The following is a 288,358-nucleotide window of genomic DNA, read 5'->3' as shown; positions in this document are numbered from 1 at the left end:
CAATACCGCCCCTGCCACTCCAATTCTCCGGCTGATCTCCTTTTCCGTCCTTTGTACATGTCTGCTGTGAGGATATCATGTTCAGCTGAGTCCTCTACTCACTCTTTGCATTGCAAACTTGGGAGATTACTTGTTTCAATTAGCCATGGAGTGTAGAGAATTTAAGCCATGCTAATTCCAATCCCCAGTGAAAATCCCAGAGAAAGAAACTAACAACTGAGGCATAATCGCATGCCCCAGACATCTCTCATTTCATGGATGTATTATGGAGTAATTCAAACATGTCATTCCTTTGCCTACAACATTTAAAAGGTAGTAATGGGATTCATGAAAAGGCTAAACTTTTGAGTTGAGCCTTTTCATGTTGTCACTCAACCAGTACCTTTTCAGTTAAGTTACCCACAGTCTGCTACTGCTCTATCAAGGAGGGGTGGAAGAATAGTTTGTGGTTGAACAAGTAAATGTATGATACACATATGCTCCTGTTTGTTGAAATGAAAGTGTGGCATTCCTGAGATACATCAATGTATCACTCAGCCACTTTGCCTTTTTCTTTTAGCAATGTTTCACAAAGATGAAACTGGGCATATGCTCCTGCATGATGTGTGAGTTGTATACTGAGTGAGATGCCTCCCACTCTAAAATGCTACAATTTGGCTATGGCACCAGGCCTTTCTACATGAAAATAGTCTGCAATACATCCCAAAACACTAAAACAAACAATGACGTATTGCTTTAATACAGCAATGCAGCATGGCCTTGAGGGTTCTTCTGTGTTAGGAAATTGCCCCATGAATACAATAACAAATGTTCAACAAGAGCAGTGAAAGAATGATATACATCTTTACAAGTATAAATGTATTTATAAAGCACATGGAAATGTCTGTGAAACATTGGTACAGCCTTGGTCTATTTTTACATTCTGATAGTTGAATTAAACACAGGATTATTGTGTATTCTCATAAAAACCAGGCAAATCGATCCTTTTAGACCAATTGCCCATGAATTAAATTTAACCTTACCCTGTTGCTGTGTTTTGAATGATATGTAGGCCAGTGTTAATTTTAACAAAGTACGTTTGTCAAATAGTGTCAAATAACGTTTAGATGCCATTTTAGCAATACAACCACCTAGTTGTACAGCAATCAGTACATAATTATGTAGTCAGTATTATTTTGTAGTACCCTCCAACCCTCATTTGGAAATTCAATTAAGATTCTACTGGTTGTCTAATCTAATGAACAGATTTATTCTCAGTGGTTTCCCAACCAAGTCTCAGATGTACTGGGTGGAACTGCATCGACACAGTAAAAGCACAAAGGGTACAAAGAATACAAGTGGAACCAAGCAGTTCCATTTATACATGCTGTACTGTATTCATTTCTGAACGCCATGCATGCCACTATTCCTCAAAGTGAGACTGAAATCAAAGCAAGACAATTTCATTATTTAAAGGGCAGTCATTGTTGCGGTGATGGATGGATTTCAAATTTCAAGTTCCATACTGATGTCATCTGGGTGGTACTAAGACTATGCAGTATGGACCTCTCACTAAAGAAAGTTCACACAGGAAATAATGAATTGCATTTTTAAGTTCACACAGGAAAAGTGCATTTTAATTATTAACACATGAATAATAAAAAAACATAAGCTGTGTGAAATAAGCTTACAATTACTGTATTTTGTGGGAATGATTCATTTCATGTTTCTGGGAAATTACATTTCTGTGTTTTGAAAGTTCATGGCAACAAATCAATACTGTTCTTTGTTCACGTTTACCTTAAATGATTTACCTTCATTACATTTCAACTTACTTAACCAGTATTGTTTCCGCCATGCCAGACAGCCGAAGGCCGGAGACTATAGGGCTCTATTTTCGTCGGAGCTTTCTAAAGCCACTATTTGGGGATTTAGCATTGGGGAAGGGGTGTTCCCCTACTAAAGTGGCTATTTTGGTCACCTGTCTAAATCCCTAAAACAGCTCTGTTACCCGTTACATTATGCATAGGTGTGGTTTAATGTATTTTTATTGAGGCTCTGAGATTTCACAACTGTTCAATCACAATTCAATGTATATAGAACCACATTTGTCTTTTTTCAACATAACATAAGAAAACAACAAGAACCACAATACGGACATTACAATGCACAGACAAAAAACAAACAAACACAAAAAAAAAAAGACAAAACGAGTACACCACAGTCTTGACATGATTACATTACAGGTCACCAGAGTCTTTGTTATTCACTACCGTTCAATAAGGTACATTGAAGCACAGTCTAGAAGGGTCCACTGTATCTAAGACTGGTTCCCATACCTTTGTGAACCCTTCCATGTTATCACGGAGGAGATAAGTCAGTTTCTCCAGAGGAACCACAGTCATTACCTCCTTGTACCAATCATCCAGTGTAGGAACGTCTCTATGAATCCAAAGTTTGAGTATAGTCTATGCATAGGTGTGGTTTGGGCGTTACAATAATGAAACCAATCACCATGCCACATGCCATTGCCTTTAAGAGATCCCTTATCCGTTATATTGCTCCATAGCCTTGCGGTCTATGGTCATAACCCATGGAAGAGTGATGCGTTGCTGCCTTGAAGTGAAGTCTCACTTGTGCGGCAGAGATGCGTAGGAGAATAAGGAGAGATGAAGCAGCCTGACTCCACTGACATCTCCATTGCAGGCGCGCGGTGCACGCCGCTCTATACCAAACTAATTTGCATTACGGTTTATGGGTGCTTTTAAACTCCACTATGCGCCTTCCCAAATGTGTGTGACCAAAATAGCCATTGAGGGGAAATCGTGCCAACACGCCCATGACCACACCTCTAGGCGCAAATACCGGTGTCAGCATAATCGATAGCTGGTGACGCTGGACCAAAATACCATTTAGGGATAGAGCAAGCTCCTATAGTCGTAATTATCAGGCAGCGGCTGACTTGCGGGCAGCGTCGCGGGTTACGGCAGTAACGAAAATAGAGCCCATATGTTTCCACCCCTGTCCGTCCATCTGTAGGCCTATGTGTGTGTCATTCTGTGAGCATCTAATCTCCGGTACTGTTGGACCGATCGCCGTGCAACTTTGCATACACGCTCCCAGTAGGCCAAGGAAGAACCTCTACTCTAATCTTTTCCAAATCGGCCTCATTGTGGCACTATAACAGGCCGCTACATATTTTTGTCTATAAATCTTGAACCGTAGACCGTACAATATAAAAAAATCACACCCGTGTGAACTGAGTGGTGTAAGGTCTTATATAGCCTGTCTGACGTAATGAAATCATGTCTGACGTAATGAAATCACACCCAGGTGAACAGGGTGAACATAACAACCATGCTAATTTTTTCTGCACAGACTAACAAAGCCAGTTGTAGGAGTGGTTTACACCACTCAACCAGGTGAACAGGGTGAACATAGCAACCATGCTCATTCTTTCTGCACAGACTAACAAAGCCAGTTGTAGGAGTGGTTTACACCACTCAAAAATATATTTTTCTATGACTGTGTTTCCAAAGGTGCACTGCAGGCAACCCGGCCTTTCGACCAATCATTAAGCAGGCTTATGGCTGTTTGATCTACTAATGAATTGCATTCCATGCATGCATAGGAAAGGTTTTGTGTACACTTATATATATAACTCTATAGCCCTAAACACTAAAGCATCTTTCCATATTTTGTGCAGGTTATAATAACTAAAGCCCTTTCTCAACTTTTTCAAACCTTTAGCAAAGGGTGCTATATAGAGATCCATTGCATTACTTAACATAGGTACAGGAAATTACAACAAAGTGAATTGATCTGCTTTATGTGCCAAGGCAAGCATACTGGCCTTGGGCACAACAGTACAGTCTTATTAAGTCATTAACTTTCACATTATACCTGAAGGAAAATAAATGCTTTTAAAGGTTAATGTTGCTGGTGGATTCGTAGACTTTGATTAAACAAAATTATGTTGTCTCATAGCCTTGGGTTGTATGGGCTGAATATCAAAATAGGGGTCACCTTATCAGGTAATTTGTTTTTTCCGTATGTCAAATTCTGAGTGTTAAATCTGTGAATGCTGTGTATTATGGTTAATTTCCTATACCGTCGTGTGGCAAAGTATAAATCAGATTTCATGATAATACTAGGCCACTTCGATGTAGAATGATATACTAACATAAACTATTATATACATGCATTATATTGTACATTTAAACAAAATCTGTAATCCACATGGCCTCAAATTTGAATAACACTGGTTTTCAACATATCCAATGTCAGTTATATGGCATAGTGTCTTTAGCTCAGGTCTACAGATCTCAGATCTCAGGTCTACAGATCTCAGAGGTCTAATAAGTCAAAATCCCTCAGGTTTTGTAGTTGCAACAATGATGAACAGAAATGCTACCATGCTATTGAATTGCACCAGAGACAGTGTTGTATTGCCACCAGTGGAGCAAGCTAATTAGTGACTTTTCCAACTTCATTACATTCACCTCAGTTGAATTTACTACACACGCTCCAACTGGAGATCTTTGTGCTCAGTTCACAACAGCAACTGTAGGTGTCAGTTATCCAACACCCAGTACTGTACTTAAGTACAATTTTGAGGTACTTTTACTTTTATGTCCAATTTTTAACACTTCTACTCCACTACTTCTCAGAGACTTACTCGACTACAATTATTTGAAATGTAGCCCCTCCTATGCCCAGCTTTCCGGGTTTGTGTAAACACAAACATTGAAGATAAAAGTGAGGACGGAAAAGTGAGGACGCAAATTGTGATTGGCCGGAATGAGATGATGTATGATGATGCATGATGATAAGAGCGCTCCTCACTTCACACAGGTGTGATTTTTAGTTACTACTTAGTTACTTTGTAGATATTGATTATTATTACAAAACATACATTACCCACTTCAGCCCCATTTAAACTTTGGCGAAAATAGCCAATCTACAAGCTCCTATTTTCAAAAGAGTTTTAATACTTTTTTTTTAAAGACATGATAACTGAAAAATGAATAAACAGAACATTAAAAAAAAAAAAAAAGACATGATAACTTGTGAAACGGGACATTGTGCATAATGAGTACTTTCCACTTTTGGTACTTTAAGACAAGTACATTTTGATGCCAATACTTTTGTACTTTTACTCATTACTGGACTTTTACTTAATTGTACCAGATTATTTCTACATTGCAGTATTGATACTTTTACTTAAAGGGATATTTCACTTCATTGTATCATCTTATGTGAACACCCCAGGCAGTTTTTAAATTGCTTGATTCAGTGTTTGGATATTTGAGAATCATTTTAGCTGCCTCGCCCCCTTCCTATACAAACCCATTGTAACTATTAAGACTCCGTTTTAACTTTTAACCATGTATAAGATTCATTGAAAACCTCCCAATGACTGATTGTGGGGGTTAGCAGAGATGGAGTACTTGTAGAGAGGCTGGGGAATTGGGAATTGGCTATACTAATGAAGACTTGAAGGGGAGAAAATGTTTTTCTTTTGTCTTGAAGGGGCATGTTTTGCACAATAATTTTCATTATGTCTGCCCACGATCTCTGATTCATACAGTAGGCTACGTTTGTTTACCTCAGTCACTGATACTAAAATCTGATATTTTATTTTTATTTTTTCTATGAACCTGTGACTTGACACCCATACTGTTATAAAACGGAAATAAAAAGATTTTGAAAAGAAAGAAGATTCATTGAAAACACCCGTCCTGATATTGTCCTTCTAATACGTGAGGTGCCCGTGTTTTTTAATTACTTTTTTTTAATTACTTAATTACAAAATATCGAAATACTGAATCGAGCAATTTACAAACGGTCTGGGGGTGTTTACATATGCCTGAGTAGATGATAAAAAAAAAAGTAAAAATGTACTTTTTCCACCACTGCCAACACCTTTCATCTTGAGAATGAGATTATATCACCACCTCTGCCCTCAAACCTTGAGTGCTGTATGTATACACACAGAAGTCAAAGCATACTAGATTATTTTATCATGTTTATTTAGATGTGAGAGTTCACGCAGGCTATCTATGGAAGTGTTGTTTCACAACCACAACCATATATTTGACTGTCATAGCAAGGCCATGTTAAATGTGCATGTGTATTGTGTAACTCTACATGCACATTCATGTTGTTTAAACTTTAAAGTGTGGTTGAGAACACGAGAGGTGAGTGCCCTCTTTTGGCGGTGTGAAGAACTGCAATCCTGTGAGAGTGAGTAAGCTGCACACCAGAATCTTCTAAAGACAATGGGGTTGCCTTAGCAACTGCAGATAGAGCACAAGTTAACCTCTTAAATTCGACCCCATAAAGATGTGCTTAATTGTGTAAAACCTCCACTGATCTCCCTGAATAGCAAAGGGTGTACACAGAAGAGAGATGATCTTTCGTCATAGCCTATGAGCCTTTGATGATTGACTTAATCATATATGTATGCCTTTATGCAGTAGCATGTCTTGCATGTGATGATAACAGGGAAAAACAGTAGTAGTAATACTGAATCTGACTGATGCAGAGACATCACATCCAAGTGAATTTAATTAGCTTTCAGAATAATTCATAGTCACAATGATTTAATGTATATACACATTGATTAAAATTAGATCAGGCAAGCCTATTATTATTTGTTCTTGTCAGTCATGTGTCACTCAACACACTAGTTTTTTGTTACAATGAGATGCAGAAGGCTGAATAGATCGCAAGGTGTACCTTACAGCATGTGCTGAAAACCTTAGGGGCCCAGTTACATGTACATCCAGTTGAGCATAGGTAATTGACATTCAATTTTACTTGTCAGAATCAGGAGCATGTGTCAGCAGCCACTATTGGTATTATATCCTCCATTAGAGAAGACAGTGATGCTGAAGGGGATTGGCACATGTTCATCTCTGCTCTCTGCACCTTTTTTTCTTCTTTTCTTTCTAATGGTACACTATTATATGGCCATGGCCCATTTAGCTAGTGGGTGGGTGGCATAGTAATGTGCAACAACTCAGTTGTAACTGGTTTGCTTCATTTCACCAAACATAAGTCCTCAGTGAATGTGATTATTTCCCCCAGAAGTGAAGCCTTAGTTTCTTAAACATTCTGCCTTTTATCCCAAAATAACCTCTGTGTGTGTGTGTGTGTGTGTGTGTGTGTGTGTGTGTGTGTGTGTGTGTGTGTGTGTGTGTGTGTGTGTGTGTGTGTGTGTGTGTGTGTGTGTGTGTGTGTGTGTGTGTGTGTGTGTGTGTGTGTGTGTGTGTGTGTGTGTGTGTGTGTGTGTGTGTGTGTGTGTGTGTGTGTGTGTGTGTGTGTGTGTGTGTGTGTGTGTGTGTGTGTGTGTGTGTGTGTGTGTGTCTTGGCAGCGGAGAAAAGTGCACTGACAGTAGAGGAAGGAGTACCAACTTGCTCATCGGGACTCGGGAGCAGTTGGGGGTTGTGTCTTGACACACTTAAACTGCACTTTGATACGCAGCCAGGTAGAGTCAGAGATCAAACCAGGAACCTTTCCATTCCAAGACAGACGCTTTACTGATCTACCTAGTGACGGATCAACCCCTCCCAGGGCCGTGCCGCTACACCAAATCAAAGGGTCCCACGCGTGGCGCGCGTGCAACGTCAAGAACGACACTTTTGGCATACATGTGTGGGCCCAGTGAATGAACGATTGAACGTGCATGCGTTCATGCGTGGCCACCGCCAGCATGAAACCTTCTGATTTTAGTGACCTCTTAACCTTTCCTCTAACGTCAGCATTAGAGCAGAATTTCCAATTGCACACAAGATTCCTATTAAACTTTCTGAGCTCAATAGATTAGTCCAAAAATATCTCTGAATCTCAATATTATGACACTCCATATTGAATCATGCATTTTTGCTTATATGTTGCAGTGTATCAAACAGCAAAAGAAAGAAGAAGTCTGCACACCGTTTTTTCCTGACCACTTTAGTGTGTCAAACAGTGACACATATTTCAATTAGAGCTTCCACACACCTGAAATGTCTTCGCTAGCTGTCAGCATCAGGGGCCAGTAAATGTCTGGGCAGTTGTGAATTTCATAATGTAATTTAGTCTGTGTCAGTTGCGAGTGCAGTTTGAATTTGTTAATGCTAATTAGTAGAGAACGCAGGCCTGCTCACAGAGATATGCTGTGCTGCACACTGTGCTGATATATTTTAGATAAAGTCTGTCCCAGGTACTAATAGAATGAGTCCACAGACCCACAAATCTCAAATTTATTTTTCAAAGCCGAGTTATGCTGAACATCAATTAGTTCCATTTGGACATCGGATCCCGCGCTGAGTGAAGTCTTGGAAACAATTCTGAAACTCACTTTTCTGCCATGATTTGTCCTTATACCTGTCGATGTTGTATTTATTCCTGTGAGTGACACACACAGACTGCAAAGAGGTGAAATGAGCTGGGTATACGTGCGTCCGCTATAGCCATATTTTAATTTAGTTTTTTACGGCACACATTCATATTCATGTTACCATTAAGCAGATATATTTTGTTAGCTGCATGGCCCTGCTTTCAGTAAACAAACCAATGAATGTGATCACATTTACGATAATAGAATAGCCCGGAAATATACCCAGTCACTCTTTTGCTTTTCCTCTCTCTGAATTTCTGCTTCCAGACACCTGATAAGTTTCTGGGCAGTTGTGATTTGAATAATGTAATTTAGATCTGTGTGTTCTATTATATCCACCAGATTCATGAACCCAGTCTTGTCATCCAACTCTGCCATTGGCTTCCCTTTCTCGTTCATGAATAGTCCAATTTCAATGTTACAATATAACTTTTAACATTAACATTCTCTCAGGCTCCTTCTCGGAGGCGGGGGGGGATTGACAGACAGACCTCTGCCCAGCAAGAACGGTCAGGACCTGGTTATCATGACGTAATTTGGCTTGCTGGGTGCTGTCGGTAAAAATAATTAGAATATCAAAATGCACCCGCCCAGCCTACTGTTGTCGGCCAAAGCCAGCTCTGCTCCTGCTACATAACGCCTCTTGGTGTATTGGGACTTGGAGATTCGAACAGTCAACTAAAAGTCTAAAAGTGAAATAATGTATTGGAATCCCTACTACAATTGATAACAGCACCAACGTGACTTATGTAGCTTCGTTGGGAATAGTCATGGTACTGATGCATCTTTGTTTGTGGAAATGGTGCCCATGACAAACGGCACAACAACAAACGTTTTCTCCAGCCTCGCCAAGGAAGGCCCTGGACAGACTGGGGGTTGACTGGAGTCACGCACAGTGGGTGGTTAACCGTCTATTGTTTTATAAGTACACATACTGTACAACAAGCTGCCAGCGCAGCAGGCGGTGCATACAGTACAGCAGTAGGGACAAGATAGACTATACTGATACATAATATATAGTCATGAATACCAAAAGTATTTCATCTCCAAATCATCCAGCGGGACAGATTGGACCCTTTTAGCAGCCAGTTTCAAACCCCTGATATAGCACCACGCTTATAGGCTGCGATTTCATCTTGAACACAAGATATCTCAAAGTCTAATGGGGGGATTGTCCCCCCAAAGGATAAATCCTACTATTTTGTTCTGTCCTTTCTTTTAGCATCACGCGTAGGCCACAATTTCCACTTGCACACATCTCATGTCATTTCCCCTCTTTGCAGTCTGTGTGTCACTCACAGGCATAAATACAACGTGGACAGGTATAAGGACAAAATATGGCAGAAAAGTGAGTGTCAGAATTGTTTCCAAGACTCAACTCAGCTCGAGAAGTATTTTCAGTCATTTGCCATCAATTTCCTCATCAGATGAGCTGGATGATCAGACGATGAAGGGGACCTCATCCACGCTTAAAGAAATTGGCCGAGAACAGGACAATAGAGAGCAAGATGTTCAGGTGCAATGCTCCATGAAGCAAGCCCAAAGATGAACAAATGATATACTTTATGATGAATGGTACTGGAGCTTTTTAGTTTTTAGATAACCTAGTAGTCTGATAAAGTGAAATAATGGAGTCAATGTGTCTCTGAGCTGCTGCCACTTTATTCCACCATAGGTAAGACTTTTCATTAGAGTGCAACTAGTTCTTGTACGATTGTGTACAGTGCTGTTTGGTTCTACAAATAGCCTTGATCTAATTAACAATGACAATGTTTCACAATATTTCCAGTTGTCTCTAAAAACCTTTTAGACATGACATGGAACAGGCTAGCCAGTGGGGGGGGGGTATGCACACCAACGGACCGACATGCGGAAACAACGGTCGGACATGCGGTCGAACATCAGAATCAGAAGCCTTTATTCTAAAATCTAAAAAGCTCCAGTACCTGGGAGAACCATGCTCTGCTCCGTGCTTGCGGTTAGGTTAGGTTAGGTTAGGATGAAACCTACTGAAAACTACCAATCCCATGATGACCCTAATTGACTTTCCTCTAGCACCAACTTGCCTCGCACACCACATATCTCAATATCTAAAACTAAGGTAGGATCAGTGCAGAATCAGAATGCCATAAAAAGTTTGGAAGCGGTGATGCCAGCCAGATCTTATTTTAATGATGTTTGGGAGACAAGAAACACTTTCCTGGGGTTTTTAGGTGGGTAATATGTGTTTTTTGATATTTTAGTATTTCAAAGTCAGAGACACTGGTCTCACTGCTAGATTACTACAATGACCATAATGCTTTGCTGCACTCACTCCACCTTACAACTACAACATGTAGTCCAGGAAGGAAGTAACAATAATATAACAACATACAACCTAATGCAAGCCCATATTTCGCCCTAAAATGTCTGTGATATAGGCCTAGCCCTAGAATGGCTGCCTGCTATATTACACGTCCATGGCTCTCACGGCAGCAACGGCATTGGGCTATGGACCAGAGCTAGGCAGCAGGCTAGGTCTCACAGCAATTATAAACTTTGTGGTGCTGTGTGATGCTGTGTGCACTCACCAAATAGCCTAATTAATTGCTGTGACTTGGGGTCTGCTATTGTGTATTGTCCTTATATCCATTTGAAAGTTGTCTCCACTTTTCCACCGTCGAGCTTCATACGGAGCACATTTTCTGCACTAACTGGACTTTAACATTAATTAATCACACCTGTTTGCGGTGCCAGACGATACGTATCACATAATCACATTCCGTTCCCAGCGAAGTTTTGTGTTGACCCCTATCATTTTGGGCATTGGGCCTCGCCAGGTAGGTGACTCATATCGTCCCATCTCCCATATCTCGAGGGAAAAGTAGAGATATTTTACTAAACACACGTTGTATACACTTTAAAATAGATATGAAATTGCCGCCGCTTATTTCACAAACTGTAATATCACAGCCATTCTAGGGTTAGCCCCTACTACAACAGTCAACAACATGTGGGCTATATAGGCTGCTGCCCAACCGGTAATTATTACATCTGGGCGCTGTCCATTACCTGAGGTGCTGAAACTGGATGATGAATCAACTTTGTATTGCATTCATTTCACAACATAAATTAAATAAAGGCGAAGGGTGAGGCCAATGGCATTTATATAGTTGACACTATTACTTGGAATAAAATCGAACTTGAACAGCGTAGTTAGAGCTAAAAGTGCCACTTCTAACCCCGGCAGCTATAATGTGGTACAACAGCCTTTTTTCCCCATCACCCGATGCTTGAATTCTTCAAATACGATACGTAATATTCTTACGCTCGCTTGGGTGCGAAAGGTTAAATTACGTCGTGGGCGTAGGTAGCGGCTTCTGGTAATGGCGACCGTGCCGTAGATGTGTGCCTAGGTTTGTGAAGATGAAGCGGAGAAGAAGTTATCTCTTTTAAGCGTATAAACGCCGATGTTCCCCCCGCAGGAGGACTTTGCGTCTCACATTTCAGCGCTCTCTCTATTAGGGGTCCACTTTGCTTGCTGTACTTTAGAACTTTAGAGATGATGAAGCTCAAGTCCAACCAGACCCGGACGTACGACGGGGACGGATACAAGAAGCGGGCCGCCTGTCTGTGCTTCAGGAGCGAGACGGAGGAGGAGGTGAGTCCGAGGAGGAGATTTATTCACGGCCAACATTGACGCCTCGTCGCGCGACCGGGCTCGTTCGACGGAATCGACGCGTTTCCAGTTGAAACGAGGTGTCAAACGAGTGTCACGTCGACATTTTTCACAGTAATAACACGTCATTTATGTCGAACGACACGATCGCGCGGACGAAGTATGACGTTGGGCCAGGCCCGGCTGAATGGATCCCGTGGTCTTCTCTCTGTGAACCTGTAACGTTACATAATCAATAATCAATCGGCATGTGTTGTGTTTCTAGCAGCTGGTACAGACATGGCCTTGGCGGGCTTCTGCTTTTAGTGTTGTTTCTGGTCAAGCAGCAAAGTATTATGTAAGCTAAGTTGAGCCCACCACCACACAACAGACTAGCTGGCAGCTAGTATGCTGGGCATTGGCTCATTGAGCCAGGTCGTTAGCAAATAGCAACACGCTATTGCTAAGGCTACCAGGCTAACAGCTGTCGAGTACAGTACAGCGACCACACATCCCAGATCCCATCACAGGACAGACGGGGATGGTTGTTGTGATTTCGTTGTTTGTGTTGATAAACGGCTTAATGCTATTTGATTATCAAGAGTCCTCTTGTAATGTTACTGTTAAATCGGTTGGCCCACATGCTAAAGCTCTAAGACTAACATTGGCTCCATTATGGTATATTAGCATTAGCCTTCATGGACCAATGGGATCAGTAAACAAATCAATTCTGAGTCAAAGGGTGTGAAACATAGGGTGTGAAATGACCAGTGGCTAGTGCGATTGCAGTAAACGCAACGTATGGGTTTTTTTTAGGCGGCGCCAAACAATTATTCCATAACCATAGCCTTTGTACTTTAGATTCAACATGTGCACATGCCATTCAAATGCATGTGCATTTCCTGAAAGGGGGGAAATAATAGAAGTTTAATTTTTGCAAGCTGGCTGTAACCTGGTCCCTAGGCAGGCCGTCTCAAAGGTAGCTTTGTATTAACCAGGGAGGAGATGACACACAAGGCACATTCATGTCTGTTCATGTTTGTATGAGAAGAAAATCAATAATTGACTATAATGGTCATTTGGATTACAGGAAACATATGGTGTTTATCCATGACATGGAACAGCTATCCTACTTGGCTGGTACCAGGTTTAGAGACAACTGAAAATATAGTGAAACATTGTTAATTATATCAAGGCTATTTGTAGAACCAAACTTATGACAGAACTGCACACAAACTTAGAAGAACTAGTTGCAAATACAGTCTTAATCAAAGTGCAGTAGGCCTGTGGTAGGAATAAAGTGACAGCATGTGTTTAATGACACCTGGAACCATATTGACTCCATTATTTCACTTTATCTAGAACTGGTACTGGAGCTTTTTAGTTTTAGATAACCTAGATTCTAGGTTATCTAAAAAGCTCCAGTACCCGTTCCAGTTGTTCATCTTAGGGCTTGCTTCATGGAGCATTGTACCTGAACATCTAGCTCTCTATTGTCCTGTTCTCTGACAATTCCTTTTTAAAGTGGATGATGTCTCTTCATGTTGCTCAGACATCAGATCATCTTGCCCTTTTGTGTGTGGGCTTCTTGAGGATAAGGGCATGGAGAAGGAGAACTAGCATATTGTGTCCATCTGTCTAATATACTCTTGTCTGTCTGTATATAAAAGCATTGCTAATTATAAGCATTCTTATTTGCAAATGTTTTCAGGTACTACTGGTGAGCAGTAGTCGGCATCCTGACAAATGGATTGTCCCTGGTGGAGGAATGGAGCCAGAGGAAGAGCCCAATGTTGCTGCAGCTCGAGAAGTGTGTGAAGAGGTTAGTTCTCTTCTTTTAAGGAACTCCTATAGGAAACATACTGTAGAGAGCAATGGTTCCCAAACGGTGTGCTGCACACTGGCTGGTGTGACTCTTGAGACAAGCCCAGGTGTGCCTTGGGATTTATATAACTATACAAAACGTTATATATTTTTTAAGCGTACAATATTAGCAGTCATAAAAATATACTTTAACCACTTACATCACATTATGGGCATGTCATTACAGGCAAACCTTTTTTTTAATTTATTTTTTGAAAATAGCAGTTTTGAAAACCATTGGTGTTGATCAGTGGTTCTCAAAGGGACCATGGTCCAGGGACCATCTGGGTTTCTTGGGGGGGTTCCAAATGGACCCTTACAAGTCTGTAACTCAGAGTTATGGGGGTCCTTGAAATTAAAAGGTTTTGGAACCACTGGTGTAGAGATGACTAGAATAAAGATACCAAGGATTGAACAGTGATGAGGAAAAAGGAATAGACACTGGAGCAGCTCGGACAGTTTGCAACTGTTGTCCCTGTTCCTGTGACGCACCAGACCAGCCGTTTCAGGCTGAGGTGCATTGGTAGACTGACTAGACTCCCTTTGTGATTGAACAGTGATGTTTCCATTTCCAACTAACTATCAAAAGTCAGTGTAGCCTGTAGTTTCATGGGGCTCTGACATTAAAAGTATGAATTTATCATTTGTTGCATAAACCTTTTATTCAGGTGTTGCTCCATAAAAATGTCTTGTTTGTGTGTCAACATGACTTGAGTCATTATTGTTGAGCAAAAGGGTTTTGCAAGGAAGTATGACCTACTCTACTGTATGAAGTGGCCCTTAATATTCCAATGGTGTGGCCAAGGGGCCCATGAGTCTGAAGCACTTCCACTAGATGGCTGGCACTTAGTTTTGACATCACTGGTGAATCCTTCTTTATTCTAGTTAGAGATATGCTAGGCCTGCACAGTAGTGGCAATTTTAGTAAATGACTGCGTTCTTTATAACTCAGTCTTTTGAAAATGTGAAACAGAAACACACCATAGACATAGAAGATTACCGTATGTAAATCATGTCCAGTTTTGTTTTAAAAACACAGGATATTATGTTATTAACACTCCGATTGCCTGGGGTTATTTAATCCATTCAATCATGGCACCCAAGCGATTTATAGCAACGGAGCACTTTTACCGACGGACCGGAAGTTATACCGGATGTGGCTGGAGCAGCTAAATGTAGCCAAAACACTCTAGAGGCGATCGACAACAATGGGAGGCATGATTAAATCGAACGCGACTAGCGACTGGACAGCGGGGGGCCGTCTAACACAGGATATTTTCTTAGAATTGGACGGGATGATTTAGATCGAGAGTTATTAACGTTTTAAGATTTTCGTTCTCCTCGGCTAAACAGGGGGGGAACATTTTCGATGACGTCTCACTGTTGCGCAACATCCAGGATTGCGCTCCTAGGCTTTGGAGCGATGCGATCGGTTTTCATATCAATAAACTTCGTCTTTTGGATAAAACGGCGTCCTGGGTGTTACTAATAGAAAGGACGGTGAACTTCGTCCTGGGCGATTGGGGTGTTAACCAAAGTGCCATGGACTCTGCATGGCAGGGGCGTCGTCCTCCCTGAGCCAAGCTTGTGCCTGACCGCAGACCTGAATAGGACTGGGTGTTACAGAATATGTTCATGGAGAGGATTGGGTGCACATCTTTTGCCTGAATTTAGGCCAGGTGCTGGACGTTAAGGCATCAAGTCAAACATCAATGAGAAAGAAGGAACGTCCGCACACTGTTTCTAGAGCTCCACAGCTCTAGAAACTTTATTTAATAGGCTTTTTTCATATAAAGCTCTAAAACCAAGTGTGCGGATGTTCCTTCTTTGTCTTTGATGTTACATAATATGTCTAGAAACATTACTCAGGGAAAAGTCCTCCCTTAGACTCTCATTGGAGCACAAAAAATAAGTTTGAGTATATTAAAATGTTTAAATCATGTCAGTATTTAACACTATGCCAGGCCTAACAACCTTGTTGTCAGTACTGAAACCTGTTTCACCAGGGCAGAGAGAGCCTAGGTGGCAACATCTACAGTAAGCTACAGTACATCAGTGTCATGTTTAAAAGCAGAGTTTAACTTTTAAGTGGCAAAGGGAATCACACTGAGATTGTGCATTAGGTTTCCCAGTGGTTTAGTGCACCGAGTGCAGCTGTATCATCCTTTAATTCCTGCAAAGGAAGGAACAATGAGCCTTTATTGTTTGGATATCTTCTGTTTTACAGCAAGAAACAGCCTTGTTAAGACAGGCCTACATTGTTGTCTAAAGCTTCCAATTTATATGAAACTATTTATTTTACATGTGAAAATAGTAGCATTGTTTGGTCCAGTCAAGTGGTTTGCGAGAGGGTGACCACTGACCATAGCTGAATGGGTAGAGAGGCCGTCGGGGAAACGGTGTCCCTGCACAAAGCACTTACACCTTAACTGCTCTCCAGGCGCTGTGCCCATATTGCCCTCTGCTCCCAATGGCTAGGATGGATTAAATACAGAGGACACAATACATTATGTGCAAATGTACTGTGACAAAAAATACATTACAATATGTTTCTACTTTCTATTTAGTTTTATCCCAGTGTGTTTGGACCTTGACTGTAATTAACCAGACTAACCCTATATTTCTCTTAATACATCCATGGTTACCCTGTAGCAAATACTTAAGCGTTGTGGAAAGCACTTTCACTTTTAATAGTTAAAAATGTAGTCCATGGCACTAATAACATCCTGTAATCCATTATAATATCCTGCGTTTGTAAAGCTGATTGATTATTTGTCTTGGTCTTTTGATATTTAGAACAAAGATAAAATACTTCTCATCCTAAATAGAAGTCAGTGTTCTGCTTATTTAGCTTTTAATGTGCCATTAAATAAAAATGCAAACTTTCAGGGTTGGGGATCAGGGATGTTTTAGTTGTAACAGAATGTAACAGAGTGACAAATAAAAGCCTTTGAATGCACACACGGCCAAGGCATTGAATTTCACCCGCCTGTCAGTTGTTGGCAGACTGCTGACTGCATAAAGCCTATTCTCTGTCTATGATCCCTCACACTGATGGATGCTGATATCATCTCTTACTCTGGCTGCTACTCAGTAGATACGGCAGCTACCAGGACCTTGTCGCTTGCCAACATATTTTCCACCGGGCCAAGGTCTATGGTTGGACTTGGAAGTGTCACATTGGTGTCGAAGTTTGTTAAAAGCACTAAAATGGTCCAGAAACATATGCCGTTGACTTGTTGTAAAATGGTCTGCTATTTGCTCCTAACCCCCTTAATGTAACAGAGTGACAAATAAAAGCCTTTGAATGCACACACGGCCAAGGCATTGAATTTCACCCGCCTGTCAGTTGTTGGCAGACTGCTGACTGCATAAAGCCTATTCTCTGTCTATGATCCCTCACACTGATGGATGCTGATATCATCTCTTACTCTGGCTGCTACTCAGTAGATACGGCAGCTACCAGGACCTTGTCGCTTGCCAACATATTTTCCACCGGGCCAAGGTCTATGGTTGGACTTGGAAGTGTCACATTGTTGTCGAAGTTTGTTAAAAGCACTAAAATGGTAACGCAGCAACAGTCCAGAAACATATGCCGTTGACTTGTTGTAAAATGGTCTGCTATTTGCTCCTAACCCCCTTATTGGGCGGTGGTGTAAAAGGACATACCCTGATCCTATACAGTAGCTAGCTTGATCTGATAGTGATGGTGATTGACCGCTTATGCTTTGGTTTGGAGGCCTGCCAGGGATGATAGGGCAGGGACATGAGGCCCAGGAGCAGGCCAAAGGTTATATTGCTCTACCTCATCTTGTCTGGCTGTAAATGTATACCCTCGATACATATAGTCTCTGACAATGACAAGATTTTAATCATTTATTTTGAATATGTGAGCTGGGAAGCATTTTCATTTTCACCAACACACTGGTTTGTTTTCTTTTTTGCCTTATTACCCAATGTCTTGGCACTTTTCTAAGCCTCTTTATGACATACAATGTGGCTGATAGTCTACTCTACAGAATGTAGAGCCGAGACTGTGTATGGTGCATGGAGTCAACATGTATTTATAGGCCGAAACTGGAACCAGAAGAAGCTGCGAAGATGTCAGCAGGCACTTGGCTCTGTATCCAAACCTTGCCTGCTATCCACCTTTGGGATAAGTCAGGCCCTTGTCCAACTCCAAATCACTGTTGCTGCCACTAATGGCAGGCAGCAGTGCCATATTCTGTGTGAATTGAAAAGTGCAATATAAATAAAAATGTATTATTAGTGCCCGAATAATTACGGTTTGATTAAGATTGTATTTTAGTTGTTTCTTTCTTCCTCCCCAGAATCAATACTATAATTTGTGGTGTTTCACAAGACCTTTACTATTGTCAGCTGACATAAAATGAATTCACAATCACCTTTCTTTGTATATCTTGTTTTACACTTGCATTGCTAAATCATGCTCCTGTCCATATCCTTATTGAGCCCTTAATAACTATCGGCAACATGAAATGGCTCCATTTGTCATTCAATTAGAAATATTGTGACCTTTGTGTGGCTTCGGTTCTGTGGTCTGCAATGGGATGAAAGTGATTATTAGGTTAGTTAGACTAGTCATCTGTTTGTCTACCTTTTTATTTCAAATGTAAGTCTGCTGTTGTGATGTGGCGCCCTCTGCTGAAAAACAGCTAATCATTTATTTTCTTTTAGATACAGTATATAAGAAAAATAAGCTACATTTCATGTAGAAATTATTTTATGTGGTGTATTTTAATTATTTATTTTATAATTAATGCTTGTAATCACTACAATAAAATACACATGTATTTATAATTATTGAATAAATGGTAAATACAGACACTAGTACATAGCCATGTGGCCCATAGGACTCAGGAGCCTATCTCCTGTTTCTATAGCATGAGGATACAGTGAACATTTCCCCAGTGAACCCTGACCTTCCAATCTCAGGGTGGAGACACTTAACGGTCACTGAGTGAATATTCATTCCAAAAAGTAACCTTGCAAATAACATGAAAGACTATCTGACATAAATTACGTTGTGCTAATTTCTCTTTTTCTTTTTATGAACAAAACAGGCTATTCATTTAAATACTTTCTTCATTTTGCTCAACAGGCTGGCGTAAAGGGGACTTTAGGACGCTTAGTTGGAGTATTTGAGGTGAGCTTTTCAGATGTCATGTTTTATTTTATTTGGTGTAATGTTCTGTGGTGGGCTGCCTTTAAGTCTGAATGTTTTCCCCAACAGAATGAAGAGAGGAAACACAGAACATATGTCTATGTTCTTATTGTGTCTGAGGTGTTGGATGACTGGGAGGACTCGCTGAACATTGGTAATGTATAACATTTGTTACTTTAATGCTTTAATGACTGGCTTTCTCTGGGCCTATTTGATATCACAACACACAAGGCTTTATTTGTGTGATTATAACATCAGCTCTGTTAACACCCAGCTCTGTCAAAGTAAAGCATTTGTTCTCCGTTCAACAATGCCAATAAGTAGTTAAAGGTCCTATAACATACAATTCAACTTTTTCAAATAGTTTGGTGTTTTTTGGGCTCTCCTACTGTATGTATTCTATCCATACAAAGACATTTTTGAACAATCAGGCTTTCTCATCGTATAGGGGATTTTATGTAAATTCGTCTCGGAAACAGTTCATCAGATTTGGTCGTATGGTAGATGTCATCCATATCGCCCTACTTTATATAATCCCTCCCCCTCTTCGGTCTACAGTTTCCAACTTTGTTTGCAATGTCCGCCAATAACACCATGTTGGTTTTTCACGGAGGCGTGCAGAATCTCCTTCGGGTTTAGAGTCTCTCTCCCGGGGAAAAAGGGACACAGGGATCAGAGCTGGGGAGCGGACCTGTGGGGTATAGGCAGACGGGAGAGGTAGCCTAGTTAGAGGAGAAGTAGCCTCAGAGACAGCAGGCGTTTTGAGCAGAGGTACCGTGAGCGGATAGTGTCTGTAGGAGGCGAGTTGTAAAATCGGCATCGCCTCTTAGCGTACCATGGAGGGATCGAGACAAACACCACCTCCCCTCCCATGCCCAACAATTAGCAACACATAAGTGGGGAGAAGTTGAGACACTAGCTGCTTTAAGACCAGGAAAACATTGCAGCTTGTTCTTTCTTTTTACTTTTTATTTAAAATATAGATTCCCTATCGAAACTCCTGATTGCACCAACATTGTCCTTGTACAGTAAATAGTTTGTGCCGTTTCAGTAAGATTATGTTTGTCATTTCTGACGGAGGCGATCACAGTGCTGTACTTTGCGGTGAGACGAGCCTCCTCAGTTGGACAGACCGAGCAGATTAAGACAGGCAGTGGAAGCAAGCATATGTAACACATACACAGTGCTCCTCATTGTGGTTCTGCAGCTAAAACTGCTTCAGAAGCCAGAAAGAAAGTTCATGGACTAGTTATATCAGAGTGGTGAGGCTCAAACCATTAGAAATAAGTTTGAGGGACATAAACAACATGATATCAATTTCTAAAGCATCATTTCAGCAGTCCTTCACTGTTGCTGTCGTCGATGCTGTCGCCTCCTCCATCCGCTTGAACTCAAATCTGACGGCTGCCTGTGTTGCTCTTCTCTGTCTACAGGAAGAAAAAGGGAGTGGTTTAAAATAGACGATGCCATACAAGTGTTGCTGTGTCACAAGCCTGTGCAGGCCACCTACTTCGAGTCTCTCCAGGAGGATTGCCTGACCAGCAACGGAACGCCCTTGGTGGCAACGATAGCTGGGGACCTCTCCCCTACCTACAACATCAACCAGAGCTCCGAGACGGATATCAGATAACTAAAACACAAACACTGACGCCCCCCACTCACACCCCTCCCCAGGAGCTTATGCCACCGCTCGCGCTCTTACTTGTATCGGTTTTCGGTATGTTATTTTTTTCTTCTCTTTTATCTCAATAAAAATAACATGGTTTGCCTTGCCAACTCCTTGGTGCCAGTATTGTGGCACACACTTGATGACAAGTGAATATTCTAAAACACTTTGTAAATGTCATCTTTGACACCCCATCTTTGACCCCCCCTCCCCTGTGTCTTTTTCTTTGTACTGAGAATTGCATGAAATGTTCCCACTATCCTGAACCCCCCCCCCACTCCCATCCTTACATTCTACTTCCTCAACACGCCCTTAGCGTGGAGTTTATTGAATGCAAGAACTACTTTTTACTGTTGTAATGTAAAAGTGTATACTTAGTGCTTAAGCTGAAGGCTTTCCGTGGTCTTTTTAAATGTCTCCCTCTCATTTTTATTTCTTTCCTTTAGTTTCTGTGGGTGAATGTGCTCGTGAGTATATCCTCCTCTTGTAAGGATAGGAAATGTTCTGTCTGAATGGACTGAATTGTGGGAAGTGACTTATCTTTGCATGAGCACTGTTCTGTTCCTCTCGCTCTAACTTGGGTGACCTTGGTGACCTTTCTCATTTTTTTTTTTTTTTTGTGGTAATTTTTTTGTCACAGAATTGGAACTATTAAGCCCCTCGATGAGGTTCTTACCAGTTTTTAAGTGTCAAGTATGCCTCTCCCTCGTTTGGGAAGCTAGCCAATCACTACAGGTTTCACTCTCGAACAGAGGATATACTGTATATGAGTATAGAGAGAGCGAGAATGTTAATGCACAAATGTAAAATCATCTTAGTGTCTTTACCTGCTATTTAATCCCTTCAGTCTGTATTTTTATTTTCCTTTTTTTTTTTTTTTTATCTCTTGAGTTGAGTAGGTTTTGAATGACTGCAATGTCTTCCTCTGTATGCTAAGAGGGGTATAAAGCCTGATTTATGCTTTGGTGACAAAGTGTATTTTCAATTGGAAAAAGTGTCTAATACATGACGACTTTTTCCTGGAATTACATTATTTGTCAAGCTAAATCATGCTTCCGGAGTGGTTTTCAAAAAATGATGGGCTCGTAAATTTCATGCAGCACATATCACTTGTTTGTTTTTTGGTTTGTTTTTTTGTTTTCCAAATCAATTTCCAATGTTTTTACACCTCACATTCAGTTTGGTTGATAGAAATTGTTTACATTGTGTTTAATATAGTAGCACTAGACAGGTGTTTTTTAAGATTACTTTTTAGGGCACTTTTCAGTATGATTCATGATTGATTTTTCTTTTTAAACCATCATTCTTTAGTATTTAATCTGCATCCCCAGAAACACTCAAAAACAACTGCTTGACATTGAAAGTAAAGGAATCTAAAATGCTGTCTTTGGCAAGATGCAGAACAAACAAGCCTTGTACAGTTTGAGACCTCGTTTTTAATATAAATATGTAAAATGCTTTTGGATACTAGTTTTTCTTCATTTTTGTTTTGATAATTTCTTTCTCTTTCACGTCTGGCAAAAGTCTCTTTAGCCAAGCTGCGTCACTTGCCTCGATGCAGCCCAGAGCAGCTGGCTCAATACTGTGAAACTGGAGGCGCTGTAGATAGCATGTAAGACTTTTTTTTTATTGTAAATTGTTCATTTCTGTATAGATCAAAAGGTGAGAGTACAAATGACAACGCTTCTTTAACACATCTGTGAGTGCAACATGTCATGCAAACCGAGGGCCAGAATTATCTACTCGGATCTTAAGAGTGGCATTGGCTTTTTAAAATTCATTGAGGATTTTCTCCTTGATCTGAGAGATGGCATACAATACATCTTAAGGCTGTAGAACAAGGGATGCTGCTGAATTGGTGTGGCTAGGAGTGATGGGCCTAATTAGAATATTCTGAACGTTTTCTAAGATCTGATGCTTACATGTAACCATATCCTTTGTTGTTGTTATACTGTGTATATACGCCTAAGTGAGATGTTAAAAAAGCCCACCTCCACTTAGGAGTTTCCAAAACACCTAGACTACCATTTAGGCTTACAGTTTGACAGGCCTGAGACAGTAGCAGAGGTTGTGAAGTAGTGGTGAGTGACTAACTTACTGGGTACTAGACAAGCCTCTGGATTGCTTTTATAAATTGTCACTCCATAAAACTGGGCATGAGTCAATTCACTAGTAGCACCACTCCTTACATTAATGATAACCCCTAATCTCTGTGTATCTTGCAGATTATTACTTGAGTATTTTATAAATCTCTTGAAATGCTTGAGACTTTGAACTAGCATTTTTATTGCTTTGCATCAGGAGGGTGTGGTGGCCAAAGTCCTCATTTGTAACATCCTGGTACTTTAAATTGTAATACTTTACATGCCAATTTGACCTATTGAGTCTAAATTTTGTATGTGTACAGTTGATGTTAACAGGATGAAATTGTACACGGCTGGTGGAAATTCCAAAACTTGACCCTCTGTGGCCCGACAAGGGACTAAACCAGGTGAATGGTGATAACAGCTCGATGTGGGTCACAGCTGCTGTCAACATGAATGTGAGGAGGATTTTCACAAGTACAGGAGGCCAATGACTGAACATTTATGACCACTTGATTTTGTTTTCTCTCTGTGATTTTCTCTCTGTTATTGACAAGATAATGTCTTGTACATAGCTAACGCAGCACCCTTGCAAACCAGAGAGCCCTTCTCTCCTCTGGCTTTGGTCAATGATGGTTGGTGTAATCTTGCCTCCTTAATCTTTGACTCCAAATTCAGTCATTTCATAAATCTCAGATAAAGTAGATTATGGACGCTGAGGTACAGGGGGAGCAGTGAATAACGAGGTAATGTCTCTTGAGTTGAGTTGGAGCCTATATGCATCCTTACTTTTCTTACTGAGATTTCTAATCCATCATTGGATTTGACTGTTAATTTTTAATTACAACAATGCTTAAGAACCATTAAATGAATGACTACATTAAATGGATGCATTTAAAACAAAGAGCTGGTTTCAGTTCAAAGTAACGTCCTTAATTCCCAGTGATTCTTGATTGCTATTAATGGCACCATCTAGTGGTTAAAGTAGATATACCATAAAAGCACATCACTGTAAAATGATGATCATCACATTTTCTGCAGTCACAAGTTTCATTTAGCATAGCCCCTGTGGAAGTTATATTTCTTTCATGTCCTTAATTGAGCAACCTTAATAGTAATTCTAAACTTCATTAAAAATGTTAATGTACCTATAAAATACTTGGAACTAAATTGAATAACGCGTGCACTTGTCGCCATTGACCTCAGCCTTGAAGTTACCTACAGTACATATTTGTTGTAATTGTATTCTCCAAGGTATGTGTCACTGGAATTTTCTTTTCCTCTTGTCATTTGGGACTGTGGAATAAACCAGTGTGAGAAGACTGAAGATTGTAATATAAATGTGCCAACAAATAAAACACCAGTATTTCACAATTCAGTCCATTGTCTGTTAATGTAGCAATCTATCCCGATTACAGTAGTAGCAAGTTATTAGCCTGGTTTTGGCCAGACTGATAACATGGATTCACTCACACCTCGAGTGAACACCTGAAAGTATTAGTGGCTAATGGTGACTTGACTTTGGTCAAGAATTTAGATGGGATGGGTATCTAATCGAACGACTACCAGGAATATCACCATCTACTCCATGTCGTTATTAAATATTTTTTCGACCAAAAACAGCTAAACAGAGCTGTGTTGAATGATATGCCCCTTTTACGAAATGTAGAGTTCATTCCTCCAATGTGTGAGTGGTATGATTACAGTACAAATCATTTGATGGTTTAAGTCAGGGGTGCCCAAAAGGTAGATCACGATCTACCAGTAGATCACAAAGGCTGTGCAGGTAGATCACATGATATGCCCCTAAAGAATATTTAATTTAAATATTTGACATCAAAAGGGCCTGTCAGCTCAAACCCACAATGCAATATTTTGAGGTTGTAGGTTGCCGTGCACAAAAACGTTTGTAGCATTACAAATCAAATACAAAAAACTCCCTCTATTTCCCATTCCAAGTGCATTGGTCTTATATGTAACGCCAGCTCCGCTATTCCAAAGCCCCCTCAGGTACATATTTAAACTATTTTGTAGATCTTGTTGAGCTGGTCATTTTGAAAGTAGCTCTCTAGTCAAAAAGGTGTGGGCACCCCTGGTTTAAGTCTTCCAGAACAGACTATATTACAAGAAATAAAGCCATAGAACCCATTTCATCTCTTTGCACACTACATCAAATTAGACACTTCATAGCAAAGGAAAATGGGAACTGGAAATGAATTCTATTGGATGACACCAGGTAAATATTAAATGTCAAGAGGGGTTTAAGACTCCTCTTGCCTAGTGTCCTTATTTCTCCAGAATAAGGACACTAGGGTTCAACATTCTTGTCATGACCACTCACTGCAGGACACCAGATATACCGCCTTTCTTCTGTATGCAGTCTCAACCCCACCATTGATAGCCATTAAAGTGTATTAGCTGGGGGCTCACCGGCTCAGCACAGCTTTGAAGGCTATGTGCTGATGTATGATTGGCTGATTGCCAACTACTGACTAGGCCATAGGGGCTGTCTGAAAGTTGAACACCCAGTTGCAAAAGCATGTCCTGAGTTTTACAAATAGTTTATGACTGAATTGAATGCTGAGCTGTACCTTGCTTAATGTAAATCACACTGGGTTAAGAGCATCTCCTAAATGCCTAAATGAACGCAGCCATGGCTGAATAGAGGCCATCTGGGAATCAGATGATCCCTGGGTTCAACCAGTCTGTGCTTATAACCACTAACTGCTCCAAGTGGTGCCCAAAGCTCCTAATAGTATAAATCAATATATCCCAAAGGTTGGGGTCATTAGTTTACTCTCCAGGTGTGAAGGCTGTATTGGACGACATTGACTGCTTCATGCAGTGGATCATTTCTGACCATATGCAAACTGCAGTCCAAGATGTCAAATACAATTACTATTAAGATGGAATAAACACAGCTAACATGTGGGTAGTGACTAGTAATTTGCCAATATGCTTCTGTTGACCTTAACATGGGTCAAATTTAAGTTACCCAACTTTGAGGAGTTTATACAGCTTAAGTTACCATAGACGTTTAACATCCATCAACAGATGCTCAGTCATGGTGGTTTAGCAACTGGCAGCCCCTATGCTCACTGGTAGAGATATGCCTTCATGTACAGTATAATGATCTCCCAATGTCATGGCTAGTGGTACGTAAATAACCGATACAAGGTCAGGCATGTTGTATTCTGACATTTATTGTACAAATTATGAACAAATTGGAATTTACTGAGGCTGCTGTCCTCCTCTGCCACGCCCAAAGCCACCCCTCTGAAAAGAAAGAAATGTGTCAAATTAAACAAAGGGCTACAATTACATGCAAGACAGACTTTAACAAGCCTATATTCAGTCAATTTACACCTAGAGGTAGTTTGTTTTAATAGAACAAAAAGACAAGCAATTTCCACTCCCCAGGGAATGGAAATCCCTCCTTTCCATCTTCAAGATATCACACCATCAATGGGAGTCAGAACTCAAGTAAAAACATTTAAGCATCTGAGAATGAATTGATAAGTTCTCTATTGTAATAATGCATAGTACACTTACGAACTGAAACTCAGTGGCTGCACCAGCTCCTGCCTCTGCTTTCTTGTCAGCACCAGCTGGAAGGCAAATTCATTATTATAAGTGACAGATTCCCTTTACAAAATAAAGCTACTCAACATTCACAAACACCATCATGCAGTCTACAAGCCAGCCAATTCACTATATTCATACGGTGGCCATTTTGCCCTTATGCCACACTTGGGCACCCCTGCAGGGTGGCGTTTCTTCCCAACCCGCAAATATGATGCACGAGCAAAATGTCCACTGTGTGAATGTAGTTTGTGCTGGTTCTTCATGTGACATACAAGGCCATTTATATCATTTACCAAAACTCATTTAGCCAAAACAGTAGTAATTGTACTATATAAACAACCCAGTGTAAAGTAATGACTGGTACTGGTTTTAATGCTTTACTTACCAGGTGCAGCAGAGCGCCTGTATGAGTCTCTGTCAGCCTCTCCTCCACGGTTAAGGCGGGCAGGCCTCTCTCCCTCCATACCTAGAGAAAAAGATAAAAGTAAAGTAAAATGTATAACTCACCTGGATAACCTGTAACTTGAGAAAGTCAAATGAAAAGTATATTAGTTTTTACTGTAGTATCAGTTTTCAATTTCTTATTCAAAAGGCGGACAGAAGATCAGCTGGACAACAATGTGTTATGATTTCACAGCGATAGACACCCTTCCAAGTTAGCTTTTAGTGGTGTGTGACACCCTTTAGTGGTGTGTGACACCCAATGAGCAAAGTAGCCCCAAAATGCCATCATAAAATGTCTCTTTGAACAAAAGTCTGCAACTTAGAATATCAATCAACCTTTATTTATATAGCACATTTACACAACCAAAGTTGACCAAAGTGCTTCACAGTAGACAAAAGTATAGAAACAATGTATAAAAAAAACATGGTATAAGTGAAACATTACCATTCCTCTACTGTCGAAAGTATTGCCAGCATAGACATTAGTAGCTGGTCAAATAGCATTCATATAATTGATCTCAATCAAAATCTTTCCTTCCAACAGCCAGCATAACATTTAGAGAACCTACCCTTGGGCCTGGGCCTTGCGGTCTCAGGGCGAATCTGGCGACGCAGGGTGGCGGGCACAATCTCAGGGGGGAGGTGGAGGAAGTCCCTCAGGTACTGGATGCCATCATTGGTGAGGTACCAATAGAAATGGCGCCACGCAAACTGCTCCTTTACGTACCCACACGACTTCAAGGACTGCAAAGACACAAGCATGCCCAACATGCATTTACATACACATGATAAGACAAGCTTGCACAAGTACAAGCTTAAAATAAAATAAAAGATACAGCTTAGGTTCTAAATCTGACTTATCTGCAAGAGCAATTCAAATGTAGTTAGCAGTACAAATTATGTATACAAGCCTTTGGCCAGCATATCAAAACAAACATTACTTGCTGTACAAAACATCACGTGGCAAGTGACATCAGTAATATGAGCATAACAGCATGACCCATATAGCAATGAATCGACCCAATTTCTTACCAGCATTGCTTTCATTACATGAAGGTTGGGCACATTCTTGTCAGAAAGTTCTGGATGCTTGGCCAGGTGGACATCCTTCTTAGCCACCATGACCCCCTCCTTGAAGAGGAGCTCATAGATAGCAATGCGATTCTTCTTGGGCATCAGCATCTGTCAAAGGCAATGCGAGGACGTTACCCCAAATGACTTGACATACAGCCCCGGGAATGTATATCTAATCTCAACTCGACATATGGCCCCCAGGAATGTGTGCCTGAACTTGTTGCTTGCACAGCAGTGTACATATAACCTTAAACAACCCTAGTAGACATACACACTATATTTCAACACATCCGGGCCCACTATCTATATTGTACACAAACATCTAAACTAAAATGTTCATCTTGCTACTTTAATGCCATTTTGTAACCAGTCTACATTATCTAGGAACCGATAAACACAATTTTACTCTTGTGTTCCTGGCAATAGATCCAACTGGCAATAGATCCATGGCTATTTGAGATAAACGAAAAATTGTTTCAACTCGTTATTAACGGGATGTGAGAAGATAGCTTCCATTGTGTTTTCGTGTTAGCTTCAGTAGCTAGCCATTTCAGTCGTATTCCGCATAATACCAAGAGTTGTCAGGTTACATTTACACGTCAATTGCGTTTTAATAGACAAGCTGAGGCCACATAATACAGTTAACTATTAGAATTAACAATCATAGGCGGTGTTTGACAGAAGGCAACAGCAGACTAGAAAAATGGCAGTCGTTTGATGATCATATCCGAGCCGAGTTTACTCGTTGAATTCTAACAATATATTACAGTTTTGACGATAAATATGCTCGGGAATTTGTTGACGATATAGATTCCCATCACCAATCGACCATAAATATTTTATAACCCATAAGATGTTTAAGATTAACTTAGATGGAGAAGGCCGGCATTTCCTTACCTTTCCACTTGGTATGAGAACGGAGCCGGAAAAGGACTGAGCGTAGATCACCAGCTGGGTTTATTGTCGCTTCCTGTGTCCGCGGTATTATATCGCCCTCTCCTGGCCCGGGGGTGAAGGGAGCGTAGAATACGTCAAATTAAATAAATAAAAATAAAATACATTTTAAAGTTGTATTCGTGTTAGTATTTTTATTTTGTTAGATTTAAAAAAAATGTTCTAGTTGTTTTAGCTATCAGAGGCAGACTGGCAGTTACACTGTGTGTGCTTGCCTTGGCTTGCTCGTATTGTTGGACCATCCCCCATCCAAACTAATTTATGCTCCGTCGCACGACGGTGTCGCGCGTCGAAAATAGCAAACATACAAGCTCACAACGCGCGGCATCTGCCACACGCCGTGGGCTTGTAGATCGCTGCTTTGTTTTGACGCGCGACACCGTCGTGCGACGAACTATGAATATGAATGGGGGCCGGGGATCCTCCAGCAGCCTCCAGGCGCCTCGCCGCCCCTTTCAGCAGCAGCAGCAGCACCACACACGGAAGAACAGCAACGATACAACGGAACGGATCCCTGCCTGAGTCCCCAGCTTATGAAGAACATGATAACCTATTGATATCTGCAGACGTCAAACACTCATTTTGTGCAGGTATGTCATTCTTTACATCATGCATTCATTCATTATAGTTAACTGATGATGGACTAGGCTATGCATATGTCTTCTTCTCCTTTTTGGAATGATCACTTCAAGCTGCCAGTGAGCCACATCTATTATTCTACGACAGGAATTAACATGATCGTCAACCTGTGTTGTTCTCTCGTCTAGGACGAAAAAATATATAGGACGACGTGAATCAATTTCATACAAAATTCGCCTAGTTAGGAGGCCTATAACTTTACAGTTTATCCGTTTGCACGTACACTAATATAGTAATTTAGGTGTTTATGCCAAGTGGGCTATGCATCTGAACCGCTGCCAGACAGACTTCCCATCAATGGCATGCCAGCCTATAAAGTACTGTTGACTCTCTCGCTGCATACTTTTTAGCAGTTGCTGATGCTGACTTGCTGTGCACCACTTGAAAGCATACACTTGCTGCTGCAGCAGCCAGCAGAGTACTGCAAATGCCCCATGCCCTCATCAAAGATCAGGTCTCTAGGGGGGGTCTCCGCTTCCAGGGGAGCCTGTTTCTGAGTGATTTATTGTTTGAGGACCAGCTGGTGGTGGTTACGCAGTGTCACAATTGCCTGAGGTCGCTGACCTCCATCTGTAGTCTGAGTGACTTTCATGAGAGCTGTCCAGGGTACTGATCCCTCTGACGTCACGATGAGCCTGGTCACTGTCTGTCGATCTGAAATGTCCAAAGCAGTGGTTCTCAAACTTTTACATTTCAAGGACCTCCCTCTCAGAGTTCTCTCCTATCCTGCTAAAAGTTCAATTTAGAACCCCCTCAATTAAGGAACCCTGAGGGTTTCTGGACCCCGCTTTGAGAACCACGCACTGGCCTAAACTAGACATGTATCCTACTGAGTTATTACAAGACACAGCAGTCAGATGATATGATTTAAAAGTGTTATAATATTTTTGTGTTGATGTTTCTCAAAGCATCTTTTATTATGCCTAATGCAATTCAACAATGCATGCCCATGTCTGTATTGTCTTGTGGATAACACAGGTTAAAGGTAGCTCTGGTCCTGCATGCCCATATCTGTATTGTCTTGTGGATAACACAGGTTAAAGGTAGCTCTGGTCCATTGTGTTAGGAGGATGTCTCCTTAACGCTATGGTACTTCCAACTTCCTGCACACAAATGATAGTCTGCACTGCCTGTTGACTTCTATACAAAAATAAAAAAGAATACTTTCGCTACTCACCAATACAAAAAGAAAATATTTTACCAGAACTAATACATTCTAATGAATAAAAGAAATGGCTTATTTTAACAAATGGGAAATGGGAACCACCTTTTTTAAAGGGCTTGGGGATTGTCATTTGGATTCAATGTGTTGTTTTTAGAAGAGCATGAGCTCAGTAGTAAACTATTCTGCTTTATAATGCAGATAACTCAGCTAAATATTATAATTCTGACAGGATATATACTGTAACACAAACAAACACAACTATGTTAGGCAGAGAATCATTTTGATATAGGAAAAAACATTCAGAGATGAAATGAGTGAAATGGTTTCTAATTGTTCATTTATCCATGTGCTCATCGTCGGGTTGATTTTAGCATGAATTGGTTACCTATCTGTTTTGAAGATATACTATTTTACTTGTGTATTGAATTGTATTGATGTGAAAATAGAATGGCCAAGGTTCATTGGGAGTGCAGAGAGAGAGAGAGAGAGAGAGAGAGACTTTGGTGGTTATGAATCTGCATCTGCACCTGCACACATGTTCATTAAAGTGCCCCTATCTGTTTGAGTGCCTGATTTGATTAATTTAAATGACAAATTAGGGCAACCTGTTTGATTTAAAGTAGCCAGTTGAACCCCTCTCCCCTTGATAGGAGGGATGACAGATGAGGATCCTTAATCTAATCAATTAGGCTAAGTCATAAATGGTTTTCCCCCCCTTGCCAAATAAAAGGCGGATTTGACTGTGGTATTCCCTAAGCATGTGTCTGTCCCCTTAGGGAGTAGGACTAAAGGGACAGACACTTTTATTTGACCAATTTTCATTTGTATTTACAAGCTTCTCATGATGTCACATCTGGTGCACATACATATATTGGTGCAATTCGTTTTTACTAAAATATTATTAATATATTAATCTAGCTGGTTGCTTAGCTCAAGGTTCAAGGTGCTATCTCTATTGTTATGTCTTGTGCACAGTCAGGAACATAAGAATAAGACATATTTTGTTCTGGTACCTCACAACATTGTAGCAGCATCAATAATAATAATAATAATTACCAGTAAGACGCCTGAGGGCGAGAAGCACGCATCCGCCTGGGTGACAGCAGACTGCTGGGCAAGCACTCTCAGCGCTGGCGCTTTGGAATGGGGGGTCAGATCAACATATCCACCTGGGTGACAGCAGACTGCTGGGCGAGCGCTGGCGCTTTGGCATGGGGGTCAGATCAACATATGGAATGAATTCTGTACTGGCCATCATCATCATCATTTGCATCATCATTCATTGCCATCCTCAGTTGCTGCTTACTGATGCATGTGTCCCTAGCGATGACATCAGGGAACGACAGTTTTCTACCTCTGGTCTGCTTTGAGGCAGGTTTCCAGAGAAGAAGGGAAGATATAACCTCATTGTCAGCTCTGTACCAGTGGCCGGCAAACTATGTTCGTCTGGATCAGACTAGTGAAGAAACACTGGCCATATATGGCCATATATGGAGCGTGTCTTGAGTGTACAGGGTTTGATGAGGTGAGATCAACATATGAAATGTCAGAACAGGTCATATATGGAGATCTAAGGGTGGCAGTGTCTTGAGTGTACAGGGTTTGATGAGGGCCCAGGTAGGGCCGGGCCTTAATTTTCGGGCCTGTTGAGAACTCCGGCTGCCGGGCGTGGCTGCACTAACAACTTTGGGGCAGGCTCGTCTAGAGTTTAAATCGACAGGTATCAGTCAAAAGGGAGACATCAAAGAGGAAGGATGGATGGGGATGGATCAACATATGGAATGTCAGAACAGATCAGCTCCATATATGGAGATCTAAGGGTTTGAGGTCAGATGTAGAGTTGCTGGCCAATATTGATGACCTCAGGGATCTCCATATATGGGCTTAATATTGATGACATGTTTACGAACACGTCACATCATGTGATGTCACGAGGCATGACCATATATGGGGGTGTGACTGACTGACTGACTGACTAGCAATGATTATTATAAAATTGTGCATTTTAACCTTTTAACAAAAAACCTTTTGTTTGTGTCGTCGATTATTCGAATAATAGAAATATAGTTCATTCATTCATTCATAGTAATCGATTTTCATTTTGGTCACTTTTACATATCCTTAACATCCAGTAACACAGTATAATAGGGCTTAACAGATATTAACTAATTCAGAGTTCCTTGTTGCTATTCAGTAAGGTCTCCAAGAAAAAGATTGACAATAAGTGGATTTGTAAATATCATATAATAGACTATGTACTGGATAGACAATCGTTTCACAAAGCTGAAAGGAAAGTGTCCTCTTCAAGTTTCCTCTGCTGGGCCTCAGAGTGCCTTGTGGTCCGGATGGAGCTTCAGAGACATCAGGGTTTTGGCCTGAGCTGTAAAGTAATTGGAGCCCGTGATACTGCGTGATAGGATCCTCACAGGGGAGCATGGGAGATAGGCAGACTGAATATCCTCAAAGGCCCAGGGTTGGCTTTTTTGCCACATGTGCTTCCCCAGGCTGATGACTCAATGAGGATGAGGGTTCATTGTTGTTGGTTTTGACTACTGACATTTTGGAGTATTATATCAGCTATACAGCCAGTTTACTTCTGTTTTAGAATCATTTATTGTATTTATAATTAAGGCTGCAACTCAATCAATCAATCAAAATCAATTATCTTCTTAGTAATTACTTTGTTAATATCTTTTGATTAATTAAATACGGTAATTGCAGAGCACATATTCTGTTGATAATTAAAATATATCAGCAAATCATTGCAAAAAATGTAATTAGTCTGATTATGTCACGGTCCGCTCCTCGGACCGTGAACGTTGACTGTCCTTATTTTGATATTGGACTTTAATATGTATTTCTGTCATTTCACTGATTTCAGTATGTTTTGTATGTATTTGCTCATGTATTCCCGACTGTTTCTCTTTGGTTTTGGTTTTCTGTTACTCTGTTGTTGCCTTAGTTTTGTGTATCTTATTTTGTAGTATTGTTCCATGTGTTTTCCTAGTTTATTCATAGTTATTCCAAGTCCTAGTTATGTCCTAGTTGTTCAAAGTTATTTCACAGTGTGCGTTTTTGTGAATTAAAACCACTTGCATCTTCACTGCTCTGCCTGTGCCTGGTTCATTATCTGAGTCCTACACCTCCAGAACCACATCATGACAGATTAATCATTCACTATTTATAATTCAACACAATATATCAGCAAAAAAAATATCAGCAAAAGCAGCAGTCATTAATTTAATGTATGGTATCTGTGTGCTGTAGGTGGGATCAGAAGAGGACATGATTTCCTGGAACACAGGCTTTTAACTCAGACCTGATTCATCAAATCAACAAGGTAAGGCAAACTGTGTGTGTGTGTGTGTGTGTGTGTGTGTGTGTGTGTGTGTGTGTGTGTGTGTGTGTGTGTGTGTGTGTGTGTGTGTGTGTGTGTGTGTGTGTGTGTGTGTGTGTGCGTGCGTGCGTGCGTGCGTGCGTGCGTGCGTGCGTGCGTGCGTGCGTGCGTGTGTTTTCTTCTATATACAGACGTCTTCACCGCTGTGTGCATTGTTCATGAATCATTCATAAACATTATACGGTGCATTGTTTATGGGAGAAATGCCATTACTTCCGTAGTGGAATGCCTTAGCATTGGCTACCTAGCTGTGCTTAGCACATAGCTCCACCCACCCGTGGGTTTGAGTGCAAACCATTACCACTCTTCTGACATTTTTATTGTTTTATTAAAGTAAGAACAATGGCTTCTATTTCAGCGGGCACATTTTCCAGGAAGAGAAAGGCTATTGGCTAGGAATACCCATTGATTATGTCATTTTTGAACTGTCCATATCCCACCAATGAGACTTGGAGAGAGTAGACGGAAATTATGTCATCATGAGCATTGGTGAGGACCAATTTTACGAAAATATGGTTGAGAATGGGTGAAGTGCTCATTTACAGTACGTGAAATAAAATGCTGATATTTCTGTGCAATTATTAACAGGGGAGCTAAAATGACACTCTCCATTTTACATCGATGTGCCCACTCTTCCTTAGTGCCCACTCTTCCTGTTGCCCGACAGATGGGCTGGTAGAGAAGCGATGTGGTGAAGAGTTCATAGGATTTATTCTGTTTCAATCGATCCTTTCAGGCACACATACTGTAGAACATAACCCTGACAGTACAGCGAGAGCAAATGAGAGGCTGCTAGACGCTGTTGATGAGGGTTTTCTCTGCTCGCCTGGAACCTACTGTAGAACTGCTCACATTATAGCCATTGATAGCGTCAGTGCAAAGCTCTGGAGCCAATGGGGGAGGTAGGAATGGGCGGAGCCGGAATACAGTGCTTGATGTTGCCATGGTAACCGGGTTCTGTAAAAAAAAAAAGAAAAAAAAAAGATGTGTGGGAGGTCATTAGGCTGCATGAATGTGTAAGGACTAAGGGAGTATGAAGGAGATGATGTTAAATGCATGTATGCATTCTGTGGAGTGTGCGGTGCACATACTTGTCGTTGCTGTCAGGTGGAAACCACATGATGGTAACTTTTCAGGAAATGGGGGAAATGCATCCCATGTAGTTAACTAGTCACAAGCTCTTTAATACGTTTCACTGGTTAAATATTTATACAGCCCAACATCACAGATCTATAAGCTCAATGGATAGTGATGCGAGTAATGCGACACACTGTGAGCTTGCATATCAGCTCTTTTTGCTACTTTTGTGTGACACTGTAGTATGATGAAGTAGAGCATTAGGGCACCCGTGGGTGGAATGGAACGACGTACAATAGTGGGTGATTCTTAAGAAGGTTAGTGAAAAACACCCGCAGTCAAGGGGGGATTAAGATGAATTAATTACGCAGTCAAAGTGTTTTTATATGAAAAGAAAAAAACTAATAAATATGGAGATATGAGGTCAGCAACAATATGTGACACACACACACACACACACACACGCACGCACGCACGCACACACACACACACACACACACACACACACACACACACACACACACACACACACACACACACACACACACACACACACACACACACACACACACTGTGTAGCTCATGCTTTATTACCTGACCTTTAAATTGATGGTAAATCACAGAGCACAAAGATGAACCATTCGTGACGACATCAACAGAGGTTGCGTGTGTGTGTGTGTGTGTGTGTGTGTGTGTGTGTGACTGTGCACGTGTGTGGGTGTGACTGTGCTCATATGCACGTGTGTATACATACATGTGTGTGTGTGTGTGTTCTTGTGTGGGCACTGGGCAGATGTGTGTGTGTATGCATTGTATGTGTGCGCCCGTAGCTGCGTGCGTGCACGCGTGTGTGTGTGTGTGTGTGTGTGTGTGTGTGTGTATCATTGATTTTAACAGCTGCACTCTGTGAATGAGTCACTTTGCCCACTTGGAATGCGTTTGTGAGATGCCCGCTGCCCTGCTCTCCACTTTCCTCTGCCAGGGCTGTAGATTGTGCTTTGCATTCAGAAACAGTACAATAAACACCCTGTCCACATTCCATGAGCAATGAACTGAGCATTTACTGAGTCAAAGTAGGAAAGCAGAAAAAAGGTTATTGATTAAAAACAAGACTGGAATGGAGATTTGGCAAATGCTCCAGGCTGCTGATTTGATCGCACAACCTTAGAGGTCGGGAGATTGGCTCTATAGTATCATGTAGAATATCAAATTGTACAGATTTCAAACTAATAATGCGTCACACATCGCTATGACGTTGATCACACAGTTTCTGATGGTAAATGACCGTGCTGCTCGTGCAATGTAGTATAAATTAAGCCTTCCTCCCTCCAACAGGCTATCAGTCCTGATTGCCTATCATGATGCAATCTATTTCAGGATTGCACTGCACAGTTCAATTCATGTTCAGTTAACCGCTATGCTAGTAGTGATTCTTTCGTGACTTCCACCTCATTGGTAGTCCTTTAAGCCAATGGGGAGTCTGCAATGCCTTCCCATCTTCTGAATGCTCATAAGAGCATCAATCACGGAACAGAATTCGCCAACTACAGTAGATACAGACACACGCTACTCTTCAACATTTAAAACTTTTAAATGAACACCTTCAATATGTTTTTCATGCAAACTAAAGCAAGGGGAAATAATTGCAGACAAAAGTGTGTCATTCATGCACTCTTACAGGCCACAAACAATCCAACATCTAACTCTAAACATAAACAACATAAGCACATAACTTAGAACTACTAGGCTTCTAAAACAAAGTGCAGTATTAATACATATTCAACTCCTTTCAACAGTGTTTCGGAGACATAGAAAATGTGGTGTGTGTGTGTGTGTGTGTGTGTGTGTGTGTGTGTGTGTGTGTGTGTGTGTGTGTGTGTGTGTGTGTGTGTGTGTGTGTGTGTGTGTGTGTGTGTGTGTGTGTGTGTGTGTGTGTGTGTGTGTGTGTGTGTCACACCTGCAGCTCCCTCATTTCTTCTGCCTGCACTCCAGCTGTAAATTACATCCCGCAAATAATGAGTCTTAGCAGGGAGGGAGGGAATGTGAACCTTGCACAGGGTTCACATGATTGGATAACACACACAGATGGCCCGTACTGAAGATGAGTGTCTCTCTGTAATGAGACAAAGACGGCTGCCTTTGTCTGTGAACTTCCTCTGGTCAGTCTCTGGCCATTTTTAAGAGAGAACCAGGATATCAGGATCCCCTGAAATTGCATGTCCTTATTCCATGTTTAATTTCCATGCTCACTACACGGTGTCAGAGATGCCTGTGTGATCAATGGATGGCGCTCTCTCCATACTCCACTCTGGGGCAATTATCTGACGGCTGGGCGTTTTTCTTTTCCCACCAGTCATCTCTGTGCAACAAGGCTCTCCACAGAGACACCCCACACGCCCCTCTGATTCCACTTTGTCTGCCGTGTGCACACGACAAAGTTCCCTTTTCAGTCCTATAAAGCAGTGGTTCTCAAGTATCTCAACCTGTCGGTCGGGACCCCTACATGCTTTTGGGGGGTCCCCAGATCAGATGACAGTGAAGTGACAATTTAAAGACTTTTAATACCTAAAAAAAGAGACTATTACTGCATCAAAAGTAATCAACAAACTATACCATAAAAACGAGTCAAACATTGGCGTAATCTATCTATAAATGCAACACGTCTCTGTCCGTCTGTACGTGTGTCTGTACGTGTGTACGTCTGTCTGTACGTGTGTACGGCTGTAATTCACGTAACTCGAGAACCGTTCGCCCCACTGTCTTCACATTCAAGACACGCGTGCCACCCCCCCACAGGGAGTGCAGTGCCGGGTGTCGAGTCGGTGGGACCCACGGTTGTCCAGAACCGTCACAAAAGGCTCTGGACAGGGCCCCTGTGGCCCATATATGGAGCTGGTCTGTTCTGACATCACAACACTTCATATTTGGGCATGCCTGACACAGAACTCCATATATAGGAATAAAGGAACACAGAGAGACAGATACAGAAATCTCCATATATGGGCATAAAAGGGACACAGCCATGTCAGAGTACCCGCTGTACCCGTATGTAAGTGTCCCATATTGGTCGGATCCACGGTTCAACGTCATCGCAGATTATACACCTACATTATATCTATAGATCTAAAGTGGCAAAGTCCAGGCCTGTATATGTGTGGCATTCAGCCTGATCTTTAATCCGCAAATCTGTATTGATTTATATAAGACAGCACAGCCAACCTTTCCTTTGCGTCACTTTGAATTAAGACGCTGACTCATGCTTGTGTGTCCTCCACGTCACCTGTCTCTTGAACCGTCTGCCGTTCTCTCTGTTTATCTTATTACTAATGCATGACTTGATGTTCAATTCTGACTATGACGTACCAACTTGGGAGAGTTTGGGGATCTCAATAGTGGGGCCAAAAAGGGACACTGTGACTGACTGACAGACAGACCTCCTCCTCTTTCTCTTGTTATTGCTTTCGCAGCCTCTCCCTCCACTCTCGTCTCAGACGACTCTCTGTCCTTCCTCTCTCTGACTGCACAATACCTCTTACAGGATGGAATGTGCGTCAAGGGACAGCCCTTTGCCTCTGCTCCTTGTAGCAGCTTGGCTAATAATTGATGGCCCAGTGTGACTTTGAAGGATGTGTCAAAGTTCGGTCTCGCACTGTGACACGGAGTTTGTGTGTGTGTGTGTGTGTGTGTGTGTGTGTGTGTGTGTGTGTGTGTGTGTGTGTGTGTGTGTGTGTGAAGGGCGTTGGACCACAGGATGTGTCATAGTTACACAGCGCAGCGATGCTCTTTGACTCTTCGTCTCTTTTCAATGAAGACTGTGACAAATTCCAAGTAGTGACACTCAAGGACCTGCTGATCACAGAGGAGAGAGACCAGGTTGGGTAAATGGATTAAACTGTGACGCCACAGGTTGTTTACGTTTACAATTGAGGGTTGTCTAAATCTAAATTCATATTGTGGATGTTTTTTGGGTGGAATTAATTGCCTTATTTGTTGTTCCCAGTACTGTGACATTCAAAAAGAATGATTGTGGTTATATGGCTGAAATGCTATTTGATATAGTTCTCGCCATACTTAATTGATCTTATTATACTCTAATTACAGTAATTAATGTAAATAACATACAGTCAGTCACTCTAATGGTTGCTTTGGTGTTGCACTGTAAACAGAACCACACCCTTTGATTACACTGTCTAATATAACATTTATTTTTCCCATTGTTAGTCACTTGAAGTACAATTGTTTATTTTGGCACTGTTGTTTTAAGCTCTTCTGAGAGAGGCAGTGCTTCATGCAGGTCTATACTTCTGTGTTTATAACAATTGAACATTTTACCGGCTTGTCTACTGAAAGAAGCAGATCAACACAAATACAACAGGAAATAGGATATTATATAGAAAAGTGAAAGTTGTTTACTTGAAAGTGCACTGTTGTTGTGATCCTGCACACATTAATGGCCCCGATTGTCTCATGTAGCCTTTGCTGAGCTTGCTTTTCTACAGAAACGCTGTGCTGTGCATCGCATATACTGTAGTAGTGTGTTACAGTGGTGGAAACTACTGGAAAGTAACTAAGTACAGTAACATTTACTTAAGTACTGTACTTATGTACCATTAATGTGTGCAGGATCACAACAACAGTGCACTTTCAAGTAAAGAACTTTTCTCTATAATATCCTATTTCCTGTTGGATTGTTTAGTTGATCTGCTTCTTTCAGTAGACAAGCCGGTAAAATGTTCAATTAGGTATTTGTACTTTACTTGAGTATTTCCAATTTCCAATACTTTTACTTCTACTTCACTACAACTCGGATCCAAATCATTTGACTGCACTACATTTATTTGAACACTATAGTTACTAGTTACTGTGTAGATTTTGATTATAATTACACATACATTAACCACTTCAACCCTTAGGCCATTTGAAAATAGCCAATCTGCTATTTTCAAAAGATTTTTATACATTTGAAAACTTGAAACAGGACATTCTGCATAATGAGTACTTTCTATTTTGGTAGCCTACTTTAAGTACATTTCGATGTCAATACTTTTGTACTTTTACGTACATTTTGAATTCCGGACTTTTACTTGTAACAGAGTATTTCTATATTGCAGTATTGATACTTTTACTTAAGTAAAACACGTACTTTTTCCACCACTGCACTGCATATAGGTAGCCTACGGTTTCATGAAATCACACCTGGGTGCTGCTTCCTAAAATCACAGTATTTTCTTGGCTACTGGGCAAGTCCACTGGAATAGTTGGTTACGGTTCTTTTCTCAAGGACATCTCAGCATTACTGTTTCACGTGGAGAGAAGAGTTTTATTTCTTCACATTTTCTATATCATTACCCAATGCTAAACGCTTGAAGCTAAAGGCCTATTCATAGTCCAGTTTTCAGTGAAGAGGCCGTGACCACCGAAAACTACAACATGAGGTCACGCCGCGGTGGTCACCGCTCACACAACACATCTCTCTGTTTGTACTAACGGTCACCTCTTCACCGACAACCGGACTATGAATAGGCCTTAAAGGAGCATTCAGTGATTTGGGTGATTTGGAAAACCACCCAGTCCGCCCCGGTAACAAAATGTGCACATGCACGCTCTACAGTGGGGGGAAGTGCAACAGGCCAACAGCATGTGCACCAAGGCCCACCCCCACTCGATCATGATTGGAGGAAGGCCCCTCTCATCCTGATTGGATGAAGGTTTTGCCACCCGCCACCAAAACTGAAACTAGGGTTTTTTGACCCCAGGGGCTCACTGGGGACAGGGAGGAACTCCTTATATGGTCAGCACACTCTATAGTAGGGAGGATTATCCAGAAAAAAAGAAAAAATAAGTGATATTTGAATTAAGTCAAATCACTGAATATACCTTTAAGTGTAACATGGAATGAAAATGTAATCTCCAGCCCTGGAGGTGAGTTGCGCATCCAGATTGTTTTGAAGGGTTGGGTGTATATCCTGTCATTGTTGGTAGAAAGGGTAATGTTTTGTTTGAGGATTGCTTCATCCATTACATTCCTTTCTGTGTGTGTGTGAGAGGTCAGTGATAACTGATAAGACAAGGCTGTAAATAAACTCTTCGCACATCGATCCAAAGTTTATAGAATGGATTGTGCACAGCGGTCAATTTTCCCTTACACCTGAAATTTGTTTAACGCAAGAATCCTTGAAGTACCTGCTACTGCTGACACATGCCCACCATAGAAAATGTCACTAACCTAAATGCTTGACACTTGCAGCACTATCCCATGGAACCAAGGAGTGACTAAAGGAAAGATGACTTAGTTCAAATGTTTGTCCTGTCAAAGTTATTGTTTGTATGGATCGAGTTCACATACTGTATATGACTAATCATTGCCTTTGGCATTCACACATAAAAAAGTAGCTAATGCTATTTACTTTTAGTGGCACTGGCACAACTTTCCATTGATCTGAAAAGTTTTATGGAATTGTCTTGACAGCAATGTTGGATTAGATCAGACCAGTGAGTCCAGGTGAATTGGGCTTGGTCATCTGTTTAGTGTTTACACAATGAATAATTGATGACCCAGGCTCCATAAATAGGACCTGAATCTGATGAGGGCAGCAGTGCAGTGCAGTCTCTCTTGGGGAGAAAGAGGGAAAAATGCTGCATTTGACCATGCTGTGGCTATACTGTAGGTGTTTGTGTTAGGCAGTGGGCGGTCGAAACGTGGTGTGTGTGTGTGTGTGTGTGTGTGTGTGTGTGGTGCGTGCGTGCGTGCGTGCGTGCGTGCGTGCGTGCGTGCGTGCGTGCGTGCGTGCGTGCGTGTGTTTGTCATTTCAGTTGACTTACATAAAGTCCTACGAATTGTTTTGTTTTTTGTCAGAGATAATATAACATTTGATGCTTGATCTTTGTTGAAGGGCAAGTTGTTTTGGAAGATGTAAGCAACCTTTTCCAGTCCTTTAGGGCATCTGAACAAACTGTTTGATGGATGATGTTCACTTCATAAGATGAAGTGAACTGGGGTGTTTCAGTATTCTATTTGAAAGCAGGCAGGATTATATTTCATATATCAGTGATATCCTTCAGTAATGGTTTTAGATAAAACATTATGCTATCTTAATATATCTCATTCTTTGCACGAGTGGATAGACTATAGCTGAATGCTACTGAGACTTTTGTACAGTATAGGTACAATATAGCCTATTATGTAGAGCAGTGATTCTCAATCAGGCCACGGACCCCAAAAGTCTCACATTTAATTGAACTCTGAGAGTGTACACATGTAAGATTCTGGTAAAATAATCTCCTTGCTTATTTAAGCCCACGCTCCAGCCTCCTTGTTCTCTGGTTTGTTGGATTGTTACATTTTCTATGACTCTCATTTGGCCTCCATCCTTGTGTCTCCCATCCTTGTTTTGGGAATCCTCCATGTATATATCCAGAATTATTGTATTTTTCCATCCGGGGTTTCCTAGAGTCTTCTATCTGGGTTCCACCAGATTCTGCAATTGGGACTGCCTACCTGTTGTGAAGCCTAACTGGTTACAATGTTGGAGTTAAGTGTAATTTAGCTGGGAACCTCCTGGGAGTGCACGGAGCACACGTTGACAACCAGTGATGTAGAGAACCATGCAGAGAGCATTAGTTATGCTATGTTCCATAGAGACTCTCTCAGTCTCATCATACTTACTTGGAAAACAGCGACCTAGTTATAAAACCTTTAATTAGCTTTGTTGATGTTGTCTACAACTACAACTTAAGCACAGGCAGTCTCTCTCTATTCAATTTCTAAGGAGATAGTTGACTTGAGGACTTCCCAAAGTGCATCTAGAACTAGGCAAAGATGTTATAGTGTGTGTGTGTGTGTGTGTGCGTGTGTGCGTGCGTGCGTGCGTGCGTGCGTGCGTGCGTGCGTGTGTGCGACGTGCGTGCGTGCGTGCGCGTCTAAAATTCCAAGATTATTCATTGATCATGAAATTACAGGATGTCTTTATCCACTGTTTGGTTATGACTCTGCGAACAAGCTGGGTTGGAGAAATTACTCTTAAACAGTGGCCTGTTTGTGTAGCGTTGATGGCAAAGTGCCTATTGCCAGAGGACCTCAGTTGAATACTGGTCTGATCTCCATTAATCTTATTTTTTACACCCATGCCCAGCAGAGTGTCTGTCTGTCTGTCTGTCCGTCCGTCCGTCCGTCCGTCCGTCCGTCCGTCCGTCCGTCCGTCTGTCTTTCTGTCAGTCAGTCACAGCAATAACTCGGATAGTGTTAGTTAATTAAGCCTAATATACTTCAACGTACAAGAAATAGTGTCATTTTCGCTTATTTTATGGGGTGGGGTCCAGTACCTGAGCTATTCTATTCAATTCAATTCAAACTTTATTAGGGGACCATATACAAGGTACAAAAACATAAAAGAAACATAGCATTGAATTTAATTTGATCTTCAATGTATCAGTCAAAGAAGGTCAAAGTTTAGCCCTACACTTACACGTGGTGCATGTGCATCTCTCTGAGTGCATTCCTAGATAGTTGAGTGTTGAGGATCTAGGAAGACAATCTCTTGTGTCTCTACTCTCTCTCTCACGAGTGTATTCTCTCTCTCTCTCTCTCTCTCTCTCTCTCTCTCTCTCTCTCTCTCTCTCTCTCTCTCTCTCGCATGCATGATGCACGCTCCACATTGTAATTAGCAGACAACAGTGTAACACTATCTCTCTCTCTCTCTCTCTCTCTGGTTCTAGCACAACAGCGCCACTTTTGCCCCTATTGGTACCCTAAACATAGGGACATACAGACATAGGGAGAGACATAGGGACGGGCATTGCTGTTCCTTGGAGTGGCTGCACCACTCAAAAATAGTTGTACAACCTAGTATATCATATCTCTGTTATTTTATGGTACAATGAACTTGAAGTTCATATGTCTTACCTTATCAAGATCAGTTGCTCTCTAATGGTCTCTATTACCCTCTAATGTGTATAAATCCTTCAACATTATACCACAGAGTAAAATTAAGTTATCAATTTGTAACTCCATTTATACAAGGTCAGAGCATGTTTATGATTTTGCCCTAAGTTCTTGTTAATTAGTCCTCATACTGCTTGTCCTCTAGATTCTAGAGTCTAGAAGAGCTTTTTAAGATGTTGTGTTGTAAAGACATAATGAACCTCCATTCATTCCCTGCGTACAATAGTTTGGCCAGCCTTGAGTTCCGTTTATAGCCACTCCTTTAATGTTGAATGCTTTGAAGTATTGCCAAAGCTCATTGGATGAGAAGCAGAACCAGGGGTTTTCTCCTGTCCCAAACAATAGTCATTCTGGTAGAGAAAATTGGTCAGAATAGCCTTTAGTGGCAATTGTGGGTATAAAATGTAATTACTGAGGACTACAAACACGCAACACACAAGAGCACACACATACTGTAGCACTCCCATACAGTGATCCAGGCTAGACGAGGTCTCAGATCACAGATGAAAGTGACCATTTTGTGACCAGATTTGACTGAGAGACTGCCATCGCGCAAATTACAGCTTTTCACCAGAGGAGAAAAACCTTTTTTTAAATTTGTTTATGAGTTTATAGCACAGGCAGACTCTTCACATACTAGAGCATGTCTGAAATAAATGTCAGAGCTGAAATCGACATGTAAATATGAAATAAATGCCCAAACATGTAGCTAGGTGTAATGTTAGAGACCACAGAAGTGAACCTTTCAAGCCTGTTTTCTCAACTCGCTGTTTTCTGCAAGACATTACTCTATAAGCCATATCTCCAAAACTGGTGGGTCAAACTGAACAACCAATATGTCAATTTGAAGCTATGATTCCCTGCTTTCATATGACATGAAAAAACGAAAATTAAAAAAAATCCAATGGCAGTCCCTCAGTCAAATTTAGTCACCCTGCATAGAATCAACAGTGGCGTGGGAATGGGGGGTCAGCTGACCTTCTTCCTTCCACGTTTTACAGTTTACAGTAATTGTAATTATATTACAATATAATTATATTAGAGAGTTCTTATGATAACCACCTGGATGCCCAATGCACAATGTACTCAACTGTATCAGACCCAATGAAGTTAATTTATCTATCATATAGTTACTGTAGTACAATAAATTAAAGCATTGCTCTCTTTGACACATGTTGCTTTGAGTAGCCATAACTGGATACAAGTCAGATTTCAAAAAGATAATCTTGGGCAACTGAAGCAGCAGTATGCACTAACTAAGATATAATGTTAGTCCTGCGATAACTGTATCTGTTTGTGTATGACTCAGCTGGTTCATTGATATCTGCACGCGGGATCATGATATACTGACCCCCCCTTCAAAATGCGTTCCAGTGCTCGTGACACACACGCACACATGCACAGTTGCGTGCGCGCACACACACACACACACGCACGCACGCACGCGCGCGTACACACATGTGTAACTACATGGGGAATGAGAGGGAGTGAAGAGGGGAGATGGTGCAGAGTGCTGGAGGAACCCACGTGTGTGTGTGACTGTGTGTGTCTCTCTTTCTCTCTGTCTCCCTCTCTCTCTGGAGTGTACAGCCGCTGCGGTGCGTTAATGGAGGACTGGGGGTAAGCTTTTGTATTACCAGCAGACCCTTCTTTCTCTCTTTCTCTCTCTTCCTCTTGCCCTTTGTCTCCGCATGCGCCCCAGCTTGCGGCTGGCTGTGCTGGGAGCTGTGGTCCATGTTGGCTGGTTGAAGAGGATCGAGGTGCAGGGATTTCCCAGCGTCTTCTCTAGGCATGAGCGATTGTTTGTCGCGGTGAGGTTGAGGTTCACACAGGTTGTGTTGTGCTGGTTAAGAGGGGGCACTGTCACGAAATCCACCAGGGGACAGGCTCTGGGGTGGGTGGTCATTTGTCTTCCTGCTGTGTTGTTTTGTTTCCCTGCAGTGGAGAAGTCGGTAGTCTAGTGCTGCTCCATCACAAACAAAGACACTTCAGACGCAATACAATTGCCTTGTATTTTTAGCTAATAGCTCAAGGCACATGGTGAAACGTTATATGCATTTGTAGAAATGTACAAATGGACCCTTACGGTTACATTTGGTTACATGTGTACAGTGCACCCTCTGAGGTAAACGAATACTACTGTGTATGCCCACACTAGACAGTCGGTAAAACAATACCTTGAGAAGACGCTAGTGTGTAATGGGAGGTGGTCTGTGGTGTATGTATGCTGTCTGTGAGCTGGGCGAGGGCTGTAGCCCTGAACAAAAGCCCCCCTCTCATATACAGCTAATGGATTAACCTAGCATGATAAACACACTGATCTCTGAGCACACACACGTGCGCACGTACGCACTCACGCACACACATACACACGCACGGCACGCACACACACACACACACACACACACACACCCTGCATGCTCCACTATAAATGAATAGTGATGAAATGAAATTAATCTCCATCATTGATCAACTGGATTTCAGATTGTATTCGGGGTCAGTATGTCTCTACTCCACTCTACTTCCTCTCTCCCCTCCATTGTGAAAAGTGTTCCACCACCCATTGCCTACCAGTTGACCCAAATACCCATGCAGCTCGTACCCCTCCCCCTGACCCCCCCCATCCTATCCAAGCACAGCTCCATCTCTCTTTCTCCCTCCCTCTCTCTCTCTGTTGTGTTCCAGTGTGAGACCCCCCTCCCAGGGTCTATCAACAGGATCGGTATAATGTGTGAGGCTGGCTTTGATTCTATAGCTTTGTTTTGTGTGATATTTGGCAGTGATGAAGCAGTGATGTGGATGTCATCTTGACCTGCTCTCCTCTATCCATCCAGTACTTATAGAGCAGTGGCATCAGCCAGAGCTACCATAGGCAGATTTTATATTAACCAATTTTGACCTGGGAACGATTCTATAAATGTCTTCTAAATCCTGACAGTTTTCTGAAAAAGCTATGTTTCTATGTCAGTCGTTCTTCGATTTTTTTAAAATAGCAGACCTACAAGCTCGTAGATCTGCTATTTTTCAATAGCTAAATTATAACATGTTTAAAACACCAAAAGGGGTTCCCGCCCAAAATGGGTTAAACTACAACTTTGCTAGTTTTTATTCCGAACACGTCTTGAGAGCTCGATTTCTGGTTGTAAAAATTATTAATCCATTGGGAAGTGTTATGTTAGATTTGTACATTTTCCTCCTCACAATAAAATCACTTAAAACAAAACAAAAAAAAATCAAAATTGCTCACCCTTCTATAAAGTGTTCAAATCTTGCCATGTGTAATTAAAGCAGTTCAATATTGCAATTACAACGGAAGGTCTCATATTTTCTATAGTTTAGGGTTTACTGGAAGCTAGTACTAGCTGTATTACTATAGTATTGGCAAACCATCTAGGAAAAACAATATCTGGTATTTTGAAATCTGAGGTTCAAAGATTGTTATAAAGGTTCTTGACAATTTAAGGGTTAGTTATTTCTAGAGAGAGATGCAAATTTCTTTTGTTTTTATTTCTAAGTATGTAGCAATGTTTCAATGTAACATTTCATAACAGCACATCATTCACCAACACCAAACCTACTTTATAATATGCCCCATTTTTCTCTTTATGTCTTTGTCTATATAATTTACTTTTTATCTGAGGTTTTAATACATTTTTTCACTGTCTAATACTGTTTGAGGAAGGAGGAGAGACCCGCACACCGCCACTTGCTGGTTCAAGAATTTTATTTAAAGAGTCGTAGCAACGTTTCGGCCTTTCGGCCTTCTTCAAGCATCAATTCAAGGCCGAAACGTTGCTACGACTCTTTAAATAAAATTATTGAACCAGCAAGTGGCGGTGTGCGGGTCTCTCCTCCTTCCTCAAACGTTTGCTGTCCTGCCAGGACCTATACGCACCTGCTATAAAATTGAACCAGGTGTGCGGAAGTCATCCCTCGAACGAGACTGTCTAATACTGTAAAATGGTCTAGGGTTGCACTTCCTGTTCAGGCTGCTCTGTCAAAACTGCTGCATCTGTGAACATTAGCAATCAGGTGTATCATATTTGTTATCGTGTCAGTATTTGATGTTTTGTTTGTCCTTTGGATACACACGAAAGAAATGTTATTGGCTTTCAAAGGATTTCCCATGCTTTCTGCTTCCTGTCACACAGCAAAATCCCCTGTGGGTCCTTTTGGGTCCATTGTTATACTCAATTATTATAACTGAGGATTTGACAGTGATTATGTGATACCTTAGAGCAGCACACTGTCAGCATGCATTGCATTGCTCTGTCCGCTGTGACTGAACACTAGCATTAGTCAAGCATTGCTGCTGCTGCTGCTGCTGCTTCAGCCTCACAGCACCTTACTAAACCCAACAATTCATGTCTTATAGCCCATACTGCAGATTCACACGGGAACATCTTGTGCCCTGGCTGGCTATGCGTGTGTGCGCGCGCACACACACACACACACACACACACACACACACACACACACACACACACACACACACACACACACACACACACACACACACATCATCATGAGTTATCATTTTGAGCAATAATAATATGGAACTCAAGGTTCTACCAACGCTTTAACATCAAGTATGACGTAGGTAATAGCCTACTTCTTCAAACTCAGTTGCAGGATTGTGATGTTGAACTTTGTTGCTGGATATCTACAGTAGAATTGGAAGCGAATACTACCACAATTGGAAATTTCTATTTTATTCTCCAACACTGATTAACACGGTTTCCTATTATATGTTCATAGAAACCTGGCATTGGCACTTCTTGCTGTTCAAGATAGCACATCATTGCTCTATTCCAAGTGTTACTTGCAGAATAAAGCCAGATATATTTTGTTTCTGAGACATAACATGATGTCAACAATACACATATTGAAGGACCCTGACTTGAAGAACCAGAAAAGAAAAAAAATGTAACACATACACTCTGAATGGATCAGGGGCTTGCTCAAATCAAGAAAGATCACTGAATTCTGCCTAATTACAGTCTGTCGTATGATGGTGTCCATCAGTGTCACGTGCCGAAAATCTCAGGCCGTTGTTGGCCTTGTGGCTTGTAGGCCGGCTATTTTCAGCGTGTGACACCGTTGTTAGACAAAGTACAGGTTTAAAGTTTGTCATACTCCCATGATGTCTCATATTGTTCCTTTTAAGTCCTCTCTCCACGTCATCAGACAATTTGTGCCCTCATTTATGCAAGAGTGTCATCATTATCTTTCCCGCAGCTATTGATTTCCCGAGGTGGCTCTAATGAGGACTTGAGATAATATTAGTCAGGTCTAGATGAAGCGTGATTATACTGCCATTAGCATGCAGCTGTCGCTGTGCGAGTCGACGCCAGTTGTAAATGAATGGCCAGATATCAATCCAATTGACAAAGCCACCTACTGTACCTCACAGGCGAACAATCTACTGGAACTGAAAGCACTCAGGTTATGAATGGTTGCAGGTTTATAGGTGCATGAATGAGTGTGTCTGACCTCATATCGCAATCGAAGTGTGTAGAATGCATGTGTGTGTGTAAAATGAATCTAATCGTCGCAGTCAGCTTATCTCTGACATGAGATTCATGTGTGCCTCTGATGGTGCTCATTTGCGATCATGTGATGTATTGCATACATTTATTGGACCATAGTCTCTTGGCAGATTCAGCTTGTGTATTTTCTGAGTGAGCGCCTTGGTATGGTGTCCATGTATTAAGGAAGTAAAGGAACATATCCATTTCCTGGTTGTATAATTTCATAAATGACTATTTCAAATATAGTGAAAATAGGAAATCACAGAGTGGTGCGTTGTGGGCTTGTAGAGGGCTGCTATTTTTATATATTCGACATCTCAATACAGCAATGCATTGATATTAAAAAGAAAATGTACTCTGTAATTTGTACTTTTGAATACTTTGGTATTTCTTTGAGTATATATACTTTTGTCCACCACTGCTCCTGAACCACGTGTCCCTGTGATCACGATGCTCGCAGTGCCCTTTGTTGACTCCGCTGTGCCACGCTTGTGTTTCCTCCCACAGCGCATGAGGAGCGCTACTCCGCTGCCGACCTCCACAGTCTGAAGCCACTCTGCCAAATCCGGGACCATGTCTGGAGCTTACGACGAGTCCGCCAGCCAGGAGGAGACCACAGACAGCTTCTGGGAGGTGAGACACAGAAATTGGAACAGCCGTATGGTGTAGAACAGTGGTTCCCAAACCTTTTCATGTCAAGGACCCCCAAATTGACAAATGAACCCGCGGAACCCCATTAGAAGAGATATGCCAGGGACCCCCATAAGAGAAGACTTTTACGGCTCTAGCAGTGATTCTCAACCCTTTTAATTTCAAGGACCCCCAGTTTGACATGCATTTTTAGTCTAAGTACGGACCCCCATTTAATGGCATTTCTATCTCTGAGACCCCAATTTATATTGTAAAATCAATGTTAATTTACCGGTAACTCTGAGAGCGTTCAGAGTTACAGACCCATAAGGGTCCATTTGGTTCCAAACTATAATTTAGCTGGGGACCCCCTGGAACTCCCTCAAGGACCCCTGGGGGTCCCCGGACCCCACTTTGAGAACCACTGTTGTAGAATGAATCCAGACTGCTGAACAGTGAATTCCCGGGATGTGAGACAATTTCTGCTCAGTCTTTACTGGTGTAATGCGGGATGTGAGACAACCTTTTCAGGTTGGCGCTAAGGTTGAGCGGGAACTGCTACGTGATGAGCAGCTCCCAATTCACTCACTCTCACTACTTCCAAACTACCTCCTCTGACAGCACGGGACTACTGTTAACAGAAGAAATCATTGGCCTCACAAATTAAAAATGGAAATAGAAGATTGCACAGCCCCATGAACTCTCAGTAAACCTGTCTCACTCCTCTGAGGAGTGAGCTAGTTTGGAACAAGTCTTCACAGTTGAAAGCTATCTTGGAGAAGGAAATGTCCAAGACGTTAACTCACAATAAACCCCTAAACCCCTTTGAACTGGATAAAACCAACCTTTCTAGATAAAAGCTAAAACGCCCTTGGTGCTGAACTCTCATTAGAAACAGGAGGTGAGACAATTTGGGAACACCCCCAGAGTCCAGACTACATCAAACATGTAATGGTAAACCGCTAAGCCATGAACTCCCAGTAAACCTGCCTTTGAGCGATGCAGTTTGTAAAGGGTCATTACTCTGCTAAATGACGAACACGTAATGGACTTCATGTAAGATCAGTTAAATGCTGGGGCAAGACAATACAGAAACAGCAATGTGTTGCTGTCTGGCAGAAACCTTGTGTAGGATCCATGTTTCGTATGTTTCTGTTTTTTCTTCTTCTTCTTCTTCATAAATGAATTCCCTATTTTATACTTTGTCGTTTGACAGTGTTGCACAAAAGCAACATAGCTGAAGCCATAAAAATCATAATGCTTCTGTATTGTGAGCTTGGAGATTAGCAATTGTCTGTGGGGTCTTATAAATATTTAACCAATGAGAACATTGGTTACATTACAGGTATTTGGAACCAGATTCCATTTCCTGAAAAGCAACCCATTTGGAAAAAATAATCACACCCGTGTGAACTGAGTGGTGCAAGGTCTTATATAGCCTGATCAGCTGTGGTCTGACGTAATGTCAGTGACCATGGTAACCATGCTCCTTTTTTGAGTGGACAGGTACACGAACATACAGACAAAGCTGGTTATTGGAGTGGTTTGCACCACTCAATAATGCAGTGGTGCTGGCCTGGGCCGTGGCTCAGCGGTCCAGGCACCTTGGCTGGCAATCCAGTCTGGCAGTGTGCCGCGGGTTCGACTCCCGATCCCGACGGCCTTTACTGCATGTAACTCCCCCATCTCTCTCCCCATTTCCTGTCAGCCTACTGTCTGTCCCTCCATAAAAAATATAAAATAAAGGCGAAAGCCACAAAAAAAAAACATTAAAAAAAAAAAACCTGAAAATAATGTACCGCCTGACAGTAACGATTTACTGATATCGCTGTGAGGTGACTGCTTTGTGCTAGACCAGCTACCTTCTAGCACTTCCTGCTCCACAATGGCAACATTAGGAATACGTAGTTCCTGACCTCCTTAAAACTCCAGACCACATCAAACTTGTTTTGATGTGTGCTTCCAGCTCGTGTGATGACAGCAGTATGCAGTATGGTCTCTGAAGGACTCCTGTCAAATTGCCTTTCACTCTAATTTATATTAATGCCGTCAACTCACTCTGCAGCTGAGCTATTTAAAGGGAAAGCAGTGTCACATATAGTTGGTACTAGTATTATGAATACTATTGTGACTTTTGTTAAGACATTGTTGCCTCAAGTAAATGATTGGTGGGGTTGAAGTTATTTTCTCCCCACCCCAACACCACAGCCTTGTTTTAAGAAAGCAGCAGGGCCATGAGAACCCTGTCTTCTTTCAACATACAGCACAGTGCAATCCATCACAGTCACTCACTGCACTACTGTAGTGGCTTGCTGCAGTGCTGCCTGCTGATAGCTGACTAGGCTGGCTTCTGCAGCAGTAGAGGATGGCATGGAATACAATCATTTGCCCTCCACCCCATTGAGGAGGGTAGTCTAATAGTGCGTCATTTGTAGGTAGGCAGTATGGGCATTATTGGGTTACATTCTGTTGAACTACCGGTATGTAGCCTATATGTAATTCATGTGTAAGGCATTTCCTCCGCACATGAGAGCAAAAATGGCTGTTGTGTGAATATAGTCAATACAAAACAACATTGTTGCTGTATAGCAAAACACTCACTTCTCTCATCTGTTTGTGCCCCTTCTCTCTGTATTTCTTTCTTTCTTTCTTTCTTTCTTTCTTTCTGTCTGTCTGTCTGTTTCCGTTGCTCTCTGTGTCAATGGAGAGATGCAATTGATACCCCCCCCCCCTGCCAGCCACTGCTTACATTGCATAACTGCACACCTCCATCCCCTCACTTGCTGTGTTCCCTCACAGCCGAATCAATGCATCAGGTTTCTAGCCCTGCAGAATTCAGGCTTCAGAGATTAGAATGAAAACATCTCTACTGTAATATGTCAAAACAGAATAAATCATTGTAATGTGTTATAAGTCTGCCCCACCCCCTCGCATTTTCTCATACTGACGGAGCAGAGAACACACGTCGTCTTAATTATTGTGAGTGTACTCTAAACTTCATTTGAATTGTTTTTTGAAAGGTGGGAAATTACAAGCGTGCAGTGAAACGGATTGACGATGGCCACCGGCTCTGCAATGACCTGATGAACTGCATACAGGAGCGTGCCAAAATTGAGAAAGCTTATGCACAGCAGCTGACCGACTGGTCCAAGAGGTGGAGACAGCTAGTTGACAAAGGTGAGTGAAAGAATCACACGTCACTTTATTGCCCAATTAGCCCATTTAACTCTGGGAGAATCTGCTTTATTGCTTTTACCATAAACTGTTTCCCCCTGTTCAATATTATATTTGAAAAATAGTGCAGTGTCCAGTGTAACAGCAGTAGTCCTAACACAACATTTAGCTAGGATGGTGCGTGAAAACACATTGCATAAGTAATATTGATTATGGTACCTATGCTATCAATATTAAATTAATTATGCATAATATTTAAAGTTGACATTGCTTCAGGCAGGGTAATAAATAGCAGACTTAACTGAACAGAGATTTGCAGTATTAATGAGGGATAAGTAAAGTACCATTAATAATAACTTAGCACTTAAACAGCCGGTTGTAGCAGCACTTGAAGTGTCCAGGCGACAAAGAAGCATAACAGTCCCAAAGGTAAAGAGTTAGTTTTGAGGGTCATATAAAACACACACAGGTGCAATGTAACTAATTGCAAGGACTCTCGTTAATGAACAACTTGTGTTCAACCGGAAAGCTTAAGCTGGCTTAAGCTGATTGGACCACTCAATGGCAAAGCACTCATCATTCATACAATCACACACCCTAATGTCAGGCATTTATGGCATACTTAGCTCACCGTCAGGCTGCTCTCCTGCTGTTATCCACTGACTTCATCAGAATCTTACTGCTTTATTCACCCAGCCTCCTCCCTAGCTCCACTGCTTACATCTGTTCTTTGTATCTTTGGTGGACAATGTTACTCCTGACCAAAGTCTATGCACGTGCATGAAAGCAGATAAAGGGCCATATCTTGCGTTGGCTGGCCTATGACGTAATTTCGGAAAGCCATGCATTGGAGGGGCTAATGCACCTAAAAGAAAACAGGCCCCTACTCGTGGCGTCATGCAGTGACCAAGTCTATGGACTTTTAATGTTAATGACGTCATTTGGCAGCCACAGTGGGCGCCCCTCACTTCAGACAAGTGTGATTTTTCTTTTATTTCCACCTACATTATTAGCATGTATTGTCATGGCATTTTTACTTGCACAAGCAGAGCGCGCAAGTACTGTGGTCGGCTGGATCAAAAGTGGTATGCATGGTACAGTATGCGTGGTTATAATTGACTGTTGATGGTGACGTGATTAAGATAAGTTTCAATGTTGGGTGGGTAAAAGTGTGTGTGTGTGGTAGGTAGGTATACAGGAGGGGCTGATCGTAACTTCGTAGAGGTTCGTAGAGGCTGAGCTCGACAGAGTGCATTTCTAGTTATCTACTAGAGTTAAAGCCACTTACTCTGATCTGTCATTTGTAAGGTGACATTCACACCAGAAAGCTTTGCTGCGATTAAAACGAATCCTGCTGCGCATTGTCAGAAAGTGCACTTCGTTTGGAAGGTGTGAAGGCTCATTTGAATCCTAATGCGTATCAAAGAACCGCATTCTACTCCAAGCAAAAACGGGGGTTTCGTTTCGCTTCCAATCGCACTTGATTGTGGCGGGTGAGGAGCTGAACACAGTTGGAGACGGAGAAGGCATATTTTACGCAGCGCAAAGATGTCCCGTTACCGTGGATAGACGTGGTCGAATGAGGAGACTGAAGCCCTGATCGAAATTAGGACGAGTACATTAATCAATTGCTTAAGGAAACACATAAAAACACTGCAGTGTATTATAGCCTACACTACAGAATATTCTGTCTGTCTGTGCGTGCCGTAAACATGGAGTGCTGTCACTGTGTGGGGACTGGGGAGTAGGGACTTTCATCTCGATAAACTTGTAAACATTTTGCGCTGCTGTTGCTGCACTTATATCAGTGCGCTCAGCGCTGTTCCTTCCATGCCCAAAAGAACAGTGCGTGGCTGCGTGCGAGAGAGAGGTGGGTCCAGTCCCAGACGGCACGACACATGCACGTTATGAGTATAATTTGAAATTTTGATCACCATATATTTCACTGTGTAGGCTATAGTTTATGAATGGAACACATTGATAAAGGTCCCCCTGCTGCGTTTCCAATAGCTGCGGATGACAGTGTGAAGGCAAACCGCAGCAAATTATATATGCAAGAAGTCCCAATTCTCCTCCCATTCGCATCGAGTCTACCGAAGTATTAGGTGGGAATGTGACCTAAGTCGCTCTGGATAAGGGTGTCTGCTAAATGCCAAGATTTAAAGTTATAATTGTTTCTCTCTGTGTCTGACTCTCTCTCTCTCTCTCTCCATCCTCCGTCAGGTCCCCAGTACGGTACAGTGGAGCGTGCTTGGATGGGGGTGATGACGGAAGCGGAGAAGGTCAGCGAATTGCATCAGGAGGTGAAAAACGGACTGATCAATGAGGACTTTGAGAAGGTTAAGAACTGGCAGAAGGACGCCTACCACAAACAGATGATGGGAGGCTTCAAGGAAACCAAGGAGGCCGAGGAGGGCTTCAAGAAAGCCCAGAAACCATGGGCCAAGAAACTGAAGGAGGTGAGGCCAGCTGCTATTTAAAAAACACATTGTTTCAGGAGAGCTTAAAGATGGTGTGCCACGATTTTTTTCCACCCTAAAACATGATCATCAGGTATTATTATAATATAAGGAGGAAGAACTTTTTTCAAAAAGTGTACAGTATTTGTTAAAATCATGCTTTTATGTGGACACGCCCACCAGTTCATCAAGTATGCCTGGTTTGCCTGGTGGGTGGTGATGGGTGGTGATCCACCTGAACTGAAGCCGCACCCACTGGTGTTGTATGATGATGGGGGAGGGCTTAGGGGAGGGGCTGATAGTGTGATGTCACTATTTTACTGTTTATTTCATTGGCCCGTTTGACTGTCAAGGGTTCAGCCTCCAGGAAGAAACCCTAAATACAAAGTGAATACACCATTGCACATAAAAACGACTCCAGGGTGTCTAATGAAGTACTGTCACCTCATAGACACATGAAAAACTGGAAAAATACAAAAAATGTGGCACTCCATCTTTAATGGGTCTAATTTATGTGTTTCATATTGACATTATTTTCAGCTGAATATACTGTATGTCGTGTTGGTCTTATGTTATGGATGTTTGACAAAGTATAAATTAGCCTTTAGAATCTTTTTATTTGTGCAGTATGTGCGTAAGTATGTGCGCAGTTCCTTGTGATGATATATATACTGATATGTACTGATAACAATTGGATGCTACTGTCATACAAATACCTTGGTATCTGGTTAGATGAAAATTTGTCCTTTAAAACACTTATTAAGCATTTTACTTGAATTACTTCAAAACTGAAAATAACTAGGCTGAAACAGCATTTTTATCCGTTTTAGATTATGCTGATATTTTTATGACAGTTTATGCACTCTGCTGCTTGCTTCTACATTAAATCCTCCTGATCCAGTCTAATATATCCCTTAGATCTATTATGACAGATGGCTTCTGAATAGTGTAGTGTAGCAGAAATTAGTGTGTCCATCACTGGACATTGACATAAGACATTGTATTGTGTTTATCTGCAAAGCACTACAATCACATTGCATTACAAGCAAATATGTACCTTACTCACTCTCAACAGTATCATCTTTTTCAATGGTGGTGTTATATTTCCATGGGTTTCAATTTCTCTGTGGAACCTTGCCCCCTTTAGCTGGAGGCTGCCAAAAAGATCTACCACATAGCGTGTAAAGAGGAGAAGCTGGCTTCAACCAGAGAGGCCAACACCAAAGGAGAGGCCTCCGTCCCGGCAGACCAACAGAAGAAACTCCACGAGAAAGTAGATAAATGCAAACAAGAATCGCAGAAGGTGCGAACTGCAACTGCGACATATTCACATATAATGCAAGCATGACATATGGCAACGTGTGTGTGTGTGTGTGTGTGTGTGCGTGCGTGCGTGCGTGTGTGTGTGTGTGTGTGTGTGTGTGTGTGTGATCATCAGTATGCAAGAGCTCTGAGACACAATCAGGCAAAAGGGAAATTAAATCAACTGACAGGCTATTTTAAGACCCAGGCTACGAGGTGGAAGACTCCAAAATATATAGAAGGCAATGTAGAAGAACGCAGAATAGTGTGGCTAATGTCTTGTAGATGCTGCTATTTTCGGAAGATTTTTATACATTTTAAAACGTACATTTTGATACCGTTACCTTTGTACTTGATACTTTTACTTAAGTAATAAATGTGAGTACTTTTTCTCAGCACTGTTCATACGGACTCTGTTGCTTACTGTCACACCGCCACAGGCCAAGGAGAAGTATGAGAAGGCTCTGGATGAGCTGGGCACTTGCACCCCACAGTACATGGAGAACATGGAGACGGTGTTTGACTCGTGCCAGCAGTTCGAGGAGAAAAGGTTGAGCTTCCTCAGGGAGGTGCTGTTGGACATCAAACGCCACCTCAACCTCACAGAGAACCAAAGGTTGTCTGTCTGTCTGTCTGTCTGTCTGTCTGTCTGTCTGTCTGTCTGTCTGTCTGTCTGTCTGTCTGTCTGTCTGTCTGTCTGTCTGTCTATACAGTATATCACCTGTACAAATAGTAGTTTGTTTCTTTGACTTTTACCTCTTTATTGATAAAAAACATTATGTAAAATACATACATTGTCATTTGTCACACCATTATCAAAAGGAAGAAATGAAGCCAATGAAAATTGAATATATTTATTCAACAAACAGAAGTAATGTACAATACATTCACACACACTTGCTACCTATCGGTATGTATATGTGCACCACTACCCTCGAGCTAACTGTAACTCTTCCCTGTGTTTCTGCAGCTATACAACAGTGTACAGAGAGCTTGAACGCAGCATCACGTCAGCCAGTGCACAAGAAGACCTCAAGTGGTTCAGCAACACTAACGGACCTGGCATGCATATGAACTGGCCACAGTTTGAGGTACAACATATTTGACTACTATACAAATATACAATGTGTGAGCGAGCAAGCATGACATGGGCACATTTCCTTATAATGGTGATTGGTGACTCAACCAAGCAATCCGGTTTCCCTTTTCTGTGGAAGTTCTTGACGTCCGGCTTCCCAGTAACTGACAGCATTGATGCGTCATCTATCATACGCCTACTTAATGTAGGCGTATGATAGACGTACTAAATGCATGGTCAGGGACCACGTGCAATACCACATGCAATACCTTCACGGACCACCAGTGGTCCACGGACCACCAGTTGAAAACCAATGTTATAGTCAGATAAACGGAAAGCCCTCATTCACCTCTATGTAGGTTTTTATAGTTTTATAAAGGTCTATTTATTTCTACAAAGATGTGTTGATAAATGTTGCTATAGATCAGTTGTTCTGCCTGAAAAGCTTACTTTTTTACACTACACTAGTTACAGTGCACTGCATAGTAATACATAATGTTTACTGTCCCAGAAAGCAGCAAAGAAGAAAAAACATCAACACCTCACCTGCATGTTTCTGAAAACAGTAAAAAGCCAAATAAAGCTGTTTTGTGTTTTGATCACATTTGAGAACCAGATGAGGTTTCAAGTGATTGATTTAAGCGCTACCAATACAATCTTGAGGCAGTCTTCACTCAGTATGCATTACACACAGTGATGCATGGGTTTGTATTGTCGTACTGTATATGTCGGCTCTTCTGAAATCATGTTTGTTTTTCTCCTGTCCTGCAGGAGTACAACCCAGAGCTTACCCACAACATCAGCAAGAAAGAAAAGGTAAAGAAGAACACTGATGGCATCACTCTGACCAACGTCTCAACACCAGTAGACCATGCTCAGTCTGGTGACCAGGGAAGGTGAGCAGAATGAACACTGTCATATCTGGAATGTTAATTTAACTCTCAGTTAAATTAGCATTTTGTTTTGCATTCAGTGGTATTATTTTGTCCTTTACTTTTTACTGTGTTAGCTTTACAAATGTAAAGTAGTAATTGTGAATGCAGTGATTGCGAACGCAATGAGCGATTACTATGTAACCCAGGCAGAACTGTCTGTCTGTCTGTGTGTCACGCAAGATTGCCGGCATGATGAGCCATCGGTCTCAACCATGCCAGCATACTGTACCTCTCTAGGTTGCCCTTGTTAACGGTGGTACTGATGTGCTGCTGAAACTTCTCTCCCGCAGTGTAAGCAGCTATGAGAAGAACCAAGCCTACACAGGCTCCACAGAATGGTCAGACGAGGACCAGACGGCGCCCGACTCGGGCAACGACACCAATGGAGGGGCCAACCCCTTTGAGGAGGATGTGGTGAAAGGCGTAAGAGTGAAGGCGCTCTACGACTATGATGGCCAAGAGCAGGACGAGCTCACCTTCAGTGCAGGTGAGGCATAGTGGTTGGAGGGACTATACTGTAACTAGAAAGTCACAGGTGTAATCCTCGCAAAACAAACAACACAAATAGACCCCATCCCGCTCAATTATTCTCCCTAAAGAGCCTCGGCTAAAATGCCTAAAATGCCAACTAAGAATAAGGGAAGTTGTATTTATACAACGCAGTTTCGGGAGAAGAGACCTCCTTCCGCTTGACCTTAACCACTCCTCCCTCATTATCAACAACTCCTCCCTCCTTCAAACTCACCTGCCTTTCATTATCACCCGGCCAATCCCCGGTGCAATCACCACAGTATAAATACACCTGCGATCTCTCAACCAAGTTGTTTGTTCTGCTCCACGACAGAACAAACATGGGTTGTGAGTACTGCACTTGTAGATCGGCTATTTTCACTATTCTTCAAAATCGCCATCCTCCTCCACCCCAACCTCCTCCTTCCCCCTCGATTCTATAGGAATCCAGGGGGGGCAGTGACGGAGCAGAGACGACCAACCACTCATTCCGAGTAGAGCAAAGATGACCGTCAGCTCCAGAGACTACGCCCCCACCCTGAGTCTCGCCCTACCTTGGGTTCCTCACTCCACTCCGCATTCATCTCATTCTGTTTCAATAAACTGTTAATCTTGAACGAAGGTGTGGTCTCTTACTAAGTGAATCAATGGTCAACAATGTTTTATCATTGCTGCCATGTGTGCTTGACAAGTACTTGGAACACATGTGTGTACTTTTATGTGACATTGGCTGTCACATAATAACGGACTGCCCCCCCCCCATCTATTCATTTCAATGGAAGTTGCTCACAAGTGCATGAAGCAGAAGTACTTCGTCCAGGAAGTAGAAGTACTTCTGGAGGCACTGGGAGGCGATATTGTCAAGCTTTCCCGACATTCCTTGCGAAGCATAGCGGAAGCAAAACGGAAGAACGGAAGGGGATGTTCAGTAGGTCAATCAGAGGCGCGACTCCCTCTTTCCCAGCAGCACTTGCTTTGGCAATGTCACGGGAAAGCCGTGCTGTGATTGGCCAGTAGTCACTTGAGTAAGTTGAGTGGCAGCGATGCAGCGTGCCTTCAGGATTCCGCTTGACTTCCTCCTCCCGTTGCAGACAGGTCGCGCCAACGAACTGCAGCAACCAATGAGGCATCTATATTTTTGAGGTGCTAGCCCCTCCTATATGCAGCTATTAGTGTAGATTTCTGTCTTACACAAACATTAAATTCCCATTGACAATGAATGGAGAATTTGAGCAAATCGACATGTTACGTCATTATAATGTACAATGATAAGAGTGCCCCTCACTTCACACAGGTGTGATTTTTTATATCTATGAGAATCATGCGCAGTAGCGTTTTAAATGCGATAGACCTGCAATCTCAGATTTAACCACCAGGCAATGGAAACTTCGCTGTTACTGTATACCGTGGCTCTGGGGGCTTGGCCGTTTCTCAACACAGAGAATGCAAAGGACAGACTTACATCCTTGGGAAGAATGTATTTGTCAAGTTCACGAGACCAGAGAATGCACTTTTCTAGACAGACGTGTACTTGAGGTCATGTGATCAACTGTACATGTTCCAGTCAAAACCGCAGGACCTCACATCTTCTTCACCACGACTTAGCCATAAATGTTATAGAAAATGTAATTAAGGAGGATACATCATTAAACGTAATATTTCGCAAAAGGGCCCAGTTGTCCTACAGGCCAGGCCCACTTCAGAAAGGGCCCGGTTCTCCCAACTGTCTCGGTTTGCATAAAGTTGAACCCAAAACAGAGCCAAACACAGGAAGCAAGTTAAAGGTATTTATTCACAATAAGTGAATTGTCGAATGTGAAGGTGGCATAAAACAAACATGGGAGTCGGAGGTTAGCAGTCAGGGCAGGCGGCAGGCAGGCAACAAGCAGGCAGTGGAACAGGTGAGCTGGGTTCTGGAGGAGAGGAGAACAAGCAGGCAGTGGAACAGGTGAGCTAGGTTCTGGAGGAGAGGAGAACAAGCAGGCAGTGGAACAGGTGAGCTAGGTTCTGGAGGAGAGGAGAACAAGCAGGCAGTGGACCAGGTAAGCTAGGTTCTGGAGGAGAGGAGAAGAGCTTGAGATGCAGGAAACACACAGGAGCAAAACTCTAGGAATACTAGGAAATAACAGATAACTAAACTAAGCTATAACTTCACTAGAAAGTAAACACTGGCATAGAGTCAAGCTACTATACCATGAGAAGTTGTGCATCTGGCAATGAGTGGAGAGAAGACCAGGGTTTAAATACTGTGAGGGTTGATGAGTTTATGGCCAACAGGTGTGTCAATTTAGAGCGATGAGGTGACCACAGACAGGTGTGCCAAGGCTGGAAGCTGGGAGGCAAGCCTACACAGAGCCACAGTATACCCACACAGAGCCACATACTGTGACACCAACATCCTGGTTCAATCCTGTTGCTTCTTCTGTTTTGCTTCACGGGCATCTTATTTTTCTGTCTCCCTGTTGTGATTAAAGGGGAAGAGTTGACGAAGCTGGAGGATGAGGACGAACAGGGCTGGTGCAAAGGTCGCCTGGACAGCGGCCAGCTGGGTCTGTACCCGGCCAATTACGTGGAGCCTATCTAAGGCATTCGTATGGAGGACGCTACCTCATTGGAGGGCTAACCCAGACTGTACTGTCCAATCATAAAACTGCACATCGCCAGAGACTTGAAGAACAAAGCTTTTTCCCTCTTGTCACTGTCAGACACTCTGAGCTGTCCTCATTGCATCACACACAGGAACTCATGGCTCAGCACAGACAGCAGAGACCATAATACAGCAAATAGCATCCATCAGTTGTGTTGTATATTGGAGTCAGGACCATATCCTCTTGAAAATACTGTACATGCACCAACACCACAGAAACAACGTCCTTGCAACTGAAGGGAACATATTTTGGTATGTTTTTTTTCTTATTTTTTTCGTTTTTTTTAGCTGTGTTCCGATTTCAACTATGTAGCTGATATGCCATACAGTATGTTTCCTCATAATTGTATTGATATGGTAATATGTTGTGCCTGGATAGCAAGAATGAGCTATGCATTGTGCATTCATTGTATACTGTATATATTTTGATGTTTTCTTTTTTCTTTTCTTTTTTACAATCTGGATGCTTGTACAGACCCTTTCTTTTTGCATTGAATTCAGTGTTGAGTTTCCCCTTTCTCTTTGCAGTTTGTTGTGTTTCTGATGATTTCCCATAAAACCGCATGTGTTACTAGTCACTAAATGTATGTTCAGTACAGACACTGCTCAATAATCTAGACTAGTGTTTCTCAATAAGGGCGGTACAGCCCCCCCAGGAGGGGGGGGGGGGGGGTGTACACAGAGGGGGCGCATTATACTGACCATATCTGACATGATACAGACCGTGATGTTGACATGATACTCACCATGATGCTGACATGATACTGATGATAGTGTATCATGTCACAGAGCTGTGACAGCCTGACGCTCCTGTGACAGTGCTGTGCATGATACTGACATGATGCTGACCATGATACTGACATGATACTGACATTATACTGACCATGATACTGACCATGATACTGACATTATACTGACCATGATACTGACCATGATACTGACCATGATACTGACATGATACTGATGATATAGTATCATGGTCTGTATCATGTAACAGGGCTTTGACAGGGCCTGACATCCCTGTGACAGGGCTGAGCTGCAGGCCTAGACTCTCTCAAAATGCTGTGAAGAATGTTCACTCTGACATCAGCCGTCACACCCATCTAGAACAGTGGTTCTCAAACCTTTTTATTTCAAGGACTAACAAAGAGCGTACAAATGGAACAAGATGGACCTGTAAGGATCCATTTGGTTTGTACGATCTCAAAGTTATAGACCTGTATGGGTCCCTTTAGAACCCTTTTAGAACCCTGTCAAGGAACCTTTGAGAACCACTGGTCTAGAACAATGTGCCTGTAATTTACTTGCTAATTTACGTCACTTGCTTGTCTGCTCTTTCTTTTATCTTTTACATGCAAACTGCATTAATGATGCAGATGCATTGCCATGGGCAAACTTGCCTGGAAATATAACTCTATAGTAGCTGTTTTGTACAGTATGCCTACGAGCTTCAGCTGACAGCCACGTCTCTTTTTTTCCATTTTCTGTCAACCAGTCACCTTCTAATTTACTTGAACTGAATGACGGTGAGCTATAAGCTTGGCATTCTCTTCCTCCACCTCCCATCCCCCACGCTGTATATGCATGATGATCTTCTTACATTCTATCCATCCATCTTCAACCGCTTATCCATAGTCGGGTCACGGGGGCAAAAGCTCCACCAGAGAGCTCCAGACTTCCCTCTCCAGAGCAACATTAGTAACTTCCTCCTGGGGGATCCCGAGGCGTTCCAAGGCCAGTGAGTCGATGTAATCCCTCCAACTGCGCCTTGGTCTGCCGACTCTGCCCCGGGGTCTTCTCCCAGTGGGACGTGCATCGAGGACCTCCCTAGGGAGACACTCGAGAGGCATCTTAAACAGATGCCCGAACCTCCTAAGGTGGTGGTTCCTACATCTTACTTAAATCCCAAAACATATTTGAGGATGAAATCTGATGCCAACGATTGTCATTACATTTGATGTTTATTCAATCAGCATGTTTAGTGTTTCACCACAAAGTCCTACAGCCCAGACGTGATGCCAAATGCTTACACAAACCGAGTAGGGCTGCATTGTGACAGTACAGTCACTGTTATGTGAGAATGGTTTGTTACTCCTAGTAACCCCAGGAGTTGGTGAATACTATACTCTTACAGTTGCTAGAATAGGAGAAGGTGTAGGCCTACTCTTCTTACTACCGACACAAGCATAGGGAAATTGCTAAGAGGGCTGCACAGAAGAGTAGAAAGAGGATCTGCTTCTGAAATATTAATGACAAAACTGCCTTTCTGACGCGAAAAGTTCATGCTGAGTATCCAGGGTCAGACAAAGTGGGTTTGTGCGGCGTATGGGCTTTTGTTCCCCTTTGGAATTAGTGTTGCTCTTTAAGCCCTTGACTCAGAGTGGCAAAATGAATAATAGGTCTGCTCACAACTCAACGTAACTCACGTAGCACTCAACTGTCACATACTATTTAATGATACGTCGCTTGCATACATGGAAACTGACTCCGGCCTATCCAGCTCAGTTTACGCTCACCCATGACACAGTCCATTGTCTGCTGATAAGTTGAATACAAAAAGAGCACCATTTTAATTGTGTCTTAACTTACACTGACCTACCTTGAACTTAATCAACAAGTAATGCATTGGAATATAGAATGGGGCTATTTACAAGTGTGCCGTAAACATGGAAATTAATTTGTATCAATCATCATGTAATGTAATGCAGTAATGTGAATATGGTGCCATTGTGGCATTCACTGTGAATCTCCTGTGATACACTGAAGGATGGTAAATAATATTTAAAGGCATAAAACCTGTATTTCTTTTATGTCTGTAACTGATAGAGGAAACACTGGTCTGTGGCAATGTTGTGGAAAGATCTTAGAAGTCTAGAAGCCCTGTCCTGTCTGTCTTTTTTTCTTTCCTTTTTTTTTTGCATAGCGCTGTAATCTCCAAACTGTAGTGCCTGTGCCTATACAAAAATAAAAATACATCATGTGAAATTTCTGAGGGAAAAAATGTTCAGGCCTATTTAGAGGCTTTATAAGATTAGAGTTTCGTAAATATGCCATGCAAAATGCTGTACTGCAGGATGGCTGAGTGGTCATGGTCACGTGTGTGTGTGTGTGTGTGTGTGTGTGTGTGTGTGTGTGTGTGTGTGTGTGTGTGTGTGTGTGTGTGTGTGTGTGTGTGTGTGTGTGTGTGTGTGTGTGTGTGTGTGTGTGTGTGTTTGGGGTGGGGGGGGAGGAGGCAATGATAGATAAACCTGGTTGTCTGGGGGAAGTAGCTATTTCACTGCCTATTGGTCTGGACGATGCGGAATCGCTTAGCATGTAGTAGCTGAGCTGAAACAGTATGTGTGTGTCTGCCCTGGGCTAGCTATAGGGCTATAGGGATGATCCTACACTGCAGGCTTTACTGACACAATGTCCATTGTAGACACAGTATCTTGGATGGAGGGAAGCTCACATTCATTGCTGTCCGCCCAACCCTCTGCAGCACTGAGCTGTTGAGGTCAGTATGTAAGTTCGCATAAAAAGGCAAGCTGAGATACAATCGTTCAGGTTGCTCTCTGTGGTGCCTCTGTAGAAGGATCTTGGGTCCTATTATACCAAAGAGGTGTTGCTCTCCCTTCTTCACCACTTGATGACACAACAGAATGAGCAGACAGAATGGTGTATTTTCTGTTTAGTATTAAAGGAGAAGGGGAGACTCCTGTTATTGAACAAACATTATATACCATAAATTATAATTTACAAATAGTGTAGATATTTTTGTCTAAGTTCTACGCTCATTTGAACAAATTCAAATTACACATCATTTAACCCTCCTTGTTTGAAACAGATTAGGAGAAGGTTTGTGATTCATTCTGAATATAATACAGTACGGTAGTTACAAACATCTGATGTGGCTTTGTGTGCATTTAGATATCACACCACTAGATGTCACCAGTAACTAGTGTCAGCTTTGGCACAGACTGAATTCAGCAATTGATTGGGGAACACTGGTGGGCCATGAGGATATGGCAAGTGGGCCCCCAAATAATTGGCAAAACACTGAGATTGTATTCATAATGTGTGTGTGTGTGTGTGTGTGTGTGTGTGTGTGTGTGTGTGTGTGTGTGTGTGTGTGTGTGTGTGTGTGTGTGTGTGTGTGTGTGTGTGTGTGTGTGTGTGTGTGTGTGTGTGTGTGTGTGTGTTTTTAATCCTTGAAAAATGAGTTTTCATTGTGAAACCAATGATAAATCCTAAATGTGATAAATCAGACCTATGACAGTGAGAAAGAGAGGGAGAGAGAGAAAGAGGGAGAGAGAGAGAGAGAGAGAGAAAGAGAGAGAGCGAGCGAGAGAGAGAGAGAGAGTCGTGAGGTTAGTGTGGCAACTGGTTGAGCCACCAAAATACTACAGTCGAGACAAACCTTTAACAGAACTGTTGTTTTATTCCCTAGATGATTTCAAGTTTATGCTTACCCTGCACGATCTGAGAGTTGCTGTAGCATGCCCTGGCATGTTTAGATTACTGTCTGCCAAGTATACTAGCCTCGGTAACCCTGCAGGCTTTTATTTACAGATAGAAATGCTTGCTATACTGATATGACATCCCTCGAGGGCACACGATTTTGGCAGATATCTCCACAGCAAGAGAAGAGCTCTGACATACTGTTCAGTAATCATCTGAATATGATAATCATGATTGATAATCTTTAGTCGTAAAGTTTAAAGCAGAGGTTTGTTTTGTCAGTTAAGTTAGAGGTGAGAAGAGGTCAGATGAGATAATAAAAACCGAGTGCGGTGGTTTAGGTGCTCCCATGGCTGATTGTATTTCAGAATATTGTCATGAGTCTTTGTCTTTACTCAAACCTGTCTTTCTCAAACTTTCTGTAATTGTAAGACACAGACATTTAGACAATCCAGCTTGTCAAAAGCTACAATTAGAACTGTAGAAACTTGATGAAAAAATACAAATAGTTTGTGTTGGACCTTTCACTACTATAGGCTCAGATAATCACAGGTTTGTCAAGCTTTAATTCAGGTTAAGCAGACTTCTAAAACCTCTCATTTGTGTATGCCATTCTGTAGGACAGGGGTTCTCAACGTTTTTGGCTGGGGACCCCCGGAAATGCTTTGGCCATGTCTCGCGACCCCCGCCTCGCCCCCCTTCCCCACCCCCAATACAAACTGACATACAAAATAACCTTAATAATAGAGAAAATATATCATAAATGAATACTGAAACCAGATATAATCATTAAGGAAAGTTTATGCATGTATTATGTGTACTATGTAAACTCTTAATTTCCATTTCCCAGCCATTCAGTTGCAAAAAAAAACTTTGTTTTGTTTTTTATTTGGGGACCCCCCAAAATAATTTGGGGGGTCGCGACCCATGGGTTGAGAATCCCTTCTGTAGGAGATCACTGACTGATGAAAAAATAAAACAGTATATGTTTTTTTACTTGGATGGCAGGCAGCCATGACCAAACCCAATAAGCACAACAATCTTGACCACATTCTGAAAGGTGTGAGGAAAAACTGGTTGTAAGTCAAACACAGCATAGATAGACAGTTCTCAAGACTGCAGGCAAGACAACAAGTAGGTTGTAATAAAGGTAGCTGTGGGCAATGGGTGTTTCCCATAAGGGTGTGATATCAATCAGCTCCAACTGCAACAAGGTTAACTGCTGGTGTATGACGTTCAAAAGGAAATTAAGTATCATTATGTACAGTGTAATAGACAAAATAGACAGGCAGATCGTGCAAATGACAAGGCAGTTCATTTATCTTTTTTTGTTTGTTTTTGCATTCTCTTTTTTATAATCTTTGGTTGCATCGTTCAGTATAGGCGGAATAAACCCAAAGAACACGTTATTATGTTGTCTTCTTATTTTGAGACCCATTAATCTATGGTAGTTTCTCAGAGAGCTGCTACTGAAGCCCCACAACTATGGGCATGACTTCAAAAGCGTACACGTCACCTGGCCGGCGCTGATATGCCAATGTTGGCAGTGGCAATGTGTACCAAGGGGGTTTGGTCAGTGCGTGTGTCTTGAGTCAGTTTTATGTTTAAACCCCGTACTCAGCTGAGCTTAGGTGTTCAAGTGCCTGGTCTGGTTAGTCTTTGGAGGCTCTTGGAGGCACCTCCTCCTCTTCTTCTTCTCCTTGTTCATCTTCCTCCGCCTCCACCGTGACCTCATATGGGGTGAACGAACTGGTAGACAAGTCTCTGAGAGACGTCCGGTTTGCGAATGATGCCCTTCTTGTAGTACTGACGTATGGAGCGACTCAGCTTGTCGTAGTTCATGGCAGGACGGTTCTTTCTCAGCCCCCACAGTCTGGCCACGTGAGCCGAGTCTTCTATTTTGAAAATACCTGATGGACACAACAAACACACACACATTTTAACAATTTATTTAACTCCACATAAAAGAGAAACATACATGGAGACAAATATTAGGCTATACCGGTAGGTGCAGTAAGGTTACATTCACAAAATCATGGAGGCATGGCATCGCACACACACACACACACACACACACACACACACACACACACACACACACACACACACACACACACACACACACACACACACACACACACACACACACACACACACACACACACACACACACGTGTGGTGTGCCGTGCTGGCCATTTGGTGGGTGCCTTTATCATTCTAAAGTCTTACATTGCCGTGAGTGCATTTACTTGCAAGAGTGTCCCTTTGCCAAAAAAATTAAATATCACTATAACGTCCCACCAAGAGCACAGTTGGGTAGTGGAAGTCTGAATCATTCAGGGAAGGGGGGGGGGGGGGGGGGGGGTTGATTGCGTTCAGCTCTAGACGAATCCACAATGTGCTGCCCTGTAGTTGGCTTCTCATTATTGCCGCTTGACACCGCAGTTATGATTGTCGCTCTGTGGATTCGTCTATACTGTAGCATGTATACTTGCCAGTACCTTTTTCTTTATTGAGCCAGCGGATGCAACGGCCATAGTTGTGGGGCTTCAGTAGCAGCTCTCTGAGAAACTGCCATAGATGAATGGGCTGCCCTGAACAGGACGAATCTGCCTCTGACCACAGCTCCTCACTTCCTGCAGCCCAAACAGTATAGGACAAATTACCATACAGCACTGTGGGAAACCTTACTTTGCTCTTAATGCAGAGCGACTTACAGTAAGCAAGAACACCACATGGCAATACATCAATTACATAGAAATAGTCATCAAGAATCAGTGCACTATAAGCACACTTAAGTAATCAAGTAATCAAGCCTACCTGTAATTTTAGTGTCTGCAACAGGAAACCTCTCTTTCATCCAGGCAGCTGAAGAATGAACAAGTTGAACAGATTATGAACAGAATAAATTATTATCGGATTATAAGAATTATATTAGATTAACAAATTCCAAAAACTGATTCAAATTATTCCCATGACCTCTCACCCATGTGCACGCCCACGCCCACACACACGGCTACACATACACATGCACGCACGTATACGCATGCATGCACGCACGCGCACACACACACACACACACACACACACACACACACACTGACACACACACACACACACACACACACACACACACACACACACACACACACACACACACACAATGCATACACCATACCTACTATGTATCACAACAATTTATGATTATTTCGCATCGTTACTGTGCACACCAGACTACACTCCACAAACATCGCCACAAACCTGACTTCCAGATGTCCAGGTGTGCATGCAGAGTGTCCCCACACTGGGGCGTGCGCTGGCGAAAGTCCTCTTCGCTCATGGCACACAGGTCCTTTCCTGTGAGCTCCTGGAAGGCCTTGCCGGCCTGGGGTAGTCTGTACAAATGTTCTGTCCACAGCAGCCACTTCTGGACATTCCCTGTGTTCCACTCTATAGGGTCTGGGGGGGGACAGCGCACGCACGCACGCACGCACGCACGCACGCACGCACGCACGCACACGCACACGCACACGCACACGCACACTGCACATTAGACAGGAGAATGGTGGGCAAAGCTCCAGCTGTATTTGCAGATTGCCCTCTATAACATCATTGGGGGGCAGGGGGTGCCCATATGCAAGAACATTTGCATATGGGAAATGTAAGTCAGTTATTAATGTCTCTATGTTTACTTCTAGGCTATGCTACTGTGTTTTTATTACTTTGGAATATAAGAGGATTACTAAACCTTTGAGTAAATCGTGATTCACAAAAGGGAAGGGTAGATAAGCTGTGTACATTTGGTTTTGGGAAGAAGTTCACCGTGACCTTTAACTTCTGAATTAGGAATAAAGAGGATTGGGAGGTGGAATGGGTTCATGACAGCTAAAAGCCACAGTACTTTTCATGTTTGTTTTTGCCAGTTGAAGGAACCTCGCCCTGAAGACTGTGTACACGTCTATTGGCAGCACAGTACCATCAGTCTGTCAAAATTCGCAGGGAACTCCATGCAAAGGTCGGGATTAAACAGATCCTGGAGAGTGCAAACATTTGCGTCAGTGGGGGCATTACTCAGGAGAGATCTGTCATCTTCCTTTCCTCTATCCACACAAGTGGCATGTTGTTTTTGGGAGTAGAATACAGTCGCTTAATAAAATCAATATTCTTGTACGTCCTGCACTAACGGACACCGCTTTTGGATGGTTTTGTAACAGACAACGAACAATTTGTTTGTACTGATATGTCACATGTCACAGTCCATTATGCAGTATGTCTTAATTCAATTCCCTTAATGTGTGGCCGCCTTTTCAAGGATGACTAACCCCTGCTATACCCACTGACGAGCAAACAGTTCAACTTATATTGCTGGGGATCCACCTTTAGCCTACCCTTAACTGTGTTTGAATTTAATTGTACATTTTACATAATAAACTCATCTAAAATAAAGACCTAAATAAATACTAGTGCTCATTAATAAATGATGAATATTCTAAATGATTTGTGGTGAAAGTCGTCTTACCAGGGGTAATATTGAGCAGCTTGCAGGCTGTCTCGATGTCTTTGAGCACCTCTCCCACCACCATAGTCTGCACCTGCTCCAGAGACCGCTCTTCCTCGGGCCCTTCCAAACCAGGCGAGAGACCCTGTTCTTGGCTGTCAATGACGGGGCATTGCTCAGGCTCCTCCCGCGACTCAGCCATGCGAGACATGGGTACAGCCAAGGCTTGGGAGGCCTCTGAAACCTTCACCAGCCAGGCCGCATCCTCAGTGAGGAGCATGTCAAAGCAGGAGAGATAGAGGCCCGGGAGGCCGCGCTCCAGAGTGTCCACGCACGGCTTGGTCTCTGCTATGTCCCAGGTTTCCCCAGAGTCCCTGTTCTGTTCCAGGATGGCTAGGGAGCCCTCTGTCAGCCCCAGGCGGGACCGGGTCCCTGCCGGGCCTGGAAGGCAGCGCTCCAGATCCTCCACGCATGGCTTGGTCTCTGCTATGTCCCAGGTTTCCCCAGAGTCCCTGTTCTGTTCCAGGACGGTTAGGGAGCCCTCTGTCAGTCCCAGCCGGGACCCATAATCTGCACCTTCTGATAAGCTAATAACTGGATTTGACATACCTGAAACCTGAGGAGGGGGAGAGGGGGCAGAGACAGACAGATAGACAGACAAACGGAGAATACTTAACATCTTATGTTCATTAAATTGTTCATTGCGAAATGCGAATATAATAAATAAAATTGGAGATATATAAGTGCCATTGTAGTTTGAGAATAAATCAGTGAGTCACTCCATTGGAGCTTCACACACTCTTTACACCTGTAAACTATAGTGATATGACAATAGATTTGAAGAAGTTGAAGAATAAATAGGATGTAACATTTCAAGTACCTGTACGTACATAAAACAAGCACTTGGAACAGGGAGTGCACTACAGTCCAACCATAGTGACAAGGAGCTGTGCGCCCTTATAATGTTTACAGAGTACTTACGAACACAAATATCTAACTCTACAAGTCTACATACAACTATAACTCATTTTTCTGATGGTATAAGAGCTGTTCCCCTGTGTAAATGGTAATTCTAATAGCTATATTTCTTACAATAACAATGAAGTACCTTAATTAAAAGCAATGCCCTGCTTTAAGTCAAAATTGTCATACCTTTAACAGCAATTCCTTTACATGCAATCCTGTAGGAACTAATCAACCAAAGGTTTCAGTATTGTAAGAAATTCCATCAGAGAGCTCCTCTGAGGGGTGTACAACTGGGGTGAGACTGTGTTGGCTGAAGCTCTATAAATGAGCCCTTGACCAAATCGGGATATACTGGGGAAATGACCCTTAAGAAAGTTACTGCACAGCAGTGCCATCAGGCATGGGGCAAAATGGATTTGAATGAGTCTCTTATTTGTGGGTCAGTGGCCCAGAATGGGCGACTGCTTGGGGGTAGTTGACTTGTATTGAAACCTGAACCAACTCTGCCGCCCGCCATGGCTTTCAAGGTGCCGTCTCGGCAGACCTCTGTCTCCACTATCAGCTGGAGTTTTTAATCAAAAAGAAGTTAGATAATGTGGAACAAAGTGCCCAAAATGTGTTACTTTGTCCAGGCCCGGCCAGACGTTGTTGTTTCATAAAGCTTAGATAAATATATGATATACTGGTAGGCCTACCTAGGTACATAGTGCCATCCATGCTTATCATAGAAATTCTTTGGTCAACTTTTTCTCTTTTTAAGCCTGCATTTTTGTTCAGAGTGTAGTGTGTGCATTTCATCAAAGGTTACAGTTCTCGTCATCGGTAATTGCCGTCATAATAGTATATTTATTTATGGACGTCAGCTGTAACAGCCAGGTGTAAACTTGAATGAGCTCACACACACACGGTGTACCTGCCACAGCTGGTATATGGGACAGAATATTGCTGCCACGTACCAGGTTATCAGCAGCTATATTGGTGGGCCTGGTGAAGGAAGTGTGCTTTCATAAAGCACATGTTCCAGCCAGGGCAGACACAGCTTTATTTGTCCGGATGTTAAAAAAATATATAATAATAATCTGAGCCTCATAAAACTTAAAAAAAAATTGTCAAAATCCTCCTGGATGATCCACTTTGAGTTTACACAACCTTTTGAATTGCTGAGTGGAATACTTGCTGCTGTCAAACCACCAGTATGCCATTGCCAGCCATTGACATACGCCTATCTTTAGACAACATCTTAAGAAACGTTTTTATCAAACCCCTATGTGAAAATTAAGTTATCCAAAAGAAGTTCCTCTTTCACTTATTTGTGCCTTAAACCCCCACAGTAAAACCTTCCCCTTTTCTCCCTTTTATGTCTTGGTTTCTCGCAAACTATAACCCACACTCCCATTCTCTGCAACAGAAGTCAGATTAAAAGCCAATGGTATCCCAGCCAGCCTCCTGTGTGTCAACTCTCTGTAACAGCTTGCGTTAAGCCTGTTAGCCTGGCAAATTTAGCCATATTACCTTTTCCTGAAAAAGGTAGTAGAGGAGAGGCCTGAAGAAAAAGAGGCAAACACACCCCCCGTGGAGAGGGATTAAGACCCTGACTGATCTCTAAATGAGTTTGGTCAAGATGCTTATATTCATTTCAGGAGAATTAGAGCTTGCTCCATTTACTCAGCAAAGTCAGCCTTTGACACATAGTGAATGAAGGGCTCTCTCCAGCCAGGCATCCTCCCTGGTAACCATCTTTCGACTGCATTCTTGGTATCTGAGCATATGACTGAACAGGAGAAACTCTGTTATTTGAGTCCTTTGTTTTGACACTGGAAAATCCTAAGTGTTCATTTAAAACAGAGAGAGTGACGATTGTGTGCTTCTCTCAGATATTGGCACGTATTACCTGACTACGAGCGGGCACTTTGAGCAAAGAGATGACACATTTGAAATGCCTTCCATTTCATTACTAGCTTCCTTAGTTGTTTCTAGTGAGTGAGAAATACTAAAATGTTTCTCTTGATTGCTAAGTTAACTCTCTGAGTTAAATTAGCACTCAGGACTTTGCAGTATACAGTACTACAGGCTATGCATGTTTAGAAACCTTTATAACCTCCTTTATAAAACTCAATATCATAGACTACTCCCATGCACTATATGATGTGCTTGATGTTGCTATTGGTCATATAAGTTCCTGTGATGAGATGATCCAGAAGAACATTGGCATCGTTTCATAGCTCCTAAACCTACCTGACAAAATACAGATGGGCAAGATTTGGAAAGACAAAGTCAAACTGCAGGCTCAAAAATGGAAATTCTTCCTCAAAGGTCTACTATAAGAACCTATTGATTAAGGTTCATAGATTCTAAGTTGAGTGTTTAGGTTATGATTAATGAGTCTCTTGAGTCTGAGTCAAAAGTCTGGTCTCAATTATGTTTAACCAGTGTGATTTACTTATAGCTGAAAAAAGGTCATCAGCGAGATGTGACAACATCTATTTAAATGGTCACCAAAATGTTCACAAAGCACTTTCCCCTTTGCTCGTCACAAGAAAAGGGCTTTGTTATTTGAGTTTGGAGTTAAAGAAGTGTATATAGGCAGGTGTGACTGTTTGCTATGTGCACAATGGCATATGGTTTTCATTGTCATTGTTTCTCATGGGAAACTTGGAACAACTAAGGAAGCCATTGTTCCCATATGAAGGAAAAAGAAGGAGTTTCATATAGGGCTCCTTGTTCAATATAACTGCTCTTGGGAAGATACTATTTGCCAATGTTTGCTGTCTGAGAGAAATGTTGTGAGCAGCTATAACCTATTAGTCAATCAACCTTCACAGGCTGTTTTTATTACAATACTGGTGCAGCCAGGTGCAAAATATGACCTCTGTTCACATCATAAATGTCTCAAATCAACTACTGCAGTCTTGTGCAGATGCAGAAGAGTGGCTGTATATTACTCATTATATCTACTCTTTACATGATTTAGAACATACATTTTCATTGAAAATATAAACATTTCCCTAGCAATGCTCCCCTCTCTAGATAAAATAATAGACAGAGGAGAGCTTTGGATTGTGGAAAAATCATTTAACTGAAAATAAAATAGTGAAATATCTAATTTTTTTCTCATTCTCAACTTCATTTGATTCAGGAAATGTAATGTCTTTCCCAGGAGAGATTGGCAAAACGCCAGAGACCTGAGGACTTAGTTGTGGACACGCTTGTGACAGTGTTTTCTGCTCAGGTGCAATGGCATTGGGCCAATATCCTACATTTCACCCTGGACTGTATTAAACTGTTTAGGGTTGGGTCTCCTGGCTTTTCAACCAATGCCCCAAAATGTACATTTGGTCATTTGTATGTGTATTTGTTTATCAGCATCACATTGCTGTAATTTATATCAGTATGACATTAATGTTACCATGGACAACCATGTTGTTACAATGTAATTTAAGTTTTAAGTTTACAGTCCGAATAGCACGGATAGAATTCTGCTTTTGAGTGCAAATCTGAAAAATAAACAAAAAGCTTTGTTTTATAATTTTCAGAAAATGTCAAATCACCATACGATGAAGTATAAATTTGCTTAGTCAATCAAACTTTATTTATATAGGACATTTCATACAGACAGTGCAACCCAATGTGCTTCACAGATCAAATAATAAAATATGGCAAAGCCTATTTTGGAAAATCAATTATATAAATTGGGGCAATGCCACCAATTTCTCTCCTTCATATATGTGTGTATTTTTTATTTTTTATCATTTACATTTCTTGCACAACAACAGAATAGAATAACTGATATTTTTTAATTTTCAGCAGTATTTCACCTTTAGTGAATAGTGAATAATTTAATTAACAGGGTAGTTAGTAGCCTATAGTAAATTCTGAAAGAACACTCACCAATTTGGCTCTTGTCATAATTTAGCTGCATGCCACAAACCAATTTGGCTCTTGTTATAATTTAGCTGCATGCCATGATATAAGATTTCTTTTTGCAAAAACTGTAACATCTGTGGCAGTCACATCTTTCCCAGATGCAGCAAGCAGAAAGTCATGTGTTACTTCGCCGTGTGACATACTCATATGTTGTAATGGGGGGATTTGATCTTTGACTCCAGAGCATACCGCTGTTAAGACTTATTGTACGACCGGTGAGTCATGTTTTTCAGTTAAGAAACAAAGTCAAAATTAGGCTTCAGTTTTCAGTAAAAGAATAGTCCATGCACCTGTAGCACCCTGGGCGAGCAGCCAAGATTATTTAGATAACAATCCACACCTCCCCCCAAGCTCTAATCGCTGCTGAAATCTATATATATAATATTAATATTAAAACCTAGAGCTGTGTTCTTACTACTACTACTACTACTACTACTACTAATAATAATAATAATAATAATAATAATAATAATAACATTTTAGAATGGCTATAACAAGTTTTGAATTGGCATGAAAGTCATAATGATAAAAGGTTATGGACTAAGATTGGTGTAACATTAACTGACAGAGAGGTAGACCTCGGTACCGAAATGTTTTTGTTTTAGAAGAAAAGGAACAACAATCAATTTCTTTTCACACACACAGACACACACACACACACACACACACACACACACACACACACACACACACACACACACACACACACACACACACACACACACACACACAGTACTGTAGGTATTGATTTCTTCTTACCTGATGAATGACGCTCTGTGCTTTTCCAGATCAGCCGCAGGCAGGGGTGAGGATGAGAGTTGATGATGGCAGCAGATGGGGTGAACCTGCCTGCTAATGATGATAACTACTCATCAAGTGACAGACCAGACCACAGGTCTCAGACCCTGGCGTTACCTGAAGGTTGGAGATGCAGCAGTGCAGCAGGCACCCCACAATTAATTTCCCACCCTGACAACTGTTGCACTGCTGTAGTCCCTAGCCAGAGGCCCGGGGAGTGCGGATGTGGGTTTGGACGCAGCCTCAAGCACAACTGCTAACTAACACTGTCAAGTGTCAGAAGGCACCTGCTGCGGGTGTGTGCAAACTGAAAGGGAGAGAGGGAGTAAGAGAGTGGAAGTGAATGTGTGAGCCCAGGCCTAAGGAATTCAACATCCATTGACTGCATGTCACCTTTATAGGGTGGCCGTGTTTACTTACGCACCGTGCGCTCTCGCCTGTGTGTGTGTTTGTGTGTGTGTGATGTGCTGTCAATATATGCAAATCTACCTCATGAGTGTGGTGTCTGTGGATGAGGAGGTTGTGGGGGTAGTGTGTGTGTGTATTGTTGTATGCAGTGCCAGTATACTGTCTGTGCTTTAGTGTGAAAGTGTGCAATTGCATGTGTGTGTGTGTGTGTGTGTGTGTGTGTGTGTGTGTGTGTGTGTGTGTGTGTGTGTGTATGCGTGCGGGCTTGTATTGACATCAGCCTGACGTGCCATTTGTCTTACAGATTAACTCCAAACCTCATCAAACACTTTCAGTTAGCCTCGGAAACCCAGACGCTTTTATTCCAGTTGACCCTCAGCCACATGATGTCAGCTATGTCAAACCTAGTCTGTCTTTAGTTTCAATATAATTATACAAAATAATTCTGTTTTTCAAATTCAACCTGGGCAGTTTAGATTTGGGATTGATCACATTAGTTATACATACAGTAGGTAAGTGCTTCATGGTGCATCTATTCAACTGAGCTTCTACAGTAGTTCATGTGCATTACAACAATTCAGTCATACTCTGTCCAGAGCTACAATTCATCTGTAATAATATCTGTACAAATATCATGTAATATATTTACTGCTGGTTGGTACGTTGCATAGCTTCCGCCGCAATCGGTGTATGAATGGGTGAATGTAATGCACAATCTATGTAAAGCGCCTTGGATAAAGGCGCTATATAAATGCACCATTTACCATTTACCATTTTTACTATAAAACTAAAGGTGCTGTAATATTTTACGATAGTAATCATAGCTCTAGAATGTTTGTTTGTTCAGTAACAGGGGTCTCCCCGTCTCTCCAACTCTTTAGTGAATTCATTTCATCCAACCCTAATTCAATCAGCAGACTGACAGCTGATTACAGCTGGTCCTGGGGCGCATATGACTCCTGCGTGAACTAATGCATTGTTTCATATACAGTAGGCCTACAGTATAGTGTACAGACATTCAGTATGACATGGATGGTGTCCATCACTTGTAGGCAAGGCTTAAATGTTTGCAGCTTAAATGGTGAGGTAAAGTTATCATGGTATGTTTAGATAACACTAAATAATTTGGCAATTCTACGTGTTACGGGACAATACTTACCAAATAATAACCAGTACAATTAATACAATAAAGTAAAGGTGACATATTTGTGAGTGTATCACATTTACTGATTATTCCTTTGGATATTGTCATACTACTGACTCTGTTCCACGACTGCATGGGTTCAAGTATTCAGGTATGGTGTAGAAAAAACACAGTGGTAGGTCTGGGATTGTCAACCGTTGTTTACTGTGTATAACCGCTAAAGAAAATGCCCAAATGCCCACTCCTCCCACCTTCTGGGCATGGTTCCTAATGATGTCTGAACACAAATATAGGCCTATGATCTTTTTAACAACTCATTTATCATCCCACATTTCCAAAGCCAATTAATAGCCAAGCCACAAGGAACCTGAAACCAAATGCACTGTTTGTGGTTATATTGCCGTTGCCAATTCTGGTGTAATTATGCAATGTCTGACACAGAGGTTTGTATTGGTAACTTATTGCTTTTTGGCTCTAAGAGATGGGGCTGCCCATCCAAGTTCAGTAGCCATGTCAAGTCACCAAATAGGCTAATCTATGTCTCTAACAAATACATCTGATATAATTTATGTTGTTGTGTAGGAGTAATAACTTTGAAACAGTTTAAACTTAAAATGGATAAGAAGAATATTATATAATTCTACTGTTAAATCGTTCTGGAAAAGTGCGAGGCCTCAGATGGCATTGCAGTAAAGATACAGAAATATACAATATAGAGTACAGTATCATAATCCATTGGGGAACATGAACTGAGCATTTTCAACAGGACTCAATGTATTGCTTGTATTGTTTACTTTAATTTGTGAAGCCAAAGTGACCTGTTGAAATCTACTGCTTCCTCTCTACACATCATGGATGGCATAATACTTATACTGTAGGAATGTATTGAGATCATGGGATTTTCTCTTCACATCATTCACCATTGTTCAAAGTGCCATTGTTCAAAACATGCTTCTCAAAAAAGCAAAGCCTATCAAGATTATAACAATAGTTTGAATACATTTCATCAAATCATGCCTTTTTGTTTGCACAGTAAGTCATTAAAAAGGGGGCAATCTTTTGATAGCAGAGGATTGCACACTATTGTACAAATTGCATGGTTTCTTTCATTTCCAGGAAGAATTTCATTGTTTTGTTTTTCAAGGTAAGAGCTATGAGTTTGATATCATTGGCCAGTTTGAATGGATAAATGGTGAGATACCGAGAGGGTGTGCCCAATTTGCGTCAAGACTTTTAGTGGCGGAGTGTTTGTATTGTGGACCGACACACCAAATCAAACCAACAAACCAACCAACTTCCTCTCATTGGCCAATTTTATATGAAATTTGATAGGAATGTGTGTGTGCTGGAGTATACATTGGATAATGTGTGTGCTGCTGGAGTATACATTGGATAATGTGTGTGTGCTGGAGTATACATTGGATAATGTGTGTGTGCTGGAGTATACATTGGATAATGTGTGTGTGCTGGAGTATACATTGGATAATGTGTGTGTGCTGGAGTATACATTGGATAATGTGTGTGTGCTGGAGTATACATTGGATAATGTGTGTGCTGGAGTATACATTGGATAATGTGTGTGTGCTGGAGTATACATTGGATAATGTGTGTGTGCTGGAGTATACATTGGATAATGTGTGTGTGCTGGAGTATACATTGGATAATGTGTGTGTGCTGGAGTATACATTGGATAATGTGTGTGTGCTGGAGTATACATTGGATAATGTGTGTGTGCTGGAGTATACATTGGATAATGTGTGTGTGCTGGAGTATACATTGGATAATGTGTGTGCTGGAGTATACATTGGATAATGTGTGTGTGCTGGAGTATACATTGGATAATGTGTGTGCTGCTGGAGTATACATTGGATAATGTGTGTGCTGCTGGAGTATACATTGGATAATGTGTGCACACATATTGTTTGTCACTATATGAAATGATGATTCTTAGAAAAGCAATTATAAATATTATACATATTAATATTATACAGTTTAAATCAATTAAATATTTCTGTATGGGACTATTTCTTTGACATATTGACTATTGTTATATTCATATAGGAGGCGGGTGTTGTCCTGTTAGCTTAGTTTTGACTGCTTATTGTGTTTTGTTTAGTCTGTTTTCTTATTTTTGTCATGTGTTTTCTTCTGCTTGAAAATTAAGAATGTGATATATATATTCTGATATATATATATATATATATATATATTCTATATATATATATATATATATAGAGAGAGAGAGAGAGAGAGAGAGAGAGAGAGAGAGAGAGAGAGAGAGAGAGAGAGAGAGAGAGAGAGAGAGAGAGAGGGAGGAGGTAGAGTCATCATAGAACCAGGGGGCACCTGGTTTGAACCCTGGTTCTTTGTGTTGAAGTGCTAGATGAATAGATTGGTGGGTGGCGGGTGCCTTGTATGGTTGCCTCTCTGCCGATGGTACATTGAGTGAATGTGAATGTGTGTGTAACGCTCACTGTAAAACACTTTGGATGGCCCATTTACCATACTGAAATATCCAAGCACAGATTTATAGAAATCAAACTGAGTGTGACTTCACATTCGTCTAAGAAATTTGCATGGCAGTTTCCTCCAGCTATACACAGCCCTGACTCTGGAATAACGTTTCCATTGTGAGAGACAGAGGGCTTTAAAAGAAAGTGGATGGATGACTCATGTTGACAACAAGCACCTTTACAAAAAAAAAAAAATTGGATGTCTCAGATCCTTAGAGAATGTACTTTTTGTTAATGTTGACATGGGTAATATGACAGATGTACATGGAGTAATTTTAGTCTTCACGAATATAAGCCTGCAGGCATTTTTCATAACACATGCGTATGACACATTTATTGACACATATGACACATTTGTTGACACATGGACGCAATGTCAAATCATTATAATATTAACATAATAGTGACTAATCTTGGTTAGAACAATTTCCACAACCGAGCCGACTGTAAAGGATATTATTGGAAGGGAACTTTTTTTAATAAGAGGGATACATTGTAATGTTTTATATCAAATTTAACTGAGACATAAAGTGTAGCTGTTAAGCCCTAACTACACCAAAGGGTCGAGACGGTTTTAGCGTTGTCCCAGCGGTGTGATGTCCTGTTGCACGTTGACGCACGTCGTCCCAAGTGATTCAACGCATGGAGGGTCACCATGCAACTCCTTGCAACCGTTTGGACCCAAGGAGTTGGTGTGGTTGGGGATACTCTGGGAAAAACATTATTTATTGATGTTGTGCTATATCGTTTAGCATTTATAAACCACATTTTTCTTAATTATGATTATTATAGCTACTATTAGTAACCAAAGATTGTCCATCCTTTCCATACGACAACCTGAACATATATAAATTATAATAATAATTGCGACCGCAGGTCGCATTTACTATGAAAACGTCCAACTGTAGAGTTGCTGGCCAATATTGATGACATCAAACCTCAAACTCTTAGATCTCCATATATGGATATATGTCAGAACCTGTTCTGACATATCTCCGATCTTCGATGTCTCCCTATTGACTGATACCTGTCCATTCAAACTCTAGACTGGCCTAGTGGCCTGCCCCAAAGTTATTAGTGCAGCCGCGCCCAGCAGCCGGCGAAAACTAGAGTTCTGAACAGGCCCGAAGATTTAGGCCCTGGGCCCTCATCAAACCCTGTACACTCAAGAGAATGTCCCTGCTACCGCCCTTAGATCTCCATATAGGGAGCTGACCTGTTCCGACATTCCATATGTTGATCTGACCTCATCAAACCCTGTACAATCAAGACGTGCTCCTTATATGGCCAGTACAGAATTCATTCCATGTTGATCTGACCCCCCATGCCAAAACGCCAGCGCTTGCCCAGCAGTCTGCCGTCAATGACGTGGATGCGTAGGGTGAGGTCGCTTCTAGCCCTTGTGTAGTTACATCACAACCCAGTCATTCATAAAACATTCTCAGGAACTGTTGTGACATCATCATTCATCCAGACAACTGCTGCCATTCCAATATTTGCACAAGATGTATTTCCTGATCAAGTCCAACAGCTGTGAAGTACGTGCCACCAAGGACATTATGTTGGTTGTCATTTTTGGAAATGGACAATGTCCAACAAGCCCATTCCTTGAAACCTGGGGTTTACTCTGTGATGCAAGACCAACAGGAACTCATTTAGTGTTGTATGTAATTATAGCAGGACGATGTGAAATGGCGTGGGAAATGCAGTGGGACATAGCGACGAAGTGCATTCATATCTGAATCTGTGTGTGTGTATATGCATGCAAGAGTGCACAAGAAGATTTTCATTTTTGAGTTGTGTGAGTTGTGTGTGTGTGTGTGTCCTCGCCCACAATTGTGTGTTTCTTTTCCTGCATCCGTAGGCATGTGTACTAACCCTTCTGAATGTTTTGTGATGCTCAGGGAAATACCTCTACGATACATTGGGTTCACTTCACCTGATGTTTACAATGTCTGCAGGGTCCCACCCAGACATAAAAAATGTCTAATCTAATCGCATTGATACTTTCCAGGCAGAAGGCACCCTATCAACCATATGCTTTATGGAAGCACAAGACAACTTCCTGTCTCAAACATTGTCTGATTGTTGTACTAGTACCCACCTTGGCCATCAATCCATCTCACAAGCAAGACCAAAATGAGGTCCCTTTTGTATCTGTTACATTATACTGTATGTGTTTAATATGTACAATTAACACTCATTAACATTACTGTGTAATAAATGTACCAGATTTAGCCAAAAGACAGATGCTACTGTACGTTTGATTTGTCTATACCTGCTATTCTAGTGACAACAAGTGCTACAATCACTTGCCTACATTATAGTCAGCAGCTTGGCCGTGTTGGATAACTATGATTCATGCCGTTTCCCTGATCTTGCACTGTTAGGTTGTTCTGTAAGTGTTTCTACTAAATATGGAGGCTCATTTCTGCCAGTGTGATGGGGGCAAAATAATTCTTTAAGTCATGCCGATGGTGTCTATACTGTATAATATGTTGGGCTATTATATTATCTTATTAGTACTAGCCTACTGTCTTTTTGCATCTCTTGCTCGCATGAAAAAATATAACTTTAACTCCTATGTCCCTGTAGGCCTACACAAGATTTTAACAACCTTGATGGCTTGTCGAAATGACAGTTTCATTAACTCATTGTTATGAGATGCTATGTCATTATATTAGCGGAAATGGATATCCATATACTGTATGCCTAAATTGTTGAAAAGTAACAATAATAATAATAATAATAATAATAAAAAAGGATGTGTATGTGTAACGACATTCTGGGGCAAACATTAGGCAGAGGATCTACAACACATGTTGTGAGCTTGTAGTTTGACTATCTTAAACAAAGATATCAATGTTCAGGGGGGAAAAGAAGACCAACTATAGAACCTTGGTCAACTAACCTATTTAGACTAGTTTAGGTGGTTAAATTGCAACAACCGAAGAATACTCTTTTATACATAAATACATATTATCAGAGCAGAAGACACTGCCCATCCCGACACCTGTTCCATTCCTTCACTCTTTCAACTATCAAACAAGGTCTTATGTTTGAAGTGACAAAAATGATGGGCAGTTATCAAAGAAAACAATACCTATTGACTCAAGTGCTATGGGCAGATCTGAGGTATGATAGGAGTTTGCACAATCTATGGTTGTGAGCTAAAGTCAATATTTGTCCCCAGTTACCATGTCACACAATGTCTGTGCAAACTTATACCAATACCCAACTCAATTATCACCTTGCATTGCATCGCACGCAGCCATGCATGCACATATAAACACACATACACATGTGCCACTGTACTCTCTCTCTTGAGGCCTTTACTATCTGAGAATAAGCCAAGCATCAATCTAGTTTATTTCAATTAAAACATCGTCATTTATCCCTACAGGCAAAGTTTAAATTTACATTTATATTTACCGGTATGTGTATTGTGTAGTAATAAATGAAGAGATTAAATCCAAGAAGAGATCCATCCAGCATTTGTGAGAAAGTGGCATCTGCTCTTGCTAAACAATACCCTGACATCACACAATTAACATAAATGCTTGTACTGGATAAAAAGGACAAAATAAAAACAAAAACTTTTTACTTAATTTTGCTGTATATAATGTATTTAATTTCCCATGACAAAACGTTAAATGTGGCTGTTTACTTATCATTTACAGTACATGTGCCAATGAATGCACATTGCACAAGCAAGAACACATGTTACGAAGGATGTATTCTCAGTCTCAGTTCTCTGTATACTTGGGTCTTAGAGTTGTAAAGGCACTATGTACACATTCACAATCCTTTCCATAAGCTACTGTACCAAATAGATAACGGACAATCGCATGCTTTCCATGAAAACAACGATGCATTACCTGCTTGCTTACAGATTGGAACACAATCCTTATCGCTAAAAGGGTAATTTAGAAGATTTGGAACACTTTCCTGGGGTCTTTATGTGTGTAATATGTGGTTTTAGATATTTTTGATTTTAGCAGTACACTGGGCTTACTTCCTTCCTGGACTACAATTCCCATATTGCTTTGGTGCACTGCTCCTCCTTGTGGATAGAGGGAGGGCTGTGTTAAGCGTTATTCATATAGTCTAATATTTTCGGTGGTGAGGTGACCACCGAACTACAACATGATGTCAGGGGCGACTGTGGCTCAAGAGGTAGAGCAGGTCGTCCAATGATCCATGGGTCGGCGGTTCGAATCCCGGCTCCTCCTGTCTACATGTCGAAGTGTCCTTGGGCAAGACAATGAACCCCAAATTGCTCCCGATGTGCTGGTTGGTACCTTGCATGGCTTCCGCCGCAATCGGTGTATGAATGTGTGTGTGAATGGATGAATGTAATGCACAATCTATGTAAAGCGCCTTGGATAAAGGCGCTATATAAAAGCACCATTTACTGAGCCGCGGTGAAGAGCAAACCACCGCTCTCCCCAGCCCTTCTCTCCAATGAAGATGTAGTCCAGGAAGTAACTGAGCCCAGCTAGTGTCCATGACATCATGGACACTGCTCAAATGTAAAATATCTACAACCACATATTACACACAAAGACTGCAGGAAAGTGTTCTAAATCTTCTAAACGTCATGTGTATGTGTATGATACAGGTGAGCTATTCACATTAAACCAATTTGAATGAGTCAGTCAACCTGAATGTCCCATCCTTAAAAAAAAACAAAAAAAAACATGCAAATTATGAACATGTCAGAACCTGTGGTTATAGTTCCAGATAATCCTAACCCATAAACATAACGAGCCAATGGTGATATATTTTCTGAATTATGGTATACTACATTGAAGAAATGTTTCCCTGTAAGACACTTCAAGGTCATTCTATTTTTCCATAATGGTTTCATGGCATTGCCTAATGTTCTATGTATCATTGTTATATTTCGGTCAGTTCTATATTAACCTCATATAATCCCTATCTGGGGCGAACATTCTGCAAAAACAGTAGATCTACAAGCTCACAACAGCACGTCATGTTGTGAGCCTTTAGATTGTCTGTTTGCGGTCAACTATGTTATGTGCTTAACAAGACAATAAATGGTGTGAAGTGTAACCTACAGTGTGGGCCTTGTTGAAAGATCCCACAAATGTCTCAGAAGTTAACGAAAGGAAAACATTTCAACCTGTTTACACTTGTCACTAATAACCAAATCACATTCTTTCCATCTTTCCTATTAGTCTTTGTTCAAGACTGACCATATTACACACATACACATTGTTTCAGTGTTAATTTAATCATACAAATGTTTTATTTATACATACAGGGGGGAAAAAAAGGCTTTTTCAATGGACATTTCCTCTTCAGATAAATGTGCTATCTTCGGACTCTATGTAAACTCTCAGCTCATATTCTCGTCATGCCACCCATCTCAAACCGGAACATAGTCACAAACTAATCAATGAATTCCAGCAAAATAAAAATGACAAAATTCAAAGGAATCCCTCTCCATCGCACACACAGGCCTGTGTACACACACATACATACGGACAGACACCCGGCATACACACGCTACTGCACGTATGCACAGACAAAAGAAGACAGTAACTCTTCATTTTTAAAAGAAAAAAGCAAGGCAGAACAGTGTATACTGTTTGGGAGGAAGAAGAGGGCTGTCAGGTAACAAATACAGCAGTTGTGAAGCACAGGATGCTGGTGACACTTAAACCCTAGCATCACTAATCTGGGGGGGACCATTTTCAGAAAATAAGTCAATATACAAGTTTGCAACTCATCGCAGCGCTACTTGTAATGGTCTATTTTCGTCTAGGAGCGGGCCTAGTATAGAGTCCTTGGGAATACGGACAGCAAAGTATAGGGGTTCAGTGGTTTAACATAGGGGTGTGTTGGTTGGGGGCCAGATAACTCGAGCATAACTAATTTACTGTTTATGGTGGTGATCCCAATGAGACATCAGGAGAATTCAATGCCGAACATGACATAAACACAATTCCCTTTCATATTGATCTGGCAAATTAGATTACCCGATTTAAAATATAATTAATAATAAAAAAAGATTCCACAACCCTATTGCGGCCAATCAACATTCCTATTGTACATCGATGCCGAAAATACATTGATTCTAATGACAGTAATTAGTTAGTTCATCCTCAAACACATGCATCCCAAATGTGTAAACAAGAACATGACTGATTTCCATTCATAATTAATTTCACAATGTGACTCGTGACAACGTGTGTTCTTCTGTAGAAATTTGTCAATTTGTGAAAAATCAAACATCCCCAAATGGTTTTCAAAGAACTTTGGTACTCTGGTGCAGAAAATAAGAGACACACAAACAAATGATGCGCTCAAACTCATTGGAAAATGCTGGCATCATTCTTTTTTTCTTTTTTTTTAGGTTACCACTTCTAAACATCATAAGTGGCATACAGCATTGTGCAAATAACAGTAGCGAAACATCTGCAATTTCTGTATTGGTAATACCGACACAAAACCCATCAAGCCTAACATTCAGGCAGCGTTTCCAAGAACAGAACACAAACACACCACATTATATAGTATTGAGGATAGTACTGACACGGGGAGGGGGGAAATGTGACTGATTTGGTAATTTGATTATTAGCACCATCTGCTGGCTGTATTGGGAGATTTCTATTTACTTACCGGTATTTATTTTTGGTGAATCAGATGATTACATATTATGAAACTGAAAATACTGCTCTCCCTTAGTTCATGTTTGTGGAGACACCCTTACCCAAGCAGTATACATACATGTCAATTTAAATCGACAGGAAACCAGACCACACATGCATTGCACACGCACGTTTGAGTTACATCTAGACAGTCATTCATAAACTAAAATGATCATACACCAGGCAGAAGAAGATAGCTTGTTCAACTCCCTCACACCTCTCTTGCTCACACTCACACATTCCTTTTGCGAAACTCATCAGCCCACCTATTTAACCACTTACAACCTGGCATCCCTATTTTGGGCATGTCATTATGGGCAAAAATGCTCAAACCTTTTAAAAATATATATTTTAAAAAGTTCTCAAAGACAGCACATCTACAAGCTCACAATGTGCATTGTGAGCTTGCAGATCGGCTATTACTGAATAGATTAAGTGGAAAATCCACCCAAAAGTAAAAACCTCACACAGGGACAGCAGAGTACCTCCAGATGCGGTTACTTGACAACATGGGCTGTTTGATCTTTGGGGAAAGACACTGATTCCTAGACATGGGTTTCTAGATCACGTCTTGACCAGCAGTGGCTGGTGACTGATTTGATATGTTGTTGATAGTAGCTGGACTATAGGGTGGGTCAAGTAAGTCAAATCACTGTGTCTTTGTTAGGACAACATCGCAGTATGCTGTCATGATAAAAAAAAAATCACTCTAGTATGTGCAGCCATCATGACCAAACTTTTACATGGGTTTTGTAAATGTCTAATACTTCTCCAGAGCTTGGAATTATCCACTTCATTTGCAACATTTTAGCCATAATTTCCAAACCTTTGCAGGAACTCTGGAGTGAGTGTTGCTCATGCCACGAGTATTCAGCTGTCCGAGATTGTGGAAATAAAGTTGCGTATGCACGTTGTTTTTTTCTAGTGTGGATATCTGCCTTCAGTTAGGTGTGTTTGACAGTGGAAATAAGAAAATTGCCATCTAACATTTATTTTCTTTTTTGTAAGGATGTATAGCACTCTTTAAAATGAAGCATTCACACATGCGAATCAGAGTGTTCGGTGCCGGGCAGAGGACGTTTTGTGGGAGCGAATGTAGTCCGTTCTGTGTCCTCGTCATAGTTTGTGTGTCTGTGTGTGGAGGGGTGGGAGAGGGGGATTTGAGGGTCACAAAGGAGAGACAGAGCGAGAGAGGGTTGTCGAAAGTCAATATAAAACAACAGCCCCTCCCACCCCACCCCCATGCCCCCCACCCCCATTTCAGACTCCCCTGCATTTCACAGACTCCCGGGCTGAGTGGCAGGGGAGGGCATTGGGAGTCTTTGTCGTTCTAGCTCTGTCCAAACGGATAGGGTCCATGAATACCCTGGAAACAAAAAGAGGGAATGTATTTGGCATAAAAGACAGATTAAAGGGGTGTTTCTTTCCTCTGCATACAGTCGTTTTACTCTTCTCATAATATCAAAGTACTGTGCTAAATACACATTCACTACAAGCTTTCTGGTTTAAAGTTACAATGTATTTCAATTAATTCAACTTTGTTCTAACTTCTAAATCTATGTTCAAGTATCGAGTGTGTTACTAGCACATCACAATGGTGGCATGAGAACATCCTCGCAGTCTCGCACTCATGTCAACAAGGCCAAGGAGCTGATGGTTGACTCCAGGAGGCAGCACGCCCCAAGAATGATCCGGTATGGCTGCGTGCTCACCGGTGTAGCAGTAGTGTCAGTGTCACACACGCACATGGTGAAAAAGCCGTCAATGCCGTCTATACTGCCTCAGATGGCAGTAATTATTTCAGCATGAGCCACAAGTACATATTTGTACCACAGAGAGCATCCTGATAAGTTACATCTTCACCTGGAATGGGAACTGCACTGCCCTCTACTACAGTGTGTGTTCTGCAATGGGTGGTGTGTGGATAGCCGAACACATCCGAGGTGAGTTGTACAACAAAGTATAAAGTAGGGATTCGTTGTAATATATATATATATATATATATATATATATATATATATATATATATATATATATATATATATATAGAAAAAAAAGCATATAAAAATATATTGCTTCTTGATCTATAAAAAGATCAAGGGATAGTTTCTATAGCCAGGCTACTGAGGCCTCTCGCCATGTCAGTCCTTTTTTGGACGCTATTTTGGGCCTTTTTCTGCCTTTATTTGAATATACTACCAAGATGTCTCTTACTTGCATAATAAGACTGAGGTAATCTGCCTAATTTTTATTGTATAGTACACGCCTATATTATCGATCTCTTCTACACCTCATCATGTAGGTAATTGACTGGCTGATTGGCTGACAATGTCAATATAGTTATTTGAAGAAGGCGGCGGCGCACCAGATTAGATACTAGATGGGCTGCCATCTTTAGAGAAAAACAGACATAAAGCTTATGGATTTCCACTCAATGCATGACATGCAATGTTAGGTTACACTCTATGAGACCTGTACATCCATGTATACTGTCCCAAGTAAATTATAATGGTGTTTTACTGTTTTTGTATAAATTGTCTCACACCAATTTCTGCTCTCACTTGAGAGTAATAAGTGTTTGTTACTGTCTAATTAGACAGTTAATTTAATTCATTCATGTCTTGCAGTTATGTAATGAGGAGGACAGTTATGCCACAGTACACTGAACTGAAAACAATTGGGGTTAAAGATAAATTGAAAATGGCCTATAGCTCCACTGAGCGATACTGCTTGGGACATGCAAAAAAAAAAATGTTGTATTAATGAAAGTCAAAATAAAGCATTGCTGCTGTTACGAATGGAGGTCCACAAAGGTGTAGCTGTCTTAATTAAAACAATACATTTGACTGGAGCCAGGGACAATATCTAACTAAACAATGACTGGCAGAGTTTTTTTGAGTGGTGCAACCACTCCCTTACAGAGCTATGTGTGTGTGGCTGGCTGGGTGGCTGGCTGGGTATGAGCATGAAAACAGCATGGCTGTTTTTCACCACCTGTGCGCAACCTAACACACACATATTAACTGTATATTAGGGCTGACCCCAAAAAATCGATTAATCGACGATCGATCGATATGCACGGGAATCGATCTTGAAGAAAAAAAATCGAATAGTCATTAAAAAAAAAGCGCTTTTGGTCCGCGAGCCGGCCCCATTTGGTCCGCGAGCCATACTGCATGCTGGCGCCTCGCAGACCTCGCAACGCCTCCTCCCCTCTCCCCCCTCCCCCCTCACTCAAGTACGCCCCGCACCAATCCACATTTTATTTAATCACGTGATGCGCGCAGCACGGTGAGACGGGGCCGCCGGTATTGAAAACGCGCATCTCCAGCCATAGGTGTGAACGGCTTTGCCGACGTGCGAATGGGGGACAATTTAAAACAAAGGCGGCTTGCTGTAGTTTGCGACTAACATAAATTTGCATGCACAAGGGATGCAAAGTAGGCTATCTTTTGTTGTTTTTCTTTCTCCCCCTCTCTTCGAAGTTAGACTGGACAAATAAACTCTAAACTGACTGGGCCAGGGTGGGCTCACGTTCATGGTAACTTGCGCCGTGGGTGGAACGGGTGGAAAAGTTTGGTTACATTTTAAAATACAAGAGGGGAGCTAAATGCACTGCAGTGATCCAACTATTGCAACTTCAACGGGGGAGAGAGAGAGAGAGAGAGAGAGAGTCGCGTTAGAGAGTTGCGTTAGAGAGAGAGAGGCAGAGAGAGAGAGAGATGCAGAGAGAGAGAGAGGAGGGGGGTCACGTTAGCAACAGGCTAAGCTCACAGCATATCGGTACGTTCGTTCTATAAAAGGGTAGATCCGCTCCCGTTTGGGGGCTGCTCCCAGCCCCTAAACGGTAGCGAACTACCCTTTAATAGCACGTCATGTCACAAACCAAAACAGCTCTCATTTGGTTTTGTCATTGATGGGAATGCGACGCGATTAAGAATACCTGCCTGGGTGCTGTGCAAACAGTGAATCATTATATAGTTTCTTACCTTGTTGTGGCTCGTGCTGGTTTGAAGAAAGAAGAATTATAGGCATAATCCAATTATAATCCAAGGTTTGTTTGTCTGGAGGATGGAGATCCAACACTATGTCATATTATTAAAGTAGGCTAAGTAAACTTTAAGAAGAGCTGGTCAGTGAGAAGCTGCTCCGCTCGGCTAATTGATCTGACCTATATTTGCGCAACTGACTGGCATTTGGCAGCACCTGCAATTCAGTAACCTACAGGCCTACACATTTCAAAAGGCTTTCATATGTTTGTCCTTATAGATAGAAATGTGATAATCTTTGTATAGTTTTGGATATTAATTAATTAATTATTAAAGCACAGGGCCTCGCATTTCTCCCAGGCAGCTCTGATTGCGTGCGCCTCGCAGCAAGCACTTGTCTCGCTGCTGTCATAAAGCCTCGATTAAATGACGCTTTATTTCAGTTAATTTTACGGCAAGATCAGGAAAATGCCTTTCCTTTACACTTGCGTGTGCTGTTTCCACGAAGCCTCTGAGTTTATTTCAGTTATAAATGCAAAATGCTGTTCGTCCTGTGCTGCTTTGGATTATATATTTTTTATTTGAGAGGTAATGCCTGTGTCAGGCAGTTTTATTTAATGTTGACTTGTTACGGTCGGATGTTTATTGGGTCAAAGCAACAATTGTTGCTTATTGTTAAATAAAATAATTGAGACCAATCCAAGCATGCGTTTCTCTCTGCTATATCGTTGTTTTATTTATTTTACACCGGGGCTCCACCGGGCGCGTCAGCGTCGCGTCACCGTTAGGGAATGTTCCCTTTTTAATCAATGAAGGGTGGCTCCACTGCCCGCGTGACATTAACGCGTGCATTAAAATTGAACCGGTGCGTTTTTTGACGCACACGACGGAGACGCACCGCGTCCGGTGGAGCCCTGGCGTTAATTCATTGTGCGTCACTGCTCGTCGCGCAGCCCCCCCCCCCCCGTCCCCGTCGGATGACGAAGCGTCGACGAGCGATCGTGATTCGTTTCGAAGCGTCGATCATCAAAAGCGTGATCGAAGGTCAGCCCTACTGTATATATATATATATATATATGATTTTCGGGTGTGCCAGTACAGTACAGTACAGTGACAGTACAGTAGAGGGTACAGTAGAGGGACCCCCACACGGTAACTGTCATTTCTCAACCGTTTCGGACGTGGGGCGGCCCTCCGGATTCTGCCCGCCCCCCTGGCCGCGTTCCTGTGGGTCTGGAACTTCCGGGGACCCCCCGGGGACCCCCACACGGAGTTGCACCACTCACTTCACACGGGTGTGATTTTTTCAAATGCATTTGAGAGGATAGAATGATAGACTTCAGGTTAAAGAAAACTCGCAGTTAAGGATGCAGGTACACCTTTGTGGGTAGAAGTATGCCGTAACAAAAGCACTCGCCAACGTAAGGAATTAAAGCCATGGAATGCCTTTCAACATGTCTCAAGCCTTTCAGTTGAATGGTTTCTTCTTGAATGTATTATATTGCTTTAAAGGAGCATTCAGTGATTTGGGTGATTTGGAAAACCACCCAGTCCGCCCCAGTAACAAAATGTGCACATGCACGCTCTACAGTGGGGGGAAGTGCAACAGGCCAACAGCATGTGCACCAAGGCCCGCCCCCACTCGATCATGATTGGAGGAAGGCCCCTCTCATCCTGATTGGATGACGGTTTTGCCACCCGCCACCAAAACTGAAACCAGGGGCTCATTGGGGACAGGGAGGAACTCCTTATATGGTCAGCACACTCTATAGTAGGGAGGATTATCCAGAAAAAAAGAAAAAATAAGTGATATTTGAATTAAGTCAAATCACTGAATATACCTTTAACCAGCACCTGTAAAGAGCACCCTAAACTGCTGCCAAGGTACCACAGAATATAGATATACAATTTATCATCGAGTATCGCACCTTGTAGTTTCGCAGTTTTCGATGCACGACACTACACCGTTGTGCGACGAACTATGAATCAGGCTTAACCATTTTTGGTGAACAATCCAGTATAACCAGTATAACAAGTCAGGCAGAAAATAACCCTTACACGAATGATGAACAAAGCCTAAACTATGATAGGAATGATGGGGATGAATATATTCATTTAGTCCCCACTTCGTTGTGGTATGTTTTTTGTCACTGAACATTTGCACTTTTGTGCTTTCCATGGAGCAGTGGCACACTGGCACTGAATGGGCACTATTAATACATTGCCCGGAGTTATGGGGGGCTTTCAGGTAGGATCCATGATTATTTTCTGTCAGCTAGTTTGTCAAAATCGTCCCACACGACCCGACCTATGTGAAGTTGACAGCACACAACTTGAGAAAATGAAACTCTTGACTTGAATTGCTATTTTGGAAAACAGTAACAGTTTTTACAACTATATTGTATGGGCTATTAAAACGTTTTAAATATATAGCTAGATTGTTTTCATTTCTACTTTTCGGGTTAATTGGACAGAACTCTGTAGTTGAGTCAACATAAATTGTCACATTCCTGCCTAATACATCACAAAACAAAACTCATTATAGGAACAATATTGTGTGTCAACATTCACTGCCATGAATGACTGCCTGGAACAGTCTCTTCTCTTGTACATTTCCATTTTGAAAGCCATTTCTAAAATGTCAAGATTAAGGACGGATATTCTAGTTTCAAAATTACTACTGTATGTATAATGTGAACCGTTCTAGTGGGCGGAAACTAACAGCAGACTAACCTTTGAACTAGATGGGGTAAAGGACCTTTGATCATGCTAGAAAAAGGTGTTTCCCGGGTAATTTAATTGCAACAATGTCCCTCATAGTTGACTGCAACAAAAGCCTTGCCAGAGAACTATCTGGACTTGCCACTAACGTATTTCAGCCGAAAGTCCCATTGAAACTCCCAACCGGTGTCCACAATTGGCTTTCGATACATAATGATGATCACAGTAGAAATTTCCTAGGACAGATGTATCCATCGTTTAGTGTTCCAACTACAGCAGCCATCAAGTCTAACCACAACCAGCAATTTTGAACCCCAGTCTGCCTATGATGGCTTAACACAATTTGTCCAGTTTTTTAACATTTGCGTTAAACATTTGCGCCTAGACTGCCATGGTCAATGTCAATGAATCGACCCATGTGTCTTTCATTATTTCACTTTTATTTTATTAATTTAATTGTTTAATGTAAATGTTTTTGTAAAGGCACACAAATAGGGTTGGGCCCCCGACTCCCCATGTATAATGCATCATTTGAGTGTAGAAACAGTTTAAGGTGCTGGATTTCTCTCACAGAAGCAATTTGATCGCCAGCGCTGGCTTTTGGAGGGATCTAACCTGTGACCTTTTGATAACAGCCCTTTCTCTCACCACAAAACTTTTTTACCTAAAGTGAAGCAATGAGTTTGGATTCAGTCAGCAATTTGTGAAAGCATGCATACATACCTGACTGTACGTGACTACTGACAGATTGGTTTGGAGGCCATTTGATGCCCTATTTACAGCACTGTGTGTCAGTCCGTTTTGATCTTGTTGGATTGGCTCCGGCGTGCCTTCCCAGGCTCCTCCGGGGTCTTTCAAGCCGCTGTCTGTGGCATCATGCTTGTTCTTCTGCGGCGAGGCGAATGGGTTGAAGTCTCCCTGCACGTTGCGGTGGGGCTGCGTGTTGAACTCAGTCTCAAAGGAGGACAGCTGCTGGGTCACGCCAAGGAGACCTCCTACCTCCACGCTCAGAATCACCCAGATCACATCTGTCGGGGAAATGCAGAGGAACCATATGAGCCAACTACAGTATATTAACACATTCCCTCCCGTTACCATAGGCTGCGATCTACGGCCAGTGCCAACAGAATGCACGAAAAGGCAGCGTGAACCCGCCCTGAGAAATCACAGGTTTGGCTTTGGCATACATTCATTGTGTCAAGAACTGGAGGGGTTGAGAGCCCCAAATGAGAAAATAAAACAGATTACAGCCAAAATAGTTATTTAATTCTATTTATTGTAATTAGGTATACTTACCAATTGAGTTTGACAAAATCATAAGAACATATTTGAAGTTTTATAACAATCAAAAGAAAAGAAACAAAACTACGGGATTCAGTCCCAATACCTTTCTTAAATTCTTCTTACTTTTCTTATTGAGCAAAGAGACTACAAAAACACATAGGATTCATGAAACATGCAATGTTGAGTCCCTCAATCGGTGTAAGCAGACCTAAGATTCCATGCGCGGCCAAAAGAAGCGGTCTGCCGGGGTCTCTTCCGGGTTTTTAGACAGCTGGTGGATGGAAATGAAGCTCCACCCACGCGGCACAATGCCGCGTCGGCCAGATTCCCAGAAAAGCTCATATGCAGATCAGTCTGGGTGAAAATCTTATTAAGCTCTAAAATAGAAGTTTATATATAATGTAATGTAAAATGCATGAACTAAAGACAAAGACTCTTAGAGCATGTGACACCTATTCTAGCCTATTACTAAGTTGTTCTTCTGGGTCAGTACTGACACTTGCATGTAACCAGTGTTTGCCATGGCCATCTCCAATTGCAAGTAGTAAAAAAAATAAAAACAATACAAGATTAACTAGGCATAGTTGGATTTGGATAAAGGATGAATTGGAAATAATTGGTGAAATTGCAATAGTGTAATAAATGGAAAAGAATACAGTTATAGAAGATGGTAAATACATCTGATCTCAGATTACTAGGGCTGGTCCCAAATATCTGAAAATTCTGATACTCGTTCAGCAGGTAGTTGTCCCCTTGGGCTAAATGGACTTACTCTCTATAAATGCTTCACCTTCAAGAACAAAAGTGCTTCACAAGAACAATGTTGGTGCAACTAAACAAGTAAATGACTTTTCACTTTTACTTCCTCCAACAGTGAAGATGCCACTGCAGTTGATAATGTATGCATTTGTATAATAAATAATATACATTTTAAAGCAGGTTTTTGTTTGTCAGTTCCCTTGCATATTTTTATTTTCCTTTGGGGGGGTGTTGTGTGAATTGTTCTTGTCAAAAGTGTTAAGTGTACTGTGAAGTATCCATTTTCGGGTGAGGCAGGATTGGCTCTCAAGACACAACTTACTACATTTACCAAAAAGACGAGTGATGGCTTTTGCAGAGATAAGTAAGCTCACCCAAAAAAGCATTGATTTGATATATTGGCAAATTAATTTAGAACAAGTACACTGTTAAAATAAAAAACACAACCAGCAAAAATTAAAATACAAAATATTATTTGGGTAGTATTTTTAAAGGGGGCTACGTGCTTACCGTCTGACATCCGAACTAGCTCGCAAAGGGTAGTTATAACTACAAATGATGTCAATAAGAACTTCTTCACTGTACTGTTCGTATGGGTTCAGACAGTGTGATTGGTCAACAATTGGGTGGGTGTGATATACATTTGTTTCTGATTAATCTGTTGATTTCCTTATTATTCAGTTCATCTATGGATTCATTTGGCAACCACAAGTAAAAATCCCTTAATAATCACTTTTGTAATAGAACGCAAATTATTTAATTACTCAGTTTTAATTTGATTAATACGATTTTCTGTTCAACAATCAACTACACCAGGGACCACCACCCTGACTAAGAATCAACTAGAGCACCACTGTTGTGTGTGCGTGCACATGTTTGTGTGTTTATTATTATTATACAGACCTTAAAAGATCTGCTGCTGTGTCAATAATGTCTATAGAGGGTATGCGCATGCATAAAGTGAATGGCAGATTGAGTGGCAAAGTGAGTGACACAGTGAATTTAATGTTGTTTTAAGTCATTTCATGCAATCAAATAGGACTTTCTGTTTGGATGTATGGGCTGTAAAGGCCAGAAAGTATAGTTTTTTGCCACTCAGTAGGCATTCCCGCTGCACTTCCAGGTATAATGATGATGTCAATCATGTCACGCGCATACCCTCTATTGGTGGGTTATGTGTTGGATATGGGGTCAAAAACTTTAACCCATTTAGGCCTGAGATCAGATTCTAAAAATGTCTTCTACATCCTGACAGTTTTCTGAAAAAGCTATGTTTCCTATGTCAGTCGTTCTTCGATTTTTCAAAAATAGCAGACCTACAAGCTCGTAGCGCACCACTCGGTGGCACGCTATGAGCTTGTAGATCTGCTATTTTTCAATAGATTCTACACAGAACAAATTAAATCAAGCGTTTTCTATTCCTATCCCACATTTAACCTTTCCGTTCTCTTAACCTTCTATATTAAACTCATGTTAACGCATATACTGATTGTAACGTATAAGCGAACAGACGCATTTGATTACATGGGCACATTCCTAATAATGATGACTCAACCAGGAAATCAGTACCAGGTACACCTTCCCTTCTTGAGATTCTATCTAACTCCCTTTTTCGGCAGAAATGTGTTGACCTGAGTAACTAAACACTGACACGTCATCATAAGTCATCTGGTCATTTAGTGTGCTGTTTCTCTCAACTAGTGGTCGCGACCGTCAAGTAAAATAATAATAATAATCACTTTCCTACATTACTAAATGCATGGGCAGGGACCACATGCAATACCTTCATGGACCACACTCTACGATTAATCATTTCAACACTAAAGAACTAATTTGTACTTTTCCAACCTATTCTTTATTATTAGCATACTCCTTGCTGATGTCCTACCTCCGTAAAATAACCCGGTGGCTGTACACATCCTCCACTGGCCCTGGTACATGCCCGGAGCTGTGGGACTACGCATCTGCACGCTCACGTCGAAGATCTCCTGTGGGTCGAGAGACTTCACCATGACCATGTTCACATGGCCAAACTGGTCTCCTCCGATGTACTTAAGACAAACCCCGGGAGGCCAGGATTCAGCACCTGCAATATAGTGCAGTTAAGACACAGGCCAAAAACAATCAATCACATAACAGTATCTGCAAGCATGCACACATCACTATTATTCAGAATGCTATTGCTATAAAACAGTGATTTTCAATTATTTATTTATTTTAATTCAAGGACCCTCAGTATGATATACATTACATCAAGGTCCCACATTTGATCCATCTTTTTATCTCTGGGAAAATTCTGAGTATTAATTTAAGTCTGCAAAGTCTCGTACAGTCTCTAGTCTAGCGGACCACGGTGGGTCTATGGAACCCACATTGAGACCCAGTGCCGTGTACAAAAAGATGCAGAAAGATGAAGCACCTCACCTGTGTTTTGTATTCTCCAGGTCTTTGTGAAGTGTGTATCTGGGGGAACAGACTCCCCTTCCCCGATCGTCACATCCTCAACGAAGGACATCGATGGCGCATTTACATTGGGACTTTCAAAGTCATAATATGCACCGATAGCAGCTTGGAGGTTCCTGTTCCAATACAAAAAGAAAAGGGCAGATGAGTTGTGTGGTACTGAACAGAACCACTATAAGCAAAAAGGATGCACAGCACACCGGTCCTTGTGAGGTGCCAGCCAACAGGAAAGTTAATACTGAGTGACTTCTTCGCCCTGAAGAAGGCAGTATTATCTGTCCGAAACGTTGGTGTCTCTGTGTCCTCATTAAAACGTATGCATTGGCAGCTATGAGTGTGTGGCTATACATTTTTTCACTCACTGAACAGAACCAGTCATTGTACAGGGCATGGGTACTCTGATCAGCCTGAGAGAGAGCTATTATGACATTTGACACATGTGACCACTGTTTGGTTTCAGCCACTGATGATAACTGATTTACACGCAATATCGTGACGGAGACCCTCTTTCTGTGAGCTGTCCAAAGATCACCACTCTGGCTATTATGTCATCACTCTGGGTGATTTCCGTTGTGTTTGGAGCACCAGAGTTTACCAGTTTAGATGAATGGATTACTCTTGCTTGCATTCTATTGTGCAAGATGGCACATCATCTACATTGGTAGCTCCTCTGTTTACGCCAGCGAGCTGGTTAATTTAGCTTTCCTGCGTTAGTTAGGTTGATTTTTTTAAATTATTATTAGGCCAATTATTATTTTCAATCTCACATCCAAAAGGAGGACAAACTTTGCAGTTTCACTTTCGCCCCCACGCCAGATTTACCTTAACCGTGATTCCCATGCATAAAATAAACCACCGTAAAGCCTGCGTCGACGTGCATCAATAAACACTGACCCGACACAAGATCTACTTTATCTTTAGTTCTAGTCTGTGTTGTTGGCCACGGGACAGATTATAGATGAGATGTCTGGGGGGGGGGGTTTAGCGTAATGTTGCTGGCTAGCAGGCCCCGCGTCCCATCCCCGCACTCACCAGTTGGTCATGTCCAGGAAGAAGGCGCAGCCTGCCGGGTTGAGCTGGAAGCCCAGCAGCCTCTGGAACTCCGAGATGAGGACGTCCTTGTCCGTGGTGCCCATGCAGCTGAACCTCTGCATGAGCTCCGCGTCCACGTCCATGTCCATGCCCTCCATGGCGGGCGGTGTCCGTCCCCGTGGTCCACGACACCAGGCGGAGGGAGCTCCTCTTGTCAGTTCAGTCCGAGGCCTTGTCCATGTCCAGCCATAACAACCATACCCAACAACAACAAGCTCAATACGCATGGGTACGATCTACATCCCATCCACCGGAGACACGGCTCCGCTCTGATTGGCTATTTGGCATTTGGCTGCCTGTTAGGCAACCAACCAGTGACGCCAGGCCAGGGGATACTTAAAATCATGGTCAAAATGTGTAACAAATCTACTATGTTGGCTGCCTACAACGTTTACCTGCTTGATAAAATATGCATATCTCTGTGAGAGGGAGATTTGCCTATTAGCCGAGTAAACATATACACTAACACTTAAAATAAGCGGTTGCCTTAACGACCAACCAACCAACCGGAGCGATCGTCACTGCGGGCCATGGGGCGAGAGCAGAACATTCGACCAAAGGCATCGTTACCACGTGACCCTAAACGTCATCTGTTGCTACTGGAAGCCGCCTTTTCATTGGTTATCAATGAATGAAAAGTTGCATTCGGGTTGCATTACTCTATTATGGGTTGCATGCATAGATATGGTTGCAATATACGGGTATTACTAAACATGTCTTGTCTATATCTACCAATACAAATATTGTAGGTGCTATTTGATTACTATAAACTAATTGCAATGTTTATGTTTTTTTCCTTATTTGTTCTCATTATACGGGGGAAAGGATATATTGCACAGTAAAATAATCGCACTACAGTTAGATACATTACAAATTACATTATTTATGTATGTAGCACATATTAATAATGGCTTTATGATGAATTGAACATGGTGGACCCTATTGTAAACAAGTGTAATGCTTTATGGTGTCGTGTCGTCCACAGTTAACTTAACAGTCTTGTTATCTTGTATTGAGTTGTGCTTGAAATGTACTGTAAGTGTAATTCTCCAATCAATCAAGCTCATTTTGAACTCGCGTTACGAGAGCTACATTGCGGGCGGAACTAACAATGCCCAAGCCTAAAAGCTAGTCGGGGGGATTATTTGAAACACCGGAACCGCGCTTTCGTAGGAGAGCAAAGGGGCTAGTGAGGCTATTCAACGTTGAAGCTCTGGGCCCTAGTGGTAGGAGGAGGGACTACAGGCGGACCCGTGGATTCATGACCGGGAAACCCCGTGCAGCTGGGCTTTAACATTGTGTCGTGACGTAGGACCATCACGCCAACGTCACCCCGGACCTCAAATTTGAGGTCCGGAGGAGGGACTTCCGGCAGTCTTCCGGGTGCTTCAAAACGCCACTGAGCAACTTCCACTGACATGAATACTGGGGGGGCGGAGCTTCGCGCCAGTTCAGTCTCTATCCTAGCACCGTCTTTTCTCGGCTCCTCATTATCAACTGGAAACATGCCGAAGTAAGTACAAACATTGTTTTATGGTCGACCTAACCTCCCTGGCGTCCCACACTAGATTCCGTTTTTCGTGTACTTTACTTGTCGTATCCAAGGAATTGCTAAATGTAATAAAATAGTTATAGCTATGTTATTAGTCGAGCGTTTTGGTTATTGGTTTGGATCCGTCTATTTGCTGGGATAGAATTGAATGGATATCTTACGTTAGCTGCATACATACATCCCCCATTTCGGTTTAATTAAATTTCTTTGGAGCCCTCTACTTTAAGACGTTTTTCCTATTGGTCAAACTTGTCCTCGTACTTTTACATTGCTACGTTTGTTTGTTTTTTCGACCACAGATGTTAATGTGTTTTAGAAATGTAGATAACATGTTGCCAAGGTTCATTGTTTACCTTGTAAAGGGGTTAGGTCCACTGTCTCTGCAACTATGTATGTGATCACTGATTTGTACCTTGTTTTTCTTCACTGTAGTTCAATAAACATTTGTAAATCGCTCTGGATTAAAGGGTCTGCTTAGATGCATAGATTATAAGGCTGTGGCGAGAATAATGTCAAAATTTCAACAAAGAAGCAAATATAGGCCTTGTTTACTCGTGTATGTTGATGTTATTGTTATGTCTTCATTCAAAAAGGTATCTGATTCTGAGCACATGCCTGTGATATCTATCTACATTTCTAGCAGCAGTCGATTTAGCTTCTTGGCTGGAATCTAGCCTTGGATCAAGGCTAATCATATAGATGTATTTTTTATCAAACCCGACTCTTACCTTTTGTATCTATGCAAAATAGATAAAATACATTTATGATAGTCTTCCAAGGCTAGCTGAAATCTAAACACCATAGCTCCACATACCACAAAATACGTACTGTAATCAAGTATTTAAATCAATGTGTTTGTTTGTGGTACCCTCAATGTGTAACCTGTCTGTCTTAAACCTAATATTTCCACAGATTTTATTGTGACTACTGTGACACCTACCTTACACATGATTCGGTAAGATTTATTTACATTTTCACACATGATTCATACAATAAAATAGGTGGCATAGAATAGGACAGGTCATATTATATACATTATATTTTGATCTAATAAGAAGCCTCATTCTTATTCTGTCTCTTTTCTAGCCATCGGTAAGGAAGACCCACTGCAGTGGTCGAAAACATAAAGAAAATGTGAAAGACTACTATCAGAAATGGATGGAAGAGCAGGCCCAGAGCCTCATTGATAAAACAAGTAAGAAAAATATGCCACGGTTGATTTTCCAATACTCTCATAATTGTCTACATGTAAACGCCAAGTTCCTTGAAGATGCTAGAAAACAAACTGACTGTGGTTCAGTATATTTCCATGATCAACCTGTATTCCGGGTTATTTGCTTTTTGGTCATTTATTTAGTAGGGTACAACTTCCCTTTGACTCCGCATTCATCTAATGTATGGCTCTCCACACACTAAAACAAATGTCTACAAAATTGTAGAAGTTGTAAAATATTTGAGCGACGACTCTTTTCCCCAGCCGCAAAGAGGTGCTGTTGCTGGGTATGTGTCCTGCGTCTCTTAACACATGCAAATTGCAAAACTCACTACCCAACAGTGCAACACCCACCTCCCTATTATTCATTGGGTTTCGATTGTTGTATCCAACAGTGTGAATGGTTGTTCTTGATCTACTCATTATCTGACTGGTTTGACTGGTCCATCAAAAAAAAGCATCGTTGCCCACATCTGTGCTATGTAGTAGATTACACTACTACTGGTATACTTCTGTTCTTATACAAGAATAGATAATCATACGGGTGACCCCAGGCCAGTATTGATGATCAACAGAGCTGCCGGCCCGTCACTTGGGTCTATTACAGATATCTATTATCTTGGTGTGCACACTGACAATGTACTCAGCTGGAAATGTTGACCGTCTCTAACCCATTCTGTGTGGGAACCCCTTTTGCTGTTCTAACCCTTCTGGACGGGAACCCCTCACCAGCAACTGTACTTTTTACACAGACTTGGAGAAGTGTATGTTTTAGAGATGTTCATGTATTGATATTAACTCAGGCACACTACTAGAGAGCAGAGATTTACAGTATGGTACGTTACACTGACAGTGCAGCTGAAGACTCAAATCAGCCGTCTGGTACAGACTGCTCTGAAATTTTTGGGGGTCAAAAACCACCCATAGTTCCAGACAATTTATGAGCAGTCTTGTCCTCGCTCAGACAGGCACAAATTATGGTCTGACCCAACCCACACTCTTCACACAGAGTTCCAGCTTTCACCTTATGGCAAAAGTAATTTGGTCCACAAGTGCAAGCTGAAACATTAAGATAAATTACTGCCCATGTCCATTAGGCACCTCAACACCAATATTTAATGTACTGTATTTCATATTGGTGTTGAGAGCTTAATACAGGTTTCCCTGGAAATATTTTGAAATGAGAAACTGTTTTCCAGGCCTGGAAAAGGGTTTGAATGAATAAAGTGTTTTAGAAAATGTTTGGATAATGGATGTAAACATAGTTTTTGTCTATTGATATTGTTCATAAAGCACGTCCTTGTTTATGTGAAATATGTAACATGGTAAAATGTAGTGCTGCACAAGCTGCTGAGGGAGGCTTAATGTATACAAGATGTCACATGTCCAAAAATGTCAGATCTACAAGCTAACAACATGTTGCACGCCACTGTGACATGTTAGCTTGTAGATCTGTTCTTTTTGTCACATGGCGCCTTCACCCGAGTCATTTTTGATGCATTGATAAAACACTGGAGTAATAGGCCTGGGAATGGGGTCAATTACTAATATGTCGCAAGGGATATGCAATATGTCACCACTTCTGCAATATTTAATGTACTAGAAATAATTAAATGTTATGGTAATTAGAAACACAATGGCACAAAGTAAAATAATGTATAAACAATGTAATGCATCTCATAATAGTCACCTCTACCCACGGTAAAGGTCAATACTTGCCCCACTTGCATAACACATCCATGCTTTCCTGTATTTAGATGATACGTCTTCGGATGTTTTTTCTTTTGTGTGGTATTATTTTCCCTATTGATGTGTTCCTTTTACTTAACTCCACAGCGGCAGCTTTCCAGCAGGGAAAGATTCCGCCCACACCATTCCCTGGTGCCCCTCCCCCAGGTGAGTCTTTGCGCCCACACCGTGTGTGTGTGTGTGTGTGTGTGTGTGTGTGTGTGTGTGTGTGTGTGTGTGTGTGTGTGTGTGTGTGTGTGTGTGTGTGTGTGTGTGTGTGTGTGTGTGTGTGTGTGTGTGTGTGTGTGTGTGTGTGTGTGTGTGTGTGTGTGTGTGTGTGTGTGTGTGTGTGTGTGTGTGTGTGTGTGTGTGTGTGTGTGTGTGTGTGTGTGTGTGTGTGTGTGTGTGCTGAAAAGTCGGTGTCTCCCCTTTAATCAATTTTAAAAGTGTTTGTTTCAATACGTAATTTCTCCAAAATGAACTTTGACCCACAGGTGCTCCTCCACGTCCAGGAATGCTCCCAACACCCCCGATGGGAGGTCCTCCTATGATGCCCATGATGGGACCTCCACCTCATGGAATGATGCCTGGTGGCCCAGGTCAGATACATGGAATGATGCCTGGTGTCCCAGGTCAGATACAGCTTTCTTGGATTTGACTAGAAGAAAATACATTAGTTGATTCCTGCTAGATGGTTCCTTAACCCATTCTGGACGGTGATGCTACACGTCCGTGGGTGTTCTTGTTTTTCCTAAGGTCCGGAGGCATATACAAACACAGAGATTACCCACTACCCAAAGATTTCATCTTTTAAAATCATTCCACTGTTTAATAAAGCCAGAACTCAGTGGTACCGATTAGCCTTAGACTGGCACTATATTTATTGATTACATGGGGGCATTCCCCTGAATAAGAACAGCATTTGAATATGAGTACATATATATGAGAACATAAATACGACCTGTTATATCACGAATCAGATTCGCTCCATATCAGCTCGTCAGTCGGGGCACCCCTGGAAGCAGGACAGAAGGCTCGTTCTGTCATGGAGAATTCTGACGTGTCTCTACTTTTTCAGACACTATATAGAAATCTTTCTGTCTCTCTGTGACCGTCACCTTGCTTGAGCACACCGAGGGTGCACACTCTTAGAAGTAATGGTACTTTACTTAAAAGGTCTATTTTATCCCACCAACGGGAACCCCTTTTGGTGTTTTAACTAAGCATTTTGTTATACTTTAGCTATTGAAAAAGTAGCAGATCTACAAGCTCATAGTGCGCCACCGAGTGGCTTGTAGGTCTGCTATTTTTTTTTTATCGTGAAAATGCAGCACAAATCTTTGAATATATATTCTTTCAGAAGACTTGTTTTTTACTTCAACGTCAGGCCTAAATGGGTTAACCCATTCAGAACGGGAACCCCTTTTGGTGTTTTAAGCATTATGTTATACTTAAGCTAGCGCTACGAGCTTGTAGATCTGCTATTTTTGAAAAATCGTGAAAATGTGGCACTGCTACAAACCTTTGAATATATATTCTTTCAGAACGAACATTTTTAACTCAAATCTTTGCCTCTGGGGGTCCCTGGAACAACATATTTTCAGATGAGGGTCGGCGGCCAATTACATATGCAGTATATATTTGGGGGTCCTTGACATGTTTGAGAACCACTGACATAGAAACATGGATTTAGAAGACATAAATGGGTTAAGCAAACTGATGATGATATTATGTTTCAGCCTAGGAATTTCATGTTTACACCAATTATATGAATGGATTATGTAAATATTACTTGTGTACTTTCTGCTTAGTTATTTACCATACATGCCATAATAACACGTATTTCTCCAACATCAATCATGCAGGTATGAGGCCGCCAATGGGCCAAATGGGCCAAATGGGCCACATGTCTATGATGCCAGGGCCCCCACACATGATGCGCCCTCCCAGACCTATGATGATGCCAATCAGGCCTGGCATGATGCGACCCGACAGATAAAATCCAACCGCTTTCTGCGTTCTTTGGATACCATGAACAGTAATTGCCTCTGGAGGACATCTGCTGTCACCATAACAAGAAATCGTTTTTTCGGGAGGGTTGAAATGTCAGATTTTCAAACTTTGATGCACAGTCATTGATGTAGGTATGCCATCATTGTGGCATTCCTTCAACTGTTTCTGTATTTATTTCAGAGTCATTTTCAGAACCCTTTCATACAGTCAGATTTTTGTATTTTTATTTCCAAATTGAGACATTGTTTTTAGACATACTGTTTAATGTGAAAAGAACAAGCATGCTTTTATTTGACAATATTCTGTAAGTATGTTTGCTTATTTGTTGGTCTACCATGTTTTGTTTTACAATTTTTTTTTGAGAAATAAACTGAGTGAACTCAGACTTATGCGTCTCATGTAAATTATGATGTAAGACATTAGAAAAGCGGAATGAAAACAAGTAAATACAATTCCCTCTTCATCACCAAGACAATTATAGGTATGTTAGTAATTCCCCAGGCAAAGTAAGAATGGCCTCTTGGATGTGTGGTATAAACTTAGTATGCAGGACACATGGGTTTGAATCACAAAACACTAAATGTTGAAATTTATAATCGGTCCAAAATGTGCTTGACAATTGGATGCAAACATCAGTCATCTGTGAGACAGCACATTTTTTGTTATTCTCTGATACAGAAGGTTTTGGGGTTTAACCATTTTTACTGATTTCAAGCCCAATCAGAATAAAAATGTTTAATTTGACCGACTCAAATCGGAATAACTCAAATGATTCTGATTCTGTTTGAAGGGGTGGTATGTTTTATAACCCGTTAAATGGATGACAAGTTGTCACAACACTTGAAAAGAACTAACCCAGAGCGGCACTACGCACACAGATTTTCTTTTAAATATTTTATAGGCAATAACAACCACCCTTTCAATGCTACTGCATTTCATCAGTCAAAACAGCAGTGAGTTGAGAGACAGTAATTAGCCTCACCTAAGTCTTCCTCTGAGTTTCCTAGAGGTGAATTACGCAGTGCTTTTTCCAAATACTTGATGTTTACTAGATTCTGGGAGCATCTGAATAGCTTCCTCCCATTTAATAATTGCAGGAGTAGTATATTCTCATGCAATTGTTACTGTGTTGTGTGGTGGCAAGCATTTGATGCAGTTCCATACTTTTAATAGGAATCATCAATCAGATTGATTTCATTCTGAATTAAAATACTTATTAGGCCTGGAAGTCTTAAGTCTTAACTTAGAGATATTTAAACGGCACATATTTTACTTGCTTAAACATTCATAAGAGGAAACATTTCTTTGAAACTGATTGAACAGCTTTATCATCCCCATTGCAACCTTGTTTTACACAACCAAAATCACATTGATTGTTGCCGTTTGGCAACACTGATTTGAAACCTCGACCTTACGTCTTTATATGTGATCGTCACGTCACCAAAAAAAACAGCATACACTAAGAGTTATATAAAGAGGGGTGGCAGCTGGTGACATGGTTCACCTTGATGTTTCTATCTATAGTGTCTTATGGGAATTAAGTATATTCAATATTTATGACTGACTATAAATGTATGGTTTGCTCAACAGATGGTGCTAGAGAGTCATGTGTAGCAATTAGCACTAAAAATAAGTTGGAATGATTTGATGATTGCATGCAATATCACATAAATTTGCTTCCATCTCAAACTATCAGAGGATGAATTTGTAGCTAGGGCAGTTCTAATTACTAAGACCACCTCCAGGCAAGTCTGATTAAGGACGATTACCAACCATACCATTTCATTATTACATTTTCATGCAAACAGCAATGTACAGTATACTAGTATATAGGTTATATTTATAGCAGCTGCTGGCTGTCATTCAGTAACCTGTCATCTGTGCAGAGGACCCTGTAGATCACATGTAATCTGACAGCCACTTGGGGGTGCCGTCCATTAAAAGTCCTTATGAACATGCTTTCCTCTGCATCACTGTGACAGGAAATAATGACCATGGTAATGCACATTTCATGCTTACAGTATGTCGAGCATATGCCGCAGCCCATGTGTCAGCTGAAATCGGACAAGTCCTTTATGAATATTCAATCTAGCCATGATGACGTGGAGCGTTAGAGAAGTAGAGGCACAAGTTAACGGGAGGGCAGAAGACCATACATTTGTCATAGAAAAAGGCCACTGTACTCAATCCCACACATGGCTGCTGAAGGGCTTAAAGAAAAGTTCAGGTGAAAATAATCAAGTGTTGGGGGTGGATAAAAGTCACATTTAGAATCTTAAATGTGACTTATAGTAGTTAAAATAGTTAAAAGTTAATGTTAATGTCAGTAAGATTTGTGAAATTGCTCGTGGCGAGAAAACATTACTACGGGCTAGTTCACACTCATCTCTTCATGTCATGCATTTGAATGCATTAGTGTGCAGAATATCAGCACTCAGGGAAAGCTGTTTCATCCTCAAGTCCCACAAAAGAGATGGCCGTTTAATTGATTAACTGCGGCTGTCAAGGAGGTCAACTGTGACTGCAGGTCGTGCAGTGTTCTCAGAGCCTAGATTCCCACACACTTGAAGAGATCGATTGGGTTCAAGTTGTATATTCAAGCTGATGCATCATTTCCGCATACAGCATGCTATTAGCAGTCTTGCCACCTGAGCAACCAGCCTCAGCTGAATGTAAATGATAGTGCCCTGTCCTACCCGCTGACTGGCTTCTATTCTAAATTTGCAATTTGTTCAGGGGTGTATGCAGACCAAGAATGGTGCTTGTGACTCTCTCTCTCCTTAACTCCCTCCCTCCCTTCCTTCTCTTTGCTCTGTCCTCTGCCTGGCTACCAACACTACTGTGTAATTTAATCTATTTAGTATTTAGTCATGGCTCTGGATCAATATCAATTTTCCTGGCCCTGAGGGAGAGTCCTGTGAATGTACTTGTTTCACAGTGGCTGTGTTAGCCAGCAGGGTATCCCATGGGCCTGTGCCCTGTGGCTATAAACAGATGTAGTATACCAGACTGTCACTCACTAGCTGTAGAAGAACCTGCATCTATTACGGTGGTAGGGTACAAAAAAGTCTATTCAGGAACAATATTTCAAACCTGCTGATCTTAGCATTTGCAGCTGGTATACAAGATATGTAGGAGTTTGTGCTGGATTGTACCAGCCAGAAAGGGTCTGAGAATGTCCAAATGTTATGCATGGTTACTTAGCAAATGAGTGACATTAAATCCAATTCAATCCGGCCTGATTTGATTAGCAGGCTTCTTTCAAGTGACCACGGTGCAAAATCTGAAATGATCTTTTCTATCCCCTAGGGATTGATTTAGTGTCAGCACACTGGATGATAAAGGATCAGCGCATTCAGCTGCAGGGTGGCTACGTGGTTCAAGACATGTATGGGCTCACTCCAGAGTTCTGTCCCTTGTGACGGCGGTGTGTTCCATTGGCATTGCCCTTGAACAGTACTGAACCCATATGACCTCTTGCTCAATGACATCACTCTCAATACAGTAACTTGACCACTGGTCAGTGAATGAGTTTGATGAGTACAACGTTAGCTGCCCTTAGCCTGGAAACCAGCCAACCTATTTGGTTGTAGTGACTGTAGTGTCTGTTCTTTTAGTATAGGCCCTACTGTGAAATATTGTCAATGTTTTAGAATTAATCCAAAAGTAGTGTCAGTAGGAATGTGAAATGTTTTACAAATGTAATTTATGTCATTTGTGTTGAGCTCACTGACTGCATTTCAAACTAGTCACATTACTTTGAAACTCAGCTCTTCAAACCTTTTTTGTCTTTCTTATCACGTGCTGGCAAGAAAATCCAATTACAAAGGGAATACTCAAGCTGTTGTATAAAACATATTCAGCTCCAATGTTCTTGTCCTCTGTAAGTATGTCACCCTGAATTCTCTTCCTTCTTTCATGTCCTTCAAAGTAGCATATTAGTTCATCACCTTGTTCAACTTTGTTGTTGTTCTCCAAATGTATATTTTGGATGAACGCCCGGTGTATGTACAATTAATATTATGAATATTAATATTAATATTATTTCCATAAATGTTTATCCCACAATTTTGTAACCCAATTTGTTTTCACCCTCTGCCAATTACGGTGTATGTAAAGTTACATTTGGATTGCTAAGCTTACAACAAAAATCTACAAAAGGAGCGTCCACCATTGGAGTTCTCATTATGTATCTGCACGTGGCCTATGAGGTTGTGTGTGTGTGTGTGTGTGTGTGTGTGTGCGTGCGTGCGTGCGTGCGTGCGTGCGTGCGTGCGTGTGCGTGTGTCACAAAAAACAACAACATTGTGATCTTCATCAGCATGCACAGACAAAGAACACGGAGGCCCAGAGCCTCTATGGAGTGGTTGTCATACCAACAAATACAGTAGGTGTGAATTCTATTCCAAGTTAAGTGTTGCAAGGTTATAAGAAGCAGTGAAACACGAAGTATATATCTGGATTAATTTATTCTTCATCCAACATTGCCTTGTTGTTGAAATGTGCTATTAAACTGCCTCGCCTTCCTCATGTCTTTTGACAGATATTTGAGCCAGATAGCCTATTGGATATCTATATTTGTGACTGTCAACCCCATAGAACTAGGCTGGATTAAACTATTATACAATGCACACTAAATGCAACCTGGTCCATATCAAGGTCCACAAAGTAAAGTTTGCCTCTCTATTGTGAGCAGATAAGCTCTACAGATTTTAGTTGTTGATGTTATGTTTTTCATTAAGTTAATGTTATTTGTTAAGACATCATTAAGATCACATATCTCAAGAGTTAACTTAACTGAGCATACAAAATCTCCCAAACACTTTTTCAAACTATTAATCTAACTAATTAATCAGATTGTCCAAGTATAGTAGGAAGATGCTGCAGTTCGTTAAGAGGATTCATCTACTGAATGATGGAGATGTGTACACAATCATGAAAGGGATATGTATAGATGTGAAGAATCAAGAAGGGCTTTATTTGTCACTAGTACAAGTAGCGAAATGGTAAAGAGAATGAGACATAAAGATTCATTTTTCACTGTGTGCCTTTGTGGCTCCACATGACTTTACATTACTCGTACAGATTTTATCCATCACGCAAATCGGTATACACTATCTATCACAAACACTCCTATCCTCCTGGTAGAGACCTGTGCCCCAAGGGCACTTTTTCTAGTCTTATAGTGAGCAGCTGCAATGTCAGTGCTGTGATCTAATTTAAACTCATCACCACCACTACAAAGACAGACAGAAAGAAAGAAAGAAAGAAAGAAAGAAAGAAAGAAAAAGAAAGTCAGGGAAGGAGGCATTTCAATTAAAAAAGAGAAGGAACAACTGACAAAAATCAAGTGGGGCCCGGTCCACCTGGGGGTCCCGGTGCACAGGTTGAGAACCACTGTGTTATACAATGGGGAACAGGTATAAGGGAAGACGATAGAAAGCATTGCAATTAATCTACTGATAGTGCTGACGGTTCAGAGGAGGGTCACATTCAATCTAATGTCGTCATAATGGTCGCCCTTGACAACACCACCTCCAGCAAGTGCCGAAGATAGATAAGGAAAATGATGGTAATGATATTGGACATCATGAATCACTACACCTAGACAGGTTCTATATATTCCAGGTACGTACAGAGGAATCCGCCAACGTATCCCCTGCAGAGTAATACTGTAATCTGATAATAATGTAAATCAGAGCACAGCATTTAAAGTAAAAATAAGAGCAAGCATAGAGAAGAACAGACTTTAAATACTATCAAAAGAGAGATTGAGGAGCTGGGCGTTCCAAAAGAAGGGTTCAAATGTTTTCATAATAAGCTATTCGTTATGAGGAATTATCCCTCTCCAAGTACTGAGAATAGTGCATCTCATCGCACAACCGTCGAAACCACCAACACGATTAATGGAAAATCGCATTCAAAAGAATTCACAAAATGTCTGCTGTTTGGAAAATATTTCTAAAACTCATTTGTGTCAAGACTTGAGATTAGAGGAACTCAGTGTAGTCTTTCATTGTGTGCAAATGTTGAGATGTCATGATGACTTGAGCAAGGCCGATTCAAGAGGTTTCCAATATATACATGTAGCCAATAGCAATAATGTTTTTCTTTCCATTATTTTTTTTTATAGCTTTTACACGACTCTAAACGACCTTCATCAGGTATCTCAGTTATTTAGTGATACCTGATGAAGGTCATTTAGACCGAAACGTTGTCATCTAATAAAACTACTGCTCTATAAGTGAAGACAGTGTGCGGGAACCTTTTCTTCTCATGATTCGCATTTGGTTGCCGGCCCCCGACGCACCTGTCCTTGTAGGAGTGCACAAGGCCTTTTCGCTACATAGATAGACCAGTGACATAAAAGAGAATACAAAATCAAATTTTAATTTAGTTCTGTTTAGTTTAGCTTTTCAATCTTTATTCATTTTCAGTTTTTTCCTTTGTTGTGCTTTAATTTTAAAATCCTGTGCCAATAAAGTAGGGAATGTGTTTAATCAGTCACCATTGTGATCATCACCCCCTGATGGGAAATTCAAAACATGTGAGCTGTGCCTTTTGTTTTCACTGAAAGCAGAACACGTAGCTTCAACTTAACACAGGAAGCTCTGCTTGCCTCTGGTCTCAACACTCACACAGAGATACAATACACACAAACACATATACACATTTGTACATGCATGCTGCATGCATAACAAGCTTACACAACGCATACTGTACATCCAGATGTTCACAGATCACACTCAAAAGCAGACATATATATGTGCAAACAAATGCCCACACGCATGCACACACAACACACACACGCGCGCACACACACACACACACAAACACACACACACACACACACACACACACACACACACACACACACACACACACACACACACACATACATACGCGCATGCACACACTCACGCACTCACGCACAGCTCACCCCTTGTATGTATTGCACCATATTCTTCCCTTTTCCCTCTTATTCCTCTTGTAGCCAGAGTAAGATGATATGGTGTGCTTTGATTCTAATCATTATCTGTGAGCTTTATCTCTTATGTCTTATCTCTATGTGACCACAGGCGATCATCGTATGATCCCACGTAGCATAACATAAAAGAAACAACCAGTAGGCCTATAGCTAAAACAGATGTTGTTGGAGTTTCCTGTTGATAAAATCTAAACTTTATTCAAAGATATTATGAAGGTTATCTGGGGTATCATGTTGTGACTTGGTGCTGGAGGGAGGGGGGCAATATTTAGCTACGATTTATTTTAAAGAATTTTAAAGTTGCAAATTTCAGAGACCATAAAGTCGCACATTTACAAGATTAAGTACCTAGTACCTTCTGTGGAACCACATAATGGTTCTTATGCCCTTACTTAGTATATGACGTGACGTAGCCAATTGAGTGACAAATTTGAGTGTGCCATGATGTGACAAGAACGCATGGTTTCATAGTTAACAATAAGGGATTTACAACAGACCTAATGTAATATTATACTAACTGCCTTTTACATGGATGCTGGATGTTGAAGAAGCGTACATTCACTTGCGACACAAAACAACATGATTTGATATAAATCTTTTAACGTGAGGTACAGTGATGTGACAGAACTCCAGTCTGTTTCTATTCACCCGTTTTGACAAGACAACCTTGAACCTTGAACCTTGACAAAGGCTTGCAGCTTACAAGAAGAAAAAAACAAAAAACGAAGAAAGACATCCTCGTGCATTTTAACCCTGGGACTAGATGCGAGTAATGCCACTTCCACACACAAATGAAAGACAGAAAAAGTAAAAAAATATATATATATGGCACATGGCACTTTAAATATAACAGGATGCCTCTGCAATGTGTTGCGTTGCTAAAAGTGGGATCTGATCTCTCGGTTTTTAAAGGTCTAGCTGCAGCAATTTGAAGTAGTCCTAGTCCTATCTCTCAGCTCATACATGAAGTAGTTGTTATCTCTCAGCTCATACATGAAGTAGTTGTTATCTCTCAGCTCATACATGAAGTAGTTGTTATCTCTCAACTCATACATGAAGTAGTTGTTATCTCTCAGGTCATACATGAAGTAGTTGTTATCTCTCAGCTCATACATGTAGTAGTTGTTATCTCTCAGCTCATACATGGCCAACTGGCGGCCCGGGGGCCACATGCAGCCCCCACCTTCACTTAATGTGGCCCGCAGGTTAATATCAGAATACTGATATATTATTAATTTGCTTTAATTCCTTTTTTATGTATTTGTATTTAGTTCATAAAGTTAACATAACTATAATTAAAGGCATTTGAAAGGCATTTGAAATTAAACAAAAATGTTACTTTTCAGGATTCCAATTCAAAAATAGCAAAAGATAATTCAGGATTTCAATTCAGATAATGGCAAAAACAGCCGATCTATACAAGCTCAAAACGCGTCACACTTGCGACGCGTTTTGAGCTTGTAGATCGGCTATTTTGGCCGACACATATCCCACAAACTGGAGGAATGACTGCTCTGTGATTATTTATTCACAGAAATGTCATTGTTGTCATTGGCCAATTAAAGAATAAACATTGAGGTCCTTCGCCTACTGACAGCGTACACAAGAAATATGATTCTGATCGCCACAGTACTGTGCCAGATTAACTGTGTTGTACACAGTCACACAGACATCATGAAATCATGATGAAACACTTCTCCTCACTTGACCTCACTATACGACGAGGTCGCTTCGGTGGGGTATAAATTAAGCATTAGTGTCTCTGCATTTCCCCCATGTCTCTGTCCTTCTTGCCATATTTCCTTTCTCTTTTCTCTCATGCTGTTCCACGGTAGAGAGGTTTGTCTTCAGTGAACCATGCCACTGTTCACCTTTCCCCACTGGCCACTCACTCTGGCAGGCGTTCACAAGGAGCTGCCTCAATCTCCACTTCCAGGCCTTCTGAGCCGGGAGCAGTGCTGTAGGCTATAGCTATACTTCTGCCTCTGGTCTATAGAGCAGTTTGAACTGCTTTCCATTCCCTGACTTTAAATTGGGTTTTTTGAATTAAATGGGGTAACATATAGAAAACATCTTTGGGCAGTTTTTGTTCCAAAGTTAGATATTGACTATAAGAAGAAAAGCGGTACCTGCACTAGAAAATGATCAGAATAAAATTCTGGCACACAGCCAAAAGGCCGGCCTCAAGGCCCAAGGCAAACCAACTCAAATATTAAGGGCTCTCTCACACTAAAGGATGGAAAAACTTCAAATATTTAATTGCATGGAGACAGACCAAAAGTGCAAACGAAAGGTCTGTTTTGGCTTTTTCTGCTTTTTCTGCCTCCAATAACATTTTTTCCATTCCCAGTATAAAGGCAGGCGCCATGATTCACCTTTTCTTAAAGGGCAAACGCAAATGCAAGTCCTTGGTTGACAAAATGTCAACACTTCTACAGATTTAATACCGTGTCTTAGAGAGCTCTTGAATAATAAGCAACCCTTTCATCACAATTGATAGATAGGCAATTGATAGATAGGCATTTTCTAAGAAAATATGTGCTATAAGCAACACGCCAATCTTCAAGCTCACAGCACGTACATCACGATGCAACACATAGTGAGATCTGCTATTTCCTTTGCACAAACGCTACACCCAACCAAATGCAAGCATTAGACTTCCAAGGTTTGATCAGCCTCTCTGTAAATGGTGATGTTGTTTCCACATTTTTGGGGCTGGAGAAGCCATAGCGAGGATGGTTAGATGAATGACAGCCCTGCTGCGTTGAGGAACAGATGATCCCAGAGGTTGGCGTGAGAGACGTACAGTACAGAGCATTCATGTCTGGGGTCAAAGTCCTCTCTAAATCTCCCAGGAGAAATACATGAGCTAAATTGAGCTGAAACAAAAATATATGGCATTAAAAGGGATTCCAGGGAATGGATCCTGCAACTGTCCAGTTCCCTCGTCTATAGGCCTACAGTATATGTCCATAACATATACAGAACATTTTACATTTCCCTTTGTGACATGCACTAAGCACTTAGTTTCAACTTTTCAGGCCTTTCTTTCTTTTTTGACACGTGACAGACACGCATCAAAGGTTGTTTTCTGCCAGTATTAACTTAACTTAACTGACTAGGCCATCGGCGGACCCTTACGTTTTCTTAACCCTCTGAGATTTGTTGTGGAGGTCAGACTTCCTCTCTAAAAGTACACATGGTGCAAGCTGTGACAATACATCTCATCACAAAACCCCAACGTTATTGGGGTTATTGAGCTGTCAACATGCCGAGAAGTGACACAAAGTGTGTGCACGCACGCACGCACGCACGCACGCACGCACGCACGCACGCACGCACGCACGCACGCACGCACGCACGCACACACACACACACACACACACACACACACACACACACACACACAGAAAGAAATCACTACAGGAACTCAGTTTGGCGCTTCCTCTTTCTTAGTCCACTTCTCTCAGGTGCTTCTGTGTGATCAATTCATAATGTTCTTTGTCCCCTCCTAGAAATGTAGTGCAGTTAAACGTACAATATTTGTCTTTTAAATAGCCTAGTGGAGTAAAAGTATCCCAAAATACACTTTTTCCTTTTTTCTGTAAAGCACTTTGCGCTGCACTCAGAATGAAAGGTGCTCTATAAATAAAGTATATTATTATTATTATTACTTGAGTACAATACTCAAGTAAATGTACTTAGTTATGTCCACCAGCTGCATGGCCACATGGCTGATCACATTGACACGTAACATCCAACGCCTCATCGCCACACCTATTATATATACACACAAAATGACCTATGTTAACATGCAAGGACGCGATTGAGGACTCCATTTTGAGGCATTTCGAGGCATTGTTATGACACTAATAACCACCCAGGTTTGGGGCCCTTTACAGTACACACCAATCACACACACAAACATGGATGTGTTGTTTACTGTTATTTATATGTCACCACTGTGCACATCTTTGCTAAGAAGAGCGTGTTGTTGAGTCACCATGATCTTCAACCTGCAGGCTCAGCATCCATCCATCCAGCCAGCTAAGGAAGCAAGTCACATTCCTTCTGTTATTCCCTCTCTAAGACACCATAAAGACATCATTAGCTGCTGAAGTGTCCTATTCCGTAGCGTTATAGTTGGAAATGGCATTCGGTGGACGTGGATGATATGACTCTCGTTAGCCTGCAGAGTAGAAGACGTCATTAAAATGATGACAATGATAACGTAGAGTCGTAGACTACCACTCTTTTTTTATTAAAAGCCACTCTCCTATAGCTTTATGAAAGAAAGGCTGATAGAAGGCTATAAAATGCAAGGTCTGGAGACTGGAGGAAGCAAATAATTGTCTTTCCACTTATCAAATCTATCAGTCTGCAGTTTGGTGTGTCTCATTCGGTGTGTGTGTGTGTGTGTGTGTGTGTGTGTGTGTGTGTGTGTGTGTGTGTGTGTGTGTGTGTGTGTGTGTGTGTGTGTGTGTGTGTGTGTGTGTGTGTGTGTGTGTGCGTGCGCGGCCGTCTGTGTGTGTGAGTCTGTGTGAGAGTTTGAAATGAAGGGGCTCTGTGATTTGATCTCTTGTGTCATGCACATGCATGGGTTCCCGTAGGGGAGAGGTGAACGTGCTATGGACTTACATGGGTTCCCGTAGGGGAGAGGTGAACGTGCTAGGGACTCGGCTGATTGAGGGCACACAGAGAGCAGAGCAGGGATGTAACACAGACAGAGTACATGGATGGATGGATGCACATGCTGAGCATTGCGTCATAAGAGAGACTTTATTCAGCATCAGCTCCCTGCGAGTAGAATAATGAATAGGACAGTCAGGAACCTTTTTTCTCTTTCTCTCTCTTGTTTAACCTCTATAGCATCCAAGTATATCTGATCTGAACTGTAAGTACTGTACAGCATGTTCCACCATATCAGGCCCTGTATATAAAAACTAGACCGGGAGGACTTGGAACGGTACATGAACTAATAGACGCACGCACACATGCACAGATAGACAGACAGATAATCTGTGCATTTGTAGGATATACAAATATAAATAGTAAATCAATTTGATTGATTTATTACTATATCAATTTGGTGGAATCTTGATTCCACCATGGTTTTATCGTTCAGGAAAGACATTCACACTTTGGATAATATTCCATTCATTGGTTTTATGTTTTATGTCAAAGCATGTTTTTGGAAAATACCATTCAGTGTTTTTAAATGACAATTTGGAATTGAACATTGCACCAAGGGAACCTTGGCCGCTGTTCAGACTAAACATTAGCACTAATGTCACTTTTCCATGTAGTCCTGGCTCGCCACTCCTCTAGGCCTACTTTACTCAATTTACATTGGTTTTCCAATACATAGTACCCCCTCCCTCCCACCAGAGATGATCATCATAGCAATGCCCATGGTCACTGCTGTCTGTCTAAACAGTGCTGAAGCTTATGCTGTCTGGACACAATCTCCATTTTAACCTATAGGCCATTGAACCCCAATCTCTCACTCGCTAGACCGACACATAACCTGTCATGCCAATAGGGCTGAGCCCGATTGGCAGGACTGTTGTGGGTGGGCCAGGTCTTGGCTGGGTGCTACAATAGGCCTATCTCACAGCCCCCTTTCCACGCCCCCTTCCGGTAGCTAGTGGTGTCATTTAACATTAGGCATTTACACCTTTTTTCTCTGGAGAATCTAAGTACATTTCCTAATGTTAAAATGTCAAAGACCGATAATAATATGAAGAAAACACAATGGTATAACAACTCAAATAAGTAGAATAAACCTTACCTTTACAAAACGGTAGTTTGTGGCTTGTGAAAATACCTCTTTTAACATGGAAGTCTATGGACCGCAGAAAAAATAACACCATTAGCTCCAAAAGGGGGCGGGGAAATGCTGTGAGATAGGCCTATTGGCAGGGCTGTTGTGGGTGGGCCAGGTCTTGGCTGGGTGCTACAATCAGAGGCAACTGATCTTGTGCACTAAAATAGTCTATCACACAATGTATGGCTCTATTCTGTTTGACATTTACAGCAACAAACAAACATTTGATGTGTATACTTGCTTTGTCCAAACTATAAAGGCCCCTATTACTTTTGATGGGAGTCCAGTGCAGATTCATAAGCCCATATTTGCTCTATCAACTGTTTTAAGTCAGACAGAGTCACTACAGTCATTCTGATTCTGACCGCAGTGATTCTGACCGCAGCAACACGACCACCGCATCTCCTTTCCAGGTGATGTTGTAGCTTTTGCTGTCTGCATTTCTCCTTCCACCTGCGATCTCTCATCTCAGGCAGCCCGCGAATCCCACTCTAGAGGTGTGTCTTTTTGTTCTGCTCTGAACTACTGAGCATGAGGAGCCCTGAGCATCAGGAAGTTACCTGAGCGGGTCTGGTATAGGGACTATAGGGTTCTGAGTCAACATAGAACAAATATAAGCATTCCTGCAATGGCAAATGAAATGAACAGATATCACGCCTCTCTGACTGAGAGGATAAGCCTGCATTCGATTCACACACAATGGTGGGTACCAACTGTCACCCACCAATGGCCGCCATCTTAGAGCAGAATGGTATACAGCAGTGTCAAGGCACTCTAAAAATGTATGGATTTGCAATCGAAAATACATATAGATCATCTTTTTTCGGCATGCGACGCTGTCGTGTGACAGAGCATACATTTGGCATTTTAGTGGCCTGCTGGTACAGCCAACAAATAGGCAGTGAAGCCTCCCTGGGAATGGAACACACACACACACACACGCACGCACGCACGCACGCACGCACGCACACACGCATACACGCACGCACGCACGCACACACACACACACATATACACACACAGCATCAGTAACCTGATTACCCATAGCTGTCAGGCTGGATAAGGCCAGGGCAGGGAGCTCTCCAACACTTCCCATCCTCAGTATGGGACGGTCCTGCTCCGCCAGTCTGGAGACGGACTCGGAATAAGATGGTCGCAACAGCGCACAGGGTAGAGAAAGCTACAACACAGAGGACTATATCTCTGTAGGCAGCAGGTAAGACGGCGGCTAATGTATGAAGGGTGTGCTGTTATGCTGCTGCAGTGCTGAAGTTGTTATGAAGTTGAGGTCAGCTGTAATTGGTGAAGTGTGTGTGTGCGTGCGTGCGTGCGTGCGCGCGCGCACGCGTGTGTGTGTTATTATGATTATCAGGCATGTGACCTTTAAATCCCTTTGAAATGTATGGCATCTGAGCATGTGTGTGCGCCCGTCCGTGCGTGTAACATAGTACATTTGTGTGTGTGTGTGTGCGTATGTGTCCACGAGTGCATTTAGTTTGCCCGTGCCTTTGTTTGTCTCATCATATACTATCCTCTATATCCTTTCACTTACATTTTTATAAATTTTCTGAACAATAACAAAAAGAAGAAAAACACATACAGTACAAACAAACATGAAAAGATAAATAAATAAAATAAAATAAAGTCGACATTGCGTTTAAAAACTTTGCATGTTACATCCCATATTCCCAGGCATACCGTTGCTCCTCCTTCCCCCATTCCCTTATTCTGTCTGTTCCGTCCCAAATACTGTCCATTTGGACCATTTGTCCTCCATCTGTTCTTCCTGCAGTCTCAGACGGTGTGTCAGTTTCTCCATGAGATGTATCTCCTGAATCAACTCCTCCCATTGTCCCTGTGTTGGAGGTTCTATCTGTCCCCATTTTCTTGTTATAGATTTCTTTCCTGCCGCCAATAAAATGTTTACCAGATATCTATCCTCTCCTCGTATCTTTCTATACTATCCTCTTTCATATAAACCTTCTCCATGGGGGACATGACCACACTGACACTCAATACGTTTCATATAAACCTCTCCATGGGGGACATGACCACACTGACACTCAATACGTTGCCTGATAAGGGATAACAAAAGTACACTACTATGAAAGGGATATGCAGAAAGTAAGTATGAGTAAAATGGAACAGGAAAGGAAACCATGAGCAGGAAAGGGGCGAGGGAGGGAGGACTCTCCAAGGCAGTCAGTCACACAGTCAGTTCATTTAACTCAGTCACCAAGGGGAGGGCCACAGGATACAACTTAGTGGGTGGACCCAGATGACATGCACACAGCCGCACACACACGCACGCACGCACGCACGCACGCACACACGCACACACACACAAACACACACACACACACACACACACACACTAAGCCTCTCTCCATCATGCTGTTTCTCTCCCCGAACTACAATGTATTTGGTATTAATTTAGACTAGACGTTTATGTAGGTGGATTCTCATTCATATAGGTTTAGGGCTATAGAGCAGGAGATCCCTCTCGTGCGCGTCTAACATTCAACCCTTTCCTTCCGTTTTAACTGGTTTTCCACAGAATTGACCGGGAAAATTGCGCACAAGGGCAGCTGGACGGGTCGCTCTCTGAGACCAGTAACAGGAGCTACAGGACTCAGGCTATACTGAAACGTGGGGGGTGAGGGGGTGCAGGGCAGAGGACTCTGGGGGTCCCCTGTATACTCTGGAAACATGGCAGAGTGCCCAGCACTGAATCCCACCGACCCACCCCGCGTGGTGGTCCACAGTCCAGGGGACAGGGTTTCATCTGAGGCTGTTCCGTTAGCTCCCAGAATCAGACCATCGGAGCTGAAGTTGACACGGGGTCGGGCATTGTCCAAGTCGGACTCTGACTTGCTTGCCTCCCCAGCTGGAGGGGAGGACAGAGCTGGTGCCTCCCCAGCTGGAGGGGAGGACAGAGCTGGGGTCGACTGCAGGAACTCGGTGGAAAGCACCAGCTCTGTTAAGCGGCCGTCCATGGAGCACTCACCCTCCTTCGCCTCCGAGTGGGATGAGGTAAGAGTGAAAGGACAGTGGATGGACAGCAGTGACCTTGTTACAGCGTTTCAAACGTGTTTAGTATGAGTCTGTTTCTCTCTCTCTCTCCCTCTCTCTCTCTCTGTGTGTGTGTGTGTGTGTGTGTGTGTGTGTGTGTGTGTGTGTGTGTGTGTGTGTGTGTGTGTGTGTGTGTGTGTGTGTGTGTGTGTGTGTGTGTGTGTGTGTGTGATATGTGTTTTTGCGTGAGTGTGTGTGTGCATGTGTGAGAGAGAGTCAGAGAGAGAGAGAGAGAGAGAGAGAGAGAGAGAGAGAGAGAAAGCAGTAGTTGTAGGCTTTCGGAGGAGCAGAGAGAGCATATCAACAGATAGACATAAAGGAATGTATGTTCAGACTGGTTGACTGAGAGCTAGTGTGACAAAACGTATACACATTAAGTTAGGAAAGAGAGGAGAGGCAGTAAAGAGGGAGGCAAGAGAGAAATAGTAGAGATTATACAGTATTACTGCAAAAGCAAGATAAGGATTCATAAGAGACAGACAGACTGATTAAAAACTAGTTTGAGAACTAGTCTGGTGAGAAAACAATAGAAAAGCGCAGTCATTGGAACACAGATCCCTGGAATCAGCTAAATCTAACTGATACACCTTGGCAAGACCCCAGAGCAAAAGAAGTGGCAAAGTGTAGGTGTAGTAGCAAAAAGTGTGTTTTGAAGAAAACGCGAAAATCTAGTCTGGCACAAATGGCCGGGACCTACGGCATATGTGGAGTTGCGTCATGATCCAAGGAATCCAGGGAAAAAAGGTTCAAGAGTTATCGGCCAAAATGTGAACCGGGCTGTTATAGTGCCACCATGAGGCAGATTTGAAATATTTGGGGTGGAGGGTCTTCCTAGGTCTACTGGCAGTGTGTGTGCAAAGTTTCACAATCAGCAATCATTCATGTCTATCGTTCACGATTTGTAGCGTTTTGTGCAAATCAGGCCCCTGCAGCAAAATTTGAAAGCCAATCATAGCTTAGGAAGGGAAGGGAATAGGAAGGGAATGTGGAAAAGCTGACAGATACTGCATGCGTGAGTTTTGGACAAAATCTGTAGGATAGTAGCCAGGCAACAAGTGTGTTTGGCATAGCCATATGGGAACAGAATTTTGACTGTATGAGCTATCGGCCAAAACGTGAATTGGACTGTTATAGCGGCAACATGAGGCCAATTTGAAATTGGTTCTTCTTTGGTCTACTGGGAGTTTGATGGTCCAACAGTGCCTGCCTCACAGGAGCGATAACATAATCCCTCACCTTCAGGCCTCCTGGCGGGGATATACAAATTATCCTGTAGTGATCTAGTGATGCAGGAAGGTAGAGAAGGGGAGAAGGCAGAGCCAGGAGAAGGAGGCCACAGGAGTCCAGCAGTATCTTTGGTACATCGCAGTAACTGCTACCCAGGCTGTTGTCAGCAGTGCCTCCGGGGCGAGCGCTGAATGCATGAATGGCTTGATCATTTCCTCCGACCTCCCTGTACCAGCCTCGGCATCTAACGCTAATTGGGCTTGTGCTGTCATCCTACATCCACTCAGCCTGCTTCCCAAGGGCCAGCAGCCCACGCTCTCCACTGTCTTCCTCTCTACCTCCCTTGCTCCTGTGCTCTCTCCCGCCTCCCTCCTTCCTTAAGCCTCATTTAGTCGCATGACCATCTCCTGGGTTCTTGCACAAATTTTAAAAGTAAAATTGAGTGCTTTTTCAGGCCTTTTGAAGACCTCAGCAATTATAATTTAAACCCCACAAAATGGCACTAGGCCTAGTGCCTAAAATAGGTGCTACACTCCCGTTGACTCCCATTATGAAAGATTTAAGTATACAAAAGTTGAATATATAAATACGCCACAATAATTTAAAATACATCTGCCATTTGAAAGTTTAAACAGAGACCTGGCTCAAGGGTGCTAATTCCCTTGATCACGGGCAGTGGCGTGCACAGACATTTAGAGGGGCAGGTGCTCAAGTGAAAAAAGGGCACCTTGTGCAGCGTGTGGAACCGGCTGGTTGCCTTAATAGTGTGAAATGTATAGATTTTGGCCTTATATGGCCAGTACAGAATGCATTCCATGTCGATCTGACCCCGGATGCCAAAGCACCAGCGCTCGCCCAGCAGTCTGCCGTCACCGAGGCGGATGTGTGTGCATGCGACGCTTCTCGCCCTCAGGCTTCTTACTGGTAGATTGGATATTACAGTGTCAAATTATGAAATATAAATCAGAATCTTTTTCACTTTAGAGTGGAAGTACCAGTACATAGAAGTTATGTTATGAGTTGTACACAAAAATGTGCACTATCCAGTTATGACAGAACATTTAAAGTCAAATAATTTAAAATGTAATAAAATTATTCTATATATTTTCCCTACCGTGCCGCTATAGCAGCGCATACGTGCCTGAGCTCTCAGATTGGATTCTAGCACATTCATTAATTCCAGAAGTGCTTGGTTCTAATATGGCATGCGTGTCACGTAGCCTAGTGATGGTTGAACCAGTAGTGCTCAGTCACGACCCACAGGGTGATTAACATTAACTTTATCTGGTTGGATTCCTGTATGTTGCTGACGGCCACTAAATCTATAAATAGCCTATTAACAAAGGGGGAAAGGCAGCTTTGTATTATAGGATATAACCCCCATTACGTTTCACTTTAGTTTTTAATGGATTGCGACATGAACGTCTTTTGGCATAAATTGCTCTTTGCCTTGCTGCGCCATTTTTTTCCTCCAAATATTTTTCACTGAACTTGTATTTCATTTCATAAATAATCGACGTTGTGAGCTAGATCAGCTATTTTTGGTAAAGAGCTTTGTTGCTGAGCGCGATGCGATGTGAGCTTGTAGATCTGCTATTTTCGGGAAATGGTTCCCCGAGAAATGCTAGGGTTCAAGAGGTTAATAAAAAATCACACCCGTGTGAACTGAGTGGTGCGGTGACGTCACACACTAACCATAGCAACCGTGCTCATCTGTACGTGGCCCCACGTACAGGTACACAGGTACACGGGTACAGACACGGGTACAGACAAAGCTGGTTATTGGAGTGGTTTGCACCACTCAAAAATATAATAAAAAAAGAAAAAGGACACAAACACTTGGCAGACTTAATTGGAGCCCCATCATTACGTCCTACCATTTTCTACTAAACACAACTTTTGCAACTGCTCATAACATCCCTTAACATTTTCAGATTCCACTCACTTGTATAATGACTGAATTCCAAACATTGCTGGGCCACAATAATCTACCTGGCCTGGCGGACACCTGTGTTCTGAGTAGGACATACTTCTAAATGCGTGCTATTAGACAGTCATTTTATGGTAGGCCAGAAGTAGCCTGGCTAATAAGCCAGACCGAATCAGCCGTTGTGTGATATTAGTCTGGCTTATTAGCCAGGCTAGGCCAGAAGCGTAGCGTCCATTGGGCCACTGTGGCACAGGCCCAGTCAGTTGAGATCTTGCCCATGTCTAGCTTCTGAAAGACGTGGGTGAAAAAAAAGAAAAACAACAAAAGATACATTGGCAGTCCCTCACTCCTGTGCATGCAAAGTTTTGTTGTAGCCAACCACAGCAAGCCACCTTTGTTTTCAAATGGCCTCCACCCATCCACTGGTGTTGCCCCCCCTGCGCGAGATTCTAATTAGCCCAGTCACATTTTTAATCCACGCTACGTGCCTGCGGTAGGCCACTCCGCATGACAACTTTCCCATTAGCCTTAAACACGTCATCAGAAAATGTATTACCAACAGCAGGTGTACGGTCAATTTAAGACAATTTATGTCTTTAATTTCCCCCGAATTTATTTGTAGAAAGAAGAAGCATGAACCCTGGTATTCACGGCGCACACTGTCCTTGGCTTTTATTCTGCCTGGCTGTCTGTCGTTGCCATCGCTGCCACACTAATGGCAGTCCCCCACCCTGCTACTGTACGCCAACACCTTCATCTGTTGAGCTTCTATTACTTCGCTTCATTGGAGGATATAGTGCTGCACGAGCAGCCATGACATGTCTCTTTGATTGTCATTTTTCCAGGAGCGTGCCTGAGGCGATGTCACGTAAAATGCTGTGGGCTGTTGACTCGTAAATAGATACTGCACTGTATGTATATTTAATTGTACGTCAGTGTACAGTATGTTCCCAATAGTGATGCTGCTGTTGACTCCATAGTAATATCTTTGTTAAAAAGCTTTTTTTTTTAACTCTTGCACAGCAGTGAAAACACTATATATAGGGCAGTGGTTCCCATTTCCCAAACGCTTCAGGTCAAGACCCAAAAGAGATATTAGACTTGGACCCAAACTAGTGAAAATAGCAGATCTACAAGTACACAGTGCAAAATTGGTCCGTGGCACAAATGGTTCCCGACCCACTGTTTGGGAAACAGTACTATAGGGTACATCCAAGATACATGAATGCAAGCTGGCCTTGTGCTCATCTTGGCAAAGGTCACAAACACATACGTATTCCCCTCTGTCCAGTCTATGCAGTATAATGCCATTAGAGTACACTGTGCTGTCTGGATAGTGAGGGCATGTTGCTCATTTTCGACTTGCTTGTGTCTGTGCGGTGCGGCCACTTCGTACTGTATTTATTGTCTGTTCATATCTTCCATCAAGGACAAGACAAGAAAGTGAAAAGATAATCAGAAAGAGAGAGTAGAATATTAAGACAATTATGTAGCCTATACTGTAGGTCTGTTGTGGACAAACATATTTCCTCTCGGGGAGAAGGAATAGATCAAGATTGCTCTGATGAAGGCTCTGAGTACTTCATCCTCCATTGATTTGGAATTTGGGATGTGCTACCTTTTGAGTATTTTTTTAAATTCCTATCTTTATTAAATAGACAATGCTTATTATAAGGAAATCATCACAGAAGGACCAAACAGCCTGGCTTAGCCAGGGCTCTCAAGCCCCCCCCCCCCCCAATTCCCCAAGAGGGCAAAACTATTGTATCACTTCTTCTACACAGGCCTGCTACACTTTAATAGTTACGCTGATAGGTTACGTTGGAAATAGCAGTGTAGAGCAATCCTTGTAAATCAGCTGTTAAGGGTTTATGACCAGGTGACAGCAGGACATTTCTAATGCTCTACTATTTTGTACAAATGATATAGGCACATTCGGCATTCTATAAATTCCTCCCACTACAGTCTTGCTCCGCCCTCTGCCCTGTCCCCTGTTCCCTGACCCCCTCCGTCCCCCTTGCCCTCTGACAGTAAGTATTGTTTACTCAGACATTGGGTGGGGTGTCCTGTTCTCAAGGGCATCCTGTTTTGCAGCTGACCCTCCCCCAGTAGTGAGTGCGTGCGTGTGTGCGTAGAAGTGGACTGCCTCCAGGCCGTAGCTCTGGTACATACGTAGCATTAAGGAGAACTCCTGAATAACGCTATATGGACCAGACACGGGAGCTCAGCCACAATGTAAACACTGCCGGGCACAGAAGGTCAGATTCATTAACCTCTGCCTCTCTCTCGACCCATTGTACACACGCACAGAAAGATTGGGGGCACCAACAACTATGAGCTTTGAATAACATTCAGTGAGTGACAGGGCAGGCTGTTTAGCATCTTACTCAAAGGCAATTTGACAGAGTGCATTCACCCATTCACACGCACATTCATACACCGATGATGGAGGAAACCATGCAAGGCTACACATCGGGAGCAATTAGGGATTCAGTGTCTTGCTCAAGGACACCAACTCTGGGGGAGCCCGGGATCGAAATGGGAACCTTGCGATTCCCTTCCGGCTGCTCTACCGGCCACTCTACGGCCACTCTACCCCATGAGCCACTGCCGCCCAAATTGACCCTTACATTGATTCCCTGTGGTTCTGGGTTCTTTCAGGCATAACTTTGGCAGTCTGTGAGCCACAGAGAACTTTGTTTTAATCTCCACACTTCAGTGGGTGCAGCAGAGCTTGAAAAGCTCCACTGAATGTTTCATAGGTACAAGAAGCTGTCTATTTTTGTCATTTTGCTAGAATTACATTACCATGTAACTAACAGTCTTCCGTGGGTGGATGTGTGGATTCTTTTTTTTTTTTTATCGGCTTAAAATCTCTGTTTAGTAATGTACAACAAGCGATGAGGGAAGTAATCTGTTTTTGGACGTATTGTAAAAATACTTATGATTTGTTTTTTAAACTGAAGCTGTCAATTTGTGTCAAATAATTATAGTGGAGTAAAAAGTACATTATTACTTGCGCAAGCAGTGTGCAAGTACTGTGGTCGGCTGCGTATGTAGGCCTGTCCTCGGTGGTCCCTAATTGGCTGTTGATGGTGATGACGTACTAACTCAGGTACGTTTGGTGATCAGCTATGGGTATTGTATGTACGGTATGTCAGGGTAAGAATGGTGGTCCCTTATTGGCTGTTGATGGTGACGTAACTAAGGTACGTTTCAAGGTTGGTATAAGGTCAATAACGGGCCTAAAGGATTTAGAACAGCAGTTGTAATAGACATTAGTTAGTAGCAGTACTTGCGCGCTCTGCTTGTGCTACTTGTGTGCAAGGCGCAAGTTGGCACAAGTTGGCACCAAGTTGGCACCTCAACAGAATGCATTTCTAGTTTCTGTGGCTCCAAAACTATGGAATGCACTTCCCATCACAGTCAGAACTGCAGCCTCACTCCCAATCTTCCGCCGTAGTCTGAAAACCCACCTCTTCAGACTCCACCATGGCCCGTAACACTTGCCCTAGCCTATCCCCTTAGATAGCACATTATGTAGACTTAGATAGTATTTTAAACAGACTTATAGCTTGTTACGTAGACAGCTCTAGAATTGCACTTTATGTAGTCATAGCACTTTATAGTACACATGTATAATATATTATATAGTATAGTATGTATAGTTTACATAGATACTCCACTGTTACGTTCTTAGTCTACGCATGATTCATGATAACTACTTTTTATATATGTGATGTATGCCATGCTTTTGTTATTGCTTAATGTAAGTCGCTCTGGATTAAGAGCGTCTGCTAAATGCCTAAATTGTAAAATTGTAAATTGTGGTGTAGAATTATAAAATATCAGGAAATGGAAACACTCCAGTATAAGGTAAAAAGTACCTTAACATTGTAGTGATCATTGATCATTGTAGTGATCATTGCACAAGAATACTCACACACTGTGCGGAGGACGTACATGTATGATGATGATTAAAAGCAATATGTCTTCAGTTAATCTGTTCAATACACAGAAGGCACAACTATCTAAACTATATAAACACATCTACACAAACACATCTTGCACATGATTGAATAGCTGTATGTGTGCATACTCTGAATTACCCAGTGGTACTGTAGGCATTCTTATGGACGCAAGCTTTTAAAGCCCATGTAATATACTGTGTGTGTGTGTGTGTGTGTGTGTGTGTGTGTGTGTGTGTGTGCGTGCGTGTGTGTGTGTGTGTGTGTGTGTGGGTTGAATGTTCATGCATTTCCTTGCTTGTGGTCGGCAGTGTTTTACATAACACCAGTCACCAGGGACCTGTGGTGGAAATTCCCACGTGGAACGGATTCTAAGAATATTCAATATTATATGTAAATGATAACTTATGCATCATCAGGTTAGCTTAAAGCTCTTGTACTTCATGACAAGACCTGGTTAAAAATGCACAGTGACACAAAAACTCATGCATGCGCCATATATAGCCTATTGAACATCAATAAGTAAAATCTGTATCAAATATCTCTTTAATAGCTTAGGCTACAGTGGCCACATTTCCAAATCCTCGTGCCTGATTTATACTTGGTTGTGCGGTGTGTTGCGCACTGAAAATAGCCAATCTACAAGCTCACAATGCGTCGAGCTGTGATACATTGTGAGCTTGCAGATCAGCAATTTCTGGTGAACAATAACACCACGTATAACTCAGGCTTTATTTCTTTGCTCGGGTGATTTCAATTGTAAGAGACGTATGCATGCACGTATGCACTGGTTTATAATTCATATGGCGGGCTATGGTAGAGTGGGCATATCCTAAGATTTGGTTTGACAGATGTGTACATGAATACGAGCGGTAATGAAAAAAGAAAAAGAAAAGCTTCCATCTACCTGCCACATTTTCCTCTGAAGATTCTCGTCATCAGGCGGAAGACGAAGATAATATGCCACATCTGATTCAGAGCTCTGCTAGTTGATGCTCATGACCCCATATACACTCTCCCAGACAGACAGGGACTGTGATGATCTTGTCATGAAAAGAGGGAGAACTTAAGCTATATAGTGTGAAAACCTCTCAAGATTTACGTTTTCTTCTTCCCTTTTTTACAACGTGGCTCTAGAGGTACTGTCCGGAAGATCTGGCCTGTCTGACAGAGATTCCGTGAATTTCTAGATAGATTGATAATGGAAGTGAACAGGTGTCAGATCAGATTAGGCCAAAACCTTGGCCTAATACAGTCATACGTCATAGTTGACTGTGATGCCATAGACTGACCCTGTCTTGTTTTCCTTGCCCTAGCTCAGTGGTTCCCAAACTGTGGTGCGTGCACCCCTTGTGGTGCGTGAGCGCCTTCTAGGGGGTGCGCGACATGGTTTTATTTAAAATATATTAACATATTATGCCAATATATGGCAAGTATATACAGAATATGGCCTATGCTGCATATATATGCCAGATATGTGCATATATGTGGATAAATAGGAAATATATGTCTCTATATAGCTTATGCAATTTATATTTCCATGTGGGGGGGTGCGTCAGGGAAGGAAAAAACACTCTCATTTCAACTGAAAATTAGTGTTTTTCCCCCTACCTCCTTACACTGAGAGGTACAGGGTCAGTCTGTAAAAAATATAATATCACACTCGTGTGAACTAAGTGAGTGGCGCTCTTATCATTCATCATACATACATCACATTCCGTGCTCAGCCAATCAGCTGAGCTCATTCCGTGCTATACGGACAGACACACATACACAAAAAGCTATGCCTAGGAGCTGCATAGGAGCGGCTAGCGGTAGCGCTGCTATATACCTGTATAGTATAGGCTTATATTAGATTCTCATATCCTGAAATTGAATTTTTCTGGAGATACAAGTCTGTTCATCACAGGAAGGGAGAGTGAATACACCTGAATGAGCAGCAAGGCTTACCGTTGACATTATGCTCCCATGACAAACCAGTACGCTGATCCCTTAACACCCAGACAACGACTCTATACCTCCTCCTATTGTCAGGGAGGTGTCTCTGTATCGTTTGCGACAGTCAGTCACTCATATGATACAGTCTGTCTCTAGCGAAAATGTAACTAATTCAGTAGCAGTAACAATAGCGTTTTCTCTCAGTCAGTTGATTCTTCATATCCATATGAGTGAAACGGCCGGGATGACATGTTTATTTTTCAAACACAGTTATTATATAAGGCGATCTAAAATCCCCCTATGGGGATTACAATGCAAATAAAAAGTACATGAACCCGTGGATTTGCGCCCTCTACCGATATTGACGTCAGACTTCGGTGCTCTATTTGGAGATGCTTGTTTTTATGAAGCATACACTTAAAGGTGCAATCCATAACATTTTGTCTGTGAATAAAACATTATTTTAAACAATCTGTAATGACAGGGTATGTTAATACAAAATAACTAACAACTGCTTCTCAAAGCTTCTCAACCTTTTTATGTTCCTGTAATTTTTGCCATAGCAGTTATTTTAGGACAGAAAGCAATCTCTGCCAGATGGTGGGTTATGTCATTTCAGAACACTTCATATCCAAGAAACAGTTGTGCAAACACGAGCACCATTTGCTAGAATTAGGACACCAAGCATAGCATAATATAGAATGAATAGTCCATCTGTGTTTATTGACGCTGAGGAAGTAATTTAGCTTGCAGATGAATTTATAATATTCAGTCAACATGACTCATCCTGCAATTATTTTTGCACAATTTGTGTATAGGCACATGAACAATACTGCACAGGGATGTGAATTATCCATTAATGCATTCATTGTTAATTGCTAAGATTTGATAAGCTTATCGATCCCAGTTAGTTGATAAGCGGCGTTTTTGTAAAAAATCTGAGAATCTTAAAGGTATATTCAGTGATTTCACTTAATTCAAATATCACTTATTTTTTCTTATTTTTTGGATAATCCTCCCTACTATAAAGTGTGCTGACCATATAAGGAGTTCCTCCCTGTCCCCAGTGAGCCCCTGGAGTCAAAAAACCCTAGTTTCAGTTTGGGCTTTGGGTGGCAAAGCTTTCATCCAATCAGGATGAGAGGGGCCTTCCTCCAATCATGATCGAGTGGGGTGGGCCTTGGTGCACGTGCTGTTGGTCTGTTGTGCCCCCCCCCCCCCCCCCCCCCACTGTAGTGCGTGCATGTGCACATCTTGTTACCAGGGCGGACCAGGGTTTTTTCAAAATCACCCAAATCACTGAATGCTCCTTTAATTTCCCTCAATGTCTAACATACAAATCTACATTTTACAGAAAATTATACAAAAGGCATATTATATTCCTTGATCAAAAAATTATTTGACCATTGACGATACAGGGCCATGGCAATGGCATCTTTGCATGTGTGTTTCTCGGCCACACGCACGCGGAGACAGCATTAGATTACATTCAAAGAAAACCGCACCCAATGATAGAACGCATACTTTTCGATTAATTACGATTAGTAATTAACTGTTAACTTTAACCGGCTCATTTCTTAACGGCGATTAATCAATAAACTATTAACATCCCTAGAGTCAAAAGATCATTCTATTTTCTTGAATCTTTCCAGATTGGATTAAATTGGCAACCCACCTCAAAATGTATGGAATGGACCAGTAGGCATGCAGGCTTGCAGGTGAAAAAAGGCCTGGATAACACAAGTGGAAAAAAACTGGTCAACTAAAGAAAAGGCAACTCAAACAACATGACTTTATAGCGAGGTACAGGTGTCAGCCTCTCCCCATGGCAGCCCAGACTGCCCAGTGATCCCACAATCAAACTTTCCCCTTTATATAGTCAGTACAGACTCATGGCTATATGTAATCAACCAACCCCTAGCAATCCACTCAAGATGCTCATGCTCCCCATAATGTAATCAGCTCTTCAAGCACCATACACACACACGCACGCACGCACGCACACACACACACACACACACACACACAACAAGGCAGCTCCCCCCAATAACAGCATCATCTGTGCAGATAAATTACACGCATTGTATGTCCCAGCAGAATGTGCACCTTCTGTGCATGGGAACCCACGGGCGGTTATTTGCACTACGCAAACTACGCAATTGCGTGCTACGTGCAGTCGTGGTGGACTCGGTGGAGCCCATAGGAGTAAGGAGCCCCAAGGCATGGCCCCCTGGGCTGTCCTGAACACAAGTCTTTGGGGCAAAACTTCATATTATTTACCAATTACCATGCTGTGTGTAACCAACAAAAGTGCGTTCTTTCATGGCATGCTCCTTGGCAGCACTCGGTGAGTAAATTGCTATTAATGCTGGCTTAGCCATGGGTCGGACCCAAGGGGGCAGGCAGACTTTCCAACGTTGAAGCTCTGGGTCCTAGTGGTAGGAGGAGGGACTACAGGCGGACCCGTGGATTCATGGCCGGGAAACCCCGTGCAGCTGGGCTTTAACGTTGAGCGCTCGGTTGCCCTACGTCACTCAGGACCTCAAAGTTGAGGTCCTGGGAGGGACTTCCGGCAGTCTTCCGGGTGCTTCAAAACGCCACTGAGCAACTTCCACTGACATGAATAGCTGGGGGGGCGGAGCTTCGCGCCAGTTCAGTCTCTATTATATATATACTCTATGGTCGGACCAGAGCTAGGGTTCACATGACGCACATAGCCTACAGTCATGGAATTGTTCCTGGGCTAATGCTGCTGGCTAAAGTTTTCTTTCCTACAACTTGCATTGCATCTGTCAATTGGAACACAGTCACCGACTCACACTCAGCCTAAGATTTAGACTACTATTCAACAATTCAACTCACACTGCTGCTCACAGATGCGTTGCTTCGTTGCCGTCACAATTTCACAAACTGTCATTATCTTCTCTTGTTGCACAAATGTTACATGGTCTACTCAGCTGTTTGCAAATCTAGGCATATTTTGTGAAGACAATACAATATGATGACCTATGCTATGCTGAGCTTGCCTTGTAGAAGCATTTTTTCGAGAAAATCACAGATTTCCTGCCTGGTAAATTATTTGGAACGGTTTGACTACCGACTTGAGTGAAGTTCTCCTTAAGTAACCGCAGGTGCGGCAAGCAAGGAATCTACTCTTAATTAATTGAACGTATGACACCACCTTGAAATATCAAAGACATTATGAATACCAGTAATTGTAAATCGGGTTCCCCACATAACAAGTCCCACAATGAGGTACGAGAAAAAGTTCCCTTCCCCCAAACACAGGGAAGTTTATTAACATTTAAGAGTAGGCTATAAAGCTTCACTGCAAATATTCAATGACAGATCAATAAAATATATAAATTCAATTTAAATATCAATTAGGGATGCTCCGATCAGGTTTTTTGGGACTGATTGTTTTACTCATGATCAGCCGATACCGATCTTGGCAAATTTGAATATTTCAAAAAATTATTATATTTCAAAACCCACATTAAAACTGTTCCTGGCTGTCACTGTGTGTGGGGAGGAAGAGGAGAATGTTTAGGCCTGTCACAAAAATGAAAAATGATATTATACTATATATCTGATTGATATTTATGCCACTTAAATGGTGTGAGAGATTGGTTTTCCAGAAAGGTAAATTGCCGATCACAGATATATCGTCCAGAACCGATAGGTGGCCGATTATCGGAGCATCTCTAATATCAATTCCTATACAAAACCATAATCATCAGTATAAACACTGCAGACTGTTGAAGCCCCAAGTTTACATATAGAATGTATCAATACAAAGTTACAAACACAACTATAAAACAAACTGGCTGTATTCGGGCCAAGTAGGATAGACGACAAGCTTGAATTATCCTCTTTTAATCAACAAAGTGTTTGTTTCATAAACATCCACCGTAGACATGTTATGAGCTAGGTGATTTTTGTCACCAAGTGTTCGTCAAAGTCACTGAACGGCCCTGCGTACCACCTGTTTCGTATTTTCACATAATGCAGGAGGCAGCAGCATATGACCCGTTAATAAAAACGAATGCTTCCAACTCCAACACATAATATCAAGGCATGGAATTTCTTAGCAGAAAGTAGCTCATAACATGTTCTATGGTGGATTTTTAGGAAACTAACGCTTTGCAGATAATTCAAGCTTGCCCTACAGCTGCAATGCTGGTGAGTTTAACATCGTTTAATACAAGCATATCGGAAATTCGATTTGGGCTGTCAATGGAGGGTATACCGTATTGCAACTCTAGATTCATCCCATTATAAAAGTTGCAAATTGCGGCTAACCTGCACACTGCAAGTTCATAGGACCTACTCAATTATGACACGTTATCCAGTATAGGTATTGTACAGTTGGAGGAGGGGGGTCGGGGGGAGCTCACACCTCACACTGTCTTTGTAGCAGCCATCCCAACACACAATGTACAGTAAGTACAAAGGTAATGCATCACTTGGCACTTATGGATTATGGATTTTTCCTGGAGAGTGTTATAGTGCACTTATGATAAACGTAATTGATATGGGCCAGTAAGTTCACTGTGAAATAAGGAGTTACAAATGAATGCATATTATCAAAGCCTTCATCTTTTACTGTTTGATATTCTGATGGAACAGTGTGGTAAGGCAGCTGGCAGGGAGGGAACTGCCTGCTAGGGGAATTGTTGGATCAGGTATATTAAGCATTTTGTGTATGAAGTACACGGATACATCAGTATTCTGAAAGAGAGAACACAGCCAGTCAAGGGAGCAACACCCCGTTTAGTATGACAAGTACAACATTGCCATCTAATCTAATTGTCATCTTAAACAGGTTTCCTTTCAAGGCATTTCACACTTTATTGAACAGTACAGTGGATAGATGGGACAGATGGGGAGGGAGTGTCATGTTATGTAATAATACAGGTCATGACTCATGAGACAGATTTTAATGATGCCTGACATCGCAGGCTCGCAGCAAGGTCTACCTGTCTGAGATAAGATGCCCATGAATTATCTTCTTCGTTTCACTATTAAAGTACATGCCCAAATTATCGGGCAGTATCTCCATACATTATAGGCTATATACATATGCAGTACATTATATATGTGTGTGTAGTGTGTGTGTGTGTGTGTGTGTGTGTGTGTGTGTGTGTGTGTGTGTGTGTGTGTGTGTACTGTATGTGTATGTATTGGATTAAAATGGGTAAGGTTTAAAAAAGGCAAAAGCATGCTCTATTGCACTATATAGGCTATATACATAATGCAGTACATTATATATGTGTGTGTAGTGTGTGTGTGTGTGTGTGTGTGTGTGTGTGTGTGTGTGTGTGTGTGTGTGTGTGTGTGTGTGTGTGTGTGTGTGTGTGTGTGTGTGTGTGTGTGTGTGTGTGTGTGTGTGTGTGTGTACTGTTACTGTATGTGTATGTATTGGATTAAAATGGGTAAGGTTTAAAAAAGGCAAAAGCATGCTCTATTGCACTGGCCTAAAAGTGGGTCCTTAAAAACTGCTCAACATTCTGAGATTTGTGTTTGGTTTAAAAGGGGGGCTTTTTTTGTGAAATCCCAACCTACAATACCTTCATATATTTAAAATCCAAAGTAAGGTTACCAGTGAAAGGCAACATGCCTATTATTCACTGGGGACTATACAAGGCAGAGGCGTCCACCCCCCTGAGTTAGACTAGACCGCATACCTATGTATGTATTTGGTTAAAATGGGTAAGGTTTTAAAAAAGGCAAAAGCATGCTCTGTTGCACTGGCCTAAAAGTGGGTCCTCTAAAACTGCTCCAACTTCTGAGAATGTGTGTTTGGTTCATTAGCCACCAGATGGCATACCTTATAAGTATGTATGTATGTCTGTATGTCTGTATGTATTTAAAAGGGGGGCTTTTTTGTAAAATCCCAGCCTACAATACCTTAATATATTTAAAATCCAAAGTAAGGTTACCAGTGAAGGGCAACCTGCCTATTCACTGGGGACTATGCAAGGCAGAGGCGTCCACCCCCCTGAGTCCAAGTTAGACTAGACCGCATACCTAAACCATGGTCCGAACCCATCCTCTAAAACACAATGGTAAAATGGATATACTTGGTAAAAAATGGACATTAATAAAACAACCTAAAAGAGTAAAAGTTCACAGCAAGGCCTGGATACAATTTATTTAATTGAACAGAAAGATGAACATAAAAATGAATGAGGTGTGAGTGTACTATGTGGGTGTTTGATAGTCAGCTTCTTTCATTTAGACCAGTGGGTGTTACTGTTTGCAATTTATTAATCCATCTATGCTCCATTAGTTTCCGCTGTCCACTGGTCCATCGGACTCCACATTCCAGACCTGAAACGATGAGGTTAGCAATGGGATGGGATTGAAAGTGTGTGTACAGGGTAGTGTGTAGGTCTGCTCGTTTGATGTGATATAGGTGTTGTTTGAGGCGTGTTTCTAATGTGTGACTGGTTTCTCCTATGTAATGTTTATGACATTGTGTGCAGGTGATGATATAAACTATATTGGGGGTGGTCAGAGACAGGGGATCCTGAATGGGGGAGGAAGTGTGACTATGGGGGTTGTTGATGAATTTGCGGGGCTTAAAATGGAGTGTATGTGGCTGTGGGGGCTTGGGAGGTAAAGTGGAGAATGTGGAATGCACAAGGAGGTCTCCCAGGTTCCTGTTCCTTCTGAGTGCAGAGATGACCTGATGTGTGACCTGACCGCATACCTATGTATGTATGTATGTATGTATGTATGTATGTATGTATGTATGTATGTATGTATGTATGTATGTATGTATGTATGTATGTATGTATGTATGTATGTATGTATGTATGTATGTATGTACAGTATTGTGTCATGCTTTTTTCAGAGAATTTTCCCTCCAGAATACGGATGCTAGGGTTCAACTGGTTAAATCTATAAACCATTAATGTCTTTATGGGTTCCTGCCACCCCAGGAATTACTTACTTACTTGGTTTAACTTACTTACACTGATTGACAGTGCTGAGCACCATGACATGAGATATAGGCTTTGCTGGATAACACGATTAATAAATATCACTTTGCAATGCAGTTCTGTCACTTAGAGATGGGATCACTTGATGAAATTGTACACTCCACTCAGATCACTTCAAAACTGTGCCATCAATCCCATCGCCATGTGATTGCATTTTCATCTTTGATTGCTTCCATCCTGCCTCTTCTCACTATTCACTGATAAATAAGCCACTCAGACTGTGTTGTCTGTCAAACATATTTCCACTGGGATATGTCTCACTTGACATTTACCATTCATGCCATGCTAATGACTTCCAGTCCAGACAATTGAAGGTTTTGTTTTATTACATGTGTAGCAAAATTTGCATAAGCTATTGCTGGTTCTGTGTACTGTATATCGTTCCATCCATCATGTCATGAAAGGGTGAACATTTGCATTAAAAAATAACATTCTGGTTGAGGTATCAAGTCTAGTCTCAAAATCTGAAAAAGAAAAAAAACGTTAGACCTGCATCATGTTTATTTTCAACTGCCTTAGAAATATTAGTCTATACGTTATATCATCTACAATCTACATCGCCCATTCACTTTTATGAATGTAATGTGTAGTGAAAACCAGAGGCCTATTGGGTTATACTTAACTGCAGGCTACTAGTTGTTTGTCCATAAGAGCAGAGCAGGTCGAGCAGGTCGCTGTATACATTTATGGGATACATTTATATTTTAAAAAGCCATAACACAAATTAGCTGATGTGTTGTTAGTGAAGTAACCTAAACTGCCTCCTTTTAAAGTTGCGAAACATGTTCAGCGCCAATACCCCGATCCCAAAACATCTGGCGAGCGCAATTTAAACAAGCACGTGTGTTTGGCTGCATGCTGCTGACGCATTTCGGCGTATTAATTGTACAGAGGCTGAAAAGAAGCATTTGGGGTGTGACTGTGAGGTGTATGAAAGGTGCACTTATGCTCGGATGTAATGCTGTCCTGGGTAAGTGTGTGATATAGAATGTAACTGGGTTAATTCAAAGTGGAATATGTGAGGTCTGTATCGCTGGAGGCATATGCCATGCGTCCCACGTGCCTGACTTCCAAATGAATCAAGGCTTTTCCACAGTGTTGATGCCACTAGCAAAGTGCATAGGGCTTTTTCAAACACTAAATATTATATCAAATAACCCTGGCGATGTCTCTAGTGTTTCTACTGAAAGCAGATTCCGTTTTTCATGCTTTTACCGTATGCAGATTTCATCACTGATTTAGAATAGGATTCTGTATCTGTAACGTTTCTAAATTTAGCTCCCTCCCTTGATTTGGAAAGTATGTGCTTAGAATTTAAATCTGTAAGAAATCAATTAATCATGGACCCACATTATTTTAACCATACTGTAGGCCTATGTAATGTTTATTTGAAGTGCAAATAAACAGAATAATGAATACAGAATATAGTGTGAGTTGTCAATTTCCCTTTGTCTGCCTGGATTTGCATATGTGTGGTCATATTGCCATGCTGTGAGTTAATATAGGCTACAGGTTGTCAAAATGTCTCCCTAAAGCATGCAGTATGTCCTCTAGAACTGGAAAGCTAGATGTAGATGAATATAGTTAACTGACTTGCCACATTTGGTATGTTTACATTAATTAAAGTTTGAACTCAAAAATGGAAAAGGGGAAGGTTAGAAAGAATATAATTTCACAAGACGTTGTTTGTAAAATGCTAATACGCGTTTTACAAACAACGTCTTGTGAAATTTCCTTTTCATCGTCTTAAATATATTGTTTCTTCCTTACGGCAAAAAGGTAATGAGCTCTATTTTTGCCAAAAATTGTCAGGATGTTATTAATCTCCTGGAGAGACAGATCTCACAGTTCTCACTCCAGGCCTTCAAATAGTTAGAGTTTTGTCCTGTAATCTAAAGTGTGCAGCTTTGTGCTAGCATAAGAATGCAGTCACCTGACTGTTTCTTTATCCTGTTCAATCTTTGAAAAGGCAATCAGGGTGCACGGTGGCACAGTCAGTCGTGCTGTTGCCCGAGTCACAGCTAGAAGGTCCCGCTGGGGATGCTGTGGGTGCTGGGGGCGTGTTCTCTCCTCCACGTCATCAGTGCCCATACCCGAGGTGGGGTTGGCGAAAGGGCCTTTCTGTGTGGAGTTTGCATGTTTGCATGTTTGCATGTTCTCCCCCTGTTCCCTAAACTGCCTCCCCCTGGCCAGGGAAGGGGAAAGGAACTGGTTGGAATAGCGTGTTCCTTCCACGCGCTACTTCCAACCGGGGAAACTCCCCCCGGTCAGGTGAAAAGAAGCGGCTGGACTCCTCATGCATTGAAGGAAGCATGAGGTCAGTCCGTTGCTCTTCCCAGGTTGGCAGAGGGAGAGTAGAGCCCAGGATTATATTAGATAATTGACACTGGGTAAAAAATGGGTTAGAAAATCGTGGGAGAATGTTTTTTTTTTAAAGAAAGTAAAGGCAATAAAATAGGAGCACGACTGACATGCTGTGTGTTGTTCCATTGACTCTATTAGAGGTTTTAGACTTGATTTGAACTCAAGATTCTTTGGAGAAATGTGTTTTTAAAAGTTTTCAAAAGCTGCAAGATTGTAATTCACCTTATGACCCTGTTGTTCTTTCACTGAGCCGTGCGGTGGATGGGTCGTCATTGAAGTGCGGATCACGTTGGACTGTTGGTTGTACTTCATCACTGTAAAGCAGGGCACTGCCTCACTGCCTGCCCTAGAACAAGGCATACTAGCAGTTTCCCACTGGTCTACCAGCCACCTTCTCAGTGTTAAGGTTCTTATTAGAATGACAGCTTTCTGGCTCTGGGATATCGGGGAGACGGGGGAAAATGTATGTAATGGTTGAACTTGATCATTATAGAGTCCGCACTCTAGTAATGCTGAAAATGCTCATCTGAAGTGTTATTGCTCATATACAAGTAAGACGCGCGAACGCGGGAAGCAAACGCAGCTCGTAAATTGCAATAACAATTAGAATAAATTACGTACTTTTTTAAGTTTTTTTTTAAGTTCTCTTTTCTTATTATTATTATTTTATTTTTAAAGTTAAGTTTTTTTTAAGTTATCTTTTTAGTGTGTGTTTTTATTTATTTATTTTTGAAAGTTTTCTTTTAAAGTTTTTTTTTTAAGTACATTTTTTTTTTAAATTTTGTGTGTTTGTGTGTGTGTGTGTGTGTGTGTGTTTTGTGTGTGATACAGCTGCGCCCTCTGGTGGCGGGCGGGTGGTGTTACAGCGTGACACACAGACACACACACACAGACAGACATGTTCTGCTAGGTCTCATAGTTAGTGCTCACTGCGTTCGCAACTACATAATACATTTTTACATACACATTACACGTACTGTATGTCCTGATGAAGATCGAAACGTTGATGAGCGATACAACTTCAGAGGAGCTTTTCCAGCATTACCAGTGTGCAGACTCTTTTCTTCCTTTTGATATTCCTGTTTGTCTTACACCTAGGGGCCCACGGGTGTGCATGCACTACCTTCTTCATGAACTTGATCATTAACATTTAACCTAATGTTTCATGCGTGTCCTCTTTGACAGATTGAGAAAATCATGAATCTGATCGGGGCTGGCATCGAGACGTCCAACAGTCACCAAGTGACACCAAGTACAGGTAGGCCTAATAGTTTACCATCATACGGTCATAACATTTATTTATCCCCAAGAATAGTGCAACTCAGGTACATTTTTACTCATATCGGAGGGTGGTTAATAGTGACCAGACTAACCTCCCCACCACCACACCCTCACTGTGATTATATAATTTGTGAACAGTGCAGCCAGCCTCCCTCATAGACATGAATTTAATTTACCTCGCATATCTCCATAAGAGATAAAGAGGCGTTCTGTTTTTTCTTTTAAATTGCTGTTATTTTTTCCACCAAGAATTCTCTTTGGTTGTTTGACCAAAGGTCAACTTTTCCACATTATGATTCAACCCCGGTACCCTCCCTCACTCAACCACCCACGCATGCGCACGCACGCACGCACGCACGCACGCACGCACGCACGCACGCACGCACGCACGCACGCACGCACGCACGCACGCACGCATGCACGCACACAAGCGTGCACACACACACACACACACACGAACTGAAGCTCTGCTGCATTGGATGTCCTTCGGGCTGCACAGAGGGAGAAGCCAGCTGGCATCATGCTCATTTTGTTTAGATTACACCGCTAGTTTGATCCAATGTAAGGCAGCCCCACTGCTCACATTAGACACCTTGCCATAAGGTGATTTCATCACACAGTATTGTATAACAGACCTTTACTAGGGTCCACTATGGACTGACTGCCTTTTAAAAATCTCATCTACTGAGATAACATCTTTAATGTGTTATGTATGGTCCATGCACTTAAGATGGGCTGAGCAGAGCAAGGTGGAGCTCCACTCAAGTTGAAAGATATCCCAGTACGAGGGAAATGTCTTGACCGTGCACAATATGCAAAGTCAGAGCCTTGAAAAGAGATAAAATACCCAAACGCTGGAATAAGATTTCAAGCCTAAAAATGAAGCCTAGGATGAAAGGCCTCCAATTGCACAGTTCTGACCGAGTGAGTCGACCCCTTACAGAGTAGGTCAGTTAAATAATTAGTGCACAAAAAGTTTTGCTTCAGCTCTTTTTATAATGTGAACAGACCAGATGAACAGCAAATCCACATCGGATATATGAAGAGATGTTAATGAAGGAAGCACTAAAGGAGAATCTTTAAGCCTAAAAGATGTAATATTCTATATGGACCACATTTGCTACAGGAAGACGGCTCTTTCTGGCCGTTACTGTAGTTCATTATCTTTTTCCAACTTGACGTACTGTACAGTGCACAAACAAGCATTCCTAAATTAATTGTGGTCCAGTTACGACCTGGGATTGGGTGTTACATAACAGGAAATGTGTTTATATATATCTAAATGTGTGTGCTATTTATAGGCTTTGTTTGAACAACTGCATACTGAAACCATCCCAGATTCAGCTGAGTCATGCCGTAGCTTTTCTACACAAGCAAAGTTGGAGGTTGTGAAGGGGGGGTGGGGGGGGGGGGGTGGAGTTGCTTCTTGGTAAAGGGTGATTTTTCATTACACATAATGTAACAGAAGTGAAGAAACAGGTGCCCCTTTAGAGACACAGTAGGGCAGAGGGATAGAGTTATGCAAAGATGGGAAGCCAAATTGTCACTCTTCATACCTCCTTCATCAATCCATCCTTCTTTCCTCGACTGTGCCTCCGTTCGTTGCACTCTTTACAACAGAGCTCATTTTCCGAGGACGGCTCGGAGCCAAGACGTGTTGCCAATTAATGTTCAGGTAGCGGATCAGGTTACTTACTTACTTACTACATTTTTCCATGAAAAACAGACATTTTTGTATCCCTCTATGCATGCTCAGGAATGAAGCTGCTGGCGTTCTGAGTACCTTGATTGCCTGATACGAGAGCACTGAGTAAATGAGCTTAAAAAGGGAGAACGAGAGACGTACCGAGAGCTAGCACCTCACTATAGATGCTTTAGCTTGGGTTGTGTACTGGCACACACTGAAGTTCAAAGAGAAAATATCCTGTCTTCTCTTTCCCTGAATTAATTCAGCTTTGCGGCTCATTTTCTCCAGCACATGGGATGTGGTGACGACGAGCTTGTGACATTTCTCCTGACTCTGATAAAGAGACGCTGTTTTATCTAGGCACAACCTCTAACGCTGCCTGTAAACAAGCCTTCATGGCTGCTCTCTCTGCTATATGAGTCTAGAGCTAACTGGATTGAGACAGTACAGAAACCCACAGCTCGGCCCACTCGGCAGCAGTAGGTGCAGTAGGCACCACCACCCATACCAGACCCTCCATCAGTCAGTAATTAGGCCCTGTTTTGCCCTGTGTTGTTGTCCCTGATGAATGGCTGTAATTGGACGGTGGAGTATTCGTTTGAGTGAAGCTGACTTTGGCGTTGGGCTCAGGAGTGACAAGTAAATAGATGAGTGGCGGTAGTGGGGGGTAGGGGATCTTTTGGTGAATCATAATTAGCCCACTTCAATCTTCCTTACTTCCCATTAGCATCTTATCCACTGCACACGTTTCATCACCAGCCCCCTCTATTATTAGTCTTTGTCTATCCTCTTATCTATTTCCTGCTCTCGCTCTCTCTCTCTCTCCAGTTGTCACATGGTTACCGTTCTTTCCTTTTTCCCTGCATCCTCTTCTTTCAATGTCTTTGCACTTGATGTTTTTCCCCTTTTTTGTCCTCTCCCTCTGTTCTTCCTCCTCATTTTTGGTCTCTCTCGTTCTGTCTCTCCCGTCTCTCTCTCTCTCCTCCTGGTACAGGGTGCCATTCTACAATGGTAAATGGTGCATTTATACAGCGCTTTTATCCAAATGGCTTTACACAGATTGTGCATTACATTCACGCATTCATACACCCATGGCGAAGGAAACCATGCAAGGCACCAACCTACACATTGGGAGCAATTAGGGGTTCAGATTCTTGCTCAACGACACTTCGACACTAACTCTGGGGGAGCCCAGGATCGAACTGGGAACCTCACGGTTCCCATCCTGCTGCTCTTCCCGGCCACTCTACCCCTGAGCCACTGCCGTCCCTTCTGGCAGTAGGAACACAGTCAAATACTCAATGTTCATTTAATTCTGAGCATGGGTCAATTTTGACACACTCAAGAGTTAAATGAACAACGAGGATGTTACTGTGTGCCGCCTTCTGATCTGGAGCCATGTTGAGCCATGACTAGAGACCTGGCCTGGCCTTTTACCTGACCACAACGGACTGCCCGCAACTGGGCAACACGCAGCCATTTCTGGATGGGGCTCTCAATCAATACACCTCCTCACTTCGCCTCCTCTGTTTTGGCACCAACTCCCCCTCTGTTCTGGATGGCTGACTGGCTGCTTTGCTGGCTGCTTGGCGCTCTCAAATTGGCACAGGGGATGTAAGACGATTGCAAGTAGCCTGAAAAACCTGCATAATTATGCTCCGCCTGCAGCTGCACTCAGATAAGGCCAGTGATGGACATAAGGGAGTGAGGCTGCATAGACAGTGTATAGAGTGCTGCTATAGTCTACCCATACTTCTTCCTGCATGGATGTAAAAGTCTGTGTCGAAACGTCGTAAACAGTCCTGCGGTAGCATCTATTTGTCTTTGCAACGGCGTTCCTGATAAAGTTTATGTAGCCTAATCGTGCTTGTTGTCTAAACCTGGGCACAGCAAGCTGCCACTGCTGTATTCTAAAAGGGTTGATGTGACATGAGCATCTGGCGCTAATGGAATTAGCATCCGCTCCGTCATGCAGCCGGAACGGCTGATACAGAAATGAAATGGGACTAGAGAGCCGTGGTTATGCGCTATAGTGCGTGTGCGTGTGTGTGTGTGTGTGTGGGGGGGGGGGGTGCGGTGCGTGCGTGCGTGCATGCGTGTGTGCGTGCGTGCGTGCGTGCGTTTTTTCTTCTCCCCCCCACTCCCAGCCAACAGAGTTCTGCTGAAATTAATCAATACTGGTCGTCCCATACCCCCCTCCCCCCTCCCCCGGTCTATCATCAAAGTGCGATCTAAATGAATTAAAGCTATCTGCTAATAAGCGAAGGGGTTGGAAATGGCCTTCATTTTAATACCACTTGTCAAAGAAGAAGCTGTGGAATCAGTGCTCAAGCTGCAGAATGAGGCCAGAGTAAGACCATCATCCCTTTATATTCTAGTCATTCCTTACAGAAAAGTCTTGAGTTGGGGCTCCCAATGCTTGTTCATTGTCTCTGATGTTGGTGTCCTTTCCGCAGTGGCAAGATCAGAGTGCCTCTGTGCAAGTCTAATCAGTGCAGAGGACAGACAGACAGACAGACAGACAGACAGACAGACAGACAGACAGACAGACAGACAGACTCTGAGACAGAATGAGAGAGACAGAGTGAGATGGAGCGGAATTGTGTTCAAGAAGATGGGGTTAGGGTACAGAGAGATGTGTGTGTGTGTGTGTGTGTGTGTGTGTGTGTGTGTGTGTGTGTGTGTGTGTGTGTGTGTGTGTGTGTGTGTGTGTGTGTGTGTGTGTGTGTGTGTGTGCGTGTGCGTGTGCGTGTGCATGTGTGAGAGAGAGAGAGAGAGGGGGAGAGAGAGAGAGAGAGAGAGACAAAAAGAGTAAAAGAAGAAGAGAGAAGGGGAGAAGTGGACATGAAGCTAGAGAATCGAGAGACGAGTGACGTGCATGTGTGAATACTGTATATAAGAGTATGTACATATGTGTGTGTGAGAGAGAGAGAGAGAGAGAGAGAGAGAGAGAGAGAGAGAGAGAGAGATAGGGAGTGAGTGCGGAGCTGATACAGTATAGTGGGAGGGAGACAAGGGGAGGAACAGAGTGTTGGTTACGCGGAGCAGCACCCATCAGGCAGCATACGGCAACCCTGCAGTGCAAACACATAGCATGGGGATGGGAGCATGATGAGATAGAGCGAGAGAAAGAGAGAACGAGAAAGAGAGAGACAGAGAGAGATTTGCGCGGATGAGGAGGGGATGAGCATTACATTCTGGATGCAGGAAGGACGTGGTGACTGTGGCAGCTGAGCCAGGGGCAGTGCTGTGGTCTCGTGTGTAGCCTCCCCAGCATCGGGGCAGTGCTGTGGTCTCGTGTGTAGCCTCCCCAACATCGGGGACACTATGCCCTGCGAACGCTGAGGAGGAGGAGGAGGAGGAGGAAGGAAGGAGGGGGCGTAGTGTGCGAGCCAGGAGCAGCCGCTGTGACCGTGTCTGCCCCTGCCTGCGTGTCTGAGACAGGCAGGGGATGCAGCAAACCTCTGCCTTGAGCAGCATAGGGGCTTGTGGTGCTGTCCGTACCCAGCGCAGGAGGAGAACCAGGTGGGCTAGAACGGGGCTGATTGCCCCTGGAAATAGTGCCGGCGGAACCCGCTCCACGTTCCTGTGGGCACCCTCCGCTTCAGAATCAAAAGGCTTACCTGCCATCCGCTGTCGGATCGAGTGTGGATTTTACAGCTCTGTAGAAACGATAAGGACGTTCTCTGGCTGAGCAGAGCAGCAGTCAAAGCAAGCCAGCCTCCTGGTGAGAGTGAATGCTGGGCAACACCGGCAGCGCTGGCAACACCAAGGACAACTGAGCCGCTTTCTGACGGCTTACCTGGAGCCTTATCAAGGAATCTATCATTGGATTTCATTGCAAAATCAGGAGTTTGGAATCAACAACACGCTGGAAATCCTCAGTCAACCTTTGTTCTTTTCTCTTTTTCTTGATGTAGGATTTACAATATCTCTGTCTGCCTGAGCATATTCCTCATCATTCTGGAGTGCAAAGAACAAAACAGAAAAAGGGTGTAAGAATACGTGTGTTCCACGAGTACCTCCACAGTACAATAGAATGCTGCTACCTTCATTCTATGAGACGTGTTCCTAGCTCTCAAAGAGGTTGACCAATGAAGCCATGGGACTCAGCCAGAGCTTTACAAGTATGTGTGGTGAAAACCCTGACCAATTTAATTTTGGGGATAGTGACATAGTGATATTTCTAAATCTAACTCTAAAGGTGTAAAACAAAATTATGGAGATGATTTAAGCCGAGTATGTGGGATTCAGGAAAATGTGGGATTTCGTTGTAGTACTAACTAGTTTCCATTTTGTCTTGGCCTGAAAGTTATTTCCTCTCTTTTGACTTGTAGTGTTACTCTATTGTTATATACAGTATAGTATACACATATTTATATATATTTTCCCCCCTTTTGGACAAGCTATACCCGTTTTTTTCACTCGCTCATCTGCTCACTAAAGTGTGTTTAGTGAGCCCTGTTTGTTGGAAGATGCCACAATGGCTCGGTCCAACGTGTAACTAACACCACCCAGCTTCAGATGGGCTTCCTTTCCTCCACTACCTCCACCCTCACCTGACACCATCAAGCACTAACAGAGTCTTATAGAGATTAAGCCTAGTCGTATCACCCAGACCCCCCACCCCCCTTACTCCCACACCCCACCCCACGCAGGGCTCGAACCGGGGCCGACCTGCGATCACCTCCTACCCTCCTCCTTCCCCGCTGTGTCTTTTTGAGTTAGACCCTGGACCCTTGTCTCCCTCTCACTCCGCCTGGTGCTGCCGCACTTGGCCCTGCCCCTGCTGGCCGAGGATGATGTGGCAATGCCATGTGTCGTCCTCGGAGTGCCGCTGCTACCGGCTGAACGGCTTCTCCCTGCTGAAGCGCTTCCCTCTCTCGGCAGATGGGGCCTGCGGTAAAGCCCTGGACCAGCCAGTGGGGGAGTGGCTGGAGCATGTGGGGCTGCCGCAGTACGAGAGCAAGTTCCTGCTCAACGGCTTTGACGACCTGCGATTCATGGTGAGTCACGTGCAAACGATCAACCTCTTGTCGGAGTCTGTCTGCTCCAGTTCACAGCACTCCCTATGGTCCTGCCTACCTGCTTCTCTCTCTCTCTCTCTCTCTCTCTCTCTCTCTCACTCTCTCTCTCTCTCTCACTCGGGCACTTGACTCTAGTGGCCTTGCCATTCTCTTCTCTCCTCACCTCACCCTCTTGCAGTGCATGACCCCATGCATAAAGATTTATGGCCCTACTGTGAATCCCCGGTAAAGTATATGAGCTGTCACCAAGGGTAAGACAAATCACGACCAAAACCTATTAACTTTTCCCAGCAGCATCCTCCCGATCATGCCATCTCATTTACTGTACAACCCCACAGCCCCCACCCCTTGCCTTCCTTCAGCAAATCCTCTGATTTATGCGGCTTCTGGCCTGGACCTTTGTGTAGATCCAGGCAGATCGCCTGGACGCACAATCCCTGAGCCTCGCACAATCTGTCCACATACAGCACTGTGCTTTATTCTAAATATGCTTCTTGCATACAGTGTGGTTAAACTCAATCTCACTAAACCAGTTCTGCTCTGTTTCACACACACACGCACACGCACTCGCACATGGCCGCACGGCCGCATGGCCGCATGGCCGCACGCACGCACGGACGCACGCACGCACTCACGCACATCACATCACATCACATCACATCACATCACATCACATCACATCACATCACATCACATCACATCACATCACATCACATGCCTGGGAGATAAACACTGCAATAACTGTAGCATGTGTAATAACACGAACACAGCATGCAATAATACTCATATAGCCGTTAACCACTTTAACCCTGGCGTCCCAATTTAAGTCATTAAGTCATTAACGGTGAGAGAATTAACCAAAAACAAAAAAATCTGATCTATGCGCTTGTAGTAGAGCTTGTGAGCTTGTAGATTGGCTATTTTATAATAATTTATAATTGTTTTGTGGTTGAGTGGTTACAGTACGTGATAGTTAGTTTGCCCGTTAACATTTGGCCACATAGAAAAGGATATTGATTATTATATTTATATATTATATTATATTTTTTACATTTTGTTACAGGGGTTACGGTACAGTTGTTAAGTAATTTATGCAAAGCTCTACTGGCTGCCCTCAGCTGATGGTATCAGTTGAAATTGGACAAATCCATGTTTCTGGAAAGCAGTGACACATTTCATACGAAGTGCACTGCATTTTTTAAAGGTTCTGTCAAATTATGTATTGATGAGTTCACTTAGTTAACAGTTAACTTCTGCGGTCCGACTAAGAGCGATATCATGTTCCCCCTAACATACAGCTCTAGGACACTTGATCTGTAACATTTGGCAAGACTGCACAAAACACCTAGTATTACCCTTTCAGATTGCCAGTTGTGTTACTCTTTAAAAAAAAGCTGGTAGTACATTGTGAGTAACGAGGCCCCAAGGGACCAAGGGTTGATGTGGGCCAGCCCCAGACCATGGTGTAGCATTACAGCAGTGCTAAGGGCCATGAGATACATCTGCTTGCCACAAGTGGAAGTTTGTCAAGGGGAGATAATATCAGGAATTTCTCTTACAAAGAATGTCTGAGAGTGACCACTTTCATCTTTTTATAAGGAATAAGGTCGCGTTGACAATGAAGACCTGATCAATAACTGATGATCTGTGGATTTAAAACCGTGCTATCAATGAACATGAGCATACAGTTTGTATAGCCTACATGTTGGTTAATAGGACAGAACAGCTTTTTCGGTATCTCTGCATTATGGGCGGAGCGGAACTCTTCATTGTGATAGAGTGTTTCGGGACATAATGTGATGAGGAACATGGGTCATTAAGCATTCTGATGTTCACTCTCATGCCTTGACTAATGTGTCTCCTGGACTTGAAGCATCGAGGAGATAAATCGTTTGCCTCGTAGGACAAATTACCCAAGGATATTTACAGGCGTGTGGAGAGTTTACAAACGAGGGAAAAGGTCAGAGGATTCAGGGAGAAGGCTGTGATTGTTTCTGATGCCCTTTCACAATTTGACCTGTCAGACACCAGCATACAGCATGAATGAAGTGGACAGATGAGCTATGGGAAGACAAGTATTAGTGGAATACAATACAAGTAACTGTAGACCAGACAGGATAGCAGAATATGAGCTGAGATGATCACAAATTAATTCATTCTGATTGTTAGAATTGAGTGAGTGTAATAATAATATAAGTGACGAAACCGCACGCACGCACGCACGCACGCACGCACGCATGCACGCACGCACGCACGCACGCACGCACGCACGCACGCACGCACGCACGCACGCACGCACGCACGCACGCACACACGCACACACACACACACACACACACACACACATATGCACGCGCGTGCATGCACCATTGACATAATAAAACACAGCTGGGCAGCCAGGCCTTGGCCAACCCCTTACACAGAAAGTTGGTTCCGAGATTCTGCTCCAGTTCATAACACTTCGGTTCAGAAAGTTTCTCAAAGTACGTGCGCCCCCAGAGAAAGCTAGAGTGCAGGAACATTCATTCTGCAGCACGCTCTGCATATTGATTGCTCTGGGATGGGATGTAACTTTTGAGAGATCATACATTATACACAACTGTGTGCCCATAATTTTAACAAGATGATTATCATTTTGTGATCCTTTCATGCAACCAGAAATGGGACGCCCATAGCTATTACTAGATAGGAGAGAGAGAGAGAACCTCTTTAAAACCTGAATATGCTGATCATTGTCACTGCAATAACACCACCAATGCAAGCTAATACCACTTTCGTTACTAATATAAAGGGCCCAAATATGGACATGCCTGACATCACAGCGGTGACGGCACACAAATCAGCGTTGTTAATGGTTTCTGTCGTGTGTGATGGATGACCAGAGCTTGATCAGTGAGAGAGGGACGGAAGGAGAGAGCAAGGGACAGTGTAGTGAGAGAGAGAGAAAGAGAGCAAGAGGGAGGGAGGAGGGGGAGAGGGGGATGGGGGAAAGGGAAGAAGGGAGAGTGATAGAGGGACCATTTCACCCACGCAATAACCCATCCAATGCTGGAACCTGAACACGCCGATTAATGTTTCATGACATGTTATCATTGTAATAACCCATAGGCAAGTTGATAAACTTGGCGGCGCAAGGCTTGTCCTCTATTGTATAAAGTCATGTTGTGTGTGAGTTTGTACAGTATTCTGTGTCTACTCTGAACACATATATATGGACTATATATGGACTGTGGACACATATATTTGGACTGTACATGCCCGACGTCAACACAAATCTGTGTTTTAGGCCAGGGGTTCTCAACGTTGTCTGTTGTTTCTTGTGTGACATCAGACCAGAGCTTGATTAGTGAGACGGAGAGAGAGACAGAGACAAAGAGAGACAGAGAGAGGGAGAGAGAGCCTATTTTACCTACACAATAACTCTGGGTAACACCTGAACACTGATTGAGGCATGGCTGATTTACTATACATACGACATACATACATACAAATACAAATCTCAGAATGTTGAAGCAGTTTTTAAGGACCCACTTTTAGGCCAGTGCAATAGAGCATGCTTTTGCCTTTTTTAAACCTTACACATTTTAATCCAGTACACATACATACGTACATACATACATACATACATACATACATACATACATACATACATACATACATACATACATACATATACATACATATACATATACATACATACATACATACATACATACATACATACATACATACATACATACATACATACATACATACATACATACATACATACAGTATATTGTCGTGCGTGCGTGCGTGCGTGCGTGCGTGCGTGCGTGCGTGCGTGCGTGCGTGCGTGCGACTTTTCCGAACAACTCCTGCACAGCTGTAATTCATGAATGCATCAATGCATACGACAAGCATGTACATTAAAATTATCGACTTAGAGTTACTACAGCATCTGCCAGTCATACCAAGTCAAAATCAAAACTAGCACAGCTCGTAAGCGATGCGAGAACTGAACCGCACATTCCCATCACATGGTCAAAAGGCAGTATGAATAATAAGTCCATCGACTCTCCCAGGGCACCAGCCGACTATAAACTCTCATTAATAAAAGTAGTGAATCTATTTTTGGCTCCATCTCTTACATCAGACCTCCTTGCTTCCTATTTTGATCCTTATTCCAGCGATCAGCATGTAATCTTACAGTCCCCAACTGCGCCACGCTAAAGGCTCTCCAAACTCACAGCTGCATTGTGCTCTGAAACCCACCAACAGGAGCAGATTGATTAAAGACTACAGCATGTTTTAACATTCTTGGCAAGGGAGAATCAATCTGCAGCAGCCCACTGGGAGAAAACGCTTAGCTCCACATTTTCAAGGCCTTCCTTGTAGCTTTATTCCTCCCTATAAACTTGAACAAGATGACAACGCAAGCAGAGCTCTGAATATGAACAGTGATGTGGGGCAAAAATTAAGTGACAATGATTTCAGTCATAATTTTAGGGGGAAACATTACGGCCTATATTTAGGCTTCCGCTATAAACTGCAGTGCTGAATGTGGGGGTTGTGTGTTAATTAACTCATGGATCATTTCATTTACGCATCGCAATGTAACAGAGCAGTTCAGGGCCACTGCAGACATGGCTGCAGTTGCATGAGGCCAGATTGATTACTTACTTTTGGCAAGGACAATTTATTTGACTTCCAAAGTCGTTCCACCACGCAACGCCTGCTTGTGCATGTGTATGAGTAGATCTCTATTTGTGCTTACATCTACACCGCATATACACTGTGTATATGGATGCAAGCCATTGTGTTTGAGTTATAGTCATTGTACTATACTAATATGTTCTTGTTTGATTACTGTATGTCTATCTATTGTCTCTGTGTGTGTGTGTGTGTGTGTGTGTGTGTGTGTGTGTGTGTGTGTGTGTGTGTGTGTGTGTGTGTGTGTGTGTGTGTGTGTGTGTGTGTGTGTGCGTGCGTGCGTGCGTGCGTGCGTGTGTGTGCGCGTGCGTGTGCGTGTCTGTCAATCTTTGTGTGTCTGTACATGTGTTTGTGTGTCTACGCATATCTATGTGTGTGTTTTCTGTCTCTGTTTGTGCGTGTGTCTGTGTGATGTGATCTCACAAATAGGGAAGTAACGTGATGGAGGACCAGGATCTCAGAGACATGGGGATCACTGACCCAGGACACAGGAAGAAGATCCTCCATGCAGCACGCGGCTTGCCCAAGGTATTTATTCACCAGCAACCCAGCATCCAACCCAGCAGGGTTCTCACACATTTTTATTTTAAGCACTTAATAAAAACCCTTAATGCACTGAGCTCACCTGTGCATGGGCGTGTTGGTCTACTCTTAACATTATGTCAATTTGTGCTTTTAGTTCAAAATGGGCCAATCCTGCAAATTTTGAAAGCCAATGTTAGCCAATCAGGATGGAATATGAAATATCGGACAGATATGACTTAAGCACATGACTATAGAGATCCTGTGAAACAATTTGCGGGATTTTTGGACAAAATATGGAGGAGTAAAATAAAAAAAAATGTTTTACAAAAGTCGGCCTCCTGGTGGCGTTCTGGAACATTTGGGGTAGAGGTTCATCGTTGGCATCCAGGGAGTGTGTGTGCAAAGTTTGGCATCAACCGGGTTAACAGTGCCAGAGATTAGCTGGTAACAGACGGACGGACGGACAGACGGACGGACGGACAACACGGACGGACAACACGGACGGACACACGGACGGAGTGCAAAACATACTCTCTGCCCATGCCTTCGGCCTAGTGGAGACGGCCACTAGCTGTGTGGTGTGGTATTTAAATAGCAATGGGCATGGAGCAGGCACTTTTAGAAATGTCTCTAGTCTGGAGTCATGGGGTAGCAGGGTTTCAATGTAGGCTATAAAGTCCTATTAAACCTTTTAGATATTGAAGTTTATTTTCTGACTTCTGGACTATTTCAAGAAAAGTCAATTCACTGAAGTTTGTAAGAACCAAGCAATGCTATTGACGATAGCTAGTCGCTACCAGAGCTAGCTACTAGCCAATTTCAGTTCTATGGGCAAGTTTAGTGTGCAATGCCAAAACCATAGATTCTATAAATGAGTGAAAGTACCTTTTACTTATACCTGCCTGTCTGTTTGATGCTTAACAGCTGTCGGTTTAAAGTGACATCAGTCATTGGAGGAGTATAGGCCGGGTACTTGGGACCGTGACATACAGCTGGCAGGCACATACTCAGGCATTTTCAACCAGTGATTGAAAAGTTCTATAGCTCCAATCTTCATTTTATATAAACCAGATCGCACAAATGTCACCATTGTGAATAAAAGATAATAAAAAAAAATACTGTATGTATAAACCAATTCCAAGACAGCCAATCATAGCCTTTCCCCCATTTGCCCTTTGAGCACCAGGTGTTCACATGCACCACACAGACACAACTAGAAAAAGTGCCCTTCTGGGCACAGGTCTCCACCAGGAGGAGAGGAGTGTGTGTGTGATGTTTGGCAAAATGCCTTTGATGGCAATTGAATGATTTGAGGCATTTTGTTCCAAAAAAGTGTTTTGCAAAAATCAACCTGTTGGTGGCGCTATAACAGGCCAATGTGAAAAGGGTGGGATATATTCCTCAGCCTAGTAAGAAAATGTGTGAAAGATTTCACGTAAATTGCACGCTGCGTTCATGATTTGAGGCTTTTGTTCAAAACGGGGCAATCTTGCAAACTGTGAAAGCCAATTATAGCCAATTAGGATGGAATATGAAATATCGGACAGATCCGACTTGAGCACATGACCATAGAGATACTGTGTAACGATTTGTGAGATTTTTGGACAGAATCTGGAGGAGTAATATAAAAAAATGTGTTTTACAAAAGTCGGCCTATTGGTGGCGCTATAAAAGGCAGATGCGGAAAATGCAGGTCAAAGGTTTGTCCTTGGCCTCTAGGGAGTGTGCATGCAACATTTCACGCAGATCCGTGCAGTTTTAGGTAAAAAATGTGAAAAGCTGCCTCATGGTGGCGCTATAACAGGCCATTCTGGAAAATGTGGGGCAGAGGTTCATCGTTGGCATCCAGGGAGTGTGTGTGCAAAGTTTGGCATCGACCGGGTTAACGGTGCCGGAGATTAGCTGGTAACGGACGGACGGAAGGACGGACGGACACACGGACGGAGTGCAAAACATACTCTCTCCCCATGCCTTCGGCCTGGTGGAGACAATGATGGATGGAAGTACGAGCATGGCTCCTCCTCACTGCGTACCTCTTTTATGCAGTCAATGGGCTAAACAACGATATGTTCTGATCCTATCCAGTGTTGTTGTGCTATTTTTAGCAGAGGTGGGGAAGCGTACCTCAGGGCATGCTGACTGTTCACCCACCATGCGCAACCACCTACTGAGAAACACTGTTCGCAATGCTGAAAGCTAGAAGTTACCAGTCACTTATCAGTGTATGTGTTTGAAACACAAGCTCACATTGCGCCAAGTTGCATGGGATGAGCAGATGACAGTTCACGAAGGGGTACAAGTCCAGGTGGAACTTTTCTCCTCACCACAGTCTGACTAGTCCCTAAAAGCTGTAACTGTAGATGCACACAGAAGGCTGGACTTCTCACATATAGAATTCTGCTGCTCCTTATAACACCTGTTGTGTAATTTTTCCACTCCCGTCAGAATCTAACTGTGCTCACATTGAAGAGAGAACGGGCCCCCCGTGTCTGTGACCGGCGTCCCTCCTGTCACTGTCCCCCATCAGTGCCATCACTCCTGGTCACTGTCCCCCGGCAACAGATCACTGTATGTCCCCGGCTGTCTCTCTTCAATGTGAGCACCGGTGGGGAGTTAGATTCTGAGGAGAGTGGAAAAATTATGGGGAGTGAAAAAATGACACCGTGACTCTTATATGACTTGTTTTGTACGGAACGTTTGAATGAAGTAGTGGCAAATATACAGTGTGATGAACTATTGAACCCCCTTTATGTCTGTTTGTTGGTTAAAAAGTTATTGAACCAAAATTATTAAAGGCGCTTCTGACAAAATCTAACTCTGTTGGATCCTCAAACTGCCTGCTAAACCAGTTACTCCACCAGGGGTTTGATCCCAGCTCAGTGTATACTGTAAGTAGCATAGCATGACTGACTTGGGTGAGGCAAGCCATGTGGTAAGGACCTGGCAATTCTTTCTAGTGTTATTAATTAGGTTGGTTAAAAAATGCAGTTGTTTAATGGCCATTGTCTAACAGAGAAACGGACCCAAAAGTGTTTATGTGCCAGGTTTCGCTTTCAGCGAATGATAATAAAACATCAATAAAGCAAATGCTGCATATGATGATTAGTGCATATTCTGCATAAACTGGCTGTGGGTCTCTGTAGTAGGCCATTTCAGCACATCATACACAAGGCCCAAGACAGTTTAAGGACATTCGTTTTTTTGTCTGCTTGAGTCATCTTTTGGCTTTTGCAATACGTGAGAGTGCTTTGAAATTATTCCAGACTGCTGCGACTGTGTGACATGACCTTACCACCCAGCATGTTATGAGACCTTCTGGTGTAGCTGATGCTAACTATCTTTGATTATGTGGGGATCGGCTGTATAATGTATCCATGAGCATGAAGGACTGGAAGTGATTAAGTGCAACGTATGCATCTTTACAGTCTATGGTATGCATATAGTTTTTTGCGCATTTCTCTTTGCGCTACTACGCTTACTGCCATTGGCGTAGATTCCGTAGAATAAATCAATGGCAATTGCTCTTTTATAGCGCTTTCGATCGATCAAGCCATAATGCTACTTGCGTTAGCATCGGGTAGCTACCTGTTGTTGTCATGATAATGGATCGCCCATCTTAGATCGTCCTCACCATAATAATCCATTCTATCTGTTTCTTTCAATCGCCTGTATCTCCTATTCCTTGTCGCAGATGGCATTTTTGGTCAAAACAACATTTCTTTGATGGCACAGAGCCGGCGATGTGGAGCCCTCCAGTGCCCCGGTATAGACCCATCTTGTAAACAAGGCCTGTCCAGGACCTGTTCAACTTACTAGGTTGTGTTCACTTACGGTAGTCTGGAAATGTGGCTTTTCAAAATAAGAGCTCAACTGGGAAAAATGCTGGCGTGAATTAGATCCTAATTTTTCAATAAATGCTAGCGGGCTAAGTGTTAATGAAATGGTTAACCAGAGTTGAGACGTATCGACTACATTTTAATCATATTTAGTTTTCCTACTTCAGAGCATATGTTTTACAGCCTATTTTGGTCAAAACAACATTTCTTTGATGGCACAGAGCCGGCGATGTGGAGCCCTCCAGTGCCCCGGTATAGACCCATCTTGTAAACAAGGCCTGTCCAGGACCTGTTCAACTTACTAGGTTGTGTTCACTTACGGTAGTCTAGAAATGTGGCTTTTCAAAATAAGAGCTCAACTGGGAAAAATGCTGGCGTGAATTAGATCCTAATTTTTCAATAAATGCTAGCGGGCTAAGTGTTAATGAAATGGTTAACCAGAGTTGAGACGTATCGACTACATTTTAATCATATTTAGTTTTCCTACTTCAGAGCATATGTTTTACAGCCTATTTTTTTACTCTCCAGCGATATGTTTTTTGCTTCTCCTACCACCTTCTTCACACCAAACATGTGTTGGCTACATGAGGCTTGTGATTGTGGAATCAGTGTTGGATTCTGTTCATCATCTGAGGTCGTACAGGGAGGGGGAAGGATTGGAAAACCTGTCTGGGTAGTACTTGACGAGGGTGCAGGTGCTGTGGACAGGATGGAAGTATAATAAAACCATTCCATTTGATTACCTTCCAGGAACTGTCTAAAAAATATACTCTGCAGCAGCAGCAGCACTGACCTTATAGTATATAGGCCAAGAACAGTGGCGAGGATTCTAAAACTGGGTGACTTCAGTTCACAAAATAGGCCTACATAGCTAGCAATTATTATTCTGCATACTTTGTGCGCATACACAATATAGACACAAATAAAACATATTTTGGACTGCCCATAGATCTGAAGTCCCGTTAGTCCGAACATGCATTAAGGTTGGCGAACATGCATTATTAAGGTTGGCGAACATGCATTAAGGTTGGCGAACATGTGCTGCTCCTGTGCTTGAGATGGGCCACATTAAGTCAGTCTGCCCTGGACAGCATGGACCTTTGTAGTCATCAGTAACATTAGTCAGCTCATTGGATTGTTGTAGTTTACTAGTTTTATTCATGAATTGTAATAGTTGCGTTCACAGCGGCATCGACACATTCACAATACAAAGATACAAAACAACGCAGATTATCTGTTGATCAACATGCTCGCTCTGATGTCTCATTCATCCGACGAGAAAGAAATAATATATGAAGGAAAATATAAAGCTTGGGCTGATATGAAATAACTTGCTTTCCCCCATTACAAGCAGGAATTGTGTGAAAGGCAGGTGAGTGGAAATGGTTATTCAACACATTGTGCGTCGCTTTGGCTTCTATTGAAAATGAATATAGCCTGTAGCTTTGTAGCTGCCAGTGTGAACGCTACATAATGATTGATTTAGTTTAGAGTCTAAGGTCTAAACTAATGTGCATTTGGACAGGCATTCCTGCATGCGTGTGTATGTAGTCAGTGTATATATATACATTGGTTTCGGGGGTCACAACTCATGAGACATGGCCACAGTATTTTCCGGGGGTCTCCGGCCGAAAACGTTGAGAACCCCTGATCTAGGGCTTTAAATGGACAATAACAGTGAAAGAATGGAGGAAACTGATTTTATTTAACATATTCTGAACAAAAGGCAGGGAAACAAATTGGTGAGTGCCAAATCAAAATACCATAAAACCAAAACTACCATCAGTTTAAAAATGTAAATAACTTCTCTATAGACAACCTAACCTAATTTTAACAGAAAATAACGTGATAATGTGATGCAAATGTACAGGGTACCCGGGCGGTCTTACCTAGTTCCCCTGATAGAAACAATAATTAAATATTGAATAGAAGGCTGAGACACAAAACAGGCCTGAATTTGACACAAAGCCCAACCAGCACTTTCTCTGTCTGACTCGGTGGAAGGCAGAGGGGCTGATTGCAAGTACACAGCTGCATTTATTGGAATGGAATGGAATGGAGCAATGATTATTCACTGATGAGCTGGAACTGGGATTTTAGGACAGCAGGAGGGACTCAGTAGAGGGAGGAGAGAAACACAGAATGCAGTGCATGCTCCAAGGCCCCATTTACACTGGCAGACAAATCTAGCCTGAATCAGATCTGTGCCACAGATCGGCTGTCATCACTTTTGTTGTACAAATAAAATATCTTCCACAACAAATAGAGCATAATAATGGTTCTGGCAGGACACAATAGTCAAGCTTGCTTCTGAGCATCAGATGATTCCTGTCAACTCAGCTGATGCTCGGCTCTCAGCCTGTCATTAGCCATTCACATTATGGAGCACTCATTATAACTGCTTCATCTAGCCTATTTCTGCCACAACGTATACACAAGCTTACCCGCAAGCTCTTAGTAAACCAGCTCCTCCTTTTCATGTCTGTCTGATACTTATCATGCATTGTCTGATGTCATTGTTGCTGCCGCTCTGTGTGTGTGTGTGTGTGGGGGGGGGGGTCTCTGCTTGCGGCATTCATGCCTATGACGACATCCCATGTGTGTGTATGGAAGGGCAGAGATCCCACAACAGAGCCGTGCTGCCAAAACATAATGAATGCTTGAATATTGTCATTCATTTTTTGAGTGGTGTAAACCACTCCTACAACTGGCTCTGTTAGTGCAGAAAAAATGAGCATGGTTGCTATGTTCACCCTGTTCACCCGGGTGTGATTCCACTCCTACAACTGGCTTTGTTAGTGCAGAAAAAATGAGCATGGTTGCTATGTTCACCCTGTTCACCCGGGTGTGATTTCATTACGTCAGACATGATTTCATTACGTCAGACAGGCCTTACACCACTCAGTTTACACGGGTGTGATTTTTTTTATTCAAATGGTATTTAATAATTTTCCATGCGCGAGAGGACAACTGCATGCAGAAATGCCACGATGGTAGGAACCCCGCAACCTCTGCCCTAGATGTAAAGAAAAATCACACCCGTGTGAAGTGAGTGGCGCGTGGGGGTCCCCGGGGGGTCCCCGGGAACTTCCAGGCCCACAGGAACGAGCCCAGGGTACCGGCTGCACAACAGTGACACAAACCAACCACTATTTTCGTGCTCGGACACAGCGAAACAGGGACACAGCCAGGGACACAGGGACACAGGGACACAGCCAGGGACACAGCCAGGGACACAGGGACACAGCCAGGGAAACAGGGACACAGCCAGGGACACAGGGACACAGCCAGGGACACAGCCAGGGACACAGGGACACAGCCAGGGACACAGGGACACAGCCAGAGACACACAAAGCTCTGTATAGGAGTGGTTGCACTCAAAAAACATAGGCGGAATGTGCATACTACATTATTCTCACATGAGGCTCTTGAATGTTTCAACAGCACACACGTACTATCACACTTGGAGTATAATTAGAAATGGCCTAGCTAAGGCTTGAGAACTCAGCCATGCATGTAGCTAATGTAAATATAATCACTGATTGCGAGTTGGTTTATGAATGCTCGGTAGCTGCTGACAGCGACATAAGCTGCTGCCTTCAGTGTGACAGCCTCAGAAGGAATAGTGCACTAATTAACAGTACACAAGTTTGAATAATCTCTTCAACTCTGTTTACCAAACAATCTGGAACATCTCCCTAACTCCCTTGTATTCCTCGTGAGGTGCACAGTATTTAACAGATCTATTGCTGTCATCTGAATATACTTGGTCATTGTTGGCCAGATGCAGTGTGCCATAAGCACTTGAAGATTGTAGATCAGCTATTGACCATTTGCAGACCGCGGCCATCTTGCCATCAGAGTTAGGAAGCACTCGTTTTCAGTAAAGCAATGTCCTGCTGCCTCCTGCATTATGTGCAAAACAGGTGGTACGCAGGGCAGTTGAGTGATATCTAACGAGCACTTCCAAACTGCAACACTTAGAAAAATAATCACCTGCAAGGACAGAAAGTAACTCATAACAAGTCTACAGTGGATTTTTATGAAACAAACACAGACTTTTCTGTTTGGATGAATGGGCTGCCAATGGGAAGTTGCACCTTGTTAGGACCTTGCCATTAACTTATATGGTAAGATGGCCACGGTCTGCATATGATCCATGGGGACAGTGGCATTACGACGCACCGCCATTACGACTACGTGGCTTTTGCGTACAGTTAGGGTTAGAGTTAGAATAGCGAGCTTCGGAATGCCGCTGTGTAACCATCAGCTATTTGTAAATTGTGTTTGAGAGGAAAAAAAGGAGTCCTGGTGGACGCCGGTCAACACCAATAATGTTTTTTCAGTGGCCGATGCCGATCAGCAACACACTCATCTAAAAACAACAACTGCAGACAGGGAAGCACCATAGGAGACAAGGAAGCACTACACCATTGAAAAATTCCATATTTAGAGAATTGATTAGGCATCTGATAAAATACAACAGTAATAATGTGAAACAATCTCATAACTAAAAACAACAAGCAGAACTGCCCTGGCTGGTAGTTCTGCCCACAAACAAATATCCCCAGTTCCTCAGATGTTTTGTGTTATCCTTTTAGCCTAAATGTCTGTACATCGTGCTATTTCTGACTAGTATTTAATCAATCAATCAATCAATCAATCAATCAATCAATTAATCAATCAATCAATCAATCTACAAGTTATGAACCTGTGTTTAGATACCAGTGCACTTGCTCAATGCTCTAAAGCTGTGATACAGATAGGACAAAGAAAAGGAAATCGACATAAATCAATATTGATAAATCATTACTGATTCATCAATATCGGACGCTTTTCTCTTTTGTTAGTCTGTAAAGAGTAAAAAATAAGAATTGGCTGGTGCTGATTATATTTTAAAAAAAGCCAAATATCGGTGCCAATGTCCACCAGTATATGGTTGAAGTTGTGAACACGTCATACTTTCCTCTCATCATCTTATACATCTTATACCCCCCCCATCTCTCTCTTTCTAGGTGAAAGCGTTGGGTTGTGATGGCAGCACCTCTCTTGCCTCCTGGCTGGATGGCTTGGGTCTTCATGAGTACCTGCCCAACTTCCTCTCCAGTGGATACCGCACGCTGGAATGTGTCAAAAACCTGTGGGAGCTGGAGATTGTTAACGTAAGGGTTACTGTAACTGATCCACTCTTACTTTACATTCAGTCAATTTAATTGTGACGCTGTTAAAGGCCAGATTTGTGTGCACTTAGTTGACCCTAGCTCATCTACAGGGCAATTTTCAATGAATGAGCAAGCAGGGACTCAGTTGTCTCGCTCAAGAACACTTAAGGATATGTGGTGTGGTCGTTAGCGAACACATTAGCTGTCTTACACCTTCCAGCTATGTGATGGTCCACTCACCAAGTAGTCTCTTGAGGCAGATAATTTTCAAATGCTTCCGCCTAAAGCTAGATTCATAATTCATGGTGCAATGGTGTTGCACGCCGAGAATAGCCAAACTGCAAGCTCACAGTGTGCCATGGACGTGACCCGTTGTGAGCTGGTAGGTCTGCTATTCTCGCCTGTTCTAAATTAGGCTTAACAGTATCTACTTCTGAAGTGCTGCATATGTGCAGAAAATAGAATGGCTGTCTCCCCCAGCCCCACTTCCGTTTCGCCTTTGCAGTCATGCAAACAAGTACTGTAAATCAAAATAGTCGAAGCCTAGCTGTCTAGTTTAAAGCCTAGCAGAAGTGGAATTACAACAATTAAAATAATGAAATGACAAAGAGATGACAGCTCCCTGGTTATAACGTTTGCAGATTCTCTGTAGCAGTCAAAGATTGTGGAAGAGTTGTCTGGCTTGAGAGACTACTCACCCAGAGGCCAGACCGACATTGTTTTATTTATTTATTAGTGCATTAAAATCTCCCATCGACTTGAGGTCCTAACGAAGCCCTTTTTTCACTTTAACAAAATATTGATTAATAATTAATGTATTAGTGCATTACAATTACAACAAAAGGTATTTTTCTCTAAGAAACCGTCAGAGCTACAGTTACAACACTTGGAGGGGAGATTCATAATAATTATTAAAATGAATCAGGAATGGTGGCGCTATAACAGCCCACTTTACATTTCGCCTTATAACTTGAACCGTAGGTCGTAAAATCAAAATTGAACTTTCCCTGGATTCCTTGGGTCATGACGCATCTCCCCATATAGGCCATGCCCATTTGCGTCAGGATAGATTTTCCATCATTTTGACTTTTCTTCAAAACACACTTTTTGGTCCACCTACAGCTTTTGTGCAAATCTCACAAAAACGGTAAACATGATCTCTGGACCTATCTGATTAAAACACCACAGGCAGAATTTTCATAGTCCGTATCGTTCGACTGTAATCGGCGTCCAAAGTTAGTGGGAGGGGCCTGTTTTACAAAAAATTACACAAATCAAAATCGATAAAAGGCATCTACGAGAGTCTTAATCAGATTGTAATGCTGAAATAAAAAAAGCCTAATAAAAGCATTAGCAACACCAACAGTAGTTGCTTATTGCTAATTGCTTAAGACATAAATTGACGATTGCTGACAGGTGATATGTAAATTACTAAGTAAGCTGTTGACTACTATTAGGCAATGTGCAATTTACTCATTACTTGCAGCTTAATAGCAGGCAATTAGAAAGCAATTTGTGGGGACATTTTAAGCCAGTTGAAAAGATAATGTGGGCACTGGTGTGAGGACATGTGTGCGTGTACTTGGCTGTGTGTGACGAGGGATTACTACTATAGACAGTCTTGATATTTTCCAGTGAATGATTGTCCAGTCAGTGTTCAATTAGTCACACCACATTTGACCATTTACTCCACTTTCTTGGCAGAATGGTCTCTTTATATTATATTTTCCAGCTGTAGGAGTAGCATAATCAGACACAAGCAAGTGGTGTTTGCCGAAAGGCACGGGTTGAAAAATAGCCCAAAACTGGAAAATTACTGAAAGAAATGTGGCAGGTGTGGCAGGTCTCCCTACTTAAATAGGCTAAGCCCCTCCCACTGGACCATACCAAACCTGAATTGATTCCACAATTTAACCAGTTAATTCCCCAATGTCCAGAGACATTACATTTCATGTACACATTTTAAAGTGTCACATATTACTCAACAAAATATCCACATAATAATATAAACATAATAATTTGTACTCAATTTCCCACTTTACACAAATCCAATGTTGGTATGTTCCCTATACAGGAGCCAACAATCAATCAACAATAACACACTATATGAAGTCAAACAAATATCACTCTTGCTGACAGTACAGTATGTTCTATGGCAGCTCAAACAAAAATAGTCATAACTCGCTCAAATCTTGACGGATTTACAAACGGGTTGGTTTATTACAAACGTTATCAACGTGGCTATGATTTTTATATGAACGTCATATAAAAGCATATAAGTATGCGGACGTCTCTGACGTTTATAACAAACCAAAACGTTTGAAAATCGGTTGAAAATCGAGCAAGTTATGGTTATTAAAAAGTACATGCCACATAGGCGTATATCTATTCCACGTCCGAGCATAGACATGGTAACGCCCCGCCTGCCTCTGATTGGCCTACCGACACTGCCGGCCTTACCAGACTTTCCTCTGAGGTGGATAGCTATATGCTGGATAGTCTGCTGTGAGGTTACTCCGTGGTGGGAAATAAATAAATACATACATAAATAAATAATACAAATACGATACAAGAGAATGACATCTTTTTTAGTATAATAGTATTAGTTTACTATAATTAGATTAATACACGATAATCAACAATTCAAGTAAACACTAACACTTTAATTTAGAACACACCCAAATCAAATCATACAAATACGTGTTCAATCAATTATTCAATCAATCAATTCAAACAATATTAGTTTGCCTCTTCTACAAAAATGAAAGTTACAAGTTACTGTTGCACGTGCCAAGCTGTCATTGTACTTATTGTACTCTTGTACGTATTATTTCCCACCACGGAGTAACCTCGCGTCTCGGAGGACAGTCTGGTGAGACCATTGGGGCAAGACGGGCAGTGTCGGTAGGCCAATCAGAGGCGTTACCATGTCTATGCTCGGACATAGAATAGATATACGTGCCCCATAGACACAATGTTATGCTGCTCCTCGGTAAGATCATGTAGCGACGTAGCTCTCCATTGGCCAGCAGCGCGGGTGAGCCATCTAGCCTTTCTTACTGTATATGGGCTGAACTGCCACACAGGGAGCATAACTAAAGTTAAAGTGTCCAAATGGATCAATTGAGGTGCAACTAACTTGCTAACGTTGCCACTGCCACCATCTCTGTATAGCATCTCATAACATTTATATAGAACACATTATTAGCTGTGTCCCAATTCAAGGTCTGCTTATATTACCGTCTTGCAGTCTTGGAAGAGTCTTGGAAGGACGCCCGTCCCTGAGTTTGCACTTCTGGTACTCTTGGCTCGAGGTCTATGTTTTTTCTTTTTTAAATGGGTTAGATTCCTGAAATAACGTCTGTGGTTAACATAAGCTGGTGAATTTTCACATTTGGTTCAAAGACATAAAATACATCAGTGAATGTCCCAGTCGTTAATTCTGAAGCTTTTACATCTCTTTAAAAAAAAAGACGTGGTGAAATGAAATCGCTAAATGAGGCCGCAGAGGTAGTCGGGGACATTAAAGTCATCACACTGTAGTGATGGTGACGTTGCGTCTTGGTGTGTTTATAAAATCTAACGTTAGGTTTTTAGTACATCCAGTGATTCATTGCATTTTACACTATCGAAATAATAAAGAGGGCTGTTCATTTGTGAAGTTTATCTTGCTGAACAAGTATCATTAACTTTTATTTGCCACAGAGTTTATGTTTGGCACAAAACGTCCTCTTTCTGCCTGCAAACCTGCGTCAGCCCTGGATACCGGTATCTCTAAACTAGTGTAGTGCTCTATAAATAAAATAAGTGCCAACCTGTAAAGTCTGATTTATACTGTGTTGCGTGCGGTGCCGTGTCATGCACCGAAAATAGCCCATACAAACTCACAATGTGTTGCATCATGAGTCATGTCATGACGTGCTGTGAGCTTGTAGATCTGCTATTTATATGACTGTATAAATTAAGCTTTGGTGCTTGTGTAAGGGTTGAGGCCAATAGTCTGCAGTAACAGCAGCAGCAAGAAAACAGAAAGCAAATATTTTATCTCATATTGAAACTTTTTATATACTTTGCCATATTACAGGTTACCAAAACGCTCCGTAGGCCTACAGGCTACAGCCCCATGTTTTTTTCACGGAATGCTCTGTACAATGGCACCCGGCTTGGTGAGAACAGTCGGTAGCTTACCAGCAAGGTGGAACGAAGCCCCTTACGTAAAGTTGGTTCGAGAACAAACTACATCTCCTTATATTAAGTTAGTCAAAAACTGTTAAAACGACGAAGACGCCAGATTTGTGGGCCTAAAAGTTCTGAGGTCGCCGAATTTGACCGGGTCCGACACCGTCTACTACGACTAGGTTGTTGTACCGCGCGTTCTTGTATAGTACTAGTAGTAGTATTACAGTGTCACACAAAAGTAGCAAAAATATCCGGACTACACAAGCTCAAAACACACGTATCGCGATGCATTGTGAGCTTGCATGTTGGGTATTTTTGCATGCGATTTGTGCAACTGTGGGTTTTATAAATATCGAACCAACGAAAAGTATTAACACAAGCTTAAAGATGGAGTGCCACAATTTTCGTATTTCTCCAGTTTTTCATGTGTCTATGAGGTGACAGTACTTCATTAGACACCCTGGAGTCGTTTTTATGTGCAATGGTGTATTAACTTTGTATTTAGGGTTTCTTCCTGGAGGCTGAACCCTTGACAGACGGGCCAATGAAATAAACAGTAATATTGTGACATGACACTATCAGCCCCTCCCCTAACCACTCCCCCTTTATCATACAACTACAGCTGTGGGTGCAGCTTCAGTTCAGGTGGATCACCACCCATCACCACCCACCAGGCAAACCAGGCATACTTAATGAACTGGTGGGCGTGTCCACATAAAAGCATGATTTTAATAAATACTGTACACTTTTTGGAAAATGTTCTTCGTTCTTATATTATAATAATACCTGATGATCATGTTTTAGGGTGGAAAAAAATTGTGGCACTCCATCTTAATCTTTAATAATACCTACACTGGATCCATTGGAACACAGGTTTTCCATTTTGTGTAAAGAAACAGTTTTGGACATAAAAGGTTCCAAGCGACGATATGAGCAATATGTGAAAAATGGTGTGCAGCTCAGTGTGATGCAGTGTAGTAGCAGCGTTGGTATTAATGGGTTATTACAGCAGGCTGCACAGTGCACAGTCATTCACAGAAAACTGCCTGTGAGCATCCAGAACTCTTTACTGTCCCAACACACAGCAGTGTGCCGCATCAAAATGATCTATGAGGTGATTTTCTTTCTCAAATCATCCTGCGGTTCTTTATTGTTATTTAAGTCTTCTCTCATTTCACACACCGTAGGCTATAGATCCCTGCATGCACACTGCTGCGTTTTTCGGATTTGTAGCAGTCGTCCAGTCTGCAAGGACCTCTAGTGTCTGTGAGAATAACAATGCCGGCAACAGCTATATTAAAAATTAACCAGTGGCCTTACATCTTTCCTCTTTTCTTAACCTGAAGCCTATAAAGTAAGAATGTCTTGTAAAAAAAATAAATAAATGAAATTCCAAATGAACAGTGACTCCCAAAGTACCATTTCGAATAATCAAGAATGTTTTAATAATTTGTGAATATTTTGCATAAACCAACAAATACTAAATTATGATTTGTGTTACATGAAACTACTACTACTACTAATCTACAAGTGCACTTGTGAGTGTCTTGTGAGCTTGCAGATCTGCTATTTTCGCACAATAAACTAAATTCAAAATGATTTTAAGAAAATCTATTATTTATTATTTAAATTGATTCATCATTGATTATTATTTTATATACCGTAATTGATTAGTTCGATTAACTGTTATAATTAAAGACATATACAGTAGTGTTAGATATACAGTAATATTGAGCTGCTGGGGAGGCACTGGGTGTTTATATGAAAACTCCTAAAATAGTAAATTAAAAACAGCTCAAAACAACGTACAAAGAATATAATGAAACAGGTCGTTGACATACTACGTCCTAGTATTTGCATACCATTAACACATCACAGGCGTATTTGCATAGTGCCTGTTATCTTGTCCATAAATCAGCCAGTCCTCTACTGTTATCTCAGCACTATATCACAAAGCGCTACAGTGAATTATAGCATCCCGAGAACACAGGGCTGTGAGCTTGCTGTGAAACAGACTGAGGCTGAATTATTCAGCAGAGTCATTTCTGTTTGCTCGTGGAGGCGTGCCAGGTTGTGTGCCACGGCACAGACTGTGTGTCGGGTGTATTTTGGATCATGTATTTGTATTAGTCCAGTCTCTATAAATTACGTTGCATAAGAAATTGATGTGGCTGGATAGTCCAGCTAACCAGTGGCGTGCACAGACATTTAGAGGGGCAGGTGCTCAAGTGAAAAAAGGGCACCTTGTGCAGCGCGTGGAACCGGCCGGTTGCCCTAATAGTGTGAGATTTATAGATTTTGGGGCCTAAATAATATATTAGAAGCTTTTTATCAATAATTAATCAATGTCACCCTGGTCCACAAAAATAAAACGTTTTCTTTTTTTTCTTCAAAAGGGCACATTGCCAAAAGGGCAGGGGGTGCTCTAGTGTCTATCTGTGCACGCCACTGCAGCTAACGTTAGTGCCCCGTTGTGCTTGTGCTCCAGGTTATTAAGATCAGTGCTCTGGGACACAGGAGGAGGATCATTGCCTCACTAGCGGAAAGGCCCTATGAAGAGGCACCAACCAAGTCCAACCGTCTCTCCAATATGATGGTAAGAAGTGGTAGTGAGTTAATATACAGTGGGTGACAGTAACAAAGTACATTTATGAGTACTGTACATTATTTTAGTATCTGTACTTTACTTGAGTATTTGTATATTTAATACCTATGACAATCACAGTAGGCTATACATTAGGTTGTGAACTTGTAGAATTGCTATTTTGCCAAATGTTAGTTCCAGAAATACAGAATAGAAAAAGGTTCTGAGAACTTTATCTGAATCAATCTCAGCTATAGCATATGGAAACAAATCCAGAACCAAATACGAACCAAATATGTTTCAAGGCAAGGCACAGTTTACTAAGTTAATGTAGACAAAAAGAGCCATTAGATTAATATGGTATTGGGTTAGGGCTGTTCTTCCTAGTCTCCATATTAAAGATACAGTACATTTGAAAATGTAGTGGGCATACTGGTGCGGAAGAGGTGTCTAATGTAGTGTATAATATACAATAATTATCCCTTTGCTAAGTCCCTCTCCAACCCACTGGACAAATGTGCATGACATTATTTCAATAAACTAGAAATACAAGTAAATGACAGAGGGAGAAACAGTATATTAGTATTATTGCCATCACCTGGGTGGGTCAGTCGTGTAACTTTCTTTGACGTTAAGCTGTGTATGTGTTCAACAACACAGCCATGCAAAATAACATTGACAGCTATGAGACCAACGAAAGCTTGTCCTGCATAGCAATGGTTACATTCTCAAATTTTAGGCCCATTTCTCAACTACCGGAGCAAAACTGAAATAGTCATCTTCGATCAACACTTGGCCTCACCCCTCAGTACCCTGGACACCCTTAAACCCAATATCCACACATCTGCAAAGAACCATGGCATTATCCTTGACAGTTCCTTCACAGCTTCTTCCAGGGCAGCTGTGGCTCAGGAGGTAGAGCAGGTCGTCCAATGATCCCTGGGTCGGCGGTTCGAATCCCGGCTCCTCCTGTCCACATGTCAAAGCGTCCTTGGGCAAGACACTGAACCCTACATTGCCTCCAATGAGTTGGTCGGTGTGAGCTTGCCACCATTGGTGTGTGAATGTGGGAAGTGAAGACGCTGGCGTCGACTGTTTGCCACTTCACCTCCGAATGAATGAACCATTGTAAAGCGCTTTGAGCACTTAAAAAGCGCTATAAAAATGCAATTCATTATAAAAATGCAATTCATTCCAACTCCTTGCAAAGGTCAAACCATATCTTCCCCCAAAACAGTTAGAAACTGAAATCCACGCTTTTATTTCTTCTAGGCTCGACTATTGTCGTCAATTAGACGACTGCAATTGGTCCAGAACGCCGCTGCTCGCCTATTGACTGGCACTAAAAATAACATATAACCCCCGTACTTCACTGGCTCCCGGTTCATTTTAGAATCGATTTTAAAGTTCTCTTATTTGCTACTCATTCCGCGCTTTATAGTCTATAATTACATGTTACGTTGACTGCCGGTGTTTACAGTTACCTTTGAGGCGTCAAAGCATCGTAATTCTACCTACTTATGATGAAAATCCGGCTGAAAATAGTCCCATCGTTTGTTTTTGCGCCGACACAAAAGCCACTTACGCGATCCCACTCATAGACAAAGAGCAAAGCGAGCTAAGACTGTCCATACCACCTAGTTCACTTTGCATTGGACTCAGATTCCCAGAAGCCCTTGCAAGCCAGTTATATGCCGAGTTCCGGTTACGTCATCATAACGTGTCCGCCTCGTCACAATGTTATTGTGACGAGGCAGATTAAACACGAATTAAACACATAAAACAAATAGCGGGTTTAGCGTATTATGCTGGGAAAGACAATGGAATAAATGTTGTGTATGGGGGGGTTATGCAGTCAATATGTTAAATGTTTAAATGGACTGGCCCCCCAGTATCTCTCCGAGCTCGTGAACCCTTTACCCCAGCTGGAGCTCTAAGATCTGCAGTGCTGATCAGCTACTGCTGGTCGACCTAACTACTAAAAAAAGTAACAGGGGCGCACATGCTTTTGCGGCAGCAACTCCCAGGCTCTGGAAGAGCCTGCCCTGCAGATCTGCCTAGTCTATAAATGTCTCAGCTTAAGACTCATTTATTTTTTCTGGCTTTTAATCCCATTTGAGTCCACATAATCAAAGTCAAAGTCGTACGATTAGTCACACACGTTACCGCAGTGAAATTTGTTCTCCGCATTTGACCCATCTCTTGGAGCGGGAATCATTAGTTGATTTGACCCCCAATCCAACCCATTGATGCTGAGTGCCAAGCAGGGAGGCATTGGGTCCCATTTTTACAGTCTTTGGTATGACCCGGCCGGGGATCGAGCCCCCGACATACCAGTTTCAGGGCGGACAGGGGACACTCTAACCACAAGGCCACTGTCTGTTTGTTTTATTTTAGCTTTCTTTCATGCTTATATGTGCTTCCTGTGATCATGTCAACATTCCTCATATTGTGTTTTTTGCTTGTATATTGTGTTTCGAGCTTGTTCTGTTTTGCCTCTGATCTGTACAGCACTTTGGTCAATCTTGATTGTTTTAAACGTGCTTTATAAATAAAGTTTGATTTGATTTGATAATCACAGCTGGAAATAATGCTCTGGTAGTGTTGGTGCCATGTTCTATCCACAAACCTATAGGAAGATATTATTTAGCTTAACATTATAATAACATAATTGTGTGTTAATGTTTGCATCAGAAATCACTTTGGAGGTACAGGGTTAAACAGTGGATATCACATTCTGGAATTAATACCTCCTCTCAACAGTCAAGCTGATTTATCCGACAAAAGAGAGCAGTGAATCTCCACTGAGAATGTCCTTTTGTTAAGGATTAATCCTGGATGTTGACCAGGGAATTGTATTGTGTATTGAACCAGTATTGTGTGTGCGCGCACGTGCGTGCGTGCGTGCATGCGTGCGTGCGTGCGTGCGTGCGTGCGTGCGTGCGTGCGTGCGTGCGCGCGTACGTGTGTGCGTGCGTGCGTGCATGCGTACGTACGTACGTGCACGTATGTGCACCCACGTGTGCATGCAGATACCTATTCATACAGTTTATTTGCGTAGGCATAATACTAAATAACCTAAAACATTTGAGGATAAAAGACCGGGACAAATTTCTGTGCTTCTTGTGGCGTGTATATGGCGTATTCTGTGTGCGTGCACGGCTGCGCGTGTGTGTGTGTGTGTGTGTGTGTGTGTGTCTGTGTGTGTGTGTGTGTGTGTGTGTGTGTGTCTGACAGTTCCACGACCTCCTGTCCCAGACCCCGTCGCCTCTTGGCCAGATGGACCCGTACACCAGCAGGTCCATGGACATGCTGCTTCCTCCCAGCGAGTCTGGTCGCAGGAGGAGAGGACTGGACCAAGACGCTACGGCATCTCTGCGCTCCTACAGCGAGAGACCACGCTCAGTAGTCAGTCTCCTGGCCCCTCTGTTCAGTGTGGTTTAACCACTAGATACTTAAACTGGACATGAGTTGCCGCTGTTTAAGCCAAAGTGCAGTATCTACGGGAAAATAAATTGGCTGACATTGGGTTTAAAAGTGTTTCAACTGGTCAGCCAAATGAGATATCGGCAAATAAGTGATATATATTTCAGTATGTTCTTGAGGTAATTGTTTATCCCCCAAAATCATGAAGGCTTAACCTTTGGGATACACAAATAAGTCGGTGTGTCCAAAAACGTAGTTACTGCACTTTGGCTTTGTAGGGCAGTGTACTTGGTGTGCTCTTTTTTCCCCTCTGCACCAAATGTCTTTGCCAAAAATAGCCGATCTACAAGCTCACACGCTGTGAGCTTGTGAGCTTGTAGAGCTGCTATTTGGGCCCAGAATCGTGTACACTCTCTGCGAGTTACAAATGGTAAATTAATAAATTAAGTAAGTAAGTAAGTCCCAGTTTAGTCAGAATTGAAACTGCTAAAAGTAGCTAATACAGATGTAGATGCCACATGCTCCAACTATAGCAATGTCTCTACTACAGATAATATGTAGTACAAAGAGACTGTATTCACACAGCATATGTTTGCTTGGCTAGCAGGCTGAAAGTAGAAGCCTGAAAAAAACGAATTGGATGAAGATGAGAGTTCAGCTTAATTTGGTACAAGCCATTGGGATCGGTTGTGGTTCTGCACGTGGTTCTGCATGACTGCACCTGTCAATGTCCATGTCATTGTCCATGGCTCACTGAAGCTCTGCATGTCATCCGGTGTTAAAATGAATGAAAGAGAATACAGCACCTGTTGTAGCATCTTTGATCTTTCGATCCTCCCGTGTTAACCTGAAAGCAGTTTGTACCTAGCCTGGGATCCAGACTGCTTGCTACTCCTCTGCGTTTAGTTTTTTCTCACTTCGCTTCACAGTAGTAACGCAGTGAGAAATACACGAACGTAGCAAATCAGGATGGATTCCAGGCTAGTTTGTACCATGTATTGTACTCAACCTGAGTGACCTACTGTAAGAAATCCAAGTATACAAGTATTGTCAGGGCACATGTTTCAGTTAGCTGCTGAGTTCCTTCTTTTTGAGAATGCCCACCATCCCAATCGTCCCTACAGGATAGACAGACTGATCGACAACGAGACTCTCGATTAAACCTCCGGCCACCGAGCCAATCTGCTACCTATGCCACGGTGTCTGCCTGGCACCACCAGCCTGAAAAACTGATCCTGGACTCCTGCGGGTATGAGGCAACTGTAAGTCACTGCCATGGATTAAAGGTCTCAGTCGCCAAGACTGATTTCCGTCATTTGGATTCCATAGAAGCCAGCATACATGTCTTCTATGGAAGCGCGTCGCTCACCGAAAATAGCCGATCTATAAGCTCACAACATATTGCAGCACGACGTGCTGTGAGCTTATAGATCGGCTATTTTGGATTGTTAATTATTTTATGATGAGGGTTCTTTTTTGTCGCTTATAAATGTATTACTTTTTTGCAACGAATACAACATAAAACAGAAGAAAAAGAAAAAAGAGATAAGAAAGAACACGACATTTGGGTATCAAAATTTGATACCTAAACATCATTAATAAACTTTCAGTCATGATATTTAATTTTGCTTTATTCCATGCACCCCCATGCATGATCTCCACTCTTGAATGGTGGCGTTGTTGGTAGCTCGAGAATTATAATTTTTCACTTATGTTTTCAATATGTAAAATCATAAATCCTTCTATTTACACCTTTGGGTGTGCTCTCTTGTGTGCTTAATGTGACTGCTGTCTCTCTTCTAGTACCTAGGATCAATGATAATCAGGGATCTACGAGGGATTGAGTCCACTCAAGATGCTTGTGCTAAAATTAGGGTAGGTCTGCCTGATTCCGTAGTGCTTATACATAGTACAAAATACAAGCCAAAAAGCAATAACAATGGCACTTAAATTGTTTTACAAATACAACAAGAGTTGGCACAAACAAATGATCTGTAACTGTAACGCCTTTCTGAAAAATGTTCTGTAAAGGTTACTTTCCACTTTGCAGCGTAAGCTCGTCCTGCTAGATTGATGCTCATCATGTAACGTGTGTGTCAATGGATAGCTGCTGTCCTCTCATGCTTTCATTGGTTCTGTTTACAATAGAAATCTAAGGATGCCAGAAAGGGTCCTGTTGTCATTCTGTCCATCACTTATAGAGGCGTCAAGTTCATTGATGCAGCCACTAAGGTAATGTGTGTGTAATGTGTATACAGTATGTCCATGTATACACAACACGTGTGTACACCGCACGCACGCACGCACGCACACACACACACATCTTTCTCTTTCTCCTCCTCTGCTTACTGCTCTCCTATCTTACCCCCCCTCCCTTCTCTTTCTCTATCGATCTCTTGAAGCCAAACATTCTAGTTGATGCTGTTAGCAGTTTAAAGACTCTCCATTAGCAGTACATTTCCAGCTGTCGCTCACCTTCTTTCCTTCCCTCCTCTCCCCTCTTACCCACTGTTGCCGGCCTCCTATCATCAGACCATCGTGGCGGAGCACGAGATCAGGAACATCTCGTGTGCGGCCCAAGATCCAGATGACCTCTGCACCTTTGCCTATATTACCAAGGATCTAAAGAGTGGACACCAGTTCTGTCATGTATTCAGCACTGTGGAAGTGGTGAGTGATGCACCCACGCAGCAGGGGCACACACATCTTCAGCAAATGTACATCTATACAGTATTATACATAAAAAGATCACTTTAAATGCAAAGAAATATACCAATAATTCTCCACAGAGACTGCTAACACATCTAAATAGATAAAGATAAAGTACTGACTGCAAAACAGCAAATGTGAAACTGGATATCTACATGGGCTTGCCCACTTCCAACCCATGCTAGTTAGCCCACATGTAGACCATGTGGGACCTACATGGGCTTGCCCACTTCCAACCCATGCTAGTTAGCCCACATGTAGACCATGTGGGACCTACATGGGCTTGCCCACTTCCAACAGGAAAGAATATAGAATAATTAAACATAAAGGCTTTCTACATTAAATGGCTAACGATGTGGGGTTTTGAAGCTGTTCTTGGGTTTGTGATGTGTATTTCAATTTCAACAAGTATGTTGGGGACTTGTTGAATGCTGCAATCAGTTTCCGTGTTCCTTGGCTGGTGTCGTTCACTGATTGGAGACTGGAGATGACGTCAGTTTTTTTGTTATGTTGATTGGCTGAAGGGGTTGTCTGTCTACACTGTAGTCCGTAACCAGAGTCCAGACTCCACTCGCATTAATGGAAGTGCGATTTCCAGGGAGAGTGGTTAACCAGGCTATGGTTAACCAGGCTACGGAATTCTTTGACGTCGCTTTCTTGACGTTGTCAAAAGTGGATCGAGCAAATAATATAATTGACTCATTGGGAGATCTAAAAGTCAGAGGTCCTTTGATGAATGACTGTGAGCTTCAGTGCTTGACCGTTTCCTATGACCCTCTACCATATTGCCCAATTTCGTGGAAAACCAGTGGTTCCCCTCACAGTACCACTCCCTCCACACGGAACCAGTGCTCTACACCAGTGGTTCCCCTCACAGTACCACTCCCTCCACACGGAACCAGTGCTCTACACCAGTGGTTCCCCTCACAGTACCACTCCCTCCACACGGAACCAGTGCTCTACACCAGTGGTTCCCCTCACAGTACCACTCCCTCCACACGGAACCAGTGCTCTACACCAGTGGTTCCCCTCACAGTACCACTCCCTCCACACGGAACCAGTGCTCTACACCAGTGGTTCCCCTCACAGTACCACTCCCTCCACATGGAACCAGTGCTCTACACCAGTGGTTCCCCTCACAGTACCACTCCCTCCACACGGAACCAGTGCTCTACACCAGTGGTTCCCCTCACAGTACCACTCCCTCCCCCCAGGGTTCTTCATCCTTTAGCGATGCCCAGAAAGACCAAACAAAAGTAAAAGTAAAAACCTAGACGAGAGTAAACTGAACAGAACGTTACAAGAAACATCCTATATGGACAGGAATCTTCCTGATTGGTTCATTGAATCAGTTATATTGAAATTCAACTCATGTTCACAGTAAAGGTCAATGTTGCGCTCCTGCCTTCTGTAGAGGGAACATTGCTCATCTCTTTAGTAACACTTAACAGACACCAATGCGTTTCTTTGAGGACATGTTTCTAAAGGCCATCAGACAATGCTATATTTCACTGAATAAAGAATGAGAGCAGAGTGTTCCGTATGATAAAATAAAAAGCTTGCATTTGCTATTCTGGTGTCCTTAGGTATGGGGTCTCCTTGACAATTCACACCCCAGCCAAAGTCTTGGGGTAGAAATGCCTATAATACTGTATAGACCAAATGATTCATTATAGGATATCTTGGAAGCACAAAAGAACGAAGGGCAAATAAAATAGCTTAAAGGATTATTAAAGTGAGGTCCATTAAAGAAGTAATTCAAAAGCTGGTACTGATTTTGCTAAGCCAAGCTCTGTGGGATAAAGCAGTCCAAAGTCCAGAATATTAATAGCAAAGATAGACTCTTTTCACAGCCGATAAATTCAGACTGCAGGCAAAGCCAATTTTGTTTCTCAACAATCTTCAGGACTGGCTGTACACACTGTTCTTTGGAAGTGATCAGAGGAGATGAGTACAAACAAACCAGTGCAGTCAAACAACAAAACAGCAATCGATGGAAGATGCAATTCCTTTAGTCACAGACGGTACAGAAGTCCTCAAACGCACCAGACAACATCTGATAATTATTTGCGGCGTCAATCTGCCGTCTATAAGAAGGTTGGGCTATGTGTCTCTGTGTGTGCCTGTACTGTACGTCTGTATGTCCGGAGCTAATCTGACAAACAACTGGACTGATTAGCGCCAAATGTCTTGTGCACACTGCCAGTAGGCCACAGAGGTAACGCCATTATTTGGATTTCCCACCGTATCCCACGCATTTTTTAGGCTTTGGAACTTAGTTCATTAACGTTGTCCTACACAAACATTAAATAATTCCAATTGACAATGAATGGAGAATTTTACATCATAGTGTCTGAGCAAATAGGCATAGTGTCTATTTTACGTAATGATGATGTACGATGATACACACGTGCGATTTTTTATTTAAGTTACATTTTCAGATGGAAGTCAATGGAGCTGACTAACATCATCAATGTAACGTTATTGATATGAGCAAATTACATCATCGATATAATAAATGATCAAATCTGTGTGCGATGCATGTGCCATCACTGTCGATTTTCACGCAATTCTCGTCTTTGCATTGACTTTGTATGTAATCGCGCCGCTCTAACCATCCAAGTCTGAACACTAAGGGTCCATAATATGAACCATATTATGGTTCTTAACTATCCATCATTTTTAGCTGGAGACCCCCTGCAACCCCCTCAAAGACTCCTGGTGATGTTCCCGGACCCCGCTTTGAGAACCACTGGCCTACAACACAATGCTTCACAACAAATTGATCGATTGTGCAACTGCAAAGCACATTCAGAGAGAAAACAAAAGGCTTGAATAACAGAAGCACCAGAAGCTGCAGACCTTCTGCGACAGTCAATCAAACACAAACCGCTGGACCGAACAGCGGCAAAAACAATTGCTTTAGAATTCGTTTTTTACATTTCTGACTCCTATTAGATTTATCCTACCCATTGTTTTTCTTCCTCCCTCTGTTTGCCTCCCCAACTGCAAGGCACATGGAAAACAATCACACGCGTGTGAACTGTGAAGTGAGGGGCGCTCTTATCATGATGTAAAATAGACACTATGTTTATTTGCTCAGACACCATGACGTAAAATTCTCCATTAATTTGTAATGGGAATTTAATGTTTTTTTAAGATGAAATTTGTGGACGGTAACTAAAAAATCAACAACATAATGTTTAAGCAACGGGTTTTAGTCCTCAAAACAAACATTACATGTCTCTTTATTGTCTATGGTGTTTTCTTAAACAAGCGTCAAAAGTGGATCGTGCAAATCATATAATTGACTCATTGGGAGATCTAAAGGTCTGAGGTCCTTTTACGAATGACTGTGAGCTTCAGTTCTTGAGCGATTCCCACAACCCTCTACTGTATATTGCAGAATTTCGTGGAAAATGACAGCACAGAACTGCCAAAACTGCAAAAATGGCGGAACCCATACGAAAACAATAAGGGGTCTTCGCCCCTTCAGGCTTGACCCTTAATAATATAATAATAATAACATCAATCTCCAGTACACATAATAGTCTGTTTTGCATTCAATACACTGCTTACACTGACCTTATTGTTTGTTCTCTATCTACACAGACCCAGACCTATGAGATCATCTTAACACTGGGACAGGCATTTGAGGTGGCCTATCAGCTGGCTATGCAGTCCAGAGCCAGGCACTTTGTCCCGCCCTCAACTCTGAGCTCAGAGGTGATTGAGACCAAAACCAGCCGACCTGTGTCTCAGTCCTACAGCAGCAGCATGAGGAGATCAACAGTGAGTACCACCCACACAAATACACGTCTGGTCCGGAGACCACTAGGGGTCCACTCCAAATGGACTCAGGGGTCATCGTCGCCATGTTGGCTTGTGGTGGACATAAAGAAGAGTCTGAATGACCATAGCAGGTCTGTATAACTCTCAGAGTTATGGGGGTCCTTGCAAATACAACGTTTAAGAACCACTAGTACGAGTTGGACTCCTAATATGCCTTAGTGTTGTAGTAAATAAATGTCGAACATATTCTGCAGTAATTGGGTATTATGATGAAAATAAGAACGTTAAAATGGTGTGTAAAAAAAGAAAATCTAAAATGTGCCACGGACAAGACCAAGTCTTTGCCACAGACAGTCTTTGCCACAGTCTGTGTACAGACTTATTGATGACCCCTGATTAAAGGACCTTCACGCAGCTGTAACTCTGTGAGTGTACACATGCAATACTGAAGGCTCATACATAGTCTGGATTTTCGGTGGTTAGGTGACCACCGAACTACAACATGACGTCACAAGCCACGGTGAAGAGCAAACCACTGCCACCGCTCCTGCCCTTCTCTGTTATTACTCACCACCGCTCAACGTTATTTCAGCTCCGGTGGTCAGCTCACCACCGGAGCGGTGGTCACCTCACCACAGAAAATCCAGACTATGAATAGGCCTTGAGACGTGTAGGTTATGATGTCACTGTGTCCCCTAAGTAAGCTGCGGTGAACAAAGAAGTAGGGCTTATCTGTACCATCCTATGAAAAAAACATGATGAAACATGGTGCTGCGCGTGCGTGCGTGCGTGCGTGCGTGCGTGCGTGCGTGCGTGCGTGCGTGCGTGTGTGTGTGTGCATATTAGAGACGGTTTGGTGAAGATGTGTGTGTGCTTGTATGTGCCGCTGCATACTTTATTCTGAAGGTGTCCTCTTCGGCTCAAATTAGACTAGAGGAATGTCAGTGTGCCTCCATAGCCACATCAGGAGCACAGACGAACCTGTGACTGACGTTCCCTCTGCCACCTACAAAGGAAGATTTGCTGTGTGCAGTGGTGAAAGTGATGACTCATTATTTCTCTACCAATCTTGTCTAGTCCCCCCCCCCCCCTGCTCCCCAAACTCTGAGTCACGCAGAGGGTCCATTTTTTTTCTTTCTCTCCTGTGGGGCATATGCGAGGCATGATTAATACATAGCATTATTTCTTGCTTACAGTCAGGGGTGTATGATTTCCTATGGGACACTTCATGGGAGTGCTTGTCTCCCTCCTGCAGGGGCCATGTGCATCCTATATTTGCTCAGCGTTGACTGAGTACGTTACGTAAATGTTTACGTATCATCCCCCTAGACTAGAGCTACGCATTGATGTATTGACCTCGTGCGCTGCATATAATGAGCACTCAGTGATCACTGTCACCTGAAAGAACTGCACCGTTGGGCAGCACACACTGCTGAGAAGCATGCTCCTGCGGGCTGAGAAGCATGCTCCTGCGGGCCCCACAAATCACTCTGCTTTACTTTACTATCAGCCCATAAAGATAATATATGGAGTAATCACTGAGATGCATAATGATGCAAACTGGTGGTAGCTGGGATGAGGCCTCAAATTCAGAGGAAACAGTCGTAAAAACTCTTATCAGCAATTCTCTTCCTTTTTTGGGGGTGTTTTTTATGTACTTGGTGACTCACTATATCTTTGCTTTGAAATTAAAGTATACCAGACATTGTAGTTGACTTAAGTTTGAAATGGGTCAATTACAAATGATACCAACGGGAGTGGGTACAGTGGGACAGTGTTCATGTTTCTTAATGTAAAAAAGAAAAGAAAAAATCCTAACATTTACTGTAACAGAGTAGTCCTATCCGAATACCATAAGCCCAATATCTCCCTTGGCCAGGAGGAATTCCCATTTTAGCTTGGTTTAAAAACAGATGGTTACATTGGGGGCTCGTCCGGGATCAGGCTTCTTTTGTGGGTGGGGGTGAAGGGCAGAAACCTAATAAAGCCTAATATCTCCCTTAGCCAAGGGGGATTCCCCTTTGGATGAGTGGTGGATGTTTGGTTTCCACCTTATAAATATTTAGACTTCTTTATGTTCCATTTGGTGCACTTTAATACTCTGTCCCTCTTCTCTTGCTCCCCCCTTTTTAACATTTCTTTATTCTTGTCTTCTTGGTCCTCCTGCTTTCCAGGGTGGCCCTCCGCTAGAATGCCGCTGCTGTCACTGTCACACGTGTACTACCCACCGTCCCTCCTTCCTCCCGTTGCACTCTGTTAGCCCTGGAGTCCAGGTCCTTCTATTTCCTTTCCTCTATTCATCCCTCCATCATTCACACATCTGTTCACGCCACCACTACCCCCCTTCTCCCTTCCTTTTTTTGCTCTGGTGTGCTGCAGTGCACTTTATCTCCCAGTTTTGTTGCCCTGAATATTTTGAACACAAAAAGTACTCCACGTTCCTGTTCCTTTCTCATTCCTCATCTTCATCTTACACGTTTTTTAAACATTACTAGCTCTGTTTTTATGTGATTATGTGGTTTTTCAGGAAAGAGCGGGTCTCTTTGTGACTTCCATTACTTGAAGTGCTTGGTTAATTGCAGGTGTTAATTGTGTAGCAGTCGTTAAGTATGGTACAGTAGTTGGTTGAAGTGGTTTCTGTAAGTTCTCCTCTAAAGCTTCTGGAATTTTAATATTGGAGTTACTTTCTCTAATGTTTTCTTTAACACAGATTTCCATGAACAGGTTATGGTGAAGATCAGAAATATTTTAACAGGCCATCTAGAAACTTGCTCATTCTAATTAATAATAATGTTTATGATGTATATACATTATACATGTATGATGCATTACAAATCCTGTAACTGAATGAATCTTACATGTAGCCCTGCAGGCGATTGTTAGCGGTCTCATATTTCGGCAATGGCATATTGGCAAGACCTATCCGTGTTAGAGTTCCATCATCACTCTATTTGAACCTGGCTTCAGCTTGTTCGCTGTTTGTTACTGTGCACTCCGCCCCTCTAGTGGACCTACTTGTCAGACGTCATAACCCATGCTGGTGGATTTGAGCCCTGCTTGTCTGTGACGCTACCATGAATCGCTGGACTGTACCTCTGATCCACATGCACGTGTGTGAGCCGAGGCCATGTCAGTGCGGCCGTCACGGCACCTAACGCTGCCTCCACCAGTCTCACGTCCTCCCTCTCGACCCTTCCCCCCTTCCCCCTCGGCAGATGGATCCCCTGGAGATGGACGCAGACATGCAGTCCCTGGGCAGCACCACATGGCTCTTGGACCACCGGGACTCCAACAGGCGCCCCGCCAGCACCAAGTACGAGACCACCATATTCTGATAACTGATACCTGCGTCCCGCCCCGCCCCTTGCGCCCACCCCACCCCCCCCGTTTCCTCTCTGCCCCATCTGCAGCAACATCCTGCCCTGTGGTCTCTACCTATACCTTCTCCCCACACACTCTCTCTCTCTCTCTCTTTCTCTGTGCCACTCTCATACATACACGTGAGACCTGTGCCTTCTCACTGTGATGGTATCGCATTCTGCAGGGCTGCCCACTTCCCCTGCCCACTCGTTTTCCCCCGTCGACCTACGCCGACCTTCCACCTGCCATGACAGCCTCCTCCCTGGCTCTCCCTCCCCCAACCACCACCACCACCACAACCCCCTTGGCAGCCCCCTTCTCTCCTGTTGCTGCTGCAGTTGATGACAGCCTGGAATGGATGGTCCTGGATTGTACTCTACTTTTTTCCACGTCCTCTCAACCAAACTGCCTCCTCTTCCTCCTCTGACCGACATCTTGCGTCTGCATCCTAATCCCCCCGCCCCCCTCCTCCCAGCATTAGCCTCCTCATCTTTGAAGAGGTGCTGTTTTATTACACTACTTTTCACACAATTTTGAAAACCAATCCCCCCAGGCCTAACATTGAATCAGCGTAGTTTGACTAATGGCTAGGTTGACAATGTGAACTAAACTTGAGACTTTGTTACAATCCATCATGTATTGCTGAAGGGGCCGAAACTGTGAATGGGCCCTTTTGGTAGGAAACAACAAAAAAAAGCCAAGAGTTAATTCCCAAATGTGTTACCTAGCCTATCCAGTTACACCGTATGGATTCTGGTCCGTATCTAAAATGTATGAACAATTTCTCCCTTATCTTCTCTTAACTCCCTGGATCATTTCATAACACTTATTTTGCCCCAAAGACAGTTAATTTGTTTCCCTTTTCCCATCTGTAGCTTGTCCTGTCTTACCAGGCATCTACCACTGTGAGGCACTATGAGGAGACTGTTTTGCTAGCAAGGGATGCAAGATGGAGATTTACCCAGTGGAAAGACAAAAGCAGCAACGTACAGAAAAAAAAAACTAACTTTTTGCTTTTCTACACATTTGTACAATAATCATGTGATGGATCGCTCATCAATCTTTCACTGATGTCTAAAATGTCAAAACGGACCAAGTACTGAGCCCGGTGTGGCCCCTGTACACACACACACACACACACACACACACACACACACACACGCACAAAAGGCACGCACACACGTGTGCGCGCACACACGCACACACACACACGCACGCACGCACGCACGCACGCACGCACGCACGCACGCACGCACGCACGCACGCACGCACGCACGGACACAGGAGGACACATTTTGCTACACTTTAAGGACAGTAGCCTTATCACCTGTCCGGTTACCTATAATCAGCTGAGCTTCCCTCAGATACCAAACCACAGTTCCCACCCTCCACAACTGCACGTCTCCCTCCTTGCTTTTGAAAAGACTCGACAGGACTTCTGAATTCCAGAATTTGGCTGCGGAAGGAGAGGCGTTTCTATGATGGTACAGTTTTGTCCACGATAGACGATGTAAGACGATGTTACTCAGTCTGGCCTTTGTTGTACTGCCCCTGTGCCTCTCAGCATCCATGGTAGCACTGAGAGTCTGCAGCTGTCAAATGCAGAACATACTGTGTTAAAAAAGAAACATGGCACTATCCCTTTTAATGACTGCTTTTTCTTTCTTATGGTGCAAATAGGACACCGTAACGTAATTCAATTTGTAATGGATTTTTGATAGGCAGGGGTTTAGTGAAACACTTTGTTAAGAAGAGTAGGTTATGTTTAAAAAAAAGGATCATGAAGGATCGTGATGCAATTGCAAATGAAAGAAACAATACCACCAACAAGCAAGTGTATGGAGCATAGTGGTATTGGGTTTACATTAAGCCTGAGTTGTACTTGGTTGCATGCCGTGTCGCACACTGAATATAGAAGTTCTACAAGCTCACAACACGTTGTGAGCTTGTAGATTAGGTATTTTTGGTACGCGTCACAGGCGCTAAACTAAGCATAAATCACCCTTTAGACTATTTTTGTCATCAACATGTAATATCCCCAACGTGATTTCATTTTATTACGTGTTAGTCAGCCAAAGCACAAAGTGCTACACATGTCCCAACATAGCATCTTAATATCATGATTACACGGGTAGCTATCCATGTCGTCTTACATCAATTCAACATTAGGTAAAGCTTGTGGAAAGTGTGTCATTTGGGAAATGAAGAGCAGTGGAAAGCGAGTAATTCCCTGTGTTTGAGGAGCCACATCTAAATGTTGCTGGGCACCACATCCATGGAAAATGGATTTGACATGCTGAAATTCTGACACCATTTTTGTTTTATTATGATTTTATTATGCACTGTGACTCAATGCTCTTCGTGGGGTCTGCACACACAGCCCTGTGGGTTCCCCCTCGTCTGCACTACTGCCTACTGTGCGTGCTGTATGCCTTGTTTCCTTGTCTTGTCCTCATGAGGGACTGTTACATCACTGTCCTCATTGTTATGTGTGTGTGCTGCAGGAATAGTGAGGTATTGCATTGATCCCCTCTCCAGAAGACAGTGTTTGTTGAATACAGGTCTCTCTGCAGACCGACTGGGAGGCATTGGCTGGCCTGCGTGTGTGGTGCTTATGGCGCTATGTTCTGACTGTTATCCGTCAGCTTCCACTGACTGATGCATGATGTGGCAGTTGTCGTGTGTGTTTTTGTACTCCGATGCACTTGGCCTTGTTGCAGTCTCTGTCTGTACTGTAGCAGTGTCTTGTTTCGTTTCACCCAATATACCATTTGCTTTTTTAAATTTTGTTATGTTCTCCTCTCTTCGTTTCCACATCACGGCAACTCCACTCATCCATTCATGTATCCACCGTCGTCATTTCTCAGGCATTTAGTAATTTGATGTTTGTTCTTTGTGTGTATGTCGCCAAGACACTTTCAACCTGCTCTAGTATGTATGGATGCATAAATATAAAAGCATTACATTTTTGATGAGCAGAAGCTTTATAAAGCGAACACAAGTTGTTGGTGGCATGATATGGCTGTGCATGTTCTGGTCTTTTTAACATCAGTGTTTCTCCTGTGTAGCTCACTCCAACCTTCAAGTTTCCGGATACCAAGCTGTGAGTTGAAGGGGAGCAGCCGATGTGAGTGCGTTTGCGTGTGTGTAAAAGTAGCAAGGGGCAGACGAGTGGGAAGAGATAGAAAGAAACAAGAGAGAAAATAAGAAGAGGTAAGCGCTGTGTGAAGTGCTCGGAGCCAAACAGAACTACCTTTGCCAATTAGATCTCACGCTATGTAGCACCCTTTTCTCCCTACACTGACCCGATATGAATCCCAACACACAAGAAGGTAACCCGCTTAGCATTGGCTAGGTAGGGCCTGTCTCTCACTCCTGTCTTGAGAAAGGTCAGTCAGAAAGGTCAGGTCTATTTAATGCCCTCCTTGTGACTGTCTGATCTTGTCAATGTAGGTACTGTAATGCATAGAGACACATTAGAGCATTATAGAGAGCATTTATATTGATTCAGGTCTATTGGAGATATTGTTACTGTGAGAAAATATTAAGGGTATACAGAAATGTAATTAAAATGTAGAGAAAAAAAACTGTACCAGCATACAATGCTTTGCCCATGTTTGTGGACAGAGTATGGTTTGTCAATGATAATGTGATACTGTTTAAAATTTCAAAGCAATATATAAATGAAATTAAATAATATATGGGAAAAAAGAAGAATCATTTTCAAGTATCATTTGCTTGCTTTTGGTTGAATATATTACAGAGTAATTGATCAAGACAACGCAACATGAATCACAAGACCATTAATGTACAGTATACTATATATTTGGTTAATATTCAAAAGTGCTGCACTTTTTATGATGTGCTTATGCTTAGGTTATACATACATTCTTAAACAAATCTCACATCATGATATAAGATTACAAAAATAAAAATAAAGGAAGAAAAATATAACATCAATTCTCACTCTAATTACAGTATTTACAGTATTATTTTCACAATGTCTTTGGTACGTTGCTTTTTCCTGAGGACAATGACTCCGGGTGTGGTTGTGAACTGAAACTGACCAAATAATCTCCCAGCCTGTGAAGCTTTGTGTTTGTCATCATGTGACATAATGCAGTGATTCTCAACCTGTGGGCCGCCAAATAATTGGCAAAACACACTTTAATGATAATATAATAACACAAAAAAAGTAAAAACAATACCAAATTTTGTAAAATAAAAAATAAAATAAAAAGTATGGTATTTTATGATGCTCTTAGTTACTTCGATCCTATCTATTGAGTGATCATTAAAATAAACGTGCCCTGAAAATGCATGGCATCTGTGGTTACGGGCCGCAAACACTTTTGAGATTTTAAAGTGGGCTCTGAGCCTCTGATGCAGAAACAGTTGAGAACCATTGACGTAATGTCACTTTCACATTTGGTGCAGGGTCTTGCTGCAAGCAGGAATGAATGCCAGTAAACAGCACTGATAGAGGTTTAACCTTGATAGTAGGGTGCAACTAATCAAGTTGAGCGAATTTTATATATATATATATATATATATATATATATATATACATTTTATAAATGCATGTATTAGGTGAAAACTTTTAACAGATCCACAAGCTCACAACGTGGAGTGATGCAATGTGTTGTGAGTTTGTAGATCATCTATTTTAACTAGCCATAATCGATGGCTGCAGTCCTACTTGATAGTAAAAGCAAATTGGACAGATGGACACGGCCATCATTGCAAATGTTTTTCGGTCTTTAGGTTATTACAAAATAATGCAGCATCAACAAGGTTAAAGTTCTGCAAGTGCTGATGTTTTTACCCACTAAAGGCAATGCACCAGCAGGGTTTTTGTTGACACACTGAGTGTGCGAAACATTAGGAACAAACTGTATCTCTGGGAAAGAGTCTGAAGCCAAATAATTTGTCATACAACAGTGTCACATGCCAAAGATTGCAGATGTACAAGCTCACAACACATCGCGGAGGTGACACATTGTGAACCCTGGGTAAACTATTGACCAGAGAGGGGATTTTAATCCACTTCATTCATGAAGCAGAGATACAGATACTTTAAGAAAGCTTAAAGAAAACGATATTCTATTTCAAATTTATATTTGGCTTATAACTGGGGAGCATAACTCAATCAGCAGGACGTTCCTAATGTTTTGCACACTCAGTGAGTAACATTGTCAATTCTGTCTCGAAGAAAAACAGTAAATGTGCCGACCTCATCCATGATTTCATTTTGAGGTTTTTCTGGTAAGCATTCCATTCCTGTCTGTACGCAAATTACAAAATGACAATAAAAACCACAGAGGGAAAAGAAAAAGAAACACAGATGGACTGAACACAAATCTGCAAATAGAAAACAGCACGCAAATTCGATACATTTCTGAAAATCCAATTTCTTTTGCTAAGTAATGCCTTCGAATGAAGAACCAGTACATTTTACTTTTTCTGAATGGCGAGTGCAAGAACTCATCATAAAGCTCCAGGCTTCTGCTTTGCTTTTGTTTACATTCATAATTAAACACAGCAGAATTTGTGCACTTGTACTAGGTCTTATGTAACATTCCCACATTATTTGAATTGCAACTGTAAGTGTGTGTGCAGTAAAAGCTACAAAATGGAGTACACTTCAGAGCTGCGATGCCTGATTTTGAACCTTTATGGGCTACTTGTTGTCTTCTTAAGGATGTCTTTTGTGGAGTTTGTCTTTGAGTATGGCATCCCAATATTGAGATTAACGCTCAAGCATTGTATTTACATGCTAGTTAGTTAACATAATTTGTATCTGAATTTGATTTAAAGTTTTTTTTTTCCCACAATACGATTTTCACCATTACGCTATCAGTCATTATGATTGATAGCAAAAAAATAAACCCACTTTTTTCTGGTATATAAATTCAGGTTACAAATGATAATACATTCTCATACTGGCCATAATATTTAAGATCATACAGTATATATAAAACAAAGATAAAAAGAGAAATGCTTTAAATGCCAGCTTATGAAGGTGACCGTGATCTATGAGCTGAGCTGAGCCTAGCGCGAGTCATCCCCTGCCTCCGCCTCTCCCGCTGGGAACAGAATTTTCCTGAGGATGGGGGCATAGAAGGGGCCGAAGACTGAGCGGTTGAAGTGGACCAGTTGCCCGAAGGCCGCCCCCAGCGTGGCGAGCTCAGCGCTCAGCAGCCGCAGGCAGGCAGGCGGTCCTGGAGTCCTTTGAGTGGGTCCGCCCCGCAGCATGGCCTGGAGGTAGCCCTGTACTCTCTCTCCTGCGGTGTGGAGTCAAACAAAGATGCCAGCACTCAGCAGAGTCAGCACACATTACAACTAGGACCAACGCTACAGTATGTAGGCCAGGCATATTTAGAGCACTGTTTCCCAAACAGTGGATCGAGTAAGTTTCGTTTCCTACATTTAGTTTTTAATATTATTTCAAAAGTAAAAAAGAAAAAAACTCAAAACAAATTCAAACTGTTTTCTAAAGAATTTCACTAGTTTGGGTCAATCAAATCAAATTTCTCTTTTGGGTCTCCTGTGCCCATATTATTATATGGGTCTTTGACCATGGGCCACCACCTGACAATATTTTGAGCCAGCGACCCCCATAAAAGATTTCTGTATTCATTTAAATTTTTTCAAAATTGCTCCAAATCGGACTTTTTCAAGATAAAAGAAAAGCAGATCTACACACTTGCATCGCGACCTGTTGCAAGCTTGTAGATGTGGTTAAACCAATTTGTGTTGCTATATTAACTCATTTAGCTCTGGATCCCATGGAACCCCGTCAAGGATCGCTGGGGGTCCCCGCACCCCACTTTGAGAACCATTGATATAAAGAACACATTGTACTTTCGAGAGTTAAATATAACTTGTCATATTCACACAGCTATAAATTGTTATTATTATTACAGAATGACATACTGTACATGAAGGAGTTATGTGTTTGGCATTCCCACTCTTCAGCTGAGTACTGACCTATAAGTGAGCGAACAGGATTATTTGGCTTCCACAGGTCTGCTATTTGACCCCTCAGTAAATCCTGGTGGTCCTGAGGCAGGTCAGCTCCTTCATGGGCGGTCAGTGCCTCCTTCACCTGTGCCAGTACTTGCTCTGAGAGTCCCAGCAGTGCACCCTTCAGGTCAAAGTCCCTGTAGCGCCAGAGAGAGCCATTGCTTGATCATGCATCTTTGGCTTGTAAATATTATCTGTACAGTGTCCTGTCTTAATAGAAATAAATTATTAAAAAATAAAAATAAAAATGCCCTGCTTGTCACTATATTTTCCTGTAAGGGGTTAGGTTTCAAATGTTTTTATGTCATGGGCACCCAAATCAGTCAAGAATCAATCAAGATTATTAGTCTGTCTTTCATATGAAAGGATGTTTGTGTTTAAATTAAACTCTACAAATGTCTTAAATGCAATGATAAATAGATTTAGACTTTTTGCTCATACATTTTGTGTATTCTTTAGTATTTTCAATTTGTATTGTAATTATTTTAAGTGATTGAAATGATAGTGGAATTGAACTGGGAACCCCTGGAGGTCCCCAGACACCACTTTGATAATCACTGGCCTATGACCGTACCTAGGTCTTAAATCACAAGCTGTCCGCATTATCACCACATCATGATGTAGCTTCTCCCGAACTGGAAGGAATGAGGTTAGCTGAATCCACTCTGGATCCTGTCCCCTGTCCCTTTCAGTGCTTTCCATTCCCATACATTACCTGTCCCCAGTGACAGCCAGTGCACACATCACAATATTCTCTTCTTACCTGCTGTGACAGCCCTCCAGCAGGGCAACGGTGGTCTGCTTGAGTTTACCTACAAACCCCTGCAGATAAAAGAGAGCTCCACCGCAATGAGTGCTGGTCAGCAGTAGCACTGCCGCCTCCAGAACCAGCCTATTGAGGGTCTGTCCCAGGGTGTCCAAGCGTGCGCGATCCATCAGCAAGGTCTGTGATGGGACCATAAATGATAGATAAATGTATAACAACTTATAACAACAATGTTTATAAATGTGACTATAATGCATTATAGGCCCATCGTTAAAGTAAAGTGTTACCTAGTAGTTGTAATGTGCTGTTCCACTGAGTTTATAAGTTGAAAGAGAGCCAAAAATACACACACATCCAAAACTAGTTCGGGGGCTGGACCAAAAACAGTAAAAGTATAAGAATAAAAAGAGTCCACACACCAATTGATACTCCCACAATCATGTATGTTTACTAGCTGTAACGTTTCAAGCTGAGCAGGCTCTTCTTCAGACCACTGAGTTTATAAAGCATATTCAGCACTTGTGAATTATATTACCGGTATCATTAGTTATAATACTTCATAAACCTTGTTATAAAGTTGTTAAGCCTAATTATACAATTTATAACAAATGTTATAAATGTATAAATCTAGTTATAACACATTATAGACCCAACCTTAATATAAAGTCTTACCAAAATGGGTTCTGTTTCTGCATATAGAATTACATGTGCTTTTGAAATACTGACATTGAACATAGTTAATATGTAACCCAGTGTAGGGTTTGAGCCGTTACAACTATCCACGTGACACAACTCGTCTCTCTGGATAAAATACCACTCTGCCAGATATTTACACCACCGCTCCTGAATGGCCTGTACCTGTGAATGAAAATCAAAACTTCTTGCCCACAACTAACCTCAGGATACCTCTGGTCCTGTGGATCCCAGCAGAGAAGGTGCAGGTAGGCCCGCGTGAGGACTGCAGTGGGGCTGACTGGACCAGGCTGGCTGGGAACATTGGTGGGGGCCTCTGGACCCAATTCAAATGGAGATCTGGCAACCGATGCCTCTTCTTGTGCTGCTGTCTGCAGCCAAGCAGTGGTATTATCCAGAGAGCCTGCAGAGACACAAAGTCAATCGGTATACTAAAGAGGAATTTGTCTTACTGTAATAACATTGGCAGAGAACATAATGAACATAATAAACACTCAGTATTCACCCACAGCATTAAATCAGTCAGCAGGCAGTTAACAGATGAGAGAGGATGGAATATTAAAGCCACATAGCCTTTTCTTTAAAATGTATATCTATGGTGCAGGGGGTGCATCAGCATAACATTGGAATCCCTCACCTGGCTGCTTGTCCAGAATCTGCTGGAATTTGGCTCTCTCGTACTGCACAGCCTGCTGGAGGAGATGAGGCCTCAGGCTCTGGACAGTGAAGTTGACCATATCCGTCTTCATCAGCCCCAGGACACTGAATATTTCCCTGAGTGAAAGGTGACAAAAAGGGACACTTTTATGTCTTGTTATCACTGATTAGGCCTATATGAATGAACTATGCTCACATTTACATTGTATGCATTTTATCAAGCTCTTTGTAAAAACAGTCCCATCACCCATGCCAGGTGTGAAGTGACAAGTGGGTCTTCCAGTATAGCAGATGTGAAAACTATAGTTGAAAATGACAGTGATAGTGCTAATAGGTAATTAAGCTGAAACGGCTGTTAAATCCCGCTCCAGCTGGGCATGCTGACTGAAGAGTTGTCCTTTTCCATAAGGGAACACGTTATTGGTATGATGACAGTAAATGCTCAAAAACTCCCCCTTGCCTTCCTCTCTGACCAAAACCCCAGAGCCTGTCCATGTATTGGCCAATATTGGCCTATAACAGAGTATATAATGTTGTCCGTTATGCAGCTATATGAAAACTTATAATGGAACATAATGCAGAAACAAAATGTTTGGGGTCATTTTGATTTAATTTTGTAAATATCCCGCTTCCATTACATCTCCTTGTCATGAGTGTTTGAAGTATGTGGACCCCAAAAATCCATTATGGGGTCTAGTCTTGCATTGCCAGATGATCATAAATCTCCACCTACAGTACCAATACGTCTAAGGAGTTATAAATGCAAGGTATTTGCTAGAATCAAAGGTTTTATGGTTATGATTCACCAGGATCCTGGATGACTTGATTCTATAGGCTTAAAATAATTGATATATATTTTTGTAAATTGTTTTAGTGGCACCAGAAAACCACTGCTATGTCCAGGACAGTCCTATGTGAATACTGCCCTAAAGTCTTGGGATTGGTTCTGCAATGCTTTTTTTCCCCCTTTTTCTGAGCAATACTCTGTCCTCATCTGTAGGCATCTCCTTAACCCATTTAGACCTGACACTAGATTCTACAAAATGACTTCTAAATCATGACCCATGTTTCTATGTCAGTCGTTCTCAAACATTTTCATGTCAAGGACCCCCAGAATTATCTGTAATTGGCCCCGGACCCCAATCTCAAAATATGTAGTTCCAGGGACCCCCCAGAAACAAAGATTTGAGTTCAAAACGTTCGCTCTGAAAGAATATATATTCAAAGATTTGCGCCACATTTTCACGATTAAAAAAAAAATAGCAGACCTGCTATTTTTCAATAGCTTAAAACACCAAAAGGCTTTCCCGTCCTGCAGAATGGGTTAAGTTGCAGATTGCTAGATTCAGGGTTCTTATGGCCCTCAACAGGTTAGGTCTCAGAAAACGTGTCTCACCTGAAGAGCTCCACAGGGTCAGCGCTGAGCTGAGTGAGCTCCCTTAATGCCCTGATCTCCGGGTCCCTGACTGGAGCACACAAGGAACCCATGGTGTTGACGATGTATGCCGCCAGTCTGCGGAGATCCAATGCACCGTGATCAGCTTCCTGACGGATCAGTTCCAGGTCCAGAACCTCATCCAACTGAGACCTCAGTCTCACATGGCCCGGTAAGAGCAGAGCCTGCAGTGCCTAATGTAAATCATGAGACCACGTTCAATGTTAATGGAATAGAACTGAGCAAAAAGGCATAGAAAAAATATTACTGTCCACACAAACTAACTTCATCGTTATAAAATTAAGGAGGACACGAATACAGGGTCAACATTTCGTTTCCACATTGTTTTTGTGGTTCTTGTGGATGTGCTGATGTGTTTACACAACCACCTTGAGTGTACCGGCTACACTACAGTACTATCATGCTAAATACTCACAGTCTTGACCTCCTGGAGCAGAATGATGGCATGGCTGTAGTCTATAGGAATGCTGGATAGCTGCTCTCTAAGACAGTCCCAAAATGCACGGTGCACTATCTCTGTGATTTTTCCTTCCAGGCTAAGGAGGGAGCATTGGTTTAGGAAGAAGGAAAAACAGCAAACACCACCATTGAAATTAATTGTACTTTTTCAAATGAAAAGAAGGTTAAACATGTGTGGTTAGTGGTTTAGCTTGCCTGTCTTTCGGAGGGTTGTTAGGTTTGAAGTGGAAGTCCCTGTTCACCACTATCTCGTGCGCAAGACTCAGGTTGGAAACACAGTTCTCCAGTTGTATCCTATCTGATAAAGAGGCACTTTGAGGTGGGCTTCCTACAGAGACAGAAATTTAAAAAGGATTTTGAGCTTCTTGGGGCCTATGAGCAAGTTGAGCACTATTACACACACACACACACTAGCCTATACACACACACGACATAGTATCGTAAGTTTAAAGATTGAGTACCACAATTTTTGTATTTTTCCAGTTTTTCATGTGTCTATGAGGTGACAGTACTTCATTAGACACCCTGGAGTCCTTTTTATGTGCAATGATGTATTCCCTTTGTATTTAGGGTTTCTTCCTGGAGGCTGAACCCTTGACAGTCAAACATGCCAATGAAAAAAACAGTAATATAGTATCCTCCCCTAACCCCTCCCCCTTTATCATACAACTACAGCTGTGGGTGTGGCTTAAATTCAGGTGGATCACCTTCACCACCCACCTGCAGGCAAACAGGCATACTTAATGAAATGGTGGGAGTGCCACTGCCAAGATAAAAACGACATTTTAACAAATACTGTACACTTTTTTGAAAAAAATATTCCTCCTTATATAACAATAAGACCTGATGATCATGTTTTAGGGTGGAAAAAATCATGGCACTCCATCTTTAAGTAGACCTGTCGTTTTTCATGGTTTTCGACGATTAAAAACTGATGAAAATCATGAGAAACAATTGACATATATTACATTAATGTTAATATGTCGTTATAACATAGGTCTATGGCCTACCGTATGTAAGGTCCATTTATTAGCCTACCTGTTGGAGAGTCAAGTTTCTCCAGATGTGGCACGTCAGTGTGCGTGTCTTCGTCTGTGTTATTTGGCATTGCTGCAAGAGATTTTAATTTGAAGATAATAAAATTACCTGACACTTACAGTATAACGCATAAAACAAATAACTTATCATTTATAACAATATTGGAAATACAAATTTAATTTCTAGATCACACTTAGGTTACAATACATACCGGCTGCTGTTGTTTCAGGTTCTGGTCATGCGAATTTAGGACTACCGTATATTGTAAAGTAGCCCCAGCGCCACGTAATAGTACGCTTAGCTATTAATGTCAGATATATAGCGCACTCAACAAAAAAAGAGCTGCTTCTACAGTAACACCACGTTTCTTGCTTCTTCTACATTAACGTCAGCGCTGAAGTTTAAAAAAGGACCAAACCATTACACGTTTGTGAAGGGGCGGACGTTTAAAATCAGAAACGTGTTACTCCAGTAGTTACAACTAACTCGCTCGATTTAATAACACCCACACCTATTTCTAAATGTGACGAGGCGGATCATCGGATGTGACTCTGATTCTCTGAATGTGTATGCCGTTTTTTAAACTGTACGAGAAGTAGCCTATGCCCATTTCAGTGCCATGTGGTACAGTCCATGATACTCAAATCAAAACATAACAGAGGGCGTCACCAACACTACTGTAGTAGACTAGTGCATGCATGTTACGTACAGTGTGAATTATCTGTTCACTGTGGTTATCTGACCCGTTTCTATTTTGATCTAAAGCAACTTTCATTAGACTAGAACAGTCTGAGTTAATATATTAAAAAGAAGCGAGACCGTTTGTTCAGGCGATGGGACAAAGACAACTCTGCAACTCTGTTGAACTCGACTCGTAATTTCGTAAACGTTTAATAATATTGCTTACAAAGACAAGCGGGGTTGGTTGTTGTCAGTCACGGTCGGGCATCGTCTATTGGGGTCCAGTGTTGCAGGATAATAGGAACACTGTGGACTGATATGCAATATGAACGGTCTGTCGACAGTACACCACGGGAAGCTTCCTTGTTCCTCTGGCGACCAGAAGGGACCGAGTCACCGAGACCAGTCATAATATTTTCATTTGTGTAAGCTGCCTGTAAATACTGGAATAGCTAACCGACTAGGTGGAAAGCCTGGTGACGCGAGGTTAACTAATAAGTAGATCTTATTAGAATTATTAAGAGGTTATTATAGCAGCTGTGTCGCCACATGTGTGTAGCAGATGTGAATCCCTTGACTCCTTCAAAACCGCTCTCAAAGAGCACCTATACGGACGGCTGCAATTCGAAACTGGCCCCCGTAAAATCTGAATCCCCCCCCTTTTCCCCCCTCACTGTACATGTTTCTTTTCCCTTTTTACCTCCTTTATGATGAATTCCTGTTGTTCTTTGACTATATAGAAGTGTCTATTTGTACGTCTCTAAATGTTTTGATGAATTGAACATGGTGGACCCTCTTGTAAGTGTAATGCTTAATTGGGTCGTCCACTCAGTTAAGTCTTTGTATTGAGTTTGTGCTTGAAATGTACTGTAAACTTAATAAATATTCAATCAATCAAAAAAACTGAAATCACCCTCCAGGCTCCATATTATGCGCACACACAGGAAACGGACCAAAGCGTGAATCGGGTTATTTTATCACTGAAAAAATGTTGTGTAACAAGTCATTTCTTTGATAAATACAGTCATTTGACAGAGCAGTCTCATAAAAAACGAAAAACTCATCACAGCCACAAAACTTTTTTTTCTCAATAAAAAAAAACTTTCCATTTGTCATATTTACATAATTGCATAATTCAAAATAAACACCATTAATAGCATTAAAAAAAGATAACTTAAAGGAAAGGAAATGGCATATAATTCCTCACAGGTAGTCTTGTCAGACTCACGTTTAACAGTCTTTTTTTCCCCTCCCAATAGTATGTACAGACCTTTGACTCTACAGGTACATATAGATACAGCCAACCTCTGGGACACAGGCTTTCATTGATCTCCAGGTCTAGCTCTTTAGAAAGAATAAAATCAATGATTACATAAGTGCTAAAAGTGGTACTGTGAGTATCAACCCACCGGAGTGCTTAGTGTAACTTAATCGAATACGTCTATATCTGTGAAAAATTGGGATTGGTTATAAATAAGTTATGCATTTTGGTAAATTAATTCAGGGACAGAAAACATATTTTGAACTAACTGAAAAGAGAAATCGATGTGAAAAGAAGCTGCCTCGACCGTTTCTCAGCACAGGGAAACGCTTTGCTTGATAGTGGAAAACGAAGCAAAAATAACCATCTATTAAAGAATGGCATACAGGCCTTTTTTTGTCCCCTCTCCCAAAACAAACAGTTTTACACACTCTCCCTCTCAAGTACACACATTGCTGACATGACAAAACAACCCAAAACTAACATGTATAATAATATAATAATAATAATAATAATAATAATAATATAAAATATGCAAGTCATTCAATATGCAAGTCATTCAGAATTTCAGATGTACCCACATTTCATTTTTTGCAGCTCTCCACCTTGGCACTCCAGAGAACACAAGGATCCATAGTGCCCTTTGACACAACATGTACGTATGCTGCATTCACTGGCAGATAGAAATGAAACAAAGATACAAAGCTACAGAGCAAATTTGTAGCTTTGCATCTTTGTAGCTGAAGTTGAAACCAGCTCAACCTTTATTTGTAGCTTTATAGCTGTTGTAGCTTTTGTAGCAGCTACAAATGTCAAATGTATCATTGCATCTTCATGTCGCTGGCTTAAGGTCCTTTCAGACAGGGAGCAAGGTGTTGTCGCCTGGATCAGCGACAGGTCTGCTCATGAGGGGGCGCGGGACGCGTAGCGTGAAACAAGCTCTCCACAATCCAGGTCTAGTTGCCCGCGGGCGTGTGCACGAAATGACCACGCGCCAGTGAAAATACGCTTGCGTAATCGCCCATCAACTTCTCTGCACGTCCGAAATAAACACACGCCTCTCATTTCGGACTTGTTGTACAATTGTGTCCAATAGCCTGCCAAAGGAACTGATCTAAAAGTTGGGGTGAGCAATCATGAGATCCTAGTGCAGAGGTAAGGTGGTCATCAGTGCTGTGGTGATGGACTTCTCTCACTCTATCATACACACTCACACACACGCGCATACACACACACACACGCACACACACACACACGCACACACACACACACACACACACACACACACGCACACTTCATGGCTAAGAGTCTTTTAGCATGTTGATGCGTGCAAAGATCTTGAGTGCAGGTCCCAGTTTAATGTTCATGGCGCTCATGAGGTGGTCCTCCTTTAACAAGAGCAATGCCTGTCCATCTATCTCCTGAGAGCGGAACCCATCTGCTATCTCCTGGCAACCTGGTATAAAGGGCGAAACAAAGTCAGTAAATCGAGGATCAAAGTTATACAAGCTGTTCATGAAGGCCAGCACATTTTTTGGTATGTGCATTTTTCAATCAATATGGTTAAAATATTCAAAATAATAAAGCATTGAAATTAAAATGGGATTATAGAGGAAAACTGACAGCACTAGTGTGTATATCCTGTTTATTGTGAGCAAAAGTTGACAAATGTTTTTAAAGTGCTAGCTCAAACGGTTTCCCTTTTAGGACAATAAAATCCTTGAACCGGGAAGTCATGATTCACAACACTGACCTGGTAAAGAACGGATGAACTCGTAAACTTCTTCCACGTTCCACTTGGTGGGGTCATTCTGTGCGAAGTGCTGAGAGAGACTAGGCACATCTCTAACACCGCCACCCGCACAGCCGTCCTGGTCAGATGCCCTGCTTGGCTGCCGGTGAACAGGTACCTGCACTGAAGCTAGGGCCGGAGCCGGAGCTGGAGCTGTGGGCCCTGAGCTGGCTGCAGACAGGGGAGAAGGTGGCTCCTCATAGCTGGACATGTCTGAACATGGGCTGGACTCTCCCTGACTGGGCTGTGAGGGCTGAGGGGAAGACACAGAGCCTCCACCCTGGGTCTGCTGTGCCAAGGGAGACAGTTTCTGGAACATACCATCAAGACCAGCGAGAGAGACAGAGGGCAAGTCAGTCATGATGTAGGCAAGAATTTTAAGTCCACTGTCAATTCTTCAAATTAATTCCACAAAAAATAATTGTCCAAATAATTAGTCAACAGCAGTCAGTCTGCTGTGTTACTGCTATAACACCTGCTTTTTTTTTTATAGTATCTAATTCAAAGTTCTAAAACATTCTCTATCCCTATAGCCAGGGACAATTAGCATTTGGTCTGGACAGTAACTTTGAGGCTCTTGTACATACAATTGCTCACCTAATAAACCTGCCGGCCTATTTAAGGCTGGCCTGGTGATAACACCAAACCAGTTGCATTAAAGGGGTCTGAGAAATTGGTTGCAATGCAATGAATGCAGTGAACTGAACATCTTAAAGGGACACTTCACCCTTTTTGCAAAAAATATATAGTTAATGACGTTTAAAAGATTTAGAACACTTCCCTGGGGGTCTTGTGTAATATGTGGTTTTAGATATTTTAGATTTTAGTAGTGAGCCCAGTGTCTCAGATGTCATGGTGCACTGCTCCTCCTTGTGGATAGGGGGAGGGCTGTCTTACTGAGACAACATGTAGTCAAGTTAGTAAGTGAGCCCTGTGTCCATGACATCAGAGACACTGGGCTCACTGCTAAAATCTAAAACCACATATTACACAAAGACCCCCAGGAAAGTGTTGTAAATCTTCTAAACGTCATTAACATACATTTTTTAGCAAAAGGGGTGAACTTTAATAATGGGCAAAACCCCTCTTCATGCAGTTTGGATTTCACAAACTACAGCCATTTGTTGATGTTAAAAAGAGCTTGAAAAGAGCTTTTACCATGATGTCAGATGTACTACTATGTACATAGTAGTGGTGTCAAAATTAATCGATTCAGCAATGCATCGCAATTCGGTCGTGCAGCAATGCAATGTGACATAATCAAAGCCTAAATTGACTGATTTTGCCATTTTGTGCAGTAATATAGAATGTGATGCATTGCAATGCATTGTAGAATCAAATTGTTACCTGGTGATTCGTAATTGAATCTAAGTGAGGGCAGTGCCAATGCGCACCTCTACAAAAATAAATTGTACCCGTTTCTTGGCCTCGACACTGGGGCGGCCCGGTGCTCTTCTTCTGAAACGATTGTTAGGCTTACTCCTCTCTGGACGGAAAAGGCCTATCCGCTTCGTGCAGCCCACATTGTACCTGTTTCATAGACAAAAACATCCATGGTTATTAGGGCATTATTCATCTCCATCCTGTAAGCATATTTCCAGGAAAGGACTGACTGTAAAACCAAAGATCACTTACCTCTTTGCACACACCATTGAGCAGAATCTTTTAGAACCCTTGAACTTGTAGGCAAAGTCAACCCAGCCGCAGTATTCACACGTCAGCTTGGGTTCATCATCTTGTTCTTTCTCTGGTGGGAGTTCACATTTACACTACCATCATTAACACATTTTGGAATATAATTAAATCACATTTTGTAGCTAAATCTACAAAATATTTACTAGCATATCCTCAAGTGATCTTGACATTCTTATGGGAAAATAAATGTACACTATTTATGTAAATTTGTTAAATGCATTTAGTTCTTTGTTACCAGGCTGACTGATGTCCTCAGGCTCAGAGTCGGTAGTGTTTGCGGTGTTGCTGACCGGGGTCTTGTCAGGGTCAGAGGACAGCTGATGGTCCAACTTCTTTGGGCTGTCTATCAGGATGGGAAGACGCTCCACCTTCAGATGACCATGGGGAAAATAAAATGAGTGATACTCCTACAACCAACAAAATATGCCTGAGTGAATGGACACGTGCAATCGTGCATCCTCCCACAGCTGTCACTTCCTTTGTTTGTCCAATTCTCTGCTATAACTAGTCTCTTACTTTATTTTGTTTAATTTGAAGATTACTTCGATTGGTATTACAGCTACAAGAAATCTGTGATGAGAGATCGAAAAAAACAAGGCTATTTTTGTTTTGAGAGCCCTATATTATTAATAAACCTTTTGAGAGCCCTATAATCCATTTGAAATCCAACATTAGCAGACATAAATGTAGAATACTGTCCCTGGCTCCTATAACTACAAAATATTTCACAGAACAATTTGTGTTTTCTATTCTTCATATGAAATGATTGAACAAGGTTTGCCATTTTTTTAGTGCTTCTCCCAAGTTTGTTTAACTTTTGCATTCAGTGCTCCTACATAGTTGTCATATTCTTCTCAGTGTGACGTCTCAGTGTTGTTTGATGTTACAGTATTCCTTTTGCCAACAGTCAACAGCCTTTTGCCAACAGAACACTGAGCTCTCATTTCCAAAATATCATGGAATGTCTGGCCTCCTACATCAACCTTTCATTTTTGGACAGGATTTTGAACCACAGCAGAATACAGTCTCAGTTTTATACCCACCTACCAGAATATCCTCTGTGTTTATACCGTGTCTGATGATGTAATTTATGCTGGCAAGGACTATGTTGGGAGACAGCGGGAGCTGTGACCACTGAGGTAACTGCCGTCTATTGTTATGCAAAATACAATCAGCGAGGGGGAGACTGGTACAAACAGCGAGCAGAAAGCGGTGAGGGTGGCATCAGAGGGCTTACATAAATACATGTTGGTATTAGTTCTTTTCTTTTTCTCATGTGGTCTGTTGGTGGTCAATTTGACACCTCTGCCTTAGATGAACCCCTTCCAGCCACTCTATAGCAGAGCAGAGCAGAGGAGTAGAGTCAGCGACAGACTGATCTCACCCTAATACAAGGGGACTTTATGCTGACCCAGTCAGTCCAAGTGCAGAATAGATGGTCAGGACCGACTTTAACAGTTTTCTGAAAAACATGTGTTTCTATGTCAGTGGTGCTCAAACCTTTTCATGTCAAGGACCCCCAAATATTATACGTATTTGGCCACCGGACCTTGTTCCAGGGAACCCCCAGAACTAAGAAGCAAAGATTTGAGTTGAAAACGTTTGCTCTGAATGCATACATTCAAAGATTTGCGCCTCATTTTCATGATTTTTAAAAAATAGCAGATCTACAAGCTCGTAGCGCGGCACTCGGTGCAGTGCTATGAGCTTGTAGATCTGCAATTTTTCAATAGCTAAAGTATAACATAATGCTTAAAACGCCAAAAGGCGTTCCCGTCCAGAATGGGTTAAAAACGATGCAAGTGATATTTCTTGTTAAAATAAGTTTTTAAATAGCTCTATATTCTGGCAGTAGTCATCAGTGATGAATAGGTTTTCAATGTAATGGGTCCCCGGGCCCAGGGATGGTCTTTTAGATGGATCCTCCCAGTGACATTTTATGAGTCCTACTTCAACAACGTTAGAGTACAGCACTGAGTACAGGCTAATAAGCCCCCCCCCCCCCCCCCCCCCCCCAGATTCAAGAGAAGACGCACAGGTCAACCTCACGTCACCAGACTTTCCAAGGCGCACCAAGTACCCAGTGGTCTAGGTTTACTACAATTTGCTATGAACTACTACAGCACAAAGAACTGAAGGTAGTATGCATTATTGCATTTGCAACAGATATCCAGTAGGAGGCAGTAAGTTCAAATAAAAATTACAACTAGCAGTTCAAGTATTATATTTATATAATTGTATTGCTTGCAACTTTTGTGGTTTCATAGTTTAATGTAAACTTTTTTGCTAATGGTTAAGGTTAGCTAGGACTGTTGAACCCTGTTCAAGCATGTGAACAAAGAGAAATGTCCAATATCTAACAATAATCCTTTATTAAACAAATCTATTGAAAACAACAATTAAATCAAAGCATCATACATCATCTCATTCCGGCCAATCAGAATTTGCATCCTCAATGTTTGTGTTATGCAATGTTTGTGTTTACACAAACACTCAAAATTGTCCATTCATTGTCAGTGGGATTTAATGCTTGTGTAGGACAAAGTTTGTGCACATACACCAAAAGCTGGACAATAGAAGGGTCTATCGCCCCTCAAAAAAGAAGAAAAAAAACCCATTTACATTAATTACATGGAGTTCAACCTCCATGTAATTATTTATTAATGACCATTTCAAACAACGGCAGCTCAGAAACTGATGGCTGTCACTCACTACCACTGGGAGATCGAGTTAAAGTGCACACACACACACACACACACCCCCCCCCCTAAGTGAGAAGGGGAAAATATGCTATAGGGTAGAGGTAGAGATAGCTACTTACACACACAGGGAAGGGCTCAGCTCCTTCCTGGATGACAAAGCCCTCGATGACATGAGTGAGGACTTGCGGTTTGACAATAGCCTGGGGTGGCTTGTTCTCTCCATTCTGGGGTGCACTGCCTGGCACACTTGGTGCCTCGCTCTCATTTCCTGATGTCATGGCTGGAGGTGGGGGGGTCCCAGGTGTGGTGCTCAGCCTCTTGGGAGTGACTGGTCCTTAAGAGGGAAATGAGCACATGACAACTCGGTTCATTGGTGGTTCTCAAATTTTCAATAATTCTCAATAATTTCAAGGACGCCCATAACTCTGATTGTGTACACATTGATAAGGGTCCATTTGGTTCTCAGAGTTACAGACCTGAAAGGGTCCATTTGGAACTTCACAAGGAACCCCGGGGATCCCCCACTTTGAGAACCACTGACATAGATCAAAACACATCAAACTCTCATCAAAAAATAACCAAGCCCAAGGTATGAGCTACCATTTATTCTGTGAGGAATTCATATTATTACAATGTATTAGTGCTTATATTCGGCCTGCCGCCTGGTGAAAGGTTCTGTTATTTCTGAATGGACAAGAGTACTATAGACGAATAACCAAAATGTATTCTGACCCCTCCACGAAAAGGCCTAGTTGTCCTGACCCCTTATCCATCATTTATACATTATGGATAATTAGTGTGGACCTAGACAGTTTTTCGTCTATAACGAAGTGTAACAGACCAGATACAGACACATCGTATTAATAACAACGATGCATCAATATGATAATAGCTCGCACGAATACACCTGCCAGTCCAGAAGCGGTTATGCCAGGGCTTCTCGGTTTGACGAGTAAATTATATACGCATGACTATTCGGGATACAAGTTTATCAAGTTGATCAATGATCATTGACGCGTCCCTCGCACAATCACAGGCAGCGTCTCTTCGCGATCATAATACTAAACACATAAACGAAAGTAAATACACAACAGCGAAACCCCGAGTTGAGTAAATCAAAAAAGTATTCTCACCGTTCAAACCTCCCGTTTCTTTGAGCGACCAAACATGTGTCGCTCAACTACTTGTGGTTTGTAATTTTGTATCCATTCCAATACGTGAACTTGTTTTGACACGCACACGCAGTGACGCATATAAACATACGGCGACAGCCGACAGGCCGTCACAATGTCACATTGAACAATTTCAGACACTTCTTCCAGTCAGACGGCAGTCAACTCCATAACTAACTATGATCCACTCCCAGGCTCAGGTTGGAGACTGGAGAGCGACTCCAGCCCTTCTCCAGCCCCGGCCAGATGCTAACGTCGACCACGGGACTCCAGTCCACTTTGAATATCCCTGGTCCAGTGCGTTGGACCAGACCAGGGCTACACAAGTACACTTTGAACCCCCCAACCCCCGAACAGACTCTACTCCAATGATCCCATAGCCCGGAGGAACGGCCGTGCTGCGATTGGCTACAGTCAGATTCATAATATTTCGTCGCACGACGGTGTCGCGCCGAAAACAGACGATCTGCCAACTTGGAGCAAGTTTGTAAACCAGTGGTTTTCATGTCAAGGACCCCCAAATTGACACCAATTAGTCCGCGGACCCCCATTTGAAAGGATATGCTAGGGTCCCCCTAGCATATCCCAAAACAAACTGGTCAGGCTCCTACTTGATCTAGCCCCCCGAACCCACCTCACCCCTGCCCACTTCGACAGGCTGGAATGGCTTAGGGTCGACGACAGAGTACAGCATCTTGCAATGGGTCTGGTCCACAAGATTCGATACACCACCAAGATACCCATGTACCTGTCTAGATACTTCCTTAATGTTAACGAAGTCCACACCCACAACACCAGAGGGAGTGCAACGAACCATGTACAACCCAGATTCGGCACAAACAAGGGACTAAATTCTTTTCGCTCCTATGCCACCAAAATGTGGAACGCCCTACCAACTGTCATTAAGACATGCGAATCCCTTGACTCCTTCAAAACCGCTCTCAAAGGGCACCTACGGATGGCTGCAATTCGAAACTGGCCCCCGTAAAATCTGAATCCCCCCCCCGCCCCCCCCTTCTTTCCCCTCACTGTATATATTTCTTTTCCCTTTTTACCTCCTTTTTGATGAATTCCTGTTCTGTCTATAGAAGTGTCTATTTGTACGTCTCTAAATGTTTTGATGATTTGAACATGGTGGACCCTGTTGGAAACAAGTGTAATGCTTAATTGGGTCGTCCACTCACAGTTAACAGCGTATAAGAGTATGGACCCCCATTTAATGGCATTTCTATCTCTGGGACCCCCCATTTCTATTGAAAATCACTGTTAGTTTAACTCTGAGATTGTACAAATGGAACCAAATGGACCCGTTAGGGTTCATTTGTACACTCTCGGAGTTACAGACCCATAAGGGTCCATTTGGTTCCAAACTAATAATATCCCATTGTCAACTTGTCATAGCACCCGTTTTAACTATCTGTCTGTGTCCCACAAGGAGATCTCTGTATCTGCCTGTGTCTGAAGAGTGCAAACTGTCTGTGAAAAGTGGAGTGGTTAATAATCAATTTGCAGGTTGCCATGGCAATCAATTGGCTGAGGCAGAGGCTGGAAATTGCACAGCCTGGTGAGACGACTTTGGCTCATTAGGCCCACTGGCAGAGCCTGACCAGAGCCTTTTGTGGTGGTTCTGGAGAACCGTGGGTCCGACCGACTCAATACCAGGCACTGCACTCCCTGCGGGGATGTGGAACGCGTGTAGAATTTGAAGTAGGTGAGTATAACAACAGGTTCAGTTGAAGAGCAGGTCAGACAGAGTGATGAGCATTTGTGTTCTAGCAAGAGAAGCAGAAGCAGGGGCACAGCTATGGGCGGGCCTCTATTTGACAAGAAATAGAGTAGGCCTACATACCTGGCCAACAGTCTGAAGGACAGACAAGTCACAGTAGAAACATGCTTTCTTCTCCTAAAATGGACAATATCCGCTTGTACTCTGTAAAAGTATCGAAATTCCGTAATTTACACTACCTTATCTCTGCCACACTGTCTTTGCATAAGACAAGTCACACAAAAGCACGTTGTAATCCCATTCTCTGAGCCAACGAGTCTAACAAATGTGCATAATAAGCAAGAAATGCAGCAATGTAAAAATAAGATCTACTGACTCTGCAAAATGTCTTGGCATTTTGTTACTGTGCAGTGTGCAGTCTTTAAAACTGCACAGTTCTTCAGGGTATGTATCCTCGTTGTACAACTTGAATATGCCTTGCTTGGGCATTTCAATAGCCTACACTTATAGGGGTGCTACAGTTAATCGAATAAATGGATTTAATCGTAAACAATATATAGATTTTTTATTAATACCGGTAATAAATGTTTTAAATATATATATTTTCCAGAATGTCAAATACAAATGTATGTACAGTAAGTGCATTGCATGTCACGTCATGTACATTGGCTGTTTATTGCTGTATTTTTGTAAAACAGGATCAAACTAATTTCGTTAATAAACATTTATAAAAGGTGTTTCTCGAAGACGATTATTTGATTAATCAAAAAAGTGATCATTTGATTAATCGAACAAATTGATCAATTGATTTGAATAATCACTAAGAGAACTTAATTTTCTTTATTCCCAAGATTGTCACAGAAGACGCCCCAAACATATGCCATTGCCAAATCACACTAGTAAAAATGTAATCAATTCATCATATTTATGTCAAATCACAGCAAGTTGTCTCAAGACACTTTACATACAGAGTATGTATTTAATCTTACAGAAACAATTCCCCAAAGAGCAAGCACTTGATGAAGGCAGAAAGGAAAAGCTCTTCTTTAACAGGAAGTAACCTCAAGCCGAACCTGGCCCTAGGTGAGCAGCCTAAATGAGTCACTGGTCACAGGTTTGATTCCCACATCAATCAATTAACTATACAGTGTGTTACACATCATTCTTCCATCTAAAAAACATAGCCAAACTCCGTCCCACCCTCTCTCTACCTGATGCTGAAAAGTTGGTCCACGCCTTTGTCTCCTCCAGGTTGGACTACTGCAACGCACTTCTCATCAGGATTCCTAGCAAGAGACTTCAAAGGCTCCTATACATTCAGAACAGCGCTGCTAGGATCCTGATGAGAGTGCGTAAATACGAGCACATCACACCCATCCTCCGCTCACTCCCCATCTCATTCCGGACTGAATACAAGATTTCCCTGCTAACCCACCAGTGCATCCACGGCAATGCCCCCCCCCTACCTCAAGGAACTTGTCACAGTTCAATCCTCTACCCGCTCCCTCCGCTCCTCAAACACCAACCTCCTCAAACCCATAAAGACAAACCTACGCACCATGGGTGACCGGGCCTTCTGCTCGGTCGGCCCCGAACTATGGAACGCTCTCCCCGCCCACCTGAGAGCCCCACAGTCGGTTGACACTTTTAAGAGAGGACTAAAAACCTTCCTTTTTACTAAAGCATTTTTATAGCCTTGCCCTTATGCTTTAAATGTTCCTTATGTTTTAAATGTTCCTGTTTTTTTAGATGTTTTAATGGTGTGTTGTTTCTTCTGCTTTTATTTTGCTGTAGCACTTTGAGATTCCATGAAATGTAAAGTGCGTTATAAATAAAATCCATTATTATTATTATTATTACAAACCCATAGGGAAAAACAGGAGGACTGCTCGTTTTTCAGCGCAAGACAGTGCTCAGTGCTGCATGGCACGTTGTAATCCATACTCGTTTCTTGGTAGTGTGCAAGTTACCACTTGGAATGCTTGAATCAATAGAAACCATTGCACCTAAAAGTATACTGCTTGAGTTTGGACTTGATGGGAGGCAGCGGTGAGTTTCATTCCGGCATTCTATATACTTAGTAGAAAACCATGAATGCTGATGTGTTACCTTGTGGTTGTACAGCTGGTGTGGCTGGGTCAACCTTGGGCAGTTCTATAGGCTTTGGAGGTTGTGGTGGAGAAGGTGTCGGCTGCTGCTTCTGCTGCTGCTGTTGCTGCTGCTGCTGCTGCTGCTGCTGCTGTTGTTGTTGTTGTTGTTGTTGTTGTTGTTGCTGCTGCTGTTGTTGTAGCTGCTGCTGCTGCTGTTGTAGTTGCTGCAGCTGCTGCTGCTGCTGCTGTTGTTGTTGTTGTTGTTGTTGTTGCTGTTGTTGTTGTTGTGGCAGCGGCTGTGGAGCGGGGGTGGAAGACGTTTCTCGGACCACCAGTGAGGTGGGCTTATCTTTATTGTCCTGGACCAGTCGAGAGGCCTAGGCATGCATCACAGTAAACAAAAGGCCAGTGGAAGAACACATGTAAAGATAAATTATCCCAGAATATGATGCAAAGACAGATCAATTGTTAGTCTCACGTAGCCAGACGAACAGAGTTCTCTTCCAACCGTCTATTCCAACATCTATTTAATGTAGCACACCAGAGAAAACCTCTGCTAAAAACGTATTACCAGTGCTTTAGAATCTAATCATATCACATTCCAATTTTAGGGGACGCTCTAACCTTTGCAATGGTTCCACCATGTTACATTTCATTTATATGTCACCAGATGCATCGGTAGGCGGGGATTTTCAGATCGCCTGGCTGCGCGAGACTAATTGGCGGTTGACATTTTCTTTTAGCAGACCCCCAAACAGATCATTTAACAATGCAGTATGGATGCAGTCCCAAATGTATATTGGATCAGTTGTGGTGAGTAACTATTTACCGTCGGCTGTATCTGAAGGTTGATGGCCGTAAGCTGGACGGGCTGGGCCTTGGCGTGACTCAGGGTGGCGTGGAGGGCGTGGGGGCTGATGGTGGAGTGGAATATGGTGGCTTGCTGGCTAGGTGCTGATGGCTGGTGGGGTGCAGGTTTGGGCAGCACTGGGACTGGGTGCTGCGATGGCTGGATGGAGGCCATTTGCAGCAGCTGTCCCTGGGTCCTGAGCGAAGCTTGACATGGTTGCACCACAAACTGCTGCTGTTTGTGTACCAGGGAGTGGGGTTGAAGCTGGGTGTATGCTGGGGACAAGAATAGGATGCAGATGGTAATGACAGTTGATGCAGTGGTTAAGATGCTTGCCACCAGAACCCCATACGTACCCCAGTCCAGTTACCCTACAATGTCTTCATCCTTTCAATGTTATTCTTTTTGGTATTTGGACAATGGATGTCCATCTGTCTGCGGCTAATCCCACGAACACTGCCCATCAGCAGCAACTTTCTTGTGCACGCTGAAAGTCGGCCAAGGAAGTAAATTCCTAAATATATATAATATTATAATATTCCTTTCACATATTGTGAATATACATATATTTTGAGTCCTGTCCAAATATGAGTTCCACACTGACTCGAGTTCTCATATTCTGCCCGAACTCGACCCTACCGGGCCTAATATTATGCTAATTAAGTCTGGCTTGGCCACCCCATTCTCACTTCCAGGGATGCAAGCAGCGGCACCATCTCCTTTCACTCCTTTAATACAGCTATTTTGATTTGTCCAAAGTTGTATTGAAAGTGATGGTGAAATGGCATAGTGCAGGAAATATCTGAATGAGGCCATGCGCGTGTAAGCATGCGTGCACCGTGTTGTAGCTTCATGAAGCAGAGACATTCCTTTCCTCTCAATAGTTAATTTGATTGGTTCAGGGAATGTCGCAGCGCCATGGCCGACACTCCATATCAGTTTCTCACACGATATCGGCGTCAGATGGCTCACTCACTGGCAGTCAGGATGAGGTGTAAGGATGGCACTAGAGGAAAGTCCATGGGGTTACCAAAATCAGAATGGCTCTTCCTCCGAGGAGGAAGAGGTTGCAAGAATGACATGTTTTCATTCTGTTGTGTTATATGTATTGTTATGTTTGTTGTGAACCCCAGGAAGAGTAGCTGCTACTTTGGTGGCAACTAATGGGGATCTGAATAAAAAACATAATTAAGACGTCCAAGCTTGTTGGGACCAACAAAAGACCAACTGTGACCTTCTTTGAATCATGTGAAAATAAAGACGTCTGCAAAAAGGAACTTGTTTAATTGCTAACCCTTCGGCCGTGTGCCCCTCATTAATGTAATAATTAAGAGCTTGTTGAAAGCTGTGCAGTTGCCGTTTTGGCCCTGGGAATTACTCATAAAGCTTCTCAAAGTGTACCCATCACCGCCTGTCAACACTGGGCTAGCACAGACAAAATGACAACCTGAACCTAAGCAATGACTTCCTGCAAACCTTCAAATAAGGCTCATCAATCATACGTTGTACTGTGTGTGTGTGTGTGTGTGTGTGTGTGTGTGTGTGTGTGTGTGTGTGTGTGTGTGAGTGTGAGAAAGAGCTCCTGAAAGTGTCGAAAGTAGCCCCGGGGAAGTACAGTATACTCACAGGACTGTCTGAGGGAGAGAGAAACCCATTGCACAGATAATTGTCTATGACACATTATACAGTGAGTATGTAGTCAGTGGTGAGTCAGTGGGGCCCCACTCCTTTCGCTGCCTCCTTTCTTAAGACAGTGTCTCTCAACTCAACCAGGCAGGAGAACAGTGAGGACGAATTTAGTCATTGTATGTGTATGTATATCTTGTTGCCATCAGGCAGATACCTCATATCTTCATATTTCAAAGTTTTCATTTGTAAATTCATGGCCTACTTCATCCTACAAGAGTGTCGCACAAAAGTGCAGATCTACAAGCTCACAACATGTCTATTTTCACTATTTTACAATGTCAGAGATTAAAATAGAGTGCATTTTGCATCCCAAAAAGCAGTTTAGAGTTAAGGGACACAATAAAACAACGACCTCTGCATCCACGGGATACACTGTACTCAGCATGTACAGTAATGTGGGACTCAAAAAATGTCCCCGGGACTCATTACATTGAAAACCTATTTACATCACTGCAATGTTAACACAATAATAAAAAAGGAATGGTTTTGGACACACAACACAAGGTTTAGCCTTGCAGTGGCCAGAGGAGGATTTTTTTTGCCAGTGATTTCTTTTTGCCCTCATTGTTCTATAGTCTATACTAATATCCATTCCACGCAATGTGATATTAGTATGGCCAAGCCAGGCTACACAAGGTTATGCAACAGCGACTATAAAAAAATATATATACACATCTCTCTCTCTCTCTCTGATGTTCAACAGGAAGCTCTCCCAAGCTAGCACATGTCTCAAGCACTATTAGCACATCAGCAGCATGAGCTCTCCTGCCCAGGGATAAACAGTAGCGTTAGTCAGATGACTAGTATGAACACAAGAGTATGTGCTGCCGTGCCATTAACACCCTAATTTCTCCGCACCCTCTCGCCCGCCCACCAATCTACGGATGGATTACCACCAAAAATGCCAGTGCTCCGTCTCCCAGACCACCCCCTCTCTCCCTTCCCCGCATGTTTTGTATGGGACAGACTCCATCTGGTTTTGAAGATTTTCCTGTGAAGCACTCACCGCCAACCACAGTCTGTAACCCGCTATGGAAAATGTAGACGTTTCTGTCCAGGCAAAGGTAGATGTCTTTAGCCCCTTTAAATGTCATGGGACCGGGTGGAGAAGTGTTTTTATGTGGCGAGATGCAGTGGAAACCACATACAGGAATGTGGTAGCTACGGTATTGCAGCCTAGGAAGGCGCTAGGATGTGCATTGTGCACATTTCAGTCCACATGGTCTAAAAATGGTGTGGCTTCCCTGGGGATCTTTGACATCATGCTGGTGATTTCATATTGATGAAGTCAATGTGAAACTCCATATTTGGGTGAGACCGATAGGTGGATCAGCGGGACAGTGAATATGCTTGAGGTGAACACATTGCGTGCTGTATGGGGTCTAAAGTCATTTTAAGTGTGAAATATGGGGAATACTGAGATATGATGTAGTTTAACCCATTTAGGCCTGACGTCGAAATTTAAAAAATGTCTTCTAAATCCTGAGTTTTCTGAAAAACCTATGTTTCTATGTCAGTGGTGCTCAAACATATTCATGTCAAGGACCCCAGATATATATGACATTGGCCGCCAACCCCCATCTGAAAATATGTTGTTCCAGGGACCCTCCCAGTAGCAAAGATTTGAGTTAAAAACTTGCTCTGTAACAATATATATTCAAAGATTTCAGGCACATTTTCACGATTTTTCAAAAATAGCAGACCTACAAGTTCATAGCTCATAGCCAGTTCATATTTTTCAACAGCTAAAGCATAACATAATGCTTGAAACACCAAAAGGGGTTCCCGCCCAAAATGGGTTAAGGGGCAGATTTATAAAGGAATAAAATAAATGACAGACCATCAGGGGGCTCGGGCTGCTAGGAATTTGATCAAGTGCTGCTGTACGCTGACCAGGGATCAGATCAGATTCCTGCAGCAAAAAATAGGCTATGCTACGCACGCAACGCAAAACCTCCGTGGACTCAAATCAATGGTGTGAGCGATCATCATGATCATGGTCATGGAATGGATTACTTCATCGATTCATCAAGGTGAAAACATGCACGGGTACATTTTCTTTCTTTTCTGTCGGCTCCACTCCGATCTCAGAACCAATTTCAGAGGTCCATATTATGTCCATTATGGTTGTGCTCCGTGTATACTATAACTATATCATTCTGTGTGTGTGTGTGTGTGTGTGTGTGTGTGTGTGGTGAAACTTTGCCCTCACACTCACCCCCCCCCCCCCTCAAAAAAACGGGTGTGTATGTGTGTAAGGTTTTGAAAAGAAGAAAACATGCACGCACGCGTTTTGAAAAGAATACTAATTGTGAGGTTTATTATCCAATATGTTCATTTCTGACTTCCTTATTACTTTTAAAGTGATGTCTAATTGTCTATGCAATCCAATGTTTCATGTATTTGTAACTTTATAGGCCTATATGAGCTTGAATGTCAGTCAGAAAATTACTTTATTTACAATCTAGTCTTCATAACCAGCGAAATAGTCAGCTAATTAAATCTTGAGGAGCCGGAGGACTCCATTTGATTTGGTTACACTTTTCGGAGCTACATGAAAACATAAACGGATGCTTGGGAGAATAATAACATCCATCAATCTGCCGGCTCTGAACATAACCGGGGGATATCATACAAGAACCAGCCCTCTCAGTGAATCTCCACAGCTTTCTCAGGCCCCTTAATGAGGAACAGAGAGAGGGGTCGAGGAAGAGAGGGAAATTAATTTAAATGCTATTCCCCCTCAAGGCCCTGGGATTAAGGAGTGGAATGACTCATGCGCCTACGCCCACACACATACTTATACAGTGTGTGGACTGTGTAATATCTATAGATGCCACCTCAGCGCAGGCGCGCACGCGCGCACGCACGCACGCACGCACGCACACACGCACACACGCACACACACACACACACACACACACACACACACACACACACACACACACACACACACACACACACACACACACACACACACGCACACACGCGCACACACACACACACACACACACACACACACACACACACACACACACACACACACACACACACACACAGTATTTATCTGTTGTTGTCTCTAGGAAAGCACTCGTTCCCAATGGGTTTTTAACATCCCTGGAAAATCCCAGAGTTTCCACATTCTCACCATCTACTGCCTTGGCTTACTATTACAGTGAAACACTTTCTTACTTACTATTACAGTGCCCTCACACTCCCTCCCCCCCCCCCCAAAAAAAAAAACGGGTGTGTATGTGTGTAAGGTTTTGAAAAGAAGAAAACATGCACGCGCACGCACACGTTTTGAAAAGAATACTAATTGTGAGGGCAAAGTTTCATGACGATCCATCCAGCGGTGCAGGAGATTAGCTGCTCAGTCACACAGGGACGAAAACATAGTCTCTGCCTTCTGTCCAACTAACAACTACATGAACCAAAGGAAGAAAATGGGGGCTTAATTCTGGATGTTTTTTCTTTTGTTTTTTTTATCCCACAATTTGTAACCCATTTATAACAGATTTCTTTCACCCAGTGTCAATTATCTAATGTAATCCTGGGCTCTACAACACTGGATGTTGACATTCATTTTTGGAAAACAAGTAGAAGTTATCTTTATAAATACACATACATGCATACAAATAACAGCATCGCCTGCCTTACGTTATTTATTCATTTATTTTTGTAATCATGTCCAACTTCAACCTGGCAGCTATTGGATGCTGTTGCCTGCAGCTACATTCATAAGCCAACATGCAGGCAAGCCATCACTCTGTGTAAATGTAATCTGTGCCATTTAGCCTATGAGGTGGTGCTTTGCAAAAACACTAAAGAAACACAATGAACCATGCAGTGGAACAGCTGCCTCCCAGTCCGCTCCATATTCAAGATAAACGCTCTGTAGTCTGTGGTGGTTGGAATTACAACACAGCTCCCAGAAGATGCTCTCTCCCTTCCCTCTGATGGCTCAATTACAACTCCCGAACCAAAAATAAACGAGTCCACGGCACAATAAACCACGCCTGCTCTTTCCGACATGCCGACGTGCATTGTGTTGTCTCGCATTGTGTTTGATCATGGGGCAGATGTTGACAATGAGACTGAGATATTACACCTCTGTTCTTTAAGCACTGAAACCCTACCACCAGTCACCAGTGTTCCCAGGTGTCTATACTTGGCCTGTAGATGCAGAGCCTGGGTACTATGGGCTCCATTTTCGTCACCGCTAAACCCCTTATGCCTAAACTTATTTGCCTTTTTTTTTTACTATTTTGATTTTTTTTTTAATAGTTCAACTAGCCAATCTACATTGACACATTGAGCTTGTAGACTGGCCATTTTAACTATTCAAAAATGTTTTGCAAAATAGTAAAAAAAAAAAAATGCCTGTGTCCAAAACATCTACAACCTTGGAAAACTAATGTTATGGGTAACATCTACAACTTATAATGCAATGAACAGAACATGCATGTCCAACAATTTAGGATAGCTGCAGGACAACATTGACAACTAGCGAAATTAAATCTGCACACCGCAAAGTAGCTAACTTTTTGGCGTTCATGCCCACTTAATTCTGAAGAACAGTAAAACATCATACTGAAATCAACTTCTTTGCAGTGTGCAGACGTTATTTTCCTTTAACATGTGCCACTAGCCTTACTGCCAAATCTTTGGTTTGTCTAAACTGACGGGTAACCATTGCGGGTAACCATGGCCTGTAATAAAACATGGGTTGCTTTCCTTGCATAATTGGATGCTGTTAAATCAAAGTTCGGAATCTTTCAGTCACGATCAACTTGTAAAGAGAAAGTCCTCGCCCTGTCGAGTTCCGGCAGCCCACCATGGCCCTGTTCTCTCCTAATCCACAACATGTTTCCCTCAGCATCTCACACAAGCACACCTGTCCGTCGTGGTTGCCTGCCATGGAAACCCCTGTTAATTTTTCAGACAGCACACAGCCATATTTTCAGCTTCCATCCCGCTTTCATTTCATGTAAATCCATTACGGCAAGAAAGCCAGACAAAGCCACAGTTGTGGGCTCACATGCTCAACGAATACCCCCCGCAGTTAATCAGTGTAAACTTCTGGCATATTCAGATATTTATGCATTCAAAATCTTTTTAAGGGAATAAAGCTGCTGACTTACAGGCACACAATAACTGGTCTACAAAGGCTCATGTGTGGTGGTGTTTTTCCACAGCTTAGCAATCATGTCGTTTTGGTTACAATTTCATAATACGGTATATAATTTTCTCTTGTAATTCATCATTCAGAATCCATCCCTGTTTTTAGGCAAAAAATCCATTTGGCACAATTTTGAAACTTTCTGCTGGCCAAATGGCATTTGGAGGAGGTGCAATTCAGAGTTGGACCAAGGTACACCTTTGAATTTCTGCTGTAACTCTGGCCTGGTGAAATTCTATCTGCATTCTCCCAGGTGGTATCTATCTATAGACCAAGATTGTGCATCTAGACCTTACTGTTGTAACTTGTAATGTTAGACCGTACAGTTGTGGAGCAATTACGGATCGACGTTGGGTATGTCAGTCATTGAAAATCCTTGAAAATAACCTAGGCCTAATTGGTTAATTGGGTAACAAAATCATAATCTGCACTTGACCACTTTCAGCCTAGTGTCCCTAAAAGGAATGATCAAAAGTAGCTAAAACAGATGATCCACAAGCTCCCGCAAAGTGAGCACTATTTCTAAACATTTTTTGTTATAGTATATGTATAAAATAAGCCTTGTAGTGGTGGCTACGATGTATAATAAGTGTCAAAGGGAAAATAAAATGCACCTCTGATGCAGGGGATGAAATCATGGGGGAAGCGAGGCAAAGCGCAGTGTGTAATGTTCCAGACAGGATCAGCCACTCTCCTTCTCTCACACAGTAGTGAGTGAGTGAGTGTGTGGTTATGTGTGGTGCAGGTCCAGACATGCCGCACGTATATACAGTGGAAAAATCTATCAAAAAGCAGCAGTTGGAGCAACAACTCTCTATTCTTATCTTACTGTAAACACACAGGGGCATGCTTCTATATGTGATGACTGCCCGAAGCCCCAAGGATAATTTGAGGCTTCAAGTGTACATCTGCTACATAAAGGGAGTGGGAGTGCATTGGTTTGCAGACCATTTGGCAGTTTTGATGTATCAGCCAATGAAAATGACAGCAAAGAGCCACAGCAGTGAATATTTAGTTTTATCTCTGCATACAAAAAACCCCACATACCAGCTAAGAATAGCGAGTGGACTCTTAGAAGTAATCTCTTTTTATCTCTTGTATCATACTTGATACTACTGATAACATAACCATGAACTGTAAATCTCTTATCAAAGCGAAAAGACTTCAAGGAGGAAACTAGCTTCTCCATCCGCTGGCCACTGTTGGCTGCTGACCTTGACCATTTATAGATCAATAAAATATAAACTGAAGGTACTTGTATTGGAGTGTCTAAACGGATTGTCTAAAAACGCCAATTAATCAAAACACGATAATAATGCAGTATAGCCATTTTGAAGTTCTACATACCTGGAGCAATAAGCGGCTGTGCGCCGACAGCTGTGACACTGCGACTCATGTTTATGGCTCGCACTTCAGTGACCGCCGGCCCAGCGTTCTCCCCTTTCCTCCCTCCTTCAATGAGGCTGTCAGAGGAGGCAGACCTCCCCCCTACAGAGCCCTGCTGCTGGGACCCCTGGCTGACATTCTTGATCAATGAGGCGGGCTGGATGGGGACAGGGGTCTGCTTCAAGCTCAGTGCCTGCAGGCACTGGGTCTGAGAGGAGGACATGGGGGCCCCCTGCTGGCCGCGAATAGCCAGGTTCTGGACCTGGTTCTGCAGAGATACACAAGGACAGGAGGATTGTTGATGTTCTGGACCTGGCTCTACAGGAGGTACACAAGGACAGGAGGATTGTTGATGTTCTGGACCTGGCTCTACAGGAGGTACACAAGGACAGGAGGATTGTTGATGTTCTGGACCTGGCTCTAACGGAGGTACACAAGGACAGGAGCCAGAATTGTTGATGTGGTTCTACAGAGATACTGTACACATGGACAGGAGGATTGTTGAGTTAGTTAGAACTGGGTGGGATGATCATTTAACCACTTAAAACTCCATATTCTGTTGAGCAAAGCCCACCGGGGCTCTATGCAGGTGACTTTTCTGTTTTGGCTCTATATTAAATAAATATCTATACATCGAGAACTTCACAATCTGCTATTTTATGTGATGGTTTTCTCCAGACTACGGGTGCCGTTTTATTTTATTTTTTGATCCGATTCAGAGTTCCTCTGTTGATTATTCAATTGTAAGTAATGAAAATAAAGTGTGCTTTTTTACCTATCTGAGACAAGAGATGATGCTTTAGGTGTTCTTATTAGGACAAACTATGACAGAAATATTGTAATTTTCAAGATTATGTTCTTACTATTTAAATTCGTTTTATCACATAAATGCTCACATTAATATTTCCCATTAGCATCTGATTCTGCCTGCCATATGATGCCCTCTAGTGCAAGTTAATGTTACTACAATAATACAGTTTTAGATTACTGAATATTCTGAGCCACTTTCAACCTGGCAAACCCATTTTGGGCATCTCATTCAAAAATGAAAATGAATACATAAATAATAAAATTGGCAGCTTTATCAGCTCACAACACGTTGCAAGGAGCCATGTTGAGATTCTAGATCTTCTATTTGATCAATTTGCCATTGGGACAAAATATACTGTAGTCTAGTGTTTAAAGCATTTAGTGTGGTTTCTAAACTAAATATAATAACCTATATAATATAATATTATAATACAAGCACACAACACGCTATATTGTGAGCTTGTAGATCTGCTATTCTCACAAATATATTTTGGAAAATCATCTATAATGGCATGCCCAAAATAGCGATAGATTATTGTTTTTTTAATTACCTTATAAATTATATTTTTTTCCCCTACATGGAACATCTATTATTCTAAACTGTCTTCACTGTCTTTTCAGTCATTGAGGCAGTTGCTTACCTGTGAGCAGGTATCTGATTGAACGGCCGTCACCGTTGCGGTTGGTGTGAAGATGAGCTGTGGAGAGAGAGGAACGGCCCGGCCCAGACTCCTGGCCACCTGGACGAGGTTGCTCTGCTGGGCCTGGGGGGGGGGGGGGGGGGGGGGGGGAGAGAGAGAGACACACACACACACACACACACACACACACAGTGAGCTTGTAGATCCGCTATAGTCGCTACATGATACCAGTGCACAATGAACCATGCAGTGGAACAACACTAAATCATCCGTAAAACAAACAAAAATAATTTCTGGCCCAGGCGGCTGGCGTAGCCATCTGGGCACCTAGACTGGTAATCCATCTTGCCAGTGTGTCCCGGGTTCGAGTCCCAATCCAGACGACTTTTGCTGCGTGTGTCACCCCCGCCCCCATGTCTGCCAGAAGGACTACAGCCACAACTGTACCCAAAGTGCCAGCAAAAGCCTGGTTCATACTTCCGTTGCCATGTTGTAGGTTAGCCGTTTTAGGCGTACTGAAGATAAATTAGGCTCAACTAATGCCAGACTGCTGATCTGGCAGCCGTCCAGCAATATGAAAATATGGTGGACAGAGCACTGAAAATGCATTTACTTAAATGTGGGGGCTTTAAACAACTCAACAGGATAAACAGCCAGAAACAAAAGCTTGAAATGTCCTCAGCACATTAGGGACACAGATATGATATAAACTACGATATCAACCAAAATGGGTCTGTCCTGTAAGTGAAAAATCACAGATGAAGGTGTCCATGAACGAACGCCCATGCCATGTTGTATACAGGCACTACATTCCTACCATCTAAGTCTTTTTAGATCACCTACTGAAAAAGCATGAAAAGTAAATGTAACCCATGCAAGCAAATTCCGCACTCTCTTCCTCGTGTTTGTAATTAATCCTGCGGGACCAGTCGGGTGAAACTCATTAACAACAACAAGGCGGGGCTGCCAGAGCCACACCCCCAGTAGTGACATGAAAACCGCACAAACTCTCATCTACTATGGCAAATACACATTGAGTGGCCAACACACGACACATGCACACACCAAGTCTCCACAAGAAATCTTGTGAGCTCGGCGTAGAGCAGTGTTTCCCAAACCCTGAGGTACCAGTCTCCCCTTGCAGTCCAACATGTTACACATGTTGCACAAAATCATAACTCTCTTTCATCCACTGTCTAACTGTATGTTCTCAATGTGATATCAGTCAAAGCTGTCATATAGAAAACATTTTTACTCAATATTATTAAAAAAAGCTTAAAAAATAGCTGATCTACTTGCTATTGATCATAAGGGAAGTATATATGTAGGGTATATATGTATATATATATAGTATATAGTATATATAGTATATATAGTATATATAGTATATATATAGTATATATGTAACACAAATGTGTGCATATATGTGTACGTGTGTGTCTGTGTGCATACATGTGGAGGGTCTCAGCTTTTGTCAGATGTAAAGAAAATAAATAAACGTAGGGCGGAAAGGGAAAGGGAAAAGGGTTGGAAACAACCAAGCTAGAGCATACTGTATATATCATGTTATTTACGCATGCATTCTGCATACAAGAGGACAAAAGGTTGGAGTTTGTGCGCTCGCTTGCGTGCACACAACGCTTGCGTGCACACAACGCTTGCGTGCACACAACGCTTGCATGTAATATCACTTATATGCCAATATCTCATTTGGCTGACGAGTTGAAACACTTTTAAACCCATTTATCATCTCTTTTTTTTCGTAGTTACTACTGCACTTTGGCTTTGTAGGGCAGAATAGAGCCAAGTAGTTGTGTACAAGCGCCAGCGGGCATGATGATGTGACCTCCTGGTGCCCTGGCTGCTGCTGTCAGTGTCTCACCATCTGTGCACGAAGGTACATGTGTGCCTGGCTGGCAGTGAGGGTGGTGCTGGAGGGGCTGCCCAGCAGCACGGCCTGGGAAATAGTGCCGGGGGTTGCGGAGCTGATGCTCTGCGCTCGGCTGATCAGCTGGGCTGCAGCTGGAGAGGTGGTCAGGTTGATCTGATTGGGGGAAACATGGACAATGGAGAATAGAGGGACGAAGTTTGTAAACATCTGCTGAGAAAACGTATGAACAGCAGACTACTGTGTTCGACAGAGGTAATGAAATGATCTCAGAACTGACTGCAGTAAGTTCCTGTTTTTTGTTTTTAATTTTACTTGTAGACTCATTATGTTAGGGATACAACTCTCCATTTTTTTATGAAAAAAAACAAAATCAACGAATTGACGTAAAAACATTCTAATAGATTTATTTTATAATCAGACTTAAATGAATTAGTCTGATTAACCACTTAAGCCCCAGGTTATTTTTCGCCGTACGATGATGCTCGGCAAAAACACAGACAAAAGCCGATCTACAAGCTCACAACACGTCGCATCTCGACACGTTGAGAGCTTGTGAGAGCATCGGAGTTCGTAACAGATCGGACCACCAACAGCCCTTTGTCAAACTGAGCCCACAACTCACAAGACTGTAGATTTCCCTCACCGTAGCCTGAGAGGATCCCGTTTGCTGTGATGCAGTGCTGTTCTGGGACACACTTTGTCTGCCTGCAGCAATACTGGCCTGGTGCAGATAGACAGAGGGCAAGAGCTCGTTAATGGCAGCATACAGTAAATAAACCTCCAGTCAAAACATCAAAATGATGTGATTATATCCAAGTCTGCACATGACTGTCTGTGAATTACTGCTCGAATTACTTTAAATGTAGCGGTCAAATTCAGTAAGTTGCAACAAATCAGCGTGTTTGGTAGAAAGTATAAAAATAGTATATGGCTGGGCAATTAACCCAAAATACAGAAACCGATATTTAGACCCAACTAGGACGGCGACATTTGATAGTCGCAGTTAAATAAGGATCACACAGGTTTGTGATGATTGCTCCAACATGGCAGCCATTCGGCTGATATAATCACTTTTTAATATTAATGTTGTTATATATTATGATTATCATTAAAATATTACTGTTTCGCCAATTATTTGCAACGCCCTCACGGCCCACAGGCTGAGAACCGCTGAGCTACAGGTGAACATGTACTGACTAAGGCTTTCACGATTACAAATCGAAGTCGACGATTCATTGTCACACAAATAATTGCGATTAATGATTTAATTGTGGGGGTTTTTTGCAGCGAACATTGGAACGTTACAATTTGTATTTCCGTTGCCTTTTAAGCTACATAGTTACAAATTGAGATATGACAAATAACTTAAATAAGCTATACAAAGAAATCACTGACACATTTAATCATTTTTACTTAGCTTTTTACAAAATAGCAGAAATAGTTGATCTAATAGCTTACAACATGTGTTGTAAGCTTGTAGATCTGCCATTTATCCTTTTTGAGAGGCGCTAGACCCTCCTATGTCCAGCTTTGAGGGTTTGTGTAAACACAAACTTTGAAGACAAAAGTGAGAATGCGAATTGAGATTGGCCAGAATGAGATGATGATGACGACGTATGATGATAAGAGCGCCCCTCACTTCACACGGGTGTGATTTCTTATGTATGGATGGACTATGGACATTTTTCAACTTGGAAGCGATTGGCGATTAGGCAAAAATACTTGCGATTATCTCAAAATATGTAATAATTGTGACAGGCCTGGTGCTGACCTGCTGCACGGCGGCCAGGCTCTGGAGCTGAGCGGCGCTGAGGTTGTGCTGCTGCTGCAGCGCTGCGGTCTGCAGCATGAGGTGCTGCTGCTGCGCCGCGTACATCTGCTGCAGGTACTGCGCCGCCGTGTTGGGACGGCCGTGCAAGGCCTGCTGGATCACCTTCAGGAAGGGACAAACAACAGTGTGACTGTGGAGTTGGTCGAGTGGCAGCAGGGGTGCAACAGTTCATCCAACTCATTGATTTAGGGGAAATGTTGAAAATCCAAGTTCGCTCTGGAAAGGCATAATTTTCAAGATGTGTCCACGATGGCTGCTGAGAGCTTAAAATGCCTATAAACTGGGATTTAATATGTAAATATCACAACAATAATTTATGCACTTGGTAACAAGTTTTAGATTTTTGGCATGGTGTTAGGTATGGGCCATCTTCAAAATGATACCTTTCCAGAAGTTAGATTTCCATAATTGCCCATACCTTGCCAAAAATCTAAAATTTGTCACCAAGTGAAAAATCTTGATGATTTCCCTCCCAGCTAAGTTACAGATTTTGACTTCAGACTTCATGTAACAGCATGCCACACATGTCGTTTATTGCTGACGGAGACAATTCTGTGTGAAATTTATATTTTGTTCAAAGTCAGAATCAGAGACACTATTTTACAAGTTTAAGTTATGAAATTGAAAAAATAAAAAATAAAAACACATTCAGGTGGTACAAACAAGACCGCAGGAAAATGTCTACAAAAAATCTCTATGTCTAGAAAGTTTAGACATGTAAAAAATGTCTACAAAAATCTCTAACAATGTCTAGACAGGTTAGACATGTCTACAAAAATCTCTAACAATGTCTAGATTCTAGACAGGTTAGATATGTCAAAAATGTCTACAAAAATCTCTAACAATGTCTAGACTCTAGACAGGTTAGATATGTCAAAAATGTCTAGACAGGTTAGACAACATGTCAACAATGTCTAAACAATATATGTATAGCTTTTCCCAGGTAAGAGCAAAGAGACTGAAGATAACCTGCTCCATTCATTCAGTGTTGAGAAATGTATATTTTCTCAAGTAGGTAATTGCAGGGAAGGGGTCACAGAATGAATTATCCCTTCTTTACCAGGAACAGAACTCATCGTGCACCAGAATGTCTCTCTTGTCTATTCATCCGCCATCCCTGACATTGAATGACAGCCTTCGCCTGGTTGCCAGGCAACCAGAGTGCAACTTTGACCTGTGGCCTAATGGATTTTAAAACCGCCCAGACACAAACCTCAGGGGGAACAAGTTGAGAGAAAGGATGAGAGGATTCTGTACGTAGTAGACACATTTTTGCAAGCCCTCGCTGATCTTAAACGACCGCTGTGGCTTTAGGCTGAGTGTGCTGCTGCTGGATGACAATGACGAGTGCTTCCTTCATTGCTGGAAAGAGGATCCACCAGGCCAGAGTGGCATTGTCACAGCATGAAAAGCAGGGTGACCCCCGTCGTGGAAGGGGATTATTCTAGGGGGTCAAGAGCACTACAACAGAGGATAAAGGAGATAAGTCTCAGGGCCCGATTTTCACCAGTGCTTTACCCCTTATCCCTAAACTTCTTTGCCTTTTTTTTTAATGGTTCAACTAGGCTATCTACATCGACACGTTGTAAGCTTGTAGATTGGCTACTTGAACTATCAAAAATGTAAGAAAAAGTAAAAAATGCAAAGAAGTTTAGGGATAAGGAGTAAGGCACTGAGGAAAATAGGGCCCTCAGAGCTCAAGCAAGGTGTTTTTAACAGGGACGATTTGGTTGCCCCATTCGCATACATTTGTCCCCCCCCTCCCGAGGAGAGTGCTGCGTTATCTATGCAGATCGGCTACTTTCGCCGTTTGTGAGGACGCACACACGGGCGTGCATTATTACACGGCAGAGCCACGGAGAAAATTGTTATTAGGAGGTTCGGCTTGACACTTTTTGAAACATTTTGTTTCCCCCCTCGGAGGGTTGCCCTACTCGCAGTGTGAATTGCGCGTACACGTAGCGACGGCACTGGTTTTTAACCCATTCTGGGCGGGAACCCCTTTTGGTGTTTTAAGTTATGCTTTAGCTAGTGAAAAAAAGAAGATCTACAAGCTCATAGCGCGCCACCGAGTGGCGCGCTACGAGCTTGTAGGTCTGCTATTTTTGAAAAGTCGCAAAAATGTGGTGCAAATCTTTGGATATATATTCATATATTGTTTTTTTTAACTCAAATCGTTGCTTCTGGGGGAGGGGGGGGGGGGGGCTGGAACATCATATTTTCAGATGGGGGTCAATTACATATCATTTTTGGAGGGTCCTTGACATGAAAATGTTTGAGAACGAATGACACAGAAACATGGATTTAGAAGACATTTGTAGAATCGTCCTCAGGTCTAAATGGGTTAAGTTTGTATCTCACGGCATAATTTACCTTTTTTTCCATTATGCTCCTTGTTCTGTTTTTGTGCAAACAAACTAAGCTTTAAAACATAATCTTTGCATTCGACATGCACTACTACTTTAACACGATAGTTTCATCAGAAGGCTGTGGAATTCAAATACCTGCCGTCTTGATTCATGGAAGAGGAGAGTGGTGCAAATCCACCTACTGCTCTGAGAAGGATGGCTCGAAATGTACCAACAGAGGGCAGTAGAAGCACAACACGTAAGTGTGCCTGTGCTGGATTGTTAGTGTATGAGACAACACATGCCACACATTTTTCATCGCAGAAGGAACATACCTGAACTGTCTGCCGGTCAGAAATCCCACTGTAGACGGATATCTGAGGTATTGCCTGCCTTCCCATGGTAGTACTAGTACTAGTAGTACTACTACTAGCAGTACTACTACTATTAGAACTGCTGGTAGTGGTGCTGCTGCTGCTGGCAGCGGTGCTGCTTGTGCTGGTATTGGTGCTGGGGGTGGTTGTGGTCCCTGTGCTACCCGTCGTAGAGGCAGGGGTCCCCGGCTCACTCTCCATGGTACCCTCTGCTCTTCTCACCTTTGACCCCCGGCTCTTCTGAATGGCTCTCCGGTGCCTGGAGGAACGGAAGGACACATCATTCATACTGTACAATACATAACATACTGTACAAGCTACTCGTTCATATATTTATTGGCGATAGATGCGTTTAGTGACATTCTTATTATTATCTGAACATTTATATTTATTGACACTGACTGTATATAATGGTACACTCCTTCATGGACGCAGTGCAAATGTCTAGTGCCAGAATATAAGCTCAATTTCTATCCTCTCTTATTTATCTTGGTTTGGTCCCTGTGTTACATTCTTACTGGTGCTGCTGCTATGACCTGAATCTCCCTCCAGAGATCAATAAAGGTTTGGTTTGTTTAATGTCTTATCTGGTACTCCCGTTTTGGCCTGGCAGTGATGAAGCTGCCTCCTATGGAGGAAGCCGTTGCTGTGTGGAATGTTAAGCTACTGTTTTTCTTCTGCTAATGCCTACAGGCAAGACCCATTAGAATTCTGCACCAGACTGCACCAGGAGTCAACTTTCTTCTTAGCTCAATTCTGCTGAAAAGCACCTTTTCATTTTCAAGTACAAATCACAGATTTGAATGAAAATTTTGAAATGACAAGTATTAAGCCCAGCATACGATATATGATGAATACAGAAAATAGTCTAACTACATCGTCACTCTACATCGCAAGCTTATAGATCTGCCATTTTCGGTGTGTGACAGTCCGTCATATGACGTATGACTGTATGATAAGTAGTCTATAGATGAACATAGGCTAATAGCGTTGTAGAGAGACCCTAAATGCTCTGTAGAGAGGAGAGAGATCACGGTCCATCACAGCATTTCCAGGCAGTGTTCCCACATTCTCACTGGCTGATTAACATCGCTGTGTGGGGAATCTCCTGCATTTTAAGTGGATCAAATAAATCATGTAAAATACCTGCAATTCAGAGCCAAAATTCAGGCCGTCTTTGACCAAGAGGAGAAGAATGTTTTTGTCAGAAGGACAGTACTGGGTCAGAAGTAAATGTTTGACATTTCAGACCACAAGTACACTTAATGTGCTTCACAGTGACAGACGACAAAAACAAGTCTAGCTGAGCTCTGAGGAAGCCACATGGTGGTAATGTAGGCACAGGAGAAAGTGTGTGTCCATTAGGGCAGTGGTTCTCAAACGTCATGTCAAGGACGCCACAAATGTATACACCATATATTTGGCCGCGGACACCAATCTAAGAGATAAAAAAAAATAAAGAATTAAAAACAAGTTCGGAAAAAAGCAGATCCTAACTCACATTTGGCAACGCGTTGTGTGTGAGCTTATACATTAAAGCTAGTGCCTAAACTGCTCCTGGACCACCTGGAAAACCCATAAGGAGCCCTGGGGCTGGACTTGAGAAACACTACATTAGGGTAGACTAGATGTCGTTCCAGAGGAAGGAGTATTGAGACACTCTGGACTAGCTGACAGCATGTTCAACTTGATGGACCAATTCAAATGTTGCCATAAACATTGAAAACAGTACAAAACACAATTTCCTGCTAGTATCATTGTCCTGTGAATGATACAGTCCTTCTGCAGGAAGGACTGTAGACAAAGAAGACAAAGTCCTTCTGCACACCTACAAAGGACAGGTGCGTCGGATAAGTGCATTCAGTCAGCCATGACATCAAACATAGAAGCCAATGGTCTTTCTTTCATGTACCTTGTGGTAAAATGCTTTTAAATATTACATTGTTATTTATCCAGCCAAACACTGAGCTAAATCTAAGTGAAAAGAAAAGAAAATCTAACAGTTCAGGGCAGGCAGAGTGACAGGAAGAGGTCAACTGGCAGAGCCTGCCTGACCAGAGCCTGTTCTGGTGGTTCTGGACAACCGTGTATCCGACCGACTCAAGGCCAGGCAGTGTACTCCCTATGGTGGTGTGGAACGCGTGTCGAATTTGAAGTCGTGGGGTGAAAGTTTCTTGAGTTAGGGGGTTTACAGACGCAAAGTACGTACACACGTACAGAGAGTCGGGGCATTTAAGATCATATGAGCTATAAAGTATTATGCATCCGTGCAGTTTACTTGTAAAGGATATTTATTTATTGTTAATGAAACAAATAATGTGCAGGCACGTGCATGTGAGAGTATCTCTGAATACCGTATGTGTATTCTACAGAATTATGATGAAACTTCTCCCTGAAAGTCCTCCCCCACTCCCCTGAGGGCCAGAGGCAAAATTACCATTACCTGTGTATGTCTCCCCTTTCTACAGAAGACAAGTCATTATAGCACATGGTCCGGCAAAAATAACCACTCTTTTCATTCCACAACTGAAGCAAGCACTGAAGCGTGCTCCCTTTAGATGAACTGACAATGCCATGCTGTCAAGTTCATTTTAAAATAAATTAATACAATACAAATAATACGTATTAATAATAATAAAGCTATAAATTACATGCATTTACCACAAATGTTGTGACGGGACAAATTTACCTGGTTTGAAAATTCATTCTCTTCTCATAGCAATATTGCATAGTGGATTTACTTCTCCTGAATTGCTTTTCTTACCCCACACAACACGTGTGCACGCACACGAACACAAATGAATGGCCCTCTTGAAGCTTGTTTGTTTTCACAGTTAAATTAATACCAGGAGTGAAATCTAATTTGAGATCCATCCAGTTTAAATAAACTATCTTGGTAGTCCGACCTACAGGATTGCAGATCACTTTTTGAAATACTATACAAGGTGTTTTGACTTGCATGGATAAAAAGTGGACTGGATCCGATCCAAAAGCAGGGTGAGTTTGAGAAGCACAAAAGAATGCATGCTTTCAAAGCTAATGAATGCCAGTGACTTCAGAGAAAAATTACAGGGCTCTTTAACTCAAAACAAGCACACTACATTTGGTGAATGTTAATAGCGGAAAAGGGTTATTGTTGTTGTTGTTATTGTTGGTGGTGGTGGGGGTTGCTGTGCCAGGGCTTTGTATGGCAATAAACAAACCCCTCCCCCACACGTAAAAATGACGCCGGTCAAAGTTACATTTTTCACCTGGACTTAATCGAACAATGTTGGTCTACTCTCGCTTATAGGTTTATTTTCAACACCAAATAGTATTTACTATTTATCCAAACATTAGTGTCCTACACACAGCTAATACAAAAGCAGCATATTACCGAGACATGACCAAAGTAACAAGACAAAAAGAACTGTCTGGCATGTGAAAGCAGCGGCCTTCCTGTCCTGAACCCATTTGCCAGCCATCAAAACTAAAAGCGTGTGAGCATGAGGAGGGTAGAAGATTTAGGGCCGCCTTGTAAAAGCCTTTTTAAGTATGGCCCCTTGGTACCCTATCCTTTATCACGGGGGGGGGGGGGGGGTCTCCGTGCTTGTTGTCAGCAGATGAGATGGAAGGCCTCAGACGGACAGAGTGATAGTTGATGTTATAGACGTGATTGGATAGGAAATGAGGAGATGGGATCTGTAAGCAAGGGCTTACAAATGAGAGAGATAGATAGAGATGGATGGATGGTTTAAACGGTTGGAACAAATGGGATAAGGAAGAACATGGGCTGGTGTGACCTCAGTATGAGTATACTAGATGGGCTGGTGTGACCTCAGATGGGCTGGTGTGACCTCAGTATGAGTATACTAGATTCTAGTTCTAGTAACTAGAATAAAAAGAGTGTTCTAGGACGAAGGCCTGACTCACACCTTTCGATCTAGCATACAACATTGATGCATGCTAGATGTAAAGAAAGGGTTTGTTTACATCTTGCCCCAATGCATTTCCAATGGAAGTCACATGGTTTGACACAACATTTGTGTTGTACGGCTTTCGGCTGTGTTTTGACTGCACCCCACCAGCTCATACAACACAAATGTTGTGTCAAACCATGTGACTCCCATTGGAAATGCATTGTGAGCTTGCATCAGTCAATAAGTCTCATGCATCAGCTATACATCAATCTGTTGCGAAGGTGTGAGTCAGGCCTAGGTCATCAAGCAGACGAGGTAGTGGTGGTTAGGTTGTCAAACACTGTGTGTGTGTGTGTGTGTGTGTGTGTGTGTGTGTGTGTGTGTGTGTGTGTGTGTGTGTGTGTGTGTGTATGTGAGAGAGAGAGAGAGAGAGAGAAAGGGAAAGAGAGAGAAAGATACATGTGCTAATAGAGTGTGTGGGTGGTTATGGAATTGATGGTGGGGGTTCAAACAGCTGATGCTAGTACAGACTACAGACTACAGAGCCTGTCGCGATACACAGAAAAACGGGAGGGTGGCATTTCTAGCCTCTGGGCCTATAGAGAGGTATAGGTGGGGTGTAAAGTTAAAAGGGCTGGAGGTTGCTGGGTAGAGAGAGGGGGATGCGAATGTGGGCCGAGTGGGTGGGTTATGGATATTAAAGGGGTTTGGGAATGGGGAGAGAGGGCGCGATGGAAGTAATTAGATGAGAAGCAACGCTGCTACCGCCGTGCTGCAATTCCTAAGCCACCCCAACCCCCCCCCCCCTACCTCATCAGTATTCTATTTCAAGTGAAATTAAGACATGTGGCACAGATCTATAGCCCACTTTCAGAAAATGCTCTGCGTGGTGATAATAATGTGCTGCTCCTATAAAAAACGGCATAACCAGACAAGCCTGAAAAGCAGCAGACAATGTGTCAACATTTCATACCAGAAAAGCAAGGTTAAACTGTTACTTTCAGTTACTCGGAAATTAAGGTTTAGTATGCTTACCCTTTTAGTGAAACTGAAACAAAATGTACTTGACACAGACCTACACACACACACACCCTGAGCACTGAACACCATATGAAAACTAACCAAAACAAAAATTAAATGAAAGATTTGGAAATAACAATAAAACCACTAATGGGAATCATACATCCATAATGAGCCAAAAACAAAGAAACCATAACATCAGTGTTGCATTAGTTCTATACTGGATTCTACATTTCACAACATATGAACGAGCCTCCGACCTATAATTAAGTCTGTTAGTGAAAAACTGATGGCTGACATCCAGTCTGGCTCGAGCACGTTTTATTTTTCTATGGCTGTATACATCATCATCCCCCATCATGGCTCTCCCTGCATGTTGTATGTGGTCATTTTAGTCATCGTCTGGTTGTCATTGCCACATCGTGTTGTGAGGGGATGTGGGGGTGAGAGGAGGGAATCCCCTCTGGTAATGATGCCTCCTGCCCCCCCCCCCCCCTCCCTGTCTCTCAGAGACGAGTCACTCATCCATCAGTGCAGGAGAGCTAAGGAGAACCCCCCCGCCCCCTTTGAATAGCTTGAAAATTCTGGCTGAGACTAACCTGGGTGCGCCAAATCTGGTACACCTTGAGAGCTGGTGAACCCACTGAGAATGACAAGAGGGCGGCATGGTGGCAGGCAGGCAGGCCTCTCTCGCCTCCCCTCTTTAAAAAAAGATACGTGTACTGTAAATGCTTGGGCGCCAACATCAGGAAAGAAAGAAAAAATACTTATTGATCTTGTGGTCTGCTCAAGCCGGCATTATGAGACTGTATACAGTAATAATAAGCGGCTGTCTGATGTTCGTCTGAGGATCTACATAGTCCATAGTCTGCAAGAGCTGTTAGGACAGAGACAGGGGGGGGGGGGGGGGTGAGAGACAGACTGGCTGTCTCTACAACACTAAGAGCCCAGTATAAGCAAGTGCAAGCTCCATCAGCATGCATCCCCTAAGTCCCCTCCTAGACACATACAACACATTAAATAAATACCACAGGTGCACATTTGTCAAAATATGAGTACAGTAGATCGATAGCAAAGAGAGCACACAGTGTGTGATATTAGCTTTGAATGATGCTGAGAGAGGGTTACTCTGCTGCTGCTGAGACAAAGCCCCCCACCCCCTGCCCCCCTTAACCCTGGTGTTTCCCCCCCTACCTCCTCTGGCTCCCCCAACGCGATGCAGGGGTATGATGCCCCATCCCCAGGGACTGTGCTGTCCTCCTCTACGGTCCTCCTGCTCCTCTTTGTCTGTCTGAGTCTCTGGCTTGTTGTGACTGAGCCAGCGAGTGAGCGAGTGTTTTGAGTACTGGATTTCCAAAACCCCCTCTGCCCCGGTTGTCTAACACCCCCCCACACATACACCCCCCAATGTGTGCGCACACACATACACATGCATTCACACAGATACACAGTTAGCTCCTCGTCCCAGCATCAACACTCAACTCCACCAACCAGGCCCCGGCCTGCCTCCTGATTATCTGGTATCCTAGCGACAGCCAACGGGGTGCCTATGGAATCCCTGTGTGAAGCGCAGCGCGCTGATTGGGTCAGCGGATCCCTCTCTAATGAAGATGATGGTAATGAATTTACTCCGTCTCCCCTCCCCCTTCTGCCAGAATACTGAATTTTGAGAGCCACCATCACATATTAATGTGGAAAATAATCACCATTTTTTGATATTCAACCCTCTTAAATAGTCACTGCATGACAAAATATATATAATAATCAGAAAGGATCTGCATTTTGAGTGGTACAACAGACTCAGGACATTTGACAGATTATTCAGGTTCAACACCAGTCACTAAGCAAAATGCTGCTAAATTCAAACTGTCCTTGGAATACATCTTTTTTTTGTCCTGAACTCTAGTCACATTTGCCATTGACAATGAAAGGAAAATTTACGCCATACTGTATGTAGACGAGCAAATCAGCTATTTTGTCCTAACAAACATTAAATGCCATCGACAATGAATGGAGAATTTACGCATACGTGGACGAGCAAATCGTCTTTTCTAAACACAGTGCAACTGTTTTAATTCAGCTCGGGGCTTATATATCACATAAATTCAGTTGTCATCTTACATGGTCATTGTGAAAAGATGAGGTTTTTTAAAACATTGTATCATGGTTAAAAGATAACATAAATTGACAAATTAATTCATGAAGAAGATTATTCATTTTGTATTGGATGATGTACGACAACAAATCACATGGGTGTGATTTTGATTCATATTATTCACCTACTTTGGCTAATAAACAGTTTTGGGGAGGTCTTAAATTTTCAGTTTAGCTGTTAAACATATCGAGTGGCTCGATGCCCTCTTAGAGATGTCTGGACAAGAGACAAAGGAGTTAATATTGACATTCTTCTTATACTGTATTTGGCATGACGCTAGAACATAGGTTGGGTCATTTGCATGTACAGACCTGGTTTTCTAAATGCATGTTCGTTTTATATCGTTTAGCCTAGATCAAAGTCTAGAACAGTTAGGGAATCTAACCGATTATCATTGCAGTTAGACTGTAATCTAAATTTTTAGATGCAATTGAGCCAGAGGGATTACCAAAAATGATGTCTCTCAGAGATAACCCAGGCCATTACCTACTAAATGGCGACTAAATCTGTGGCGACTAAAGGATTAGCCAAATCAAAATCATCACGTCCAGCTTAATGCTGTAATTATATATAAATTGGAATCTGTGAGTAAAGTAGCACGTTACTGATGGGGAAAAGATGAAAAGCCATTTCATTATGGGGGGGGGGGAGGGGGGGTGTAAAGAAGAAAAGCAATGAAATGACAATCTGCCCATCAAAAGGTAAAATGGGATACTGCTTTTGTTTTTGTGCAAGGGGCTAGATAAACCAGCTGGGGAAATGGCCTGATAATAGCATACTTATGGTCCTTCTACTCCTCCACATTAACTGTCTGGAGTGAGTCTGGACATATCATCGCTGTTGGGTGGAAACCTTGTATTCTCCATATGTTTTTGTTTTTTTGTTAACTAGAGGTTTGGGCCGCATGTTTGCCCATATATTGCAAGGGGCCAGTGAGGCTATTCAACGTTGAAGCTCTGGGCCCTAGTGGTAGGAGGAGGGACTACAGGCGGACCCGTGTATTCATGACCGGGAAACCCCGTGCAGCTGGGCTTTAACATGTAGGACCATCACTCCCTACGTCACCCCGGACCTCAAATTTGAGGTCCAGAGGAGGTACTTCCGGCAGTCTTCCGGGTGCTTTAAAACGCCACTGAGCAACTTCCACTGACATGAATAGCTGGGGGGGCAGAGCTTCGCGCCAGTTCAGTCTCTATCCTTTTATATACTCTATGATATATTGGCATAGCGGTCGGATACGTGGCTCCGGACAACCAGATGTCCATACATGCCTATATTATGTGGGCACATCGGGTTTGTTTGTCATCTTGATGTGGCTGGATGGCCGTGGTCCCGTCTATATAATATGGGCGTATAGTGTTTGTTTATGGTTATGTCCGACTCCGAGTCATAGTGACGTGACCATGGTCCTGCCTATATGGGCGTAGTTAAGTCAGAGTCCAAGTGGCCCTCACGGCCAAGCTACACCAGGCTTTTCTCGCCCGCGCGTGCGTTTTTGAGTGGTGTAAACCACTCCTACAACTGGCTTTGTTAGTTTACGTGTCTGTCTGTGCTCAAAAAATTAGCACGGTTGCTATGGTCACCCAGTTCACACGGGTGTGATTTCATTACGTCAGACCACAGCTGATCAGTCTATATAAGACCTTACACCACTCAGTTCACACGGGTGTGATTTTTTTAAATAGGACTGGACCTAAATTAAACGCACGCGCGGGGGTAAACGCACGCGTTTTGTGCGCGAAAAGCCTGGTGTAGCTTGGCCGTCAGATGGACACCCCCAGGGAAAAGGAAACGAGACGGACCTGGCGCAGAACTGCTGGAGAGTGGAGATGGGTCTCTCGTGGGGCACAGCACAACTGGCTGCCATATACCGTGATAGGTGGACAAACATTATCGATGCCTTATGCCCCATTGGAGGCGAGGAGTATGTCAGAGTCATACTAATCTCTCAATACAGATTCAGCTAAAAAAAAAAAAAAAAACCTGATGGGTTCCCAGATGGTACATATAGTACTTACGTTGCCATGATCCCCCTCCCATAAGTAGGGATGGAGCTTGTTGATTTTTATTGAGAACGAGCACCTTAACGATCAGGTTTATCGAGCCGGGTTCTTATCGAGCCCACTATCGAGCATTTTCTATCATCTTGTGGGAACTGTAAACTGGTTAATGTGTATACCATCACTTTAAAAGCGTAATTTTGTTTACCCGGACAGCACTGGTTGTCAAGTATCAATACACTTTTAGTCTTAGACTGACATTTTTGTGCCAGCGTGAGTAATTAGATTTATTTCTTGATCGCCTCTTGTCTTGATGAAAAACATGACATCATGGGCCTATATGCTCGATAACGGGCTTGATAAGCCCAATGCTTATTGATACAGGTACTCAATAAGCTTGTTATCGAGTCTTTTCAGGTAACAGGTTCCGAGCTCCATCCCTAGTACCCATAAGCCAATTTTAATATAGGATGTTCAAAAGTGAAAGTGGTTAAGTGTCTGTGCGTTTAAGAAATATTGAACCAATGAAAGTATTTACCAAGTGCTTGTGCCTAAATAATAACTACATTGGACAATAATTTCCTGAAAAGTAACCGTTTGGGACATACCAGGTTTCTACCCAACAGGGACGATATGAAATGTAGCCAGTCATGTGCTAGTGTATTGATTGGGGCCACCCATGCACGAACCCCATTGATTATAATCTACCCATTAGCATATAGATTAGCTGGCGGAGGAGACATTTTGTGAGCCTAGAGAGACATGGGCGGAGGGGGGGTCAGAAATTCAGATTAGGGTGGAAAGAATAGGGATTGATGTGTCTCGGTTTGATATGAGCCATTGATGATGATGGACCTTTAGAATCTGACAGCCAGGGGCCTCAAGTAGCCAAGACATACTTGGGTAAACAGAAATGAGAGATACAAAGGGCTGGTAATGCATAGGTCTCCAATACAAACAAACCCCTCCTTCAGCACAATAGCTAGACGCATCATCAATTCTGAGAACACTTAACACCCTAATAAGCTCTTCTGGAGAGCAGGCTAAAAGAAAATAAATGGCCTGTACAAACTGAAGCCCTATAGGCCTCTAGTCTGCTACTGAACTGTCCTGGTATCAAAGCAAAAGGCAGCTAGGAATAGGATGGAAGTCTACAGAATGTATCAGTTTAAATGGAGATGCAGCTAAAAGCTGCACGTTAGAGTTTTCATGTGTCATGAGTAAAGATGGAGATTCGCTATACGCCGAGAATGTCCTGGAGAACTGGAAACCGTTTGGGCAAGCATGTTTAACAAGTCAATATAACTTCAATTTCCTCCCTTCAGTAGAGTAATGGCATGATTAATATGTGGCTTCAAAAAGAACAGATTCTCTATGAAAAATAGGATAGATCAGTTCCACCAGAAGTGGGACAGATTCCTTCTGTATGATTGTATGATGATGACTACTGGCTGCCCCCCCCCCCCTACAGTAGATCTTCGCCTGCTCACATATGTCTCTATCGAGAAGAACACAGCCTCCCTCCCCTTCCTTCCCTCCTAGTTGTGGTTCTTTTTTTTTCTTCTTTTTTTTCTTTTTTTATTGTAATGTGACGATGTGTCGATTTGTGTCAAAACCTTTATTTTTTTTATTTTTATTTTTCTTACTTTATTTGTCTTCGTTTGTTTGTTCTGTATTGTTGTTACTGGTATTGTGGGTGTTGGGTTTGTGTCTGAAAAAGAAAATCCAATAAAATACTAATCACAAAAAAAAAGAACAGATTTTGAAGATTACATTTCACATGAAAATCTGTTATTTTCAACACTTTGACATAACAGCTCATACATTAGGCTTAAGCAGGAAGCCAAATACACAAACGGTGTCAATTAATTCTAAAATAATTTATATTTTTCTGTGAGGAGCGGCATTTGATCACATTTAACCCACACAGACGACTGGTTTAATAATATCAGCACTCTGAATGAATGAACCACTCAGAGGGGCATCTGGGAGGTGCAGGGGAACAACTCTGCAGAGTGTAGGGATTTGAATCCTGTGGTGCATCCCGCTTGGCTGGGTGCTCTGGCTGTATTCAAGGAACCGGGCGGGGAGGGCAGTCTCTGTTCTTGCCTGCACTAGCGACTGGTCAGGGTACCTACCTGTTCCAACAGGGAGAAGACTGGGTCGGATAGCATGTTCTTCTGCATGCGTTATGCCCTCCCAGTGAACTTCCTCACTGTCAGGTGACAGAGAATTAAGCGCCTGGCAACTTAATGCGTATTGGAGGATTCAAACTGTGCTCTTCTAAACCCTCCCATATGACCAACTGTAGGGGTTATAGTAAAGGGATAATGGCAAATTGAAAGAAAAAGGGGGAAGAGGGGGGAAACTGATAAAAAAAACACCATTGCTGTGTGCCAGCCAACATTAACCATCGTTTTAGAATAGCAGTCAATAATAATAATAACAATAATAAACCATCCCACTCTTAAGGACATACCCTTAGAGTTGAAGATGGCTGAAGGGTCCTGGCTATGACCAAACAGGCCACGCAGCCTTTGTTGGAATACGTAATGTAACACAGAGATACCCATGATCGCCCGGCCAGATCCGCCTGATAGCTGTAATTGAGAAATCTGATTCAGATGCACTCCTTCTTACACAGCTGAGTAGGCCAACACAAAAGAGACCCTGGCTGGCCACATTCCAGGTACATGTACACAGCTTTCTGAACACGTGCCTGTGACCGTGTACGTGTGTGCCCCTGTGTGTGTGTGTGTGTGCCCCCACGTGTGTGTGTTCATTCCAGCCCCAGCAGCCACACACAAACACGCAAACCTTGGTCTTTTTCTGTTGAAGTTAACTTTAGACATTGCATACATCTGTGGGATGCAACCCCTATCCCGTTGTGTCAGAGTTCTAAAATCCTGGACAATTTAAACATCCATCCATGTGACTCTAATAATAGCTACGAAAATAAACATGCAGAGAAAACGGGCAGAAAGACAAGAGAGGATAAAAGAGGAGGGGAGCAGGCAGAAAGACAAAAGCTTCTTTCTCAGATCTATAAATACCTCCAAAGCCATCAGATTAGCAACTTGCTTCAATCAGGACCGCTCTATCAAGGCAATCAAATGCAGGCTGCTTCATATGCAAGGGCAAAAATAAGCACGGCATGAGCAGCAGTGAAGAACACGTGTGTAGGTGAAAGTGCTTTCTTCACCTCATCAGAAGAGCTTCACACTAGATTTATGTCAATGTGTCAGCTGTGGACCTGCCACCCTATCTGTCTGACTCGAGGTCATGACATGAAAGGATCAGCTAGGCCAAGAGATAACGGTGAACAGTATTAGAGAATCATTGTGGATAAAGCTTGATAATTGACCACAATAAAGTTTCTGTGGTACGAGTTTCTTTTTTGTGACAGTTTGATTAACACCAAAATATATATAATAAAATAAATGTGATAAAAACACAAAACCACCATGAGTCTTAATTCCCAGCAAAGCAATAGAAAACTACATAAAGGGCACAGGTCTCCACCAGGCAGGTTGAACTCTGCATAAGTTCTGAGATTGCAGGTTGCTTTGTTCATAATTGAACTATTTCTAATTGTCTCCACCAGGCCGAAGGCATGGGGAGAGAGTATGTTTTGCACTCTGTCCGTGTTTGTGTGATTGTGTGTGTGATTGTGTCCGTCCGTCTGTTACCAGCTAATCTCTGGCACCGTTACCCGGTCATTTTTGGATATTACTCCTCCATATTTTGTCCAAAAATCGTTACACAATATCTCTATAGTCATGTGCTCTACACAGATCTATCCGATATTTCATATTCCATCCTGATTGGCTAACATTGGCTTTCAAAGTTTACAGGATTGGCCCGTTTTGAACAAAAAGCCTCAAATCATGAACGCAGCGTGCAATTTACGAGAAATCTTTCACCCTTTTCACATTGCCATCAAAGGCGTAAGAAGAAATGGCACTCTTTTCACATTGGCTTATTATAGCGCCACCAGGAGGCCACAACCTGACCTGCCCTGGTGGAGACCTGTGCCCTGAGGGGCACGTTTTCTAGTTTAGTACTATTTATATCATGTTATGACTTTATTTACTTGTATACTACTACTACTTGTATACTGTATACTGTACTGTATAATGGGATGTAACAATAAAGATCTGTAAGATACACTGGGAGGAGATCCGGGGCAGACCAAGGCGCAGTTGGAGGAAACACATCGACTCACTGGCCTTGGAACGCCTCGCAACTAATGTTGCTCTGGAACACTGGTGGAGCTGTTGCCCCCGCGACCCGACTACGGCTAAACAGTTGAAGATGGATGGATGGAAGATACAGTGGAAGATGATTTTCAGTTCAGAAAAGTAAACAATGATGACCTGATCTGAACTCACCAACTTACAAGTGCAAGTCATGCACTATTCCAAACCAGTGAATAGATGCTACATACTAGTGGTGTTGACAACACTTTCATTTTCTGTTCATTGACCTTCACTGTTGAAACAAAGTTAAAACATTTTCTTTAAAAAGTAGCTCACTCAGGGCTGTCCCTGTATCTTTTTAGCTTCACTCCCACACACAACACTAGGCAAAACATCCACAAACAGCCAGCGGCTGAAACATTTGAATACTGAAATCATTGTTTGAATAATAGCAACCTGTTAAATGACCATCCGAATATTTGGGGCCAGCCAGCCCTACTCAACACACCAGTAACATTACAATGACATAGTGAGTGGGAATGATGATGGCAAAATAACAATGGCTTTTTATAACCACAGCTGTTAATTGAAATGACTATTTGCAGTAGGGAAGCTGGTGTGTAGGAGGGATGGAGAGGTATTTCAATGAGCAGCACTAAATGTACTGTATTTTAGTGTGCGTCCGGTTCACCTGAAGACACAATTGCACAAATCTAATTTAAACACATGCCAATTGTAAAATAAGCCTAGCAGACAGCCAGGTGCTCAAACATAAACAAAAAGCAAAAACCTTTCATATCAACATGGAAACACTTTCACCATGCCAGCCTTCCTCAACTACTCCTCACAAAAGACACTTCCGTGCCAGCCTGCCAGGCCCATGCACAGTGCACAATTTAGGCATTTAGCAGACGCTCTTAATCCAGAGCGATTTACATTAAGCAATAACAAAAGCATGGCATACATCACATATATAAAAAAAAGTAGTTATCATTCATGAATCATGCATAAACTAAGAACGTAACAGTGGAGTATCTATGTAAACTATACATACTATACTATATAATATATATTATACATGTGTACTATAAAGTGCTATGACTACATAAAATGCAATTCTAGAGCTGTCTACGTAACAAGCTATAAGTCTGTTTAAAATACTATCCAAGTCTACATAATGTGCTATCTAAGGGGCTAGGCTAGGGCAAGTGCTACGGGCCATGGTGGAGTCTGAAGAGGTGGGTTTTCAGACTACGGCAGAAGATTGGGAGTGAGGCTGCAGTGCTGACTGTGATGGGAAGTGCATTCCATAGTTTTGGAGCCAGAAGGGAGACGCAGCCTGCCAGGCCCATGCACAGTGCACACACACTACTTCCCATCTTCTCAATTTCGATATCAAAGCCTTAATTAAGCCTATGCAATAAGAAGGATTGGCACAGAAATTATCCTGTCATATAGGCCTACAACAAAAACGACATTGTAACATTAGACATGGCAGTTTGCACATGGCACATGTCTAAGGATTGGACTTTTTGTTACCTGACAAAGACCCATAGGGGGTCGAAATGTTGGCATCCTTATATCTAAATAGAAATTCCTGTGGGAGCTGCAAAACAGTGTGCGGACTACATCTCCTTCTACTTTAAATACCAAGCCATGCTAAAGTTCTCATGTACATCTTAGCCGATATCAATATAGTATTAGCGACTGTGGCTCAGGAGGTAGAGCAGGTCGTCCAATGATCCATGGGTCGGCGGTTCGAATCCCGGCTCCTCCTGTCTACATGTCGAAGTGTCCTTGGGCAAGACACTGAACCCCAAATTGCTCCCGATGTGCTGGTTGGTACCTTGCATGGCTTCCGCTGCAATCGGTGTATGAATGTGTGTGTGAATGGGTGAATGTAATGCACAATCTATGTAAAGCGCCTTGGATAAAGGCGCTATATAAATGCACCATTTACCATTTACCATTTATATAATCATTACATTAATCAATCATCATAAATTGCCCCATGATAACATCCAGGCAGTGAAGTCGGAAAGTCCCTGCTTGAAATGTATGGACTTGGGCCCTGTATTGATAAGATCACTATTTACTGTAAATATACTGTACAGTACACGCCCCCCCCACACACACAAATCAATCACAGCCCAAAGCATTTATACCTAATGAATAGCAATATCTTATCCAAATATATCAACGTATTGTACTGGATTGCACTAGACAAGCTTCAGCTACTGCAGTGCTATGTGGATGAAAGTGGTAAGAATTGTGTTTGGCTGATTCTCCCAGCGCTGTGTGACCTAAGGTCCCGAGGGAGACACTGTATCCTGTAATAATAGCCTTGCTGTCATATTGAGTGGATAAAACAGGCTCCCCTGCAATTAACCTCCGAAGCCTTATGGAAATTCGAGAAGCTTTTATGGGGACAGTCACCGTTGAGCCCATTCATTCAGTCGATAAGAAAATGACTGTTCAAACACACTTCTCCAGAGTTCAGGCTGACTGTTGGTAGATGATGGTAGGGGGCGTGTAGTGACTGTCATACACACACACATGCTTGAGTGAACAATGAACATTACAGGGGGTTCATTAGATCCATTCATGTTGTTTTGGTTACATTTGGGTCAGTGAAAAGACATGGGCACATTGCTCCAAATCTACCATGCCCCCTCCCCTGCCCACTACAGAGATGAGAGTGTGCACTTGTCAAAATAGCAAGGCCCCTCCCCCATCTAAAGGGTCGTGACCCAAAGGACAAAGTTGAAGCCTCTCAAAAGACCACTTCGCTCAATTTTCCACCCCACTTCCGAATCCAAAGTGCATGGGGTTCAACCACCAAGTACATACATCCTCAGAATTAACAGTACCGTTAATATTAGACAGCCTCCCAGAATTAGCCTCCCAGAAGAACACATATGATCGTAATTCTTCACTTTATAGTTACAGCAACTTCACACACACACTACCCAAAGGCTAGCCCCATATGTGCCCTCTCCCTACGCTCATTCTGTAGCTCCGAGAACAGAATGATCGTAGGGAGAGGGCACATATGGGGCTACCCAAAGGCTTACTTTTTACTACTAGTACTAGTGCAAGTTCCGTAGAGCCCCTCTGGCTCTGAACAGTAGACGCTGCGGACGTCAGTTGGTTAGCGATAAACGCGTTGACGTTAGCGATCAAGCTAAACGTGTTGATGTGTGTCTGCGCCGCGGAGAGGGGCGATCGATCAGATTAGGATCTTAATCTCATAGACTGGATCAACTCAACGGCGTTCCGACACACTAGGCAAGGCTACGACCATTTGGTCGTCATGCAAGCCTTGGGGGAGTCTCAAGGCCGCCTGAGAGGCACAACATGCACTTGAAATCAACGTGTTTTTAAACGCCATACCTTTCGGCGGTAGGCCTTGTGGGGTACTCCTCCGGGTGCTCCTGGCACTGCTGCACACTCTGTTTCCCTGATATTCTACACCATTTCTGGATGATTGTGTTGTGGTTGGTGGATTTTTTATTTATCCGACAGTCTTGGAATGAACCAGCTACAGTGGCGGAGCAGGGGTGAGAGAGAAACCCGTGACTCACGTGACCGCCCTCGTCCAATGGCCGGAGGAATTGCGGTATTTGACCCCGCCCCCGTCTCATCGGACCCCCGCCCCGCCCCGCCCCTCTCCATCCTCTGTCAAATCCCAGCTAACTGTCATGATCTCCATAGTAACAAAATTGTTTGCTCAATTGTGTGTGTGTGTGTGTGTGTGTGTGTGTGTGTGTGTGTGTGTGTGTGTGTGTGTGTGTGTGTGTGTGTGTGTGTGTGTGTGTGTGTGTGTGTGTGTGTGTGTGTGTGTGTGTGTGTGTGTGTGTGATTATTATCTATAAGCATATGTTATAGCATTATATCTTTTTTTTACTTCAATACTGAATATGAATGTACAATATGAAGGTACATTGGGTTACCCAACACCCATCATAACATGGACAGCAATAGTGTTTCACGGTCACGGAACCCCTTTGTGTTGTGTGCAATATGAGGAGGAACTTGGAATTGTATTCCTGCAAACACTGAATAATTGATCAGAATATGACTTACCGTATTTGGTTGGCCCACTAGTTAATTATCTGGTATTTAATAGCTCCCCCGATACCTTCATCTATCAGCGTGGACATGGTATTAGTCCAGAAAACTCAACTTTATTCCCCAGTGGCCTGTGATATGGCCTTGCAGCCAGCCAGGCTACATGTCAAATCACCGGTGCATCAAGCTCTACAGCACTATAAACGCACCTTAACATTATTGTACACAATATCATGAGCAAAATGAAATATGGTGTCATGTGTGTATAATACATGAGAAAAGTAGGATATAGGCCTACTGGAATATTTATGAACGCCCTTTTCAGTTTTGATGATCCACAGGTTTACGAAAACCTGCAGGAGCGGTGTGTTCTGGTGTCTGTTCTCTGTCATTGCTCAAAGTGCCTCTCTTTTCCTAGTCGACAGAGTTGCCAAATGCTTGTTTCAGCCAAGAACACTGAATGTTGAATATGCAAATGCATCCCAGACCCAGACACTCAGATACAGACAATCAAGATTTATTAAGATAGGCCTGTTTTATTTGTCCAAGAAATAAAAGATTAATCAAATCTAGCTTTAATTACAAGTTAAATAGTTAATGCTGACGTTAGAGCTAGAATCCGTAAAGCCCGTGCATCATTCGTCCTATTACGGAACATCTGGAGTTCCAAAGAACTGACTTCCAACACCAAAGTTAGGTTCTTCAACACCAACATCAAAGCGGTCCTCCTATACGGAGCAGAAACATGGAGAACTACAGCTGCCACCATCAAGAAGGTGCAGGTCTTCATCAACAGCTGCCTGCGGAAGATCCTCCATATCCGATGGCCAGAGACCATCAGTAATAATGAACTCTGGCAGAGAACAAACCAGCTTCCAGCGGAAGAAGAAATAAGGAAACGCAGATGGCGATGGATAGGCCACACCCTTCGAAAGCCTGCAAGTAAGACAAGCCCTAACATGGAACCCACAGGGCAAGCGGAAAAGGGGTCGCCCTAGAAACACCTGGCGCAGAGACCTGGAGGCGGACATCAAGACCATGAAGACGACCTGGAACCAACTGGAGAGAACAGCTCAAGACAGAGATGCCTGGAGATCGCTTGTTGACGGCCTATGCCCCAGAAGGGGCAGAAGGCGTAAGTAAGTAATAGGCCGTGAGCCAGGACCCCAAATCTGGGGTCATCTGTACCGATGGGGTGAATAAGTCTCATAGTGATTTTTGGGAAGGTATACATCCCTAGTGCTAGGAAAAATGTGATAGCATTGCATCTGTGGTAGCTTTCTGTGTGTTATCACTCCATTTATAACCACATGCCAAAACTCCATTTTCAAAATCCGAATGGAGCATTCTACTTCAAACTGATGGGTTCCTATTATTGATCATATATCTTTGAAGAATGGTTGGGATACAGCTCAGACTATATATTTCTCTGAAAAGTTGTTAAAATTAGCACATCTAGAAATGTTATCTATTACAGGAGAGACAACATATAGGGACTATATATTACATGAGACGTACTTCTGTTTTCATGAAAGATGCAGCACAAAGGTTCCCTCTGTAAATAACTGTAAATATTTAAAACCATCTTAGAACATAAATTCTAATGAAATGTTTTATGAAATTCAATAAACTAAATATAGTGTAAGTGTACAGTGTAAGTAATGCATAAGATAACTTTCCGTTCACCATTACATCACCTTTTAGTCCATTTGACACTTCTATCTGTTCAATACCAAACCTAGCTGTTTCATATTACGTTTTTGTTGTTGATTTGTATTTGGGGACAATTTTAGCTTGGTTGCCCAAACTTTGGTAATTGGCATAATCAAAAAAGGCCTTTATATCAGGTCAATCTCACATGTTAAAGGTCTGGTCAATGAAACAGAAACAACTATTTCTATTTCTATAACAACTTATACTTATACATTTGTAATAATAGCATAAGAAAATATGATAATATTTATCTTTTGCAACTACATTCAATATCTGTAAGCTTCAACTCATAATCAGGAACATAAAATCAACCCACCACATCCCCCTAGCCCTCCTGATTGGCAGCAATATCTTACCCAAATCCTGATCTACCTCATCGTCTCTTTATTATCAACATCACTTCTCATTTGTAGCTTCAACATCTCATCAGGTGTCAGGTCACCCTTAGCAAAATGTGGATCTCCCATCCAAATTGTGTGACATCACCTGAACTTTCAAATTGAGCTTGGTGGTCTGCCACATTCCACTTGTATATGAGTACAACTGTCGTGGTACAACAGCAGCAACAGATTGTTACATTGTGACACCCAACTCACCCAGCACATCAGGGTAGTCTGGGAAGTTCCCTGCCAGCAAAGTATTTTGTGCTCTGATCTTGCCTTTGCACATGGATATGAGGTTGCACAGGACTGTCCCATTGAAGGTCGTTAATGTCAAGGCAATTATGTTTATGCACTGTCAAATAGGTCTACATCTATTCTATGGTAACATATAGCTGTATAGTCATATTATCCTGCTCATTACTGTGCACAAATGTATACATCTTTGTGTTTGAGCACAAATGCATTTTGAGAACCCCCACATTTTCAGTAAAGCGTGCACGCTGTGCGGCCCCCCACACACCATCATTCTACAGTTCAATCTAGTTGAATACCCCTGCTGTAGGTTACAACAACAAACAGCTGCATATCAATGGTAAGGTGAATACTGTGCATGTCAACCAGTGACCATACTGTATCTGCTGCATGCTTGGACACACCTGCTTATGAGACAGACATTGACCTGACCTTTAGCACATAAGATTGACCTACTTATAAGAAATTTATTTTATGTGACAGTTATTCTGTTCATTTTGTAATTGTAATGTTTTTACATAATGCAGTACAATAGAACATCACTTTGGGTGTGGTATGGACACCATTTTGGATTTGGCAATACATAATTAACTAGTGATGGGAGATTAATCGGCAAACACATCGGTATCGGACGATTTGAGTTGTTTTTAGATTAATCGGTTTGATTAATCAGACCGATTACGTTTTTCAATAAACTTTTCCCTACTCCTTTTTCGAACATAGTAACTGCGAGAGTGAGGTCTAGCCAACACCAACTCGGGATTCCTGGATCGCTGCCCTCCACAATGTCCTATCCAACATCAGGTTATTGAGCTCTGCAGTGTTGTTAGCCAAGCTGTTGCGCCGCAGCACGTCTACATAGGTGGTACGCTTCTTTCCCCCCCTTGGCTTTGCCCTGGGTTTGGCTCCCATAGTCAATTTACTTGCCTCAAGTTCTGGGTACCTGACGCAGTGCCCTGCCAGCCTCATCCTTCTCTCTCTGACTTTGTCCGTGACCCGTGGTAGGTCCCCATAGAAGAGGTCCACATTTCTGATGTGACACCTAGTGCCATTCGTAGCATTCTTGTGTAGACTCCATCCAGGGATTTTTCCTGTTGTACTGTGAGGGTCCATGTCTCGACAGTATCTATGAACAGCCGCCTCTTAAGGTCTTCTCCCATGTCTGATTTCCACACTCTCCTCATCCCGTGCAAGGCTTTCCAGGCAAGTGCTCTCCGAACTTTCAGATCCTTTTCAGTTGAGGCAGTCCAGGCCCCGAGGTACTTGAAGTCCTCGACTCGCTCGAGCACCGTCCCGTCTGCAGTGGCAATGGTTTTGTCCTCTGTGTTGACTGTCATTACCTTTGTTTTCTTGGTATTGAGCTTGAGGCCGAACTCTATCATCTGGACCAACTTTTCTGGAACTCCGTAGGCACGTAGAATACTCATGAGTTTCCCCCGGTGGATGGTGTCGAAAGCCTTTTGGAGTCAATGAATGTGATCACCGCTGACAGGTTGCGCTCCCATACCCCTTCCAATATCCTCCTCAGTGCCAGTATCTGCCCGACTTTCGAACATAAACATAAGTTAAGGATTATGAAAGATCATTATTATTATTATTTTTGGACGTTTATTTCCTTTGTCTTTTCTCATTTATATTTTAACATGTTTGGAATAAATAAAAAAAATTAAATAATGAAATTAATAAATCGGTCTGTCTTTACAGATAAACAAGCCCAAAGTAACAGTTTGAACAGATCTACAAGCTCACAATATTATAAAGGTATTTAAGTTAGATGTGACTTGCCTAAGCCTACAGTGCAGACACCCTGTTACATGTATTTTTCAGAATAGACAAAATTATAATCTTTCAATACAGAATGAGATCGACATTGGTAATATTGGTTATCGGCCATAACAGCAATTAATTATATCGGATATCGATATCGCCCAAAATGTCTCATCGGCACATCCCTATAATTAACTGATCACTTTCACTGATTCAGCCACATTCCTTTAGTCCTAAACCCCCAAATAATGATGTTATAGCCATTTTAAGCTCCTGGCAGCCATATTGGACGCCATCTTGAAAATGACGCCTTTCCAGAACATATATTTTCCTATATTTTCAGTATATTCTTAAGCATGCCTAGAGGTACCAGAACCAATTGGAAAAACCTTTTCTATCATTTTTGGGGGGTGTATTACTATTTTTTTTCCCATATTGATCCATGCAATTTTCGCCTAGTGTTATAAAATAAAATGCATGATAGCACTCATAAAGCTACCACGGGTGCAATGCTATCACATATTTTCTAACTCTAGACATGTATACCTTCACAAAAATCACTATGAGCCTTATTCAGCCAGATGGTACAGACCAACCCCCCTGGCTCACGGACTATAAGTAAGTAAGTAAATAGTTAAAATGATAAAAGTTCATCCATAGTGTATTTCATTTTCTCAGATGGTTTTGTCTTATAAAACCATATGAGAAAATCTTGTGGTTAGCCTTTTCTAAAAATTGTCTTCCTTGCCTGCCAAAGACAAGACATTCAGAGCTATAGCTCCACTGCACCACAAGGGGGCATTACACTCCAGTGAACGCTACAGGTCAGAATTCTGTCAGTCAACGAGGAAGCCAATACATCCCTGTATTGTGATGTGAATGATGTATTGCATTACACAGTAGCTGGGGTTGGTTGGGCTTGCCGTGCTGAGACAGCTTGTAAACGACCCAAAGCCTGTCTGGTCTCACGTGGTATGAGACAATAGGTTAGGGAAGAGGACTAACAAACCGACCCCAAACAATCCTGAACTCAGAAATGGGGGAAGGTTGGGCTTGGGGCCAGCAACCCCAAACCGTAAAAACCCACATATGCTACAGAAACGTTGAATACAGAAAGGAACTGTAGTCAACAGCCTATGCTCCATGAAAAGGAGCGAAGTAAGTAAGTAAGTAAGTACGTTGTAAGTAAGTATTGTGAAATGTGAATGATGATGCAGGCTGGACAAAAACATTGTTTGTGTTTATTGTCTTGTTTGTTGCAGGTGAGATATCATGAAGTGGGTTAACTTGCATGCGTTAGACACGGGAAGTAGTGTATATAATCAAGGGGTATTTTGATAGTGGAAAAGTTGGCTCTACTGTGTCTCCACTCTCCACAATGTTTGGTGTAGTAATGTGACTCCTGCTAGCTTAGCAGCTAAAAGCTAACATAGTGACTGCAGAGGCCCCAAGCTGCTACAGTGTGACTCTATGATTTTATTAATGCAATTATCCCAAACCACGATAATAGTAATAGCCTATGCTATTTTGGAAACAGAACTATTTGGTGTCATGTATTTTTTCGAGGGGCGCTAGCCCCTCCTATATACAGCTTTTGACCCCACACGTCTCAATATTTGCCATTGATAATGAAAGGAGAAATTAGGTAAAATGTCCGCCAAATATTACGTAAATTTGTGGCAACAGGCATTCTAGTTGGCCAGTATGAGATGATGCATGATGATGTACATAATATCACACAGGTGTGATTTATTTTAATGTCAAGTCACAGTCTAGCGACAAAGCCAATATAGAATGATGATGCAGGCTTGACAAAAACATCTTGTGTCCCGTAAAATGAACCAATCAAACCACACTGATAGTCACTAGTAATTTATTTTAGTGAAGTTAATTGAAGTGTGTAACATACAGATCTTCCATTATATAATGATAATAGGCCTATAACAAGAAAATGTCAATTTCTTCTTTTCTTTTCTTTTCTTTTCTTTTCTTTTCTTTTCTTTTCTTTTCTCAAAACTTCCAGACAGATGTAGGCCTATATAGTCTATTGGAAATTCCATGAACCCAGAAGTGGTGAGTAGTCTAAACTACTGTATATGTTTCTTTTCCCTTTTTACCTCCTTTATGATGAATTCCTGTTCTGTTCTTTGGCTTTATAGAAGTGTATATTTGTACGTCTCTAAATGTTTTGATGAATTGAACAAGGTAGACCCTCTTGTAAACAAGTGTAATGCTTTATTGAGTCGTCCACTCACAGTTAAGAGTCTTTGTATTGAGTTGTGCTTGAATTGTACTGTAATTCTGCAAACTGTTAATAAATATTTCAATCAATCAATCAAAACTATTATGATAGAAATGTTATCTTGCCTATCACTTGCCCAAAATCATGAAAACCCCCTAGTTTGACACGTCACATGCTACTTAAAGAATGATGATATTTTGTATTAAATATTATTTTGCCTTGTTACAGTACGTGCAACTTTTAGCAAACAAGCTTCATCTCATCTGCTAAGCCTATAGATGACATTTGAATCATAAAAGTTTAGACTACTCAACATGTCTGGGTTGGAAGCTGTGTTATCTTCATTTTGAAGATAACAAAGCCCCCTGCTGGTAGAAAACATCATAAACTTTCATAAAGCAACTCCCATCTAAAAAACAAATGCAACCTCTGCTCCCATGACCTGCCACTTTTTGAGTGGTGCAACCACTCCAAGGAACAGCTATGTCCCTATGTTTAGAGTACCAGCAGGGGGCACTGTTGCACCACTCACTTCAGACCGGTCTGATTTTACTGCTCCTTGTTGGTCCACAGCATTTGGGAAGATGGCTTATATCAGTAGTTCCCAAAGTGGGGTCAGGGGACCCCTAGGGGTCCTTGAGGGACCCTTATGGGTCTGTAACTCTGAGAGTGTACAAATGGAACGAAATGGTTACATTTGTACACTCTCGGAGTTAAATTAACTTTGATTTTCCCCTATGTGCAATATACATTGGGGAGATATAAATGCCATTAAATGCGGGTCCGTAGACTAATGCAGGTCAAACAGGGTTCCTTGAAATTAAAATGGTTGAGAATCACTGCTAGAGCCATACAATTCTTCATATATTTTTCAAATTGGGGGTCTAATAAATTTGGGGGTCCTTGACATGAAAAAGTTTGGGAACCACTGGCTTTTATGGCTTAATTGTAATTGTTCTTTGGCAACACAAAATGTCATGCCAATATAGCCTGTTGAATTGAATTAAACATGTTTACACTCCACAAGATTCCAATGGAAAAAAGCCATAGGCTTTCTTGGGTTTAATACTTCTTGTTGTGAGGAATGAAATCTCTAGAGGCCAGCGTAAACAGTAGGCAACATCCTGAGAGAATTATGTTGATAGATGAGAGGTGGCCTCATTGTGATTTGAATTAACTACTAGACGAACTTGATCCAAATTCTCCAAATAACTTTTCATGGAGCTTGAGGGAAATGGCCTTGAAACCTCATGATGGGTCATCTTTTTTTTCCCAGGACACATAATGACTTCATAGCATTATAGAATCAGGTGATGGAGAAAACAGAGGGGCGGGGGGCTACTGTGAAAAAGTCGATGGACAGTGAGTGTGTGTCTGTGACATAGAGTAGATGGACAGTGAGTGCCTGGCTGGGACTTATCGAGTGACAAACTGGGATGTTGATACATCTTTGATTTCTCTTTGTCTTTTTCTTGTATGCTCTTCTGTTTCAAATGTGATTTTCTTTCCTTTACTTTCATTTAGTTTGAAAAGAGACAGCTAAGGATGGTTGTGTTTCAGTCACTGCTTACTGCCACAGAGAAAACTGCTCTTGTGAAAGGCCCATATGACACTGAGGTGAGTACGGCTATAAATGGTTAGGCGTTGTGGTGAATATTTTCACCATAACTATTTTGTAAATAATATGTATTGTAGACTTCATAGAAATATGACAAACTGGAAACAATAACAGTGTATCTTTTATTTTAATTACATTCTTAAAGCTTACTGGTGTATTCTATATTTAGGTTGCAAAAAATGGGATTCCCATTTGAAAGAGCATGCACAAATATACCCATATGAATTAGTTTTCAGTTTACATTCTTTAATGAGATCAAAGTGACAAGAAGAGAATTCTTTGGTGGTCTTGATAAAAAACAGAAGATGAGCAACAATGCACACAGTGTGTGTTATCAAGCAACGTGACGTCTATGCATATGATAACAAGATTATACGCTTGTCTTGGAAGGACATTAAGTTAATCCCCATATAAATGCTGAATTCCTAATGTTTTCATTTAGGATTAACGTTACGTATGCTCTTCAGAATGACTATAGTATACATTCACTCTTTTGAGTCAATAAATGTTTGACTCTGCAGCGGTTTTGTCACAATGTGCCCCTGACAGGCCTGACACCATGCCCCACCCTTGGAAATTAATATAACATGATGTGTGTGTGTGTGTGTGTGTGTGTGTGTGTGTGCGTGCGCATATGTGTGTTAGAGAGAGAGAGAGAGTGTGCGTGCGTGCGTGCGTGTGCGTGCGCATATGTGTGTTAGAGAGAGAGAGAGAGTGTGCGTGCGTGCGTGCGTGCGTGTGCATATGTGTGTTAGAGAGAGAGAGAGAGTGTGCGTGCGTGCGTGCGTGCGTGTGTGCGTGCGTGCGTGCGTGCGTGCGTGCGTGCGTGCGTGTACACACTTATAATGAAGTAATTTCGCATGAGCCTTCAAACCACATGATGGGATAACATTGCAAGACACAAACATTGTCCACTTACTGGCCACTTAAAAGTGAGCGTACTGTAAATGTTTTGAGCACAGTAGTACATTGTGCAGTGAATCTGTGTCCACGTTTGTAAAGCACTGACACTCAGAACAACAGAACAAGTTGAACTGAAGTCACCCGGAGTGGTGAATCTTTTTAGTGAGAGTACAAACTGACATAGTTAACTAAATGAGATGACGCTGAATGGCATGTTGGAAGGCAGTACTGTGTTTATAGAATAGAATAAAAGGGGAAATTCAGGCTACAGAGGCAGCACAGCAGTGGTCTATACTATATATAGGACAGTGATATGATATAATATCAGACTTTTTTTTGTCAGTTTCCACTGAAATTTGTCTTGCGACCCATGCATCAGCCTTGTATGCAACAACACATATACAGTACACACATTTGACATAACACAGAGAACATAAAATAAAATAAAATCACATACATACATAAAAACATAAAGGCAAGAGGCAATATCCACAGACAAAATACCTCTTCAGTCTGACCTTATTGTATGCTGGAACACCATCTCCTTTCTGAAGGCATACAAAACATGGCTAGTAGCATACGTGGATGTTCAGTTGTTGCAGCAACAGTAAGGACGCCAACTTCTTTCCTAGACTTCAGTCTGATAATCAGGCGACTTCTTCCCTATACTGTAGTGTAAATAATGGGTCATGCATGCTAAAGTGTATTACCATTAATGTCCAACTTCACACCCAACATACTATGCTCAGTTGCAGTTCAGACACTATTATTCCTCTATTGTGCATCAATGAGCAGCACCACTGGAACAGTTTTGGGTTAAATGTTGTTCAAAAACCTCACTAATAGTCTCTCAATAGCCCTCTGTCCTTCCTTACTCACTTTAACAATTCAGTTAAATGAAATGGTTTCCAGATCTGTAACAGGATTAACCACCTGAATCCTAGCTGGATTTGGCATAATAAGTGAATATTTTCAGAAAGTACACAAACATGCTGCTGAAATAGCCTATCTACAAGCTCAGATCGGCTATGTTTGGTTAAGAGATTTGTCAAAACAATCTCACGCCTGTTACCAAATGCGTGACAAGTTTCTACAGGATTTGGTGTGCAGGGAAAAACGGATAGACCCGTGCGGGAATACTGGTCAACAAAGTACTACTGTACGTGTTTACCTATCATGCAGAAGACATCAATCAATGAGGCAGGGTAGACTCTACCCTGCCTCAGATCTCTACCCGGTAGAGAGCATATTACCCATATTTCCCCCAACAATTGCAGATGTTTGAATGTGTGTGTCTGTTTCATGTATTCAGAAAAAATGCACATAAAGTGCACAAAGACCCGCACACCGTCTGCACTTGCAATACGAACTTTATTGGCAACGTTTCGGTCAAAGACCTTCTTCAGGCATCTCTGTGTGTCTGTTTCATGAAATGTAAAATATTATCTTTAGTAAAGGTCACACACAAATCATCACTATGTGGTACACACAAAGCGGGGCATAGGCCTCAATAACCATAAAAAAACACATACAAAATATCTTGTATTGTGATACCACTTGAAATAATATTGTGATATATTGGTTTGATTGATTGATTGATTGATTGAATACTTTATTAACAGTTTGCAAAAATAGGACAAAGGCACAGATTCATACAAAAGGATGCGAAAAGGATAGCCCAAGAAAGTATATGGCTTATTTCCATTGGGGTCCTGACTGTGTATTCAATTCATCTAAAGATATTGTTTTGCCTGACCTGATGTGGAGTGTTATGTTCAAGTTCAAGTCAGTTTATTGTCATGCAAACACATATATGGCTGAATTAAATATTGTACCTCACAGACCAAGGTGGTGCTAACGCAAAAAGACTATATAGTAGCCTATAGAAAAACATAATCTCACAAGCATCATCTTAGAATGCTATAGAGCCTATTTTTCACTAGGGGGCACCATTATGTTACAGATCTAGTAAATTCCACAACAATATTTTCGTCTCACGTTGGACACTCAAGTTCATCACATACTGTAGGCCTACTGTAGATACATCTGTATTCTGCCGTAGGTAATACAATCATCATAGATGCACTTGAACTTCCACTTGACACTTCCACTTCCTAATGACCCTACGATTTTAAAGTCTTTAATTTTGTTTTCTTTAATTTGCATACAATCACCACATTGTAGGTTATTAACTTGTTGCTAAATATGCCAAAGAAAAAAGCCTTAAAATCCACCCGCTAATGTTGAGCTTTCAGGAGCTGTGAATAAAATGCACTAATCTCTTTGTGCTAGTAAAACTGATTAAAATAATTTGATTAGCAAATCCGTCTTGCCGCCTGAAAAACACAGGTTCACAGGGTCCAAGCATTTCATTCAATGGTTATTCAAATTTGAGGTAAACACTCACAGACAGACTGCATCTGGGAGTTCCTTCGGAGGCCGTCATCATTCTGGGGACTCAAAGGTCTTCAAAATAGCTTTTACAGGATCAGGTTAATTGTTCCCATGAAACAATGCAGATTCCTGAGGTCAAACTAGGTATGTGGTTGTTTCCTGGACAGACGTTCTATCTTGTTTACTTTTCATGCTTCAAAGTCACTATAACCACCATCTCCATGACTCTCAGCATTTTCCCTGAATGAAAGGAGCTTGGGAATGGTGAAGTACCGGCAGTGACCTCTGGGATCAAAGTTTGCTTGTTGGTTCAAGAAATCCTGAGTTTTCTTCTCATTGTTACATAGTTCTCCGATGTGTCTCTGTGAATGTTTATGAATAATGTGACAAAAGGATATTTAGTCTAATTCAGCCCCACCAGACATCCCCTCTTATAGAAAGGACTTGGAGATAACAGAGATCCCTTTATTACTATACTAATACTACCACTGCCGCTGCTGCTGCTGCTGCTGCTGCTACTACTACTACTACTACTACTATTACTACTATACTGCTGCTGCTGCTGCTGCTGCTGCTGCTGCTGCTACTACTACTACTATTACTACTATACTGCTGCTGCTGCTGCTGCTGCTGCTGCTGCTATTACTATTACTACTATACTGCTGCTGCTGCTGCTACTACTATTACTATTACTACTATACTGCTGCTGCTGCTGCTGCTACTACTACTACTATTACTACTATACTGCTGCTGCTGCTGCTGCTGCTACTACTACTACTATTACTACTATACTGCTGCTGCTGCTGCTGCTGCTGCTGCTGCTGCTACTACTACTACTATTACTACTATACTGCTGCTGCTGCTGCTGCTGCTGCTGCTGCTATTACTATTACTACTATACTGCTGCTGCTGCTGCTGCTGCTACTACTACTACTATTACTACTATACTGCTGCTGCTGCTGCTGCTGCTGCTGCTGCTGCTGCTACTACTACTACTATTACTACTATACTGCTGCTGCTGCTGCTGCTGCTGCTGCTGCTGCTATTACTATTACTACTATACTGCTGCTGCTGCTGCTGCTGCTGCTGCTGCTGCTACTACTACTACTATTACTACTATACTGCTGCTGCTGCTGCTGCTGCTGCTGCTGCTATTACTATTACTACTATACTGCTGCTGCTGCTGCTGCTGCTACTACTACTACTATTACTACTATACTGCTGCTGCTGCTGCTGCTGCTGCTGCTGCTGCTACTACTACTACTATTACTACTATACTGCTGCTGCTGCTGCTGCTGCTGCTGCTGCTATTACTATTACTACTATACTGCTGCTGCTGCTGCTATTACTATTACTACTATACTACTGCTGCTGCTACTACTACTGCTACTATACTACTACTACTGCTGCTACTATCAGACGCCCTGAGGGAGAGAAGCGACCTCGCCCCCGCCTGGGTGACGGCAGACTGCTGGGCGAGCGCTGGCGCTTTGGCATGGGGGGTCAGATCAACATTTGGAATGAATTATGTACTGGCCATATATGGAGCGTGAGTGTACATGATTTGATGAGGTCAGAATGATCAACATATGGAATGTCAGAACAGGTCAGCTCCATATATGGAGATCTAAGGGTGGCAGTGGGGGCAGTGTCTTGTGTGTACAGGGTTTGATGAGATCTGGCCATATATGGAGCGTGTCTTGAGTGTACAGGGTTTGATGAGGCCAGATCAACATATGGAATGTCAGAACAGGTCAGCTCCATATATGGAGATCTAAGGGTGGCACCGGGGCAGTGTCTTGAGTGTATAGGGTTTGATGAGGGCCCAGGTAGGGCCGGGCCTTAATGTTCGGGCCTGTTGAGAACTCTAGTTTTCGCCAGCTGCCGGGCGCGGCTGCACTAATAACTTCAGGGCGGGCCCGTCTAGAGTTTGAATCTAGAGTCAGTCAAAAGGGAGACATCGAAGTGGAAGGACGGGTGGGGTAGGATCAACATATGGAATGTCAGAACAAAGCTCCAAATATGGAGATCTAAGGGTTTGAGGTTTGAGGTCAGATGTAGAGTTGCTGTCCAATCCAAGGGATCTCCATCCCTGATGATGTCACGTGATGTCACGACTCACGAGGCATGACGATTGACCATATATGGTCATGCCTGGGGTGACCAACCAACTAACCAAACAACTGACTCACTGACTGACTGACTGACTGACTGACTGACGGGATTCACGGGAAATGCACGATTTCATAGTAAATGCGACTTGCTGTCGCAACTAATTCACAGGTAAAGACAGACAGACAAAAATGGAAATAAGCTCTCAAGCTTTACTGTTTTTTTTCTTGCACAAAATAAATGTTTATATAAACATTATGCATTTTTATCAATAAAGATGTCAATCAATCAAACAAACAAACAATGAATAAGACAAACCATAGTAGACAAAGTCCATAGACTTAAGGCACACACGAAAGCCAGACGTAGGGGCTAGCGTGAGTCATGGGTTGCAGCATTCAGGATGGGGAGGAGGGTGGCATTTTTTGGGCCATATGTGCTAACATTTCACTATTATAGTGCCTATACAGATGTGTATAGGACAGACGCGTCAGTGCTTTTGCAGGTGCACTCTTTAGAGGACCCTCAACAATTTGGGTTGATGGGATGGTGCATTTGTGATATTGTGAATGCATATAGGCCCCGTCCACAATCTTTGAAGCTAGCTAGTTACGGGCCAAGACAAAAGAAGAAGAAGAAAGACTGAATTCCCAACTGGCTTTTACTTCCCGTATCTGCGTGACGTAGGTGGCCACCTCTTTTAGGAAACCGGAAGCAAGGAGAAAATCTACTTTGAAGACCTTTCTTTGTCCCAGCAACACACTCTTGTGAGATCTAGCACCAGTAAACATAGGACATGTATCTGCTGTCAGGCGGGGCCCCCTAGGAGACAATTTGTGTACCATTTCACCCTTATTGGAAAAGCCTGGGTTGGGCTATCTTCCTAAAATAAGAATCTTTGGTTTCAGGCTAACTGAATGGATTATCAAAACCCTATTTGATGGTTATTGTCACATGACATGACTCGTGAGTCATGACTTCATTTGTACCTAAGTTGGTGAGAGGACCATGTCTCTGCAATTTGTAGCATTTGTGGCACCTCTATGGATTTAAAGGAGCATTCAGTGATTTGGGTGATTTGGTAAACCCCCCGGTCCGCCCCGCTAACAAGATGTGCACATGCACACACTACAGTGAGTTGACACGCAACAGGCCAACGGCACACACACTAAGGCCCGCCCCCGCTCGATCATGATTGGCGGAAGGCCCCTCTCTATCCTGATTGGATGAAGGCTTTGACACCTAGCCAAAAACGAAACCTAATGTATTTTTGACCCCCAGGGGTTAACTGGGGACAGGGAGGAACTCCTTATATGGAGTTCCTCCCCTTTATTATTTCCACACAACAGCTCTAAGGTATATTAATGACATAGTAAAATGTTGAAAATGAGTGGTATTCCCCTTTAAGTGAATTTGCATTAGGCCCCTAATTGTGTTATTCACATTTTGAGAAATGATGCTTAAAATAGCGGCATGAGGGTGGCACAAAAGGAAAGGCTTTAAAAAGTAGGGTTCATCGTCCAGGGAGCATGAATGCATGGCATTTCTCCCATTATATTTCAAGATATCTTCAAGGGGCCCTATTATGCGTGTCTTAAGTACCAGGTCTTATGACTTAACTTAAGACCTGGAGGCGTGATCAATGCCATTTGGCTATTCTGAGTGGCCAAACAGCATTGACCACGCCTCCAGGTCTTAAGTTAAGTCATAAGACCTGGTACTTAAGACACGCATAATAGGGCCCAACTTGTGTGCAAGAGAAAATGTTCAGGGGTCATGATAATCAGTATAGGGCACATCTTCCGGCAGAATTCCATAGAAATCCTGTGAGTAATTTTCTAGATAGCCTATCTTGTTTGGGGATGAAGTGTTGGACAGACATTGCCATCCTTTTCCACATCAAAGCAGCGGAAGAGCCCTGTCACCCAAACCCAAACCTGAGGCTCTCAGGTTTCACACTGGCTCAAATGCTTGAACCCATCTGCACACAGAGTGGTTTAATTGCATAGACATCGTTTCTGAATAGTGGATCTTTGTGTGTGTGTGTGTGTGTGTGTGTGTGTGTGTGTGTGTGTGTGTGTGTGTGTGTGTGTGTGTGTGTGTGTGTGTGTGTGTGTGTGTGTGTGTGTGTGTGTGTGTGTGTGTGTGTGTGTGTGTGTGTGTGTGTGTGCGTGCGTGCGTGTGTGACCCACTTTTGTGGGTGTGTATCGTAGCGAGAGGTTAATCTGAGAAGACTTCACAGGAGCCATAGCTGTTGTGTGAGGGAAATGAGCCCATCACTGCTGGGTAGTGGTTTGAACATTTCTGACTTTTTTGCGTGTGTGTGTGTGTGTGTGTGTGTGTGTGTGTGTGTGTGTGTGTGTGTGTGTGTGTGTGTGTGTGTGTGTGTGTGTGTGTGTGTGTGTGTGTGTGTGTGTGTGTGTGTGTGTGTGTGTGTGTGTGTGTGTGTGTGTGTGTGTGTGTGAAATATATGCTAAAAACAAATAGAAATTAAACAAATATATTGTTTGTTTTTTTACCATCTGAGATTGATCACTATCTCCAAAATACAAACAGTTCTTACTGTAATATTTCTAAAAATATCTAGAAAACAATGACTACAACCTCTGCTTGGCATGCATCCATTCTTACAAACCTTCATTACTTTCACTTTTTGAGAATAGTTGTCATATTGGACTGACATCCCTTCCTTTTCAAAGGCTGTTATTGGAAGTTCGCCATGTAGGCACGCGCTGTATGCAGCGTGTCTACAGGCACGCACACATTTCTGACACCAGTATGTGTGGGCACATGATCATCGGGGAATTGGACCACAAGTGGCTTGTGAGCTGAAACGAGAGTTGTGGTGAGAGAGTGGTAAAGTTGGGCTACTCGCTTGCTGTCTGTGAGTCAGAGTGGAAAAATGAGTGTGTGAACACGGATGAGACACTGTGCACGTCTACCATAGAGAGAGAGAGAGAGAGAGAGAGAGAGAGAGAGAGAGAGAGAGAGAGAGAGAGAAATCTTGACTAGGTACAGACGAGCACAGTCTTGTGATCGAGAAAGGCTGTCATAGGCAGACCTGGCTCCCTTGAGAAGAGAGACTATGCACTCACTGCGCACAAAATTAAGTGGAAACTGAGCTACACTCCCTAACCGCCTGTCCACTGTACCAATTAAGACATGAGAGACACATACTTCCCAAAGATTACAAGGAGAGTTTGAAAGTATGACTAATGACAAAAAATCTCCCATATCTGCTGTGCAAAGTACAATGTACATACGCAGCAGCAAGATTTGTGAGATGCTGTGATAGTAGAAGGATATCAAATGGAACCTTAAAGACTAATCCTCATGTGTATTCCTGGACTGTCTGCATCGAGTGACCAGAGTACATAGAAATTGATTTATTGGATATACTGTATCTGATAATAGGTTCTTAGTTTACCTATGATCATAGATTACTATTTTACACTGTACATTTAGACACTTGTACTCTGTACACTGTACTAACCCCATTTTAACCCCAGAAAGAAATCGCTGTGTTTCATCACTACCATTGACGCATATATGTGTCAATTCAAAGCCACTCGTAATCTGCCATTGGCGCTTATATGCGTCAATTAATCTCAGGCAGTCTTAAAAACAACAGGATGTTTGCCTTGCAGCTCACAATGACGACAAGAGACTGTACCAGGGCCCATAATTCTACTGATTCAGACATCTGAGAAAAGATGTTCTTATAGTTCAAACAACTTTAGTTAATTAGCAACCCCATTCCCCATACCATGGTGGCACTGGTGACAAAAGCTTAGTACTTAAAAGGAATGCCAATGGACTAGCAACACTGAACTGTACAAAAAGCACTTCAAAACAAGAGAGCACGTTTATGTATCCTGTCAAGCCTCACCTCTTGGCATCAACACACCCGTGCACATGAGCATGCCTCTCTGCTTCCCTCATTTGGCCTGGCTTCCAGGCTTCCAGAGATGCTCCAGTGGATTTTTGCAAACACTCCTGCATGGCTCTAATGGCATTTGACAGCGTGTTTTCTCTATTTTGCACGCTTTCAGTATGTGGGAGCAATGAGATTGGCGTTTTTCTAATTGGACATAATGAATAAGGGTTAGGGATTTGGAGGGCCCACATCCCAAACAGTTGGGTTCTGTGTTTTAGCCTATACCCTACTGACCCTTCCTCCTTGCCAAAGGACATAGTCCACGTGTTAAATGCCTCAACAACACAAGATTACTGGAGCTGTGTCACGTGCTAGTTTTGGAGGAGCACCATTTTTGTACGCCTTTCACCTGCCTCCTGATGTGGGATATGGCTCAAAAGCTTCTGGCTGGATTTCCATGGAACACCAGATGGCTCCTACTCATTTTGTTCCTATCGTAACTATAAGGCCAAAAATTGCACATATTGTATCTGAAAAGCTCAACTCCAAAGTATACTCATTCAGCCGAACGTCAGCATTTTCGTCCATCGAAGAAGTTGTCTGGACTCACTAGTTGATCATGTTGAATTGGACCCAGACCGTTGACTGCCCTCAGCCTAGTTCAAGCCAATCAGTGTAATGTTGAATTTTAAGTAGGTGAAGTGGCGTCGGTCGGCGCTAAAACACTATACTATTTATTTTCAATTTCCACAGTCGTTCATTATTGTCCCCAGCAATTGAATCGAATGAGGAGCTGACCCATCCTGTGTGTGTTCTTTTTTAAAGGGATAATAACTGGCGAATGTGTGTCACACAGTCAGAACCCCCCGCTGTTGTCTGCCTATCATCATGTAGGTGAATTTGAGCTTAATGGTCACGTTCGTTGCCATGAAACTTTATTCACTCAACAATTAACCCTATCAATTTTGGTGACCTCATGGCCTTTCCTATAGTACCACACCTTCTTAGACCAAACTTGCACTTAGGTTATCTCAAAATGTAAATACCGCAGACAGATTGCCATCATTGCCATGAAAGTTGTTGAGCGCATTTATGCTTCATGGTGTATGAACCTTAACTCTTTGAGTGACCCCATGACCTATCGTCTTAGCCCATCCCGGGGTTAAAATATCAACCTTTCACACGAGATATCATGTTTGCAGTATGAGCCCTACTAACTCTGGTGACCCTGTGGCTTTTCTACTAACCTCTAACCTTTCTGACAATTTCCAGTTGGGTGTAAGATGTAACACGGACATCTGTGTGTGTGTGTGTGTGTGTGTGTGTGTGTGTGTGTGTGTGTGTGTGTGTGTGTGTGTGTGTGTGTGTGTGTGTGTGTGTGTGTGTGTGTGTGTGTGTGTGTGTGTGTGTGGGTGCGTGCGTGCGTGCGTGCGTGCATGCGTGCGTGCGTGCGTGCGTGAATGAGTGATTGTGCAATCTCGCAAACTGCTGGACCTTACTTCTTGTGCACACAGGCTGCAGCACTGCACTAGGCAGACAAGCTTTCAGTTAAAAGCGAGAGAAAGAGAGAGAAAGAGCTAGTTTTCAGTTAAGAGAGAGAGGGAGAGATAGAGGGTGATGGCCAATGGGACCCTCTGTCTACACCAGTAAAGTCCTGTGTGATAGAGAACTAAACACTAAATATGTGTCAAGGTGAACTACAGCTGACGTAACTAGGCTACAACTAAACATTTTTGTAACCAAATAAGCCTGTAGATAGTTACTGTAACATTACGTGGACAAGGTGGGCAACATATGGAACGTTAATGCAGTGAACATTAATTACGTAGTGTTTAATAACGAGGTCAGCAGTCAGCAGCTGCAGCGCACATGATCCATGAAAACCCGATGTTTCATAAATATTCCCTCACAGTATCCCATCCTCGTATCAACATTAAACAAAGGCAAAGTTAAATAAAGTTGGATAGCTGATGCGGACCCAAACATATGTGTTTAGTTTCGCCATTTTCATATTTAAATGTTATGATTAAAGGCTCCATCGTGTATCAGTTTGTGCGCATCGCCACTGTGGAATGAAATCAATACTCGTCGATACTCATCGAGTCATTGAGAGTCATTGAGCTCGAGTCCGAGTTGAGTCTGGAGTCTTTGGGGGTCGAGTCTAGAGTCCCATTTACATGTACATGTCTCACCAGGTTCAGTCGGTACTCTGAGAACTTGATAATGGACTGGTGAATGGACTGGTGACCACAGACATACTGGATCTTCAGATCATCTCTGGCAAGTTGGCTAGTGGTGCCCTGGAAGAAGTGACAGTTCGGTCTTGTGAGAGAGACCAGTCTAGAGAATGCAGGGCGTTCTGGTCCGAGAGTATCCACTGCTAATAGCAGGTCCAGTGACGCCTTATACAGTATGTGATCAAGGGGATTGTTGATGCGGGGCAGCCTGCAAGAGTATTTATTTGTTACAGTGTTTAGGAAGTAATCCACACAGAAACGCCAGTTGTTCTTTTTGTGCAACAGGACGACAGACTGGTATAGAGGGTACGTGCGCATGCATAAAGTGAGTACAAATCGAGTGGCAAAGTGAGTTTAACGTCATTTAGACTTTCTGTTGGGATGTATGGGCTGTCAAGGCCAGAAAGTCATGCCTACCACTCAGTAGGCATTCCCGCATAACTTCCGGGTATGATGATGATGTGCATACCTTCCATTGTCACCTGGCTGCAGTGAGTGTCATATGGCATGAGTGGCATATTTCTCAGCCTCTTCCCTGTGAGGCTGGAGCGCAGCAGTGATTTCCTCAATGGACGACATCCAACTTCTGACACCAATGTAATGAGAGATAGTTATTACACCTGTCACATTTATATAGTTAAGTCAGTCACAAATAAATACACACTTTCACTTCAATGCATCCTCCACAGTAAATAATAACACAATTAATTAATACAGATGTTCCCACTTCCCAGAGACATGCTGGGAAAAAGTTCCTCAGCTAACTACCACGGTGGGTGCTGTACAAGTACAGTAAAGTATGCTGTAGTTGGTCACTTAATAGTATTCAAGCTTGTGTATTTTGTAGGGTGCAACTTTTGGGGCTATACCAATGGTATTCTTTCTGTAATCTATTCATCCACTTTGGGTATGTAGCTACTGCGTATAGGGGTCTCATCAGATTCCATGGAAACCCCCATGCCAAGTATGTGGTGTGTTACTTGTGACATGCATTGGATTTACTCTGGTGGGTATTGTGTGAAAAGCCTTTGCATATACTTATACATCACTTATATATCACTGTCTGTCGACTGTAATAGTTCTAATCTGACTCACACCTTTAGATACCCCATGCATAGAATGGAGAAACTCTATAATACCATTTACCATGAACTGGCATGGTTAAGTGCAAGATAAATCGGAGGCTGTAGCAGACAATGGTGTTGGGGCATGGGAAAGTATACCAGTAAACATGTATTTTAAATCCAATGTTGAACTTGAAACTGACCATTTAATTACAGTGGGATTAAACACATTTAGCTCTCCCTCCAAATCTCCATCTCCGTCTTTTGTGCCCCATGGGCATCTTAATCAGGGAGGACTTAGGGCCCCTGGCACCAGGGATAAAGCCTTCAGGGGCCCTGTGGCGAAATGAAAGGAGTGTGTCAGCAATTTAGTGGAGCCACAGCCCTCTCTGGCCTCTCGCCTGACAGCCTGGCCAACTGGTTGTGTCCACTACGATACGTGCTCTGGTGGGCCGCTGGCCAGAGGGACAGGACCAGCTTCAATGAAGCGAGACCGTGGTGGACGAGGATTGGAACACGTACAGACCTATGCTCTTGAGTGTGTGTGAGCAAATGGATGAGGAGGAGAAGGGCAGGGGGTAGAGAGGCCATGCATGGCTGTTGTGTTCCTGTCAAGCTTCAAGCTGCATTCGAAACCCCTGTAGCCAACCTTGGTTTGGACTCATTGACCACTGCCGAAGAAAGAGGTACAAAATGCTGGAAGAAATTCTGGAAACACATTAGTCTATGCGCTGAGCTCCTTCACAACCAAATTAACATCAACCAAACCAAACCAACCCTTGTCTCTAAAACCCACACAATAGTCATATAAGACATCTCGTACATTTCCAGGCTGGGTTCTGAGGTTGCTTAGCTGCTATACGAATGCAAATGTGTTACGTCAAGCTGTACAAATTCATCTAAGAAGGTTGCTTCTTCCAATTCAGCTTACAATAGGCTACATACAAAAGTATGCATAAATATACAATAAATAGATAGACACCTGTTTCTGTCAGAGAATTTCCCTCAATGTCCTTCACCATTAGCAGGAATAATGTTGTGTAATGTGGGAACCAGCATAATGAGAATTGATTCATTACTTTGAATACTGCCAAGACTTTGGGCTTAACGAGGCGCAAACCTTTAATTTAGTTCATTCATGTGTTGTCTTATAAATGTCCCATCTTCATCTTCACACAAAGTAGAACAATTTGTAAAACATTATTTTATTATTATTATTATTATTATTATTATTATTATTATTATTATTATTATTATTATTATTATTATTATTATTATTATTATTATTATTATTATTATTATTTTCACCTTTAGTTTTTTTTTTTACAGAATTTGTCATTGCTGGCAATGGTGAAGAGCTTGGACAGACAGCTTACACAGTAATGTCAAAGGAAATGTAGGACCTCAAATACAGTATATTGCACATGCAGCACTGCAACTGATTCCTTGCAAAACCTCATTCAAACCTGAGCCCAGCTCCTGATTTAACTTTGCCATTTTAGTTGGCATGAATCAAAAGATAAGCAGAAAAGAATGAAAGGTTTGTCACAACACGTTTAAACAAATGTCCTTAAAGATGGATATGGGACCATTTTTTTAACAGGATGTGAAAGTTACAATTCAAGAATGTTCAACCTTTATTATGTATATTACGTAGGCCAGTACAGTATGTGCTTTATCTCTGTTTCTCAATCTCTTTAAGCCCACTGTTGAATTAAATTGAGAAACGGTATGTCCATGTTCATTTGGCCACTCCTCATGTGTCAGTCACAGTTATAAAACCTGTTTCACAAGAAGAATTATGACATGCCCAGAATAGGGATTCTAGGGTTCATGTAGATAGCCTACTTCTCTATGACAATTTCAACATATTTGTCTCCACCAGGCCGAAGGCATGGGGAGAGAGTATGTTTTGCACTCCGTCCGTGTGTGTGTCCGTCCGTCCTTCCTTCCTTCCGTCCGTCTGTTACCAGCTAATCTCCGGTACCGTTAACCCGGTCGATGCCAAACTTTGCACACACACTCCCTGGATGCCAACGATGAACCTCTGCCCCGCATTTTCCAGAACGGCCTGTTATAGCGCCACCATGAGGCAGCTTTTCACAATTTTTACCTAAAACTGCACCGATCTGCGTGAAACGTTGCATACACACTCCCTAGAGGCCAAGGACAAACCTTTGACCTGCATTTTCCGCATCTGCCTTTTATAGCGCCACCAGGAGGCCGACTTTTGTAAAACACATTTTTTGATATTACTCCTCCAGATTCTGTCCAAAAATTTCACAAATCGTTACACAGTATCTCTATGGTCATGTGCTCAAGTCGGATCTGTCCGATATTTCATATTCCATCCTAATTGGCTATAATTGGCTTTCACAGTTTGCAAGATTGCCCCGTTTTGAACAAAAGCCTCAAATCATGAACGCAGCATGCAATTTACGTGAAATCTTTCACACATTTTCTTACTAGGCTGAGGAATATATCCCACCATTTTCACATTGGCCTGTTATAGCGCCACCAACAGGTTGATTTTTGCAAAACACATTTTTGGAACAAAATGCCTCAAGTCATCCAATTGCCATCAAAGGCAAACATGTTTATATTACTCCTAAACATTTTGCCAAACATCTCACACATATATGTCTCCTGGTGGAGACCTGTGCCCAGAAGGGCACTTTTTCTAGTTTATTCTGTTGTTTACTGTGTTGTACATGTTTTATTTTTTTACATGTTTAAGAAATGCTACTATGCTGTTTGAGAGGTAAAAACACTCTTATGCATTGTTTCAGATAGGCCAGTGTAGAGAGACAGGAAACCAATGGCAGAGAGCGAGCAGAAACAAGCCAGGGCTCAAACCGAGGCGCCGTGCCCCCTTGCCCCGTCCCCTATGCACCAACTGGCTGAGCCACCACATTTGCAGAATGTCAGAGTTCAAGTGTTTAAAAAAAGCCTTTTTTTCTCACTTTATTAATATACTGTATATATGGACTATCCCTTCACACCCCATCACAATATCATAAAATAAGAAAATCACACCCGTGGGAAGTGAGGGGCTCTTATCATCATGCATCATCATACAGTACATCATCTCATTCTGGCCAATCACAATTTGCGTCCTCACTTTTCCGCCTTCGCTTTTATCTTTTATCTAATGTTTGTGTTTATTGAAGGGCTAGGGCCCTTCAATAAAACACTTAGTATTTCAGTAATGGATGTTATATAGTTATAGCCAAATTATGATATATATAAAATTATGTGACGAAAAGAGAGTTGAGCCAGAAGGCAAAGCTCTCTGTCTACCGAGCAATCTTCGTTCCTACTCTCACCTATGGTTATGAAGTGTGGGTCATGACCGAAAGAATAAGGTCGCGAATACAAGCGGCCGAAATGAGTTTTCTTCAACGGGTGGCTGGCATCTCTCTTACAGATAGGGTGAGAAGTTCAGTTACACAAGAGAGTAGAACCGCTGCTCCTTCGCCTGGAAAGGAGCCAGTTTAGGTGGTTCGGGCATCTGGTTAGGATGCCTCTCGGGTGTCTCCCTAGGGAGGTCCTCGACGCACGTCCCACTGGGAGGAGACCCCGGGGCCCCCAACTGGCCTTGGAACGTCTCGGGATCCCCCAGGAGGAAGTCACTAATGTTGCTCTGGAGAGGGATGTCTGGAGCACTCTGGTGGAGCTGTTGCCCCCGCGACCCAACTACGGATAAGCGGTTGAAGATGGATGGATGGATGGATGTGTATATATTTGGCATGTAATAATCCAGTAAAATTCTTAAATATAAAAAAAAAGAAATCACACCCGTGTGAAGTGAGGGGCGCTCTTATCATCGTACATCATACATCATCTCATTCCGGCCAATCAGAATTGGCGTCCTCACCTTTGTCTTCAATGTTTGTCACTCAATTGTCCATTCATTGTCAATGGCATTTAATGTTTGTGTTAGGACAACATTTGGGTTACACACACCAAAAGCTGGACACGCCCCTCAAAAAACATAATGTAGGATACAGAATGAATGCAAATAGAAAGATAGATAATTGGTAAAATGGTTATTATACCAGTAGCTGCAAATATGGCCGTAGAGTACCTTTATGACAAATTGCATGCCAGCAAATTACAATAATGTATAATTGATCACTTTAATTCAGATATTCCTTTGCAGTCACAGTGAATGAATTTGACCATGTTCTATCTAATTTGGGCACAAAATAATATAGTCTAAGCAGGCCCAGGGTGACACTCTTGGATGAAGCGCATAGTCATCCATCATACACCTGGAACCACTTTGAAACCATAATGGTAGAAACATTAACAATGGCCAATGTCTTGTAGGACATGATTTGTTAAAGAATCTGTCACAAGAGTCATGTTGTAAAAGGTTCCTGCATATCAGTTGCCACAGTTCAGATCATTTAAAACAAAAACACAGCATTCCCCAGTGTTCATATTTACTAGTAAATGCACATGTGCATTGTTTGTGTATTTGTGTGCACAAAAGACTGCTGAGCTCTTATTACACAAGGACAAAGAAAGCTTGTGTTTGTACAAGGTCACGGAAGTTATGAATAGTTGTAATCTCTCTACACTGTCTGATGGTACTGTAGTTATGGTTCATACTGCACCAGGAAGACAGGGACAAGTTACATAACACATGGTGATTGCTTGGAAAGTAGGAATCTACTTTTGTCTCAATGCAAAAGGATTATTAATGAAACACTACACTATTGCTTTTCATTTTAAATGTCATGTTTCCATCTGCTACAGATGCTGAGAAATATTTATTTTGTGAACTTTATTTGCTTTTCAGAAAACTCTCAAAAGTATTTTGACAATAATGTAAATGATCCACACACAGCTGTGTGCACTAGCACTTGACTAAAGGGGCAAAGACTTTGTATTTGCTTGTGACAAAAAAAGAAAAGAAAAGAAAGAGAAGTCGCCTTGCCAAAGAACGGTATTATAGCTCTTATGTCATAAACCATTGCTTTGGCACAAATTATGGCACAAAATGAAATAGTTCAAATGTGATGTGTGCTGAAATTCAACCCAATCCCTTCTTAATGTGCTGTATTAGATTGTTAGAAACAATTATCCCAATTATGGATGTCCAATACTGTATTCTCAAGTATGTACTTCCAGCTGTGATTATAATTAAATAAAGAAGTATAGTTTTAGGATGAATTCCACGTTGTTATTATTAGGGATGTCCCGATCACGTTTTTTTCTCCCGATCCGATTCCGATCATTTGATTTTGAGCATCTGCCGATACTGATTTTTCCCGATCCAATATTTATATTTTATAGAACACTTTTATGCCATATCACAATAGTACAATATCCCAAATCACAGACAATTTCCAGTCTAATATCATGATATGGATATAATATTGATACTAGGGATCACGATTTTTGGCTCCCGATTCCGATCATTTGAAAATGACGTGATCGGCCCCGATTTCTAATCACCCGATCCGAACGGGACAACCCTAGTTATTATGTTACATTCTATCATGAAAGATTGTTGCACACTCCAGCTCCATATGTACTGTATTTCTCTTTATTTGACAACATTTTGACCACCCAGCATTGTTCAACAATAACAGAGAATTTAATTAAAACAAGCAGTACTGAGGCTATCAGTGTTAGGGTGGAGTTGCTTAAGAAGTCTTCAGCCAATCAAATCAAACAAATAGGAAATGCATAGTACGGTATGCTTTACAACAAAAATACATAAAAGTAACGCTTGTACACTTCCTGCTAATAGTAACATCATTAGCCGTGTCCTCTATCAAAACTCTAACCCTCTACCTGTTCGCTCATAGTAAATTGGGTGCTACACCAACTACTGAACATTAACCAGGCTGAACATGTTACCAATGAGCATTTGTATGGGGGACTATAAGGCTGAGTGAGAACATAGCAGCCTAGAGAATGAGGCTTTATGGTCACTGGCACTGCCATAAACACCAGGAACTTCCAGCCAGCAAACTTGTGGTATGGTCAATGGGTGGAAGTAAGGAGCAGCATCGCCTCTAGGGGCCGCTAGTGGGGCTTTTAGACTTTACTGTTGTTTTCCTTGTTTTGTTATGACTTGTCAGTGGCAGCTTAGAATGTGGAAATTAAGGCTAAATTGTACCTCAGTTATGTAAAACACCTTTTCACCTTTTCCCCCTACTGCTTAGCCATTTAGTGAATATTACCAACATGCCAGATAAACAAGGAATTAGTCTGGACGATGGCATACAGGGTTGATCCTTGAGTAGTGAGTAGAAGTTATCACCTAGAGAAATGGTATTCCCCTTTGCTCTGCATTAGCATCAACAGGGCTGGGAAAGGATTCTTGGAACAGGTTTTAAGCATTTGAGAGGGATTCATTCAGATTAGCATGCCAGGGCTTTAGAGGTCACAACAGAGGTCTGATTGTAAGGAACAACTGGGAAGAGTAGGTCATTAAAACAAGAGGTTTTTTGAAGATTTATTATTTTTTCTTTTCAAAATTTGCATTTCAAAAGCTCTGAAAGAATGTAAACGTCTGTGAATTACAAGGCCAGGGTCACTGGGCAAAAGGTGAGGGGTAATTATTGTAATAATGGTTACACTAAACTTAAACGATACGCTGTACCTATTTTGGAAGCGAATTTTTTTTGAAGCAACTAATTCTTGCCTATGCTCCAGTGTAGTGTTTTTTAAATGGGTAAAATAGCAGTAATGTAGGTTGAGAGGCAGCTAAGACCGGACTGTCCTGGAAGGATTTGAAAAGCAGAGCCCCAAGCAGGAGGTCCATCTGACATTGTGAAACACCTGAGAAACACTTTGCATTATAGCCACGATCAGAGATTGGTAGGTGCAGACCTACCAATACACCTGGTGACATCTTAAAATCCAACGTAGAGCAGTGGCTAGAACAACCACTACACACCTACAACCACTGCTTTGAAAACCAATTATATCACTGTGACCGTCCCAATATGAAGGACTGCATTGAAGTATTTGCATTGCTTCTGCAATGCAGTTATTTTTTAAATCTCCAAATTGTTTCTCCCTAGTTTTATCCCATACATTGAATATAGATGTCACCAGACGTACAGTATCATCTGGCCAAGTGAAACGCTGACTGATAATCCTTGAAAATAAATGTCAGAGGCCCTTTGCTGCAACCTGCATAATAGAAATGTCTATGGATTATCCTTATCATTAATGTTACCATTTGTTAATTATTTGTTCAGTACAAGAATAGCTTGGAGAACTGTTGCCCCACAATTGAGAGCATAATAGAATGTATTGTGTAATAGCAATGCCACCAGACAGTCTTAAACAACAGTTCATTGAATGCAGCATACTGTGTGCAGATATGGTGAAGCATGCCTGATAGGGTAATCTCTTCAGTCATGACAGACACTGGATGTTTCTATAGGATCAGCAGACGACTTGGTGCCCACATTCAATACAGGTCAGGACAGGTTATTGGACTTCACTTGGAGACACGACCCAAATGTGACTATAGTCATTGGTCAAATGGCTGTTTCACTGTGTACAGACACCTTGGCAACACTTTAAACCAGCTCCAGTTTCTGAGATGATGTGAATCTTTTGCAAGTCTCATTGGCAGAGCAACATAATGGGACACAACTTAATCCAAAATGCAGTGACCACCTGTCACTCTTGGCTGAATGGTCGTACTGCGTAAAGTGGGGTGTATTTCTTTGGATGTAAAGGCAGTTGCCTGCAATGTGGCCAGGCCATTTGATTCATTTGACATTGGCTCAGATACAAAAGTCTGACCGAGCTATATCTAGTCAACCAGACAGAAATATGTAGCAGGTCCTTTGGTCTGCCGTTGTGTCAGAGAAGTAAGAGACATCCACAGCCACTTTTCCAAAATGAGAGTGGCTCTTACAGTACAGTATACGATTCATTATTTTATCTCTTACAGTACAGTATACGATTCATTATTGTATCTGGAACCAGTGGCTAGGGCTATTGTTATTGCCCTGTAGATGCCCTCTAACTGCAGAACTGTTCTTCACTATATTAATAACTGCAACTTTGCTATCACTGACCATTTACCAAAGTGTGTGGAGAGATGAATGGCAGGTCAGTTAATGGCCTGCCAGACACTGTAGTAATGCACCAAGGGGACACAGATAGATAACTCTTTGGCTGGTGATTGCAAGGTCAAATTGAAAGGTCTCTGCTCCTCTACTCTGCTGTCTGCTCTCCTGTCTGTTACAATCTGAGACTTGCATGTTTTCTCCTTAATGGGTGACTGGACATTTTCACAGAGAAGATTGTGTGCACATATTTGTACCTGTATTTAGGCCAGGTGCTGGCAATAATCAAGGTGAAGGTAAAACATATGCACATTGGTTTAAAGCTCCCAAGACTTATTTTATTAATTGCACAACGTTTTGACCTTATAGGTCTTCATCAGGCAAATAATATACATCTCCTTGACTAGAAATCTCACATGAAGATAAGCAAAATGTTACAATAGACAATAGAAGTCCACCCAAATATTAGATTACTAAAACAAATCATGAAAAAGTGTGAGGAGTTGCATAGGCTACTTAGTTGCAGTTGCACAGGGTCCCCCACAGCTCTATACAAGCCTTTTTTCCCTCAACACCAAATCTGTTCGCCAAAAATAGCCCATCTACAAGCTTACAACGCAAGTAGATCGGCTATTTTCGCCGAATGTTCGCCCCAGAATAGGGACGCACGCTATGGTTCATGTGATTAAATGTCGCCAGCAGTCTTCCTCCTAGAGGACATTCCGCTGGTCGAACTTGACGTGAAGGCTCAGCAGGAGGAACTACCAATGACGTACAGTATGATGTCTTCATGATGAAAGAAGGCCTTTGATGCATTTGTATTTTAGAATGAGGGCCCAAGCTCCTTGGAGGGTCCCTCTTGCGTCTGCATGTGCGGCTCACGGAAAAGCTCCAGCGAAGATGCAAAGTGTACCTCACATGTGGATGGCGTAAGCCTCTTCCTATTGTCGTTTTTCCGCTCATACAGCTAGAACTTTATGCTTATATCAACACCATGGAGGTGTGGCATTCATGAAATGAAAATAAACATTAATACTCAAGAACAAGTATAGCGTATGTTGCTTTCAATAGAAAACAATGGAAGGGAGAGGCTACAATGCAAGGCCTTTACCAAAAACGTGTTTGCATATTATGTAACAGGCTTCTTTCATTAGACTTATTGCAAAATTCTTACAGTGGTCAAACAGCTATTGCATACTGATAGATTCCTCACTGTTTCTGTTAAGCATTATAATTGAATACTTGATTGTTTATTTTATACAACATAAAAAACTTAAATGGAGGCAATAATTTTCCTGTTCTTAATTACGCTGCCACTCTGAGTGCTCAGTGCTCAAGAGTTCTACTTGGCTTTTGGCAGATTGTTAGGTGTTACTCTTGTTTTGGTCCTCATAATCCCTCTTGTGTTCACTTGTGTGCGCTACCAAAATATAGGATTATTGTGGGACAGCACAAGATGTTCTACACTATTTCTATACTATATTCTCCTAAGCGGTTTGGTGCGTAACTACTCCTATGTCACTTAGAAAATCCATATATTTAACTTTTAAAACTTAAGTGATAGAACTTTGGAACCTCCCTATTCCTATACAATTGAGAGATTTTTACTTTGAAACAATTTGTAGTTTCTGAGATATTTAACTGTAAGCACCCAATGCATTTCCAATGAGGTTTGCTACTGGACCCATGTTTTCGTAAAGTCACTGCAGCCCCAATGTTTACACTACAGATACCTTTTTTACATCACCAAGTTCGCATGGGTCTGCTCTCTGATTTAATCCAAAGACCTAAGCTGTGTGATGTATGCATTTTTAGTTAAGACCATTAATATCAACCCATGTCACTCTGCAATATAGCAATTAGTACAGCTGGTGGTCATTGGCTGCTCAGTGGTGCAAAGTAACTAAGTACATTTACTCAAGTACTATATAAGTGCTTACTGCTTACAATGCACAGTACAATATTGTGGTACTTTTACTTTACTTTCCATTTTTGTTACTTCTACTCCACTACAATTACAGCATTTGACAGCTTTAGTTACTTGTTACTTTGCATATTTTATTATTAATACAAAACCTACAGTAACCACATACAGCCGGTCTACATTGTTATGCGCTTGTATATCTGCTATTTTCTGAAAATTTGAGTACTTGATATTCAAAGTATAATTTGATGCTAAAACATTTATACATGTTGTAATAGTTATTTTAGAATGCCAAATAGATTGCCAAATATATGCATTATTCTGTATTTCTCTGCCTTCCATTCAATCTCATTGAAGGTCTAGTCAGCAAAGCATTCTCACCAGTGTGATTATTCTGCAACTGCAGCTGTCAATCTAACAGCTGACCTGACTCCTCCACGCTATCAGTGAATGTATACTGATTTGTGTGTCGCCCTTATCTTTAGAGCAGATCCTTATATGCCCATTTAGTATAGCGTCTCTGTTATAGTGGGCTATAAGAACTGTCTGGGATCATTGGGGTTAGGGAAGGCTTGAGCCCAGGTGGGCCATTTGGCTCCTGCGAGGGCATGGAGAAAGGACTGGTCTTAGTGGTCTAGCACACCAGTCTGTTCTCTTATGATCATGATCTTTCAATAAAACTTTGTCAATCCTTCATCTTTGGAAGAGTATTTAGTAGTGTCCAACAGTGCTCCAAAACTCCCACCACCACACAACCCATACCCCATTGCCACCCCACCTCCCACACCACATGACATACACCCCTCTGTCATACTTTGACTATTCAAAAAAAGAAATGTGATGCGTTGTGAGCTTTGGGTGGCAGTGGTTCAGGCAGGGGTAGAGTGGCTGGTAGAGTAGCCCGATGGCAACCGTGAGGTTCCCAGTTCGAACCAGAGCCAAGTCTACACACTCACATACTGTCAGACATTTGTAATATTTATTCTACAAGCTTGAAGCGATTCCACATTGTATCTTCAGGAACAATATTTTCTAGTTTAGTGTACGAGATATGATATCAGTCTTGATCTAGGAATTTAAGAATATCCTATGGCTGCATTGTTCCTACTGTTGCGTTTTGTCACCTTCTTAAAATAATGGCCAAAGTCATTACGTTTTTAGAAAACAGAAAAGAATGAACAAATAATTTCACACAACATTTATAACAATATATAACTATTGAAATAAAATGAAGACCGTCTGTCAGTTATGTAACATAAGGCCAGGCTATTTCTATTTTGACTAAGGCACATTAGACAAGTCTTAGACGTAAGTAAAATAAGTTGTGGAGTAACTTACGTACTCCAGACAGTCTAGTAAGTATATATATATATATATATATATATATACACAGTATTCTTTTTTTTTAATGATAATTGTTTTACAAACGGTACAACCGTAGGGTATCTCTTATCTTACAAGCTGTACGGCCGTACGGTACAACCAAGGGGGTCTCTTTTTCCACGAAGAAATTTACACTTAGTACCTAACCTAAGGTGCGTGAGCATATGAACAGATATCCAGGATAGGTGTGACTTGCTACTGTTTCAACATCATCAGTTTGAATTTCCATTGTGAATATAAAGAGAATGCCCGTTCTCTTTTCACGAGAAGAGATACTGCTAGATACTGTAGAATTAATAACTCGTGTTGCCAGAAAACCCTTGCCCTGCTGTAGGTGATAAACACTGGAGGATTTAGTTGTAGGAGGCCATACAGTATGTGTACGAGCACACGTATACTGGCCAACAGGGCCCCATTGTGAGAGGGTGCGGGGGAGATCAGTATTCTAATTATCCACCGTACTCTATAGTAAAGTGTCTGGAAAGCAACAGAAAAGTGAGATTACCTCAACGGAACGTTGCAAAAAAGTGTTCATTTAACTGTGAGTGTACAAATGAAAAAAACAACAACAAATGGGCACTTCCATTTGGTTACATTTGTCGTTACATTTAAATGCAGACTTGCATTATTTCTCAGTCACCATAATGGAATCTTTTACTCTTTACCCAAGATCGGTGTTACCCCCCCCCCCCCCCCCCCCCACCAGTCTTTCTTTTTTTTCTTTTTTAAGATTTGTTTTTGGCTTTTCTGCCTTTATTGATAGCATCAAGTGAAAAGAGACAGGAAAGAGGGAGATATTTGTATAGCTGTTTGGTAGGCTAGACTAGAGGCCTATTAGACCAAACATCAGATAATGAGACAAAACTTGACTGGCATCCTGAGTGTTTGATTTAGTTCACCCTTTTGTTCCAGAAACGTGTTTGTTATTGTTTATAGGTTTCAAAGACTTCCATGCTAAAACTACATAAAAACACATAGTTCAATAGTGTGTCAGTCTTTTCCTAGTGTCCACACACCCTTATTGTAAACAGTGTGAACATTCTTCCCGTCTGCCATATTGATTATTTTACTGCCGTTCCAACCCGGATGCTTCCCCCACTAGACCTGCTCCCAGAGATGGACAAAGTACTCAACGCCAGTACTTGAGTCAATGTATTAATACTCCCCATGGTGTGAAAGTTGTTCAAAACAATATAGATACTTTTGGCCTAATAGTGAAAATCATCATCGCGATTCGCTACGCATTATGAGCTTGAAGCTCTGCTATTTTCACTAAATTTGAAATAGGGCTTAAGTAAGTACAGATACTCACAAAATGTAGCCTACTTGAGTAGGCAACTCAAGTAAATGTATACTTCGTTACTGTCCACCACTGGTTCCAACCGGATGCTTCCCCACTAGCGTATAACAAAGTCACCTGCTCCCTGACTCACCTTGCCCCCATCCTGTGTTGAGGCCTATAGTGCTATATGGTCCTGGAGAGAAGGACGGAAAGACGGAAGAAACATTCTTCATTGTTCCTGCACCCTTTGTTTTTATTTTTGTCTCATTACAAATATCCTTTACAAAAGGTATACTGCACACGACGTGAGGCATCATGCTTTATAGGTTATATAATAATGTGTAATAGGTTATAACACACACGCCCCCAAAACAAACAAACACACTTACAGTCACACGCACAGTCACACACACACACACACACACACACACACACACACACACACACACACACACACACACACACACACACACACACACACACACACACACACACACACACACACACACACACACACACACACCTCAATATAATGTGAGCAACTGAAATTATGCTGCATTCACTGTACAATTCAGCGCCCGATCAGCGCCATAATCGGCCAATGCAGAATGGACATAATGGAATCAGCCCCGAGAAATATTTTACTGACTGATAATGTAATGTCCCAAAATGAAACTCAACAAGATCAGATGTTGGTAATGCCTTCTGGACTTCAAGCAACAAGAGAGTTTTGTTTAGTCAATATTGTTTTCTCAACGTTTCAAAGGGAACTAAATGGAAACAAATTTCTACAATTTGTACCCTTTGCCCCTTTCATGCACTATACAAACACATGCATTTCCCCTTTAGTGTTCATGATTATTTTCCTGACGTTTTTGGGTGCACCCAGACCGGACACCTCCCCAGTATTCCAAACAAAAGGTGGTGCACAGTTTTCTTTGAAATATTTGTTTTTGTATGCCTTTAATAACAAATATCCCAGATCACAGTGTAGCGGCTTGAATGGCGGGCAACCACGTCCATTTATCAGCTTTAGATCACAATGAGAATGGTTTGAATAACTTATTGTTAGAATACTCTGTACAACAAATCAAAGGTAGACAAACAGTAATTGCCAAACTAAATGAACAGATGTTCAGAACAAGTCAGACAAATACATGTGCAGCATAAATAAAGTATAAATAAAGTATTATTATATATAAGTGTATTTGCTCATTTTGAACCACCAGCCTGTGGCTCAGGAGTTAGAATGCATGAACCACCAGCCTGTGGCTCAGGAGTTAGAATGCATGCAGCAACAATGGAATGCCCAGACCATAAGTCACATAAGTTCTGTCCATCATGACGTGATGCAAACAAAAAACAAAACAAACAAGAAAAAACTAGTGAGCTTTTGCACAAATCTGAAATACTACCACTCCAGTTATTTTCCAATCCATAAAGTAATTTATACCTTTGATTGATTGATTGATTGATTGAAGTATTTATTAACAGTTTGCAGAATTACTGTACATTTCAAGCACAACTCAATACAAAAAACTGTTAACTGTTAACTTTACAGAATGTTGTTACATATAATGGTGATGGAAGTTATATTAAGTCCAGTGGATGTAAAATATGTACAGACAGTCATTTTGACTTAAGTTTCCTCTTGGCATTGGGGACGGTTGATGAACTGTTGGCTCTATTTCAATTTTATTTAGGCTACTTATGGGGCCTGTGACAGTGTACAAACGGAACCAAAATGAACCATTTAGTTCCATTTGTACACTCTCAATGCGTCCTTATATCCCAAACTGGTGGTCCTTTAAATAAATAAATAAAAAGTTTAAGAACCAGTGCCACTGTTGTATTTAAATGTTCTACTAGTTTGTAGCAAGCAGGACCAGTGGGCGGGGCTAGGGGCGAGCCCCTACGATACAAGATTGCGTCATTTGAGGGAATATAACTCCGGGTAGACTGTATCAGCAGCGAGCAGTTTTCTGACAGGCAGATACTCGTACTTTTACGTAACTTAACATCCCTCGCACAACCTAGAGTTATACGTCTCACAACAGAGGACTGAAGCAGCCTGAAGAGAAGCTATGTTTACAACAAACTGAGTTCAACACCAGAACCACGGGAGGAAATACAAAGACTACAGAACAAGCGACGCTCAACTGAAGTTCAACTTGAAACTTCTTCTTCTTCTTCTCCTTCTTCTTCCAACTGGAAACTACAAAATGATTGTCTTCTGAGCGACGAAATCATCCTCTGCCGAACAACTCACAAGAGAAAACACAAGAACTAATTCATTTTACCAACAGAAAGAAAGAAAAGAAAAGCACACTGCCATGGATTCCGGGAAGGTAATGTAAAACTGCACTGACATTTAATGATTTGATGGTAATTTAGCCACGTCTAATGCTGCTGTTAAAACGCTGTCAAACGAGTTTGATTACACTGCATTACCTGTCAACAAGTACAACGAGTTCAGTGGGTTCATAATATGAAGCCTAAATAAATACAAAATGTAGCTGTCGCACATGTGCACATGATGTGTGTTTCGTCAGTTTGCTTTGTCATAGAACTGGACTGGAGGTCTTCGCTTTGTCATGTTACCCGCGTCTTGTTAACGCTTGTTAAAGGGGGGTGAGGGGCCGCACACACTGCAGGGGGTCCCGGGGCAATACATACCGACATGTGTGGAGGTCTGGAGGATGGCACACCAAATATTAGACGGAAGTTATGAGACTATTTTATTTTCCCATTGACAAAGTACCACAGACGAAAAACAGTCTCGTTGTCCTGAACCCTTATCTATCATTTATATATTATGGATCAATAGTGTGGACTGTTATTCGTCTGTGGTACTCCTGTAATAGATTGGATTCATTACATTCTAATGACTAAACTCCTGTCACAGCTGAGTCTAGTAATTAGAATGTAATAAATCTATTAAACACCGTCTTATTTGGCATGTTTAAGGGATGATCAAGCTTTCAGGTGGGCATTAGAGATAGAACACTGCTCCCAGTCTAGCCACATACAATCCCCTATTTTTAAATGGGATAATTTGTGTAAAAAAATAATAATTCAAAGTCATTCAAAGTCTTAATGCCACTTACTGGGAGTTTTAGTCATTAGTTCAAATTGAACAAAAAGATTGCCACAATACATTTCAACACTAAATGTGAACGGCATACTCTGTGATCCTCAAATACATTTTATAGTTAATATTAGTATAATTTAGCTTATTACAGTGTAATATTCTGCAATACAAATATTCCAATATCATTATTAATAATAATAATAATTATAATTGTTATTAATATTATTAATAATTATTGTTACTGTTATTTGTATTATATTAATAACAATAATAATAATTACGTATGACCAAAGTGATCAAAAGCCAGGGTGTCAGACTCATTGTCTTTAGCCTCTATATTGTACATTTGTACTCTGTTACATCTTTGCCTAAAAAGTAAACAATAACCTTTCACTCCTCTTGTCTGTTTCTGTCTCGTCTCTCTGATGTGACCTGTGACCTGGTCTGACCTGGTTGTCAAAACCACGTTTTCTTCTTTGTTGCTGTTTTTCGTCTTTCTATTCATCCCACTTGTTATGTTATTTTTGTCATGCCTGGACTGATGCGCTATATGGTCTGGAATCTTTGTCCCAGTTCCCACTCATCACTCCAGCACTGCAAATAGAGGAGACATAGGCTAGGGAATTGCACAGTATGTTAGAAAAGCCAAGTGGGGTCAGAGTTCCGACTCATTCCTTTCTGCTCCCAGCATGCTCTGTGTGTGTGTGTGTGTGTGTGTGTGTGTGTGTGTGTGTGTGTGTGTGTGTGTGTGTGTGTGTGTGTGTGTGTGTGTGTGTGTGTGTGTGTGTGTGTGTGTGTGTGTGTTTTTGTTTAGTTTTTTCCTCATTTTCTGTGTGGTGCACATGGTGTACATACATGCGAGTATTAGTAAACAATCAAAGTCCACTCAGAGTCAGAGACAGGCACCTTGTGATTGGGATTTGCATATATCCGCATAGCGAGGTGATGCTTGGCCTTGTGCAAAACACGATGGTCATTGTTCAGGAAGAAAACGTGACTTGGTGTGTTGACATGGCGGATTCTATCCTGCCTGCCACAGTATGCAGGTGTGCGCTCTCTCTCTCTCTCTCTCTAGTCATACTACAATATCAGGTGTTTTTGGATGTGGCAAAAACCAAGATGCCTTTCAAACAGTGTGTTCAAATTCATTATGTAACATTGTGCCAGCCAGAACGTCTCACTTACAAACGCAGCACGTTGGATTAACAGGTGCATTGATGATTAGTGCATTCATGCTGTAATGAATGCCCTTATTGTTTAACCTGTAATGCCAGTCTGAAACCTTTTCAAGGCAGTTGTACAAATATGGTCTGTGTTGTCGTATATGTGACCAGCTATACAGTAGATTAAGCACGTTTTTTCTTCTCGGCAGCATCACTGATTGTTTTCAATGCAAGCCTGCCCTTAAGTTTTAAATCATTAATCCTTCCACAGAATCCACACAGTTATATTCTAATAACAATGTAGTTACCTCAGGCTGTCGCAGTGTCGCTATTCACACCGCCTTTTCCATCAAGAAACAGTGATGATGTTGTCAGCTTTTGTGGCAGTCCTTGTTTTCCTGGATCAGTTATATAAGCCATAATTGGGGGTCAAGCATACAGTTGACTTGATCTGCCATAAACGGAATCACCCCCTCTTTTTAACAGTTTGATACTTGACAGACCTGACAGTTCAGCATTATAACTAGAGCCCAGAGCCAACACACCACCTCTCGCCTGCCTTCATCCTGCTTTTAATACCTCCTGCCTGTCCTCACGACCCCCTGCCACCCTGTGTAATCTCAGCCATTTCTTTATAATGAGGCCTAATGAGACCCACCTATACAAGTTTGGACTGAAAGATCACAGGGAGGCTTTAATCGAAATGGGCATAAGCCGAGAAGCTTGGGCCCGTAATAATTCTGTTTCCCTGAGATGAAATGGATGATTCTTGTGTGAGCAACTGCATGGACGCACGCAAGCAACCCTCGCTAATTGCTGTTCACGTGGATGTAAAGGCGTGTAAGACCTTTGAAGCTGTGCAACGTGGGGGGTCTTGCGGACGTGCGCCGCTCTCCTGTTTTTGTTTTGGACTTACAGTTGAGGCCACCTATGCTTAATGATTAGAAGTGACGTGGAGTGTTATATTTGTGTCAGACAGTTGATTCTAACCTCCTGTTTTCGACTGACGTGTGTGTGTGTGTGTGTGTGTGTGTGTGTGTGTGTGTGTGTGTGTGTGTGTGTGTGTGTGTGTGTGTGTGTGTGTGTGTGTGTGTCTATGTATACATATAACTGATAATATTGTGTGTACATTCTTTGCATGAGTGAAGGTGTGAGCAAGACTTGAGTCAACACTTTTTATTGTAGAGGATTAAGTGTGCTTCAATGGCCTCATAGCTGGGTAGACCTATATACAGTTTATACACACAATACAGTGAGTACCGATTAGAACATCACAAGAAAGCATTCGAAAGTTAGTTTGGTATACTGACCCTTTCCTTGTGTTATGGTTAGGGAAGCTTCATAATTCGTTATTAATCCTGACATGGTAAAACCCCCACCTACCTGGCTCCTTCAAGCAGGTTTAAACAAATGCCTCGCATTATTTATAGTTTCTGCTGGACCCAGGTCAGTTCCATTCTCACCTGCACAGGACAACTGCATAGAACGTGAGAGAGAAAAGAGGGAATCTTAGGTTACCCGGCTCTATTGTAACCTGTGGCTGCAGCCTAGAAAAGATACGATTATAGGGATGTGCAGCTTCCCACGTAGGCCATTGCTTCAAGCCTGGCAGCCTGAGTGGAAATCAACTTGTTTGGCTTCTGCTTTACACATGGCTCTTGTTAAACCGCTGTTACTTGGGGTTCTGAATAAATTCTCTATATTTGATGATTGTGGGCAGGTCATGCAGCTATGATCATTGACTAAGGACATGTTATGGGTAGGTGCGTTGATAGTTCATGGCATGTACATATCGACGTGATCACTACTGTGGAACTGCAGAGGTGTGGCTGTGTTTGCAGAGGTTTCTGGTGTCACACATTAAACATTATGATTAAACGTCACAGGAAATGCAGGTCCTCAGAAGAGAGGAACTGTCGTAATGTGGTTGTTACCAGTGGTGGAAGAAGCTTTTTCATTTTTACTTGAGTAAAAGTAGAAAAGTATTGGCATGTAATTTTACATTATCCAAATGTAAAATTACCCATTATGCTGAATGGCACATTTCATAATGATATAGCAAGTTAATGCATTTATGCGTTAATCACTTTGATGTGTACTGGTAAAGGTGGGGCTGATTTTAATTACTTAACACATTGTCTGCTTTTAATAGCCATCTGTTGTCTGCAATTGACGTATATATAAGTTTTATATTGCTTTATATTGATCTGAAACGGCACCACTAAAAACAACTTTTAGCCCTGAGCCGGTTGCTAGGCAACACCTTGCTCACCCCCGCACGCACGGAACATCCTCGTGCATGCGTAGACTACTGCTATAATTAGGGTCTTCTCTGGCTCTTTTCTCGAAAACTACGTCGCTGTCCGTTGTGCTGATAAGACATCCGAGGTTCGGATCTGATTTCAGATTTTTCATCGCATCGCGATTGAAATATAAACGTTTCTTGAGAAAGATAGCTAGCGTGAGCTAATGCCAACATTAGCCTTTTCTTACAATGGAGGTCTGTGAGGCGTCTGCGAGCGGGGAAAACGGAAGTACTTGAGTAGTAATCTCCCCAATTCCGGCCCTGCGGACGGAATTTACCACTTGTAACCACACGGCCACACAGTCTAAGAGTTAATGTGCTGCTGCTGGGGTAACTTAACATATACATCATCATATTACACACTCAATTGATGCTCACCCAAAGTTAATGTATGTTTTATAATTAGTAACAACAGTTTGCCAAATAATTGTAGTGTAGTAAAAAGTATAATATTTGCCTCTGATATGGAGTAGAGTAAAAGTAGACCTATACAATGTCAAACAAGAATGACTCACAGATTCACATTGTAGCGTTCAGAGTATGCAGTCAATACGACTTCACGTTGCGGTGTTCAGAGTAATTGAAATATCAATGAATGCTATGAAAGTGAATAGATTCTTTGTTCAGATGCTAAAGCTCGAATTTGATTGGCTGCCATTTAAGCATCATGCAAGAGGAAACATTCAACATTACACACACTTTGTCTAACCAACTTGCGGTCTGTGGGATCCGACTGACCTAGGCTACCACATTAAGAGAGTGGACTGTGATGACATAACAGGCTATTGTCATTGAAAGCACTTGAAAATATGATATCCAAAAACATTTGATTAATCTATCCCTTTATGGTTTGGAGTTGTGTAACTTGTGTACTGTTCGCCTTCTTCATAGGGAAGTGACTGACTGACTTTCTCTCAGTTCTTCAGCATTCCTCTTTTAAGTCCTTTGTCCTGACAAACCTTTTTCCTCGTTCTTTTGAAGAATAGGATCGCTGTGGCCTGCCACCAGCTGAGTTCCAACGTCCCATAGTGAATTGTTGCTTCCTGGTAGGGCCTCAGAGTGTTGTTTACATGTGCTTTTGAAGCATGCACCGTTTATCTTACTGGGAGTTATAGGCAATAAGTGACTCGAGATGAGCGAGTGTGAGTGTGAATGTGTTTGCTCAAGCTCAGGCTGATCTCATATAGCAACATCTGGTTAAGAGGTTTTACCACTGCTTAGTTTGAGTCTGGTACATCTGAAATGTAAACAATTAAACATAGGCATAAACATTTAAGTTGTTATGGTCACTGCAAAGCCTAATCTAGATACTGTAAAGTTAATTCAGCGTTTTCTGGCTTATGTTAAGTTTTTAGCACAATAACAAAAATGCACAGGCCTATTAAAGAAATGCAATAGAAGACGTGAGCAGGTCTAAAATGCAGTGGCTGGTCCTGTTGTCAATGTTCACCATGGAGACTAAGTAAACTGTTGACTGAGGTCGCACTTCACGTCACAAGTTGCCAACATTCACAAGCATAGTGGAGACATTTCAATGGAGTATTAGTAGTGCTCCAAAATGAGAGAAACATTTAAAAAAATATAAATGTTTTTAAAATGTTTAACAAAGCATTACCAAATAGTGAAGATTATATTAGAGTTGATGTGGCCACAATGATTTTCAGCACTGCAAGACATATTTCTGAGGCGCTAATTGACAGGTTGCCTGAAGAAGGTCTTTGACCGAAACGTTGCTTTAATATAAGTGTTCATATTGCAAGTGCAGTCGTAGACGGTGTGCGGGTCATTGTGTACTTTTTGTGCATTTTTTGAATACTTTGAGCCGTGCCTACGCACCCGTCCCTGAGCCGATCAGGTGTGCATAGGACTTTGATCCTACTTTCCTGCTAATTGACAGGTTTTTGAGATTTAATGTTTTGCATTTTTAAGCAAAAGCACCCGATACTCCGGCATTGATGCTTCAATGATTCCTCCAAAGAACTGACGGGACTGCTGAAACGTTGAAGCGGTGACAGTTATTGTTGCCAGCCCTAATAATAAGACTCTGTAATAATACAGTCTCTGTATTATTAGTGTACTAACCGGCCCACAAGCCCCACATACAGTAGTCTAGATTTCCTGTGTTATTGTTGTCCTTTTCCTGTTACTGACAATGTTGAGCCTAGACTTGCTCAGTCTCTTGTGTACAAGACAAGTAGGCCTACATTGTTAAGAATCAGAACTCAATTTTATTGTCACATCACGCGATTACAGGCATTGGCGATTTTTGGCTCTGTTGGTTTGTTTTTAGGGGTATCAAACACTTTTTTTGGGGGGGGGGCAAGGATTACAGGTGGTATAATGATAGCCTACAATATCTGGGTACACATCTGTGAGAAGAACTCAATGGCTATTGGCTAAGTTATAGAATAAAAACAACTGCAAACAATTTGCAAGACAAGTACGTATTTTTCTAGACACTATTGGAGCATACTATAGCCTCAGCATGTGAGTCATTTCAATCATGTAATGTTGCAAAACTGTTAATTGCAAAGCATGAATGAAATTAAAAGTAATATTAAAGGTTCTTTCAGATGGGCAGTGCGTGACGCAGACGTTGTCGCCTGGATCAACGACATGGCCAAAGCGATACATGGCCAAAGCATTTCCGGGGGTCCTCAGCCAAAAACGTTGAGAACCCCTGCACTATAGTACTGTAGTACCACCTGGTATGGATGTTTGTCTGCAGCCCTAAAGTCACAACTGCTGCAACAACTGAACATTTGTTCAAAGATTGTTGGACAACCACTTCAGAAACTTTATACATCCACGACCACGTATGATAACAGCGAGACAACGAGATATAGGTTGCTACCTTCAGGAAGGAGATATGGTGTACCAGCATACAATAAGGCCAGACTAAAGAGGTCCTTCGTCCACCAGTTGACTTTGAGGCTTAATCAGGAGTTGCAGTAGCCATGGTAATCTAGGCGGTGGACATTGCTCTTGTCTTCATGTCTTTATGTATGTAATATTGTTTTGTTCTTTGTGTTATGTCAAATGTGTGTATGTTCTGCATACATGGCTGCTGGGTCGCAAGACAAATTTCAGTGTGAACTGACAATAAAGTACTATATCATATCATATCACTGTAGGTAATGCAGGTTGTCAGGAATAATATCCAAAGTGAAGTCAAGATGATGAAATCTTGTCCATACTAGCCTAGTGTTTATTCGTAAAATGACACCATAATCAGATCCAAGTTTATAATCGGATTGTTAAACTCTATAGAGAAAGAAGTTCAGAGTACTCCTGCTTGTTATAATCAGATCATCATCGCTGTAAGTGGCTCATGGGGTAGAGTTTCCAGATGGTAACCGCAAGGTTGCCAGTTCGAACCCGGGCTCCCCCAGAGTTAGTGTCGAAGTGTCCTTGAGCAAGACACTGAACCCCTAATTGCTCCTGATGTGCTGGTTGGCACCTTGCATGGTTTCCGCCGCCATCAGTGTATGAATGTGTGTGTGAATGGGTGAATGTAATGCACAATCTATGTAAAGCGCCTTGGATAAAGGCGCTATATAAATGCACCATTTACCATTTACCATTTACATTAACATATCCCATTACCTTAAATATGGGATTGATCAATCAGGGCTGTACCTGCTTCAGTAATCAGATGTATTGATGCACTGTACAATCAGCATGATGATGTAATCAGATGTAATCAGATGTATTGATGCACTGTACAATCAGCATGATGATGTAATCAGATGTAACTAGAAAAAGTGCCCTTCTGGGCACAGGTCTCCACCAGGAGGATAGGAGTGTGTGTGTGATGTTTGGCAAAATGTTTAGGAGCAATATAAACGTGTGTGTGTGTGTGTGTGTGTGTGTGTGTGTGTGTGTGTGTGTGTGTGTGTGTGTGTGTGTGTGTGTGTGTGTGTTTGTGTGAGAGAGAGAGAGACGCGGCTTGGCCTGTTGTAGCGCCACCATGAGGCTGATCTGTCAAGTGGCATTTCTTCCAAAGCCTAGTGGGAATATGCATGCACAGTTTCACCACAATCGGACGCTGCGTTGAGTAGTTGTGGCGATTTGTACAAAGCGGGCTACTCCTGAAAAATTTAGAAGCCAATCGTAGCCAATGAGGGTGGATTATGAGAAATCAAACAAACCCGTCTTGATCACATGACTATGGAGAGCATGTGTACCGATTTGCGTGAAATTTGGATAAAATCTGAAGGAGTAATATTAGAAAATGTGTTTTACATATGTCGGCCTCCTGGTGGGGCTATAAAGAGCAGATGTGAAAAATTCCAGTCAAAGGTTTTTCCTTGGCCTCTAGGGAGTTGGCATACAAAGTTATCCACAGATCCGTGCAGTTAGAGGTAAAAATATTTTTCGTCCAGTTATAGCGCCACCATGAGGCTGAGTTGAAAATGTTCATGTGGCATTTCTTCCTCGGCCTAGTGGGAATGTGCGTGCACAATTTCACGGAAATGACACGATGTGTTCATGATTTGCAGCATTTTGTTTGAAACTGAGCACTCCTGCGAACTTTGGAAGCCAATCTTAGCCGATCAGGATGGAGTCTGAGAAATCTGAAAGATTCAACGTTTCGTTGAATGGCTCTAGAGAGACTGTGTACCAATTTGCGTGATGTTTGGACAAAATCTGTAGGTGTACTGTCCAAAAACTTGTTTTGCACAAAGAAGCCTCCTGGTGGCGCTATAACAGGCCGTTCTGGAAATTTTGGGGCAGAGGTTCATCGTTGGCATCCAGGGAGTGTGTGTGCAAAATTTGGCATCGACCGGGTTAACGGTGCCGGAGATTAGCTGTTCACAGACGGACGGACGGACGGACACACGGACACACGGACGGACGGAGTGCAAAACATACTCTCTCCCCATGCCTTCGGCCTGGTGGAGACAAAGATGTATTGATGCACTGTACAATCAGCATGATGATGCCAGGCCCTTCCAAAGTGGTAGCCTCGATCCCAGCCATACTCATCTGTGAAGAGAAAAGCCTGGTCACAACCTACGGCAGAGAGCATAAAGCCTGGTCACAACCTAAGGCAGAGAGCATAAAGCCTGGTCACAACCTACGGCAGAGAGCATAAAGCCTGGTCACAACCTAACGGCAGAGAGCATAAAGCCTGGTCACAACCTACGGCAGAGAGCATAAAGCCTGGTCACAACCTAAGGCAGAGAGTAAAGCCTGGTCACAACCTACGGCAGAGAGCATAAAGCCTGGTCACAACCTAAGGCAGAGAGAAAAGCCTGGTCACAACCTAAGGCAGAGAGAAAAGCCTGGTCACAACCTAAGGCAGAGAGAAAAGCCTGGTCACAACCTAAGGCAGAGAGAAAAGCCTGGTCACAACCTAAGGCAGAGAGAAAAGCCTGGTCACAACTTAAGGCAGAGAGCATACCGTATAGAGAAAAGCCTGGTCACAACCTAAGGCAGAGAGCATACCGTATAGAGAAAAGCCTGGTCACAACCTAAGGCAGAGAGCATACCGTATAGCCAGAGCCTGGTCACAACCTAAGGCAGAGTACATACCGTATAGCCAGAAGTGTCGGGCCGAAACATCTGTCAGATGTATTTCCCCGGATACGACATTTTTTGAGCGATCACAACACTTGTTTCATTCACGGAGAATGTAAACAGATTTGTAAAATGTCAACGTCATTTCCTTGAGCGGTACTTCCGCCAAAATCCTGCTACTTCCGCCATATTCCAACACTTCCGTTTATGCAATCTACAGCGTAGGTCTTGCCCAGCGTGCTCACAAGGAGTCATTTGTTAGTCAGATAAAACAGATCTGACATTTGACTTCAAATGTAAACACAGTGGAAGCTGTCATGAAGAAAAACTGGTTCAGTTTATCTTGGACCTAATACTAGTTTTTAACCTGGCGTGAAAGAAAGGCACCAATCCACAATTTAAGTTTTA

At 42.2% G+C, this 288,358-nt stretch overlaps 10 protein-coding genes and 1 long non-coding RNA gene across 13 annotated transcripts in view; 5 read left to right on the top strand and 6 right to left on the bottom strand.

Moving 5' to 3' along the window:
• Positions 1-11,713: 11,713 nt before the first annotated feature.
• Positions 11,714-24,175, top strand: nudt3b (nudix (nucleoside diphosphate linked moiety X)-type motif 3b). The gene is made up of 5 exons (XM_079509222.1): positions 11,714-12,006; positions 13,715-13,825; positions 18,989-19,033; positions 19,121-19,205; positions 20,485-24,175. Exons 1-5 carry the CDS (start codon positions 11,908-11,910, stop codon positions 20,679-20,681), a joined length of 537 nt encoding a protein of 178 aa, XP_079365348.1. The 5' UTR covers positions 11,714-11,907; the 3' UTR covers positions 20,682-24,175.
• A 1,811-nt stretch (positions 24,176-25,986) lies between these two features.
• Positions 25,987-28,960, bottom strand: rps10 (ribosomal protein S10). The gene is made up of 6 exons (XM_079509223.1): positions 28,802-28,960; positions 27,863-28,012; positions 27,400-27,574; positions 26,772-26,852; positions 26,354-26,409; positions 25,987-26,077 (listed from the first exon to the last, which is right to left on the bottom strand). Exons 2-6 carry the CDS (start codon positions 28,010-28,012, stop codon positions 26,033-26,035), a joined length of 507 nt encoding a protein of 168 aa, XP_079365349.1. The 5' UTR covers positions 28,802-28,960; the 3' UTR covers positions 25,987-26,032.
• A 9,933-nt stretch (positions 28,961-38,893) lies between these two features.
• On the top strand, positions 38,894-62,643 carry pacsin1b (protein kinase C and casein kinase substrate in neurons 1b). Its single transcript, XM_079509217.1, has 10 exons — positions 38,894-39,009; positions 50,116-50,241; positions 53,259-53,415; positions 55,636-55,871; positions 57,019-57,174; positions 57,614-57,789; positions 58,144-58,264; positions 59,023-59,147; positions 59,477-59,673; positions 62,171-62,643. The coding sequence occupies exons 2-10, from the start codon at positions 50,182-50,184 to the stop codon at positions 62,278-62,280; spliced, it is 1,338 nt and encodes a 445-aa protein (XP_079365343.1). The 5' UTR covers positions 38,894-39,009; positions 50,116-50,181; the 3' UTR covers positions 62,281-62,643.
• On the bottom strand, positions 61,470-62,277 carry LOC306928921. The gene is made up of 2 exons (XR_013790729.1): positions 61,890-62,277; positions 61,470-61,609 (listed from the first exon to the last, which is right to left on the bottom strand). It is a non-coding gene; the product is annotated as an uncharacterized lncRNA (long non-coding RNA).
• A 5,012-nt stretch (positions 62,644-67,655) lies between the features above and the next one.
• spdef (SAM pointed domain containing ets transcription factor) lies at positions 67,656-77,243 on the bottom strand. Its single transcript, XM_079509218.1, has 7 exons — positions 76,931-77,243; positions 71,303-71,897; positions 70,045-70,242; positions 69,604-69,651; positions 69,285-69,419; positions 68,254-68,693; positions 67,656-68,204 (listed from the first exon to the last, which is right to left on the bottom strand). Exons 2-6 carry the CDS (start codon positions 71,886-71,888, stop codon positions 68,515-68,517), a joined length of 1,146 nt encoding a protein of 381 aa, XP_079365344.1. The 5' UTR covers positions 71,889-71,897; positions 76,931-77,243; the 3' UTR covers positions 67,656-68,204; positions 68,254-68,514.
• Positions 77,244-86,272: 9,029 nt separating this feature from the next.
• On the bottom strand, positions 86,273-100,559 carry ilrun (inflammation and lipid regulator with UBA-like and NBR1-like domains). Its single transcript, XM_079509219.1, has 5 exons — positions 99,960-100,559; positions 98,889-99,043; positions 98,353-98,550; positions 95,145-95,449; positions 86,273-89,077 (listed from the first exon to the last, which is right to left on the bottom strand). Exons 1-5 carry the CDS (start codon positions 100,244-100,246, stop codon positions 89,042-89,044), a joined length of 981 nt encoding a protein of 326 aa, XP_079365345.1. The 5' UTR covers positions 100,247-100,559; the 3' UTR covers positions 86,273-89,041.
• An 858-nt stretch (positions 100,560-101,417) lies between these two features.
• On the top strand, positions 101,418-106,910 carry snrpc (small nuclear ribonucleoprotein polypeptide C). 2 transcript variants are annotated; one of them, XM_079509221.1, is made up of 6 exons: positions 101,418-101,532; positions 102,484-102,526; positions 102,658-102,766; positions 104,621-104,680; positions 105,007-105,111; positions 106,378-106,910. In XM_079509221.1, the coding sequence occupies exons 1-6, from the start codon at positions 101,438-101,440 to the stop codon at positions 106,509-106,511; spliced, it is 546 nt and encodes a 181-aa protein (XP_079365347.1). In that variant the 5' UTR covers positions 101,418-101,437; the 3' UTR covers positions 106,512-106,910. The 2 variants fall into 2 exon arrangements, with proteins under 2 accessions (XP_079365347.1, XP_079365346.1); XM_079509220.1 differs by having other exon boundaries at positions 105,007-105,144.
• Positions 106,911-122,049: 15,139 nt separating this feature from the next.
• Positions 122,050-186,123, top strand: anks1ab (ankyrin repeat and sterile alpha motif domain containing 1Ab; the record flags this gene model as incomplete). Its single annotated transcript, XM_079510609.1, has 14 exons — positions 122,050-122,373; positions 142,032-142,104; positions 148,705-148,820; positions 153,963-154,061; positions 162,910-163,056; positions 169,724-169,831; positions 173,057-173,227; positions 174,370-174,507; positions 175,049-175,120; positions 175,394-175,477; positions 175,778-175,915; positions 179,567-179,746; positions 182,962-183,059; positions 183,982-186,123. The coding sequence occupies 14 exons, from the start codon at positions 122,050-122,052 to the stop codon at positions 184,013-184,015; spliced, it is 1,782 nt and encodes a 593-aa protein (XP_079366735.1). The 3' UTR covers positions 184,016-186,123.
• A 196-nt stretch (positions 186,124-186,319) lies between these two features.
• On the bottom strand, positions 186,320-195,531 carry LOC306928920 (T-complex protein 11-like protein 1). The gene is made up of 10 exons (XM_079509225.1): positions 195,413-195,531; positions 195,202-195,273; positions 194,359-194,491; positions 194,120-194,240; positions 193,645-193,877; positions 192,229-192,365; positions 191,795-191,994; positions 190,896-191,077; positions 190,097-190,269; positions 186,320-189,390 (listed from the first exon to the last, which is right to left on the bottom strand). The coding sequence occupies exons 2-10, from the start codon at positions 195,269-195,271 to the stop codon at positions 189,158-189,160; spliced, it is 1,482 nt and encodes a 493-aa protein (XP_079365351.1). The 5' UTR covers positions 195,272-195,273; positions 195,413-195,531; the 3' UTR covers positions 186,320-189,157.
• A 1,309-nt stretch (positions 195,532-196,840) lies between these two features.
• Positions 196,841-242,160, bottom strand: phc2b (polyhomeotic homolog 2b). Of its 2 annotated transcripts, none has more exons than XM_079509214.1 (15): positions 241,989-242,160; positions 225,284-225,581; positions 222,541-222,702; positions 221,392-221,490; positions 220,761-220,922; positions 218,879-219,001; positions 217,389-217,695; positions 209,150-209,445; positions 208,340-208,697; positions 203,452-203,666; positions 200,866-200,998; positions 200,571-200,682; positions 200,351-200,465; positions 198,897-199,245; positions 196,841-198,599 (listed from the first exon to the last, which is right to left on the bottom strand). In XM_079509214.1, exons 2-15 carry the CDS (start codon positions 225,521-225,523, stop codon positions 198,445-198,447), a joined length of 2,826 nt encoding a protein of 941 aa, XP_079365340.1. In that variant the 5' UTR covers positions 225,524-225,581; positions 241,989-242,160; the 3' UTR covers positions 196,841-198,444. The 2 variants fall into 2 exon arrangements, with proteins under 2 accessions (XP_079365340.1, XP_079365341.1); XM_079509215.1 differs by having other exon boundaries at positions 221,413-221,490.
• A 35,712-nt stretch (positions 242,161-277,872) lies between these two features.
• Positions 277,873-288,358, top strand: part of LOC306928912 (solute carrier family 2, facilitated glucose transporter member 1-like) — a 26,965-nt gene continuing 16,479 nt past the window's right edge. The window contains exon 1 of the mRNA XM_079509216.1: positions 277,873-278,216. Within this exon, the coding sequence (XP_079365342.1) occupies positions 278,202-278,216 (15 nt within the window). The 5' untranslated portion in view covers positions 277,873-278,201. The remainder of the gene's footprint in view (positions 278,217-288,358) is intronic.

The sequence above is a fragment of the Electrona antarctica genome (assembly GCF_951216825.1).
Source record: "Electrona antarctica genome assembly, chromosome: 9".
In the NCBI taxonomy this organism is placed as follows: Eukaryota; Metazoa; Chordata; class Actinopteri; order Myctophiformes; family Myctophidae; genus Electrona; species Electrona antarctica.
The sequence above is the reverse complement of the archived record's forward strand: the minus strand, read 5'-3'. Positions and strand labels throughout refer to the sequence as shown.

Coding starts and splice junctions, on each gene's coding strand:
- spdef (XM_079509218.1), bottom strand. CDS start 71,888: ATGTCAAATCCAGTTATTAGCTTATCAGAAGGTGCAGATTATGGGTCC. Junction 70,243..71,302: donor GCTGCTCAATATTACCCCTG/GTAAGACGACTT, acceptor GTCCCCCCCCAG/ACCCTATAGAGTGGAACACA. Junction 68,694..69,284: donor CTGGCTCAATAAAGAAAAAG/GTACTGGCAAGT, acceptor TGTGTCCATCAG/GTATTTTCAAAATAGAAGAC.
- pacsin1b (XM_079509217.1), top strand. CDS start 50,182: ATGTCTGGAGCTTACGACGAGTCCGCCAGCCAGGAGGAGACCACAGAC. Junction 55,872..57,018: donor GGGCCAAGAAACTGAAGGAG/GTGAGGCCAGCT, acceptor TGCCCCCTTTAG/CTGGAGGCTGCCAAAAAGAT. Junction 57,175..57,613: donor GCAAACAAGAATCGCAGAAG/GTGCGAACTGCA, acceptor ACACCGCCACAG/GCCAAGGAGAAGTATGAGAA.
- phc2b (XM_079509214.1), bottom strand. CDS start 225,523: ATGGAGAGTGAGCCGGGGACCCCTGCCTCTACGACGGGTAGCACAGGG. Junction 217,696..218,878: donor AATCAGATACCTGCTCACAG/GTAAGCAACTGC, acceptor GTATCTCTGCAG/AACCAGGTCCAGAACCTGGC. Junction 208,698..209,149: donor ACCTTCAGATACAGCCGACG/GTAAATAGTTAC, acceptor ATGCATGCCTAG/GCCTCTCGACTGGTCCAGGA.
- rps10 (XM_079509223.1), bottom strand. CDS start 28,012: ATGCTGATGCCCAAGAAGAATCGCATTGCTATCTATGAGCTCCTCTTC. Junction 26,853..27,399: donor CGCAAGGCCCAGGCCCAAGG/GTAGGTTCTCTA, acceptor CTTTTTCTCTAG/GTATGGAGGGAGAGAGGCCT. Junction 26,078..26,353: donor CAGCCACTGAGTTTCAGTTC/GTAAGTGTACTA, acceptor CTTTCTTTTCAG/AGGGGTGGCTTTGGGCGTGG.
- ilrun (XM_079509219.1), bottom strand. CDS start 100,246: ATGCGTATTGAGCTTGTTGTTGTTGGGTATGGTTGTTATGGCTGGACA. Junction 99,044..99,959: donor TTCCTGGACATGACCAACTG/GTGAGTGCGGGG, acceptor GTATTGGAACAG/GAACCTCCAAGCTGCTATCG. Junction 95,450..98,352: donor CACCGGGTTATTTTACGGAG/GTAGGACATCAG, acceptor TTTCCCCGACAG/ATGTGATCTGGGTGATTCTG.
- snrpc (XM_079509220.1), top strand. CDS start 101,438: ATGAATACTGGGGGGGCGGAGCTTCGCGCCAGTTCAGTCTCTATCCTA. Junction 102,527..102,657: donor CCTACCTTACACATGATTCG/GTAAGATTTATT, acceptor TCTCTTTTCTAG/CCATCGGTAAGGAAGACCCA. Junction 102,767..104,620: donor GAGCCTCATTGATAAAACAA/GTAAGAAAAATA, acceptor TTAACTCCACAG/CGGCAGCTTTCCAGCAGGGA.
- LOC306928920 (XM_079509225.1), bottom strand. CDS start 195,271: ATGCCAAATAACACAGACGAAGACACGCACACTGACGTGCCACATCTG. Junction 193,878..194,119: donor TGCTCCAGGAGGTCAAGACT/GTGAGTATTTAG, acceptor GATTTACATTAG/GCACTGCAGGCTCTGCTCTT. Junction 191,995..192,228: donor GATTCTGGACAAGCAGCCAG/GTGAGGGATTCC, acceptor GTGTCTCTGCAG/GCTCTCTGGATAATACCACT.
- nudt3b (XM_079509222.1), top strand. CDS start 11,908: ATGATGAAGCTCAAGTCCAACCAGACCCGGACGTACGACGGGGACGGA. Junction 13,826..18,988: donor CTCGAGAAGTGTGTGAAGAG/GTTAGTTCTCTT, acceptor TTTGCTCAACAG/GCTGGCGTAAAGGGGACTTT. Junction 19,206..20,484: donor GGAGGACTCGCTGAACATTG/GTAATGTATAAC, acceptor CTCTGTCTACAG/GAAGAAAAAGGGAGTGGTTT.